The sequence below is a fragment of the Sturnira hondurensis genome, unplaced genomic scaffold (genome assembly GCF_014824575.4).
Source record: "Sturnira hondurensis isolate 20B ecotype Veracruz unplaced genomic scaffold, ASM1482457v3 Scaffold0025370, whole genome shotgun sequence".
NCBI classification, from domain to species: domain Eukaryota; kingdom Metazoa; phylum Chordata; class Mammalia; order Chiroptera; family Phyllostomidae; genus Sturnira; species Sturnira hondurensis.
This window is the reverse complement of record NW_028098001.1, coordinates 2,307,568-2,595,925: the sequence shown is the minus strand read 5'-3', so window position 1 is coordinate 2,595,925 and position 288,358 is coordinate 2,307,568. Positions and strand designations below refer to the sequence as shown.

General features: G+C 35.7%; 1 protein-coding gene and 1 pseudogene across 6 annotated transcripts; both read right to left on the bottom strand.

The window, feature by feature from the left end:
• Positions 1-112,803: 112,803 nt before the first annotated feature.
• EPHA7 (EPH receptor A7) lies at positions 112,804-279,111 on the bottom strand. 6 transcript variants are annotated; one of them, XM_037039310.1, is made up of 17 exons: positions 278,698-279,111; positions 274,049-274,113; positions 269,772-270,441; positions 216,580-216,735; positions 215,401-215,736; positions 143,098-143,222; positions 139,676-139,859; positions 135,221-135,329; positions 134,610-134,665; positions 130,215-130,328; positions 128,865-129,050; positions 128,228-128,289; positions 126,611-126,820; positions 125,720-125,869; positions 118,658-118,851; positions 117,483-117,638; positions 112,804-115,766 (listed from the first exon to the last, which is right to left on the bottom strand). In XM_037039310.1, exons 1-17 carry the CDS (start codon positions 278,792-278,794, stop codon positions 115,652-115,654), a joined length of 2,985 nt encoding a protein of 994 aa, XP_036895205.1. In that variant the 5' UTR covers positions 278,795-279,111; the 3' UTR covers positions 112,804-115,651. The 6 variants fall into 6 exon arrangements, with proteins under 6 accessions (XP_036895205.1, XP_036895206.1, XP_036895207.1 ...); XM_037039311.1 differs by having other exon boundaries at positions 130,215-130,340; positions 139,691-139,859; XM_037039312.1 differs by having other exon boundaries at positions 139,691-139,859.
• On the bottom strand, positions 226,909-227,095 carry LOC118982425 (uncharacterized; annotated as a pseudogene).
• Positions 279,112-288,358: the final 9,247 nt, after the last annotated feature.

Below are 288,358 nucleotides of genomic sequence, written 5' to 3'. Positions count from 1 at the left end.
GATACTGATGCAAATGGTGAAAGATCACTGGATTCTGGATTCTGGCTGTAGTTCACCCAAAGAGCTAAAAAAAGTATTTTGAAGCAGGGGGGTTGTCAAGTGATCTATGATTGAAATATTTTCCTCTGTAGTTCTCACCTTGCTGGGCATTCCACTGCACAAATATTGATGCCATCCATGATGTCATGAGAGTGGTACCGTCGACACTGCAACCCACAGACTGGGCAGACCCCAGGATCTCTTTAATGTTTCCAGAGAGTTCTCTACCTAAAGATCAAGGCCGCATTTGTCGGGCAATACTGACAATCTCATCAAAAGTGATATTTCCATGGTTTAATTTAATCCATTCATTCATTCATTTATTCATTCATTCATTCAGCTTCTTTCTGCCTTTTGATGGTCCTTTGAGGCCTCTGATGATCCGGGCAGAAGGCACTACCTCAGTCTGAGTCTGTCTGTTCCAAAGAGTCAATTTCATTGTAATTAGACCCAGCTGAGTTAGGGGTATCATTAGCAACCTTTTTTGGAGACAGATCCAGGGGGCTGATCTTGGAGGTGGGGCAGATGTAACTCCAATTTCCCCACTGGTGCACCTCAGGTATATGACTTGGATTATTTTTTTTTTTTTAGTTGAACTTCAGTGTCATGGAAGAGGCAGCAGTTGTAAGATGAACCTAGCTTTGGGACAACCAAAGAAAATCACACCTAAGTCGTCTCTGAGCCAAAAGCCAAGAAAGCCAAAACCCCCAAAATTGTCTGATTGATCATCTATGGTGAAAGAAAAGAACCAAGGATACCCATAGGTTTTTTTTTTACCTAAATCAATGATTTTCAATCAGCGTGCCATAAGAATTTTTAAAAGATGTAGTACCTAACTATTTAGTCCGGGAAACTGACCTCTTTTCCCTTAGATTGTCAAATAAAAAAATGGTAACAGACAACCCAACAATAACCATCAGTGTGAATAAATCAAAATAATACTTCTTTTTTATCAGAAGAGCAGAATTTTAGTAACTAGGGTATGTATGCCATGAGAGAGAATGTCGAAATAGCTGGGAAAATGTAGGGGGTATCCACTGAAACGGAGATGTGGGAACGGTGGACTTAGGAGATCTGGTTTGGACGTGTCAGGCTCAGAGGCTACATTTCTAAAGAACGAGTCTTATTCTGCATGTCCTATGGAAAAATAATTCAGGAGGGAAAGTAATTTATAGTAAATACCTTGTAATTTTTCACAACTAATTATTTAGATAAATAATGTTATTGGGGGACACTTACTTGAATTTGACTGCTCAGCACACTGTTTTCTCCACCTTCTTCTCCCCGTGCGAAACTGTCTTTCTGCACCAGAAACAAGGTCCCTGTGACCCAACCTCGATGAGTCATGAACACTATGTCCTTTGACAATATGATGTGGTCCAAACAAACTCATCCCTTCTACTGATACATTGGTACTGACACATGGAGTTAAGAGAAACACTCTTTCTCTAAGTACACATATCTGGGATTACGTAAATCTGTGCTTGCCGGTCACTACCTTCCCTGACTGCAGGTCATTCCATGGTAGAAGACCCTGCGGACAATACCTCACCAGAAAGACTACTGAGAGACAGAGGGCAGCTTTGAGGTCCTGTATCAGTCTCCAGGAAAACGAACTTCACCCTAGAACTTCACCAATACTTTGCCAATAAGTGTCATTTCTCCTCCCTCTTTGCCTCCACTTCCTTCTTTTCTTCTACTCCCTCCTCCTCCTTCTCCTATGATTAGAACTATTTTGGATTGGCTTCTCTCAGACATAACTAAGACAAAGAAATTTTTCAAAAACAACAGAAAAAAAAGTCTTCAGATATTCACTCATTTTCACCATGAAAGCAGAGGCATATCAAGTTAATGACATGTCTTTTGCTGCATTTTTTTGCAGAACTTCTTTGAAATACAACAATTAAAATTGTGCTTTATAAAAAAATAGGCTCTGTTTTTGAAAATAAAATTTAATAATAATTAATTCGGATTTTCCTTAAAGCCAATTTCCAGGCATCTATATAAGTAGAAGATGAAACCATTAGAAGATAAAATGATATCCCCTCAAAAATTCCTAATCTACATTTTAAAATCAACGACTTTCATTCACTATCCTAGATATGTTTTACAGAAATTTCAGGCCATGCGTGAGTTAGAGGTTCATAATTTTACAAAACTTCTAGAGTCACTCTTTGTTTGCAGAAGAGATCAAATCTAAAATTGAGTGACTGTAGAAACAAGATACACCCAGGATTCACTAAACTCATCAATTCTATAATTTGCCTTAAATGATTAAGAATTTTTTGTAGTAGCAACCAAGAGCCCAGAAAACATCTCAAGACAAACTGAGTCCAAATTAAATCAGTAATAGATTCTCTGCTGAACTCTGGATTGCTATTAATATTTTCAATCTTCAGTGTACTCCAGTTTATAACTATGTATTATTTATTGTATCAATGGGTAGATAGCTTACCTTCTAAACTCAACTATTAAACACATATTTGAAATTCTTTTATATCTCTATTGATTATTTTATAAATATAACAATGGCTTTGAGGTTGGCCCCAAAACTACAAATTTTGTTTCATGCTCTTCATAAACTACCAAACAATGCATTTATTTCTATTAGTAAATTCAGTATTCAAATTTTAAAAAATCAAATATGTAATAAGAGATTTCCTTAAAAATGACATTTATCTTTTGCCCAGGTGGCAAAACCTAAATTTTTAGCTGTAAAAATAAACTTGCCTCACCTCCAAAAAGAACTGTTGCCAGATGATAGTAAATTAAACATAAAAGCTTTTAGATAATATCTGGCAGAGAACATATAAGCTCCAAAGGAGGGTGAATGCTTCCCAAGGTTCCTCCCAGCAATCCGAATGAAGATCATTCACAGTGTTTATAGTAAAGATACGTAACACAAATATGATAAAACAAGATAGCTCTTTATCTTAGGATCTCATGACTCATACACAACAGCATTTTTTTCTAATTTAGTTTATTTAATTCTCAAGTTGATCTGTAAGTCTAAGGATTAAAATGCCAAAAAGAAAATGAGGGGGGTCCTCAGATAGTGTGAGTGTAATCTAAACGAGAAGCGGGGCCCTGTACCTTGTCTTCCTGTGATCAGAGACTCCTTGGATAATGCCTATAGATCGGATAGGAAAAAAGCCTTTGCACACAGTCACCCATTGTTCAGTCTTTGTTAGAACCCAAATAAGTAGAAACTCACTTTTCAGGGCCACTCTGTGGGGACTGAACAAAGGAATGCCATCGGGTCCCAACAGTGTTTGATGTCTTCATTTTTCAGGATTCCTCTGAAAGAGACCTGGTGGAATGGGTAGTCTCCAAGGAAAAAAGCAACTTCTGAACCAACTCGCTTTCCTGGTAATGAGCACTGGGGCACTTCTGTTATGATAATGTGCTTTTATTGTCAGAGTAGACCTAATAGAGCTGTGATGACATCATAGGTTCCGTAATAAAAACAAAACAAAACAAAAAAAAAAAAAGAAAAGAAAAATAGAAAAAGGAGAAGAGGAAAGAAAGTCCCCAAAGACCCATGGAAGTCCCCAGAGAGTCACAGCTAATATTGGTAAAAATGCTACAGACAGGTAGGTGACATATTGCATTAGTGCAAGCATGAAGAAATTGGAGAAATCACTAAAACTTTTATGTTACTATGTTCAACTTCAATCCAGCTGGCCCGTCCTCCAGAAGGGTAGAAAACAAGAAATAAACAGATGATGATAATTAAATATACAAATTTTTTGAGTTGGCTACTTACCAGGGTTTAGCAGTTTCCTTAGACATAGGATTTGGGCGTACTTTATCCTTTGTATGACTATTGGTGTATATGCAAATATTTTTAGATTTAGAAATATGATCATATTGTAATTTAAAATATATTCTAAGGATCCACTTCTAAAAGCCAGGAGGTTATGCCAAACAGCTCTTTAGATTTTACAGCTCTCTAGATTTCCACAGCTCAGCAAAAATTACTGGTCTTAGAAAAAGCCAAGTTCATTGTCTTGTAAAATACTGCAGGTATTTATCACAGCGTGGTAAATCTCAGAGAGAAAAGAAAGCGAGTATGAGATTTTTAGATCTATTACACCATTTAACTCCAAGAATGTTTATATGACCCACTGCACAAAGTTTAAATACATGAGGCAGTTTTGATTGTTAACTCCTTGAACTTGCTGGCTGAGCAAAGTGAGACAAGACATTTCTAAACAATGTGTGTGCTCTGGTATTGTTATCAGCAGCAAGGCACTCTCTGTCTTCTCAGCTGCTTCAGACATCTGCTCAGCTCCGCCAAACCTGAAAGTGGTTGGGACTTTCGATTTGGGTTTTATTTTTTTTTGAGTTGGGGAGTATTTGTTGATTACGAGTTAGGTCTGTTACTCAAAGTTACATAAGACAGGGGAATTTTAGTGATAAATTCACTTTGCCAGAAAAAAAAATATTTGCTTAACCCATTCAGTCTGTTTCCTAGGTATATTTTCATCTAAAAAAGTATATATTACATAATATGCTCATAGCACTTTGAATAATAAAGAAAATAAAGGATAATAAAGAAAAGAATGTTCCATCTTAATTTCCCACATAATGTAACTACTAGATTCAGAATATTTTCCAAGATTTTTATATAAAAATGTATACAGAGTTTAAAGAAATAGTACACAAAATATTGCACTCTGTTTTTCTTTAATATGTTATTTTATATATTATTTTATTCCTTTATAATTATCATTTAAAATTGATGCATCATATGAAGATAAGAAAATTCACCTGTTATTCTAGTATTGATTACTTAAATTGTGCAGTATTTCTGCAGGGCCCAGTTTTGAAGTTAATCCTATGCTTGCTTCCCACCCTACACGATCCAAGCAAGGTTCTCTTCATTCTATTGAAAGAAAAATAAAGTTTAACTTATATATATTAGTATTTGGACAGATTTTTGTGTTTTTCTTCACAAGCATAAAAAATATGTAAATGATAAAATAAACCCCAGATATTCCAATGCTGTGGTGGTGATACTGTTTTGTCCTGGGGCCCACAAATACACCCACTGAATATGTTCATTCTGTTAGCATAATTGCTGCCAGGCACAGAAGTTAACTGCCTGGGAGAAAGGGAACAGGATTATGATAACCAGGGTCTTCCTTCCAGGCTTACAAAGAGAAGGACTAATCCAGCTGCATTTCCAGGGCAAATTTGCAAATGTAAAGACTCTAAATTTAGATTGGATACACAGAATGTAAGGAGAAGCTAACATTTATCTTTTGGCCTCTTTCAAACCACCTCCTTCCAGTCTTCCTCCTGCATTCTCTTCACTGGCCACTTTTCATTTGTTGAATCCTTGGCCCATCTATAAGTATTCTAGGGGAATTGAAGTCTTGGCAGAGGTGAGTTCTGACTCAGTCATGATCCTATTGCTGCCAAGCCTTCCTCAAACTCCTGCTCCACTGAGACAGGTCTAAATTTAGCCTCCTGATGCTCTTGCTATTTGTTCAGAAGTGACTAGCCACTAGGGACTTTGGCAGTAGGGACTGGGTAGAGCTGGGTGCTATCCTGGAGACTGACAGCAAAGTTGCATTTTTATCTCTCAGAATCTAGTTGTGAAAACATAATAGAGCCCAGGCCTCATGCAAACAGGGCTGAGCTCATATTTTAAACAAAGACACAGACTACAGTCTTTGAGGAGTTGCAAGTTGCATTAACCAACTAAGATCATTCTGAATTTAAAAAAAAGATATTTAGTATTTAAAAGTACTTTACAAATGTAAAATGCTCTAACATAAAAGCATTAATTATGTATTAGTGCAAGACATTTTGTGCTCTCTACCAAGTTGGCAATACGTATGTACGACCCAAAGTTCTGCCTCTGATATTATAATAGTATGAATTTCATATGTCAGTTCTGGTTTGCTTCAGTAAGATAGCCCCTCAAAATTTGNGACCCCAGACCTCATGCAAACAGGGCTGAGCTCATATTTTAAACAAAGACACAGACTACAGTCTTTGAGGAGTTGCAAGTTGCATTAACCAACTAAGATCATTCTGAATTTTAAAAAAAGATATTTAGTATTTAAAAATACTTTACAAATGTAAAATGCTCTAACATAAAAGCATTAATTATGTATTAGTGCAAGACATTTTGTGCTCTCTACCAAGTTGGTAATACGTATGTACGACCCAAAGTTCTGCCTCTGATATTATAATAGTATGAATTTCATATGTCAGTTCTGGTTTGCTTCAGTAAGATAGCCCCTCAAAATTTGTCAATATAAAAAATGAGAATGTGCCCTGGCTGTTGTGGTTCAGTGGATTGAGTGCTAGCCTGTGAACCAAAGGGTCATCAGTTTGATTCCAGTCAGGGCATTTGCCTGGGTTGTGGGTGAGGTCCCCAGTGGGGGGTATGTGAGAGGCAACCAATCTATGTTTCTCCTGCACGTCGAGGTTTCTTTCCCTCCCTCCTCTCTAAAAATAAGTAAATACAATATGAAACAAAAGAGAATATGCTAAGATTCAAATCTTATGGTAAGCAATAATGTCATGATTTACTCTTCATCACTTGATCTACTTCCTCCTCCACTTACCAAGCAAAGTTATCCTTTGTTCCCTGTTTTAGAAAAACTCCCTAGAGTTGTCAATACTGACTTTCCTCATTTCCTCTCCTCTCATATTATCTTTTTTTAAAGATTTTATTTATTTATCTTTAGAGGTGACAGGAAGGAGAGAAAGAGAGAAATATCAATGTATGGTTGCCTCCCATGTGTCCCTTGCTGGGAACTGGCCTGCAACGCAGGCATGTGCCCTGACTGGGAATCAAACTGCAATCCTCTGGTTCAAAGGCCCACGTTCAATCCACTGAGCTACACCAGCCTGGGCTCATATTATCTTATATGCACATTAACCATTCCTTTAACCCCAATGTTCCATTCAAGTTTTTCTTGTTGAGGCCACCCACGATATCTAGATTAATAAATCTCATGTCATTTATCAATCTTTCTTAAAAGTCTAGTACCAGCATTTGGTCTAGTTTTCCTCTTTCCTTCATTTGCAACATTTCTTCACCTGCTTTCCAGGACACCATATATTTTTGTTATTTTTTCCTGTCTGACAACATTGTCCTTTCCTTTTCATCTCTCAAATGTCCCACTCTAATTTTAGAGCATACTGTGTTTCATTCCTTGATTTGCTAGTTTTTTTTAATCAATACTTATTCATGTGTTAGTCTAAAAGCTTTAAATACCGTACATCTATTGATGACTCCCAAATTCACAACTGCAGCCCAGTCCTCTTTTGTTTTCCAAGCATAACCACTCTACTTGGTAGAATATCACATAATTCAAAATTAGTTCACCCAAAGCCAAAATTCTGGTACTCCTCGCCAAACATCCTCCCGCTCCCATATTCTTCATTATTTTAGTAAATGGCAACTCTCTTTGCAGTGGTTCAGCCTAAGCTTTTGAAATCATCATGGATTCCTCTGTTTCTCCCAGTCACAAAAACCATATCTGTCAGTAAATCATTTGAATCTATCCTTAAAATTATTCAGAAATATACCATTTCTCATGAACACTATTGTTATTAACTGCTCCAAGACATCAACATTCCCATCTGGATTATTGCATGGTTTCCCACGTTAAAAAAATTCACATTAAGAGCCCTGACCGGTGTGGCTCATTGGTTGGGCATCATTCTGCAAAGCAAAAGGTCACCATGTGCACTCCTGGTTTGTGCACAGGCCTGGGTTGCAGTTCAGTCCCTGGTCAGAGTGTGTACTAGAGACAACTGACCGGTGTTTCTTTCTCACATTAATGTTTCTCTTCCTCTATTTTCCCTCCCTTCCCCTCTTTCTAAACATAAATAAATAAAATCTTTTTAAAAATTCACATAAGTAATATAATACGGGTAAGTGAGATACTATCACAACTCTACTCAAGCTCATCTTACCCAAAGTCTAAATTTATTACAGTGGCTTAAAACATTTTCTTGCTCAGCCTACTCCGTCCTACTCCTTGAGAGACTTCATGCTGTTCCTAGAACTCTCTTCTTACAGAATTTTACTCTTGTCATTTTCTTATCCTGCGCTACTCTTCTCCCAGAGAGACGCATGGTTTATTCCCTTTACTCCTTCAAGGCATTGTCCAGGTGTCACCTTCTCAGGAAGTTCTTATTGATCACCATCTAAGATGTATACTTCCCAACAACACGTCTCAGTTTCCTTCTGCTTTAGTTATCACCCTTACTCACCTGTCGTCTCCCTCCACTTAAAAATAGGCTCCATGAGTCAAAGGACTTTTCTTTCATTCACTATCATATCCTCACAGTCTAGAATAGTCCCAGGTACTTAGGAGGCACTTGATGAGAACTCATTGACTAAATATATAAATAAATGAAAGGTAGAGGTAGGGAGTTAAGAGACTATCCAAGGAGTTCAAGTGAGAAATTATGGTGGCTGGACCCAGGTGGTGGCAGTGGACATGTTGTATTGATAGATCGCAGAGGTTAAGCAATCAGGAGTATTGGGATTCCTGTTTCTGCCATTTTTGCCATACAAGTGATAAATCTACATTTTACTTGAATGAATTGATATTGGGGGCTCATTAATGTGAAGCTCCCCCCCAAGGACTTGATCTGCGCTCCATGTGCCCATTGCATTTTGGTCTAGGGTTGCCAATTAAAATACAGGATACTTAGATATCTCTGTGTTTCAGATAAACGAAATAAAATTTAAGTATACACCAAATATTGCATGGGAAAATTTATACTAAATGCATTTATACATATATGTATAAGTACATGTACTGTATAGAATACACATATACACATATATCTAAATATATGTATATATTAATATGTGTAAATTAAATTACATGCATTTGCTGAATAAATCTACATAAGTATGAGTAATATTATAAATATCTATAAAATATATAAATGAATGTATATTTAGTATAAATATATACCATGCAATGTTTGGATGTGTGTGTATTTATTGTTTATTTCAAGTCAAATCAAATGGGTATCCTTTTAAATTTTATTTTGTTTATTTATTTATTTGTTTATTGCTAAATATAGCAACCCTAACCTGGGTTACTATAAATTCTCTGAAATAAGAGAATTTACAGTACCTCACCACCTTTACTTTGAGGTAAACATGTTAACTTTCTATTGGTAAGACTAAGCCAAGTTGAACCATGGTTTGTGTCTTGTTTTTTTTCTCCTTATTTTTTTGTTTCATTTGCGATGATGGGGGCAATGAGAGATCGGAGCCAAATCTTTAACTTCACTTGCTATTCTTTTATAACTAAAGAATAATTTTCAGCCAATGACTATCAATATAAAAAATAAACTATCTCTGTAATGTAGTTAATAAACTATTTCTGTAATCCAATTAATTTATTAGTATGAAACTAGTAAAATTACATTTATTACATTCTTTTGCCATCTGATTAGATACTGGCAATGTGGAGTAATCAATAAAAATATTTATCTGACAGGCTCCCCTTAATTCAGCCTAGACTTTCTAGCAAATGGCAGCCAGGTCTAAGCTCTGCCAACACCCTACCCCTGCTCTCTTAAGCTGATGCTTACACACCTTCACGAGTGTGTGCTTACACTCAACACGAACAGTAGTGGAGCTAAAAGAATGCCCCCACTAGATAGATTCCTCTGGGGTTTTTGTTTGTTTGTTTATTTGTTTTCCTGGTGGATCTAGGGAAGAGTGTGTGAGGAAGCTGCCAGTATGCTTTTTTCTCCATATCACCTCAACTTCTTTTTTTCTATTTGATGCAGTAGTCATGGGACCAGAGCTGCATTACTGTGGCTGGAAATAGGGATGATTCCTAAGCAAATAATATCAACTATGTTTTTTTAAATTTATTTTTATTGGTGACTCTATCTCAGATGTCCCCCTTCTCCCCATTTCCCCCACCTACACCCAGTTCCTGTCCCCCTTTCCCTCTGTCCATCACCACATCATTGTCTCTGTCTATGGGTTATGAATACATCATCACCTTTGGCTAATCCCTTCACCTTCTTTCTCTCAGTCACCTCCTCCCACAACCTGCCTGACAGCTGTCAGTCTGCCTCTGTTTCTATTTTGTTCATCAGTTTATTTTGTTCATTAGAGTCAACATATATGTGATAGCATATGGTATTTGTCTTCTTCTGACTGGCTTATTTCAGTTAGCATAATAGTCTCTAGGTCCAGCCATGCTGTCACAAAAAGTCAGATTTCCTTCTCTTTTATGGCTGAATAGATTCCATTGTGTAAATGTACCGCAGCTTTTTCATCCACTCATCTGGGATGAGTGGCCATCCATGATGGCCAGTTTGGCTGTTTCCAGATCTTGGATATGGTGAAGAACACAGCTATGAACTTAGGGATACATATATGCGTTCGATTTGGTGTTTCAGGGTTTTTAGAATGTATTTCCAGAAGTGTTATTGCTGGGTCACAAGACAGTTTCATTTTTAATTTTTGAGGAAACTCCATAATGTTTTCCAATTGTGTTTTAACTTTTATATCAGAATTCTTAAAGACCTGATGAGGCAGGATGTGCCTTTACCCCTTCTGACAAAATTGGGGCTAACAGTTAATGCAGCTGTATTGCTTGGTGGTAGAGATAGCCCATTCATTTTGTACCTGTGTGACCTTACCCTGTGCTAATTAATGGGTTTGGACTGAGGGGGTAGGACTTCCTAGACTAGTATTGCTGAAAGCAATCTAGACCAGCACAAGGGCTGAACCTAATGTCTTCCTGAAAGCTAGAAGAGACTGAATATAAATGGAAAGAAGGAGGAATAGCAGGTAAGGGTAAAATGATGAATAAATGAGTTACATAATAAGGGAAATTCAATATTATATTAATACTTCAGAAGTCCCAGAGCAAGAGGTGATATCATCTCTTAGCTGAATTATATCAAGTGCCTGAAAGGATGAAGCCCTCTGCTTGCCTAGATCACTTCTGCTTTGGGAACCTGACAAGATCAAATGGAAGCCTACTCGCCCTGGGACACATTTTCATATGCTATGGCGATGGACTGGGATGATGGCTAATGACTGATTACGTGGGATTCTAGTCATGTGCCCACATCATTTTGTTATAAAGGTTCTGTGGCCAGAGACCAAGGGGTGGGCTTCAAGATAATAGAAAGTATATATTTGTCTCTGCCTACAGTTCCTGGCACAGAGCTCCTAAAACACTAGTTATTCCTTAAATGGTGAGAAACTAGGAAATCTCACTTTCTTACATTGCTCTCTGATCTCTGTTCCAGACACCAGGCTCCTGAAACCCTGTGTAGGACACCGAGCTGGTATCATAGACAATTGATTGGTGGGGGGGGAAACCCTCACAAGTTTGACAGCCAGAAGTGAAGTGTTTTGTGTGAGGACTAAAGGAGACTCAGAGGAAAGAAACACACAGTGTTCCTGGGGAAGAGCAGGGGAAAGCTGAGTTTTTCATTTTTAGATGCGTGTTCAAAATAGGAGTTAAATTAATATTTGTTGAATTGAACAGAATGTACTTAGGACCCGACAGATGACGCCTGTTTCATTACCACTCCTACTCAAACAGCAGACTGGCAGTTCAAAACACGAAACCTCCTGTCTACATTCTCAATCATTTTTTCTTCATAAGAACAAAATAATCTCTAATTTTAAAGTGAAGTTTATTTACATTCATGTAGAAATAATATGCAACCCTTCCCTCCCTCCCAAAAGACTAGTTCCGTATGATTGCAGTAGCATCTAATCAGTTACAATTTGTATGATTTCTTTTTTCCAGAAAGTTAACTACATTTATCTTATCAGCGTGATACATATAAAAATATCTGTTAATGTGAATTCAATCTGAATAATACCATGTGCTGTAAGTTTCATGCAGCAGGTTAGCCAGAGGGGGTGCTTGATGTTTTTTTCCCCTTGCAAAGTTTTTAGAAACATTTTGGGAACTTAGGAGCTAGTGATAAGCTTAATTAAAATGAGATAGGATTTTAAAAGTATTTCAAAGAGTTATTTTAAGATACCTAAATTTTAGTAAGTCATTATACCAAATAATTATGAGTGCTGTGAGAATTTTCAAACTCTCTAATGTTCACTTGTTATTTTTCATTCTTTTTTCCCTTTTGTCTATTCCAGAATTTAAATTTCTTTTGAAGCCTACAAGTAGATTGTTGGATTTACTTTGTCTCCCACTTTGAGTTTTTTAAATAAACACTTCTAATTAAGACTGTACCTCCTAGAATAATAGGGGACACAGACACTACTAATTGTCCCTGTATTCATTCTCCTTTTCTCCTTTTTTAGCAGTAAGACAAAATCTTCTGGATACATCTGTGCCATTTAAAAGTACATTTCTCAGTCATCTTTACACTGAGATGTGGCCATGTGACTAAGTTCTTGCCAATGAGATGTGGGGGAAGTGATGGGTGCAATGACTTATCTGGACTTCATCTTTTTCTCTCATTGTGTGACTGCAGTCCAGTTTTTGTCATGCCCCCAAAAGTAACATCTTAGGAAAAGTTGGATCAGTAAAACAAGAAACCTAGATCCTTGAATGATTATAGGGAACATGGTGCTTTCTGAGTAGACCCGATCATCCTCAGATTTATGTGTGAGGGAAGTTAACTTTAAATTATATTTGAGATGCTGCATTTTAAAATTTCTTTTTTTTTAAAGATTTTATTTATTTATCTTTAGAGGGGAAGGGAAGGAGAGAGGGAGAGAAACATCAATGTACCGTTGCCTTTCGTGAGTCCCCTGCTGGGAGTTGGCCTACAGGGAACAGGCCTGCAACCCAGGCATGTGCCCTGACTGAGAATCGAACCTCGATCATCTGAGTCGCAGGCTCGCGCTCAATCCACTGAGCTATAAAATTTCTTAGTTAAAGCAGCTTAGCCTCTGATCTGTCTCATGCTATTTATCAGAATTCATAGTATTAACTTTAAAAATGTAAATTGATGACTTTTGCTTTTCTGTATATTTTTTTAAGTTTTTATTTATTGATTTTAGAGAGAAAGAAAGAGAAAGAGAGAAACAGTGATTTGCTATTCCACATATTTATGCAGTCACTTGTTAATTCTTGTATGAGCCCTGGCTAGGGATTGAACCCACAACCTTAGCATATCCAGATGATGCTCTAACCAAATGAGCAAACCAGCCAGGGCTGCTTTCCCATGAGCTAATTGACTCTTCTGGCCCAGGTCTCTGTCCAAGGATCTGTTCTCACTGTGTAAGCCCCAATCATCTATCTATGGTACAGGCTTTATTAACTGGCATCAAAGGAATTCTTGAAACATTAGATTAGATAGACAGATAGATAGATGATAGATATGATTAGATCATTCATTAAAATGAATTTCATTTATTCTTTTCTGTTACTACTTAGATATCTATATTTACCTATCTATACCTGCTTTTCTTCTAAGTTTTAAATTCCTTATTTATTTATTTTTTATTTTAACAATATCCTAAGTTAATTAATAAAAATATCATGAGCAGCATGTTTCTGTATACTTAAAGCTTTAAGATAAAGGCTCTGAACTACTTCCCCATTTAAGGAGTTTTGAGTTTGTTTTGTCATATGAACACTAAATGTGATAAAATATTGTGGCAATATAATTGTTCAGAGCACTTACCTAGTTGCAGTAGATGCCCCGAGCTTAGTCTTCTGATTTGTTTAGTAGCCTTGACTATCAAATTGGATGACTAGCATACAGCATTTTCAAAAGGATATGTATTACAAAATACTCCCATCTTTAGATAATTCAATCCATCTTAAATTTGTTCCTCCAGACCAATTTAGAATCATCTTTTATCAGTCAGTGGTGTATAACATATTGTGTTTCCTCCTTCTCAGAGGGGAAAGGGATTCTGGTAACCAACATTTATTGTGTACATTTATTGGTATGAATGAGTTAACCCCAAGTTCCCTGTGTAAATATTTATTTCTATTCTCTAAATCCATGTTTTTAAGTTGCATTCTGTGGAGCCTTCATGGTTATTGGAGAAAAAAGAGTGGATATATGAGCAGGCTATAATATCACTTTACCAAAACATGTCATCTTTAATGCATCTTTATTTTGAGTTTGTTGTGAGTTATCTTAAGACTATGTGGTCCAAAGCTAAAACAAAATACAAAGAGAAAATTAAAAAAATACATACCTCTAATTGAACTTCTTTCTCTTTTGGTTGGTGGAGGGTCCTTTTAAAGATGCATTGCTTTAGACTTACATGCATTTTCTTAGTAAACCAGCTCCAGTCCCAACTGGACATAGTTCAGATGAAATAGAATATATGGAGACAGCTTATATCTCACTAGCAGGTCACTTTTCTACCTCTATTTAGTACAACTAAATGTTATTGTTAGAGTTATATATCACTGAAAAACATACAACTCTAAAACTCAGTAACTTAAACCAACATTGTTATCTCTTGCAGTTCTGTGGGTTGACTGGGTTCACCTAGGCAGTTCTCCCCTGTTCTACTTGGCACCATCTGGGGTTGCGTTCAGATGTCAGTTGAGGATGAAGTCATGTGGGCATTAGTCTGGGATGCTTCAATGTCTGGGCCTCATTATCTCAACACAGTCTCAGGGACTTTCTTCATGTTCTTTTTACACAGTGTCTCAAGCAGGGTAGCCAGACCCTCATATGGTGTCTCATGGCTCCTAAAAGTACAAAAATGAAAGCTGTTGGGCTTTGACTAGACATGACCTACAAAGCCATCTGAGGCATTATCTGGAACTGACAAAGTGTTACTTCTTCCTTATCTGCTGGCTAAAGCTAATAACAGATCCAACTTAAATTCGAGGGGTGGGCACAATACAAGGGCATAAATACCAGGAGGTATGGTTTATTGTGGTCTGTCTTCTCCATGCACAATACTCTGTCTTACATGCAGAAGTTCAAAACCAGAAAGAGATCATTTCTCTTCAGTTCTGCTATTTTCATAAAACAAACTAATTTTTAATGATTTCCTACTTATTTACATGTGTTCTGGTTTGCTATGTACTTCCATTCTGTGACTTTTTACATTTCATTTTAGAATCGTTTGGGTTGCCAGGACCAAAGGCCAAACAATGAATATTTACTAGGCAAGTTTCATTTTCTGTAAAATGTCTTTTAGTGTAGAGGATGCATTCCAAAAGTATGTCTTATTTCTGATTGTTTTTAGTATAAGTAGAAATTATATATGAGTCAAGAACATTGACAGCTGGGAATCTGTTTGTTTATTATTGCATCATCAACTTACTACACAGAAGGTGATAAAACATTCTTATATTGCAATGAATTCCACAGTTAAGTTTTTGTGTTCCACGTTTCACTTAATTCCAGTGAGAAACCTGGCCCAGATGAGATACAGCTTTCTCAGTAATTTCATCCCTCCTGAACAGTGCGATGAAAGCCCCTTTTTTAGGATATGATTGCCCCCTGGTCCCAGATAACTTGGAGTGGAAGCCCTGCAAAGAGATCTTCCCTTCAACCTGAAAGTCCATGAAAGAAAGTTCTCCACCCGCATACACCCTGCTCTTTGTCGTCAGCAAGCACTATCAGAATTACTTCAGTACTGACTGCACGAGAGCCTTCACCAGTGCATTCCATGCCTGAACAAACTGGTAAATTTCATTTCCTGATGAGTCATTAATGTACCCAAAACTACAAAATAATAATTCGTTTAGATTTTAGTTGACAACTTGTCCAAAGCCTATTCTTTTAATCAACTATAATATTAAGGAGATACTTCTTGAACAGTTCATTTTACATTTCATTTTCAATCTCAAAATCTTGTCCACAGATTAAAAAGTTAGGGATATGTTCTAGCTAGCTAGATTTTATCTGATGGCTAAATTTGTAGTATATTTTCTATTAAATCTTGATGTGTGCTTTGTGGCTCCTTCAAACAATGGGGTGCCTACAGGAACTGAGCTAGCAAATCCTCTGCTGAACTTGTCTCAGTAGGATTTTTCTCTCCTGAACATTTCACAGCAGCTCATCATTCATTGTGTGGGCATGTGTCTACTTCAGCAGTGAAGAACTGGTGGTATTTAATAATATAAAAAATAATTTCCAAGCAATGTTAACTTAGACTATAAGTTATATGCGAGTTTTTCACATAAGAACATTTTTTCCATGAGCATAAACAAGAATGAGCAGTATCTTTCAACAAGGAGAAAGAACACAGCTCCGTGGATCATCTCTCTCCCACGTCAGTGGTGGTGAGCCATTCCTACTCTGCCATCAGCCTATGTCAGCCTTCTCAATCCTTTGTTTAGCAAAGGCAAACATAAACAGGACAAGAGTTAAACATCACATTGGCGAGTGGGTATGTATGACAAGTTTCACCATTTAGAATACCATCATATATACATTTATAACTTTGAGGTTTCATTTACATAGCTGTGTAAATTAATCCAAGGTAATTATTTTAGATACTTTAGCTAGATACCAACTAATACAATCACTTAGCTAGAATCTCAGGTATAATACATGCCAGTATCTGAAAATTTGTTACTCAGAAGGAAAACTTCAAAACAAGTCTGAAGATGCTAGTCAACCCTAATTAGATTTGCCAATTTGTACATACATATGAGGGGAGATTCCCCCCAAACTGGTATTATCTTCTGGAGGGTGGGCCCCTTGTACTACCAACTTCTCCTTCTAGGTGGGTGTTCCAGGAACCCATCTGTACCAGTATACTAGCTAGCCTTGTGTGAGAGACTGCATTTGGTTTCAGAGAAAAAATTTTTGGAAGACTCTTTCAAGGCGTTTGCCCATGTCAGGATGGGTGATTTATGAGCGCACCTTCCCACACCGAGCTGAGTGCTCTGCAGTTTTTGACCAAAAATGGAATGACCCTCATGTCCCACCCTCCCTAATCACCTGCCCTCAGCCTGAGCTTCTTTTTTTTTCCCATAGATGAATAAAGTCCTCAAAAGAAAAAGTTTTGCTGATGTGGAAGAGGTGAAACAAGAAACAGCAGAAGCACTCAAAGGCATCAAAATTGACGAGTTCAAAAACTCTTTTGAGCAGTAGAAAAAACATCACGATAGGTGCATTGTATCAAATGGAGAGTACTTTGAAGATGATTGAAGTTCAAACACGTAAGAATATATACAATTCTTTATAAATAAATTCTGGTTTGTGTTTGGTACCCCTTATATACACACATATACACATACTTTGTCATTTTAACTTTTTTCATCTTGAACTTTATTCCTCTTAAGTTTGATGAGAGTTTTTTCTTCTTCCTTTCTAAACTAATTTGATCTTCAAAGCTTCTCTGAGAGCTTTATCCTGTGCTTTGACTCTGGCCAGGCTCCCTGATCATCTCCATTGATCATGAAAGAGGTAATTTTCCTTTTGTGTCCACAAGATCCTGCTTCTCTCCAACATTTCTCTATGTACCTTTTCCCTTGTTGGCCCAACTCTATTTCTTTGTATCAATAATTTTAAAAGTAAGAAGAGTAAAAAGAAAATCCATGATGAAGGAAGGAAAAATTTACTAATCTATATTAACTATTCTTTTAGAATGCTTCAGATACACCCATCAAACTAATTTCTTCTGTATTACTTTATATCAAGTCACATCCCTACAGACTAGTAATGGTTCAAAAAAAGAAGTTGCATAAGTAACTACAATTAAAAGAGAAAATAGGTTTGTTCCACACTCTTATAAAAATATAGGCAATTCTCACATAGTATTTTCTATAGGCTAGGCACAGGCTTATGTATGGGCTTTATTTTTATTAAGTAGTTTAATTTTCAAAACACCTTTCTAAAGCAGGTTCATTTGCTATCTGCCTTTACAAGTGAGAAAACTGAAGTACAGAAAGGTTAAGTAACTTGGCCAAGGTCATAGAGGAAGAGCTGAGAGCTGAATCTGTGTCTAGGGAGAGATTATTACTAGGGATGGTAGTTAAATGAGAACCAACATTTGTATAATGGCATCAGATACTTTGCTGGGTACTTGACGCATATTATCCCATTTACAACTCACAACAATTATATTCTAGAAGTATTGAATGATTCATTTTGAAAAGAAACAGATTCATAAACATCAAAAGAAAAGTTGACTAAATGCAACAACTATTAAAATGTAGAACCATGTTTAAAACTTGGTTCTCTCTCATTTAGAAACTTCTTTCTACTTAACCTTGTAATATTGATGGCTTTTTAGAAAAAGAATTTATTTATTTATATTTAAAGAGATGGGAAGGGAGAAAGAAAGAGAGGGAGAGAAACATCAATGTGTGGTTGCCTCTCACATGGCCCCCACTGGGAACCTGGCCCACACACCAAGCATGTGCCCTGACTGGGAATCTAACTAGCAATCCTTTGGTTCACAGGCAGCGCTCAGTCCACAGAGCTCCATAAACCAGGGCTATTGATGGCTTTTGAGCTGGCAATGAAATGAGCTCTGCTCAGTACACAAAATATGTATTGGTGAATGTATTGGGTGGAGGAACCTTAAAGACAGATATAGTATTATGCCCTGGTGCGGAGGTGCAGACCAGTGGATGATACACCATAAACATTCTTCTTGTGCTTTTTCTGTTGGGTGGTGTAGTCACCAGATGCTTTCAAGGAGCAGCCTGAAGAAACATGACATGTTTAAGAAGACAAGCGTACAACACTGATGAGAACAATGTGGTATTGAGGATGCTAAAGATGGCATATCTTCCAGAGATGAAGGCTAAGTAGATACAGATTGGAAAAGAAAATAAACTATCTAGTATGAGTCTCAGTTTTCTGAGTGGGTTACTGGGTAAGAAGTGAGGCTATTGACCAAGGTGAAATATCTAGGTAGGAAAGCAGGTGTGGGGCAACAGACGATGTGTTCAGCCTATATATGTATCATTGTGAGGCACACATGGAGCACGGAGGTGCACACAAATAGTTGGATGTATAGATCTCGAACTGAAGATTCATATTTTAGAATTACCAGAATAGAGAGGACGGTTGAAGTTATGGGACTAGTTAAGTATGCTCAGGAAAGACATACGAAATAGAATGATCCCCTGGATTAAATACAGCAAGTAGTCAGCAAAGTTAAAGAGATAGAAGGCAAATCTTAATAGAGTTCAAGATTGTCCAGACAATGAGAAAAATAGATATTTGGAGGAGATTAATTAGAGCAGGGGTAAAGGGTCAGGATAAGGGTCAGAATTTTGTTTTTATTATTTTTCTCAGTGGTAACGGTGATGGTGCTTGTTTGGCTTCACATCACCATTTGAGTAGGGAAAAAAAAGAAAATCCTAAAATTATTTATGATGTATCAAGTAGTAAATACAGAGTGAAATGCTGAAAACTAGAAAGATAGGGGAGAACTCATGACACAGAAAAAAAAAAACTATTAGGAGACCAAGTCAAATTGCAGGTTGAGGCATTAGCTTTTAAAAGAAAATTAAAGATTTCTTCATCTGAAACTGGAAGAGAATGAAGGAACAAAATGGATTTTAAAGAAATGATAATTATGGAAGTAAAAATTGATTTAGTTCAAATCACCCTTAATTTTCTGGGAAGAATTGGAGGTGAATTTATCTTCTAACAGGAGCTGGAGAATGAATTATTCTATAATAGAACATTAGCTATATTCAACATAAGCAGCCAGAATAAGGAAGCTGCAACCCTATGGCACGGGGACTCCATCAAAAGGCAGTGCGGCTTCCAGCAATGCGTGCCCTTTGATTAAAGGGTTAGAAGACCTCACGGACTAAGAGGGACTCTGAATTCCTTACACCCAGCACCTACTGTTATTCTGTAGTGTAGGGAATTTGAAATACTTTAAGTTAAGAGAGAAACTGAAAATGCAATAATTTTTGGTCAATGAATTAATTGTTGAGAAGCTCTCTATGTATGATTTGAACCACTCTCTTTTTATGGTGTACCTTCATATTAGAATGTCAGCTATATCTCTCATACCCAAATTACATTTATCTCAGATTTTTTACTCTTTTTGACAAACTTCAGTACCTGCTATGAAAATTCTAGCCCTTATACAGTTTATTATATATATTTTTTTCTGTGAAATGTATTCCAGGAGGACATTCACTTGAAAACTGACATAGATATTTGAATAGTTCTGAGTTATTAACAAATAATGAGCAACATCTATAATTCATTAAATGGAATTTTCCACCAGACACAATTGTGACATTTGTGTAAGTCTTTATTCGACTTTGTAACTGATAAAAACAGTCACATCACCGTTAGTGCTTAAAAACCCCTGGGTGACTCTCCATGTCTTCAGATGCTTAAAAGGAGGGTACGTGACGCAGTTATTCTGGTCAGGGCTGACCCAGCCAGTATGAGAGCAGGTTTGATCAATTATTTCTTACAGAACTACATTTTAAACACAAATTTCTAGGGCCTCTCTGACTTTCAACATAGCAGGAAATGTGTATGCTTGTATTAATTTGTGAGGGTTTTGATCTTTACATCATCAACATGTCACTGAATTTTATTTAGTAGTGTTTTTACTTAATTTGCTGGATAATTTGAGGCAAACATTAAATTTGACTGTAATTTTCACTAAATTTACATGCTTTTACTTATATGACTGGTTATATTGACATTGGGTATTAGCAAATGCTCCCTCTTGAGTCCAAGATAATTTATAACATTATACTTTTCATGTGTCAAGCCAAATCTTACTTAGCTAGCTATTTAACATCTAGTGACGGCAGTAGACATTATTAACTCATTAAAAATTCACTATTTTGACATTCACTATTCACTAATTCACTGTTGTGCCACACATAAAATTTCCTCATTCCTTAACTTTAAAATAACCGTAGCGATGGCATATAAACACATAAGCACATATATGTGCATGCTAGTATTAAAAATGCTTTTGCAATGATTTTTCTAAGTAACAAAGCACATAGAGGCCAAAAAGAGGTGTTTTCCTGGTATTATTTGGAGAGTGTACATAGAGATGACATTTCTTACAAGAATGGAGACAAATTGGTTTTATGCTCTTTCTGAGTATATTTTGGAATAAAAAAAATGACAGGGTCAGACTTGGTCACTGATGTTATATGATCTAAAGCCTGATTATTTTTATCCTCTAGCTTGTGATAGAAGCACTTTTTATTACAGTTTGGCATTAGAATACATATATATATATATGCGCACACATATATGTGATATATTTTATGTTCTTTGTTCCATCTGCTACAGATTTCATTACACCATTCTTACCAATAGTGTCCATTACTTTGGTCATAAAGTCTCAATCTCTTCGAAACACACGGTGAGAAAGACAGAGAATTTAACAATGGGCATCTCGTTTTCGTTGTTTAGGATCACTTTAAAGCAAATCATTTCCTTGTCAGCCTTTTTGCCTAGCACCTAAGTTATATCTACAAACAGCTTCCATGATAACCATTTGTTTACACGTCCACTTGAAGAAAAATGTAGAACATTTTCCAGTTGAATATAGGGAGAGCCCAAAGTAGAAAGCAGAAGTTTTTCTGTTATCAGACTGTCTGGCTCCTATCCTCCCCCTTAGACAAGACCTTTTAAGTCAGCCTATTTTTGTCTGTAATCAAACTCTCAAGAAGTGGCCCTCCAGTGATGCACATGTGCTTCCTTCCCTGGTTAACACTCTCTCCCGAAAGCCAACAGTTCTCTGCTGCTCTTAGCTCCCCCGCCTTCGGTAAACCGCAGCTCCCATTCTGCCGTTTCAGATTGATAGGAATCTCCCTGCGTATGTATTCGAGTACACAGTCACGTGCTGGTTGCCAGTGCTTCGAATGCCAGTGGGAACACAATCCACCACGACCAGGAAGCACTTAGGAGCCGCAAAGAGTAGATGGCTGCCATCGTGAATAAAGGCTTGTTATATCAAAGGTTTGGCAAACAGACAAGCTTCGAGGACTTAATCTAATGACTTTCATCGACACTACCAGATGTGATATCTAGAAATTTGCCAGGCAGATGCCCAAATATACATTGCCCCAAATATTGTAAGGATAAATGGGCTTTAATTTTCACATTAAAATTTTATTTTAGTAAGTAAGACTGGTGTAGAAAAAAAACATTTATGCTCACCATTGTACATTTTGGCCCAATCAATAATACTTTAACGAAACTTACAATTCATCTGTAAGATATTTTACACTGGAAGTTTTCACTATGCTTGCGGTACAGCAGTATTCAATATAAAAAGAAGAAAAACACATATGAAAGATCATACTCGTGAGGTATTTCCTTTCCTAACAAGCATTTTTTTATCCTAGAAGTTTGGGTGTAACTTTTTGATTGTCTTTTGAACTTCTCTTTTTAAGAAAGATCAGAAGATGCTTAAATTAATAGGTTTTTCCTCAACTCAAATGCTAAATTGGTTTCTTGGATGCAGTCTAGCGACATATCCAATAATTAGAAGAGGAAAGGGAAAGTAGACCGTCTTTTAGGTGTTAACAGCAGAGAAATTTCATCATCTAACCAAGAAAAGAAAAGAGTGCCTAGAAGAGACTTAAGCTGAATTACCTGTTGCCAACAGTTCAAAGAAATCAGAGTAGGATTGGTGTTAATGACAAAACAAACATGTTCCATTGTCTTAAGCATAAATGAGGTACAGAATATCTGTACCCACTGAAGATTAAAGGATAATTTCAATGAAAGTGCAGCATTCTCCCTCCCCCAAAATGAGAACCCTAAAAGGAAAGAGTCCAAATTTCATTTTCTCTCACTTGATTCTTTAATAAGGGCACAATAAAATACTTTTTGTGAAGGTGTCCTATTCACGTGTTGAAATGTGGAATCTTATTATTATAGACTTCGCAACAGCAATCTATTTTAGTGTGTTCTGACTTGTTAGTATTTGAATAGAGATATTGTAGGAAGAAATATTTAAACTTTCAGAGGAGAGTTACAGGAAAACAGCAAAGGCCTGCAGACACTGCTGTAGCTTCAATTCTTCCCCCACCTCCAAAGTGGGCAGCTGGAGATAAGGGTATTTCTCAACACACCCTCATTCTAAAAAGCCAAGACAGAAATATCCCTAAGACTATGCCTCTGATGTACACTAAGATGAGAAGGTTTAAATATCTAGTAGGTTGTTCAATCTCGAGATTTACATTAATATTTTGGAACACATTTTCATTTTATATTACCAGCTCTTGCCTGTCAGTGAAGCCACACTTTCCCACATGTGTCACAGTCTCTCAATTCAAGAGGCCATGTGTCACGTTTGTTCTGTTTGACAAGTACTTCTTCTCTACTTCTCTTTTTCTTTTTTCCACACTTATCTCATTATTTATTATTTCATTACTTTGACTATCTTGACTTTAAAATACCTTCCCCAGACTGGGTTAGATAATTTTCCATCTTATATCCTACATACTAAACAATAGTACCATGATATGCTCACTTAAATTCTCAAATTCTTTTGGTGTTGTAAGTAGAGTAAAATGTTGCTGAATGTCATAAGATAAAACTTCCAAGGACGTTTCCAATCCTGGTCAGTGAGTATATTCATTTCTACCTAACCACCCCAATTTGCTAATGTTTTTTGGGGGAATCACTGAGAACTAAAAACTGGGCGTATTCGTGTGTTGAATATATGGGTTCCTTTGAAGACCATTCTTGACATGCGAAGTCCACAAACTGTCGTCACTATATACTGTCTAACAAGGTAATAACAGATACAGTGAGAGACAACGTGTGGCTTTGTCTCAAATGGGTGGCTTTAATTTTATACGGTTCTGTAGCTCTGTGACTCCTTCCAATGTTTTAATGTGTATATTAATAGAGACAGAGGTAAAGACTGAAAGAGCAGTTGTGTTTTCTTGTGAGAAGAACTAATATTAAAGTCATCGCAGTTTTACTTCAAAAATTTCCTCTTCAGTATTCTTTTGTATCTAAGGATGCAAAAGGAAAGAAGGAGAATTTTACAAAACAAATTCAAAATGACTTTCCTAAATAAAGTACTGTATTCCTAAATATACAAGTAACCTGCAAATGCTTGGTACCATATTTTCCCTGGTTCTTCATTCAAAAGAGCACTGTGGCTTGTGGAGAGTGGGTGAGTTAGTGGAGATGGGCAGAGATAAAACAAGAGAGCTTAGACAATACCACATCAGGAGGGACCTCAGAGATCATGGCAAACTGTTAATTACACTCAAAATACAATGGGAAACTATCCACGGACTCTGAGTAGAGAAAGATAGAACCTTATTTGAACCTTAAAATGAATACTTTGAGTGCTACAGAGAACATGAATAGAAGCAGAGGGAGTAGTTAAGAGGATATTACAGTCCAGGAGAAACCTGTAGCTAAGATGGGTAAATGGCAGTAAAGGTGGGTGAGGTGGGTGAATTTAAGTTCTCTATTCAATTAATTAGAATAATTAATGTGGGGGATTGGGGAAGAAAAAGAACAAGGTTTCTAACTTGAACAACTAAATAAACACTGATGCCATTTTGGCATCAGTGGCAAGGGGGAGATTGAGTAGGAACAGATTTGGAAAAGAAAGGTACCAGTCACATTATTGACTGGACATGTTACATTTAAAATGTGTTTGAAAAATATAAATGAAGATATTAGGTAGGACTTCACATGCCTCACTTGCACTGGAGATATACAGGAGAAACATCCACTCTCTTTACATATCATCTGAGGCCGTGAAATAGGGGTAATATCACACACACACACACAAACAGAAGAAAAGAAGTCCTAGAAACAAATAGCAAGGTTCTTTAAAACATATGCCACAACCAAACACTTCTTCCCACTTAATCTTTGCTACCATAGTCATCTCTCAGCTGGCTTATTTCAAGCCACTACCATCTCCATCTATTTTCACTCTTGCCTCCTACAATCTATTTTATAACATAGGAGAAAGATGATCCTAAGGAAAGTTAGGTCAGATGAGCTAAAGAAAAAAGAAAGATAATTTACACTGACCTGAACTGGCCCACAGTTAGATCTTGGACTTTATCTCCTTCCACTCTCCCCTTCCACCAGCCAGCCATGCTGCTCACCTCACCATTGCTTGCACCTCCAGATGTCCTCCTGCTGCAGTGTCTTTGCGCTTACTGTCCCGTCTAGAAGAATATTGCTCTCCTGTACGTGTGCGTGCCTCAACTTTTTGCCTCCTTTAATTTCCACTCAAATATTACCTCAATGATTTCTGCAAACCCAAATGACCATCTTTATGGGGATGTGACCTGTGTAATTATGAAGAACCACAATTTTAAAAGAGCTTATCTCTCGTTTTAATGCATTGTGGCTGCTGTCTTAAAATTCTTAACACGATTTAAACAAGGAGCCCTAAATTTTTATTTTGCATAGGATGCAGAAATTATGTAGTCAGTTCTGGAATGACCAGCTCTAATTCTTTCTATGTTACCTACCGTGATTTCTTCCATCATCAGAGTATATATCAACTTCTAATCCACTGTATTTTATTATTTGATTATTGTCTCACTCCATCAAAACCTCATAAGAACAGGACATTGAAAATATTGCTCATTGTCATATCTCCAGTGCCTCTATGACTCACACACTGCAGATGCCTGACAGGATTTTTCAATAAAAGGATAAATTAATGATTGGATGAGCTCTGATGTCAGCAGTAAAGATAGAGAACACAGAACAAAGAAAGGAGACCATGATGGACTAGTCACAAGTGGGAGAAAAGTCAAGTGTTTCAGATGGAAATGTAAGGAATAGTGCTCCAAAGGGAAGTATAGTCAAATGTGGTGAAAACTATTAAAGGCCGAGTGGCCAATGAGGCCACTGTGACATTTGCTATTGATCCTACCTAGAAAGAGCGGTCTGTACAAGCACAGTGATGGAGGTCAAACACAAATGGGAACAACGGGAGACAGTAAATAGAAGAGAAGGAAGATTTGTTTTTAATGTTAGAAAAATCTCTAAGGTGTTGATTTACTTATCATGTACTTTCCATGTATCTGTGTATCCATGTTAGAGAACATAATCATAGTCATGTAAAACTGACCTCAACAAAATTTACTTTTACCCTATACCTATAAAACTCCAATTAATGCAGTACTCTTTCTAGACTTTACTTCAATTTCCATTATTTTTGAATACTTCGAGGGGAAGAGATGAAGAAAGTATAAACATTTTCTCTGCACTTAGGAGCTTTCAAAATAATTTAAAAAATAAGACAATCAACAAGTCAAAAACCTGTGCTTAAATAATATTTTGAGGCCACATAGAAGAAATAGCACAAATGCCATACATAATAAATGATATGTAACTAACCATTATTAGAGTTAAGGTTTTAGAGGAGAAAAAGATTATTTAGACTATGGCAATTAACCAATATTTTAGAATTAAGGCAGTTGTTAACTGTAATCTGGAGGAATGGATATCATGTTTATAGACATAAAATGTTAAAAAGTGTATTCCACATCTTTGGAGGAATCCAGATTAGGAAAAATTAGAAGATCAGAAAGTGTAAGACTGATTAAGGAGCCAGGTTTTGAAATGTTTGTTTGGACTGGAGAGTTTGGGAAGTTGGAGACTTCCATGTGACTGTCTGAACGTGGTACAATGACAATGGCATTTGCTTTGCAGTCACGGAGGCACGTATTCTTACCCTGCTGCCACTCCCCATTAACTGAGTAACTTCAGACTGCGTAGAAACTCAGTATCTTCAAACTGAAACACATTAACAATGGCATAGTGTTATTGCACTTATAAGTGTGACATAAGGGTTAAATTCACTCAAGTAAGCAGTTTAATGTACCTAATATAGAATCGCTTTCCAATTCATATTGGTTAATTCCCACATGCATTCCACATCATGTTACAGGAACTTTAAATGTTTAAGATTTGCTATTTATTATCTAGGTGGAGGGAAACAAAGATTTCTAAATAGGCGGGCATAAGTTCAAAAATGGGCATTTAAAAAATTAATCTGCTTTTATTGTGGAGAAAATTAGAAGAGAGACTGGCTAGGAGCCCTATAGGAAGGCAGACATAGATGAATAAAGATTACTTTCTCTGAACTTATTTCTTAGTTCTATCCTTTCTGTTAATGATACTCTAAAACTTACATTGGCCTAAAATATTAGGCCTATGAAAGGGCAAATGTTACACATACAACATGATAATTTTTTATGGAATATATAGTACACACTACCAAGATCTAGATAGAGAACACTTACCAGACATACATACAACCTCTTAGTGTTTTCCCTCAGCCTTAACCTTCATTTCTCCAAAAGGTAACCACTATTCAGTAATCATAGTCCTGAACATTTTGCTGGTTTTTAATTTTATGTCAATAAAATTGCATGCCATTTACTCTTTTGTGCAAGGTGTTTTTCACTTTATAGGTAAGAGAGTCACCGATACACACAGCAGTAGTTCAGTCCTTCTTCCAGCTTACTATCCCATTGTATGAATATATCACAGTCCATTTTATAACTGAGGAATAGGTGCTTCCAATTTTTTGCCACTATGAATAATGCTGCTGTAAACATTTTTGCACATCCTATTTGGTGTAAAGATCTCTATACCTCTATTGGCTATATATATTGAAACTGAATTGCCTGAATCATACATAGTATGTGTTAAAAACTATTTACTAGCTCAATCCAGGGAGTTTATAGACAGAGCTGCTAGAAGATTAAAAAGGAACACTTTTATAACCTTATGGGAAGCAAATATTTCCTTAAAACTTTTTAAATAAACCACTAACTATAAAGAAAAAGATTGGAAAATTGATCTTTGCTACAATTAAGACTTTCAATTTATCAAAAGTCACCTTTAAGAGAGTAAAAAACAGGACATAATGGGAAAACATGCTTTGAATTAATTTATCTAATAAAAGACTCATATCCAGGATATCTAAAGAACTCATTAACACATCAAAACCCAGAAAAATCAAGTTAAAAAATAGGACAAAAGAAAAAAAATCAAACAGGCTCTTCACAAAAGGAGCTATCCGAATGGCTGAGAGACATGGGAAAAGGTGCTTGCCTTTATTAGTCATCAGGAAAATTCAAATTAAATTCATAATAAAATATGGCTACTAACACACCAGACTATCTAGAATGAAAAAGGCTGACGATATCCTGTACCGGTAAAAATATAGAGTAACCGTGACTCACGTGCACTGCTGATAGGAGTGTAAGTTGATATAACCCTTTCATTCATTTTTTTAAATGTGTGGGTCATGCAAAACATATCTTCATGCTGAATCTAGCAAGGACTGCTGATTTTCAATCTCTGAGAACTCCTTCATGTAACAGATATGGACCCTGAGGCACAAAGAAGTTAATTGAAGTTTAATTCAAGGTCAAATAGCTAGAACGCATGTCTCCTGCTGCTCAGTGGGTGTTTTTTTCTGCCCCACAGTGTGGCTTTCTCTAAATGACCAGACAGGAAATCAAGAGTAAAGTATAATGCTTTGAAATTTAACATATTTCTCATTGTGCAAGTAAAATCCATTTCATGCAATCTTAAATGAACAAAAGGAATTTAAATCAAATGCATTTCAATTCTGCTAAGGAAGTTTTAGGCTTAAAATAATAATAATAGTAAGCCTAGAACCACCTATTAAAGATTAGAATTTAGAAGGTTCAAACACAAAAGGCTTTTATGAAAAGATATCTGGGTATTAGTCACCATTGTTTTCATACATTTGAAAGAACTTAATAACCCACTTAATTATTTTTTTTCTGGAGTACAAATGAACTGTTCCAAAAAGATCAATTAAATAATGAGAGTGAGAGGCATCTTTTTATTATAGGGTTTTTTGAGAATTTACTGCATTAAAGTTAATTCCCTTGCCATTATTGAGGAAATAGTATGGTTGTGTTGAGGTTTTAAATTTTCTACTGATGTAGGAAAATAATCTTTTGGCAGATTAAACAATAGACTCTTTGGAAACACTGAAGTAGTCTTAAAAAAATTATCTCCTTTAAAACTGGTCCATCTTTAACCAGAAAGAGAAGTTTTGTGTGTTTTTTTCACTGCAAGAAAGCTTTTAATTTCACATTTAGGGAGATGAATCATTATTTTCCTTATGTAGGAATTTTATCTATAAACACTTGAATTACATGGTTATATTTTTAAATACATAGATATAAAATTAAGTATCGTTAGAAACTACTGCTTCTTCAGACATTCTCTAGCTAAATCTCTTCAGTATATAGTGTTGAAGTTTCATCTGCTTTTAATTAAAATAAATGATCTGAAGCTCATAAATCAGAGAGATGATCTAAAAGGCTATAAAATGTCCAGTGAGCTTCTCTAAATTTCTCAGAGAATGTTTAAGTATTTCAAAGATACTGAAAAGTTTCAGTTCACTGATGAAATTCTACCAGTTTACGTAAACAATAAATGCAAATCGTGAACAATTTGCTGGAGCCATTATTTGGGGGGAAAAAATAAGTGACCATAGAGTGCAATTCTTCCTGTGGGACAATAAAAGAACATACGCTTTCCTACAAATATTAGTTCACATATAAAATGATTGACTGTGCTTTCCGCCAACTGGACAAAACTAAATGTGTTAGCTGTATAAAGGGCAAGGAGCCAAAACATCAGGGAGAGAGCTAAAAGAAGAAGGAAATGAATTTTCGTAGCACATTGTGCAAAACTTTGTAGAAAACTTTTATTCGCTGCTATTAATCCTTCACTTTGATGAGGAATGTGTTCAATCATTATTCCTTTTTAAGAAAATGTTCTCAGCTTTTTAATACAGTAATTGTAAGACTTTTTTTAGACTTTAAATATCTGCTTTAAAGTACTTAGAACAACTGGTTACATTCATTTGAATTCATCTATTGCCATAGAGCTGAAGGAAAGAAAAAGTGACCTGGCAGAGTTAGATTACATAATTTTTTTCTGCAGACTATTTAAGCAACAAGAAGAGATTTGTCCTTTAGCTTTTTGCTGGTGTTTTTAACATGTTAATGTTTCTATAATGTCATTTACGTGGTTTCAGATAGCTATAATTGATCAATGTACTAAAAGGAGCCTTACAATTTTACTGTGAACTAAGAATCTGATCCTTTTCTGTTCCTTCTTTCACCCTCAAGATCTACACAAATACTCAGCCAGAAACAGAGTCACATATTCAAGACAGGACTCATCCTATTACCATCTCATTCCCTCAGCGAACACATCCATGTCCTTCCACCAGCGTTTTTTATGAGTCATCCAGACTCATAAACTGGTTTTCAGACAAAGCTTCGTGGGCAAAACTAAGTAGAATGAAAAAGATCTTGTCATTCTCTTTCCTTGTTTTGTTTTTAAACTGTAAGGGCATTTTAAGTATTAACTCAAATCTATAACAATAGAAATATGAAGATTTAATTGGGAGTGACTTTTCAGAAGAGCCATACCAAAGAAAGAAGAAAAGAAAAAAATGAGTTTACTTGCACATAAAATCTTCCCTAATATTTGGAGTTCAGCCTTAGAGTTGGGGTTAAAGTCAAGCCAATTTATTGTGGATTTTACTTGAAATTTTCCCATCAAATTTATAGGCTATAAGCATCAAAGTATCCTTAAACATATAGTTTAGGTCTTAAAGTAGTAAACTGGGATCTTCTTAGCCTGTTTCAAAAGTGAAAAAAAAAAACACCTAAAAACACTGATACAATGCCCCCACTCAAGTCCTTGGGAGTTCTGAGATAAGTATGATTGAACTGTCAAAAGAAACCTGGATTATTACTGGTCTCCTGCAGACCTACTAGGTTTCTAAACACAGGAGCTTTTCCTTACAACCAACCCTTTCCCACTGAATCACTCTCTATTCTTGGCTCTCTTTTAACTCAGTTACTGATAAACCTGTCTGTTCCCATCAAGGTGACAAAGAGCAGCCTGTGTTGCATTCATCCTTCCGGTATTTGAGGAGAGAGAGCCACGCAGGACCCCATAGGTGTTTGGGACCATATAACTGGGTGTTGCAGTTTTCATTTAAGTTATACGCTATTCTTCATGCTTCTGCTAAAAGAATTTATCATACAAGCTAGTTATACCCTTGATATTTTTATTGAACAGCACATATAATAATGCTAGATGGTTGTTACATTAAAATATTTTAGTTACTCTCACCTTATACTAATAGTAAGGAATTGCCTGTTTTTAGAAACCTAGTAGGTCTTCAAGAGACCAGTAATAATCTAGGTTTCCTCTGAGAGTTCTATCAAGCTTATCTCAGATCTTCCAAGGGGCTGAGTGATAGCAGTAGTAAATCTGACCCTCCCAGCCTTTTCCCACCATGTTCTTCAAGTTGTGTGTGTGGTGGGAAACACGATATAGTAAAAATAGCTGGAGCTATTCTAGTTTCTATTTGCCATGTTCCAACTCTAGGCCCTTACACCCCTCATCTACTGATATCTCAAAAGGTGTTTGCTCAGAAAGGACAGATAATCTTTCACAGGACGGATATGAAACCCACAAGAGTATGTAGGTACTAATGAGTAGTAAGGAATAAAATGACACAAAATTGTAACATACTAATGTTGCAACTGGGTGGTTCTGGGGAAATCATTTGAGTTTCTTTACCCATTTCTTATGCACAAACATGAACTGGTTGATCTCTATGGCACTTCTTAATACCAGCTTTAAATTTGTACTTATTTATGCTTCATAAGTTGATTAAAATCAAATTGTAGGGCAGAGAATGAGGCATATGGTTGGTCACCACCACAGTGATATCACTCAGGTCCCATGAATGAAAGTGGAGGCTTAGGGAAACTGGAAAAATAAGAGAGATTCCTGAGAGCCAGCCCAGACACCAATCTGGGCTGACACTAAACGAAGATTAAGAGACATCTTACCTTTTGATTTTTCCATCTACTCCCACTACCCACTCACTTTGTCCCATGCTTTCAATATTGCATTTACATTTTCCCTGGTTTTTTGGCAAATGATTTTGTCTCTGACTTCTCAAGAATAATGTTTTCCATACCAGCTGCAAAACTATGGTTCTATACACAAAATCCAAATTGGTTTTCAAGATCTATACTTGAACCTCTCCAATACAACAGAGCCTCCCTTAGTTTCCCTCTCTAGAAATTCCCCCACATCTTCAGATAGTTCTTTTTCACGAGCATTCAAAATTTATCCCATGAATCCTTTCTTATATATCCCTAAACAACAAGACAATATGTTATTATAGAAGAACCAGCAACTCCACATTTGATGTTTGTTAGTCAAAAAGACAATGTGTCATCCATTGATAGATAAATGTTGGTAACAGAGGATTAAAAAAACACAGAGAAAAAAGGCTATTGACCTTCATTTTTTCAACACAGAGCAACACCGGATCAGATAACCGAAGTATGAATCAGCTGGTATAGGAAAGAAGACAAAATATAATAGGAAAAGAGAAGTAGAAAATTACTTTTAAAAATTAGTTTAATTAAAACAAATATGTGAGACCATAGTGTCTTATGCTACATATTATTGACCTACTAAGTAATCATTTGGGAGGTTGGGATGAATTTAAGTACCTTTGGACTAGAAAAGGAGGTATATGAAATGCTAGAACGTACAAAAGCAAATTAGAAACCTAAATGACCAGTTCTGTTGTACAAGTTATTACTCCTCCTCTCAATATGTATGTTTGTTGGATGAGAAATTCATATTCTTGCAATGACACAATTTGTAGTCCTGTTTTTCACAGTATTTTGCTGTTTTATGTAGCATCAAACCTATTTTGAGAGAGTGGGAGCTATTGATGGCCTATTTGTACAAGCATCTTGTAAGGTGTTGGCACAGCAAGTAATGTGCGAGACTCGCCAATGGTGACATCAAGGCAGGGAAGGAAATTCCTTCACAATTAGCCTCATATCCAAAAAGAAGCAGCACCCACATCAGAATCTTACACATTAAACTGTGCCAGAACATTGGTCCGAAAAGTACTATAGGAGGAAGAATAACTATTGCCACTGTCACCTTCATCTTTGCCTTGAAAACCTTGGTTTTCATCCTGGAACAGTCAGTACAGAACAGTCAAACGGATACTGCCTGCTGGGCCCCACACGTTTCTTGATAAGGAGATCAAGTGGACCCTCTTCGCAAGAGCTTTCTTGTGTAGCCCGTTGCCCGGGTCTGCACACTCTTCCATGCAGCCAGTCAGACGATCTCCTGGCACTTTTCCAATGACTCAACTACTAGGAAATATGTAAAGTGTACTGGAGAATTTACATCTTTCTGCTCCCATGGCTCTTATACACAGAGTGGTGTGGGGGTTTTAATTAAAATTGTCTAGCATTATGTCTGTTGACAGCTTCTTATTATTTGTTACAGGCACCTTAAATAAACAAAACCAGGCATCCATTTTTAATGAGAGATAATGTTTTTTTAAAGATTTTATTTATCTTTAGAGGGGAAGGGAAGGAGAGAAGGAGAGAAATGTCAATGTATGGTTGCCTCTCGTGAGTTCCCTGCTGGGAACTGGCCTGCAAACCGGGCATATGCCTTGACTAGGAATCGAACCTTGATCGTGTGGTTCACAGGCCTGCACTCAATCCACTGAGCTACACCAGCCAGGGTGAAAAGATAATGTTTTGAAAGGTGATAATGGGTCAAGAAAATGCATACATATTATATGCCTTTTTTAAAATCAAATTTTACATTTTTCTGCACTTGAAATATCTCCACCTTTCTCCAAAAGTTAGCATGCCAGTAGGGAGGATGAAAGTGTATAGAGGTCATGACAGAATGAAGTAGGTTTTCTAGGCAGTTGAACAAAGTCACTTGAAACAGGATTTATCTGAGGGGGCAATTCTCAACAACTTCACTCTTGCATTCCTGTTTACTTTATACATACACAAATTGTAATGGAATCATGCATATTCATTATCCATACACTTCATCAGAATGGTGTCACTAATATTAAAGTTAAATGTGTGTAATGGAATCTTTAAGCCATTTATATATATTTCTGTAAACTTACAGCAGAGCTTTCTTGTACATGAGACATTATTCTAGTAATCACGGGATTTGCTGCATTGTCACGTGGGATTTTTTCCGGATGGCGCCTCAATGTTTTAGTTCCTTGATGAATAAAATTACAGACCTACACTGAAAATTAATAGTTAATATAAAAAAGTATTTCTTCCTGACTGGTGTAGCTCAGTGGATTGAGTGTGGGCCTGCAAACCAAAGTATCGCGGTTCGATTCCCAGTCAGGGCACATGCCTGGGTTGCAGGCCAGTTCCCAGCAGGGGACTTATGAGAAGCAACCATACATCTCTCCTTCCCTTCCCATCTAAAGATAAATAAATAAAACATTTTTAAAAAAGTATTTCTTTTTGTAAAGACTCATTCTTTACATAATTTCCTCCATCAGAGTGACTGCATGCTATGTAACTTTCTCGTGTGCACAGTACAAACATAGTCCAACAGGCTATTGAATAAACACGGATAATCAGTAATTTTCTGTTCAGAACTGAAGTTTGGTTAAAGTATACAGCATAGTTTGGTTAAGGTATATAATATGTTTATTTGAAATATTTACATATTACATGTTTACTACCTAAACTAGTTGCTATTAATCATATGTTTTAATAGGCAAACAAAATTAACCCCATAAAAAAAGAACAAAGTCAGTAAAGAGTTTAAATATTTTGAAAATACTATAATTTAAAATAAAAATAAATGTAAAATATTTTAATTTAGGTTAGCAGGTAACAGTATCCATATTTACAAACAAAATTCAAGTGTTTAAATTCAAGTGTTTAACATTATGTTAAAAAGATCTGTGACCAGTGATTTTAACTGTTCAGTATAAACATTGAAAGTTGTATATTTCTTTGAGAGTGAAAGGCATTCAGATTCTTCGTCTTTTAATTCGTGTTGATGATTTTTTTTATGTTAGAAGTCTCTGTTTAAAAGTCTGTGTTCTCTAAAATCTAAGACTCACACACACAATAATAGATGCTATGCCAGATAGTGGAAATCAGTGCTGTGGTCTGCTTTATGAAATAAAATGATCACTGACTATCTTCATCCCCGTGCTAGCCAGCAGTGTGAGTCAAACATAAGATAACCAGACATATTTATTTCAACTTCTGTTTCTTTCATCCTAATTAAATACAGAATTTTACTCCCATTGAAATGACATTCCTTTTCAAAGTGAACAAATTTAGAGAGAAAAATAAAACTCTAAGGAAGAGCAATGACAGTAATATTAAAAAATTTATGAAGACATAGAAGTAATATGAGGAGAAATTCTCTCAAAAATTTATTTTTAACTTCTGCTGTATGTTAACATATTATTTGAGTTAAACCTAAACTCTCTTCGCTATTGGCAGAGATACACGGTTTTGGTAAAATTCAACAAATATGAAGTCTATCCCAATTATGAGGACTGTAATCTCCAAACCTTACTACCGAAAATTATTAAAGTTATTTAACTTAAAAGTTCTTTAAAATTGTTAAAGAACTTTCCATTATATTTTTTAAATATGACTACTACAAAGCCATATGTTTATAGTAGTCTAGGGAATACTACATAGTCATAAAAATATAAAATTATACCCACTTTTAACTATGTCTATATAAATGAGATTCTTTTAGTGTAAGAGCAAAAATGTTTAAATAATTAATATATTTCTCTATTTAAAAACACTTTGTTCCACCCTGGCTAGCGTAGCTCATTGGATTGAGCACGGGCCTGCAAAGCACATGATTACGGTTCGATTCCCAGTCAGGACACATGCCTGGGTTGCAGGCCAGTTCCCAGCAGGGGACTCATGAGAGGCAACCATACATTGACATTTCTCTCCTTCTCTCTCCTTCCCTTTCCCTCTAAAGATAAATAAATAAAATCTTTAATAAATAAATAAATAAATATTTAAAAAGTTTGTTCCTAAATGTGACATTAGACAAGTATCTTAGATCTTAACAAAAATAAAAATATTTTACACCTTTATTTTGTAACATTCAAGCATATCCCAAATTTTACATGAATCTCCTTACTGCCAAACCATACTTCGCAATTTTTTCAGTTAAAGGGGTGAGTAAAAACAACCACAAATGGCCATTCAACTCAATTGAGGTACTCAAACGGGTCTCTGGGAACAATATTGTCCAAAATATTTACATTGGTCATCTGTTTGTAAGGTTTTACCTTTCTTTTTCTTAATGTTTAATTTTATAATTTTACTACTTTCTGAGAGAAATTTAGACTACAACAAATTCAGAATAACCTTTTTATTTTCTCTTTGCAGCGTTCCTCTGGCACGTACTGTCTTTTCTGCAGGCGCTGACGGAGTCAATGCCGTTGCTCTGGCCTTTGGGGTCCTTGCTGCTTGCAGACAGATCGGCTCTCAGACTTTCTTAGGCCTCACTCCAATGACCAAGAGACCCGAAATGTATAGAACAGCTAGGAAATAGAACTTGTTTGGGAGTTGAAATCACTGAGATTTTTCAAAAGGATGTTATAAAGGATAATGAATTAGGCTTCCTTGAAAAGTCTTAAAATTTAAAATAGTATAAAATTTAATGGATCTGAATACTGAAGAAATGCTCTTACAGTTAAAGGGGGCAGAAGACATCTTCTACGGGAGAAAATGTAATGACTATGTTGTCAACCTTGTAAAGAGACAAATGGAAGTCTATCAGTAGCTAAAAAAGAGTAAAATGTAGTATATAATGTAGTAGTTAGCTAGCTCACTAACATCTTCCCAATCTATAACCTTATCCATCATTAGCCAGACTCAAAATATTCATTTCTACATCTCTACAAAAGAAACTCTACACGTACCTGTGAAAGCTTTTGGCTCTTATTTCCTTCTTTTTTAGGGGGAGAGTGAAGGAAAAAAATTGTTCAAATAATGTTAGCTAGCTCTAAAAACTAAGACACCTCCCAACAGTAATGTTAACATATATTCATAATATATATTGTCATTCTTACTTTTCTATTGTATTTATTAAGTATAGACAACAAAGCTTAAGTTTTATAATAAAGCTGATTACAGTGTCTGCTTTTTGTCTACTTTATAGACTTTAGACTTTCACACCTTATTTACTTAAAATAGTCAAAGTTTCTTGTCTACTTTATAGACTTTAGACTTTCACACCTTATTTACTTAAAATAGTCAAAGTTTTTAGAGTGTAAGATACATAGTTGTAACAGCTATTAAATTATGAGCTTTCCCATTAGATGGCCAATCTTTATCGATTAATACCAGATTGTAGCTATCTATCTGTAATAGACATCTTCTATTAGACATCTTCTACCAGACATCATCTGATCCCCAACTTTGTGCACAGCCCCTTTTCTATTAAGTAGCTGAAAACTGAATAGAGAATTCATACGTTGGGGACAAACAACTTACCTCTCAATTGGAACTTCTGAGATTCCGGGGGGATGATCCTACACAAATTGATCTCTCCAGCCTTGTCTCTTAGAATTATATTCCATTAAGCATGTCTATAAGTTGGCACTTTGTTAGCAGAAATTTTAAAAAACACACAAAAATTAAATGGTTAGAGGAGGAATTGGATCTGTGTTTAAAGCATGAAATAATTTTTCAACAGTCAAATTATCTTCCAATTATTGCCATTCACTTGTCCTAATACAATTTACTGTACTGTATGTAGCCAGGTGGTTAAATAGCCAAAATTCAAAGCTGCAAATAAGATACATTTTATAGATTATTTGTTTGTAATTAAAACATACAAGCAAATTTTAGCTATATTACAACTTGAAAAAGTACTGTCATTATTAAAAGTGTTTCTGAGACAGGCTTTTAAATATGGCCTGTAACCACATTGCTGAATTTATTTCTATTATAAATGCGCACTCAACATGTTTTCAATAAGTTAGCATTTGGGGTTTTCTGGACACATAGTATTGTACTTACCACACTACCTCTGCAGCCAACCTCATATTTGAAATATTAATCTCTCATAAGAGTGGCTTATTCCTGCTGTTGAGATCATTTTTTATTTATTCTTTTTTAATAACCTCATGAATAGTTCTACTTGGCCTTGCTTAATATCTTTCTAACCTGGCTTTGGACTTTCTTCTTTTACGTACTAATGGAATAACCATCTTGGTCCCCTCCCCCTCATTCTCTGTGTTCAAACAACAAAAACCACAGGAAAAGTTGAAAGTCAGAAGATAAAAGTTTTGAGAGGCCAAAGATGAATCATACATTTGAAAACATGCACATTACACATTTGAAAACATGCAATGTTTCAGACAGTACACATACATTTAAACTACTTATTCAGATGAGAATTTTACTTTAAGAATTCAAAAATTAATGGAAAAGAAAAAATTGATTACATAGATTTTCCTTCCTGGTGCTTTTAAGTACACACCTCTCTTGCCCTGAAATTGCTGAAGTCTTAAACACAAGATGCCAGGTCATGTTTTCATTGTCTTCTCTGATCTCTGTTGAAATCACATATGGATCTCATCCAAGATTAATAACTGTGCATCTGCTCATTTAACAGTGCAGCAAGTTTGTGATCAATGGACCTATATATATTGCTGAAATGATTAGTAAGTCTGAATGAACCTAACCGTGTAATTACAAAAAATGTCTTTTTTACAAGTCATCTATTTCTTTGCGTTTCAACAATGTTTACTACTACAGTATTGAGATTGGTTGAAAATAAATGCAATCGGAAAAATCAAACTGTCTCTTCACAATATCATTTTCAACCTCTAATTATCAAGATGGGAAGTGCAGTCTTGTTAATGAAACTGTCTTGTAAATAGAACATTCTACCAAGGGACTATATTTTTAGAAAACAGTCAAAATTTTCTTCAGATATTGCCTTCAGATATTCTTCATAGTGAGTTAAAGCCTACAAAATATCAAAAAGGAGAACATCAACAGGCTCTTCTGGAGAAATAGGGGCACAAGTTATGTGGGAGGGAGGGGGTGATTAGGACAGGGGAGAGTAATAGAGGAAAAGTGGGGACAACTGTAATTGAACAACAATAAAAAATAAACAAATATAAGCAAAATAGAAAAAAATAAAAAAGCTTTCAATCATTCTTTCCCAGCTTTGTTTAAACTCCCAGCAAAAAACACAGGACTTTTTGTTTGTTTGTTTGTTTGTACTTATTCTAATATGAACTTCAATAAGCTCATCTATAGAGGATTCTCTTATAGAGCGTACTCTCATTTAATAAACATGTTACTTCACTAACTTTGAAAATAAGATTTCTTTAACTTTATTTAGTTATAGGTTCTATTTTTACCACATTTTTGCAAACAGACAATGTAAAATAAATTTTAATTACATCACAAAAATGAATAAAACTGCATGTATATGTTTTGGAATATAGGTGTGTTTTGGTTAACATCAACATAGTTTAATGCCATGCTCCTTTATACATCACTGGTCTTTTCATACACTTTAATGATTTTTATTGCTATCTTTGAACTAATGTTAATCACAGTTTTTCCCTGTAATTTTCACCATGACTCTGGACTAAGAACTCATATATATCCAACTGCCTACTGGATTTCCCAACGTCCAACACTGCAGGCGTGATCTTCGTAAACCTGAACTAGTTCCTACCCCATCAGGTCTAGAATTCACAAGTTAGACACTTGTAATTTTACCCTGACTACTTGTTCTTTTCCTCTTTATAAAAGCCAATAAATTATTGCATTATGCCATAGTTTCTCTTAATTATGTTGTCTAATTTATTATTGCATTTATAATAATGGCTGTGATTGTTATCCTGTACAGTTCCCCTCACACGAGTCACTCCGTGTCTCTGTGCACTCGTTGAAGGTACTTCTCCTGACTAAACCGCAGCCCCCACCTTCCTTCAGCTGATTGTTAAGGACACATGCTTGAAGTCAAAGCTGGTCCCAGCTCTGTCGCTCTGTCTGTCGCGATTTTGTTCATTCTTTTTTTAGCTTAGTTGTCACATCTGTTACATAGGTATTTTTTAAAAAAGAAATAACTATATACTTCATGATGTTTTATAAGGATCAGATTAGATAGTATATGTAGGGCATAACAAAATAATCAACATATAGTAAGCAATCAGAAAGTTTACTTTATTATTACTGTTGGTACAATTTAAGTACCATCTCCTCCATGGATCTTTCCATGAATCCTCAGTACCTATTACTGCTTTTCTTATAGGTTCCCATACAAATTCAAGCCCATTTCTTAAATCACTTTCTACAATGTATTGAAGTTTTCTATTCACACGCTACTTTAAGTTCCTCTGGAGCAGCGATTCCTTTATTCCTTTATTCCTTTATTTATTTATTTATTCCGTTATTTATTTATTTATCTTTTTAGAGAGGAAGAGAAACATCACTGTGTAGTTGCCTTTTGCGTGCCCTGCACTGAGGACCAGGACCACAGCCCAGGCACGTGCCCTGACTGGGTATCAAACTGGCAACCCTTTAGTTCATAGCCTGCACTCAATCCACTGAGCCACACCAGACAAAGCCAGGGAGCCACACCAGCTACAGCCAGAGAGGCCTTTTTAATCATCTATGCACGCACAACATAACTCCTGGTAAAAAGTCAGCATTCAGTAAATAGTTGCTGAACATGATTGCATATAACCACGAAGTAATCAAGATATTCTGAGTGATCTAATTAATATATCAAAAATTAATAAATGAATAAATGAACATTTGTTAAATATTTCTGTGATAGGTACAACACTAGATCCGTACCAAAGGAAATACAGTAATCTTGGGACGTAATAATTATCATCCATCTCTAATTTGTAAGTGAGATCATTAATATTTGGAGTTTATATGCCCAGATCATATTGCTAGTAAGAGCTACAAATCAAATTGTAATTTTCAGCTCCAAATGGATATATCACTTATGAAAAATATAGGTATATATTAGAATCAAATTATTGGTAAAACTGTTAATTTTTGCTTTACTCCAGATCAGGATTTTTTAACCCAACATCTGAGGATAGCCTTTGAAGGGTCCATAAATCTCTTGTGAGACCACATGTGATTGTGTGTATGTGTAATTTTCTGGTAATAGCATCTGTGGCTTTTATCACATACTGAAAACAGTTCATGGCCTGAATGAGAAAGATTATGAAGTAATGTTCTTGATGATTCTTTTTCATTATTCAAAATATTTGATTAAACCGGTATACTTTATTTCTTATTACTACTTATTTGCTATCAGATTGCATGTAAAATCAGTGCCCAGTGCTAAGAGTATATGAGTAATACAGGTTAGTTTTTCATTTCATAAGTACAATAAAGCTAATTAAACTGATGTCAATTTTTGAAAGTGATATAAAATCATAAATTTTTCTGGGCTCACTAAATAATAGTAACTTTCAAAGAAAAAGTTTATTCCATGTAAGCCAAATAGTTTTCAAATATTAAATATCTACATCAAAATACGCTAATTACATAGCATATTATTTATGGAGGATGTCCCAAAGAAACTTATTGGACAATGAGTTAGTTAGTGGTTATTATATATATATACACATATATATACATTATCATTATCTACTTCAAAGAACATTTTAAATATTTTAATGGAGAAGGTTTAACTAGTTGGCCTCGAAGTTCCCTTCTGATATGGTAATATTATTTAACTTCTGATTCATGTGGGTAATTTAGACTTTTTATTTTAAAACCAATTATTACTCAAACAATCATAATTGTGCTACTAGAAATATATGAAAATCCATGAAATCTATGAAAAATGATAGTATATGCTTTTTATTTTTTAAATAGTATTTTTTAAAAAGATTTTGTTTATTTATTTTTAGAGAGAGGGGAAGGGAGGAAGAAAGAGGAGAGAAACTTCAATGTGTGGTTGCCTCTCGTGTGCCCCCCAACTGGGCACCTGGCCTGCAACCCAAGCATGGGCCCTGACTTGGAGTCAAACTGGCAAACCTTTGGTTATCAGGCCAGAACTCAATCCACTGAGTCACACGGTCAGGGCACCATATGCTTTTTAAAGAAAAAGAGCCCATTCAGGGCTGAGATGCCACATGTACATTTATTTGACCATCATCTCAGCTTTAGCACCTACATGTGTATCTCTTCCCCTTCCTGTGTCTGTAGCATCAGCAATGACACTGTTCATTAACACTTTTTTTATCTTTTGTCAATATTTCCTTGCCTTGGATAGGTAGTGCATGTCATGCTCCTACTCATTTCCAATCTCCTTTTAACTTGTCATATTCTAAATGCTGAAGAATGTAAAAACTAAACTTTTCTGACTCCCTTCTGATTAGGGCCTGGGAACTCATCCAATTCTCCCAGGAGAAACCCACACAGAAGACCTAGAAGCAGAAAGTTGTCTGGAAACTTGTGTAACTAAAAAATAGATTGCACCTTCTGGCAAGTAAGGTGACAGAATCATTTGGTTCTTCTGGAGGTTCTGTGGTGGATTGTTTTGGTCCCCACTTTGCAGAGCCTTAGGTGTCAGGTGGCAGGTGCTGAAGGCAGTAGCACACCCTCAAGATGGTGCCACCTAATGCACTCTCAACTCAGACAACAGGATCTTGCACCTGAATGCACATTAACACACAACTTCTCACTGAGAAAACCTCACTATGAAACCAGGTATCAACTCAACTGAACAGTGTGCCTAGCAACACAGTTCATTTGCAGTCTGGCACAAGGACTTTTGCTCACACTAACTAGTAACAGAATGTGGGTCTGCACATTGTCCACAGACCACACCTTGAACAGCACTGCCTTAGGTTGTTGGGCATTTTTCCTAGTTGTGTCTTTGTTTCTTGTGCTATACTAGTGTCTAAACCTGATTCTTTGAGTTTTCAAAAGATTTTGTTAAAATGTATAGCCCTTTTTTTCTTATATTAGCTACAAGGAAGTCTTTTTTTCTGTGACTAATACAACTCCTACATGGGAAATTGTCCCTGGTAACATTACACAGTGGTCAGGGAAACACCAGTCTTTAAGTCACACTATTATTATTTTTACTTTTTAAATTTAATTCTTGTTCAAGTACAGTTTTCTGTGTTATTTTAAATGCAGTCTTTGCTTGAAAATTGTTTGCACTCTTGGGCCTTCACTTGCTTCTCAACAAAAACTACACTTCCTCCCATGGTTACCACAGCTCAACATTTCTTTTGTTCGTGCAAACAATCCTTTAAAGGATATTGAATTCTCAAATTTCCCCCATGATTTTTTACCTTCAGTGTATCCTTTCTTACCTGACTTTTATGTACATTTTTTAAAGCTTGGGAATGGCAATTGTTTAATCATTATATTATACTTAAAATAACTATGGTTATGGAACACTTGTTAAAAATCATGTTCATATAACAGCATTCATGTCTAAAGTGTTCATAACATGTGTCTAAAAGAATAATAAATTGGATACCGGTAAAGTGAGCTAGGGGAACATCATGGCCCAAGATGATTAGGAATTGAGCCTAAATGGCATATAAGATACTGAACTAATCACAGCCTGTTGACAAATTAAGTTAAAGAGAATTTTCCTGCTCTCTCACGAGTGATTGCAGGAATTTATAAGTTTTAAAATATGTTTTAATTTCAAACAAAACATAGAATTGTTGAAAAATAATTTATACTTGAATAAATAACAAGTGACTATTTCTTGCCATTTCTTTTCCACTCTTCCAAATTATCTACTTTTAACAATTCGGCATGTCTCCTTTTAAACCTTTTTTTAAATTAAGGAAATAAAGGATACTTGGTATTCTATGCACTCTGCTGTGTTTCTCAGCCTCCTGGCAGTTTGGCAAGTCCATTGGACTAATTACGTCTGTAAAAGAGTAGAAACGACTTGTGTCCCTTTCCAACACATACAGTGCTTGAGGTCCTGCACTGTCCTCAGTTTCTCTTTTTCTCCTGCGGGATCAACCAATCAAACTTTTGTTTAGGCAGCAGAGCAGAGGGTGGATGGCCAGGGTCACTGAGTCACTGGGGAGGACAGCTACCCTGTAGGGTCAGCCCAGCTCACCACGAACTCACAACAGTAAGCCGTATTCTTGTTGCTTTAGATCATTGAAATTGAAAGATTGTGTCTTACCACAGAAAAGCATTTCCTAGACTGACAGTTATACCTATCTATGCATATAACATACATATATAGAGGTAGACAAACAAGTCTATATAAAATACTTTCATTTTTGTTCCTTCGGAATTAAGATGGTGGTATAAACACTAATTTAGAACTTGCATTCACAAACAGCAGTTTTGGTTAACAATGCCAAAAAGAATGTAATATCTTTAGTATTAACAAAGCATGTAATGGGCAGCTGATGCTCAGAGCAAATACTTTAATAATGGATAAATATTTATAACTATCCTATAAAATCCATTCAGTCAAGTGGTGATCTGTGAGAATATTGATAACCAAGACCAATTTTATAGTTTCTATAATTAATTATATTAAAATAAACAATACATTCAAGTTTATTTAAAAGACTCGTTTTCATCATTTAAGGTCACCATTAAAATGTTATCCTTCCTAGCATACTTGTTTTATACAGAGAAAGTAAAATTAAAAAAATTTTTTTCTTGTTTTTGGCAGGTACTAGTTAGGGTCAATTTTGTTCCCAAATCACACAGGGCTGTCCAACCCGCAGCCCACAGGCTGCATCCAGCCCAGGTTGGCTATGAATGAGGCCCAACACAAAATTGTAAATTTGTTTAAAACATTATGAGACTTTTTGTTTCATTAGTGTTTCTGTATTTAATGTGTGGCCCAACACAACTTTTTCTCCCAGTGTGGCTCAGAGATGCCAAAAGGTTGGACATCCCTGAATTATAGGCATCCAAAAGTAGCAACAGGGGGAGAGGGAGGATGGGGAGAGGTCAGGATTTAGAGGCCCAAACAAACACACACACACACAAAACCCCTACCTGTCTCCAAATGCAAAAATCAAATCTGTGTATTGAGATGAAGTTGTCATTGGCTCCTATTTCAGGAGATCATAAGGAGAGCATCGATGACCATTTCTATGGGGTTGTCAAATGGGGAAAACTAGAGAATATGTTCAGTTAAATGTGAATGGATTTTGTTTAACTCTGTGAGAATGTTTGGTAGGTTTATCTACAAGTAACTGTTAGCTTTATGGTTGATTGGGCTAGGCCAAAAAAAATGTTTTTCTTTCCACACAAGTGATCCTTTTATTGAAAGTGAGAGGCAGAATTCACAAAGTTACCCAACCAACTAGCCTGGTTAAATGATAGCCTTTATACCTGCCATTCAAGTGACTTCAACAAACATTATTGCAATTGCTAGTATGGACTTGACCTTGAGAAATAAGTAGCTTGAGGATTATCTGGTGTATTGTTCAATAAACTCTGTATCATCAAGCCACCCGGACTTTAAAAGCAGGAGGATGTCACACTCGTGTTTTCATATCCTGGTTTTAGTGTGATCAAATGTTTCGCAGACCCTGCTCAGAGAGTTCTTCTGCACATTACACCCCGAGTATGATTACTTCATCCCAGATGGCTGTATTTTATAGCTCTTGTCTGTTCCATAACTCTGGATGGGTTACAATTCTGCCAACACAAAACATTCACTTTCTGTACGCTCATACAAAAGAAATTTTGGTCAGCTCTGCCAAGTTCTACACTCTCTAAAATTTTCCTAAATAGAGAAATCTTTTTCAAACAGATAAATGAAGTAAGGTATGAAAAAACAAACTTTCTAGATTGTGGGAAGGAGAAGTAAGTGAGAACCTAAAGCATAAACCAGCTATTTTGTATTAAAACAGAGAGATTGTTTTATTGAGCTCATCTGAGGAAATGCACAGGTCACACAACTGGCAGCAGCTTCGGTCTGTTTCCCAGTCAGGACTCAGACCCTGTTTGTTGGAAGAAACAGCACACTTTCTTTGTGGCTTTATAATCCCTTCAAGTCTACACAGTTCTACCCAGCAAAGTTTCAAAAACAGCTATGAGCTATCACATGACATTGTACTTTATTTACTGTAATATCCCCAGCATAGAACTTATTTGCCATTTTGATCATGTGTTTAGTTGTCAGAGTTAGAGTGTACGACGGGGTGAGGGCCAGTTTCAAGCAGAAATGAGTAAACACCTTCAATATTCAAATTATGACTCAGATTCCAGCAACACTGTCATCACCTGAGAGATAGCTAGAAGTACAGAACTTCAGGTCTGGCCCCAGACCTACTAAATCAGAATCTGCATTATAACAAGATCCCCAGTTTTTTAGCAAATCACACCGAAGTCCAAAATACATGACTGGACTAATCACTTCTTACAGATTTCTCCATAATGGATCTTCCTTTGTGTTCGTGGTTCAGCAATTTGTGTTCTCATGGAAGGCTCCTCCTCAGTGCATGTAGTAACTCAGTCAAGCCAGGATCACTTACTACATGCCAGACATTCATCTAGGCTCTTCTCAAGGCAGACAAAACCCGTTGCTTTGGTATAGCCATTGAGCTCAAATCCTTGTGTCCTTAAGCAAATAAAACATATAATTTTCACAGAAAATGTTGGTGCATCATCCTTGTAAATTCTTTGGTGAGGCAGCATAATTTAAACAAATAGTAGAACATTTCATCCAATAATTATTTATTGGATGAAATAAATAAATAATGTAAACCACTATGATGGATTACATAGTGCATTAAATCATTGGTCTTTACCTATTCAGAATGGATAAAATGGGAGTATTACCTAAATAGCTCTGAGTAATTCAGTATTTTACTTAAAGTAGTCTTTTTCTCTTGATATCTATTTTTAAAGGGAATCCTTGGAGAAGCATAAAAACATTTAATCAGTCACAGAGCTCTAAATAAGAAAATAATTGCAAAATTGCACTTCATAGAGAAAATGATTAGTTCCAGGGCAAAACATGTAGTTATATAAATTGTGAGTTAACTTATCTGTCACCTTTAAACATTGGTCTTACATCTCTAAAAGTAAGTCCTATTTAGTGCACAGTTTAACTCATAAGAAAAACTAGAACAAATCAATGGTGCCATTTATTAACCTTAATTACGTGGTACACAGAATTATGATACCATTGTTAATATCTCAATTAATGTTTCAGTATTCTGTAATGAGCTAGTTCATTCATAGTTCTCAGTGTCAAACATCAAGAATAAAAATCACATAGCTATAAAAAGATAAACTGTTTGCCATCATTGTATATAGCTTTACGCACACACACTCACTCACACATGTGCACATGGGATCCTGAGTGAGACATTGTTGATTATGTTGGTAATGAATAGAAGAAGAAAAACATTAAAAATGATGTATCCCAGATACAAAATTATGATATATATGAATAAGAGCTTCTGGAGGAACCCTTCCCCCCACATTCGTTAGGCATGCACATGGCTGTTTCTGTTACTTCTGCTCTGAAATTTTCAGGAACCCTACTTTGTTTCAGAAAGTCTAACACTTTTGCAATTTCCACAAATGTCCATTGAGCATCCACTGGGAAGTTCATGAGAAACTCTCTGAGATAAATGGATAAAGATACATACAGTTAACTAAGTGCTCCCCTAAGCTCTGTTATCAACTAAATTTGCAAAAAAAAATGGGGACAGCGGCATGAAGAAGATCACAGTTGAATGTGATGGCAGTGAATTTATGACACACAAATATAGATTTGATGGTGAAAATAAAATAGTTTCCTCAAAATTAGGAAAAGACTGATTTTTTTCTGTAGCCATGGTAACAAGTGGCCACTAGCTAAGCATCCATGGATGATCAACCCACTTGCATTTGTGAATGTTTGTCAACACCTGTGCTCCACACTGCCCCAGAACCCTTACGAAATCAGTCCTCTGTTCTGCTCAGAGAGGGCCAGACCAACGTAGCTTTCTGGCAGTAAGTTCAGCTTCCTGCTTTTCGTTTTAGGTATTGTGTGAGACCTCATCACTCAGACGGTGGATAGCGTACCTGGTTAGAAGAGAAAGAATTCTCTGGCTGCTAGCTTTCTTTCAAGCAGAGGGTCCTGTAATGCCCTGTTACTGAACTATGAACTCTCCTCAAATTGTGTGATGTGCAGCATCAAGCCTAGCCTAGGAGCTTGTTAGAAATGCCAATTCTTTAGCATCGCCTGGTTTGGCTGGTCTAGGAGTCCCTCTTACAAGCTCTGCCAGTGGTGTTTGTACTTGCTGAAGTGTGATGCACACAACCAGGAGGCACATAGCCTACAAGTTACTGAGCCAACATTCAAATCCTGGGTATTTGACCTTGTAAATTTACCTAACAGTTAATGTAAGACTAAAGCACATAATGATTTTAAAGCGTTCAACCTGGCATGTCATATGTGCTGTATAATTGCCAGCTATTTTATTATATTTATTATTGTTATTAGTTATAAAAACTGTCTATGTGTAACTTCATAGATGTACCGGGAACTATGCTGAAGTACATGCGAGTCATTTTCAAACATAGATCACATTTTGTATAGCTCCTTAATCTGACTGATCATCAGAAGCAGTTTAGAGAATTGTTTAAACAAATGCTAATAACAAAACACATTACTGGACCATAACTTGGTATTAAAGTATAATGCATGATAATTAAATGAACAATAATATATACATTTCATATATTTCTTCTACTTTGGCTGAGTTGGTAAGGTTGCTATACATTTTCAAACTAATTTAGAGTTCCTGGACTCATCTACTCCCTAAGGAATCTCAGCCCCTCTCCTTTTACTCATGATCAGACCATGTGACTTTACTGTTAGTTGTTCCAAGGTGTAATGTTTCTTCCCACTGCAGTCCTTTAATTTTATTCACTTCTCTTCCCTAATCCTCCCAGGACAAGGCCCTTGGAATGCACTTATTTCCCTCCCTCTCCTCTCGTCCTTTCCCTTATCCCTCGTGAGACCATTACAACATCTTCAGCCTCTTCTCTCACTCACACCACTGTGGCCCCCAAAACCCAGGTGTCCTGGGATAATTTTGTACTTATTGGAATTGCTTTTTTGTTAAGTCTCTCAGGTTTCCAAAGTCCTCATACCCTAATTTGCAGAATTCACACATTTTAAGTTTCATTGCTCATCACTATTTCCTCTTTCTACATCCTGTAGTCTCTCTTATATCTTTTGCTTGTATTTGTTTATTCTTTTTTTTCTCAAGTGTTTTCCTTGGATAAAATATTTGCATGGCAAACCATCTGAGTTTTTACATTAACAAGGAAATGACTGAGTATAGGATTTTTCACATGCTATTTTTCATTCCCTGCAGATTAGTAAAGAATCTCTTATTGTCTGCTGGCTTCAAACGCCAAATAATAAGACTAACCTCAGTGTGATTATTCTTCTTTTGTCTGTACCTTGTCCTATTACATTGAAACAAACATTATTTTTCTTTACCCTTGTAGTTCACACATTTTGCAGGGATTTACTTGGTTGTGTATGTCTTCTTACTAAATCAGCCTGGAACTCAGTCAGACTTTTTAATTTCTAGACTGAAATCTTTTTTTAGTTCAGGCAAATTTTATCTCTAAGAGTTGATTAGTGTTTACCTCTCTCCCATCCACTTCTTTTGCCTCCTTCGAAATCACCTTTTACTGTTCTTTTTCTTAAAATTATTCTCCTAGTGTCTTTTTCCTTCGTGATTTCTCTTTATCTTTCTTATCTGTGGTATGAGATATTTCTTGTACTTAAATCATCTAGTCTCAATAGTAACTATTCTCCCTTTGAATATATTTAATTTGTCAGTTCCAAAATCTGGGACTTTGTTTCTGCATGTGTGTTTCTGTGTGTGTTTGTCCTTGTATATCATATAATTCCTTCTCCTTTCCTTATTCTTTTTTAATCCAGTTGTTCATCTACCTTTATGTCAGTGGGCATGCATTCTGAATTTCTAGCTGATCGTCTTTTCTCTGGCTGCTATGACCCCTTAAATAAGCAGTTATTTTCTCAAGCAATTCACTGGACTCACTCTGGTGGCTAGAACTTTATTTAGAGCAGGAATTCTCTAGAGGATAAAAGGCCAAAGGGTTATCTCCCTCTCTCTCTTTTTAGCCTTATCATGTCTTCCATGGCAGGCTATCAGCCTCTTCCTGAGACACCAGAGTGGCCTCTCCTTTTCTCTGGTTTCCCCGCTTTCTCACAGATGTAAGACTAGGGGAGACTCAGCTACACCTCTAATTCTGGCCTTTAGAGGGTCAAGTTGACCAGGGTCACTTAAACAGAGTGATCATATACCTTCTTGGATGACAGAGTCCACTCGTTCCCAAACACTGAAGTCTTCCCTGGATGCACCACTCACCTGCCCATTTCTCTGGGCTTTGATGCTGTTCTTTAGACAACTGAGTAGCCTACAGGAGAGGGACCTCCACAGAGCCAGGCGATCCAGCGACCCTTAGTCACCTACAAGTCTCAGGAGTTACTAGGCTCAGAAATGGCAAACAGCTTACAACTGAGACAAGGAGGAAAAGGGGATCTTTAAGTTGTTTCTTTGTTGTTGTTTAATTTGGGGGAATATGAGCTAGGAAAAAAAGTATCACGTAAAAAATGCCAATGATATATTAATTAAATACATAATAAACTAGGGTGTTAGTGTTTATAGGAGCATGGTAATCATAGAAGGCAGATAAGACAGAATAGTGGACAAATTGCTTATGTAAGAAGCACTGCTTCCCCTCTTCTTCTCTGTACCAAAGCCCCCATTATTTTTCTCAGGTGATCACCCTCTCATGTGCTTGGTGCAGACTAACTCTCCTCCTCTCACGGTGAGTCATGACCAATATGAGTTGCTCATGGTGGCGTCCATCCTTTGGCCAGTGTCTGGTCGAGGCTGGCAAGTGTGAGTCTAGTTCCAGGGCAGAAAACCTCTTTGGTGGCTCCCGGAAAAGGTTTCCTCAATAACAACTATAGATACGTACTAGGAAATATCTCTTTGTCTCTGGCAACTACTTCCTGAATTTACCAATTTGGTTGCATTTTTCTTTTGTGAATTATCTAACTTTTTATTATCTGAACAGCCTTATGGGTCTTTCTGACACCTGCTGCTAAAACCCCTCTGCATATTGTAAAAACATGTATGTATTGTAAAAAAGAACTTTGGGGTCAATTTAAATTTAAATTGAAAGTGCAACTTATTTAACCATATTAAGTCTGCTCTTTCATCAGTCGATCACCTACTTCACTGGTCTGTGATAAATATTACACTTGACAGTTTATGTAAACTCCCCATAGATAACTGTGTATAACAAGTAATACCTGTGGTTGTCCCACAGGGGGTGAAAAAATCAACTTTTCTCCAAAAATTTGGTTCAGTTATTGAAGTAGATGAACCATGCATGCACTGAGAAGGTATTAAAAGTGTATACTCACAAACTGAGGTTTTCTGGGACGGATAGGATGGCTCCCAAACAAGTATGAAAATGATGTGTGAGGGGCCGGAGGGGTTACTGACTTAGAGATTACTTGTGTTTAGTGGGTGTGCCCAGGCTCAGGGTCTCCAGGCAGCAGACAGGGAGTTTGGGAGATTAAACTTCCTACTAACACCAGACAGGAAGTGTGATCACCTTCTTAAGGATTTTCCAAGAAGTGGGGTAAGAAAGAAAAAGAGAGGGGTGGGTTTTGAAAGCTACCAGAGGCCAAACATGAAAAAATGAAATCAGGATCCATTAACATGCTCACTTAATGTCCCCTCCCCAATTTGTTATTTTCAGTAACATATCACAAAACATTGATTAGGTAGTCCTTTTACGAGGTAGAGAAAAATAGGGTCTTGATAGGAAAAATAACCTCTATCGCCATTAGTTTAAATGTCATTTTTGCAAGGAACATAAAACACATGAACTCATTTACACATCTCCTAATACCGACGTTACACTCTCATCAAATCCCACTTTAGAATAAAATCAATGTGTGAGTCATCAAATAGATAGTAGACCAGTGAATAAATGAGTAAATGCTTTCCTGTTGGTTTGAAGTAGCTTTGGTGTTTAATTTCTAGCAGTCTGAACATTTAGACTAGAAGGGAACTTCCTTTTTCTTGATGTGCTTTTGTCTGAGATCTGTTTAGTCTTCCTCCATATTGACAGTTAACCAAAATCTTTGCACACTTAAAACCAAAGTAAACAGCATGTTAAGAGCACCAGGGTTTCTTTCTCCTGCCTGTAGATGTATCCCATTACATTCCAGCCAGTTCTTGTGAGCACACAGCCAGCAACTCTGTGCTGTAGCTACCAGGCTCTTGCTGCCTGAGTTCTCACAGAGGCGAGGGGAGGAAGCTCTGTTTCGCACATTCTTCTCCATTTCCTGTAGAGATCAAAAAGAAGCATGCAGCAACACTGTACATTCAAAGGCACAAAGATGAGTGATTATGAGCTTTTGATTTTCTATTGCCTTTAAGATTGAGCACTCAAGATATTAGGTGTTTAAAATATTGATGACTTGGTCAACTATTCCTCACTTAGTTCAGAAAGAAATGAAGACCCATTATAACCATCTCTTCCAAAATTGACCAGGTGTGCTGTGCAAAGATTTTAATATCTGCTTCTTTCTAAGCTATCGCACATCCTTGTCAGTGTAATTTTTATACCTTGTCCTTTTCCTCTATCTCAAAAAATTTTCATCTTTCAGTTCACTGCCATGAGCTTTTGAAATCAAAAAAGCAAGTGGAACAATCTCATTTGACGTATTATGTTCTTGACCTCAGGCAGATCTTTCTAGCCAACACCACACTCCCCGCCTCACCATGCCTTTTCCACACTACTTCATAAATCCTTCTAATGCCCGCTTACTAGTCAAGAACAACACACAGGCCCACTGTATTGCTAGTTACAGAATGTGCCACAGTCTGTTTCCTTTTTTCATTAGGGAGAAGCAAACATTAGTTTACTTTCCAAGCTAACCTTTAGCCACTCAATCAGCTACCAATACTACATATTTAGTTTGGTAGCCTGTGGACCAAATTTTCTTTAGGTTATAGTAAACCATGGGACTGGACCATTGGGCTGGAGATTTGCTCTTAGCAGTGACAGAAAGAGGGAAAAGTCAGGTTTTGAGAGGGGACATTTTAAAAGCCTAAATATGCTCTACACCATGTGATTCCTCCCCTCCTTCACACACTAATGAGAAGTAGAAGCTAGGAAAAGGACGATCAGATCCATATTGGCCCCTAACTCAATTCTTGTGTGAGCGAGCTACTGAAAGACGCTGGATTGCAGTTTCTTTAGTCCCTTTCCTTTCTACCCTTCAATATGACTGCATCTTCTTGTCTCCATTACTCCCAGTGTGACTCTTAGCTTTAGTCTTTCTAGTCCTTTCTTTCATCCCGGTTCCTCTTTAAATGCGATAGCTATCACAGATACATGTGGCTGAGATGGAAAAGGGAACCAGAGCAGCCCTGCCTCCTTAGCAAGGGACCAAACACTAACGTGAGATATAAAAGAAAGTGTTAGCCTTTGAGATTTCCTTGTTGAAAAACAGGAGAAAAAAATAAACACAAGTACTTTCACCTTTGCTCTAGAGTATTATAATATTTTTCACAGATTTAAAGAGGCTGGTAGGATTTATAAAAGGTTTGGACTTCTCTCCTCTGAAAAAGAAATCTAATAAAATCCTAAAGTCAATATTTGTTTTTCTCAGCAAGCGTTCATAGACGGAGTCAGCACCTCAAATGAATACACATGAATAAACCAGGGAACAAACAGCAAGTTTACATAGATCTCTGGTGATTTCCATGTTTTCCTCACTCATTTGCTTAACTCACACCACAACATGTGGTCATTTGGTTTTATTTGACTTTATGATTATTGCAACTCTACATAACTAGGTACAAACAACTATGCCAAAAATCCCACTCTCTGTGGTCAACGCCAAAATTTTTGCTACCATTGTTCCTGGTCTAAATATAGTTTCATAGGCTTCTACTCTAATAGTTTCATATTTTTGCATAACACAAAACAGCATTATTTTGAATTGCAAAAATTACCTATGGAAAAATACTAAAGGATTGTCCAAGCAGAATTATTTATGCTATCTCAGGTACCTGGAGCAGTTGATTTAAATTGTTCAGACCATAAGGAAGTTATGTATCCTAAACAAGTCTACATGATCTTCCACATACCTGGCTGTGCAGTCACTTGACCTATCAGAAAAATTAAGGTTTATGCTTTTTATTGCCAAGTTTGTCAAACTCTTCTCACAAACATGCATCTTCTTGAGACTATGCCCTCAGAGTCTTGTGGAGACCACCTTTAAGCAGTTGTCAACTGATATTCAGCTATGATCTCCCTGTATCTGTCAATCCCCAAACATATAGTGATAGCTATGTCTATGGGCAAAGAACTATTCTCAGTGTTAGAAAGATGTAAAAGAATAAAAAGACGAGTTCCTATTCTCAAGGAGATCAGAATCTATTTGGAAAGACACAATTCAGATAGATGGAACAGCTAAGGACTGGTACCATGTAATTTATAGCTAAGCTCCAAATCATGTAGTTCAGATAATAAAATATGCCAAGAATTTGGAAAAGTGAGAGATCAATAAAGAGCTTTTAATAATCCTTTCACTAATCCTAAGGAATCCAATCTTGAGGTAGAGAAAAATTGCAATGCAGGTAGTTACGTGTATTATTTAATGGTCAATTCCTGTCTGACTTACCTAGGTCAGGTAAAATAGAATACATATTTAAATTTCATGCTTTCCTTTATAGACCAGTTTCTCCTCTCTTTCCTCTTATCTCCTTCTCTCTTTTCCTTCTTTCCTTCCTTCCTTCCTCTCTCTCTCATCTGACAGAAATTAATCTGGGGGCATTTCAATGACTTTTGCTAGGTGGGTCATAAGGATAGCAGTTATTTTCAGAAAAACAATTTTAAAAGTTCAAATGCTTAAATTTTCTCTATTGAGGTGAGCAATTTTCTTTCCTTTACTTAAAGCTTCACTGTCACATAGAGGATAAATTTTGTAGTAAAACCATTTGAAGCATCACTGCTGTGAGGTCTGTGTGTAAAAGGCTAACCAAGTAAGGTGGGGTGAAAATTAGGATATCAGGGATAGGAAGGCAAGGGAAAAGTATTAGAGAGAAAAAATGTTTTAGATAAGAAGAAAATGTGTTCCCTAAAGGAAGATCTCCAGGGACAGAACAAGAACCAGGGGTGTCCAACCCATGGCCCAGAATGTCTAGGAGTGCAGCCCAACACAAAATTGTAAATTTACTTAAAATCTCTCTTTTTTTATTTTTGCTCATCAGTTTTTTGTTAGTGTTTGTATATTTGATGTGTGGCCCAAGACAACCCTTCTTCTTCCAGTGTGGCCTAGAGAAGCCAATAGGTTGGACACCCCTTACACCAAAAGAGGGTGGGCTTCTCTTAAAGAAGAGAGAAGAGATGAAGAGAAAAGATGGTGATTGAGAGTAGAGGTGGTACAGAAAAACTATCTTTTAAAAACAAACAGGCTGGTGAAAATTAAAAACAGTCTCCTAAGTTATACAAATGGGACTTTATTGCTCTTGCAGGCTTAATTTATTTTACCATATTTGTTCTCCATTCTTGTGAAAAAGTGATTATTATCGCCAACAAGAAAGCAGAGTGTTCTGTTGTCATTTGTTTACTTGTGTTTTGTTTGTGTTTCATTTTCTTTTTATACTTAATGAAGGAAAGTCTATCCACCAAGAGTCTGACATATGAGCCTACGAAGTCTGTTTTATGACGTTTGAGAAGAGTTGAACAGATTGAGGTGGATATGCACACACACACACATTCTTTAATGCTACTTATTTTTAATTTTTGTGCCTAGGAGCCAAGTAAGGCAAGAGCTATTGTCATTTCTAAAATCAAGGTGATACCAACCTTCCATTCACAGCATGGTTTACTTGTGCCATAAAATGAAGAACACTCTTGCTCTTTTCCTTGAAACGTCATTCCAGGTATAGAGAAGCAAACAATTTGGTGGCTCTGCTTAATTATTTTTATGCACTTCCATAAAGAAAAATGAATTATATTACCACAGAGCTGGCTACCAGTAAAACAAATGTGAAAGTTCACAGTAGAGTCTGGTGATACCTAAGGAGTTCGAAATTAATATCCAGAAGCATGTTTGAATGTGAGTGAAATAAACCTGTACAGCTGATCCTTGCATATTGCAGGGTTGAGGGCACTGACCCCTACAAAGCTGAAAATCTGCGTATAACTTTTAACTCCCCCAAAACTTAACTTATAATAACCTACTATTGACCAAAACCCTACTGATAACAAACAGTAAATCAAAACCTATTTTGTATGTTATATGTATTATATCAATATCTTGTAATAAAATAAGCTACAGAAAAAAAAGTTATTAAGAGAATCTCCCTAGCTGGTGTAGCTCAGTGGATTGAGTGCAGACTGAGAACAAAAGGGTCACTGCTTTGATCCCCAGTCAGGGCAGGTCCCTGACCAGGTCCCCAGTAGGAGGTGCATGAAAGCCAACCACACATCGATGTTTCTCTCCCTCTCATTCTCTCTCCCTTCCCCTCTCTCTAATAATAAATAAATAAATCTTTTTTTCTTTTCTTTTTTTTAAAGATTTTATTTATTTATCTTTAGAGGGGAAGGGAAGGAGAGAAATATCAATGTATGGTTGCCTCTCATGAGTCCCCTGCTGGGAACTGGCCTGCAACCCAGGCATGTGCCCTGACTGGGAATCGAATCGCGATCCTGTGGTTCGCAGGCCCGCGCTCAATCCACTGAGCTATACCAGCCAGGGCAAATAAATAAATCTTTTAAAAAAGAAAATCATAAGGAAGAGAATATACATTCATAGTATTTATTTTAAAAAACCACAGGTAATTGAACTTGTTCAGCTCAAACCTGTGTTGTTTTAGGGTCACATTTAAAACTAAAACAATTATTTCCAAAGAATCTGCCCATAAAACCATGAAGTTGCTACTTGGCTAGTGACTTAACATTTATCTTCAAGGTACAGGCTAATAAGTTAAATCTCAACTTAAATTCAATTGTAAATAATCTCTAAAATAGCATAAACTAATCTAGATTAAAAAATTGTGATATATTAGGAAAATAAACTAAGACAGGTTTTGAAATTTATATTTAGAATAACTTGCAGAAACAAGTTCTTTAAGAGAGGCAGCTTTCATATATGAGGAAACGTGAATATTTTATTTTCAACTTAAAATACAGTCACCTTATATTTCCACAGAAGAATCAAGAGCCATTTGAAAATCCACCTGCACAGTGCTTTATCCTGAAATATACTTAGAGGAAAAAGAATTACAGAATTAAAAAAAATAGATATTTTTCTTTTTCATCATTTCTGCCATTGGCAATAGCTTAAGGGGAAAGCCTTTAACTAGGATTAAAAATATCAAATGTTCTACTAGGTGACATTAAGTGTAATGGAATTTCAAGGTTGAATTAATTTTGTAGCTTCCCTATCACTCCAAAGATTGCTATCTCAATAACTGGCATCAATAGTCCACACAAGAGAACTTGAATAATTGGTGATCCATCATGGTGACTTCATCCTTTCTAGGTCTTGAAACTTTAGCGATTTTGCTTAAGAAAAGTACATAGAAAAACATAACTATAGCTAGGTACAAGTTTAATTCGACTGCTTGAAAGTACATTCTAACCTTGCATTTCAAATTTTCATTATACCATGCTAATAAGCACATGAGAATTTTATGCACTTGGTAGTTACTCATTTAGGAATGTTTCATATCACTGAAAGTAATACATTTTACTACTAGTCAAACAACCTCATAAAATTCTCAGATATAAGATTTCATAAAAGTTGGACAGCAGTCGAGATAAAAAAAATTATCTTAATGAAATTCCAAGACAGGCATCATATTTCTATGTGAAATAGTTTCACAGAGAAGACATTTTACATCAAAGAATCTAAATTAGGATGAGTGCAACTTGGAGCAGAAGCCCACCACCACAAGAGGTTTTCACAAATTCTCTTCTCAAGACCAGCCTTCTATGAAAATAAAAATATTTACACATCTATTTAGTCAGTGACAAATAGAGAGGAAACCATCTGGCCATTTGAATCAGTGTAAATTGCCCAGCCACTCTTGTGAAAAGAGGAAGCTAGACAAATTAAATGCTTATTTTGTTTTGGAGCAAAACAATTGTCCTAAACCGTAATCATAAAATCCACATTTGCAGTATCAAATAAACAAAAGCAAATCAGTGAAGAAAACTTGTTTTTGTGTAGTAATTGGCAAGGGGATTAGCATTTCAGTGGATCCGATTTCCTAAACCTCCTCCTTCCTGATAACAGCCTCAGTGGTGAGGTGACACACCAAGAGGCATAAATTATCTAAAGCTGGAGATAAGCAGAGGCCATTTGGGAGTTCTGAGCACAACATAAATAGATGCAAAACAGTAGGAGAACCAGCCCATCCAAAACCTCAGAAGGATTAGCTGCGTGAGCTCTGACTCCTTTGCCATTGTTAGCTGTGATTTATCATCAGACAGTAACAGAGACTCGGCCTTATCTGTGATAATTCAATGGCTTAATGGCAGTACCTTTATCCGGAGGTCATAATTAAGCTTGTTTGATCAGGCTGAGAACAAGCACCTATGCTGTGCATTAGCCCTAACTATTGCTTTTGGTGTCGGGGGTATAACATAATAAGAATATCATTGGGAATAACATTAGTAATTTTGTTGAAGTGCTGTGGCAAGTTACTACTTAACTGTAGAACAGTTCCCTAAATGAAGAACAATGAATTCAAAATTTAGGAATTTCTGGGTAATTTTCTTTAAAGTTTAAAAAGTAGCTTTGGTCTGTGGTGCTTGAACCTAAAACCAATTTAAATATAAAACTTAAAATGAGGAAATACTGTAACATTATCTTTGACTAATAAAAGGAAATGTTTATTAAAAGAAAAAAAATGAACATTTATTACATCCTACAATTGAAACATCTTAACGAAATCCAGTATCTCTCCAAATGTAATAGAAATTATAGGCATTAATTCAAAAAGACATAATAAAACCTTATTAAACCTGAATTTACTGGATGGTGTTTCATTCGATTTTAAGAAATATCTGAACTATTAAATATTTTAAAATAAATTATACTTTATTACTTTAAAGTACTTAGCTAATTTGAACTAGCTGTTATACATTTTTAGAAAGAGATTATGTCAGCTCTAAATTTAATAAGATGTGTTGAATTTAGCAGTGCCATTTTGTAGCAAATCATGAGTATATTAAAACACACAGAAAAAGTTTTTTCTTTAACTTTGTAAAAATGTATTTATGGTTACTTTATGCATAATTGTTTTTTCCTTAAAATTGTGCACAAGTAAATTTTATAGAGATTAAGTATAACTATTTACAAATTCTGAATTAAGGTATGATATATCTAAGATGTCTTTCGGCAGTAGGTGTATGTCACTTGAGTATTTTATGAAATTAAATAAAAACTCCTCCATAAAATATTTTCTCATAAAGTTTAATTGATTTAACGGATACTTAGTTCTGCCTCTTTTTATATGTGATATGAAAATTTTTTTAAAAAGTTCTCTCCTACTGATGTTGAGCAAGTTTTGACAAATATATCCACAGCAAAGTCAGATGCCTTGGGTTCAATTCACATTTCTGTCACAGGCTATGTAACCTTGGGCAAATTATTTAATCTCTCTAAGCTTCAATTTCCTACTCTGTTAAAGGGAGAGAATAGTAACACCCTATGGTGGTGTTCAGAGACTTCCAGAAGAAAATACACGTGAAGTATTTTGCACAGTGCCCCACCGAAATTCATACTGGATGTTAACCCTTCCGTAGTCCTGCTTCTCTAATTCACCTTCTCATCTGCACCTAGCCAAGAACTTGAAGTTGATTTCTTTAAAGAGGAGCATGCTAAGAAATTTAAGAAAACTAGATGTTAAGAATGATTAAATAGATGAGGTCAATATGATAGTCAAAAGTAACTAATCAAGTCAACTTCACAGTCTCTTCTACTGATTAATAACCTGTTTCAAAAGCTTGAGTCTTTTGGGGGGCTCAGATATCCTAATTTCCTTCTCCCCCCATAAGTATATTTATAACCTCCTGGAGAAAATTATCAGAAGAAAACATATGTACAGTGTATTAATGTTATACATATATTAATGTATATGCATATATGTTAATTGAATATAAATTGTTTCTTTTTACTAAATGTCAAAAGGAATTTTTCATGTTCATAATAAGAAAATAATTCGTATATAATAATTAAATATATATATGGTTATATATTTATATATTTATTTGTATATTTATATACTATATATTAATATGCACTTATACATTATAATAATTGAAATATACATGTATTGAAAATGGGTTGTTTGAATGATGTTGTATGATTATTTGCCTTGAAAATTGTTCTTGTCAGACCCTAAGTAAAGTTTCAGCACATAGAAGCAGAGCATTTAGTCACCTTTGTTTTTAGTAAATAATTGAAGCATCACGAATGTGGGCTTTCTTAGATGCAGATTGGTGAACCTCAGGTCTTGTGTGAGAGTGTGCATGTGTGCCCAATGCTCCAAAGACTCTGATCAGTGGAGGGATGACCATAAATCCAATCTCAGAGCAGGAGCCCTGTGTAATCCAGAGAGGTGGCAGAAAACCCCCACTCTCCTCCCACATGGAGAATATTTTGTTAATTATACCTAGAAGGGTATTTCTATTTTGCGTCTTACTCCTTAATTAGAAAGACTAATAAAACCATGTAGGAATACAAGTTGAGAACACAGTCACTGCCTGGGTTATACTCCCCCCAGCCTCCGGAGAGAAAGGCTGAAGTCAGGAATTCTTAAAGGCAAAATAAAGGAAAAAAGGGTAAAAGGAAGATTAAGGTTGAACTGTTGCCAGCTTTTCAAGTATCACATTTATATGGGTCATTTTAAGGTCATCTATTCTATTTACAAGTCTAATAACCTGAGCTTTTTCTCTAAGAACTGTACTAAGTCGTAAGTACCATGTACTCGAACAATTCCAGCTTTCTATCTTGTAAAACAGGTCCTTCTCTCTTCAGACACTATTGTTAAAACTCTTTTCCGAAGTTTTCTGCAACTTCCCTTTGTAAGTACTATTTGTTCATCCTTTTAGATCCATATTAAGCAATTCAATCTTCTATCTAACATCCCTTTGAACATTTGAAATTATACAGCATGTCTCACATGATGTGTTCCTACAGGAGGCTAAATCAGATGCTTGTTTTTTATTTATTTTTTTATTATTTATTTTTAAAATTTATTTAATTATTTTTCAAGTACAGTATTCTATTACTCCCTCCCCATCCCACCCCTCGTGCTCCCTCCTCCCTCCCATTTCCACCCATCTCAGTTGTTGTCCATGTATCCTTTATATATGTTCCTCTAAATCCCTCCCCTATAGATGCTTGGTTTTGAGAGAATTGTGGGGTGAGAGCCAGGGGTTGGAATTTTTCAAAGACCCCCAGGTGATTCCAGCGTGCAGCAGCGTGTGAGAATTGGTACCCGGCAGCCTCACCAGCACGTTAATAATACCAGGCTTCATCATTTTAAATATGATTGGTAAAAACGCTATTCCACTGCTGATTTTAAAATTAATCTCTCTAATTAGCATTGAGGTTGACCACAATTTTATATGCTTATTGGCATTTTGAGGTTGCGTTCTGATATTTCATCTTCCTACTACTTGACCATATTTCTCATGGGTTGCTTTTCTCTTATTTATTTATTAGAAGCCTTATACTTTATTGATACTGAGTCACCTTATTTATATTATAATTATTTTCTGTCACTTTATCTTTAGATTTTTACTTCAAGTGGGACATTTTGTTTGGTGATGTAAAATAAGTGCAGATTTTTCTTTGGTTTGCTCAACAAACCTTTCTCTACTTCCAAAGAAAATTCAATTCTTCTTGATGTCAGGTTGGCCATTTTATGAACATAATGTAATTCTCCATTTATTCAGGCTTTATATTGTGTCTTGTAATAGCATTTTGTTAGATTAACTTCCATATATTTATTGCACATTTTCTACGATCTTATTTTTGGTTATTGCTGGTAAAGGATACTGTGGACTTGGGCTACCTTTTTGAATCCAACCATCTTGCTGAGGTTTTGTTCATTTTAATAGCTTTTCTGTTTATTCACTATGGTTTCTAGGAAAAATGCCAAATTATCTGGAAATAATGACAGCATTACCATTTCTATTTCATACACTTTATTATAATATGCTACCTTTGCCAAGACCTTTCATATTACCTTGTACAACAGGGGCAATATCAAGAACCCATGTGCATTCATCTACTGTTGGGCGCTTGAGCTGTTTCCAGATCTTGGCTATTGAGTCGGTAAAAAAAGATATGGTACATTTACACAATGGAATACTACATAGCTGTAAAAAAAAATGAACTCTTACCCTTTGTGATAGCATAGATGGATCTGAAGATTATTATGCTAAGTGAAATAAACTAGTCAGAGAAAGACAAATACCATATGATCTCACTCATATGTGAAATCTACTAAACAAAACAAACTGACTAAAACAATAAAACTAGAGGCATGGATACATGAAAGAGACTGACAAATCTCAGAGGGGAGGGTATGGGAAGGAGTGGAAGAGATCAGCCAAAAAGATATATAAATATATATACATAGTCCACGGACAAAGATATGGGGGTTGGGGGTGGGGTGGAGGAAAACAAAGGGGAGGAGAATGAAGGGCATCATAATACATGAAAAATAAAAACAAATGAAACCACATCTTCCAAATCATAAAGATAATATTTCTGAAATGCCTTATCTAATTGCTTTGGGTTAGGGGTAAACAAATTTATCAAGTTAAGAAATTTATTTTTATTACTGTTTTTCTATCTGTTTATCATAAATAAGTGCTGAAAAATTTTCAAATGACCTTTCTGCAGGCATGAAAAGTATAAATTTTTTATTAATATGCTATAAAATATTGAGAAATAACCTGCTATCTAACTACCCTTACATTTTCCAGATAAAGTCTACTCAACTGTAAGGTGTATCCTGCTTTTTTTAATCAACTGAAGATAATTTAGAATTTTTGAATCTATATTCATTTGAAATTTGCCTATAATTTTGTTTTAATGGATAGTTTATTATCAAAGTTAGAGTTATATAATTAAATTAGTTAGATACTTTGCCCAACTTAATATATGAATTTAATTGCTAAAGTATGTTGAGGAGAAATAGAATCTGTTCACCGCCCTTTTGATAGTATTTACCTGTAATACTTTCTAAAACTAGAAGTCTTTGAAGTGAATGACTTTTTATTACATTCAAATTTCTGTATTTGTTATCTATCTATTCATATTTGTCATATTTCTTATGCCAATTTGGGCATTTTACTATTTTTCCCAAATATACCCATATTTTCAAGTTTATTGACATGTAATTATACATAATATTCTTTGTGATTTTATGTACCTATTTTACCTAAGGTTATTTCTCTTTTTTATTCAATATTTGGTCTATTAAATCTGGTTTATGAGGTGCTTAGCATATTAACTCTGCTTCATGGTGCAGTCCATGAAATTTTTAATGTCTTTTTCATGATATTGACCTTCTTTAGTGAGGCTGATGATTCTTGATTATGGGCTAATGTTCTGCAACAGTGTGATCATATCTTGGCGTCCAGCCAACACACACAGGGCATAAAGCATACCCTTGTAAAATGAGTTTGGAAGATTTCCCTCCTCTTGAATTTTTTGAAGTAGTTTGAGAAGGATAGGTGTTAGTTCTTCTCAGAACATTTGGTAATATTTTCCTGTGAAGCCATTAGATCCAGGGTTTTTGCTTCTTGGGAGTTTTTTGATTACTGCTTCAATTTCACTAAGTGTAATCTGTCTGTTCAGATTCTCTGATTCTTCTTGATTTAGTTCTGGAAGATTGTATGTTTCTTCCTAGAAATGTTATCCTAGGATGTTATCCATTTCATCCAGGTTGTCCAGTTTGTTGGCACACAGTTGTTCATAATATTTTTGTACAATCCTTCATAGTTCTTTTGTATCAGTTGTTATTTCTCCTCTGTAATTTCTGTTTTTATTTATTTGAGCCTTCCCTCTTTTTTTCTTGATGAGTCTGGTTAACAATTTTTCAAATTCGTTTATGTTCAAAGAAGAAGCTCTTGGATTTATTTACCTTTTATATCATTTATTTAGATTCTGTTTCATTTCTGACTCTATTTCTGCTCTGGTCTTTATTATTTCCTTCCTTCTACTCACTTTGGGCTTTGTTTGTTGTTCTTTTTCAAGTTACTATAAGTATAAAATTAAATCCTTTATTTGAGCTTTTTCTTATTTTTTTGAGATAGGCCCATAATGCTGTGAATTTTTATCTTAAGATTGATTTCCTGCAGATTTTGGATTGTTGTGTTCTCATTTCCATTTATTTCAAAGTATCTTTTGATATCTTCTTTGATCTTGTTGTTGACCCATTAATTGTTTAATAACATGTATTTAACTTCCATGTCTTGTGTGTTTTTCAGTGTTTTTCTTGTGATTAATTTTTAGTTTCATAGCATTCTTGTCAGGGAAGATGCTTGATGTGATTTCAATCTTCTTAAATTTATCAAAACTTGTTTTGTATCCTAACATGTGATCTATCCTAGAAAACACTTCATGTACACTTGAAAAGTATGTATATTTTGTTGCTCTGGGGAGAAATGCTCTGGAGATATCAATTAAATCCATTTGATCTAGTGTGTCATTTAAGGCCATTATCTCTTTGTTGATTTTCTCTTTGAACAATCTATCCATTGAAGTCAATGGGATGTTAAAATCCTTAACTATTACTGTATTTCTGTCCATCTCTCCCTTTATGTCTATTAAGATTTATTTTATGCGTTTAGGTGCCAGCACCATCTTAATTCCAAATAAAGACACTATCAAAAAAAGGAAAATATAAGCCAATATTCCTGATGAACATAGACACTAAAATCCTCAGCAAAACATTAGCAAACCAAATACAGCAATGCATCAAAAAGCTCATACACCATGATCAAGTGGGGTCTATTCTGGGAATGCAAGGTTGGTACAACATTCATAAATCAATAAATGTAATTCACCACAAAAACAAAATGAAGGAGAAAAAACACATGATGATACCAATAGATGCAGAAAAAGCATTTGATTAAAATCCATCCCTCGTTCATGATAAAAAAAAACTCTCAGGAAAGTGGAATTAGAGGAAACATACCTAAACATAATAAAGGCCATAAATGACAAATCCACTGCCAGCCTCATACTCAATGTGCAAAAACTACAAGCACTGCCCTTAAGATCAGGAAAAAGACAGGGTGTCTGCTTTCACCTCTCTTATTCAACATAGTACTGAAGTCCTAGCCACAACAATAAGACAAGAAGAAGTAATAAAAGACATCCAAATTGGAAAAAAATGAGAGTAAACTGTTTTTACTTGCGGATGACATGATACTGTAGATAGAGAACCCCAAGGATTCCAAGAAAACACTAGAACTGATAAATGAATCTGTAAAGTAGTAGGACTGAAATCAATATCCACAAATCAGTTGCATTTTTATATGCCAATAATGAACTAACAGAAAAAAAATAAGTCTATTTACAATTCCTCCAAAAAATTCTAGGAATAAACCTAACCAAGCATGTAAAAATATATTTTTAAAGATTTTATTTACTTATCTTTTAGAGGGAAAGGGAAGGAGAGAAGGAGAGAAATATCAATGTATGGTTGCTTCTCGTGAGTCCCCTGCTAGGAACTGGCCTGCAACCCAGGCATGTGCCCTGACTGGGAATCAACCGTGATCGTGTGGTTCACAGGCCTGCACTCAATCCACTGAGCTACACCAGCCAGGAAAAATTTTTATACTCAGAAAATTATAAGACAATGAAGAAAGAAACCGAAGAAGATACAAGTAAGTGGAAGCACATACTGTATTTGTGGATAGAAAGAATTAATGTCATTAAAATATCCACACTACCCAAAGCAATCTATAGATTCAACACAATTCCTATCACGATTCCAATAATGTATTTCACAAACTAGAACAAATATTCCATAAGTTTATATGGAACCACTAAATGCCCCACATAGCAACAGCAATCCTGAGAAAGAAGAACAAAGTTGGAGGAATTACACTACCTAATATCAAACTATACTATAAGACAATAGTAATCAAAACAGCATGATACTGTCATAAAAAGAGACCCACAGACCAATGGAACAAAATATAGAGCCCATAAATAAACCCACACCTTATAATCAATTTTATTTGGGAAAGGAAACAAGCAATAAAATGGGTTAAAGATGGTTTATTCAATAAATGATGTTGGGAAAATTGGACAGCTACATGCAGTAGATGAAATGAAACTAGACCACTTTCTTACACGACACACAAGAATAAACTCAAAATGGATTAAAGACTTAAATATTACACCTAAAACCATAAAAATCTAAGAAGAGAACATAGGCAACAAAATCTTGGACACTGCTCATAGCAATATTTTATGGAATATATCTTCCCAGGCAAGGGAAAAACTAAACAAATATGACTATATCAAACTAAAAAGTTTTTGTACAGAAAAGGAAAACCTCAACAAAATAAAAAGATAACCCGCAGAATGGGACAACATATTAACTGACATATCTGATAAGGGCTTAATATCCAAAATTTGTAAGTAACTTACAAAATTCAAAACCAGAATAATAAATAATTCAATTAAAAATGGTCAAAGGACTTAAATAGACACTTCTCTAAAGAGGACATACGGATGGCCAATAGACATATGAAAGATGCTCAATGTTACTAATCATCAGAGAAATGCAAATTAAAACCACAATGATATACCATCTCACACCTGTCAGAATGGGTATCATCAATAAGTCAACAAACAGCAAGTGATGGCAAGGATGTGGAGAAAAGAGAACCCTTTCGCACTGTTGGTGGGAATGCAGACTGATGTAACCACTGTGGAAAACAGTATGGAGATACCTCAAAAAATTAAAAATGGATCTTACTCTTGACCCAGCAATCCCACTTGTGGGGATATATACAAAGGAACCCAAACACTAATTCAAAAGAACGTAAGCACCCCTATGTTCATTACAGCCTTATTTATAATGACCAAGCTATGGAAGCAGCCCCAGTGCCCATCAGTAGATGAATGGATAAAACAACTGTGGGATATTTACACAATAGAATACTACTCAGCCATAAAAAAAGAAGAAAGCTTTACCGTTTGCAATAGCATGGATGGGCCTGGATAACATTATGCTAAGTGAAATAAGCCACTCAGAGAAAGACAAACACCATATGATCTCACTCATATGTGGAATCTAATGAACATACTGAACTACCAAGCAAAACAGAGACAGACTCACAGACAGAGAACAGGATGACAGCTAAGGAAGGGTGGGGTTAGGGCTGGAGAGATTGAACAAAAAGGAAAAAGGACTCACAGACACGGTGAGCAGTGGGGTGATTGCGGGAGGTGTTTAAGGGGACTAAATAATAATGGAAAAAATACAATTAAAAGTTTTTTAAAAGACGCATACCCATTTTCTAGGATACTGGATATCCTTTACTTTGGAAGTTAGTTTTCAGGAACTCTACTGAAAGTGCTTTTATCTGGTTTTTCAAAGGCCTCTGGAAAACCAATCAAGGACTTGACCTGCTTTGAGAGATGCCCACAGTCTCTGTCTGACATGGACCGAGGACTGAGGACCAAGGGGATGCTTGTCAAACTTTCTTTGCTTGGAGCCACTAAGTTGTAGAAATCAGCAATTTCATCTTTTTTTTTCCTTCCTTTAATTGCTTCAGCAATTAGGAGCAGTTGAGGATGAAAGTCTTTGTTTCAGTCAGGGAAAACTTGAGAACAGAATGGAATTTTACCTAGACCCTAACAAAACTGTTGGAAGTCAATAGATTTGTCATCTGATATAAGTCTGTGACCTCTGGACCAAAATTTCTAACCTCAGTAAGAATATAGGCACCTAATTCCTTTTATTCCTTAATCAGCTTCCATGTAAGTTTTTTAGACATTTTTCTAGAAAGTTTTTTTGGTATGCTCAGATGTATCTTTTAAATTTATAAACTATTCATCCACAGTTACAAAAATTATTATCTATTTTATGAACTCACTCACTTAGACTGTGCTGCTCAGATTACATCTTATTAGGTGGAACAAATTTACATAGTTGCACTTGAGGAAGTACCCCTACCATTCTTGCTAACTTTCAAATTTCTCTGCGACAGGAGTTTCCTTCTCAGAATAGACCTGTATAGTCTCTTTCCAAACTTTACATATTTCACAAAGGCTATGATTTCTGTTATAATATTAGCCTAACCATCTACTCAGCTCTGATGAAAGCTTCAGGGTATGCATCCAGGCAATAGGGCTGTTCATATTCCACAGAACTCTAGTTAAATTATTTTTTGAAGAAATTTTGAATCTGAGCTATGGGCATTATCATTGCTTTGGGAATACTAGGAAATTTAATATCATAGAAAAATTCTAACAAGTCTCTCTTCAGCCATATACTTACCATACTGTATAAGCCCAAGTATTTTAAAGCATTTTGTTCACTTTCATATTCATATCTGTTCTCAGTATAATCATTATATTTCCAAAATTCATAACTAGTTCTGGCAATCGCAGTTATCTTTGCACCACGATTCCTAGAAGAAAAATCCCAGTCAGTGTCCAGAGATGATAACTGGGCATCAACAATGATGTGCAGTCAAGGAGGATTGTTAGCAAACACCAAGCAGCACTTCCTACACGAGAGCCGGCTTCTCAGTCCACAGCCACAGTCTGCAACAGAATGCGTGCTCTGTGAGGTCAAAGATTTCTGCCTGTTTTTCCTTCAGCTCTTTCCCCACTCTCTAAAACTGTGCCTAGAACAAAGGAGACTCAATAGATCTTTGTCGAGTGACTAAAACATCACTTTATTTTTTAACACTATCTAAATTCTAATTTTGGATAAGATAGTTGAAATTTAACCTCAGTCANTCAGTCCACAGCCACAGTCTGCAACAGAATGCGTGCTCTGTGAGGTCAAAGATTTCTGCCTGTTTTTCCTTCAGCTCTTTCCCCACTCTCTAAAACTGTGCCTAGAACAAAGGAGACTCAATAGATCTTTGTTGAGTGACTAAAACATCACTTTATTTTTTAACACTATCTAAATTCTAATTTTGGATAAGATAGTTGAAATTTAACCTCAGTCATGCTTCACATTTTTGTCACTAGATTTGTGTCCAGGAGTTGAAATCTACTCAGATTCCAGGTGTAAAGATTTATGCTGAGCCAAGGAATGTTTGTTTATTTTGTTTGTTTTGCTGAACTAACATAAGAACAATTTCTAGGCATGCACATATTCACAATTCAACTAAAGACAAATGCTTGTCGAGTTCAAATCTGGCATGGGAAGGGTGTTACAAGCAGATTAAGACTATTGGTGGAGCCAATGGGGAAATGTGGTTCCCATCCCTGATGAGTGGGGCAGAGTGGCCCTCTCCATGCAGAGGTGGGCTGGATGGCTACCCAATAACTGTACTTAAAAATGGGCTCATCCCACAGACAGGCACATATCATTTTCTAGAATATTTGCTTATTTCTTTGTAATAGTCAAGGACAAAGAATCTGTGTGGTAGTTAACTGTTTCTTGAAGTTGAAGGGTATAGTCCTGATCCAGTGAAAGTCAAAGAAGGTGATTTATGACAGCTTTTTTTCCTCCATTGCAAAATTTAGAAAGAAACAAGAACAAAGTGCTTTGACACCTCTGAGCGAGTAAAACACTCACAATTTACAAAATAAGCGCTTCAAAGTGACCTATGACCAAACTGACAGCCTCTTTAAAGGCAGATATAAATTGCCAAGATAGAGAGAAAAGTTATGACTTGTTCAGAAGGATACAGGTCTCTGTAGCAGAAGGGGGTGACATTTTTGACAGCAGCAACATCAAAGGTCTTGCCCTAAGTAAAGACCAGTTAGTTTTCTGAAACATGTCTAAACTCAAGCGGAGTGATTGATTGGCATCAGAACTTTTTTTTTCTTAACTCATAGCAGTCTCTGAAATGTTATGGATCAAAAATGGAAAAAGTAAAGGTGAGAATATGTGATGAAGGTTGCTGGGGACACTTGAGCTTGAGGTCTCTCCAAAGCTTTCTTTGAGGAGGATGTTTACACTTTTTCTTTTTTTATTGATACTGGTTTAGTTAATGCAGGCAACAGGCAAATCCATTCCATGTATTTTGATTTGGTCACTAAATGAACAAGGAAATGCTATTTGAAGAGGAAGGAGGAAAAAGGGAAGAAGTAGGAGAAAGCAGAGAGGAAGGAAGAGGTGGAGCAAAAAGGATAATAAAACGAGGAACAAGAGGTGAAGAAGGAAAACACCATGCTCTCAGTCAGTGTTATCGCCTGAGTTCCTTTGGTGAATATCGAAAGTAGAAGATGACCTTCTACTCTACTTGGGGGCAAGGGGTCAAACTAGGCAGATTAACTAAAATCATAATAACTAATTAATGTGTCCTTTTATATTGTTGGATTAGATCTTTCACATGAATGATTGCAAAAAAAATAATAGTAATTATATTTGCACTTACTGTTTAAAGAAGACTAATTGCCAATAGTAAAATTGCTTCTTTGTATAAGCAAATTAGACTTTCAAAGAAAAATTTATTGTTATAATATTCATTCTTTCTAAACAAGTAAATCACAGATTGGATTTGAGGTCTTGATTTTTCTTCTGATTACCGTTGTGCACTTGGAGACTTGGCTTAAAGAAGAATCCTTCTATTGATGATAATTCTGAGTGTTCATCAATATTTTACTTTAAATCCCCATAATTAATATTGGTGTTATTTTTACTATTACTATTATACTATTTCAGTATAATTATCTGTATACTAGAAATATTTGCATGCATTTTTGTTTAAAAGACTTCAGTAAGAACAAAATATAAGTGTCCTATTAACCTTTTTTATTGTGATTCCTTCTTTCCTCATTACAAGTAACTACTAACAAAAGATTAAGTACATTCCTATAGCCCTTATTTCTATACATTCACACACACACACACACCTGTCCTGTGTCCTTTTGCTCGTTACATTATTGTAAATATACTGCATTATTCTAAGACTTTATTTTTTTAGTTGTCTTGAGATCTCTTCATGTCAGTATTTGCATGTACACCTTCTNTAGAAATATTTGCATGCATTTTTGTTTAAAAGACTTCAGTAAGAACAAAATATAAGTGTCCTATTAACCTTTTTTATTGTGATTCCTTCTTTCCTCATTACAAGTAACTACTAACAAAAGATTAAGTACATTCCTATAGCCCTTATTTCTATACATTCACACACACACACACACACCTGTCCTGTGTCCTTTTGCTCGTTACATTATTGTAAATACACTGCGTTATTCTAAGACTTTATTTTTTTAGTTGTCTTGAGATCTCTTCATGTCAGTATTTGCAGGTACACCTTCTCATTGTCCACTGTTGCATATAATTTCATTGTATAAATGTGCTATCACTTATGTAACTGATCCCTGAAAAAGCAAATTTTATTTTTTCTATTCCAAACAATACTATATAGATCATTCTTGTACATTTATCTTTATGAGGATATCACTCAGCTGTCAACATTCATAATAGTGGAAACCAAAGACATAGATTATGATGAGAACGTGGTTAAGCATGCTTTTAATTTTCATTTTATAAAACAATATAGGTAGATAAAAATGAAGTGTTTCTATATTTTAACACTCATTGAAAAGAATAAATATTAATTATTAAATGTTACTAAGTTATCTGTCTTTTAAAATAAGCTTAGTATCTAACACTTAATATAAATAATTTTATGTAACATATTGCATGGAGTGTGGTTTTAGACTATTTTTAAGCTAATAGAATGTTAGGAACTGCTCTGCCTGGTTTCAGGAGTTGTAACTGCCCCCTCTAGATAAGGCTGAGTGATCGACCTCTGGAATGTGAGCCACTAAGGAGACAAAGCTTATCTCCCTGTCAGGAGCCCTGCTTCTGCTTCATCCCCTGCCCCCAAAGCTTGGTCGGTTAGTCAATGATGCGTAAGACCCCTCAGAAGAGGGGGAACCTAAGCCAGACACGATAACTTGGGAGCCTTTCAAGGAAGGACTTGGGGGGCTGCAGCAAAGAGGAAGTGATGGACCCTCACCCCTGGCTATTCTGGCATAGCCTGAGTCCCCATTTCCATCTGGGAGAAGCGCTTTCTGGCTCTAATTCACTTAAGCCTAAAAATCTATGACAGGGAGGGCGGTACAGTCCTCTGCCGGCTAGAGTGGGTTCCTGGGTGATCGGGCATAAGAAAGAATTTGTAAAGTCCTGTGAAGCCTGCTTTGCCAAGAGTGCTTTCATTCATATGATAAGGGTTCGAGCAGGAAATGAGTATGTCTCATTTGCAAGTTTTTGCAACCCCCTTACCTGACAGACACTGACTCAGGTTAAGCTATCAGATTTCTTTGAAATGTTATCTATTGTTTGATCCTTGCCACCTGACATTGATTGATGAGCTTTACCTATATTCCTATGTTTTACGAACCTAATAAAAGCTGTGGAGGAAGGGCCTCTTGGTCTTTCTCCTTTGAGGGATTGACCACCTCTCCTACCCAAGCAGATCACGTCTTGGTAGTATTATTTTCATTCATGGTGGATGGGGGGATTTGTTGCCCCCACAATAGAACACCAGGTATTTTCAAAGTTTGAATCCTACTGTGTGTATATTTTGTTTTAGTGATATTCAAGTGTATCTTCAGGGGTAGGCTGAAAAGTAAACTTTATGTTTTGAGCCAAAGAGTGAGGATCAAACTGATATTTATGGACTTCCCATTATTTGGCAAACACACAAAATCTTAATTCTAATCCTATCAATTTTATGATGTTTTTTATTTTGCACAATTAAATATTCTTTTTTAAGGTCAAAACTTTCTTTTATATTAGAAGACATTTTTTATTATTTTTATTGCACTTTTTCTATGACATTTATCCCCCTTATGACCCTCCCCCCAATAATCACCAAACTGTTATCTGTGCCAGGAGTCCTTTTTCCTCCTTGATTGATCTCCCTGCTCCTTAACCTCCATCTCCATAGCTTTCATCCTGCTGTAAATCTGTCTCCATTTTGCTTGTTTGGTTCAGTTTGTTCATTAGATTCTACCCATGAGTGAAGTCATGGTATTTGTCTTTCTCTGACTGGCTTATTTCACTTAACATAATGTTATCCAGGTCCATTCATACTGTTGCAAAGGGTAAAATCTGACAAGAGGTTCATATTCAAAATCTATAAAGAACTTACAAAACTCAACACCAAAATAACAAACAATCCAATTAAAAAATGAATAGTCACTTCTCCAAAAAGGACATACAGATGGTGAGTAGACATATGAAAAGATACTCAACAGCACTAATAATCATAGAAATGCAAATTAAAATCACTATGAACCCTGGCTGGTGTGGCTCAGTGGATTGAGTGTTGGCCTGTGAACCAAATGGTTGCTGGTTCAATTCCCAGATCAGGGCAAATGCCTAGGTTGTGGGCCAGATCCACAGTAGGGGGTGCTCAAGTGGCAACCATACATTGATGTTTCTCTCCCTCTCTCTTTCTCTCCCTTCCCCTCTCTAAAAATAGATAAAAATTTAAAAAGAAAAAAAACACAATGAGATATCACCTCACACTGGTCAGCAGTAGTATTATTAATAAATCTACAAAAAACAGGTGCTGGCAAAGATGTGGGGGAAAGGGAACCCCAGTGCACTATTAATAGGAACGCAGATTGTTACAGCCACGGTGGAAAACAGTATGGAGACACCTCAAAAAATTAAAAACAGGTCTTCCTTTGGACCCAGTGATTCTACTCCCGGGACTATATCCACAGGAACCCAAAACACTAATTAAAAAGAACATAAGAATCCCTATGTTTACAATCACCAAGATACGGAAGCAGACCGAGTGTCCATCAGTAGATAAGTATATAAAACAGCTATGGGACATTTATGCAATGGAGTACTACTAGGCCATACGAATAGTAGAAAATATTTTTATATCAGCTAAAATTTTAAATGTCTTTCCATTTATTAGATAAATGTCTAATATCCAATCTGGATATTAGAGAGCATTTTTTAAGGCAGTCTATACTCTTATAAGCAGTCTTCAAAGTGATTAGGAACTGCTATAAAATGTCTTGCTAAAATCAAGATATACTTTGCACATAGAATTCTCCAGTTTACTTGTCTAAAACTTAGTGACAAAAGGAAGCAAAGCGAGCCCGTTCATATCACTCAATATAACTGGGCATGTGATAGTTCCTTTTTCTTGTTTTAAAGACTCAAGTCCATTTTCTAGTTTCACCCTGGGCTGTCACTGGCATAGAGTGTATGAATTCTGCTTCTGCCACTGGCTTTAATATTGAGAAGGAATTGGGCATCTCCTGTCATCAGACAGTTTCCCGTTTCCTGTGACATTTCAGAGTGGAGACAAGCTTTCTCAATCAATTCACAAATGAAAGCACTACAAGGGCAGGATCTTCTTCTGCCCCCCCCACCCCCCCACCTCCACGGCGGTATGAACATATGCTTGAAACAGTGCTGGGTCGGCACTCAATAAACATTTACTGAATCAGTGACTGAACTGTTACACTAAACAGGGATTTAACTTAGGGCTAAAGATGTGAATTTAAAATATTCGCGTGCCATCTTACCACCATGGGTAATTTTCTTTTCTTTTCTGTTCTGAATTTAAATTTACTCTTGACACTGTTCTACTACTTCTACTTTGAAGCTTTCCCTTTTGTAGAAAAGACTTGATACCGGTATTAGGACAGAACGAAATCATGTGAGAGAGCTTTGAGGATTACAAACCTGTTTGCTGTGTCAGGTACTCCTCTTATGAGGGGTTTCTCAGTTCCAGAGCTACACGGGACCGCTTTTTTGAAGTAGGCTTTTATCCCTGCTGAGTTCAGTGGCAGAGACCAGGCCAGAGTCATTTATTTTGTAGACTGTCAGAAAAGTGCAAAGTTAAACTTCCGCTGCTGACTCCTGCCTTACCTTTAAACTAAAGGGCCATGGCGGCTGTGAGCACAGGCTGACCTCTCTCAGGTAAGGTGATCCTAGAGAAAACGTGCAGGGGTCCTTCAGGATCTCTGCCTCCCTGTGGTGTCCCTGGGAGATACTGTCACTCCAGGTTTCTGGTCCCTAAAACACCTTCAGAACCACACAGAAGGACTGGAAGTCATTCAATCCAAAAGACTTCATAAAATTTTAAAGCTGTAAAAGATTTTAACAATCAGGAAACTAGGGCTAGACAGATATGATACCTATTTAATTATAAGAGTGATTAATTCAGCCTATTACTCTTCTAGGCTTAAGATATGTCATAAGTATAAAAGAAAAGTTTAAGTAGGTATGTTCATAACTTCTTTCTCAAGCACATGAAAATACACAATCACGTAACGATTTACTATGTTTTTGTTTGTACATTTTCTGAAGGAAAGCCTTTTTAATCTACATCTGTGAGGTGAGTATAGAAGAATTTGAAAGATGCCTGGCCAGTCTGTGCCTATTTACATTAGAAAGGCAGATACATCGAACAGTAAAGGTGGGGAGAGAGAGAGAAACTCCTGTTCAGGCGGGATCTGGAGAAGTTCCAGGGCATAGTTAGTGTTGGGGTCCAGCTAAAAAGGGACTTTGGGGAGATAAGTCAGTTATGAATGGAATTTCGGTCTGGTACATTCCATGTCTCTCTGTAGAAATGTTCAAAATGGTTTTACACTCTCTTTTAAACACTGGCTAATATTAAGGTTTATATTGTTTTCTTAATATAAAACAGATAAATGACGCTTTGCCTAGACTGGATAAAGGTGGGGGCAATATTCTAACTTATTTAAAAAAACCTAAGACTTATACTTCTAGCCAAATAAAACAACACGGTAAAAATTTATGTTTCACTACAGTATCCAAAAATAAAGAAAAAATATACAAAACAATGGGTTTCAACATATTGGACTGAAAAAAAAAACGATCTCTAATAGCCTGGAAACCAGTAAGGGAAGCCTGAAATCACCTCGGCTTTCTACTTCAGAGAGCTTTCAGGTTGTGTTGAGGAAGGGACATCAGGCAGAGCCTGGCAGACTTCCTGAGTTGGAGAGAGTGAGCTGAGAGTCTGCGGAGGTCAAAGTGCCACAGTTTGTAGATAAGAAAGTGCAGCACAGTGGGACAACTTTGAGGATCTAAAGAAGGTTCCTCAATTCTGAATAGCTGATAAACACATCTGAGTGAGGAAGGTACCCAATGCCAGGGAAAGAAACCCTCCAAAAGATTGGAGACATCAGTACCGGGTGTTCATAAAGACTGGGAACAGTTCTATTTACAAGATGTTTTATATGAACCTTATGATAACCACAAAGAAAAACTTGATAGTAAACATACAAAAAATAAAGATTTTAAGACTTATTATAAAGCTACAGTAATTAAGATGTCATATTGGACAAATAGATGAGTGGGCAGATTCATTGGACAAACTGACTAAAGAGCTTAGATATAGACTCATACTGCTGGATGATTGATTTGACGATGGTTCAAAAACTAAGTGGAGAAAAGAAAACCTTTTACATAAGCATATTAAAATAATTGAATATCCATATGCAACAATTCAAGACATAATTAGTACCACATAAACATTAATTCAAAATGTATAACAATCCTAAAATAAATCCTTAACTATGAAACTTCTAGAAAAAAAAGAGAGAACATTTTGTGACATTGGGTTAAACAATAATTTTTTAGGTGCAACACCAAGACATAGCATATAAAAAAGAAGTTGATAAACTGGACTTCAAAATTTAAAAGTTCTCTTCAATAAACACTGTTAAAAGAGAATGATAAGAAAGCTACAGACTAGGAGAAAATATTTGCAAACTCAATATCTGATAAAAAAACTTTTATTCAGAATATGGAGAACTCCTTCATAACTCAACAATAAGAATAATCCTTAATAAATGAAATGGGTCAACAATTTAAACACGTACTTCACCAAAAAGGCCTATGGGTGGTGAATAAGCCTAAAAGACACTCAGCATCATTAGTCACAGGAGGAAACCCAATGACCTACCAAGACTACTACACATGTACTAGAAGGTCTACATGAAAGTGTCTGGGCACATTAAGCTCTGGTGTGGATGAGAAACACCTAGGACCCTGATATATTGCTGTTGGGAATGTGGTATGGTGCAACCATTTCGGAGAACAGTTTGTCGCTTTCTTAAGAAGTTAAACATATTCAGACCATATGATCCAGCCATTCCAATCCTGCATATATACCCAGGAGAAATAAATAAATATATTCATACAAATTTGGTATAGCATTATTCAGAGCAACTTCATTTGTAATAATGTGAAAACAGCTCAAATATCTTTGAACAAGTGAGTGAATAAATAACTTATGGTATACCTATACCAGAATGAAAGGAATAAACTATTGATATACACGATGATACACATAAAACTGCAAATGATCATTCTAAGTGATAGAATCTAGACAAAAAGATTGCATCATATAGGTTTCCATTTTTATGAAATTCTAGAAAATGCAAATTAACCTATAGTGACAGATGGCAGATCAGTGGTTGACTGGGCATGGGAAGATAGGTGCGGTTTTGGAGGGATCACAAAATTACACCAGGAAACTCTTTTGGGTGACACAATGTTCATTAATTTTGATTGTGGCGATGTTTTCACAGATGCACATGCCTGCCAAGTTCTTCAAATTTTTCACTTTAAGTATGTGCATGTATGGTATGTGAATTACATGCTAATATAGCTATTTTTAAAGACAATTTAGAAAATTTTGAAAACCTTTCATTAAAGGCAAAAGAAGAAGGAGGAGAAAGAAGAGAAAGAAGAAGAGGAACACTATAAGGATGAGAAGACCTAGAAAAAATGCCACTAAGGCAATAAGATGAATGACAGAATGTCTGGGGTCGTGTTTTCCGAATCCCGGCTGCTCCCCACTTACCCTCTACATGGAAGTGTCTCCCCCCTTACTCCTGTTCTGGTAGCTGGTCCTGCCAGCTGCTGAATTGCAGTAGCCTGGTCCCTTACTGGACCAGCGTAAAATTACATTTGCTTCTAGAATTTGTGCACATCAGTCTATCATTGTTATATACAAAATATTTTTCAGTGTTCTTGCTAATGAAGCCCACTATGGAGTAGCAAATTCCAATCACTACGCCTCACACATCATGCTTTTCTTTGAATACAATTTTCTTCAAAAATACAATTTTCAGAAGCAAGTGGCCCAGAATAATATTGTTACAAGAGTAGCTATTATGAAATAAGGAAAACAGTATATAAAATTTAGACATTCAAGCAAGAATGAATGAATCATCATCAATAGGCAAAATGCAAAATTTGTACAAAATTTAATTCATTCTTGGGTTGCTATAAACTGTTAGCAACACATTATAGTTAACAGTGGAAAGTGTTAGCCTATCTGTGTCTACTTCACAGTAACATCCACCTTCAGGCTCAAATTGTGTTTTGTTTCTATGGCAAGCTTATATCATTGTCTAAATAAATTATTCTTAAAAGCACAAGTTGAGAAAATCTAAAACTGTGATGTGAACTTACAATAATATATGCAGATACATGCTGAGTCCTGTGCATTTCACAGATTACTTGGCAATCATCTGATTGTTAAAGTTCCTTCAGAAATAAATGCAGATGGCTAAATTTCATCAATCTATCTTTTCATACTGCAGTTTGTAAATATTTTTTACTTCTCACAATAGTACTACATAAACCTAAAGTTAAGAAAAGACCTAAACTCTTCTCATTTAAACTGATAATCATTATGTTTCCTAATGTTCATTTTACTTTTGGGAGGAGTTACAGATGATCAAGTATTTGATGGAGCATGGAATCTACTCTTAACACATCAATTTTATTGTTTTTAATAAATTTTAACATTTTAAAAAAGATTTTATTTATTTATTTTTAGAGAGAGAGGAAGAAAAGGAAAAAAAAGAGAGAAACATCAATGTGCAAGAAAAGCATCAATAGGTCAACTCTCACACAACCCTAGTCAGAGACCCGGCCTATAATCCAGGCATGTGCCCTGACTAGGAATGGAACTAGCAACCCTTCTGTTTGTAGGCTGGCACTCAATCCACTGAGCCACACCAGTCAGGGATAAATTTATTCATAAAACTAAAATTCTAAGTTACAATAAAACGTTGATTTAGTAGTGAATACTAATTTTCTTGTTAAATGGAATAAGATAGCATGAGTTTATCAGTGTGGTTTCAGAGTGGAGTAGACAGGTGTGAGGGTGTGCCCAGGAGGTACTTTGGAGAGAGTTTTGGAACACCGAAGAGAGAGGGATGGACTGTAGGTGCACAGGTGCTCACAACTCGATTTCCCCATCCACATGTTCTTCTGCAATGGCACCTTGGTCTTTTCAATCAAAAAGTGGAGTTTATTTCTCCCCTTCATAAAAATGGCTGCAGAAAAAGTACTGTGCTTCCAGGCATTGACCTTATCCAGCCTGGGAGCTTTGGCTTCCTTCCTCTTGGAAGGAAGGCAAATGTGTAATTACATAGCATTACACATGCTATGTAATCAGTGGAGCTACCAAAGACCACCCAAGCAGTAAAACGCCCATGTCACAAGGCGAGTCCCTAAAGAATGAGAAACCATATGGATAGAGAGAAAGGGGACAAGGAGCACTGAGACACCAGACAGGTGAACGAAGAAGCAATCTCAGAAATGCTCATTGTAGGCCAGCTGCCCTGGATGACATCACGTGGACTGGAAACAAACCCTGCAACCAAGTGTTTTCCCAGTTCCTGACACGCCAAATTGTGAGTAAAATGAAATGGTTGTTATAAGTCACTAAGCTTTAAAGCAGTGTTTTTTTTCCAGCAAGAAGTAACAAAAACAGAAATTATATCTTGAAACAAGGTCTTGCTGTAACAAAAAACTGGAACAAATAGCATTTGTTTTGCAACTAGAAGTCAGGCAGACACTAAAGGAGCCTTTAGCAGACTCTTAGTGAAGAATGGGGACATTGTTACCAGATCTGGAGAAAAGACACCCTCTGCTCCATTGTGGAGGAAAGTCTGGCAACACTGTCACCGTGGATAACACAGAAAATAAAATATATCTACCTGGCTTGTTTTGCTAAGGACATTTCCAGGCAGAACGGTGAAAGTTATAACATTTTTTAGTGACATGGTAAAGAGAGAGAGAGAAATGAAGTTAAACTGGAATCATAGAGGTTCTGACACAGCCTTTCCAGTCAGGGAAAAGTTTTTCAAAGTAAAAAATGACTTCAAGGCAAAGGTAAAGTCAAAGGTACAAGGCTAAGATCCTTTTGCCGAGAACTCAGAAAGGTTTAAGGGTATGTTCAAAGACTCTAACACATAAACAATGAAGCTTCTAAGAATCTGGAGGATATATGCGTTTTAGACGCTGGGCTAGACAAAGGATTTTTATGGATCCTAAAGGTGTTCTCCCACAGCACCTGGACTCTCAGGGTGGAAGAACCTGTGTCTAAGAGATTGACAGATCTGGCTTTTGTCTAATAGAGCAAACCCCCGTGTGATTTATAAGAAGCTCATGAAGTTTGTAAGAGAATTTTTCTTGTTAGCTTGGATTGAAAAAGATGGAGACAGGTCAAAATGGGGGGAAAAAGGGCCTCTGGGATCCCACTTGCCTGGGGCTGGAAACCTACACAATTGCAAATACAGACCAAAGACAGAAGTCTGGAGAGCACAGCCTGAACAACAGAGATCACTCCCAGGAAGCAGCTTCAAACCTGTTTCCAGGGAAAGGCAACATGAGCCTGGCAAGATTTAATGCTTTCTACCAGCGATTGCTACATCTGTCCCATTTCATACTCCCTCACTTTTTGGCATTGGAGCACTTATTACATTTATTTTATTCTTGCTTCCACATTGGGTGTGCGGGAAGCTGATAACTTGACTTCTTAGTCACAGGTCTCAGACTGGGAGCAAGGACACTTAAGAAACCTCTGCCATACCAAAACCTGATTTAGATGGCGAGTTCCTGGACTTTGAGCTAATGCCACACTGGAATGAGAAGCAGGTCTGGGGATGGGAATGAGTGTGGTTTGCATGTGGGGGAGACGTGAATTGCAATGGCCAGAAGCAGACTGGTGGCGACACTTGCTCCCTGCACAGTTGCTGTTTCTTGGAGCAAGAGGTAGAGTCTAATGTCCTTCTCTGTGAGTGTGATGGACTAGTCCCAGGGACTTAGTGAACTGACAGACTGTAGTGGAAATGGCATTCTGGGACTCCTGAAGCTAAATCATAAGAAGCCTTTTGGTTCTACTTGAGCTTCTTAGAATCTTCCCCAGTGGCATCACATCCATCTGAGACAAACCTCCCACCCAAGTTCCCCCCAACTTCCCAACATACAAAGTCGTGAGCAAAATAAAATGGATGTTATAATATATTAACTAATACATATGTTATCATAACTAACACATACATTATATGTTATAATGTAAAATTGTTGTTACAATCTCTCTCGAACCTAGGAGCCATGCAGTTGAAAGTCCAATAGCCCCATCCAAAATCCAGATGTATGTGTTTCAGTCAACAGCCCTGGAAGATTTCTCAGCCGGCAGCCAGCCTGGGCTGCCAGGTGTGTGAGGAGCCGACTTGGATATCCCACCCAGCTGCCTCTCAGGTGACCGTTAGCTTTAGTCACTATCTGCCTGCAAGACAAAAGACTGCCAGCAAGAGAAAATAAATTGTTATTTTAAGTCCTTGAGGTTTGGGATAGTTCGTTACACAATAGCAGATAGCCTCTACAAAAAGATTTTGTTTTGTCAGAAGAGAGGAATTGTTACTTCAGAAATGCGGCAGTTTCACATCTCAAGTTACAACAGACCCTGGGTATCACCCTACATTCTTCCACTCCCTTTGCTAAACATCATTGATTAAGGAGCCAAATGCTTTGCAGTGTGGAAGATAACACTTTCTCCAGTTTCGAAAATGAAAAGAAAAAAAGAAATAAAAAAATGTGAATTAGCCCCATGACTAGTGGTCTGTGTTGTGCAAATGTTGGCATATTCAATACTCCTAAAGATAACAATAATGTATTTTATGGACACCTGCCTTGATTTTTATTTTAAGATAAGATGTGTATGGAAAACATGTGGGGAAATCTTTTCGGTATAAGTTGTTGAAAGGATAAATATTGAAATGCATACATTTGAAAGAAACACTTCCCATTATCTCTTTTTGAAATATGATGGATGAAATGTTTAGAATGTGTCCCTGTGGATATTTCCAGCACACAAAAACTCACTCGAGATGGTTGCAGTTCTTTAAGAATGAAACCAAACCGGCCTTGGGTAAAGCATTTATTTGTGGTCTTTAGACTTCTTAGCAATCCTCTTCTTCCTAAAACTCCTGCTATGTTGGTAGCCCAACCACACTGCTCTTCCTACAAGCCACTGAATGGTGAGGAACCTGCTTCCTTGTATTCCTTCCAGAATATGGTCTAATAATATGCTCAAAACAGCTGCTCAGGTGGTTGTTGAATGAAAGCTTATCTTCAAAGTACAGAGAATGGGCAGCCACCCGGCACTTCATTTCCTCCTTGGGCAAGGGATCTTTAGTTGCATTATACCTGTTCATCTCTGTTCCCAGAGAAGCATTTCACCTTAGCAAGCATCAGTACTTTCAAAAAAATCTATAGCGTTAATGACATAATTCCACCCAAAGAACACAAATGAAAGTTGGGGAAGAAGAAGTCACAGGAAGGTGGTTTTTCAAGGGAAAGATTGTTTTCGTCACTGACACCTGGGAGACTCTGTAAGGTGAAGATTGTAAGAGCAGAGGTCAGGTGTTCTAAGAAACAGGCAGGAGTCAGAGATTGGAGAAAGCAGGAAACCAGAGGCTGAAGACTCAGCCGGGGCCAGAGGAGGATAAAAAGTGACATGGAACCAGTTATAGGTGGACTAGAAAGGATCAGCAGGAACTAGCCAGGGAGCTCGTGAAAGCCACACCAGCAGAGAAGGACAGCAGGTGTCTCTGCAGGAGCTTCTGGGCGCCAATGCCCAGCCACTGTAAATGGAAAGCTTTTCATTGAGCTCATCTACTCATAAAAAGTATGAATCTATTCATATTTATAAATTGCTAACATTACTTCAATGCCAAAGTGCTGGGAATATGACATATCTAGACAGACCCAGTTTTTTTTCATAGACATTACATTCTAGGGCAGATGTACTGAGCTGAGCAGCCACACAAGAGTTACCCAGACCCTCGAAAGTGGGCAAAAAGAGTTCTTCTGGGGCACTGATGTATTCCCCCACCCCCGCCCCCGCCGTTCAGGGGGCCATTTCACTGGCCTTTGTCTTATCTAGAGTTGACCACCCAGTAGTTTCCAAATGGATGAGACTGGAATTCTCACCCATTGTGATGGGAGGAAAGAGAGGCATGGAAGCCAGCCAAGGACTGCTTCTCCGTGACAGCTCGTGCTGCACAGCGCTGGGAGTCACACACATCTCGGTGCAACAGGGTGTTCGGCACCTGGAGGCGAGGTGCCGCTGCTCTGGATTCTGCCCACCCAAGAACGCTGAGTGGATGACAGGTGGATGCTCTTTTTAGAATCTTGAAGCAGAACTTTCTCTAGACATTTCTGCATGTGGAACAGGAACACGACAATTACAAGTCATTTGCCAAGAAAAGGAGAGCAGAGCTGGTTGCCTTCTGTGCAAGGTCAGTTGTATCCTTCCCTGGTTCAGAGGCTCATTCTGTGGACCTGGCACTCTCTCTAGCTGCCTATAGGCTCTACGCTCTTGTTTCAACCCACCCAGACACTACCGATGCTCTCAGCACATTACCATGCAGGCAGAGGCTGCTTCTAAACGAGTCCCTTGTTTAAAAAACAGCAACAACAACAATGAAAGAAAAACGTACAAGCAACCAGCATTGACAGACATTTCTCATAAGCTCGGTGTATAATGACAACCTCGCCTCCTCCATGTGCATTGTTTGGTAGCTTCCTCTCACTGTAACCTGAATACTGATGAGAAACCTGTTCTCAATATCACTGCAATAGAATTTTTGAAATATAAATAGGGAGTAGAAAGAGTAGCTGCCCATAGCAAGCAAGATCTAAAGTAATGAAGCAGAAAGAAATTATGAAACAAAGAAAAAAATACACATATCCTCATATCCTATGTGTGGACCAAACGTGATACCCTTTTTCTACTTTTTTATATACTATTTCCATATGCCTTGTAAGTACTCATTTAGAGAAAAAAAAATCAGTGGACAGAATTTTAAATTTAGAGTCAAACCTTGATTTGACTCTCAGTTCTGCCACATGCTTGCTGTGTGGTTTTGAGTAAGATCTTTAATCACTATTTATGTCTCAACTTTACCATCTACAAAATGAATGAAATAACCTTACTACTCTTCGGGTAAGAAATTACAGAAATAGCACAGCAGCCTCTGACATACATGAAGCCTTTAAAAATGGCAGTGAAGTTGCAAAGCGAGGACCCCGCTGTGCTGTGCTAAAGGCAGCTCCCCAGCCTGGGTGCCTTTCCCCTGATACCAGCACCTGGCAGTGTATCGAGCAAATCCTGCTAAGAATCCTGCCCCCTGCAGACCTGCAGACCTGTTCATGCTCTCAGGCCTCTCCTCCTTACATATCATAGATCACCCCCACTCTCTGCATGGGCACCAGGAGGAAACAGAATTTCAAGGAGTGTGTGCATCCTAATAAATAAGACAAAGATAAAGAAATAGGATCTGCTAATACTAATAGGCACTCTGAACTGGCACCTCCCCCACTCCCATGGGATAGCCATATGTGATGGAGGTTCTAGGAGGCATTTGAGAAATGAGCAGATTTCCCATGAGACGTTTTCTCTGATCAGTTTGCTTTTAGCAATTTGTATTGTCTGCAGTTTACCTGTGGACAAGTGTGGGAAGTTTTGACTTTACCAAAATCAACACCCACATAATATGGAGCTTAAAAAGATTTTTGCCAAATCAGTCTGACTGTTGATCAAACTTCTCATGTCAACACAAGAGAACGAAAAGAATGACAAGGCTAAGACCTCTAATGTGAATCCCCTACAGGCCACCCAAATTGTGGCGGCGACTTCTGTGAGAGGGGCAGGCATGGCGTGCCCCTTCACTGATGTTCCTTTGAGACAGGGCTTGCTGTGTGCCTGCAAGGACCGCCTCTGGGCTTTTGTGCCTCGAAGTGTGTCTCCCCTCTCCCCCTGCGGCTCCCAGTGATGGCCCAGCCCTGCAGGAACAGAAGCCTCACCACTTCTGCTCAAGGCAAGGCTCTTCTGAGGGTGTTCTTGGCTCTGGAGCTTCCCTTTGAGGTGCTGGAGACATTTTCAGAACAGCAAGTCAGTCGCAAGTGCTCCCAGCCCAATCCTCGGTCTCCCCACCTCGCTGGCACCTCTGCTTTCCCTTTAAGGGTGTCAGCTCTGCATTGCACTGTGGTCTGAAGTCTTCTATGCTGTCTTGCTTTATTCTTCTGACTTTTCACAAGTGTTTCATGAACTCCAAGCTCCACCTCAGCCTGTGTTTCTCAGAGAACCTGCATGACTGAGAACTGAAACTTGAGACCTGGAAACAGAGTTTCCACAGAATCTGAATTAAAACAGTATTTTCTCTTTTCTTTTGCTTATTTAGTTGCCTACTTTTTCCCTTGTACTTTTAACAATCGATATCTCACTTAAAGTTTTATGCATAATTCTTTATTGCACTTGTTTTTGCATTGTTGGTTGTTCACATAAAATCTTGGCAGACTTATTATTAAAACACATGTATGTACATGCATTTTAAATTTATAAAACACTGCATTTTTCTGTCATTCTTACTACCGAGCTAATTTTTTAAAAGATAAATATTTTTTAAACTATTTAGTCAAATATTTATTACATTTTTATGCTATACCAAGCACTGCTAAAATACTGAGGTGTTTCTAGTATTTGTGATACTTAGCATTCTCTGGAGGAAGGAGATGGCAACAAGCAAACCAGCTGCCCATTTGGAACGCTGCTCCAACCTTCCCAAGGTGATGTTCCTCACTTTATTCTGGTTTCTGTTCTAATATCACTTTCCATAAGGCATTTATGGAAATTTCAACTCAAATAGGTCTTCTCCCTTTGTCTTGCTGTTTCTTCCTTACCCTTATTGCTTTAGGTACTACATTTATTGCTTTATGCTTGGCCTGCTGGAAGGTACGCATCGTTTATCCAAGGAATTGGCCCAATCCCCACCTACTAGAATACGGGGTACTGTTCACCCAGATAGGACGTCTTCTCTAGTCAGTCATGAGGCCAAAATGATGAAAATTTGACTAGAAGTGTGTCCTCCTGGCCCTGGCTGGTGTAGCTCAGTGGATTGAGTGTGGGCTTGTGAACCACACAACGATTCCCAGTCAGGGCACATGCCTGGGTTGCAGGCCAGTTCCCAGCAGTGGACACACGGGAAGCAATCATACATTGATATTTCTCTCCTCTCCTTCTCTCCTTCCTTTCCCTTCTAAAGATAAATAAATAAAATCTTAAAAAAAGAAGTGTTTCCTCCTAAAATTAAATAGACAAGAATTACTCAAAATGTAAAATTGTATTCATTATGGTTGTGATAAACTTTTTCCTAGAGAATTTTGGTCCATGAGAAATTAGATGTAGTAGTAGGAACCTATGACAAAAAAAGCATTTAATGTATTTAATCTTCAGGTAATTCCTTAAACTGTCCACATGTGTTTATGATTTAGATGTCTCAATTTATTAAAAAAATAAATAAACATTGTGGGAATGTATTAAAAGTTTTGTTTTCTGCTAGGGTATACATTTAAACACTGGTCACTGCTCTAGACATGAGTTTTAAATTGTCGAATATGATAGAAAATGTTACAGGCTGAATTGTGCTCCCCACTCCAAATTCTTACATTGAATTCTTAGCCCCAATACCTTTGAATGTGACAGTATTTGGAGAGGACTCAAGGTCTTTAAAGATGTGATTAAGTTAAAATAAGGTCATTAGTATGGGCCCAATTCAATATGACTGACGAACTTTTAAGAAGAAGAAATTTGGACACGGGGAGACACACAGAGGAAGACCACAGGGAGACCCAGTGGGGAAGACAGCCATCTGCAAAGCAAGGAGGGAATTCGCAGAGGAAACCAGCCTGTCGACACCTTGATCTTGGACTTCTAGCCTACATGACAGTGAAGAATAAATTCTCTGCTTAAGCCACCTAATCAATGATACTTTGTTATGACAGCCTTAGCAAACTAAGACAGATGACACCGATTTCTATACAATTCTACATAAATTTGTTCTTAGTCTTCCCATATTTGGGGGTTTTTTATATATAAGTATACTTGTTATAGATATTTAAATTCTAATATTTTAAAATTATTGAACGACACAAATGATACATTTACTTAAGTTACTTATTCCTACATCTAGAAATATCTAGAAATAAATGAGTTATCGTAAGTCTGAGACCATTATGTATGCGCAGGTAAATATAGATCTATCTATCTACCTATATAGATCTATATCTATAGATGTATAGATATATAGACATGCAGATATTTAAATATTTGTGTTAAATTCTTATAAGTTTTAGAATTATAAAGTTGTATATCCTTAGTCATTTTTTTAAATGGAAAAATGTAATGCTGAAATGAAACAATTTGGGGAAAAAAGTGACTATTCCTCTCCAGATTACAGTGTTTGCTTTGTGTATGCTCTTGATATCCATCTGCTTCTACTGGAATTGAAACTAAATAGATTGCTAGGGACAGATTACTCAGAAAAGCCAACCTTTCCCAGGCTGCCTGGTGATACCCTGGGCTGAGGATTATGAATGAGTTATCGAAACTGACTCAGCCTCAGCTATGACCTGACATCAAGCATCTTGTAGATGCTGTTAAAAATAGTAGCATTGCCAAATGAAACGGATACCCCAAAACAAAGAAGAATATTAGTTTTTTTCTACCTTCTATAACAAACCAGCTACAAAATCTGCAACACAATAGAGCTCTAGAACTGATGGATTCTAGCCGTATATATATATATATCTAGTATTCTCCAACTAAATTATTTGCAAATTCCTGGGTAAAAAGCAATTTACTACAGACGTTACGATGAGCCAAGTCAGCGCTAATACTAAAGAAAAATAAGCCAGCTGAGGAATGTTCTTTTATATCCACCAATATCCTTAGGACCCCGTCCAAGGTATTGGTTGACTTTTTGGCTCACAGATTAGAAGGTTATTTAATGGTGTGAATCAAAGAGTGGATTTTTATTCAGAAGGATAACATTATTAATAATTTTATTGCATGCCATACATCTCAATCACCACAGTGGACAAAAAGGCACAGATGTTTCATTAGATGTTAAGAAGGAATTTATTAAGTTAATTGCCATGTAAGTATTACATTTAGTAAAATGTCTAATAGTAAGTAAATCTTTCCAAAAGATTAAGATATAAACTTCACGAGGCAAGCTTAACATCAATATTCACTGTCTTCAATTTCTCTTCTCTCGCTGCCCCCTTGAACCTACTTCAATAAATAGTTCGCTGCATCACTCTGCAAACACGGCCATTATCAAAATCACCCTCGGTCGATTCCCAGTCTTCATTTCATTTACCTTACCCATGACATTTTGACAGAATTGATTACTCTTTCTTGCCAAAAACCCCTTTACGTCCTGCGTCCCAGCACAAGACTTTCTTCTGGTTTTCTTCCTACCTTTCTGTTCTTCTTCAGTGGCTCCTCCTCCTTTTTCCGGACTCCTGAATGCCCCAGGCTCATTCTTGGCCGGTTCTCTAGCTACTCAGTCTTGATAATCTCATTCAGTGTCATAACTTTTCTTGCCATGTATGTGCTGATACTTCAGGACTTAGATCCCAGCCTCTGTGTCTGCCCGAAACCCCAGACCCACCTACCACCTATCAAACTATGTTTTGCCAGCATCCATGATTATCTGTGGATATTTAATGGCCTCCTGCGGTTAATATCTCCAAAACACATTGACTTCTACCTAATCCTAAATAGACTTCTCCTCCAGTATTCCTCATTTGTTAATAGGGCCTTCCTCTTTTTCATTTGTTCAGTCCTAGGGGTCACACTTTATCATTCTGCTTCTTTAGCTCATACCCTACCTCAGTCAGTGTAAATTAAGTGGCCCGTGCCTTCAAACTATGCCCATAATCTAACTATTCTCACTGACTCCGCCATTGCCACTTGCTCCAAACTGCCATCATCTCTCTCTTGAAACCTATTTCGTTAGCAATCAGGCTGTGCCACAGGATCAATATGTCATGAATGCAGCCAATGTCAAAGGCAGGTAAGAAATGCCCAGAGAGGAAGGAGACCAGTGTATTACTCGAGGTTACTGAGGACAAACAACATGCCTACCAGGCTCAAGTGGTACAGTAAGAGGAGAATGAGTTCAAAAGATCCAGCCCCTTGCAATGTGTCAGTCCCCCATGACCAGATTATTTCTAGGTGAAATGGGTATGCACCCTCAACCCTAGTGCAAAGACTTCAACCCTGGCCCTGAAATACAAAAATCTGGGGTCATTTCTGAGGGCCACTGATGCAGGCATACCCAAACAGCTCCAAGGAAAGTCTATGTGGGCCTGCTTTGAGCAAACAGGGGTGTCTTGACTGTGTTCTGAACTCTTTGCATGCAATTCAATTTATGAGCTTTCTCAGGGAATTGTGTGCAGAGCACAGGGTTCTTAGAAACACAGGGGGCGTGTATGGAGCTGTGCTAAAGATCCTTCCCTCAAAATATAAGTGGCCTGCTCCTGCCTGGATACTAGTCTTCGCTGAGTAACCAGAGCAATCTTAAAACAGTACCTCAGAGCACAACCACTCTGTGCCTCACCACTTCGCTCAAAATGAACACCAGAGCTGTTCCAATGGCCAAGAACGTTCTACATAATCTGTGCCCCGGTTCCATTTTATATATTCTATTAGCCTCTGTTTACCTTTTCTTTTCTGTTCCTCAAATTTATCCACCTGGTTCCCAAAGAAAAGCTTTACATTTGCTCTTTCTGGAACATTTATGACTGGAATGTCCTTGTTCATTCGCCTCCATTAAAAGTTTGCTTAAATTCGGCCTTCTCACCAATGTCTTTCCTGACCTCCCTGATCACAACAGACACACATTCCCAGACCCATCCACAAAGTCTATAATCCTTTCCTCTTTCCTAGTATGTGTTTTCTCCACAGCATTACCAACATCTAACAAACTATGTTTTTTATTTAATCATTTTGTTTGCTTGCCTATTGCCTCTTTAAGGACTAGACTGTAAAGTTTATAAATTTATGTGGACTTTGATTCACTGTTCTCATCCAACCTAGAATACTGTCTTGGCACATAGTAGGCTTTCAAAAAATTAGTTGTTGAATAAATGTAAACAGAAATGTGTTAAGAATATGTGACTCTATTATTATACTCAGTTCTGTAAGATGGAAACATAGATTATGCCAGAAACCCTTTATAATAGTGGTTTGAAAGAAATATTAATACTTATTTAATATCATTGAATGTTTTAAGGATGTTGAACTTTATTTATGAATTCACTCATTTCATTCTTACAAAAGTCCATGGAGACAGCATTATCATCCCATTTTACAGTAGACAAAACCAAGGCATAGAAAAACTGAGTGTGCAAAGTTTCAGTATTAATAGGTGACATATATGGAATATTTATCCAAATTGTCTAGTTTTAGCATTTATGTTCTTAAACACTGAGATTCATTTCCTTGCCATGGTAGGATATTAAACCTTATCTTAAATATTGAGAACAGTTTTATTTTCCAGTGACAACAATGGAAGCCAAATTAGTATGCAAACCAAAGGAACTTTATTGTCATATTTAATAGGGATAAAACTGGTCTCAATCTCTCAAGGGACTCAGATTTCATCTTCAGTACTTTCTTTCCCCTTATCTAATCTTTGCTTTCCTGAGAAAGTTTCCTGTACTATTTTTTTCCTGTGTATATATATATATACACAGGAAATATATATATATATATGAAAATATGAAAATATATATATGAAAATATATATATATGAAAATATGAAAATATATATATGATATATATATATATATATATCATATATATATATATATATTTCACAAGGCAGCAGGTGAGGGGAGGTTAACAATAGCACAACAGTCATAAAACCCAGTTTGGGAACTCCCAAGGAAGGAAAGGGCCAGGCACTGTGTTTCAGTATCAGTGTAGAGCATTCTGATTGTCCCTCTGGTGAGATGCTCATCCTTGGTCCATTACAGCAGCCAGGTGGTGGTTTGCCAGGACTAGTCAGGCCGAGAGCACAGACCCGGGGCTGGCTGAGTGGGGCCTTTTGTTTGGCAGACCAGAATCACACAAAGTTCCCCCCAAAAAGGCTGTGAGCAGTGACAAAATAAAAGATATTTGTCTACTCTCACCTACTTTAATAGGCAAGATCAATATAAGAAATAATGACCAATGTTTTAAGTTTCATAGTTAGACCTTGAGGATATTCAATCCATGTTTCTTATTATAGTATTAAACTACCTAACTAGGTAAATTAGTATATTTTAAAAGTGGGCCATGGTTAGACCAATGGAACAAGCATATCAAAGCACAGGATTATTTATTTAAACCCGTGTACCTAAAGTACCAGTATCAAATTAAATTAAAAAGCTGAAGTAAATAGGTAAAAAAATTACAAACTAAAATTTTTTTAAATAAAAAATTACTCTTAGAGTGCCATGAGGTTGAGACCGTGACAAATACCTGGTGGGAAATCACCAAGGGTTCTTCACTAAGGAAATTGAGGCATTTATGGAGAGAACTTGAAGTGTGCTAATTAATGTTGGACCTTTGTTTTTCCAGCAAACATGTACTCTGTCACTTGCTTCCACCCCGTGCCATCTCTCTAGGAGAGTTGCTCAGCAGAGGGTTCAATAATGAGCCACATATACAAGTTCTGTCCAGAAGGTATCCAGCCATGTAATATGAAAAATAGAGACATTTATTGGAGAAGATAAAAGATACAAGAAACATTGTACATAGGACAGTGACACCTCAGTCCTCTTCAGAGTAGGCACCTTGGGACCTCCACACAGTTCTCTGTCTCCATCAGCTGCCCCATCATATTTTCCTTAATCTCATAGGTGCTCTGAAATTCATTCCCTTTCAAAAAAACCCAGAAGTCACAGGCACCAAATATGAGCTGTAGTGGGGCTGAGTGGCCTGGGCGATTTGATGTTTCACCAAAATACTCTGCATGTGACATGATGCCATGAGGCATGAGTGGGTGCTATGTGATAAAGCTGCCAGTCACCAGTTGCCCATAGCTGTGGCATTCTGAATCATCTGAATAGTTTCTAGGGAAGAATGTTCAAGCTTAATGCAAAATTTGATGCAGATTCGTCATTCTACTTGCTCATTTTGAATATAATGGGCACACAGTACACATACTCACTCAATAGTGTCTACCACCCCCACTGACTAGTACAGTGAAGTCATCATTGTTCACGCATGTGCATTCCAGTCCACTCTCTTTGGATGCCAGTTTATACTGATGTTGTTCAAACTGTTCTCCTTATATTAATAATGGCTGGACTTTTTCCACACAGACCTTATACATTTGTCTTGTTAATTCCATGTTTTGCCTTCTCCAGAGTGCTTGGAGTCATTAACCTTATTTAAAATTGTAGACTGAATATCTACACCCTCCTAAATTAACTGTAAGAATATTCACAGAAGTATAGGAGAAGTAATATTTCATTTATGAATTTTTTCTTAGCACCGTAAAAATCATTAAAAATATGCAGGTACACATCCAGGTGCGTATATGATTAGGCTTATCTTTTAATCCATATGATTACAAAATGTTTGGTAATTCTTTAACTAGTTCCATCCAGACATCAAGAGGAATCTCTAAAAAGCCTTAAGTCAGAAGATTCACTCTCCCAATTTTCTACTTATTATAGACATTTTCTATGACCATCTTTATAATCAACCCAGTTTATTTTTTAAAATAATTAAAAGCATCTATTTATGTAGTCTGTATGGGTGCTTTATAAACTTTAATCTTTTTTTTTATTTCTCTCACCAACTTTGTGAGGCAAATATTATTACCCCATTTTTTAAATGAGAAAACTTTGACTCAGGGATGCTCCACGAATTTCCCAAGGTCTCACAGTTCATTGGTGGTGTGGTTGGGATTTAAACTTTTTCTCTCCAAACACCATTTCAGTGGTGTTGTAAGTGAAGACCAATATATCCTGGGCTGTTCACAGGAGAAAGAGGGATGTTTAGTTAAGAAGGGAACTTTTTTAAGCATTCAGGAAAATTCATTTTATTTTCTGTTTTGGAAAACATTTCATTGTATTTTTTTCAATTGCCATTTAGCCCCTTTGTACACCTCCCTGCAATCTCCACACTGTTGTCCACGAGTGCTTTTCCCTTTTCGCTTGATCCTTCTACCCCCAAACTATCCCCCTCAGTAGCTGACATCCTGCCCCTGTGAGTCTGTCTCTATTCTGCTTCTGCTTACTAGTTTGATTTGTTCATTAGATTGCACAGATGAGTGGGTTCATGTGGTATTTGTCTTTCTGTGACTGGCTTATATCACTTAGCACAATGGTCTCCAGGTCCATCTGTGCTTTTGCACTCGGTGGGATTGCAGACTGGTGCGACTGCCACGGAAAGCAGTATGGAGATACCTCAAAAAATTAAAACTGGCGCTGCCTTTTGACTCAGCAACCCCACTTCTAGAAATTTATCCAAAGAATCTCAAAACACTAATTTGAAAAAAACATGAGCACCCCTATGTTCATTGCAGCATTATTTACAATCATCAAGATACGGAAACAGCCCAAGTGTCCACCAGTACGTGAGTGGATACACCAACTATGGGACATTTACACAGTGAAATACTACTTGGCCATAAAAAGAAAAAAATTTACCTTTAGGACACACTTTCACAGAACCAGTGTGTGCAGGCCACATGTAATTAATACCGAGAGGGAACGGGCACATCTAGTCCAAGGGCCTTTTGTGAGGAATATATTTGGCTGAAGCATGGGCTGTGCATTAAGGTGATATTTAGTTTCATTATAGAGGATTTTCATCACAAATACACGTGTGTGCCTAATTTGATAACCATGGTTATTGACCCCCCGTATTAAACATTTGCTCCAAGCCAGGCAATCACTGTGTTTTTACTCACATGACGATAATCTAATGGGGGTATTTTCTGACACTGAGCAACATGAGTGGAGGTCGGAACCTCCTTGTACCTGAGGGACATTTCAAGGCCTATGCGGTCCCCTTCACAAATCTGTCTCAGTGTCTGAATTCTCCAGCAACCACACAAGATGTACTTTTATTTATTATTATTTTTATAATATTACTTTTAATAAAGAATTTTACTAAACTGCCAGGAGCAGAGTTTATGGCAAAGGCCAGATGAGAAACCATGGATACCAAACTGTAAGAGTAATGTTCAAACCAGTGCTCAGGAGCCAAAGTAGAGTACAGAAATGGCAGGTCAGGTACAAGGGCAGCATGAAGACTGGTGGAGTGAATGGGCTTTCTTACTCTCTGACTCCGGGGGAGGCTGGCACACCTCACCCCCCAGCCCTGCTGCCTGGGCTGGCCCAGGATGGGAGACCAGACTAGCGGAAGTGCAGAAGTCTCACCACTGGCTCAGGAAATTAGAAGACAAAAAGGAATCTTGCTCTGATGAGGTGTCCTAAATGACACCTGTGTTTCCATGCAGAGAAGACCTGGTCTAAATCCAGACACCAGTCATTTCCAGGGATTGATTCTAAAAGGGGCAAAAAGGAATGCAATCTTTTCATGTTAACCCACAAAAGTGAAAAAACGGATTTGGATCCACTGTGAGGAAACTGACCAAAACATCCTGAGCCCCGTAGCTGTTGTGACAGAATAACCCTCTTGGTATGTAAGTCTGCCCTTGGATTCCTCCTCTGGCTCCTGGCTGACGATGATTTGCTAAGCACTGCAGTAAGAGCTGGGTGACAGGAGAGCACCGAGTTATCAGGCAACTATATAACCTTGTGCCAGCCTCATGCCTGCTAAAGAGCTCTCGTTGAACTTGTCTCTTTGAAAGGAAAAAAAGGCATTATGAAACTGATATGTATACCCAGAACTCATATCAAAACTGACATATCAGATACACATTCAAACTACTATGCTGGGCTGTGGTAATAATTATTCTGACTGTCGGTATCATCGTGTTCACACTATTACCCAGAAAAATTGCACCTTGAGATTGTTGTGTTGATTCAGATTTGAATCTATTCATGTCTAGAGCATATAGAGATACTAAAATAATTTTAAAATCTTTCCTTAGTAGAAAATATAATATCAGACACATCTCTAAAGCAAAATTGAACTAAAATGTACTTTAATGACTCAGGAGAAAAGAACTGAGTTAAATCTGTGTTTTCTCACTAGTAAGGTTTTGAGAAATTTATTTGACTTATTTGCCTTCATATTTGTTACTGTTAATAACAACAACAATAGACAAAAGACAAAAGGTATAGTACAGGTTTCATTTCCTAAAAAACGTCTTAGAAAATACTGAAGCACATCCATGAGTGTTTAGCATAAAGATATGTTTATTCTATTATTTGTGTAATAAAAACAGGAAAAGGCCACCATTACAATATTGTTGGACAAAAAATTGGGGAAATAGTTTGAAATCTCACGTGGGAAAATTAAAATGTTAGACACAATAGGGACTGTAGACCATCTACTTAAGTGGTTCTCAAAGTGTGGTCCCTGACCAGCTGCAGTGGTACCATTTAGGAATTTACACATGGGAACCCCTCCTGCCTTACCTCAAACCCGGAGAAACTCGTGTGTAGTCCAGCAGCCAGTATTTAACAAGCACTTCTGGTGACTGTGATGTCCCTTTGAGAGACATTGATCTAATTCAAGTTCTTCACTTGACAGATGAGGAAACTATGGCTCAGAGAGAGTGTTACTTATTTGTTTTTTTTTCAAATTTTATGTATTTATTTATTTATAGAGAGAGGGGAAGGTAGGGAAATAAACGTTGATGTCTGAGAGAAACTTCCATGAGTTGCCTCTCACATGCTCACATGCTCCCAACTGCGGACCTGGCCTGAAACCCAGGCATGTGCTCTGAGTGGGAACTGAACTGGTGACCTTTCACAGGCCAGTTCACAGGACAGTGCTCAATCCACTGAGCCACAGCAGCCAGGGATAGTTATTCCTTTTATATCCATGCATTGAGTTTATGTCACAAAATAAGTAATACTTTTGTTTGACAAATTTCAGTGAGAAATTAGAGGGTCAACAGGTCTGCAGGGTGGAAGTAAAGGGTGGAACCACAATTTCGGGATCACGTGCTTCTCAAACACCGTGGTCTTGGATCGTTCTCAGACAGTCTGGTGGCCCTATGTGCTGTTACAACTTTTGGACACTAATGAAATTAATCTAAGGCATCTGTAACTCATGACTGTAGAATTATTAGAGTCTTCTGTACTCTCTAGAGTTGATTATATTTTTCTCATATTTTATGCCACTTATGCTCTTATTTTCCAAATAACATAAAATATCCTCCCTCCCAACCCCTGAAAGACTTGATCAGGAAGATTTTACAATGTTTACCGAAAAGATAGTAATTCTATTGATGATCACTTTTCAAAGTGTTTTCATGTTGCTCATTGAATTTTATTACAGTTACTTTTGAACACGTTAAAGCTATACTTCTAATTTGGGAACGAACGTCAAGATACAAATCCATCCATATTTTTCCAAATGTAAGGCATTTATGAAATAAGTCAATCACTAAACAAGCGTAAGATAAATATCGTTTAAAATAAAAGTATTTCTTAAATATACTTAAATATAAGATATAAGATCCTCACATTCTATGGTTCTAGAAAGCTCTTATGAAAATGTTCTATGGATACACACCTGCCTTTTTTCCCATTCAAAGAGAAGACCACTTAGAATCAGGAAAGCAGAAAAAATCTCATATAATTTTAGTTAATGTATGCAGAGAATAGTATGACATTTCAGAGTGAAATATAGCCATTAAGACTATAGTGCCTATCTAGAACTTGGTTTTCTCATTTGTGGACTGAGAATGGTACTAACAGCTGCCTCATGGAATTATCATGATAAATAAAAAGACACCACATATTGAGTCTAGTAATCCATTTCCCTACAAATGGCTCTGTTGTAATGTTGAGCAGTAAATATCTATTGAAGTTTAGCTACTAGATTTATATGCTCTTTTCTCTCATCAGAAATTATATAATCTTACGTGTGTGTTCCTCACATGTTTGAATTTGTGTGTGTGTGTATTTTCAGCAGCATCTTCTCTGAATTGGAGGAAGTTTTTATCCTGCAATTCTGCTTATACTTATTAATACTCTTGATATTCTCTTGGAATTTATAGATTATTAGCTTATTAGGGATTCATACCACAGAATTCTACTCAGATGTAAAAAAGAAGAAAATTTTACCCTTTGCAACAATATGAATGGACCTGGAGAAGATTATGCTAAGTGAAATAAGCCAGTCAGAGAAAGACAAATACCACATGATTTCACTCAGATGTGGAATCTAATGAACGAACTGAACTAACAAGCAAAACAGAGACAGACTCATAGATAGAGAGCAGATGGCAGTGGGTGGGTGTGTGGGGGGAGGTTAGGGGGTGGAGGGATTGAGCAAAAAAGAAAAGGACCCATGGACATGGACAACAGGGTATTGAAGGCTAGGGGGAGGGGTATAAAGGACTAAATGGTAATGGGAAATTGCAATAAAGATTATATATTTAAAGATAATAAAATGTGTGTCAACCTCTATCTGCAATTATAGAATGACAGTAATTTATGAGAGGATGTGATGAGTTTAGGCATTGCCTTAGCACATCAGAACGCATATCACCTTGTGAAGGGAGCTGCCAGAAAACCTTAACAGCTGTTTGAGTTATTTATTAAAAGTCCTTGAAAAGAAAGTGTTATGCGGTAAGCTATTTGAGTTTGATGCTCTGACGAGCCTGGCATCCCATACCATGTGGCTGTCAGATAATAGGATGGAAGAATCTAGGGTGTGTAGTCCAAATGGGCAATACATATTCTCCTGGTCAACTGATAAGTTCATATTTCTTTAAGAAAAGAAAGCCTCCCTAATTTAAATGCAGATGGTAATAATTCAGATGGAGTCTTTAGTATTCAACATGTACTTATTCTGAGAAAAAAATTGGATTCTGTTCATGGTCAAACCATTTATGTGAAAATAAAAACTGCATGTAAGTGAAAATAGGTATTTGGTTAAAATTAACACACGTCCATGTTTCTAAATATCTGAATAAGACATTACATTGACTGGTGACTGTGACTGGATTTTAAACTTTTCTTCAGAATGTTTGGAGGTTATGTACATTGCTCAGGTCTGGTCTTATTTTCATTACAATACATTGAGCCTGGGTTCTGGAGCTCACCTACCCAGTTTTGAGTCCCGGCTCGCACAGTTGTTCTCTACATAACCTCCGGAAATCATTCAAATTCTCTAACCCTATTTCCACATCTAGGAAATGGGAATAAGAAACCCTAACTTTTACTGAGTTTTAGAAGATGTAGTTGAAATAATTCATGTGCCATGTTTAGTAGATTCTTGGCAAAATGTTAACTATTACCAGTAACAGAACATTAACCATTATTATTTTTATTATTGAATAATTAAATATATTTGAAAAATGTTTAGTTAATACTAGTTAAGAAAAGAGGAACAAATAAGCTCCAGCGTGCCTCACATTGTTAATAAATTAAATTTGTTATACATATATACGAATTTATATATGACTTCTAATATTTAGAATATCAGATATCGCAAAATGATTCCAGAACTATAAAGTCTCTGGAAATATCCACCTCATATAATATAAAGTGGCCCTAAACATTTATTTACCTCATAAGTGTGCAATAAAATTTCACCAAATTTTATAAGCATTTTATGAAACTTTCTATTTTACATTTTTTAAAAATATTTTATTTATTTATTTTTATACAGAGGAGAAGGGAGAGAGAAAAAAGGAGAGAAGCATCAACGTATGGTTGCCCCTCACACACTCCCTACTGGGGACCTGGCCTGCAACCCAGGCATATGCCCTGACTGGGAATCGAACCTGTGACTCTTTACTTCACAGGCTGGCACTCAGTCTGCTGAGCCACACCACCAGGGCCATTTTCTAAATTTTTTTTTGTAAAGAAATTACCTTGTAAAAAAATTACAAATCACTATTACATGTTTGAAACTGCCAAAAATATTTTCCATTAAGAGGCACAATCACAATGACTATTATAAAGTTAAATTGGTGCACACTTATACAGAAGTACTTAGAATTCTGAAATAATAACATCTGTGGGGGGAAAAGTCATAGCTCTTCCTATATTACAGGTATAGAGTGACCCATAGGGAAATACATAGTGCTATTTCATGAATTTTTTACAAATCCAAAGATTATATTCAAATCACCCCCCAAACAACTTTGTAACAATAATAAACATATTCTCTGTTGATCCAGAAGGATAATCTCAAATTCCCATTTCTTGGCTAAGGAGAATTAACATAATTAAGATGAATATCCTTCTCCATCCCTGTACATTTCTCCATTGTAGACATGTCTAAAGTTTTATGAAAAATCATGAGACAGGCAACTGTTTCATTTTCCTTGAGGTTATGAAGGGTGGAGTGGAAAGGAGACTTGTAAGCAATCATCATTTATATTACTTCTTCTAAATAAGGAAGGAGCCGGAAGTGGGTTTCCTGGGCCTGTCCCAAAGTCTGTGCATCCTGGTCCAAGTCGAAGGTCCCCGAAGTTTGCTGCATAGTGAAATCACCTGGATTTAGGAGATGAAAAATCCCAACGTGCAGGGTGTACCCAGAGGAGCTCTTTCAAAATGCTGCAAATGAGATCAAGGCACCAGTTGGTACTTTTAAAAGGACCCCAGTGGATTTTTCTGTGTGTCCAGTTTAGGAGTCAGTTTGATTAAATGTGAGCTTGAAGACCTCAAGCCTTGATACTACTCTCTTATCTCATATATCACATCAGTTTGAGCACTTAAAACTTTTATATTAAAACAAACATATAGGCAAAATCACTTGGAGTTGGCTCATCTCTACATAGTTGGGTCTTCTATGAAACAATACTCAAGTCTGGTGGGAAATATACGAGAAAAGATACTAGTATCTGGCACGATTTCAAATTTTGTGAGCAACATGGTAAGGGCCGCTGGAGAAAGTGCGGGTGGGGTACCTGCAGTGGTGAAACTGACAAAATAATTAGAATATGCAGGTTTAGGTAGTCATATAAAGCATTCATTTATAGCTTATTAAGCAGTGGGAACTCTATTTCCCAATATAAACAAGAAAACTATTTTCCTAAATATATTGTTTATTTTTATTATTTATTTATTTATTTATTATTTAATTCTTGTTCAAGTTCAGTTTTCTTTCTTGTATTCCCAGCCCTGCCCCACCCAGTGCTCCCCACCTCCCTCCCATCTCCACCCCCCACCTTAATTATTGTCCATGTGTCCTTTATACTTGTTCATGTGAGTCCTTCCCCTTTTCCCCTGTGATTCTCTCCCTTCCCTCTGGACCCTGTCAGCACCTTCTGTATAAAACAACAAAACAAACAAGCAAGCAAAATGTAACTAAATATATTGTTTAAAATAAAATTATTTGTCGAATGATTCCCATCCGATAACGGTGTGAGAAAGTGTTAGTTATCAGAGGAGTCTGCACAATTGTGCTTCTCTTATTTCTAAGGACTAATTAGCAATTCACAAATGTCTCTCGATAGTGCCATAAACACTATTTGGGATAAAATAGAAATTTTGTTTTTCTGAAGATGATCTTAGATTGTCTAATACTACGCAGTTTGTTTGCTTTATGTGATTTTTTAAACTTAAAAAACAAGGCCCACTTTTATTTTTCATCTCTAAAATCTGTAAACTAAGTCAGTGTGGATTTCCCCCGAAAAATAGTTAAGACGCAAAAAGTTGTAAAAAATAAATTATTTCGAGCAAGTTTTAACTACTCCCCTCCCAGTGGAAGAAAGAAATCAGAAAACACGCAGTGTTAATAGCTTGGTAAATAGGGGGAAGTGTCTTCAAACACTTAGGAACTCACTGCTGGAATTCTAAAACGTGGAAGTCATGACAACACGTTTCAACCGTTTCAGAGTCCTTCGTAAAAGCAGGGAAAGTCCAACTCCTGAAGTTGAAAGACAACTTTCATGCTTTTCCCAATATTGTACATGTCGATTTTGCCCAGCATAGCATTCGTCTGCCTAGGACAGTCAAGTCAGTGACTGCCTGCTATCCAACTAGAGGTTTTCAGACTTCCACTGCAAAACATTCATAAAAAGAAGGGAGGGGCATAGATACTTTTTGTATTTGCATTTTATTGTTTATCTGAAGCTCTTTGCATACTTATTCAAACAGAGTCCTGTTTATATGCGGAACTCTGCATGAAGGCAAGATACTGGTTTTTCTACCGGTGAGGCAGCATGGAGTGCACACTGAGATGAAGTGGAGGAAGGTGGTGTTTTCTACAACTTTTATGATTCTGCTTACAGCCATTGAAAACAGAAAAGAAACGGGTTTTCTAAACCTATGCGGTTTTAGAAAGGCAGGCTATTGGGTTACTTTCATGAAAATTAACTCTCAATAGGTTGTGGGAGTGAAAGGAAAAGGAATTGGGGCAAAGTTGGAAATTCAGTTATAAAAACAATAATTAGATATTTCTCCTTCTTGGGCTTATGCTTCTTCACCAGTAAATATCATCAGTTTTGAAAGGTAATTAAACGATTGTCATACCCACACTACCTGTGGTATTGGATTGGATTATGCTTGTCAGCACTAGGCTATCATTTGTACTCAGAGGCACTTCATTCAACGAGCTTATTTCAGGCCTGCGTGCATATTTCATCAGTATACACACATCTGCTTCAACACCTAATTGGTTTTTATCTATTTAGCCTTGACTTTTATTTTTATTTTTCTATTTAGATTTTGTACGTTGGTGAGATCATCTGAGTTTTAGAAAATACTGTTAACTCTGAGCAATTCAAATAGTTTCTATACATCTTTAAAGCCCTGGTATCCTGATTATACCATGGGTTTAGAGATTGTTGGTAGAGTATGGATGTTTCATTTCTGCTTCCCTAGAGAAAGACTTCTGCTCAACATAACAAAAATTAGATGTGTACTAATGAAGGACTTTGGCTGTGTCACACCCTGGCTGCTCTGCACTAGGGAAGCAATTTTGCATGGAGATAGACCGAAAAAATTTGCTCCCTCAGCTTTCTTGGGAACAGTAACCAGCCAGGGTGTTCATGTACACTGTGGAGATTACAGCCAACACCATACCTGTCCAAGAGGCCATCATTTCCATCTCTGGGATGGACACTGGTAAAAGGAGGAAAAGGCATATTTGCTACTTCAGCATGTACTATTTCTTTGTGCAGTCAAGGGGATAAAAGAAACATTGTGTAATTTTAGCGGACAGTATGCTACATTCTCCCTCTCATCTTTTTTTTTTTTTCCCTCAAAAGCAGCACTTTGAAGTAGGCATTTTAGCCTTGCTTGGCTGGTGATGAAAGAGGCTGAAAAAGTTTGAGGGGTTTTCTGAGCATCACAATTAGCAAGAGGCCATGTCTGCTCTATAAGCAAAATGTGTCTTACTCCGAGAGATCTGTGCAATTGTCTCTTCTGCAACTGATTAGGAAGGGATTTACAAAATCCACAGTTCACATTTGTAGCCTAAGGCAGTGTCTGAGCAGGTTTTCTTTCATTCTTTCTGGAGTCAACACTTTGCTCCGGAAATCCACATGTTTAGTTATAGACCTTTCTTTTAAAAGTTTTCTGAAGCTATATTCTGGGTTCTCCATACAGTTTATCAGTAACTCTTCTGTAATCTCGGGGCTCTGAGGTCTAGCAGCATCTGATATGTAAGTTACTCTGCAGCAGAATCTTTCTGGTTGTTTAAAAGGACGTGTATCATCCTTTAATGAGTTTCTGCCTCTTAACTTACAAATATTGAGGGGTCTTTAGACAGAGCTTGATAATTAAAATAATAGCAGCCGGGAACATTTCTAAGCTATTTAGACATATTTATTTAATTCCAAGAGCAATTTATACAACAGGTACTATTTATCATTCCCATTTACCAAAGAAGAAAATGGGGCAAAAAAATGCAGTTATGTAACTAGCCCAAGTCCACATCACTAGTAATTGATAGAACTGGGACTTGAAAGCAAAACCAAAGAATTTCCTATCTTGCTGAGATACAAACACTGCTAACCTCTTCCTCCAGCGACGCTCAAGTATTTGTGGATGTCTACCTTGCCAAAACTTGTTATAATGTGAGAACACAAGAGAATTTTCGTATCTTGGAATCTTACAAAGATAACAATTTTATACATCTACTTCTGAAATGAAAACAAGGACTAGTCTCCACCTTTTGCCATCAGATTTTAAAAAGTTAAATTGAGGATTCTGCAAACATGATAACCAAAGATGTGAGTTTTGGGAAACAGAATTGCAGGAGATTTAGAAAACAGCAAAATGCAAATCAAAACATGTGATATATTATCAAAAATTATATCAATACACATGACAATATTTATAATGTTATAGTCCAAGGTGGAGAAAGTACCAAGCAAGTCCAAGTTTATTTCAATGGCTCTTTGAATTGTGTTTCTTTAGTCTGAATAGCTTTTATGTATTTTTATGTATTAATTTATTCAGTCATTATTTTGAAGTGGTTAGCTTTAAAGCATTGCTATTTATACATATGCACAGATTTCTACCTGTCTGAAATATATTAAAATAAAAAAGTAATGCAGTCTATTTTATTTTCAATAGAGTGAGCTACTTGAAAATCCAAAAAGTCACAAACAAAAAAAAATCTCAAATATGCCTGTCATCTTCTTACCTGATTTTCAAATCATCTAAAGCCTGGTGAGAAGGGTCAGGAAAGGCCCACTATGGTGAGTCGGACATGAATATTTACCTCTATGTTATAAACCTCTAAAATTATACAGAGCCTAAAAGCAATGCCAACCCAACCTTAGTCACGTTGTTTCAATTCTACTTGTTCTGCTCTGTTCCTGTGGCTGATATATCAAGATGAGCAAACCCTTGATAATATCATCACCCAGCACCCTCACACAGTGCTAAACCAGCAAGCATGATTACATGCATACAAAGAGGATTAAAATAAAGAAATTAAAATTTATTTACTGTACCATGGAACACTACCAAACAAACAATTTACTCATGCAGAGGTTACAATTGTTCAATTCAGGCGGCTTACACCTGTGCTGGATACCACCCACCTCCTGTAACCTAGGGGCCGACAGGCAGACTTCATGATGGCCAAGAAACTCCAGGCGGGCTGTAAGAGCAGATAAATGGTATGTAGTTTGGAGAGTAGGGGATGCGATTTAGAGTTTATGGGATTAATAGACCTTGCAGGTTACATGCTGCAGGACCCCAGGAAGATTTAAAAGCTAAGAAGAAAAACCTTGAATTTGAACCTGTGCTTGACTGGAAGCCACTGAACTGAAAGCAAAGCAAGTGAATTCTTATACTAGGCAATGTACAACTCACAAAGCTTGAAAAGTCACAGTGGAGTTAAAAAATACCAACCAGATCAAAGGAAAATATACCACAGTCATTAATAAATTTTAAAATATTAATATACTTTTCTAAAATATATATTTGGATTTATCAAGCTAAATCAAAGTTGCCAGGAAACATTTGGTGAGAAGATAGAAAATTCAATGAAAAGAAATGAAATCATCATAATGTTATTTTAAATTTATTCCATATTATTTAAAGCTCAGTTGTCTGTTAATTTTATCTGTTCTTCATTAAATTACTATTAAAAAATGTACGGTTGATATGCCCAATCCAATGGATAAAAACCTGAGTTTCAAAGAGTTAAATTATTCTGCCAATGTTAAGGAATCACTAAATGATGGAACCAGGACTAATACCTCCACATCTTAAAGCTTCTAACTTTTCCTTCCACCCTGTCTATTTTTATCCTCTCTTAATTGTGGAGATTCTGCTTTGATGTTAAATTTATATAGCAACATACAATGGCAGTTAAAACTTACCAGTAAAAATTGAAATATCACCAAGTAAGTGAAAGTCTGTATTTCAGTTGCATTTGAAATGTATTTATTTAACCTCAATAGTAGCTATATAGTTCCTCTTTCAGTGAAAATTATTGATTATGTACCTACTATGTGAAAGGCATTTTTTCTCTAGCCTCTCCGCAATGTCTGTTGAATATACGGAAAGAAAGATCCATTGCAATAACTTCATGGCTGTAGTTTATGCACAGAGAAACTTAGCACTGGAAAATTAAATCTTTATAAAAGGAAAGTAAGAAACATGACATATTCTCACTTTTAAAAAATGGCAAAGATGCAATTAAATGCATGTCTCTAGCAGCAGATTTTGGTTCTTATAATTACCTTGAATGTATGAAAGCAGCACAGGCAAAACCTCTTCCACCCTATCCCCAAACACACTGCCCAGACAGGCCACAGGGTCTGCGGCTGCTCTGGGAGCAGAGAGCAGAGGTACAGGAAGAGTTATGAAAGCATGTGTTTGGCCTATTTAAGTCAGCTTATGTACATAAATAAACGACAAAGCGTGAAGGTATACATTAAAAAATACGAATGTCAAGGAATGTGCTAATTCCAGAGTGTGATATTGCCTGGTGTTAAGACCATGCAGATCTCTTGCTAAAGCAAAGAAGTAGCTATAAAGTGAGGGAAATGCATAAAGTGGTTAGCTTGATTATTTGGAAAGATACGTGAGAAGAAATACACAGATATAGGGAAGCAGCTGTATTTGAAATAGTCAGAATAGTATTTGGAACAATGAAGTTATGATTACGTATTTGTTTTCCAATCAAAAAGGTGTGTGAGCAGTTAATCTAATATAAGCATGCTGTTTTTATACTCTCAGAAATTAAGATGTGCCCCTCACATCTTATTTGCTCATACAGGGTGTGTGGATCACTGTAGTCTTGAGACTTCAAATGGGCTTGTGCATACCTCTCAGGCCAGTGAAAATGGGGCCAGGTGAGGGATGGCGCAATACGACATCTGGGAAACCTCTGTGACATTGAAAAGAGACATACGTCATTCAGTGGAACGAGAGCCCTTAATCGAGGACTCGGCTCTGGAGAATGGTCTTCATGCAGTAGGTTAAGACTTCCCACCAGAGTATCTAAGTGCCTGGCTCCAGAATCACGTGATTTCAATCACTCAACACACTCCTGTTCAGAATCTGCAAGCTGGTAGGAGCTGTCCCAGGCTTTGAAATAGAAATGTGAGTAGAACAAAACCTTCTACTTCCTATTGGACACATAATTGACAGATAAACAATGTAAAATATTATATAATGTAACGGGGTAATAAAAAATTAGAGGTTTTTTTGACATTTTGAAAAGATGATAGAATAAAACCATGCAGAAATCTCCCCACAGCTTCAACAATAGTAATGAAAGGTAAAATTGAGAACATATATTTAGATGAGATAAACATGTCGATATAATTTTCCATAATTAAGGATGCATTGTTTATTAACAAAATAATTTGCTCTGTCTTTTATTTTCCAGAGGCATATTCAAGTCATTGAAGGAGATGCATACAAAGTAAAAAATGACATTGTAGTATTAATTATAAATTGAATGAGGATTGTGTGCTTTCCTCAAATTTATCTTTCTTTTGTCCAGCATTTGTTTTAAAGGTAATCACATATTTTGGCTTTGAGGTGTATAGGAATAGAAGCCATTCCCAGCCTTTAGACCTGTGTTGGGCTCAGTAAATTCTAGGAGACATTAAATAAATTCAGTTGTTCCCCTCACAGAACTTATAATGACATGGGCGTGTGAGAGAACTTTGTGTGTCAAATATACAAGGAGCTGAGTCCAGCACAAGGGGTAATGGCCCAGATCACGCAGGCAGGGCCCCAGTGGTCAATGTTATGTTACATAATTGAATGAGACTCTCCATCAGTGAAGGGGCCATTACTTAGTCTTTCAAACTGCGGAAAAACATGATCAGATACGTGTTAGAGAATTGACTCTGAAAGTCATGGTTCAAAAGGATTATGGGAAGAGAAACATATTAGATAGAGAGTATGGCATCAGTTTGGGTGAGAGGGGACAATGGAAGACATTAGGGCGGCGATTGGGAGAGGGTTCGCAGATTATAGAGATCCTGAAGAACCAAGGTCATCAGCTGGTTGTGGAGAGCGACTGTTTATGGCCAGAATAAAGTTTGATGGTTTAGGGTACTGGTTTGAGAGATATGATTAATAATGATTTAAAAAACCGAGGAAAGGATAAGAATGAGATTTGGGGCAAAAACATATAACCTGTATAGAAAAACTCAGCTGTAAGAATTCGTAACAGTGTGTTCATGTGTTTGATAAATAGAACAATATGTAGAGAAAAACATTTCCCTAAGAAACTGTGAGAGCTAACATGTACTGAGCATTTTGTGTTGTTAAAAGTACTTTCCAAGTATCAACTGATAAATTAAACAGCTCTTGAAGTTGGCTACTGTTTATGCCCATCTTACAGGTAAGAAAGAGGAAAGCCAAAGAGAAATGAAATCATTTTCTGGCTTCAAACTCTGCAGTCAACCAAGACACTATGCTGCACCTTCATGATGTGAACATGGAGCAGATTTATAGGCAGGCCTGCAAAAATAGGCTTTATTATATATATATATATATATTTAAAGACTTTATTTATTTATTTATTTATACACAGAGGGAAAGGGAGGGAGAAAGAAAGAGAGAGAAATATCAATGTGTGTTTGTCTCCAGCACATCCCCCACTGGGGACCTGGCCTGCAACCCAGGCATGCGCCCTACACAGGGACTCCAACTTGAGACCCTTTGGTTCCAGAGCCAGGTTCAATCTACTGAGCCACACCAGCCAGGGGCTTTATTCTATTTCTAATTAGCTACAAAATCACTGATGCTCTCTTGAGGCTGAGAGTTGGAATGAGAGACATTTCCTTATAGGAAAGGAAACATATTATTTTCCATTGTCTAGGACTAATTTAAAAATAAATTGTCAGAATCACAACTCATGTATTTCTGCAGAGTACTGCTCCTCTAAAAAAATTCTCACCATGTATTTTCTTCATCAAAGAAGATATTGGTAAATAGCCCTTCATTGTTTCTCTCATCAAGCCCAATTCCTTCGACTTGATCTTAAATTCTTCTTTCATCTTGTTCTGTTATTAGTAACCAGTGATACCTCTTCCGTTTAACCTCTGGAAAATACTGCTATTTGAAGTGTCTGGGTTTTGTTTACTAATCAGCTCCTCCCCTTCCCTTTCTCACACAGGTCTACATCTCTGAGCTCCTTCGCTCAGTCCCCTGGGGCCCTCCTACCGCCCCAGGCCTATCACAGAAGCATCCATCCGTGCTTTGAAATTACTTTGCTTCCTCAAAACCTGTTTTGCTACCACCTTCACAGCACCCCATTCATCGTTCAGAGCACCTGATTCTCTCTACTTTTCAAGACAAAAAGCAATTTGAATTAATTTGCACTTCAAGGATTCTAAAATATTTATAGAGGTTCTACTGAGTGCCTAAAACTGTTAAGTCCCAAAGGACACAATGCAAAGATTTCCACTTGGCTTCTGCCCTCCAAGAGCACTTGATCTACTGGGACACGCACACACAGATCATCAGACCCAGCACAGGAAGATAATCACAGCACCAGTAGCATAAACAAAGCACAGGAAGGAAGGCTTTGTGGCACTTGGATGTCAGTGAAGACTTGGAAGAAAGAACTTTTGAGTTGTGTCTTTAAAATGTATTTATTTATTTTTAGGGAGAAGGGGAAGGAGAAAGAGAGGGAGAGAAAAACATCGATCAGCTGTCTCTGGCTCACCGGAGCTGGGGACCGGCCTGCAACCCAGGCATGTGGCCTGACCAGGAATTGAACCAGTGATCCTTCAGCTTGTAGGACAACGCCCAACCCATAGAACTACACCAGTTAGGGTTTGAGTCGTGTTGTGAGGAGAGAAACTTCTTCCATTTAGGAAAGTGAGAGAGGATGTGAGGATGGAGAGGAAGGTATGAAAGCATAAAAGTGCGTGTTCGATTGCTCTGATCCAGAAATGCAGTAATCATTTCATACTTCAGGTACAGTTGCCAGACCTTGGTTCCTTACACTTCATTTCCATCCGTCACTTTTCTGGTTGGAATTGCTAATAGCTTGTCTTTGCCTCTGCCTTTAAACTCAGCTTCTCCTACCTGACTCTACAGATTTCCTGTAATTCATCTATACTTTTTATATACACTTCTATATAAAATGTTATTTGTTCTTTTCCAAAAAATGAGAGTTAATATCATTCATTGTTTGCTGGCTTTGTTTCGTAAGTAGATCAGAAGAGGTTAGATTCCTTGCTGTCCTGCTAGCCCCACCCGCACTTAACCTATCAGGTAGCCCTTTACGATGAGTGCAACCATTGAGATAACAGCAGCAGCCCATGCTTCAACTCCTGTCTGTTTCTCAGGTAAAGCTGAGCAGGACTGTTTGGTGCATCAGGTTCCTGTTGTGTGTGTGAAGTTGGGTTCTGGAGCTTGGGGTGCAACCTCATGAAAACATGGAATAACAACGAGGCATGGCCAATAGATCTCCTGCCCAGTCGGTCCCCCAAAACACTTGCGCTGGTGTCAGAGCTGGAGAAAAGCCTTGGTCTCTTTTGCCTGGAAAGAATTCGTGTTAGCCTCACATTTGGTCCAGTTTTCAGTGTTAATAGCGCATGTCTCTGACAGATTGATAGAGGCATGTCATATTAAACTTAGGACTTTCTTCTATAATTTAGATTGTATCTGTCCCATCAGTGTAGTACAAAACCCTCTTGGTTTGCCTCATTTCTACTAATTGCAAAATATTTTTAAAAGCAAGTGGTTGATATGAACACTAACTAGTTCTGCACATGTAGTTTAATTTTTTTCTATTTGTTTTTCTGGAGTTTGTTTTGCAGTCATTTGCTTTATTTTGTTTTGGCTACACAGTGGAATGAGGAGACTTGAATAGTATATATGTTTGTCCTTTACTGCACTAGAACCAACACTACTTAAACCAAATGAGCCTGCTTCTTCCTATGGGTCTTTCTTTAATTAAGATCTGATTAACAACACATTTAAAAATATATTGTGCATTCTTACAGTTATATATGCCAAATCTACAAACATGCTTAATTAAAGGCGGTGAATTTCAAAAGCGAAACATCATTAATTTTCAGCAGTAGTAACCTGGGATATTTAAAATAATGACATTCATGTGGTTTTATCTGATTGAGCTTAATTTGCTATTCATGGAGGTTTAGAACAGGCCACACCTCACTGGTTAGTGTCCCCAGATCATCAAATGCTGGCAATTTAGGAATTCCTACCACTGTTAATACACTTAAAGTGCCCCCACAAGCCTACAGAACACCAGAGCTACTTATTGCTCTGTACCAAACTCCGTGCAATAGTCCTAATAAAATCAATTATTTACATTTATTTTAACCTCAAGGTCAATCAGAAGAGGTTTTTTATTGATTAACGGTAGATTTAATTATGTTCAATCACTGGACTTGAAAACACACCCCCTTACAGGACTTAAATCTAATGAGGCTCACAGAAGCACTCCTGTTGAATTATTTTATTCTCCTGTTCGCTTCTTCAGGCTATGTGGAAACGCATTAGGCAGAACTGAGACAGCAGCCTGGGCAGGGCCACTGAAGGGAGCTAGGCAGAGCCGAGAGGTTGTGCTTTCTCTCTGAGCAGCTTGAAAGTTTGCCAGTCACCATGCACTGTCTTTCATCGTCTGTAAGAAATTTGATCACTTCTTTCTTTATGTGTCTTGCTTTCAGAAACTTTCCTCAAATTTTATATTGAGTATTCATTGCAGCTAACCATATAAAGCAAAGGGTAAAGCAGGAGATAGGAGTCCTTCAACAAAAGACTTTTACTGATGATCACTGTAAGTATTCAATCTAATTTTTACTTAGTGATAGAACTTATACCCCTAATATATAAAGGCAATAGTATAAAGCCATTATACCCCTAATAATGGCTTTATAATTTTGGAAGAAAAAGAATAGTGGTAGAATAGTGTTTTTTGTGTCACTTGTAAATCCAGTACAAAGGAGATCATTTGAGTGCCCTTTGGTGTTTCAACTTCATGAACTTCACAAAGGCATTACTTGTTGAATGTTCAGGAATAGCCAAGACTTCAAGATTACCTTTGAATTTCAGTTCGGCTTAGCCGAAACCTCGGATCACCAATGTGACAACTGGTGGGAGTACCTCATCTGGAGTGTTGCCTGGTCTCTTTTTAAAAAAATATTTATTTATTTATCTTTAGAGAGGAAGAGAAAGAGAGAGGGAGAGAAATATCAATGTATGGTTGCCTCTCGTGCTTCCCTTGCTGGGAACTGGCCTGCAACCCAGGCATGTGCCCTGACTGGGAATCGAACCGCGATTGTGTGGTTCACAGGCCCGTGCTCAATCCACTGAGCTACACCAGCCAGGGCGCCTGGTCTCATTTTTTGAAGTATGTTTGGATATTCATTAAGAGCTTGTAGAGCTTAAGATGATGGTGCTGTAGAAAAAGGAGTGTATGGTTTTCTTCATTCAGGTGCAATTTGAAATGACCTTTCAGTCAATGTCAGTGAAACACCCTATCAGACCATCAACTAGCTCACTTTGCCATTTGCTTCGTTCCCTATATTTGCATCCTGCAGACTCTTAAATGTGAACTTTCAAAGTTATATATATGTATATACACACACATGCACACACACATGCATATCCACTTTATCAAATGGATAAAATGTTTGTCAGGGTCCAATGATGAAATATTACCTTCCCCATGGAAATATTCTTGTTAGTTCAAATGTAGCTATAGTTTCAAAGGGAACAAAAAGGTTTTAATGAAAGTGTCAGACAGTATGGCCCTTTAAAGGCCTTTTCTTAACCTGTTATTCTTTAATAATTAGAGTGGAATAAAATCAGAGGGCAAGAGGATGAGGGGAAGCAAAGGGTATTAATTCTCTTCATAGTCAGATGGGACCATGGAAATATTTCAATAAACTTTTACTCTGAATATCTCCCTTCATGATATTGTGTCAGAAAATAAAGAATAAGTCAGGGGCATAAATGAATCCGCCAATGACTGGAGACAGGGTTTTCTTTACATTGTCTAATAGACTCGTTTATTATTTTAAGCTGGTAAAAAGAGACTTATGATTTGTGTTGAAGAAAGAGTTATTTGTGCTTGATACATTGAAGACACTCTTCAAAAGCAGTTGGTCCTTATAAAAGGATGACCCCTGTAATAATTCTTAGGCAAGGAGGGATAAATTCAACCAACAAAAAGCACATCTCGCCCCAATTTCCCCATGATTTCTCCACATATAAGCAAAAAAAATACACATCAGTAATTTATTTGAACATGCACATCTGTGAGTAGCACAGTTCTAAGCTACTCAGGAAACAAAAGGGAGAATATCAGCATTACCTAAATAAAAAAAGAGAGGTGAATTACACCATTTTAATTGTCTTAAAATCACGGATAAGAGGAGCAATTAAAATATAGTCCTAAATAGCACTAGCTAATGTAGATTACATAAGTGTACAATATGGTTCAACTAATAGCGCTCTGACAAGCATAAACCACCAGTCCTAGTAAACGAGGCCCAGGTCAATTGCTGAGAAAACATTCGATCCAGATGTCATAAACATCACCTTTATTTCAGTACTGAATGCAAAAGACAAGTCAAGTGTGAAGACAGTGTTCTAAAAAAGGTGGCTCTATTAAAGCTAAGAGGCCATTTTTTTGCATTTTTATAATTTTTGAATTCTACTCTTGACACTTGCTTTCTCTACTTTTCCTCCCCTGAGCACTAATTTATCAAAAGAAAAAGATTTCAAGGTGCAAGTTATACATTCTTATTGTTATAACCATTTCATCTCTTTCTGGAAGAGAGTATTACAATCAGCGTTACAATGTTACTCCTTTTTTTCTCTGAATATCTGTTTCACACATGTTTCAAATTATAATGTCGATTGGGAAATGAAACTTACAAATGAGAGAGTGATGTCATCATACACTTCCTATTGTGCTGTGTGTCTTTCCCATCCCTTCTCCCCTTTCCCTGTAAAGAGCTGTAAAAAATTTAAGGCAGATGAGGTATATTGCTGAAGAAAAGTTATTTTTGAAAAAAAAATCAAAAAACCTTTTTATTCTGCCCTTCTACTCAAGAAAGACTACTCAGCTATAAATCTAGTGCTAGAAAAAAGCAGGAAAGACACCGTTTGCATGTACCACACCATGTCTTCTATTTCTAGAATGGCTTTTTGTTAATTTAATTTTAATAGAAAAAATAAGCACCTTAAGCTATGAACAAGAAAAGAACCTCATTAGTCGTGAGTCTAGAACCCAAACGGAATTGAGAACGCTCACCCGGACTCTTCCACTCATTCTCACAAAGGCCAACACTACTGATTAGAATTGTAAAGTGCTGTACTTAGTATAAACACTTGTATACACTGCGGACACTGAAAAATAACCCTCAAGCACATTGTGTTATAGTTCCAAAAATATATTTACAGTCTATTACAAAGATTACAAATGGAAGTATCTAGGTGACTGTATTACGCTAATTAAAATTATTTTACAGATTATTTTTCCTTAGGGACAAAAAACATTTTAGTGAAATTAGAATGATCTTTCTAGTCAATCGAAAATAAATAAAAATATCAAATAACACTGTACAGTGATTTAAAAGAAAAAAGGGGAGGGGAGGGGTTCGGGAAGCAATCCATTTGAGTTTTTCTATAGCCATCTTTGGTCCTAAATGTGGGAAAACACATTATGTAGCACTGAAAATACCTGTTCTTTTGTGATGCTCTGCAAGTAAAATAGAAAAATATAGTGCATTTTCAAAGTATTCAGAGCCCACTACAGAGGAATGTGTGTACAAAACAAGACAGTATAAATAAAATTTACAAGTTTTACAAAGAAACATTTACAGATTTTGTTTCTGTTATCTGTTTGTTTGTGGATGCCCACATTATCAAACAAGACCAATTATGACCGATCCCTGGGATCTTTCTCTATTAAAATCATTATAAACAGCCCAATTCTCTTTGGAAATACAACAGTTCAATTCTGGGGTAGTTCATGATTTTCATAACTTTTGAAAGCGGTACTCACAATATGTATACATTCCTGAAATAGCTATAAAGACATTTAATTATTGCTCGTGAAATTCTAACATGTAACCAAATAATATGGAATAATAAATAAAGCTGGAAGAAAGTCAGATTCTTCACCTCTTTCGGCCATGGTAAAAAGGGTTCTTTCACTTAAGTTTCTCAGTGTTCACAAATAAAATAATTTTTTTCCTGTAGCTGCATTGGTGCTATCCTGTGCAGCAAATTTGTTTTGAAAGGTGAAAATTGTGAACTGCCCCTTATATCATGCTTCCGAGTTCTAATATAAAACTTAATTCTTTCCACTTCTGTCTGGACTGCATTAAACAGAACACGATATAAAATATATGCCAACTATTCACCCTAAATTTCCTAATGTCAAAATATTGAAAAAAAAATCTCGATGTGCTCACACTAAATTTTAGATAACACTGGATGGTTCTTGCTTCCAGAGATTCGCCTCCACCAACGTTCTTTAGATGAAGTGCCTCATAGTTTTTGTGGTCACAAACCTACAATTTGAGTTTTTTTTTTTTAGTAAATTCTGTCTAGTAAAATCACTTTATAAACAATCACTTAAAAGTGCCTTATAGTATTTATGGATCATTATTGCTTTTTTCATTAAAAAGATAGTGTTGTCTGCTCTTTACAAAAAAAATTCTTTTTAAAAAATATCAGAGCTCCTGGCAACTTGCATTTTCTTGACTACCTGACAATTAGCAAACAATATCGAAACAGCACTGATTAAACAAAATAAAGTGGCACAAGAAAGGATACCAATGTTCTGACAGAGATATCTTCAACCATGCTATTTTTTCTTTTTTTTAAATTTGAGATTCTTTCAAAAGTACCCAGTGTAGTAATGTGTCATAGAGCAACACTAAAAAGGTCCAAAGTTATAAACGCCTTTCTAAAACAAAGTCCTTATGAAGAATAAACACAAATGATTTTAAAAAGGAATAGTCTGAAATCACATATTTGAGGAAAATATTTCATTGATTTTAACAATAAGATCATGATTTTATTTGACAAATATATTCTTTCTTAAATTCTTTATGTACATTTTAAAAAGTCTATAAGATAAAAAGGAGGTTAGAGAGCTCAAGGTGTTTGGATGTTTTTCAGGTAGTACTTTGTTTATTGTCACTGCTGTTTTCCTGGCCACCAGTGGTGGATCCTAAATTCCCTTTTTATGTGTTCCGGTGGCACTTAGGAGTTCAAGTCTGTAGGTGCTTCATCCATCTTCTCTTCACTCTCAAAAGGACCCAGGACTCAGCTGTCTTGTAGCAGCATCCTATGCACACATCAAAGGCCAGCAACTGTTCTCTCTGGTCCACAGCCTCTCTTGAGAGGGAGAAGCGCCCATCACACCTGGATGCCGGTCCCATGTAAGTGAAGCATTTGTGCTCTCATAGTCTGAATGCTGCTCATGATTTTCTTCTGATGGCCAACCAGTGTGATCCCTAAACTCATCACATCACTGAAAAAGACAGATGCATTTTTTATTAGTTAGCTTACCAAGAATTTATTCGGTAGCAGACCGTCGTCAACTCCTTAGTTGAATAATCTGTGTATCTTATGGGAACAGATCCCATGTTGGTGTTCGTGGGTATGTATGTGGTCACTTGGCTGCGGTAGGTCAGGTCAGTGACCTGCATCGCCTTCTCCTTTGTGAAAACCTCACTGCTCAGGCTCTCAGTTTGCCAATAAGATATTTTAAAAGTGATTTGAAATTTTACGTAGGAAATTATCAAAGTGTTAAAATTAGTATTAACTGAAGATAACATTAGGAAATGTTAGTTGAAACATTGTGATCTTGAACCTAAGTGAAATTTAAAACATTTTGTTATTCAAATATGTGTATGGTATGGACAGAAACAGTTCTGGCTTCTAGTAGAACGAGAATTTTCACTGATTGTACAAATTTTGATAGAGTTTAATTATATGGTAGTTCTGAGCATATTACTGGTCACATAACTACTTTCAGTTCAGTTCGATCATTTTTTAAAAAAGTACAATACCCATTACCCACGTTTAATAGCTTAAATCTGACATAAGCTAGGTGGATCTCTGCTTGTACTTTTTCCCGAGAACCAGAAAGACTGAGCCTAGGCATTCAAGCAGCTAAGATACAGCAACAGGACAGTGCAGCAGTACTTTGCAGCAGTATCTAATAAGACTCTGAGAGGCAAGGTCTTTACGGGGAGTTACCCTCCTTTGGAAAGATAAGGATCATTGTACCAGCTCTGCCCACGTGGTGCCTAACAGAAAGCTAGACAAGATAGCACGCACATTGTTAAATTCATGTACATGACATTTCCTGACACCAGGAAGGATTGCTGGCCTTCATTTCATCTGAAAATTGAAATCCTTCTCACAGTAGCAGGTAAAAAGGACCCCACTAATGGAAACTTGATAATTGTTTCTCATTTTCAAACACATTGACTGAGGGAATCGGCATCACCCATAAGAGTTATGGAGTAGCCAAAAAAGGCAAGGTTGGGATATATTAAATTGCTTTCCTAAGGCCACATAATCGGTGATGGAGCCAAAGCAGAAAATTAGTTTTTACTTCCAGATCACAGCAATTTCTAACTTGTTTTATCAGGTGACTCTTAAGGTTAAAAATTTTTTGACTCAATCAACACTTTCCAATAGGTAAGTTAAACTAAACTGTTACAATAGTTACAGTGAATTAAATGGTTCCCCTTGACCTCTTCAGAAAATAATCATATTGAATGTCCTAATGCATTCTGGTGTTGGGTTTGAAACTTTGAGATTGTAACGTCTGATAAAAACCCGGTGAAAGAAATCCTCCTTTGCAGTGAAGAAAGAGTAGGAACATAACGCTACCGTGGTTAATGAAAAAAGAAAGTCTCACTGAATGGTGTTTACCACACTGGCTGCAGAGACAAATTAGCTACCACTTAACTGAGTCAGTTTGGGGAAAATACTTAAGTTCTCTGAGCCTTAGCCTTGTGGGCGAAACTACTGAGTTAACAAAACTGTTGCTGTGAGGCTTAAAAAAGATATTAAACGTTAAAAGGTCATTTAGCATAATTCCTGGCACGTAGAAGGCATTTATTAAAGAGATACTTTTCTCCATGGTTCATACCTCTTTCATATATCTTGAATGTACAAAGCTTGGGTTGTACCTAATACATTCTTAAATATAATTTTTAAAGTTTAAGCTTACTCAATAGTCATTCTGGCAACTGATTCAAGGGTGTTGTAGCCAGCTGCTGTGAAGTTGTCTTTATATCTTTCCATCTTAATAGCTTGTAGCCATTCTCCGACTGAACAAAATGTAGTGAAGTCAGGGGTGTTTTGATCCAGAAGAGGGCTTATTGGCCTAGATAAAAATAAAACCAAAAAAAATTTTCATGAACTACTAAGTGAAAAGATCTTGTACCATACAAAAATAAGGGTATAAGGAATAAAATTACATACTTTAATTAATGTTATTATAATACTTATAAACATAAAATATAAAAATGAATAGATATGCTAATAAAATCTCATACATAAAGCTTATCCAATAATTATGGACTCCAAAATTTATATTTTATCTATATATGATGACCACCAGATTGCATTTTTACGCATTTTTAAAATATAGCCAACAGTATTTGTAATGAGTCCATGTTTGTTCGTTTGCTTTTCCAAACGTAGCTGGGAGTAAAAAAAGCACATTTGGCTGTGGACTGACTCATTCAGAAAAGGAGGCTGCTGTTAAGATGTTCTGCGTCCACTGCACCGATGGTAGCCTTTCGAGCACCTCGTGGCTCACACACTTTCACAAGGCCTAACGGACAACCAGTGCAGACCAGAGAACAGGCTCACCTGGCCCTGAGGCTGAATAGTTACTACTATGCATTATAATGGAGGAGGCCAAGTGTTTCAGACTTGTTTAAAGCTGGTATACTTCTTTAACCATGTACTGAATTACCTTTATAAATGTTAATTTGAGAGAATCATTTTACTAACTACAAGCAAATAATAAAATTGATACTACGTAGCAAACCAGGGCGACAGTGATAAAAAGTCACATAATAATAATCGCAAAATAGTAATTTGAAAATGTGAAATGCCACCTAATTACAAAATTCCAATTTAAAGAGTTTTCTAAATGACAGCCAATGATATCTATTGTAACTTTTAAGGGAAAAAAAGCAATAATAGTGAATAGATCTCTTTAAACACTAATTCAGTTAGGGATCTGAAAAAGTAAAATCTGCCAACACAGTGTATTTAATATGGATTTATAATTTAACACAGATGCCAACTTGCCAAGGTGGTGGGACTGAGGAGAAAAATGATTCCCATGAACATCTTACTTTCTCCAGCTTCCCACCTTTAGCTTTTTCTTACCTACTGCAGGTTCCCAAGGGTGTTTTCAGACTATTCGGGTTTCGAATCATTTTGTCTAGAATCCCGACTATCTGTTCAAACTTCGGCCGTTCGGAGCGCTCCTTCTGCCAGCAGTCCAGCATCAGCTGGTGGAGACCGGCGGGGCAGTCCATGGGTGCAGGCAAGCGGTAGCCTTCTTCTATCGCTTTTATAACCTAATAGCCGACAGGACATTAAAGATATTACCGAATGAGATGCAGGTATAAGAAGTAAATTGCCTAGTAGGCAAAGCGATTTATCCTGATAAAAGTGAAGCACACTGCTTTGCAAAAGACTTAATTTTTTTTCCAACATAGCCATGAATATTAAGCATGTTATTAATGAATGGGTGCATAAAGTGCAGGATATGATGACATTTTGCAGTTAATTCAGCAATAGAGAGCAGCAATTAAGTTCACTCAGAGGGCAAGAGATGGAAAATTTTTTAATGTCATCCCAGAGGTTTTCAAAAGGAAAGATGTTATGGAAACATTTTACATGTACAATAATAGTTGCACGTGTACACATTTCTCCATAGATTTATACATTTTCAAAGTTGTAAGAGGAAGTTCTGTTACCCAAAATGGAAACCTCCTCAAAGTTTCACTTTTTGCAAAGTTCAAATAACACTTTTACACAAGATATCAAAATATGGGAATGTACCATGACAAAATATTACCAAGCGCAACACTATATTAAATAATATGAAGCTTATATGTTAGAAAGTCTATAGTGTTGTCAGATACAGTGGCGTGGGGACCAATCGGTACTAGCTCCCAAGGTGACTGAGTCACCCTGGGGCTCCAAGTTTAGTGGCCTCACAGTGGCAGATTTAAACCAGCCTTCGGGGAGGGTGGGGGGTGGGGGCAAGGGATTCCAGTAAGAAATTGAAAAAGGTTACAGATCAGGGCTTTCCTACTTAGAGTTCTGGTTGTTAAACTTTTATCAGCATATAACTGCATATTTATATGCAGTAACAGCCTAAAATGCTATTTACATGAAGTTTTGAATGTTAATGAAAAATAGGCTTCCATAAGCATTTGTATGTGGCAATCAGAAAGTCTAAAATTGCTTATTCAGGCTTTTTTTTTTTTACTTATATGGAAAGAAAAAAAACAGATTGTGAAAAGCAGACATTGCCACAAATCTGAGCAGCACAAGGGAAGTAACAGGAAGGCAAACAATACAAAAGAGAAGGACTCACGAAATATTGTAACATTCATGGGAGGTTAAAAATCCTTTGATACTGACATAATATAGCAGAAATATAAGAAAAGATGATTGAAAAAAAAGGTGACTTTGAGTTTGTGAAGAAAATAAAGTCAAAGGTGGGCAGACAATAAGCTGGCTTTAAGAAATGTTGATTAACTTATTATTTGTAGGAAATCAGATCCTTAAGATGCTTGTTGACATTTATAAGCAGCACATACAAATGTAAAAAGATGTAGGATGGAGTGAATAAAGTAGCTGTTACCAACAATTTTTAGAGAAAATCCTTTGTTTAAAAAAAGAGCCCATTTGAATTTTTAAAACACCTATATATGCAAAATGATAAAGTTTAAAAGGTAAACAGATTAACTTAATTACAGAGGAGTGTTGTTAAGTATAAAGTCCTCGGTGCAAATTCTCCCCTCATCACTATGTTTTTTATACATCAGTTTACTAGACATCTTCACCTGCATTTTCCATAGGCACGTTATATGTCTTTGTATATCTTTATATGTCTTTCCATAGGCACTTTATATAGCTTTGTGTATCTTTGTATCAAAGATACACAAAAGGTAACTGTCAAGGTCACACATAAGTAACTATAGGAGGAATTAAATTAAAAAATACATTAAATGCAAACAACTTCATGTGGCTTTGTGCAGCACTTCAGGGGAGCAAGACTTCTCCAGGGGAGAAGTACGAGGAATGCACTTTGGAAAGCTGGGTTAAGTTATTTAAACAAATTGTGCATAAGTAAATAAAAACTTCTAAAAACTATTGTTCAGAACGACCAAATAATAAACAAGTGGGGGCACTTTGTCACTGGGAAAGGAATGGCTTTCCTTGTATCTGAGTTTGCTCGTGTGTGAACACACGCAGTATCTTCTGATTAGACAGGGCTCCATTCCCACGCCGTAACATGACTGTGGTCCTCATTTGTTCCCCTCTCATAGTTTGTCTTCCTTCTGATGTCCAGAAAGAAGGAATGCAGGTAGAAGGAGCTTTCCTTTTTTCTTTCTCTCTAAACAATCTTTTAAAAGGTAAACCTAAATCTTATCATGATCCTCCTGACCTAATACTCTTCAACAACTCTCTCATAAGTCTCTCTAGGTTTGAACACAAGAAGTTCTTGTCTTTCCATCAATGAACACAGTGTAGTACAGTTTAATGACTCTTACAGAAATAAAAGAGTTAATTAACCCCACAGCTTCTTATCGCATTATAGGAACTTCATGGTTCTAAGGACAGCAGAGAAACAACATTTACTGCAATACAAAATAAAACTTCTAGCTCTCAAAGCTACAGTGGTTTACACATTTCTCATGGAGCAGAAGCAATATATAACTTTTAAAGTAAGACGTTATGGATTGGGAATCAATTTTGGGACCATAATGGTTCCGTTAAGTATCATGCCCTCACCTTCAGGAGCACTAGCGATATTTGCTGGGAACCTCGGCCTGTACAGAGCACGGCTGGCATTAACTGTGCATCCCCTTTGAGCATTAACCAGCCAACAGGAGATAAATCAGGCACAAACCAAACCTAGAGGGACTGTGGTTTTTAATTTGGTTAGCTTCATTATGTTTCCAATGAGGAAAACAGGAATCACTATCTGCAGATTGTTAGAAGTATTTGGAAACAATAAAGCTCACAGACAGGTAAGGTAAGAACTTTGACTTCTTAGAGCATTACATAATTATTCATGCAATTCATTAAAACATCTTTTTATGAAAGTACCAAAAAATACCTTGGTTTTGCCTGTACAGAATCTAGCCTTAGTATTGTAATAAAAGTCAGAGAAAAAATTTATGAGCCATTCTAATTTTAGATAGGTCCCTGAGGAGTAAGAAGTGACTAGGTAAATGCCATCTATAAAAAACCCCACTGGGATACAATAGGGAGTGCTGGTATATACTGTAAAAAGTTACTTAGAAATAAAAACAGAAGTTGCTTTTTGGTAGTGTTTCAGTATGATTAATGTGACCACTGTAATTAAGAGAAAAAGAAGCACGGAATGAACCATGCTAATGGGCCTGTATTAACTCAAAATGGGATGTAACGTGATTGGCCTCTGTTCTCTGCTCATGCCCCTTTCACTTCGTTAACCTCACATAACATAACCCACATTTCATATAATTAAATATTTTGGGCCCAATTTACAGGATTATGGTAAAGTTTTACAATGAATCACAATTTTGTGTCTCTCTTAATATAAAAATCTAAAGACCTAAATCAGTGGTGGCTTTTTAAAAAATTGAGGGCTCACAAAAAATTTAGTTAGACCTTGATATATTTTCAAATCTCACAAATGTCTTAGAATGGATCATTTTATTTTTATTTTATTTTATTTTTTTTAGATTTTATTTATTTATCCTTAGAGGGGAAGGGAAGAAGAGGAGAGAAATATCAATGCATGGTTGCTTCTTGTGAGTCCCCTGCTGGGAAATGGCCTGCAACCCAGGCGTATGCCCTGACTAGGAATCGAACCGTGATCCTGTGGTTCGCAGGCCCGCGCTCAATCCACTGAGCTACACCAGTCAGGGCAGGATGGACCACTTTAAGAACTTATCTTTATGTCCCATGTACTTACAGAAGCTTACTTTTCATCATCCTATGTCTGTCTACTAACAAAATAAAAACTGTATTGGCCTAACCTGAAGTGAGAAAAAATAACTTTGTTGAGTAATATACACAGAAAAAAAAAGCCTAATCTGTACAATGAAGAATTTCAAAATTTGGGAGTAATAATGTTATTTGAATTAATTAGGGCATAAATGCAATTAAAAGACAGCTGACGTGTATGCTAATTATGAGTACTTTCAATTTCTGTAATATATATTACATTAGACATCGTTTTATAAACAGAAAGATTTTCCTTTGAGAGGGCTATACATCCGCAGATTTTTAAGAAGAACGAAAACTAGAAACTTATTTAGAAAACTTTGCCTTGATTTTGATTGTAAATAATTAGATTCTAACTGCTTCTATTTAGTAAAAATTCAAGAAAGTTAGAAGTGCATGAAAATACAATGGACTTTCAAACAGTGTTAATCAAGTCACAAAGCACTGGGGTGTGGGTATCATTATACTTACGCATATCATCTTTTCCCAAGCTTTTCTTGCTCACAGTTTGACTAAACCCTCCTGGCAACTATCTACACCTCACCGCCTTCTACAACACCCTTTTTCTGCTTCTTCCGTGTGATCAAAGAAACCTCCCTTTATGCAGCATTCGGCCAGGGATTTTGTGAACTTGCTTACACACAGAACCATCAATTTACTGATTATTTTCATGGCATTTCATTAAAAGTGTTTTAAAATCTAAGGCATTTGATAGTTAGGGGGTTTCCAAATTCCTGACAAATCCCTAGCAACTTCATTTAAACACTATAAAGTGGACTGATTCATTTAGTAAGTTACTCTAAGTTAATTAAAAAATTAATATATCTGAAGTTCCGACGAAAGCAAACTTGAGGGGAAAACACAGTGTATTCACTTATATACAGGATTTCCGTATGCACGAGGAGGCTCAGAGATGTCAAGTCTCTCCATGAACTGCTACCAGAGACCCCAAGTAAAAAACACCTTTAATCTAGAGAATCGTTTACCAGACTGAAATCATTTTAAAATTACCCTGGTTTTTCATCATTGAAAATGATGCATATATAATTGTTCAAATAGGAGTTCAACAATACAAGTATGAAACAATAAATATTACCCTATAAGAGGAATATTGACATCTATTTCATTACAAAACTGAACTGCATAGGTAATCTCTTACTATTGCACAATCTGGTCTAAGAATTTAATAATTCAGACCTTCAAAATGAAAAAAAAAAGAGAAAGGTGCTAATTGTTCTATGTCAGAACTCAATTTCATTCTGTACATATCTGAATTTGATGAATAAAAACATTTTTAATTCTTGATATAGTAATTATGCATCTATTATATTTCACTTTCAAGAAAAACGAAGGAACAATATTTCAGGAATTCCAAAAAATGAAAACTGAATGCACTTATTTTTTTCTTCATCATTCCTACTATTTGTTTCTAGAAGTAAACTCTGAATTTCACTTATCTCATATTCCTGTCATTCCCTTTATGTTTGAATCTAGTACAGAAGGAAGGTGTCAAAAGAAATGAAACTCCACTGGGTGTCTGGGGAGTGTAAATATTTCTCTGTCTCGGCCCCAAGGATGTTTGTCCTTGTCTTGACAGTCCATGAAATCTTTGACACCGAGACCTGTCAAATATTAACAACTTTGCCTCTGCCAACAGACTCATCATTTAGACTTTTATCTTTGAAAACTGAAAACAGAAACTAAAACTAAAAAAAAAGTTTCATGTTGTCTCCTAAATTAAAATACCAAAACATTTAAGCGATTTAAAAGCTTCAGCTTGTTAGGGTGTGAACTTCTCAGGTGGTGAACCAGTTCGTAGGAAAATATACTGAAAATAACTTGACCAACAGTCTGACTTGACGTTAGTTGCCTAAAAATAACTCTAAGTTTTAAAGACCATAGACACTTGATATGAAAGTTCTAAAACTGAAAACAAAGCTATTGATTTAATAGAACAATATTCATAATCTCTTTTTGAAAAATACTATGTTTAATTTTAGTCAGCTTCTATCACTGCCCACGTTTACAGAACTGACTAACCCAAACAGTTTGTCAGTCACAACCCTCTTCTGTATGGTAATACAAACTTTCCTCAAGCACTAACAATTTTTCACTCTACTCCTCAAGAAGATGCATTTGTGACATTTTTAAATTCATTCAAAAATGTCTGTCATAAATGTATTCCAACCTAATCCTCATTTGGAATCACTACCAATGTGCACATCTTTGGTATAGAATAGTAAATCTGTTTGCTAGGTCCCAACACACCTCACTAAGCCTTTGCTTCTCAACTTTCCAATGTGTTCCCTTTGAGAATCTTCTCATTAGCTGTAAACCGAGGTCTTCTTCAGATTTCTAGTTCCTGGATTTACATTTTCTCTACTTTTATCTAAATTTCACTGACATTGTCAATAAGTTGAACTCTATAAATCTGCCCGTATTTGAAATTCTGACCTATAAAAATGTCAATTTCATAAAGTTCAACCCAAGAGAAGCTAAAATTCACATTTACTTAGCTTGTATTGCTTTATAAATGGTTTCTAAGTGTGAGCTAAGAAATGCTCTCAGCTTCTGTCAAAAAATAACAGCATGTTTTACATCTTTGTACGTAACAGGACACTCATTAACGAGAACTATTTTTTTAGGTATTTCCAAAGACACTTCCATTGTGATTATGTCCTAAATATGACTATGAGGCACTTACCAATCTTGGTCATAAATAGGTTTGTCTCATGAAATTAAAATTTAATTAAATCAATCAATAATAATTCAAACATATTTTCTCAGAACATTAAAGAAAAAAGAAAAATATCCTTGAAAGACAAAAAACCCAAACCAGCCCACAAGCACAGCCTTCCTTCCCCTCCTCTCTCTAAATGGTTCCTTTACTCCTGTGACCCTCCCGCTACAGCTGTGCAAGCAAAGCATCGTTATCTTTATTTAAGGAGGAAATATCCCGTGAAGGCCTATTATAGCCAGAGAATTTAAGTTTTTTTTTTAAAGCAATTCTTCAAAATGAAAAGTAAAATGAAATTAATTGACCTACTAATTTATGATTAATTATTGTGGTAATTTGTGCTATTGTGTATTCCCAGCAATTGTGTCTTTTATAATCTATAGCAGTTTCTTCTTATAAACCATTACCTACATGTTCCAATAACAATGAATATTAAGGTATTACATCCTTTTTGGTTTAAATAGTGTAACACCTACATCTTGATTTGACATGTCCCAGTAAGGTCTTTCTCCGTAAGACATGACTTCCCACATGACTATTCCGTAGCTCCATACATCGCTGGCTGATGTGAATTTCCGGTACTGGATGGCTTCAGGTGCTGTCCATCTTACTGGAATTTTCCCACCCTGTTATATGAAGAAATCAACATTTTAAATATGGACGATAACTTATTTAAATACATCACTTGTATCTGAACCATCAAGCTGCCATTAAGTATCTATATATTTGTTTGGCAATTCAGCAGTATCACCCATATCTGTCTTCAATCTCCCTTAAGTGTATTTAAATTTACTAATCTGGTTTTTAAAACCATTACAAGACTTCATTTTTTAAAAGGCAACTCTATTTAATGGGTTCTCTGTGGTCTCAGGGCAAGAGTCTAGTCTAGAGACAATGACAAATTAGGTAAAATAATTACTAAAATGAAATGAAATATGGGGTATTTAAATAAACACTTGCATATTTCCTTTCTATCTAGTCTCAGAAGAGTTACCAGAATTACTGTAGTTAATATTATTTTTAAATCATTTTTCAAAAATTGAATTATATTTTGCTGTTACAAGTATGAGAGCTGGTACATACATGATCACATATTATTTATGTGAACCATACATACCATATCTATACACCATATCTTATGGTATAAGATATGCATGTTGCCATTCTTATCATTATTGCTTGTCTTATTATATATGTAGGTTGTAAAAGCAACAATGATTCTTCCAAAGGCAAACAGTAACACAAAAAAGCTGAGCTCAGTTTGCGTCTTTTGCCCCTGTTAGTTTTGTATTATTACTAAAGCTTTGCTCTGTTGGCGGGAAAGTCTCAGGCATTGGGAAGAGACACAGGGCTAGACTTTTTCTCACAGTTGTTGTGTAGACGGCTTCTGGATCATCCTCTATGACCCGGGAAAGGCCGAAATCTGACACTTTACAGACAAGATTGCTGTTGACGAGAATGTTGCGCGCTGCAAGGTCCCGGTGAACATATCCCATATCAGCCAGATATCTCATTCCAGCAGCGATTCCTCGCAGCATTCCCACCAACTGAATGACTGTGAACTGCCCGTCGTGTTTCTGCCGGAAGACAGAAACAGAAGTCCAGTTAGCCATAGTTTGAAAGGGAAAAATCCCCACGAAAACCACATGCACACTATTCATTTACTGTTGTGTAATAGGAACTATTTCTATATAATGCAGGCATTCGTGAAAAACATAACAAATGCTGATTTAACTGAGAGTCAAATATGAAATAGAGTTTTGGTAATCATTTATATTGGTATGTTACTTATATTAGTTAATAATAGTTTCAGATTATACAAATTCAAAGGTATGTGCTAATTTTTAGGTGAAAGTTAGGGAATGGAATTCTAAGCGTATCCCTGACAACTAAGTGTTTTCATCACTGGCTATAAAATTATATAAATAATCTACAATTATAAAGATATGAAGACACATATATTAAAATATTTTCTCCCAATGGTGAAAAGGGGTGGTGGATTTTTGAGTAAAAAAAAAAGGAAACTAAAAAAATGGTTCTATTGTCTTTGTTCTCATTTTACACTTTTCCTTGTTTTGTTACTAGGAGAAACATTACTTGCAACAGAGTCTCCAAAAGTAGACGTAGGAGCATGTGGGATTGAAGACTATTTGCAACTTGACTGTCTATTACCTATTTTTATCCTGTTTTTAACACATAGGTTTCTCCAACTGAACTACAAATAGGGTACATGAGGCTGCTGCCCTGAGCTGATTAACTTGCTAGGGGACACTTCCCTCCAGGGAGCCTCTAGGTGCAGCAGAGGCCATGAAGATGCCGCAATGCACACTTCTCTAGATCTTCTGAATACACATGCATCTGGGTCGAATGGATCATTCCAGATAATGCATGATAACTCTGCAGGTGCTCTTATTGCTTAGATTATTTTCTCTTTGCCATTAAAAATGTTAACATGTGTTCTTAGGTAAAAAGTCTCTGAGAATAAAAATATATATGTGTATACATTTAGATTACATCATTTACAAAAATAACCACGGACTATTAATTAAAAAAATGTTAACAACTCCGTGCTCAATATTTACCCCCAAATCTAAATAGTCCCAAAGAGCAGAACTCAGATCATTAAGTGGTTATTTCAGACTCCACTTTTCTTTGTATCTATCACTCCTGTAAGTATAGTGGTGCTACAAAAGAAAAATGCTACTCTACAACCTGCATTCAAATTATAGGGCTTCAAATAGCCTCTGTTACTTGAGATAACATATGAATAGAACCTATTTCTGTTAAGTACATTGTATCACTTAAAAGATCAAAAAGATTGTAGTTCAATCTAAAACTCTCATTTTAATCTGCTTTTCAAAGACAACTTTCTAACTTGTTAAAATTTCCAATGTTCACATTTTGCACTGCAAAAAGAAAAGTTCAGGAAATTATTTTGGTAGCACGCATATAATATATTTAGAATGGAAGAATTTGCTACTCACCCTGAGAAATGCATCTAGGGCTCCATTTTCCATGAATTCTATTACAATCATGACTGGTTTTCCTAAAAGCAAAAATACACATACATAAGAAAATAAAAGTGTTGCTTCAGAAACCACAGCCTCAACTTCAGGGTTATTCCTCTTTTATCCCAGATAAAACGCATGGTGCCATTTCCAAAGACTCAATGTGTGAGCTGTGAGTGTTTCAAATATTCCTAGTGCTGCTGCTGAGGTCGAAGGGTCATTAAATGTCTGGAGCATGGTCACGATTCATAAAATTTAACAATAAAAATCAGTGTGTTCTCCTGACTCCTGCTCTGTGAACAGAACTCAGAGAAAACGACACTTTATGTATAAAATATGAAGACCAAACGGCATTACTTTTATGACTTTTTGAGCTAAATGAGAATATTTATCAGTTGCTCTATTGGATGTATTCTTTAATTCTAATCCTGCACTCATTTGATTTTTTTTTCCCTGAGGAGGTGACACAAAAGAACTGTTTAGTCGGTTCATATCAAGATCAACATTCATTTAGAGTTTGCAACATGTTTATAATTTGACTCCTTATTATATATAAAATGACAATAATTTCTGACAGTCCACTTGACAAATGAAAGATGCAATCAGTATCTACCTCTTGTAACAACCCCTTCCAAATGGACGACATTTGGGTGGTCAAACTGCCCCATGATGCTTGCTTCACATAAAAAGTCTCTCCGTTGTTTTTCTGTGTAACCAACTTTCAGGGTCTTTATGGCTACGGCAACATCTCTTTTCCCTGGAAGTTTCAAACGACCACTACAGACTTCTCCAAATTCTCCTGAAGTAACAGAACAGGCAGAATCATTTTAATTTCAGAAATATTTCGTCTCTCAGAGAAAATGTAAATAAGTCTTTAAAAGCACGTTTAAGTTTTTCTAAACTATTTGTTACACAAGCTACTATATTACTCGATTTTTTCCATCACCATTTATCCGCGCTTTCCTCTCCTCCACACCCACTGACCCCCATCTCCCCCGCAATCACCATATTGTTGTCTGTGTCCATGATCTTTCTCTCTTTTTCTCCTTTCTTGCTCAACCCTCCCACACCCCAGCACATTCCCCAGAGATGTCGGCCTGCTCTCTATCCATGAGTCTGTCTCTGTTTCACTTGATAGTTCAGTTTGTTCATTAAATTCCACATACGAATGAAATCATATGGTACTTTCCTTGCTCTGACTGGCTTAGCTACTATTTTTAACTGAATTAAAAAAAAAAAACTCTTTCAGAAAAAAAATTAGATTTGAAATACATTGTATAACATACGTACACTGCTTACTGAAGATAAGAGCACATCAGCAAATTCTAAACATTGCTACTGCTTTTATGGTTTAAGGAGCAAGTAGTTTGTAAAGGTTTAAGGGTCTAGAATTCATATGCACTAATGCTACATTGAAGGAAGTTGGACTGAAAAATGTGAAATTATTATGTAAGTACATTGTATACATAGAAACTAATATTCATTTAAAATAAGTCATACATATTAGTTTTCTACATAAAATTAAATAGTACAAGGGCTACCTAATAGCTACAAATACAAGAAAAAAGTATAATGATAAAGGTTACTAAAGTGGTAAATCAAGAAAGATAAAATGTATTCCAATATAATTATGACATTTTAATTTTTAAAATGCTAGCTACATCATTTCTTGAACAATAGGCCAAATCTTAATAAAACAGCTTACAAAAGAAAAAAAAAACAACCCAGTATTTTAAACATCCAGCAGAAGACAAAACATACACAGATTATTTGTGCCACATACTTTTTTTTTTTACTTTTTTTCTTAAGATTTCATAAACAAGTACAGCCTCTTGCTTCCAACAGTTCAGGTAAATGCAAAAGTTCTATACTTGAGGTGTAATTATTTGCTTGTCATTATGATGTATGACTTGCGATCTTGGCTAAATGGAAGAGCTGAATAAGGAAGCTGCAACAGCCTTACCTGCACCAATCACACGCTCAATTTTAATACAGGAGGCATCTAGCTCCTTGGCGAATTGATGGACAGCTCTATTTGGGTCTTCATAGGTTTCAGGGTCAATGTAGGTTTTGGTGCCTGGAAATTTAACTGTAATGATGTAAGAAAGCATGACTGTGATGAAGCAAAGCCCTTATCGTGCAGTCAGCCCAGGAATTTCATTATGCAGAGTGGTCCTTGGAACAGTGAACTTGCTTCCACATCACCTGATTCACAGCACTGTTAACAGACTGCTTCAGTCTGTTGGTGTATAGGTATTATCTGCAAGCTTCTATAGGTAACATGGGATCCAGCTCATAGGTTACTAACTGAATTGCTTCTCCAGTAAATCAACAAAAGACATCATCAAAATTCTCTGACGTGACTTATCTGACTGGAGGTTTAATTAAATTCACTGCTATCACAGCACAGTTCAGGCCATACTGAAGTTTGTAATGGACTTGGAAACACATTTGTAAATCTGTAAGTCGGTCAATCAATCAAATACATACACTGAGAAAAGATAACATTTCATATACAGGTAGCCTACTACACTGATAGCAATATTAAAAACATTTAGACATCTTACTTATTCTTTTGATTTATTTTTTAAAGACCAACCACCGTTGACATATACATAAAATTAATACAAGATAGGAGAGTTGCTATCACAAACTCAGAGAGAAATCTACTAAAAACACAGTTTCATCTTTATCTTACAAGGCAATAGAAGCCAGATGTACAAAGTCCAGAATAAAGTTAGAAAATTTACAATATTCCTGGGATCTGCTAACCATGTATGACACAATTTGAAAGAGGAATGGTTTATATAAACTTTCAATTATAAGGCTCTGGAGGGAGGCAGCAAATATGCCTCAGAAAAGGTAGTCAAGATTCAAACAACATAGAATCATAAAAGTTGCAAAAGTTAAAAATCTTCTTAAAATGCACCCAAGAAGCATGCAGGTAACAGAAAATACTATGTTAACTTTAAATCAAATGCAATTACAATAATGTATTCCAATCAATCATTTGGTTAAAGACAAAGATAAGATAAATAAGCATATACCTGGTTATATTAATGCAATGAAAAGAATTACACTATATCCTCAAAAACACTTTATTGTTTTTTAACAAAGCCACTGAACAATCTTTTCATTAAATCTTACTATTTGGAGAACAATATATTTCTTTATGTATTACACTGCAGCCTAACTGTGCTTATGTCATCACATTAACTTAAAATTATATTTTAGAAATAAACATATGACAAACAAAAAGAAGCCGAATGTATAAAGGAAAATGGGATTTAAAAATCTTGATTTATTCTGCTGTAGTTGGTTGTTTATCCAAAATTGATTGTCTTAAACAATTATTGTTGCAGTTTATAAAACTGACAGATGCTCATTTGTTACTAAAGCTGAACATGAAAAAAAAACACAAGAAGAAAAGAGAGAGGGGATAGAAAGAGAAAAGAGAGAAGAAGGAGTGCAGGGAAGGGGGAGGGAGAGAACAAGAGAGAAGGGAAGAAAACAATAGGTTAACCTCCTAGATTGGCAGGCAGATGGAGAATGAGCCATCTTCTCTCTTTTTAGTCTCTTTCTTTCATAGTTTTTTTTCTGTTTGTTTGTTTTGTTTTGTGCTGTGGTAAGGGAGCTAGAGTGGAGGTAACCTTCTGCATCTCAAATGGGGTCTCTGATGGTTCTTTATTCAAGCTGTCATAAAACATTTTGACAGGCCAGAGCAATTTTGGCATAAAAAAATGAAATACTGCCCAGCTTGGATTCAAAGACATTGTTAGAAGAAGCGGTAGGAGGAAACAAAATGTAAATTGGAATTGCTTCACTAAACTCCTCCACTGTGTTTATATCTTTAAACGTAGCACTTGGGCCATAGAGAGTTGAGGGTACCGGATACAAATGGCTGGACATTCTATTAAATTCAGTGCTCTCAAAAGGGGGCGAAATGGTTGCTTTTGTGTTTCCGTAAAAATCCAATCTGGTGTTTTAGCACCTAAGAAAATTGTTTGTATACTAAAGGAATAAAAGGACACCGACTTGTAAATAGCCAGTGACCACAGGGTTGCCGTTTACGTTTTTTAGATACAGTCATAAAATCAAACAAAACACCTGGTCTCATCAAATGATAAGAAAGGATATCCCGTAAAAAGGGTGATTCAAAACTCACCCTTCACCAGGGATTTACCAGGATAGGACATGTCAAGTGCACTTTGTTTCGTTATTCATTTTAAATGGATTTTTACAATAAAAATATTGACATCATTTCTAAATATTCTAGTCTGTTGCTTATCTCAATCTAAGACCATGAGCTTTTTTGTGTTTTAGTAGCTCATTTACATTTCTTATGAGTGCTAAGTATCTTAAAATCACCATTGAAAATTTTGCTCTATAGATGAAAGCTGTGTATTTATCAAGCTCATCTTGTCTACGTTAGCAAGTAAAACACGCAACTCTTTTTTTTCTAATTACAAGCTCAATGTCAGATGTAAAGAAAGCAAATGGCATTAAAATATTAAGACTGGGTGATGACAAGCATAAGGCTATACAAGTTTTACAGAAGCCGTATTTCAATTTAACCTTTGCAATAACCTGCAAACTAAAACCAAATAAAGTAAAATGTGTTTGATAATTCAGGAATATCTCAGATATACTCAGTAAAAAAACAAAAGTGACATACTGATTAAGGCAATATTAAATGACTGTGCCATCAAATTATTCACACGTGGGCAGAATCAGGGGTTCCAGGAACCATAGTCTAGTTACTCTTCTATATACACATTAAAGTAGAGATAAAAATGTAGGCATTGGAGTTTGGATTCTCTTTTTCCCCATCTGTGGAAGTGTTAAAAATGATTCTCTCTAGTCATGACAGAGGCGGGGAAAAAAAAAGTAACTTGCATCTTTTTCTGTATGTCCTCTAACTAAAACCTGTCTGTGGCACACTGTCATCACTGAGGTGCACTGGTCACAGGCAAATCAGTCACTGCTGTGTTCGTGAGGGGAGGCACAAACTTTGGGAGCATATCAAATACCCCTAGAGGGGCGCGGTGATGGGATCATATCTATTCAGTCAGAATCACAGGGAGATCTTGGTTTTATGAGGGTTGGACCTTCTACAACTGGGACCCCCTCTTAAAGTAAAGAAAGATCACACCACAAAATTGCTAGCACTTTACAAGGTCTTCCAGTGAGAGGCCCTGAGGTGTAGACTCTGCCACAGCGCCACCTCTGGTCAAACCCTTTACTTTGATTTGTAGTAACCCCAATACTTTCCCTGCCTTCAGTGGCTGGAATTCTAAAGAGTTTTATAATCAATTTAGGTATTGGTTATCTAAAGCCACTTTTATTTTGAAAACTAAAGACATGGTAGCTGCTGGTTCAACAAATAAAAACTCAGGAATAGTAGTAATAGCATTTACAATTTTTGTTTTCGACAAAAGCATCAATCAACACATTTTCTTGACTGATGCTTAGGTAAACTTTTAATTTTACAATGGATACATGACAATATCTTCTTAGATACTTTCACCACGATTTAGTAAATAACACAAAAATAGATATAATCCTTGTGCCATTTAAGAAATTTATTTATGAAAAGTTCTAGTGAAGATTATTGCTACTAAGAAAAATAAAAAATAAAATTGGTCTTAGTAGTTTCAAGGATTGTAACAACTAATATCATTTGATTTTTAGTTTTTTACTTTGGCTGTCTTTTTTTTTTTTGCTTTCCATCCACATTAAACAAGAATTAAGAGTAATACAGATGGACATTTATTTTCTTTCGTTCTCTAAGCTCTCTTCCAAATATGATTTCTAAAATGAACATTTAAGAATCAGGCAACCCAGATCCAAGGGAGAACATTGGAGGATCACATCTTACGTTTATACCTTTGATGTCTGGAAAAAGCACCTATCAGAGATAGAGAATGTTTAGCAGCTGAAGAGAAAGAGGTCCCTTCGCCTTGCAAGGTGGCATCATTCATTGTGTGGGAAATCCTTCCAATCTGATATGAATTCCTTAGCTAAATAAACATGGGCCATGCAAAATTTAGGTCATTACTAGAAGAGTACAAAACTGTTGGTCAAAGTTTGCAAAAGGAAAAATTGTGACAATAAAGCAGCTTAATATCCTGCAGTTATATTAAAATTTCTTGTGAGGTTACATTTCAGAATATATTCCATTTTTTAAAATATTCACATTCTGTGACTTTCATTCTTGTGAAATGCTTTGAAGCAATACTCTGAGTTCATTATATAATTTCAAGCATGATGCATTAGGAATTTTTGTCATGCCAATATTAACAACCAAGTTTCTGTATTAACTGGGATATATAAAAGTAAAGAAAAACCAAACACTTACAATGAAAGTAAAGCTCTTCATCTCCTTCTTGGTCAGCTTTGCTATAACCACAGTGCCTGAAAAAAAAATCAAATCTGTGACAAGCACAATCAACAATCTCATTTTATATATTTAAAATTATATAAAATATACCTTAAGTATTTTACAACATATTAGTTAGATCTATAAACAAAAGATAAAAGTTTCCTGTACATAGGTATAAACTTAATAATATATCCATTCATATGATTTAAAAAGGGACAGAATATAAAATATTCCTGTAAGACAATGTAGAAGGAACATATTTTGTAGCTTTAGATTTATTTATGAGTAAATATTAGCTTATACCTTTTTTCTGGAAAACAACAGGTTTTAAATGGTTTCCACAAACATTAACTGAAAGAATTAATTTACCCAATCAAAACTGCAATACTCATGCTCTTAAACTAAAGGCAATGATTAAGCTGAAAGCGTATTTTGACCTTGGGAGAACAAAAACTTGCTGACTTTGAATGTTTCTTATCAGGCAAAGAATATTTGCATATACCATTCTAATGCACTAAATAATACATAATGGGTAACATAATTCTGAAAAATGTTATCTCATCGATTACAAGAAGTTTGCATCCTACCTTCTTCCAATGATGAAGCCGAAGACCATGAACACCAGAATGATGGTCCCTGCCACTGCCACCACTGCGATGATGATGACGGGGTTCTGCTCGCTGGAGACGGCTGTGGCTGCAAAGAGGGCAGAGCCTCAGAAACACGCCTGGCTGCGCAGACCTTGGGAGGCTGCACAAAGTCTTATCGACAAGAACCATTTCTGCCATTGAATTCAGTTCTAATTTTAAATATATACATTATATTGTAACTATACATTTAAATATTTATTTCTGCATGTTAAAGATGCGGTAAGGACAATGTTTTTGTGTATTTTGTATCCCTCAGCTGTGAGAAAAGTGAGCTTATAAAATGCCTTTTGAATGCCTATGTCCTGCTGATTTATTGGAAACTTACTTATGAATCAGAAATAGAGATCTTTGATCTATAATTGCTATTAAATCCTTTCTTAGCAAGGTATGTGATGCCTCTATGGCTGTTTTTCTGTTGTATAATAAAGCAACCAAAATACATACTCTCTGCATTTTTCAAAGCACCTTAAGAGCTTTATATTTCATATCATCAATATAAAATAAAAATCATCATTTGATCATATTAAATCATCATGAATTTAAATGTAGCATAATTAAGGAAGGAGAGCAGACTTACTTTTTTAATTTGACAAAGTATGCAATATACACATGAGAGTTTATAGAGGAGATTTACACAAGAGAAAACTTTCTCCAAGTTCTTTAAAAACATTTCAGCATTATCTAATTGTGGACACTTCCTGTCTTCTATGCTCATTGATGAAGGCAACCCTGCTGGCCTTTCTGACAGTCTCTTTGGGAAGAGCATACATCTACATGTCCTTTACAGCAGCCTCTGATTCCAGCTCTTCATCACCTCACATGGCCTTCCTTCCCACTTCCGTTTTTCCAAATTAGTGAAGTTGCACTTATAATGTAATTTTCAATTGTCATATTTCCTGACTATAGTCCCCATGCCAGTATGGACTTCATAAAATAATCAAAGCAATATAAAACAATACCAATGTATGGTGCAGTAAATGAATCAGTTGCAAGTACCGTATATAATGTCAAACTAATAGTTCACTTATTTCTGAAACAGTCAATGGCTATAATCTTTAATTTGTGGCAGGATGGAAAATACTAGTCCTTCTTTCTGGTGACAAGGGACTGGGTCTCCGGAGCAGTACATTACAGGTGGGCCGAGTTATGTGTTGCCACCATGGGCAGCATAAAGTGTTTTTTCCTTTAGTTTGTCTAAGTCTTCCTCCATTTGATAAGTCATCTCTTAGCTTTGTATACCTATGCTAACTCTGGATAGCTTTTACACTGAAAAACAGTATAAATGGCTCTGGTGTAATAGTTTCTGAACAAAGGTACCTAATTCAGCACCTGCTGATTACTCCCCAAGGGAACTAAATGAGGTGGGGGGGGAGAAAACTTTTAAGCTCTATTTGTGATTTACAGCTTATTATCATTCAACAAGAAAAGATAACTTCAGCTACATTTCTTTTGCTTGGGTTGTTTATTGTTTTTATGTATATTTAGAGAGGAAAAAGAATGGAGTAGTTTGTTCATGAGCAAGGAAAAATTACACACGTATGTGTCGAACTTATTTCCATTCAATGGATATTTCTCATGGGCCCAATCCTCTGCGTGTCTTAGGTTCAGGTTTCCCTTAGCTTCAGAAACTGAGCTCCAATGAGAAAACTAACTCGGGTAAGTGATGAAATGGAATTTGTGAATATTTATTTCTACTTTTATGTATATATAATATATATGTATTATATATTATATATACATATATAGTCACACTTTAATCTCTCCATAGTCAACATTTATGGTTAATATTTTCATCTATGTCATGGGTAATATAATTTAAAACTAACTTATTAGTGTCATAATGAACACCCCATGGTTTAAAAATTGTAAAAACAGTAGTTGACTTGGGATAGAAAGGGCTTTTAGGATGATGTGGAATGAAACAATCTGTTTAACTTCTCTTGTCAAATAGTGCTGGACAGGCTTCTCTTTGGTGGCTTCTTCCCTTTTGTCCTTCTCCCAGCACAGTGAGTCGCTATTCCTGACACTCTGATAGCACTGGGCCATGCACTCCGCCAGCCCATAACTGCATACAAGTCTGTCTTTCACTAGATATTAAATCAACTGTGTCATGTATCTGTGCTAAATCAGTGTTTTTTACAGGGTGGTCTGGGAACCCTTACAGATCCCTCAACAGCTCTCCAGGGGATCTGCAAAGTCAAAACTATTTTCACATGACATGATGTTATTTAAGTTTTTCATTCGCATATGCTCACAAGTGCACAGAGCTGTCCAGATGTTATATGACATGGGATGATGTCATCACTCTGATAGCCAATGAAATGTGTGCTTGTGTGTTTTCAAAAATTCTAACTTTTAATTTCTAGTGGGGTGAATAGTAATAGATACATTCCAAGTAATCAAAGCCTCTTTGGGGATTCTCAATATTTTTAATAGCCTATAAGGGTTTCTGAGACCAAAAAGTTTGAAATGGTTGTGCTAAATAATAAAAGCTGACAGTTGAGACTGTGTGCTGGGCACTGTATTGGGACTTTGTGTACATGAATTCAGGGGTCCTCAACCCCTGGGCATTGGCCGTTACTGGTCTGTGACCTGTTAGGGACTGCATTAACTGAGTCCTCAGACTGCCCTGTGAGTTAGGTACAGAGAGCAGTTCATCAAATCCCACAACTGGACATGGCAGAGGTGAGATGTGAAACCAGGAATATGTCTGCTCTCACTGACTGATACTGGTCATCTGTTCTAAATTGATGACTGTGAGGTACTCATTCTTTGCCTATTTACTGAGTGCCTTCTATGTGTCCAGCACTGCAGCAGGTACTGGCAAGCCAATGGTAAGAAAAGGAGATATGATCATTCTTTCATCAGTTTACATTCCAGGGGAAGAGAATATTCTTATGTTAAACATCCCCACATTCTTTCTAATGCAAAAATCCATTTTTAACATTTATTTTGTGTGTTCATTCAGGTTTCACTACTTCATTTTAATCTCTCTGTGTCTTATTTACTTCATTTTAAATAATGAATATAATATGTATGAATCTCAGCACACAATAAACAATAGTTTAGAAAGTTTTCAAATCTATTTGGAACATATTCTGAGACCAATTTTAAAACCTATTTTGAAAATATATTTAAACATATTATGAAAACATTTTACAAGTTTCCACACCCAAAGTTGTAACTGATAAAAAATGTGTAAGAAAATGTGAGGGAAGTACTTGATGTTTTTAATTTAAGTTTAAATTATTTATTAGAATGTGGAAAACATTATTTGAAGTGTTTTTGTTGCATTACAAATCACAAACATCATGAGATCAGCTTAAGTTGAAGACCACAAAAACACATGCAACACAAGGCCACTCAGATGTTTAAATGCTGAAGTCTTATGTAAACAATAAAAGTAAAAATAAATTATTTAATGTTCTGTTGGTCATTGAACTTATTCTCATTTTAAGACTTTTTTAAAACTCCATTTAAAAATAATAAAGAATAATGGCATTAATTTTATAACACCAAATTATGTGACTTTTTAAATTTAATGCACTTGTGCCTATAATTCTACCCTCAGCTAGCTGAAGAACAACCAGCATTGGTGCCCAAGCTGTTTGGAACTTGTACTCTGACGATAAACTAGGACATGAACCCAAGACAGCCCTGCGTATTTGCAGTACACTGTGGACACCTGTGTTGTTGTGCTCCTATGCAGCATTATAAAGCATAAGCAGATGTAAAGGGGATTCAATATACTAGGGCCATTTTATTTTTAAGCTGAGTGGTAGATACAGAGATATTCATTTAGATATACTTAAATTTCAGATGTACTTTCCATATATTCTTAGCATGCTTGAAATTGTTCACAAAAAGTGAAAAAGCAATGATTACAATAAAGATAAATGCGAGTTCTAAGATTTCCTTGAACTCAATTTTTTGAACTCACTGCTAAAAGGCGAGTCACTTAAGTTAACACGAATTCTTACATTTTATCTTCCTCTGGCCCGCCCAGGTGTACATCCTGGATTTACTTGGTTTCTATAAAGGAGCAGTTTTGACCGACAGAAGCAAAACACATTTATTTGGGGGTCTATGAAACCAGCCTGTGTCAACACACAATTGAACACGTCCTGCTTCTGTTCCTAACTTTGTTTTTTCTAAATAAACCCAGTATGCATTCCAGAGACCAATGTAAATCATGAGCTTCTAATATTGGAAAATAAAACAGCACATTTTATATTATTATTCTAAATAGCCTCCACAAAGTACATATATAGGCATATATACATTCACCTTTAAAGGTAAAAATTATCTTGAACAAAATCTCTCTATCCCCGATAGTTAAGAAAATGCTAGAGTTACAGAGAGTAAAAAATCCAAATCAAAGATGGTAATTACCTTCAAACATTTTACCTGTAGCTTCCTCTAGTGTAGCAACATCAAGCCTGGGACTGTAATTTCCATAGCCAGCAGCAGTAAAAGCCCGAATCTGGAAAACATACACTGTCCCCGGTTTCAGGTTGTTAATGGAGGCTGAAGTGGACTTGGTTTTTACTGTCGAGTAGGTACGTTCCCTTTGATCCTGCAAACAATAAATACAGAGTAGATTTAATTGTGATTGCAACCAGGCAGTTTGACAGCCAGTTTGTGCAATTTATTTCAATTTTCTGCATTTTTATTATAAAGGCTACATTGCACACTCTGTGGAATATTGTAGCATCGAGTCGTTTCTTGGAAAATATAAAATGCAAATGTGAACACATGCTTCCATTCTATAAATTTCCAAGAGACATAATTTTATTAACACATTTATGATGTTTTGAGCTTTTGCGTTGTTGGTGGAGGGTGTTGTGGTAGGAACTATTGCATAAGGAAAATCCAGTGTCCTAATGACCAAGACAGGTTACACCTGGAAAGTCTATGGGCTAGTGAAGGTCTTCACTTCATAATATAGTTCCCTTAACATTTTTAATGAATGTTATTCATCAAGTAAGAAAAAACATGCTAAAATGAGGAAAGCTATTAAATAAAGAAATTTAGCTAACACCACTACCATAGTACAGTCGTTTCAGCCAGTGTGCTGCAAAAAATTTTAAAACATATACAACACCTGACTCTTCAGTCAGTGGCATTGATCTGTTTTCCCTTAGACTGTCCAATAAGAAATGACAAAAGCCAACACAGTAGCCATCAGGTGTGAATGCCCTGTCTTGAACCATAAATATATAGTCATATAATAGAGTTGCATCTTATTGGTTATGTACCATGATAATAAGGTTGCGTCTATTGATCAATTCTTGGTAACAGAAATCCTTATATACAAGTTAAGGCACCTGATTTTTTAAAAGAATCACATTGGAACAAAAAAGGGTAGATAATTAATAATACTATTTTTTTGTAAGGTGGCAATCAAAATTATACCTATTGTTATCAGATCAGCAAAAAACATACTTTTAGTGTGCCGTGGAGTCTTAATAATTAGCCTTTGTGTGCCATGAGGGGAAAAAGGCTGCAAATCACTGTCATGGTGACATGATTATCAACTGTTTTCACTGGAAGCTGCATTTTTAACAGAATAAAACCATCCTTACAATATACATCTTTAAAAATATTTTAACGTTGGCCGGGCAGCTCAGTTGGTTAGAGCGCGGTCCCCATAGGCCAAGGTTGAGGGTTCAATCCCTGGTCAGGACACATACAAGAATCAAGCAATGAAGGTCTAAATATGTGCAATAACAAACTGATCTTCCTCTTCCTCTTTCTCTGAAATCAATCAATCAATACTTTTTTAAATAAATATTTTATGTCAAAAGTGTCAATATAATATCAAAGTATATTATTTATGGGGTGACAATATTTTAAACAATATTGCTTAGTGCAATTTCCTTATTTTTCAGATATGCAAACTGAGGCTCGCAGAGTTTAAAAATGTTTATCATATTATATGTCTTAGAATAAAAACATTTAAAAGTTCAAGAATTTAAAACATCAAAACAATAGTCAAATAAAAAAATTTAAAGGTTAATTGATATGCCTCTAATATTCTATTTATGAAAAAAGTAATAAAAAGTACTCATCCAAGTATATAATTTTAGATACTTTTTAATTTCTTCTATAAGAAATTCCTGTGCTCAACTGTGACTGTCAATAAAACTACTCACTGAAATCTGAAAATACCAGTCTTGTTTGATTTGTCTTTAGTTTGGCATTCACGAAAGTGTAAATAAATTTATATTTAAACTGGGTTTAGTGAAAAAGATTTGTGATTGTGTTCATTATAATCATGTATAAGGTGATTGTATTATAGTATATGTTTATCTAAAAGAAAACTAGGCACAGCTGATGTTAGATGATAATAATATGTACATAGATCACACACTTACATACATTGCAGTGCAACACAGTTATTCTCTTTTAATGACTGCCTAATTTGTAAGTTCAGGAAGTGTGAATACATATGGCTTCTATCATGCAAAATAGAAAAGTATTTGAATGAATTTATTCCAGACTAAGGAATTGCAAAATATTTTGTTCCACTGTGAGACGTCACTCTCATTGACCATGTAACTTACCTTTTAAAAAGGTATTTTATTGCTTTTGAAATCTAATGAAATTTCAGAAGGGACTACAACTTTTAGAGCTCATTGGAAAACAGACATAAAACCAACATTAAAAACAAGCATTCCCTCAGAAATGCATTTGATGGTATAAAAATATGTTCCCTGGTACAAAATGAGGTATTTAAAATGTAACTTTGCCAATGGAAGTCACAAATTTATAAAGAAAAAAATTAGCCAAAACATTGTAACATTCAAACTTAATTTGAACATTGAAACTAATCTTAAACTCTTGTTTTTTCCTTAAAGGGAAAAAATATCTATTGTCAATGCACTATGTGCACGTTATTTACTCAATCAAGTTGTTCAGTCCCAAGATTTCCAAATGCTTGACAGTCCTATTTTGAAATGCTGTTTAAATGGTTAGAACAGGTATATGCATATTACAGCACTTCAGCTAACTCATTTAAGTCCACAACAGTAACAATTATTATTACTTTACCACTAATAATCATAATAGTTTCCGTGCTTGAACCAGGTCCTTCTGTGAGGTAGAGCTCACATAAATATTTGTGACCAGGATGCACCAGACTTCCACTCTCTCTAGATGGGTCAGGAAAAAAAAGCACTCACGTGCTGAGGTGCATCACTAATCACTAAAGTTTAGCCATTGTGGAGATCAAAGGGGCAGCACGTGGGTTTCAGCAGTGCCAGTAAAGAGGTGGAGCTGCACACGACTAACTTCACATACACGCACTCTCTTTCAGACAGGATTTAAAGGAGGGGAACAGCATCGTCCACTTCTGAGGTTTAGAGACTACTGCAACGTTATGGCAGAAAACACAACTATATTTTCAAATTACAAAGTAATTTGAGGCCACCATCCCTATCACTAAAACCACATAAATAAAGTATATCATTAAAAGCCCAGACAGAGCCTAAAAGAAACACGTTCTGCAAACGCATCGGGCTGTGTGGTTTCTGAGCTACTAAAACATCCTCCATCACATTATTAAGATTCCCAAAACTGAATAAATCAATACTAGTGGAATATTTTCATTTGTGTAATTTAATATACAGAAATTAACATTATAATAATGAACCAGAGATTCAGGGAGACAGTTATCAAAATTGGCTAAAATTAACTATGAATTTTGAAGTACCATCAAATAGCTGGCATAATGACCAACTTTAGTCTCCCCAGCAGTCGGATGACATGAGACATACTGCACATCCTGTGCATTTCCTGTTTCTAGCACTTACTTTCTCGTAATACTTGATTTCGTATTCGGTGATGACTCCATTGGGATGCTCTGGTTCCTGCCAGGAAAGCTCGACACTCCGCTGTAGCACTCTCTCCTTCATTACTCCGCTCACTTGCGAGGGAGCTGTTTGGACAAGATGTGTCAATAAACAATGAGAAAATTCACTGGATGCCTCAAATCAAATGTCACAACTGATCAGTCCCATGCTGTGCCAGTTTCATTAAGGTAAAAGAAAGCACCTTTTCATAGCTCACAATTCAGAAGCTAATGAATATTCAAACAGGACCTTATTACTGTTCATAAACCTTAATAGGAATTTAAATTAAAGTGCAAACAGCAGAAGATAGCATTGTTCAAGTTAGTGAAAAATGGAAATGATGGGGCTGAGAATGACAATTAAGCAAATGAATGCTAATTAAGGCCACAAAATATGATTTCAGATTAATCTCCATTGATAAACTAAGTCCAAATATTTATTTCACATACAACAGCGATGCACTTTAAAAATAATGTAATTTCGTGCAAGAAAAAGTATATGAAATGGCTACTTTAATCTTCAATTAAAGCACACTTCTCAAAACATGTTTTCATGTTTCATATTTGTGTATTCCCAGGAATTCCAGCTAACCTTGGAAAAAATTTATTCTCCATTATGTCAAGGGCAAGAAAATGCTAAACTTGCTATTTAAATATGTGCGCAAAAAACACATACATACCCCTGCATATGTCATTTATCTTATGTAACCGAGGCTTCAAGCTTTGAGAGAAGCAGCTCCAACTATACTTTTGCTTTCTCTTTCTCTGTAGATAATAGTATGCTTAGCGTTCTTTCATTCTAATTAGTGGCATACACTCCTTTTGGTAGCTAAGGCTGTGGAATGCAGCAAACTAATTTGCTCTGTCTAATTTTCTCAGTGATGATTAACTAGTTGTCTTCTCTGGCTAAATGAGTAGCTGCACTGGCTTGGCTGAATTTCAGTGGGGTCATTATGTTCCATGTATCATGCTCTATCTCATTTTGTAAAATATTTTCAGGCTGTTAATTTAATTTTCAGATGTCCAAATTTGTTAATAATCCCTCTGACAGAAAAGCAATTATATGGGGCCAAAGCTGTTGAAGCAAGATTCTGATGTTTATCCCTTTGGCTTTATTTTGTTTCTTCTACTTTTTAATATTTTCTTGTATCACTGTCTAGAAAAGAAAACATTTTTCACTTTCTGGCTTGGTGGTTGCAAAAGAAGGACATGGAAGATGCATGACTCCCATTTCCTCTCAGATTACTAACAAAAGTATAACTAGGGAAGATTAAGTGAAACAACTTTCGCTCTTGGGGGATGCAGCTGAAGTACTCAACACACTGTGTTTACAGAATAAATGTGTTTCTGATGTGTTTCCAATGAGGCAAGTTTCTAATAAGAAATATTATTTTTGCCACCATTTTTAAACCTGAATATATGCAGTGAAGAACTTGTTTTTAAAGTGATGTCCTCTCCACCCAGGACATGCTTAGCAGGTCTCAGCCCACTGTGAGACCTTCACTAGGCTGCTTCTTTAAGCCATAATCTTGGCAAACAAACCCCCCAAATCATGAGGTGAGATTCCACTTAGAAAATAGTCTGTAATAGCCTAATTTACTTAAAATCATTGAGAAAAATCTGTATTTTAACTTCCGTTAGTAAAAAAGAGAATGCAGCACAGGTAAGATTACAGTAATAGTCGAAACGCGTGATTACCCAGTAAAGCAGAGGGTTGCCGATGTGGTGTGCACTGTTTGGAAATAGGTTAACTGAAAGTAGATTAGAGAGCTCGTAGGTACCAATCTCTAGGTCTCCCTCAAATAACACACATAGCTTAATGTGATTCTCAGTTAAGTCAAATTGTAAGACGTTTTGATTAGTTTCTGTCCTTAAATATTAAGGTGACGGAGGCAGGAGAATTGAATCCTCCAAGGTGTGGAGGAGACTTGGTATATAAATCTACCTCATTCACTTTCTGATGTGTTACCACGAGATCTAAGTATAGACGGGACTTGATTTCTACACTTACGCACTAAAATTATATCCATTGTTTCATCCTGAAAAACTTTGACCAATAAAAGTAGAGCAACTGGGGGGTTGGGGGGAAAAGATACCTAAAGTATTTTTCTAATAGCTAGCATTTTGAAACTCATATCTCATCACTAACAGCGCAGTATGCTGTTTTTCATCCCCCTTTCCCACAAGGAGCCGTACCCATAAGTGACTGTACTTCTGCTTTTCTGTATATTTCCTGTTTCTAAAACGTATCCCTTGCTAATACTGAGGCAAGTCACACATTTAAGAGGATCAGAGACAGAAGTACTAGCACTTGGCCCTTGAGAATAGATAAACTGCACGATAGGAAAAATCTTCCCCTGTCTTATGACCTTCAAACACAATATTTTGGTACAGGAAAACTGATAATATTTTCCCTTGAGTTTTAGTATCTCAGACATAAAAGATATACAACTCAAAGGATATATCAGCTAGTCATATTCTAATTTTATTTGCAGATAAAATTATATGTACAAGTGAAATTGAAGTTGCATAAAATACTGTAATCTTAAAACTCAATTATTTCTATGGTTACTCTATACGACCTACTACATTAATTACACTGTTACAATTTCACTAAGAATATACTCATGCTTAGACCAAAATATTCAATTTACTGTAGGTGAAGTTCATTTTGAGAATAATATGTGCACCATTAAATTATATACACAGTTAACAACCAATTAGGTGTTATGACATTTAAATTGTAATGTCTACAATTATCAAAGTGAACTAAAATATATCATAACTGGAACTGATGTGAAGCTAATAAGTGGTAACCAACAATAATAAATTCCCTAATTTGAAAAAGTAGGAAAACCAGTACTTCATGTAGAGAGGCTTTAAATACGAATTTTTGTTTGGGTTTCTAATAAATGATTAACAGATTCATTTCTCACCTAAGTTTATAGAAATATTCAGATCCAAAAATTATTTTCAACTGTAGAAAGAAATGGAAGGTTTTTTTCCCTTCAAGATCTTAATGACTTTTTTAGGGACGTATCTAAAGTCTGTACAAATGACAATAAATGATGACCTCAGGAAATTCAGAAAATGGGTTCTGTGGCTCAAAAGGGTAAATTTCAACTGAATAAAAACAAAGTTGATAACACGGATTGGACAGGAAAGCAGAAGTCTGATAAGAGGAGGAAGGTAAATTTGTGGGCTAGGTTTGTTAGTGTGAACCTCTGAATTAAAAAATAAACATGTATGCAAATATTTAAAAATAGAAAGCCCAATGGGTGAACAAATGTAGAATAGCCAAACAATGGGCTGCTACTTAGCAATAAAAAGAGCAGACTACTGGTACATGCTACAAAATAGATAAACCTCAAAAGTGTCGGTAAGTGAAAGGAGCCAGACAGTGAAACTGCACACTGCATGATTCATGTATGTGAACTGCCCAGAAGAGACAGAAAGGAAATGTCACTTGTGGTTGGGAGAAGAGCAATGGAATTCTATATTGCTAGAAGGCCCAAGAGAACTTTGTAATAACTGAAATGTCCTAAAATGGCATTTTAGATTGTGGTGATGGTAGCACAACATAATACATTTACAGAAAATGCATTGATTTGTACAGTTATAATGTATACACTTATGATGTCTATATTATACCTTATTAAAGTCATTAAAATAGTAATAAAAAGAGCTACCCTCACCCCCCAAAACAATCACTAAGATTATTAATAATCACCCACACATGGTGGGCTTATGTTTAGACCTGAACCAATCAACATTGTACAGATTTTGACCTTTAGGTAGTCATGGGTGGCTTTGATCTTAATCAATTTCTAATTAAAATCCAAATTCAAAAGACAGATTTAAATTTTAAGATGAAATATATTTATAAAGGCTCAATTTTCTCCTGAAAATGTTGTTTACCTTTATGTATGGAAAGAAGTCCTACTACAAAGTTGGGGCAAAACACAATTTTAAAACATAGTGTAGTAGGTGAATGGCCCTCCAAAGATGTCCATACTCTGTCTCTGGAATTGGTGAATGTGCCGCCGTGTAGAGCAAAATGGACACTGCAGATGCAATTACGGTTAAAGATCCTGCACTAAAGCTATCCTCGATTTTCCCCAGGGGGTCCACTCGAATCAGTTCAGCCAGCGCAGCAGAGGTGCTGCAGAAGAAGCCAGAGAAGTGAAGCGGGAGAGGGTATCAACCTGTCAGAAGGCACCACATGGGAAACATGAGACGATACGGAGACAGCCGTTAGGATCACAGACTTGTACTGGGTGACAGAGGCAGGAAAATGGAGACCTCGATTCTACAAGTGAAAAACCCCGAATTCTGACAACAATACGAATGAGCTTGGAAGCAGGCATCCCCCAGAGTCTGCAGATAAGAGCCCAGCCCAGCTGACAACCTGACTTTACCCAGTAAGGCTGTGGATAGGGCAACCAGCTGAGAGCCCTGCTGTGCCTAGATTTTTGACCCGCAGAATTGGGAGATAATAAAGAGGTGCTGTTTTTAAGTTTCTGTAGTAATTTTTATGGTAGCAATAAAAAACAATACATGTAAATAATAAAGCAAAAACAAAAAGTTAGATCTACTGGTCTATTTATGAAGTCTACGAAAAAATGTTAGCAATAGGACAGTTTGATAATGTAATATGTGAAAATTCATGTTGAGATAACATGAAGTCAAATTTTTTTTATCTTAATTAACACTCAAAACATAATGTCTCATATGAAGGAAATTTTCATTATACAGTTAAAAAACATTTTTTGTGTGCTGGAACTTCAGTGTAGCTCATGATATTGATTTTGGATTTAAAAAGTAATTTATACCAGTCATCATTGTTACTACACTACAACTGTCATTGAATTTCAACAAAGGTGAGTGGAGACATAATATTTGCATTCTAAACAATACAATGAAGTACGATGGGTCAACAGGCATAAACTAACCTTTTGCCACGCACTTAGAATTGTTAAATCTATTGACATTTGTTAGGTTTCCATTAAATATTGAATGAATACAAAATGGGAACATGAACAAATCTGTAAAACAATCAAATGCAAATCTGATGATAGAAGAACAGTAGTCTTTAGTGAACACTTTGCTTTCTATACAGCATGGAATTCATTTTTTCATTTTTTCATTCATTCATCCTTTGAAATCATAAATATGTGTACTATTAGAGTCATAGTATTTTGTAACACACAACTTTTAGTTTCTTTAGTCTTCCCCACAGGTGTTTCACTTTTGGACTACAGAAAAAAGCATACAAAAAGATATATGAATTTATTTCAGTAACAAAACACTAGGCCATAAGCACACATCTGAGTATCACGTAACATATCAATTCCATTTTTGTGGTATTTAGAAATATGTAGAGAATCTAATATGTGATTTCACCACTAAACTTTAATTTCCTGATTGTAAAGAAAGAGGTTAGAATAATATTATAAGCCATAAGTAGAAAATGTTATCTGAGAAAAGAAGCACTGGAACTAAGGGCAATTGAGCCCATAACAATTATAAGTAATCAATTTGAAATAGATGTCTGTCAAATTATTTTTGGTGGGACAGAAGCATGATTTGTAGCTAAAACAAACAAAATCTCATTCTATGATAAGTAGTTGGAAAAAATCAGTGGGAAGTTGATTTATCTTTTTCAAAATAATATTATGTTATTTGCATTGTTGTCTATTTAATATACCAATTAGCATGATTTTTCTTTGCAATGAAAATACACTATATAATAAGTAAGATATATCACAGAATGAATTTCTAAATGTATTTAAGCACAATAACTGAAAAGACAACTTAAATAAAAGTAAAACTAAGAGCTGGAACTTCAGTGAAAAAATGAATATGATGTTGAAGATACAAAGAAAAAAATCCAATCAAGTATAATTTTAATTTATTTTTAAAAATATTTTTATTTATTTTTATAGACATGGAGGGAGGAAGAGAGGGAACGAAACATCAATGTGTGGCTGTCTCTTGTGCACCCTTTACTGGGGACCTGGCCCACAACCCTGGCCTGCGCCCTGGCTGGGAAGTGAACCAGCAACCTTTTGGTTTGCAGGCCCACGCTCAATCTACTGAGCTACACCAGCCAGGGCTCAAGTATAATTTTAAATTAAGTCCATAAGTTTTCAGCAGGGTAATAAAACATAATGGAAACAACAAAAGTCACTGTTCTAATGTTTGATTAAGAAAAGCTTTGTTCTTTAGAGCAATAGTTTCAACATGACCCGACAATACTTTTTTCTGAGAATAAGGTTTTCTTCTCAGTTGTTATCAGACGATTGGTAACCAATTGGGTATTTAACGAATTGCTACAAGAGTTACCAATTCCTAGCAACATCTCTTGATAAAATGCTTTAAGGTCAAAGAGGTGAGGGTTGTGGAGAAAGCTATTAAGGCCACTGGTCATCTTAACATAAACGGCCTGCCGCTAACCTCACTTTAAGTGTGTATTTAAAATTTATTTACTGATTTTGAAAATGGGAAGAAGGAGTAAAGAGAAAGAAACATCGACCTCATTCCTTATTCCTGCACTCATTGGTTGATTCTTGTATGTGCCCCAGCAGAGGATGGAACCAGCAAGCGTGTTGCATCAGGACAGCCCTTTTGACTAAAATACTAACTGACGAGGAGTTAATTTGTAACTCCTGGTACATTTGTATTTTCATAGAATTACAATGCAATTGTAACTGTCAATGTAAATAAAATAGAATAAAATTATATTTTGTAAACAATAGTTATAAGTTACTGGCCAATGAGGGGATAGAAACGGGTTAAATGAACACCTACATCAGTAAGCACTTTATTGTTATTGCTCAACTGACTTTTTTTTTCTTCTTAGAAAACTTTTCTGGATGGAAAAAAGTGCATTTTTTTCTTTGCAGAATCTTTGATATTATTTCTAGTGTAAGCTACTTAACATATACTAGCATTTTCAGTGGCAATGTCTTTTAACAATAGTCTAGCATTAATCTAACTGCCTTTCCCAGTTACATCGAAAGGTTTAGAAGGTAATGTTATGATAATACCATTTTATTGGTTTCTGATGAAAGCTTCATTTGCTTATAAGTTTAACATATAATTTTTCATGAGGATAGTAGCAGTATAAACAAAGCATTGTAAGAGCTCTGCAAATATGACAAGGCCACAGTTACCACTTTCAAGGAGATTTTAATGTAGAAAATAAGTTAGAAGGTAAATGTACTCGATTTGAATGCACAATTAAAGTTTATAGCATAGATGAAATATGAACCAAGTGTAGCAAAATCTTGGGAGGCTGTAAAGAGCCAACCACACAAAAAACATTCCTTGTAACTCAGTGTTTGACTGGTATAACTGTACATTTAAACTAACTACCAGGAATGTTGGTGTCATGTCTATAACATGTAAGAGATTGCTTAGTATTGATCAATAGCAACAGAGCCAGACTAACCCCATGATTTTCTCTCTAGTGGCCTCTACCAATAAGTTACAACTCACTGAGTCATTTTTCCTCTGCTTCAGCTAGTACAGAATTATTTTTTCAATCAGTATATGTTCAATATTATTCTGTATTAGTTTCAGATGTACAGCACAGTGGCCAGAAAATCATGCACTTTACAGAGTGGCTCACCCAATATTTCAAGCACCCACATGACCCAACACATAGTTATTATGATACCACTGACCATATTCCCCAGGCTGTAATCTTCATCTCTGAGACTATACCCTAACTACCAATCGGTACTTCTTAAGTACTGGTATGTCACCCTTTTCACCCACTCTCCCAACCCCTCCCCTCTGTTAACTGTCAACCGCATACTTCAATAATAGATTTGTTCTAGAAATCTTAAAACTGGTCCTGGCATCTGCTAGGACTCAAAAAATATATATCATGTATTATCATCCTATACTTTGTGTACATTAGATTTACTAATGCCGAAGACCTATTCCAGAATACTCTAATGAGGTCAAATTCAGGCCTCAGTATTTTTTCAAATGCTCCTCAGATAAAGCTGACTTATACCTGAGTTTGAGAATAATTCCTTTGGAAATTTAACAGGAACATAAATTGTTATTTCAAGGTGAAATAACATATTTTAGATTTTAAAATATTACACTGACAATTTTTCCAATTCCAATAATGTAGAAATGACCAATTTCTAGAATCTATACTTTGTACTAATTTTACATGCACTAGAAAGATATTCATGTTAAGTCATTTAGAAGAAACTTATTGTAAAAAATAAAAAAATAAAAATTATCAAAATGGGAAGAGGGCTGACAACACACATTCTTTTTTTATTTTAAGATTCTATTTATTTGTTTTTAGAGAGAAGGGAAAGAAGGGAGAAAGAACAACATCAATGTGTGGTTGCCTCTCGAGCACCCCCTATTGGGCACCTGGCCCACAACCCAGGCAAGTGCTCTGACTGGGAACTGAACCAGCCACCTTTTGGTTGGCAGACACTCAATCCACTGAGCCATGCCAGCCAGGGCAACACACATTCTTTTTAGTATACTTTAATATATAAAGTTAAGAGAAAAATACAGATTAAGCAATCTCTTCTATTTTGGGTGATGATAAAACTAGTATTTTAGTAATTTTTAAAATGAAAAAACACTTAAATCTGCTCTCTCAGGTCTTCTGGCTCAATCTCTATTTTCCATAACTCCATAGCTAACAACTAACTTATTTATAAAGCCAATTATGTGATTATAGCCCATAAGTAGACCTTTTTACTAATGAAAATGAACTCAAATAAGATGAGATATATACACACATATTTGTTAAGGACCAGAACATGGTCCTTATATGTCATTATAATAACACTTTTAGTTGTGTGTATTTCCTTTGATCTTGGAACATTGTTGGGTTTAAAAAAAATAAATACATAAAAAATTGTGTTGTATTTTAATCATAAAAATAGTTTAATATCAGTTGAATATTTTCAAAATGTTAAGTTAATCCAAATGTTTATATTGTGAATATCTTTAATTGTAATTTTCAAAACTAAATTTTTATAATGAATATTCTTCCATTAATTTATATTTAACAGTCTAAATTATCTTGTATTTGATATACTTAATTATATTATCCTGCCCTGGCTGGTGTAGCTCAGTGGATTGAGTGCGGGCCTGCGAACCAGAGTATCGCGGTTCGATTCCCAGCCAGGGCACATGCCTGGGTTGCAGGCCAGTTCCCAGCGGGGGACGCATGAGGGGCAACCATACATTGATATTTCTCTCCTTCTCTCCTTCCCTTCCTCTCTAAAGACAAATAAGTAAAATCTTTAAAAAAATTATATTATCCTGACAATATGTGCATGTGTATACCACTCAATTAGATCAATAAGTTTAATATATATAACATTATATAATAGATACCACGAAACATTATTCTTCTATTATATAATAATATACACCAATATTCACATAAATAACTATGTGGTTAAGAAATCTCATTAGTTTTTCTTCCAAAATATCTAACAATGTTTAAAATATTGTACTGTATGTTGTAACAATATGCAGAAACTTCACTGATGTGGTTTACTTTACCAGAGTAATAAAGAATGCATTTAAACAACATGTAGGTTGTTTATTAAGAGAAACACTATCAATAGGAAGAATATTAAAGAAAGAGAAGTGAGATTTGCCTGAAAGCCTTGTGTTAATCATATGGAGTCAGAATAAATCTTATTTCCCATTAGAATAAAACCCGCATTACTAAATGTCAAGTCAGTACTACGTGGTGGCACCACATTTATAACTGCTAAATCCTTTTCCAGTGTACCACTGTGCTTCACTGTTTTAAAGCTAATTTAATGTATTGCAACCAAAATTTTAAACAAAGGGAATGGAATGGAATAAAGTTAAGTTTTTCACATTAAAGGGGGGACTGAGAATAAGCCAGAATGTATTTACAAAATATTGTGTATTTATTCTACACGTTTAAGATTCAGTCACCTCCAGTCTCCTTTCGATGCAATGCACCTATCGAGATGTTTTTTCCACTGTTCAAAACAGTGTTTGAACTCATCAGTTTTGATGTGTTTTAGTGTTTGGGCTGTTTTTTGTTTCACCTCTTTCACATCAGCTAAACATTTCCTCCTGAGGACTTTTTTTCACCAGGGAAACAAACAAAAAGTTGCTTAGGGTGAGATTGGGTGAATATGGACAGTGGGGTACAGGGGTCAGGGGATTTTTGTCAAAAACCATTGAACACTCAGCACCATGTGAGCTGAGCTCATAAATCACCCACCATGGGATGGACAAAGGCACTGAAAGAATCTTCAAAACATTTACTGAAGCCAATGCAGCCTCTCACAACACCACCAGCTGGTGCACGGATGCAGATGGGCTCCTAGAACACTCACCTGGCGGGGAAGCCTCTGTTAGAGGGGGGACACCCTCCCGAAGATAATTCCTTTTTTTTGAATTCCCTCATATATGTCATAAACTGTTCCATATATATGTGTACGTTTGAATATACCAAAGTACAGATATATAGTATGAATTTGTGAATTACTACTATTATGTTAAAATTGTTTGAAAGCCACTTTATCACATGATATATAATTGAAGTTATGTCCTTTTATAGAGTTATGAGCATACAAACCATAATACAGCAAAAAATGTTTGACAGTTCCATATTACAGCATTCTTTTACTCTATCCCAAACTGCTTGATGATGGTTGAAGAAAATGACTGAGCCCATTATATTCTGACTGCTATCAGCCTCATACCTCTCCACATTAGGGTTCTTTTCATTCTTTTTCTCCTTTTTGTGTCCTCTACTCTGTTATGAATCATTTTTAATGCATTCCTCCTTGGCCTAAAAATCCTGTGTATCCAAACCAATCTAGTTTCTTAAATATTACTTAACAATATTGAATCTTGCAGGGTTTTTCATTACTGGTTTTATTCATTTTATTTTTTTAACCTTATCCCCAAATCAACACTGTGGTGCTCCTCACAATTAATTTGTTTCAATTTTCCATTCCATTATAAGTTGAATAATACAAGGAGGATAAGAGAAAATAACTAATAAAGAAAGGAGAAAAATGAAATACGGAGGTGGTGGAGGATGAGGAAAAAGAGGAGAAAAAAGAAGGAAAGGTAAATCTCAAAACTCATTAAAATTGCCTCATTTAAAATGCACAATTAAGAAACATCATCACCTCAATTGCTTTACATACTCTGCATATATTCTTTTCAATAAGATTTATTATTTCAAGAAACCTACCTAAGTAAGCACTTAGTTTAATGGAGTCTGCTAAGTACATTTCAGTTAGCACTGCAGCTTGTATTTTAAAGTTGTTGCCTTACAACATGAAAGCTACTGCCTGGGAATTTAGGCAAAAATGAAAACTACTTTAAATTTTCTAAACCTGTATGATGCCAATGGTATAATATAGCATTAATTTACTAAATAATATTTCAGCACCAAGAAAGAATGAATGCAGTGTGGCCAGTACTTAAGGAGTCACCTTTTTTTCTGCCCACAGAAGGCTGAGTATTGAGTTTAGCTATCTCTAAAAATATTTAAAAATCAACACATAAAACTAAGAAGTCACTTTTATGTACTGGGGAAATTTGGCTCAGAATGAGTAGATATATGGAAGAAGAGTTACCAGTTTATGAAAAAGTTTGGGTCTAAAGGTATAGTTGTAGTTCAGTCATGTGTAACTGGACTTCAACTCTCACAGAAACAGTATCACAAATAGCATTTAGATTTCCAGGTTAGCCCACAAACATGGATTTGACCTAGACTGCTGTTACAACATTACGGATTTGTATCTAAAAGGAAACAAAAACAGTTCTGTTTAATAATAGTAATTAGGCAAAATAAAAAACCAATACAATTATTAAAATGGGTTTGTTATTATCTTGAACACAGGTACTTCAAAATAGTAATTAAGATCTTCCCAGATCCACCTAAAATTCTCATACATCTTAGCCCAAAACAGAAACTGATCAGCTCTGGCTTGCTTTCTGCTCCTTCCCTCCTCTTGCTATACAAAAAGTTTTGACTTTGTTCCTAAGTCGTCTCCAGCCACCAGGATACTCAACTAGAAGATAAATAACAGTTTCACCTTTTATCAGAGCAACGGTCCTATGACCATAGGCCAAAACTGGATAGTCATTTGTTTTTGTAAACACAGTTTTATTAGAACACAGCTGCACCCTTGTGTTTACATATCGTCTATGGCTGACATCATGATAAAATATCAGAGGTGAGAAACTGCAATGGAGAAAAATAAAGTCCACAAAGCATAAAACTTTATCATCTGGTCTTTTTTCAGGAAAAAATAGGCCTACCCCTGAGTTAGTTTGTTTGGCTGCAAGTAAGGAATCCAAATAAACAGTGGTTTAAGGTTCATTTGTTAGTTTTCTTGTGAAAAAAAATGCATTCCACAAATAGGCAATTGGTATTTTTTGTTCTGTAGCTCAAGGATGGTAAGAAGCATCTTATCGCCTTTCTCTTGAGGTTGCAATAAGCTGCTGTTGCTGCTATATAAAGAGATCACACCATCACACCCAAGCTGCCAGCATGCAGTGAAATGGCAATTTGGAGATGCTCAAGGTCTAAATTAGGATAGTCAACTTTGTTAGCAAACTCTAGCAATCTCCTGTTTATGTTTCATTCATCTCATTCCCTAGGCTGGACATGGATATTTAACATTAAACCGGATAAACTGGCAGCCCTAAAAAATGATAGTAACTAAGAAAAAAGAACTTGATATTGCAGAGAAAACTAGCAGTGCCTTCCACCCTCATCTCCCCAAAAGCATGGGAGGAGAGCATTCACAGACGTCCTGTTCCCACAACCTCCTCAACTACCTTTTCTTCTGAGTATAGAACAGAAAGGACCAAGGGAAGTTATTCCAATTCCTAAATGAAGGCACCAGACTATGGATGAAAAGAAAGTTCATGTAAACTAGGACTTGGAGAGTTATAATACCAATAAATCTTCATCAGTCAAATTTAAGAGAGGTGACAAAGTCTCCCTCCTTTTTTTTTGTTTGCTTGCATCAAATAGTTATCTTGGGTAAGGCTTTCCCTCGTATCCTACAAATCAGATAGTTGAAGAACACCTGAACAAGGTAACAACCACTATCCTGAAAAAGTAATCTCCTGATTTAAACATATTTTCAGCAAGAGAAGACATTTCCTAAGCATCATGAATAACATGTTAACTAAACATAAATACACAATTTTTTACAAGAACACCTTTCAGTAACATCATTTATTTAGTCATTATACATTTGAGAAGTTCCTATGTGGAAAAAAAAAGAATTTTAAATTGGTTCACAGTACTAGCAAAGAACTTTCCACCTTGCATATTTAGGCACTTAGCATATGCTAAATAAATGGATAAATATATTGCACTGCAAATTACTTTCTCTTTTATATAACTGATATCTTCCAATTTGGATTCTTCCTAATAGATTTTACACAAACTTAACTTTCTCCCATGAAAATAAAATTACTTCTCAAGCTTACACCCCTTTCCCACTGCTGAGGAATTTCTCTTCTTTCCTTAACAGCCAACTATGCCAACAAAGTTATTTAGATTCTTTTTCTCTATTTCTTCAACTCCCATTCATACTCCAATCTTCTTCTGTCTGGTTTCAGCCCATCTCATTCCATCCAGTGAGTTGCTCATAAGGCCACCGATTCCCTCATCTAACCACACTGAAGTACTTTCCTCAGTCCTCACCTTCCTCAGGTTCTTGGAAACATTAATATTGTTAACCTTGCTTTCCTTGGCTTCAATGACACACTCTTCTAGCTTTTGTCCATCTGCCTAATTCTTTTGTTTCCTCAGCAAGCCTCTTCTCCTCAACCAACAGACACATTTCCTCAAGGTTGCATTAAAAATGCCCATTTTAATTAGTCATTAAGGAAATATTAAAATCAAAACAATATTAAAATACCAGTTAATATTGACTAGGATGCCTACAGTCTAAAAGACAAAAAATAACTGGTGTTGACAAGGATGCGGAAAACTACAGCATCTATCCAGTCTTGGTGAGAATTTCAAAGGGGGCAGCCACTTAGGAAAAGCAGTTTGACAATTCTTTAGAGTTAAATATAAAATTACCATTTGACCCATTAGAATATAAAAAACATAGGTCCACAGGAAGTCTTAGTCATGATGTTCAAGCAACATTATTCATATACGCAATAAGAGAAAGCTGCATTAAGGTTCAGCAACCAGGGAACAAATCAAATGGAATAGATACAAGGAAACAATATTAATCCACAAAAATGACTGCTATATGATACAACATGGATACCCCTTAAAAAACTTATGCTAAGTGAAAAATGCTGGATGTGTAAGACTCACATTGTATGATTTTACGTATACGAAATGTTTGGAAAGACAATCCTATAGAGGAGAGACAAAGTAGATTAGGCGTGGGAATAGGGAGTGACTGTAAATGAGCGTGAGGGAATCTTATTGTGTTAACAAGATGTTTAAATACTGGATTGTGGTAATGGTTACACAGCTCTGTAAATTTATTCAAATCACTAAATTATACACTTAAATGAATTTTATGGTATGCATGTTACATTTGATAAAAAATTGTTAAAATTTGGTGTCATATGACTTTTAGAATAGTGACCAAAATCTTTAGCATTCATTCATCAAGTTAAATGGAAACTACTATATAACAGACAAGGAGTAATTTTCTGGTGCCTCATTACCAGAGTATGTGTTCAAGAATTAAAAAAAAAACACGTTTATTAGTTAATACTCAGTGATCCATTTGGAAATTATTCTTTAGATGAAAGGTGCAAAGCACACTTGGCCACTTGGAACACACACACACACGCGCACAGGCATGCATGCTGGAAATGTAATTCTCTTACATTCCAGAGTTAAAGAAAAAGTATTTTTAAATCAGTCTAAGTGAAATTTGATACTTAATTTTCACCACTTAATATTCACCACTTCACCATCACCATAATATAAACATTAGGTATTGTTTATATAAATTTATATGTATATAATTATAATAAATGGAAAGAAAATGTGTTGCTAAAGATGGTCCTCTCCCAAGTTTACAAGCTGTGTAGTCACACAAAGAACAATTCAACCCCAGCTCTGCTCATCAGAAATGAATGATTAGTCATGTCATGTTGCTCAAGTTGCTAAAATGCTCTGAGTTAGGTATTTTTATGTGCAAAATGGGAATAATATGAACGTTACAAGAATTCAAAAGTGTAACTAATGTGAATCACTTAACACAATGCTTAGCAATTACCAGTAGCAATATTTCAATAATGATAGTATTAAGAAATAAATTTGAAAAGAAATAAACTTGTCAAATTGACTTTATAAAACAGCACATCATGAAATATTTTTATTCAGCTCACATTATTTTCTTCTAATGAAAACTGACATTTTAAAATTTAACACGAATATTTTAAATACAATATATTTGAAACCTCGAGTATTTTAATTTGGGTCTACAGAGATATACTATAATTAGGCATCTGTGGAGGGGCACACTTGCACTATCACATTCAATCACCATGTCCTACTTAATTTCTTTTTAAAAGTATATTTGATTGATTAAGCTATTACAGTTGCCCCAATTCTCCCCCCTTTACCTTCCCTCCAGCACTACCCCCTCTTAGTTCTTGCCCATAGGTCATACATATAAGTTCTTTGGCTTCTCTATTTCCTATAGCATTCTTAAGCTCCTCCTGTCTATTTTATGTCTACCATTTATGCTTCTTATTCTTTGTACCTTTCCTCCCCATTCTCATCTCCCCCCTCCCTGCAGATAACCCTCCATGTGATGTCTATTTCTGTGATTCTGTTCCTGTTCTAGTTGTTTGCTTAGTTTTTGTTTTTGTTTTTTTAGGTTCAGTTGTTGATAGTTGTGAGTTTGTTGTCATTGTACTGTTCATAGATGTTTACCTTCTTCAATTTCTTAGATAAATCCCTTTAACATTTCACATAGGGCTTGGGAATGAATACTCCTTTAACTTGACCTTGTCTGGGAAGCAGTTTATCTGTCCTTCCATTCTGAGTGAAAGCTTTGCTGGAGAGAGTAATCTTGGATATAGGTCTTTGCCTTTCATGACCTGGAATACTTCTTTCCAGCCCCTTCTTGCCTGTAAGGTTTCTTTTGAGAAGTCAGCTGATAGTTTTATGGGAACTCCTTTGTAGGCAACTCCTTCTTTGCCACAATGCAGCAAAGAGGGTTGCCCTGCCATGGCAAATAGGTGCAGTGAGACAAAGAAGTATGACTCAAATGAAAGAACAGATGAAAACTCCAGAAAAAGAAGTACATGACAAGGAGATAGACAACTTATCAGATGCAGAGTTCAAAAGACTGGTAATCATGATGGTCACAGAAATGATTGAGTACAGTCATAAAATGAAGGAAGAAATGAAGGCTATACAAAGTGATATAAAGGAAAATATACAGGGGTCCTACTTAATTTCTTTTTGTGTGTTAATAAGGAATACGACATAAATATTCTGCAAAACTTGAAACCATCCATTCACACAAACTAAAATGTAAGGATCATATATACTATATAAAGTATTATATGTTGAGCTCTGGATATTATATAAAACTGCAGTTTTTCTGATTGAAGGAAATTTTCTTTGCTAATAAATTGATTTGTTATTATTTAACTGATGTGTTATTATTTTAAGTGATTTGAAGGTATGACCTTAAGACTCTTTACAGCCTCAAATATGTTTTAACCCTTTAACACATATTTTGATTGTATTATTCTGATGCTTTAAAGTACCCTTAAATAACTTCCAACTGACAATTATTTTGTTGGTTACCTTGAGCTGTGTGAATATGGACACATTATTTCATTTTATAGTATGCCTCAGTTTTCTCATCTCTTTTTTAAAAAATATTTTATTTATTTATGTTTTTAGAGAGAGAGGGGAAGGGAAGGAGAAAGAGTGGGAGAGAAACATTAATCTGTGGTTGCCTCTCACGCGTCCCCTACTGGGGACTTGGCCTGAGACCCAAGCATGTGCCCTGACTGGAAATCGAACCAGCAACTCTTTGTTTTACAGGCCCATGCTCAATCCACTGAGCTGCACCAGCCAGGGCAGTTTTCTCATCCCTTAAATGGAGATACTATTATCAAGTTTTATGGGGCTGTTAAAAGTATTTTATGAGAAAAATATAGGAAGGGCTTAGCATGCTGAGTATAAAATAAATGGTAGCAGTCATAATATTAGTAAGGAATACAATGTCATGGCTGCCTCTGTTTAGTTTTCTAGCATTATCATGTATTAATTCTTTCTTATATCTATAAGTGAGTATTGCAAAAACACCTTGAAGTTTTTTTTAACAGGGAAAGTATCTTTTTTTCACATTTTTATTGTTGTTTAAGTCCAGTTGTCGCCATTTCCTCCCACCCCAGCCATCCTCACTTCCCACCCGATAATGGGGGCGGGGAGGGGAAAGGGTTTTCAGGAATATGTACAAAGGATACATGGACAAAGCCAAGGGAGGGTAGGATCAAGGGAAAACTATCTCCTTTAACTGTGCATTCCATTTCATAACACCGTAGTTATTATGGCTGCCTGTCTTCTACTTGGACATCCTTATACCGTAGTCAATAAATTTCTGCTCACAACTTCAAAAAAACCAAAGGGTCAGCTGCTCTGTACTTGCCATACGCTTTAACTAAGGTGATTATCTCTTTGTATTCCTTTGTTCCTTATCAAAATAGGAGCTCCACTGAAGTAGAAACTGTATTTGTTCAAGGTTGCATCTCCTGCCACTGCATAGTACCAAACACAAAGCAGGCACTTCACACGTTTGTTGAACAAAATTAAAGTTTTTGGATTTTTTTTTATATTTGGGCAAGCAATACATCTCCTTAAAGAAGATTTATAACATTTTGTACACGTAAATATAACAACAATATTCACATCTGTATTTTCAGTGTTGCCCATATTGTCAATACTTCTTTAGTATTTTAAATATCAGTGTCTAGACTGAAGACACTCATTAGGTTGACAGCAGGAGACAGACTAGTTATTTGAAAGCTGCTATTTTTTTAAAGACAGGTAAAATTGCAGGACTCACATTGAAAGGTTTCTCTTTGTTATTTTACTTAAGTTACTAAATTACAAAGCTGACCCTGATAAAGAATTATGAGATGCCAGCATATTACATATAAATACCTGTTGCTTTAGATCAAATCCACAAAATTCCCCATTGTGTTTAAAAGCCCAGGATACTAAACCAGCATAAATAAATCATTTATTTTACACTAATAATAACCTGCAGAGAAGCAACTTAACTTCCTCACACAAACTTTCATTTTGTATTATAAAAATAACAGATTGCAAGTTTTGTATAAAAATAACAGATTGCGTCTAAATTCTGTAAACTCTAGGTGGACAGGTCAGCGGCCCACTGACCCACAGGTGACAGCAGCAGTGGCCGGAGGTATTCAAGCCAAATCTGTGTCACTGTCAATGCTCCGTGACTGGCCTGTGGTCTGACTTTAGAGGAGATATAAAGTCTTATATTTTGTTCTTATCTGTGGAAGCAAAGAGTCATGAGGATGTTATCCTATTAGAACATATTTGTAAATAATATAGATGAGATTCATAATTCTGGATATTGCAAAATTTATACAAAATAACTTATTTTTCTAATATAAGTTGCTTTTCTAAAGTGTTGATAAAGTCATATATACTTAGAAATTAAATCATTTTAATGACTTTTAAAGATTTCATTTCATTTACTTATTTATATATTTATTTTAAAATTTATTTGTAGAGTGGGGGAAGGAGAAATAGAGGGAGAAACATTGATGTGAGTTAGAGACATAGATTGGTACCCTCCCTGACCTGGGACCAACACAGGGCACGTGCCCTGACCAAGAATTGAACTGACACTGCCCTTACCACCACAGGGCAACACCCAGACAACCAAGCCACATCAGTCAGGGCAAGAACTAAATGATTAAAAACTCAGAAATATGTGGGAAAGGCTATGCAAAGGCATACATGATGCACATACATATTTCTGTACTCACAATTTAGTTTGTAAAATCTCTGATCCGTTATTTAAATTTATTTGCACTTGCATTGTAATTTTTACTTAAAACAATAAAAAAATTTTAACAATTCATAAATTATTTAAGAAATGTTAGATGACTCAGATATTTTAGTATCAAGAGAAAATTAATAAATTCTGATTTTCATTTTAAAATATGAATGTTTCACAATATAGATAAGCTTCAGAAAGAAATGTAAAATTAAATGAACCATTTAGGAAAATTAGATAGTTAGTGCTTGCTCTTAAGATCATCTTTATGAAATCCCCTTTTCTTTCTTTGACACCTAAAAGAAAACATTGTCATTCTTACGTGTTTTTTAGATCACTCTGTTGACACTGGTATCAAACAACTTTGAACTGATGTTGAGTTGTGTAGCGAGTGACAATATCAACTCCCAAGACAGCCAGAATGCTTGCCTCATGAATACATTTTGACAGGTCAGACACAGACCTAATACTTACAAATGTGCAGCAGCAGTAAGCCAGTATCACAAATAGTAAACAAAGTCTCTCTTACCTTGGGAGTCATGTTTATATTTTCTGGAAAACATGTTATATATTAATTATTATTCTCCATCTTATCTTTGTTGGAATTCAGCTAAGGCATTGTATTTTTTTTTAGTAGCAAAATATTTTTCTCCTGCTTGTGAATAAAAACTCTGGCCCATAGGTACTGCTGTTTGTAAATGACTCCCAAAGGCAACAAGACATCATTTTCCCAGGTGGGCTACTCATTTACTTTCTGTTTTCTTTTTCCCACTATTCATCTATGGTGACAAGTGTCAATTATGGACAGGAGATTTATGGGTCGGGAAAGATAAAGCCCAATTTACAAATCATTTCCTGAGCAAGCAGACAGGTGCAATGACAGAGCCGGCTTGCTATAATTGAATTTCTTGCTGCTATCTACTCAGTCACAAGAAGATGTCAACCTCAAGGATATTAGCTATGGAAAAAGTCTTAATACACTATGATTTTGAACGTGAAGATGACAATATAGCCTGGGTTTTAACTCTGGACTCTGAATGGAATATACTAAAGTAATTTTTTCATGTAAAAATAAGGAGTTTCCTGACCCCTTAAATGGACAGTTCATCAGGAACAATGTGTCAAGGTAGGCTAACTTTAAATCCATTGGCAATAATGGTAAAAAAATGAATTACATCTAGATGTATCTAAAAGTTGATTTATATATAACTACTAATGTACTAACGTTGAAGAATAGTTTTTTGAGAAATGCACATATTTTCATAGGTAACTAGTTTGAACCTATTTATTAATGGAAATGTTTTCCATCAATGCCTATGGTGCTATGAACTAGTAGTTAAACTTTGCCTTGTTTTAAAGAATATGCAAATATATACCATCATAGGAAACTATGACTATATTAATTGCAGTTTACCAGCTCCAAACACTTATATACCTTGTTTAATTATAATTTTTACATGTTTACTTTAAATCCAAATTTTTCAATGCCTTTGTTAAACCATAAGCCTTCACATAGGGCACTGATAGTAAGTCGAGGTGCTGGAGGTCTGCAGAGAGTTTGACTCAGTTACTGCTGTTGCTTTGCTAGCACACATTTTATTAAAATGAGGCTGGCTGGTTTAGTAGCCATCTACTCAAAGTTTACGATGTAAATGTCTCAAATTAACTTTTCTTTCTGAAAAAAATATTAAGTCCTACAATTTGTGGTAACTTTTGGAAATGGGGAGCACTTTGAACAAAACTTGATTAGGAAATTTTTCTAAAATCCTGCAAGTTCTAAAACCAGAAAGACATGTTAGCCTACAGTCATTGTTTCCTAATAGATGCTTAAGTTAATTTCCATTTTATTTTTAATTAACTGATTGCAGATAATGATACAGTGAATCATTTTGAACATGTGAATGTACCTAGAATTTCATTAGTAACAGAATTTTCAGTTTGATATTGCTACATTACTCAAAGCAGTTTTAAAAATTTCTAGTTCAACCTGAAATTTACAAAGTTTTTCATTTTTCTGTATTCTAGACAATACTTGATATTATTATAAGTTTAATTAACATTTTATTCTTATGTGTTACATTGTCTTTTGTTGCTGTTCATTTTTATACCTCCCTAATTTTGTTAATTTAGTGGTCATTCCTATTTCAGCAATTTCACATATTTGATGTTTTCTTCTTAGTATTTGTGTAAGTTTTCCTTTTAAAATAATAAACACTGGGCACTACTCCTTTGTTAAACATATAAATATATATGTATGTATATATATATATATACACAACATTTATATATATATATATATATATATATATACAACATTTCCCCCTACCATGAGACTTCTATAATATTTTCACTTTTATAGTCAATTTTATTAATCTTTCCTTTATGGCCTAGGTTTCCTGGAAATTCCTACTCTAATTAAAGGTCATAAAGAGAGTCCTCTAAACTATCTTCAAAATTATTTGTTATATTTTTTTCTTCGCAATTATCTTTTCTATGAGATTATTTATTGTGTGTAGTACAATAAATGGTATTATAATGCTTTTTATTTATTTAATTATATCACTCTGTCATTTCGTATTGTTATATATCTTTGAGATCTTGTTCTGTTTTCTTAGACTAGTTACCTATGTTTTTGTTGAGAGCATATTTTTAAATCTATAGCTTTATAATATATCTCCATACCTTTTTTTGGTTTTAGCTAGTCTTGTCCATTTTCACCTTTTCATTCAATTCATGAGTTTATTAACTGATCAAGATTTACACATATTCTATTGGAAATTTGATTATAATCACACTGAGTATAAAAATTCATTTGAGAAGCCTTGATATATTTTTAAAATGAAGACTTCCATGCACTATTGTCAACCTTTCTATATTTTTAGGTTTTTATGTCATTTGAAATGTTTTGTAGTTTTTCAATATAAAATTTTGCATAACACATGGTCCTCTGTAAATTTTTGTGTTTCTACTACTGTCTATTGATTTTTTAAGTTATGTCTTCATATGGGCCACTCTTCATTTTCCAAATGCTGAATGCTGCACCCTGAGGAAGGTACCTATAGAACCATCTGCTGTAGTAGTCCAAACAGTTCTTGGGGAAGGCATTTTGACCATATTATAGAAAGAAAACAGGTTAAAATAATTAAACTTTCCTAAGGTCACTAAACCTATAATGCTAAGAACATAACTAGGTCTAACTTATTTTTCTTCCTGAGAAAAGTGAACTTACTTATTTGCAGAATATTGCATATGAATCTTAAGAAAAAACAGGCTTTTTTAAAGCTAAAGTTCATTTTGTTTGATATGGCTATAAAGACCCCAAAACACATTTTATAAGTTTTGGTGCTCTCTCTCTACTGAAAAACCTCTTCTTTTTTGGTGTCCCATGTAATCCTGTGTTAATACTGGTTTAGGTCCACTATTCCAGAGGTGGCCGATATTCTGTATAGCCATTCCAGACCAAAGGAAAATTTTAAGAAAATGCAAAGTTCTTCATATGCAAGTGCAAGTTGCCACTGGTTATTAATATAAAAGCTTTCTCACATACAACCTTGTCAGCGATAGTGCTTAGTGACCAGTGGGGCAGCTACTGACCAAGAACAGGAGCTCAGTGTTTGAGGCCCCCATACCCTACACCGTATCTCCAGGCCTGTACCAAAACACATGACAAAGGCCTCAGCTAAATGCTTTTTAAGCTGCCACAGTTTGTAAGCTACTACATGCTTTTTAAGCTACTTCAGCGCATGTCTCTATCAAATGTACCCCAGCTGGCCCTTATTTCCATTATGACATTTTATATGTAATTCCCAATAGACTAGGGTTGCAATTGCCTTCGTTTGGGTGGGAACAAAATTAGCCCTCAACTTAATAAACTGTAGCTTTAGATATGTATCACTTCAGAGATTCCCTTTCCTGAAGGTATGTGTAATTAGGAGGGTCCCGCTAACAAAAAAAAACTGCTGTGACATCTGTGTCCTTTGCGTTTGACCTCCTGTGATCTTTACATTGACCTCAGTCTAATATAATTCACAACTCAAGAAAAGTTCTGACTTCAGGGTATGTTAAACAGGAATATAAATTAGTATTTATTGAGCACAGAGTTTTTTAAGGCTTTGTAAAATGTTCTTGATTATAACTTAAGGCTTAGTTCATCCCAGACTTAGTCACAATTTATAATACAGACATAGAGTATCAGAATCAAAACAGTTTTTGGTGCCCTATAATTTAATTTGCAGAAGGACAGGGACTTTGACTCATTCACTGCCACACATCTAGCAAATATCACACGGCTAGGGTCAGTGGGAGCAGAGTCAATAAATTAAAGCATATTTTCCAATTCAATACCTTGAATGCTATAGCTGAGAACACTGAGATTCCAAAAAGTGAGGTAACTTGTCAACGGTAAAGAATAATTTACTAGAAGATCAGATTAGATCACTTTTTTCTTGAATTATAGTCAGTGGTTTTCCAGGATGCCAAAATGCTGCGAACCGAGCAGCCACAGACAATGTTTTCTCGGCCCACCTATAAGAACTACAAAGACCAGAAACAAAGAACATTCCCACCAACAGGTGCCTTTTTGTTACAGAGTTGGATCACTGGGCATGGTGTGAAAAAGAAATTCTCAGTTAGGTAAACTTGGCTGAGAAAGACTGCATAATCAGTTGTTCATAATGCATTATCTGGTGATACTAAAATACAGCACATATTTATAAATTTTTTGAAATAAAATCAGCTTCCTCACTGCAGACTTAGTCTCACAGGTGTAAAATTCATACAGCTATTTTATTTTCCTTAAAACATAAAATTGATTTAAGAAAATTCACTTAGGAATAAACCTAAAAATTTAATAGTACTTATATAAAGAAAATAATAATCCCTTACTCAACTACACAGAGATATATGTAATTAAATAAAGGAATAGAATATGTTCTGAGAAGTCTCCATGTTGGAAAGATAGCTATTTTATTCGTATTAATCCATAAATTCCATAAAATGGCCATTGAATGTAAACTCCAAAAGAATTAAAACAACAGCAATAAAAAAATAAAATTTAGCTGGAAAAGTAAACACATCAGAAGAATCAATAAAATCAAGAAAGATAATTATAATTAGGTACATTAAATTATAAAACATAAAATTCTAAATCTGTAATAAGTAAAACAAAGTCATATTAGCCAAAAAAACAATGAAGAGTTATGTCAAACTAGAACACCCACCAATAGGCTCTGGCACAAAATTTTAGCATTTTAAATACTGTGAGAAGAATAAATTTTACAATAAAAGTACCAAATCAACTAAAAAGATTAGTGGGAGTAGAATTAAAACCACCCTCATATTGTATACAAAATATATTCTTGATAACTTAAAATTTTAACATGAAATCTAAGTCATTTACTAAAGGAACAGATGAATAAGTATTTTTATACCTTTGTTATGAATCAAGTTTTTGAAGCATGATAATACATCCATAAACCACTAAGCAAAAGATAGACTCATAAAAATATGTCAAAGGATAACATATAAAGTTAAAAGACAATAAAGTAGAAACTATTTATATATGTGTATGTATATATAATTTCAAGTATACCTTACTTATTTCATGTAATCAGCACTTAAATTAATTTAATCACTAAACACTTAATGTAATAGATTGAATTTATTTATCTGCTTCCTCCAAGAAGCTTACATCTTAATGGAGGTAAAAAGATATACAGGAAATAACATGAGTAAGTAAAATACATGCTGTGCTAATAGTGAGAAGTGTTAACCAGAAAAAAAATAAGGCGGGGCAGAGGTATGGGAAATACTGTTGATGGCTGGAATTTCAGGTCTAGTGTACAGATTATCGTAAGAAGTAAAACAGTGCTATTTATTGCTTTTAAGAAACAAAAGAAGACAGAAAAAAGGAGACAGAAGCATATGGATCAGCACAGTATTTACTTTGCATTTTTATATAAGCTTTTAATTTCATCATTTTATCTGTAGGAAAGTGATTTATGATTTTGTTAAAATGGGAGGTTAAGTTACACTTTTGAAGTATGAAAAAGCAAGGCAAAAGAATACCCCTTTCATTCTATGAATGCCTAGAGGAACTCCACCTATCTTCTACAAGTCTCCTTATTTCCATGAATTGTTCCCCCTGATTTTCTTTGGTTGAATTGTTAAGTAAGCATTGTCCATGGAAACCTAACTGCCACTTAATATGCTTCTCACATGCTGCAGAACATAAACGTCTGAGAAATGAACAGGAGAAAGATGGTTTTGTATCTGATGTTAAGGACATACTTCACTGCCCTCGACTGGAGAGAACACAGGGACATATTTTATTAAATCACAGGCTCCACTAAAGAAAAGTGTAAATGGCTAACAGGCACTGTAGGATGGAGGGGCTGTAATGCATAAGTCCCAAATTTTGGACACTTGTTCAAACTATATATTGTGAAAGACAATGTAAAGGCATGTGAAGCTTTGTGGTTTATTCTTGGTTCTAGGCTGAAGACAGAAAAGCGGTCTCTGTTGGACTGCCTGTTTATACAAAGGACAGTAATGATTCCATGTAAAAAAGCTTTTGGGAGCTGCCAATACTTATTTTATGCATTCTGCTCCAACCTCCCCCACCAAATCAATGATTATTTACTGAATGCACTACACCACCTGCTTTATTCCAGGTGCTCGGCAGGATAGAAAAATGATTGATTGTACTTTGTGCCCTTGACTTAAAAGAGGATAGAATTAAGTTAAGTAAGATGTAAGTGCAGAAAATAAGATATACAGGTTAGATATCCTGTATGCCTTAAAGAATGGCACGGATACTTTAGGAAGGAGGGTCCAGAAAAACCCCAGCTGAAACTCTCCAATGGTTTCCCAACTACCTCAGTAAAAAAGCCAAGTGCTTAGAGTAGCTACTCTCTCCATTGCCTACAACTTACACCCTGCTTTTTGTTTTAGGCACAGTCTTCTTGCTGCATCCAGACTCACCAGGTATGCTCCCGCCTCATGCGTATGGTGTTCCATCGGTCTGGGACATTCTTTCCTTGGATGTGTGTGTGGTTTGCTACCTCTCCTCTTCTTGTTACTGATGTGCCCCTCTTACTATTACTGAAAAATGACCATCAGCCCCTGCCTCACCACCACCCTTTGCCTACTTCCTATTCCTGTTTCTTAGCTTCTAATAACCACATAGTTTACTCACTTACTTTGTTGGTTATCTCTGCTCATAACTCTAGTATTTATTTGAAAAACATATGTTTAAGTTCATTTTGCAAATAAACTGCAGTAGCAGGAGAGATGACCATTTTTTTCTTTTTTCCCCACAAATAGTTCTATAGCTCCCCCACTATTTATTCTAGTTATAAAATACATATGTGTTGAATCAATGAACAACTTAAAAGGTTCATGGAAGAAAACCATGAGCTGGCTTTAACGATGCTAGGAGATTTGATTAAGCAGGGAACACAACATATGGCAAAAAGGAAAGTGAAAGGTGCTAATAGTGGAAAGAGAAATTATGCAAGTCAAAGTCCAAGCAATAATACAAGAGGCTAAAGCAGTTCTGCTATATAGAATTTTGTGGATTAAAATCTCCTAATAATTTCATGGTGCCCTGTGGTGGTTACTTACAAATCACTTTCTGTAAGGAATCTTTCCTCCTATAATTTCTCTATAACCATTAAAAGCCAAATGGGCCATTCCAACCTAAAGCACCCATTTAAATACAGACAGAAATACTTCTCTGGTAGCAAAAAAGCACAATATATATAATTAAGAAATTTAGTCACAACTAGTTATTGTGAAGGGCAATTACTTTCTAATTCTTCATGAATTTTAATGCTAATTTAGACTTATTAGACATATTTAGGTTACTGTGAAAAAAATAATACAGATTATAACTGCCAAGCAAATGAAAACCACAAATCATTAATTTATTCTATTACCAAAGAGAATAGATACAGGTAACCAAGCCAAAAACTTTTTTTTCTGTTGTTAATATCTTCATTAGTGACATCTTTGCAAACTTATATACATACTTTAACATTTTTCCTTCCATATATCTTACATGTTTACATAGACATAATAGTATTTAATGCAGTCATGTTACTCTCATTAACAAATATTCAGTTAACACCTAATCTTTTGCTTTAAAATACATCAATCTATATAGTGGGTGTCACAATAATATATCAGAATAAAATCAATCTTGGTCCCCAAAAGTGGGAACTCTCATTCAATAACTTTTCAAAAGTATGTGACTGGGGCAGAGTGGAAGAAGCCCTCCTTCTCGACCCTCATAAACCCTCCCACGGATCCCGGTTGAACGGCTCTTTATTTTGCTGATGTGCCAGAAATTATATTGGAAATTTTACATTTTACCTCATTAAAGGAGATAAAGATTCTGTGGGACTAAAAATGTGAAGAATGCCTTAGGAGAGCTTGCCAAATACCAGCTTCCTACAAAGTAGAAAAAGCTTCAGGAATATATTCTCAACTACACAAATGGACAAAGTAAATAGTTATCTCTGTTGACGGAGCCAACCCTCTAAACCCATGCATGGCACAGTATTATAGACTTAAAAATGATAAAACCAGAAAAATTAGAGTAAAACAAAAACCAAAAGCTGGGTAGTATGTCATGTAACCTATGTTATACTGAACGGAACAGAGTCTTTTTTTAATGTGAAATTAATTCTGATGTTTAACAAATCTTAGTGTAATTAAATTGATTTTACCCCGCTAATTTCTTAGCTAAATTCTATGTGGAGTTGAAATCAATTTATGTATTTATAATATATATAAATTATATAGATATTCTATAAATAACATAACTATTTTTAAAGCTTAAGACCATTAACCCTTAGTTTCTTTCCAGCTACACTAAAAGTTGAATTAAATTTTATGAACTACTGTGAGAACATTAGGTTTTATTTCATCAGGTGAGAGAAATTAACTCCCTTTTAGAGACGGGAAAATTCCATATGTGAAGATAAATCAAATAATTTAATTATTTTGCAATTACTAGTTATTTTAACAGAAAATATAAGCACACATAGAATTATTTGTATCTCAATTTAATCTTAATAGAATATTGTTATTTAAAGGAAGCATAATTATAAATAGCATTATATTTGAACACAGAATTTAAATGTGACTGATAAAAATGAAATCAGGCTGTAAATTATGAAGTTTAAGTAAACTGAATCTCTTTACAAAGAAAATACTTAATGTTAACATCGTTTTATTAACCAAATGTTAGGTTCAATGTATTTTCTGTATTAAAAAACCAACCAGTTTGACAATATGTGGTACAAAAAAAATTCACCTTGATGAAAACTTCAAAATTTTAGTTGAGATACTGTCTACACTATATAGAAGAAATAAATAAAAGGCACTAAGCCTTGAAATCTATTAGGATAATGAACTCAGTTGTTCACTCAAATGTTGAGTAGTATTTTTTGCTACATTTTTATCTTTCTCCGAACTAAGCTACACCCATAATACCTTGCCAACAGATACTTTGAAAGAATATTATTCATCTTCATTCTTTCTTTCTCCCTAACATAGACAGTTTTTTAAGATGAATCTATTCATGGAAAGTAAAATAATTATTTTTGAATTTTACACCACATTCAAATTTTTGAGTCAAGTTTATTTGTGCTCCTCTTAGGTTATTACACATTTATTCCATGACATTCAGACTGGGCAGTTAGCAGACAGTGGAAAAATAAGAACAATTGTGGTAAAATATATATATGTCTTATGCTACACATTAATACAGACCAATCATCAGGACTGTGTTCTTTATTCCCTGTGGGCTGTGTGAGCATGTCCTGTCCTTTTCATTCTGGTTTGAAAGCCTGCCACCATTCTTTGAATCCAAATGAAACCAGGAAGACTTACTAATAACAAAAGTACCTTTTATGGTTCCTTGAAAAGAGTAAAGGTAATAAACAGTTTCTACTTAGTTCTCAAATATCAATATTTCTTTACAACAAACAAGGATGTGAGCATTTTTGTTCAGGTATCAGCACTATTAAAATAAAGAGAGACATTATCCTGAATTCTCCTATTTGCAGTGTCTTGGCGAAGGGTGCAGGGTGAGAGAGACGTGTGAGCAGAGTAAGCTTACAGTATCAGACGAAGAGTATTGTCATCACAGAAACCTGACACTATCCAAACAGAAAGCATATTCTTGTGTCTCATGAAAAGCGGACCATTTTAATCTTCTGAGGTTTAATCACTATTGAGTGATATGCTACATGATAACTCAAACCCTTCTTGGGCTCTAATGGTCACCTCTCCCTCCTGCTTGGGATACTGGGACCTGTTTCCTACGGCTCTCCATGGAGCAGAGCATACTGGTCCTTCAACACCTGCTCAAGCTACCATGTGAGAGATTTCAATGCACAAAAGGACAAAAAATGTTATTGCTGTTTTAATTAGTAGAACAAATGCACTATTAATCCTGATAATAAAGGTTCATGGAAAGTTAATACTTACATGTAGACTTTTTTATTTGAAATAATTTTAAAGTAATTTTCTATTTTTTAATTAGAGCTGACATACACTATATTAGTTGCAGGTGTATAACATGGTAATTAGACATTTATATAACTTAGGAAACAATTCACCCCAATAAATCTATTACCCATCGGATACCATACAGTTATTATATTATTGACTATTTTCCCTATGCTATCCTTTACATCCCGGTGACTACTCTGTAACGTTCAATGGGCACGTAATCCCGCTCCCTTTTATATCCATCCCCTCAACCCCTCCTCCAATTTGACAACCATCAAAATGTTCTCTGTATCTATGGTTGTATTTGTTTTATTTGTTCATTTATTTCTTTTTTTAATTCTACTTGTAAGTCATATGATATAAAAAAAATTAGTTTGACAAATTTCAAAGATGTCTTTTTCTTGAAAGAGCAATATAGAATAACTTTAATTTCTGAAATTCTCCATAATTTGATGGCTACTTTAAAAATGTTCTATATTATACAACTTACCATTAGAAAAGTTAATCTTGATAAAAATAAAGGCTTATACAAGTTATCATTTTTATTTAAACAATGCAAAAAAATTGCCAGTGCCTGATAAAGCTAAACAAAGATATCTTTATTATATACGCCATTGAAATTTCAAAAATTATGGTTGTATATAAATTTATACTATTAAACATCTAGTATATGAGAAATGAATACATATCTACCCAAATGTTATATACTATTATAAAATATTTTACCATAAGAAATCCTATTATTGAGATAAATACAAAGAACAAAATACATGTTCAAGTAGAGACTAGCAATTAAAGCACTAACAATGTTTGATATTATTGGATGTGAGTAGTTGCACAATTAAATGAACAATGGAGATAAACGTTCTGTTAAATTCACTAACATTCGAAAATAACATTAGAATATTTTTCAGGTTTTATCTTTTTTTTAAAGTCCAGCAAAGACAGTGAGATGAGGAACATGGAGAATGAGTTTTAAAAGGTGGATTTTAACCACTTCAGTCACTTTACGTTTGGTTCACAGTCTCTAATCCCTGGACAGCTTTATTGCTTTATTAGACATCTAACCAGTGCATCTGAAAAGACTTAAAAGAGTTATGTTTTGAAAAGTCTGCAATAAAAATGAATTATTATAATTAATTTACATTTTCATGGTGTTGAGTTTGGGAGCAAATGACTTGGCCTATGACATGAATCAAATTCATATCAATTTTGGTTATGGGCTCAATCAAGAAAGCTGTATCCCTCACCTCCCAAGTGATTTTTCAGTTTTGTTATGAAACACACTGAAAACTAAGTGAAAATTGGCAATGGGAAAAGTCTCCCGAATGCATGGCATTGATTTTTTACATAGTGTTTCACTTTAATCTCATAGAAGTTAAAAAGAAAACAAAGCAAAACCAAACTCACAGCAGGATCTGTCCTCCTCTGTACAGTGTGCCCATTTGTAAATAACCCGCTTGTAAAACAATCAGATAGTAAGCACCAAGTCTTTGACTGAGTAATTCTCCTTGTGTAAATAGATGATATTGTAAAAGGTGTATCTTTAGAGAAATATGAAAAAATGATCAACAGTAGTGGACAGTTGAAAACAATATAAATATCCTACCTATATAATAAAACCAATGAAAATAATGTTTTCAAGAAATATTTTATGAGAAAATGATACTATATAATACTGAGGGGAAAAAAGTAGTGTATAGGATTAAATATATACCATTAATGAAAACTGGGGAAAATCTGAACAGTTGGTGATTGTGTTTTTTCTTGTTTGTATACTGTACACATCTGGATTTCCTATTTCAAATAGCAGATTGCTTTATAGTCTAAAACAATAAATGCTATTATAAGAGAACCCATATAATTATGCATTCTTACTTGGTATGCTCAGGGATACCAATACAATTTAATATAAATATCTAAGCAGAATAAAATAAATTCATTTTTAAACAATTACCAAATATAACTTGTTTAAGATTACTAAATTAAACCCAAAGTATTTGCCATATGATTTCTAATTTTAAAGAACACATTTTAAACATACAGGCATTAATCGTCAGAGTTAAGTGTTCATTTGAGATGGCACAGGTAACATAAAAACTCATGCAGAGGTCTGCATAGCCTGTCACGAAGTGATGGTCAAGGAGGAGGACCAGGCTAAGGTAGATGGTCTTGGTGAGGGAAAGACGGAAATCTGGGACAACAGTACCACCGGGAGCCAAACACACATGCAGCAAATACATTTGGCATACAAAGAGTTTAGGGATGGCCTTTCTCTTCCTTCCTCTTTTCTATTTCTGTGTCTTATTTCATAGTCTCATTCTTTTCATCTCTCTTCTCTCTTTTCAATTCTTCTGCTCATCTATTATACTCTATACTTCTTCCTGCACTATTTTAGTCATATTGAAACAATCTTGTGTTCACATTTCTCCCAAAGTTAACCGAGAATATTACATAGAAAATATTTCTCATTCAGGAAAATATCTACAGTAGTGTTTTAATACATAAAAATAAATTACATTAGAAAATAAATGTTGAGAGGTTTCAGTTTGGTTAAATTGCTCTTTTTTTGGTGAAGTATAACATGGAACAAATCCTATATAATACTACCTCCATTATCACTATTCCTATTATATGATGGCACAGTAATCAGCCTAATAATTACTATTGTGATTACAGTTTCAGAGACGAAGACTTTTAGGCTGGATTAGTATTTAACAGGGGAGGATAAGGACACATCTGACTATGGAGGGGCAGAGGCCTTTTCCCAGACCTGCCCAGTCCCCACACGTCTCCTAACCTGCCTCAAAATCACTAATTAAAGCAGTCACCAACTGAACATTTACAAAAACCTTAGTTCAACCAATGAGTAGCAAGTCCGCCTTATATACATGACTTTCAACCATGACCAAACATCAGAACCATAATGGGAAAACCATGTTTAATAGGCATTATTCTAAGAATACAAGCAATTTTGTGGAGGGAAAGAAAAATGTTCATTCAAGAAAACAATTGATAAAAACTCCCAAATTTGTAGTTAGATATATTTTAGCTGGTAATCTCATACTAAAGTATGATTTTTGTAAAATATTATAGTTATTTAATAAATATGGTAATGTTAGTAAATACTTCTTAAAAATATTAAACATTATGTGTACAAATACTTACAAGTTAATATCAAGCTGACAAAAAATTTTTCTTAAATAATAGCATTAAATGATGAGTCCGAAAGTGAATATACAAAATCTCAAAATCTGGAACACCAGAATATTGAATTCTTTCATTGGTCTAAGTCCATGATTAAAACACACATCGCTTAGGCACTGGCACTGAATAAAAACTAGGATAATGTCTTCTCAGCTGTAGGTCAAATATCTTATGAGATATACTCCTAATTAAGAGTAAAGAACATAACCATAGGAATGTTCAGCAGCTGTGTGGTCCACCTCTGTCTACAGGGGCCTAAGTCATACAAATTTAAGCAATTTCAACATCAAATAGTTAATGTTTGCAATAAAAAAGTGACCCAAAATGCACTCCATCTGCCTTTAAATAAAGGCTCCCTTTGATTTCAGCTAAATTCTCTGCTGGTGTAAAGCAATGATCAACTTTTTTTTATGTTTGAAAAAAATCTCTGTCACTTCAGTTTTTCTCTTGTGGATACTTGATTCAACTTTTTGCTGCATATTTTGCACTGTGCCCATTTTTGGCCTAAAATGAACCCCATGACAACCTACTGAAATTTCCTTGTTCAATTTTTTACCTACGGAGAACCACACATTTGCCTTATCAACTTCATGGCCTATGAAGCTATTTAAGCTTCTCATAATGTGTTATTTTCCTTATGATAAACATGCCAATAACTCACTCTCAGTGTTTTTTTTAAATTTTCTCTTTAAAAGAAAGGGTTTCTGTTTTATTATAAGAACTCTACTGTAGAAGCAGGCCTCCTAGACTGGATACCTTAAAATACAGCTCTAATGGTTTATGGAAAACATCAATTTCATTGGTCTTGCATTAAAAATTAAAGTTCCTCTGAGTCAAAGAAGAAATGGCAAAGCTAAGCTCCTACCTTTTTTTTGAAAGTGGTGAGAGAGTATAATGAAAACAATTTAAAAGGAAGTGTATGACTTATTTATTCTATCACAGGAAGGTCCTGCATTGCCACAGTTTTGATAATAGAGTAAAGCCAACAGATAATTATTTTTCTGTGTATAATGCGCACCCATATTTTGGGCCCAAACTTTTAGGAAAAAAAATCTTTTAACTCTTTAATTCAATTTTTTACTGATTTATATTTAGATACTTGTTTTTTGTATTATAAAGGAATTTTAGTATTTATTCTTAGCATATTATGATGTAAGAAATTTTATGTAACAAATAATTATAAAACAAGAACAGATACAAGGTACTAGAAATAAAAAATAAAAACATTTATATAAATATGGAATTAGTACTACCCACGTATAATGTGCATCCTTATTTTTCCCCAAAAATTTTTTGCAAGAGAAGTGCACATTATACATAGCAAAATAAGGTAGGTGAGCCTACTTTACTCTCTCAAAACATGACTAAAAAGGCAGGCAGGAGTTGATTTCTAAAAGCCTTTTCTCTTTAATAACTAATATGTCGCACATTAACTGTGTTTAAGAATAAGAGTAAAGAATACTCTATGTTTAAGAACAGAGTAAAGCTTCTTAATATATAAATGACATAGCTATAAAAACAAATTTTGAAAATATTGAAAAGTCAGATGGAAAAATAGTAATTAACCTTGACAAGGAAAAAGTAAACCCCACCTTTAAGGTGGAATGCAGTAATTTCGTATTGTACATTTAGTAAAACTATGTTTATTAGGGTCATTGCTCCTTAACTGCTCTTTGCCAGATAATGTGCTGGACACTTTAACTCCTCTCTTCTCTTTCATTCTGATGGGATTAGAGCAAAGTTCAGAACAGGTCCTCTCGGGGGGCTTCATTCTCTACGTATAAGTTGTATGTTTGTCTGGATAGGTACAAACCACTCTTGTAGCAACCCATCACCTTCTTGCTTTGGAATGTAGATATGTATTTTTAAAGAGATACCATTTTAATTATGTTTTAAATAAACTAATGTGAAAATGAATTCCCATTTCTCCATGAATGACAGGTGGAAGTCAGTCCTAGCTGTAATCCACGATGGAAGGTAGCCTAAAATCAAGGTTGCTCCCCAGGGAAAGTTTCGAATTTGGGGGGCGAAGTTCTATAAGAGTCCCTGATGTGCTGCTCTTCATACTTTTTAGCTATGAATTATGATCCATGGTGGGTTCTCATACACATTTTTTCAGAGTATTCCATTTTAACATTAGCAAAGTGATTAATCCAACTACAATCTATCAGTAAGACCCCATCATATGGAGATTGAGTCTCAAGCAAGGCTTATACTTGATCTCAGAATTATACCCAATGACGGGTTTAACTATTAACTGTTTGGGCAGAATCAATTTTGTCAGAATTAAAGCATAAATAAGTTGTACCCTCCTTCCACGTCAACACTCCCCACCCCTATACCTCCAGCTGTTTGTTATTAAAGCAAAAATATTTGACCCTGCCTAGCACCTGCAATATGTGAAACTGTCCCCTGCTGCCACCACAGCCAGCGTAAGAATCCCTTGGAGAGTCATTAGCTACCGGAAGAGATGAAACAGCTAATCTAGTGAAGTTACAATACGAGTCGGACCTCTTCATCTTCCCTTAAGAAAGCTTTCTAATAATCACAGCTTTCAATCTTACCTTCGTACCTTCCTCATAATCATGTTCTGTATCTGGAATGCTCTGTCATTTCCTTTTGATCAAAATATTACACTGCAGGAAGCTTGAAGAGCTAATCCAATTAGGGTATTATCCTTCTCAGAAGAAATCGTTGTACTCTGAGACATACAGCACTCCTATGCGCTAATGCTCCTCTGTGGCTAATTCATGGATTTGTTAAATGAAACAATATATATGAAGACACTAACACAGTGCTTGGTACATAACATGGCTCTCAAAAGTGTTAGTTTTTTCTTTTGCTGTCATTTGGCTTACAAATTCTAGCCCGATTTTCAGTTCATGGCAGAATAAATTGGCCTGTGTGTTTCCATAGCTTGCCACTACGGTGCCATCTGCTTGGTGAGAAAGTGAAAGATATGTGCAGGAAGAAACTACTTAGAATTAGGCATTTTGGAGCCCAATGACTTCACTAATTCATTGTATTTACATGTAGTTTTTTGGACTAGTGATATTCCTTGCAGTAGTTTTCACTAGAAATTTGAAAAAGACAAGTAATCCTGTAATTTAGTATATTTTTAACAAAGGTAATGCATTTAATTTAAAAGATGTCCTTAATCACGCAATTTTATTTTTTTATTTTTTTAATATAATTTTTATTTAATTCTACAATTTTATTTTTTGCTCATATAATTTTTAAACACATTTAAGAAATAGTGGATTATCAGAGTGCTCACTTTATAAATTATATAAATGTCTGACCATGGTGCTGTACACATGATACTAATATAATATTACATTTCAACAGTAATTTTAAAAATTAAATTAATAAAAAATAATAGAGATAAGATAATACTGTCATTTAAAAACATTTTTCTCCCTTTCCTATCTATATCATTACTCTTATGGTGATTGTATAGTGGTATTAGCCCCTAAAGTTTCATGCAGTTTTCCTCATTTGTCAACTTTCCTTTTTTTTAAATTTTAAAGTTACCTAAAATTCTAGAATTAGAAAACTGTGACTGTGGCTGAAAAAAGAAATGTGGTGGTCTTTTCTCATAAATACAAGTAATTCTTCTGTTGTCTAAATTTCTCAATCTCTGCTATTATTTAAATTTAGATTTAAATTCTTAAGTATAAATAATATGTGTTTAATAGTTACTCTTCCTGCTAATGTCACAATGCAATTCAAATTAGCCAATGTTTATTAAGGGCTTCCTATATTCACCCCACTCTTATGTTAGGGAAACAAAATCAAGGAAAGGGTAGATCTATAGTCTTATGAAGCTTACATCACCCATAAGAAAGACAGACCATAAGCCTAAGAACTAAGGAATTGTACAGCGCAGAGCATGAAGCCTGGTCTAGAAAAAATAAACAGTAGAGCAGGGTCCCAGTGTCAGAATATTGAAAGGCTACAAATTGTCGTATTTAATAGGTAGTCCAAATAGACCTCATTGAGCACGCAACATCTGAACAATAACTTGAAAGAGATGAATCGGTTAGCCGAACAGATACCCTGTTGAAGAAGATTCTAAGGCAGCAAGAGTCGCCAGCACCACGGCCCAAAGATGGGAGCATTTCTGGTGCAGTTAAGGACCAGCAGAGACTGACGTGGCTGCAGTGAGTGAGTGAGGGGCAAGGCAGGAGATGAGACCAGAGAGAGCAAGTAGGTATGTTAGGTTAGGGAACTGATCACATAAGGTCTGGTGGACTTTCCCTCTGGCTCTGAATGACACGGGGGATTACAACAGCTTTCTGAGAAGAGGAACGTCATGGTCTATTCTTTTGAAAGGACCTAGCTTCCACGTCAGGAATGGACCATCAGGAGCCATGTGTATAAGAACAGAGATCCTGCTAGGAGATTTTACAGTCACCCAAGGAGAAAGTGCTGGTGGCCTGGAACAGCCCATCAGTCACTAAAGGGAAGAAAGTGGTCAGATTCTTCTTATGTATTTTATAAATACATAAATGTGTTGAAGGTAGAGTCAACAGGGTTTCCTCAGCCTGCTTATATTAACAACCAAATATTAAAAATATTATAATAATCGTATTTAGTAATTAAAACTATAAACTCACTTGAAAATAATATCTATAAGCAAAATAGTATATTTTATAATTTTCTGAGTTTTTGTGGTAAAATGAAAAATAAATTCTCTATGCTGAAGATCTCTCTTATTAAAACACATTTATTAGCTCTTTAGATAATGAATTGTGTATTACATTGGATAGAACACTGCAGTAAGAAAGAATGACAGACAATTAAAGATGTGACTCAGTGGTGAAATGTGTAGTATGTACTGTATCCTAGTACTAATCCATTTCATTGATTAATTAACCTCCTTGTACAACTTTAAATATTTTATCTATCATATTTTCATGACTGGTTTTATCTAGAAGTACTTTAATAAATTTTATATTTTAATACTAAGAAGCTTCGGCATGTTGGAATATTCTGCAGATACAACAAAAGCTTAGCGAAGCACTTTGAGATATAAGTGCGATTCAAATAAAGATTCAGCATATGAGTTTTTTCATTCCAAAAGAGAATTCTTTAAATTAACATTATATTACAGTGATAGGAAAAGTGATTAGAGACTAAATATGCTTGGCTATTTTAAAAGAATACAGTCATTAGCACAAAATGATTTGTAGTGCGATTTTATTTCACTGGGGAGAAAAACAATTCCCTTTCATATTTAGTAAATATATTTAAGAATGTAGCTGGAAAAACCAGGTTCAGTAGACATACAATGCTTATTTTTCTCTTGCATGGTTTAAAAAAGACGGTATTAGACACAGGTCGGGTGTGCAATTAAAATCCAAGGGAAATATATTTTATAATAAAATGTATGGCATTTTTGATAATATATGAAATTTAATAAGCATGAGTCAGAAAATATAATTTGGGAAATTATATTTAAAGCTTACAGTTTTAGTAGTATTTAATGCTTTAGAGACAAGATGGCCCAACACAATTAGCCAAGTCCTGAGGCAGCATTAAAATGCTGAAATACGAGATTACGATAGCTTATCAAGTCAGAAGTTTCCCAAAATAATTCTGATTAGATAACATGTTATTTCACTTATAAAATGTTCCAAGGCATACAAAAGAATTTGTGTATTTTCTAGTATTTTGTTCTCATGTAATAATTGCTAAATACAATAAGTTTTTTCACTTTTAAGTGTTAGGAAAAAGGCTGTTAAAATGAGCTATGTAGTTCAGAAACCAGATCCTGAAGAAGATATACATAAATATGTATTTATATATGTCTCTTTAAATGAGTATATCTCAAACTGCTACATTAACATCTGGCATATGTAAAAAAACATTTGTAAGAATCGCCTGCATACATATGAACAATGCATATAAGTGAGCTCTACCCCAGTTAGCTAAGGATCAGGATTTCCTCACTGTGGGTCCTAGGAGCCTCTTCTGTAGCAAGCACCTAACATGAAGTTTGGGGATAAAACATTTGAGACTTAAAGAATCAAAGAATGGGACACCTACAACAGAAATGCAATATTTGTGAATGGTGTACACATCAACCATGGTGGCTGACAGTGTGCTCTATACAGACTCTTTAAAAAAAGGGAGACTTAAGCAGATATGTAAAGATGGAGAGAACATGGACACGCAGAGGTGGGAGCAAGGCACTTCTGGTGAAGGGACTGGATTAACAGGGAAGAGTTAGAAAACAGTTCCTGGATGACGTGGGTGGTGAGGTGGCTCGGGCTGGCCTGGAAGCAGACTGTACTGTACACTGTGGTGCACCCCACAGGGCCCCATCTCTTCCGTGGTGTTAAGTGTGCCGGTGACTGACAGCTTACTGCTGTCTTTCTGAACATTGTTCTAGGCTGATAAGAGCCACCTGGGCCAAAGTCATACCCCCTGAGTAGGGGCATATGCAATGACCAAGAAATGCCAGAAGGAGGGATGACAGAGTTCTGGCACCTTGCCTCAAATGAGACAACTCTACAGTGCTCTCCCAGCTCTAATGCAGGGCCAGGCCAAAGCCATTGTCGTGGTAGAATCTTAGTTCATGTGTTCCTCTGCCCAGTCCTGGAACCTTTGTGCCCTGTGGTGTCGCTCTCAACCCTGCCATCCCCAATTTCCTGCATACATATCCCTGTCTCAGACTTTATTTACCTTTGGAACTCAAACCACAATGACTGTGTAGCTGTGTTCAAAAATTAAGGCACTTCTTGTTTCCTTCCTAAATATCTGTGGGTTTGACACAATGAAGGCATTAAATAATTTAAATAGTTTCTAAATTGAATTATTATACAACATTATAAAATCTGAAGACTTCAATGAAAAGCTTAGACCTCTGGCTTGCCTTCTGGAAGTCACATCGCTGGCCCTGCTGAGCACATACGTTTCTTCGGTCTTCTCTATCCCCCCCGAGCAGTCTTTTCTCTGCAGGTCCCCACAGTCCACACAACTCCATACATTATGCATGCTGATAATGGCCTCAATGTTAATAGGTCAGTTCTTTAGAAATTTGTTTAAACTAATTGGCCACTCAGGTAAATATCTAAACTATACCCTTTAAGAATTAATTGTGGGCTGCTTTCAAATCTTGGCAATTGTAAATAGGATGAGTGGATAACATAACTATGGCACACTTGCACAATGAAGTACTACTCGGCCATAAGAACAGTTTTGCCCTTGGTGACAGTGTGGATGAACCTGGAGAGCATTATGCTAAGTCAAATAAGCCAGTTAGAGAACAAGAAATACCATATGATTTCATTCATGTGTGGTATCTAATGAACAAACTGAACAAGGAAAATAGAGATAAAGTTATACATGGAGAGCAGGCTGACGGCTCTGGAGGATGGTTGGGTGGGGGAGGGATTGAACAAAAAACACAAAGGGTTCACAGACAAGGAAAGCAGTGTGGTGTTTGCTGGGCGAAAGGGGTTGAGTGGAGGAGTAAGAGTGTATAAGGGGGATAAAGAGTAATGAAAAAATACAATAAAAAAACAAATAAACAAAAGTGAAAAAAGGACTTGATTTTGGCTTTTAAGAGTACTAGAAAATTAGAAAGGCCATAATGCATGGTGATTAAAAACATGACTAAGGGTTTGACTTCTGTTTCTGTACCACCTTGGGTTACTCAATGTTCTGCACCTTTATTTCCTCTACATCTTTATTTACCTATAAAATGGGGAAATTAATCTTACTTACATTGCAGTAAGTACTGGGAGGATTCACTGAACTAATGAACGCAAAGAGCCTAATATAGAACTTTGGTGGGGCAAACACAGGTTTTACAGTTGTGAGCATGTGAAATAGAGTTTATTCTTGAATTATGGTTTATTAATTATTGTATTATTTTCATATGAACAACAGTAAACCTACTTTTGCTCCATTTATACTGTATTTAATTTATATATTATGTATCTACAATGTACTACATATAATTTATACTGTAGAAAAGTGAAATAAACAAGTTTAAGATGGGTCTTTAATGGGAGGACACATAGTTTTAGTTAGTATTACTTTTAAAATTTAGGAAGAACTATTCCAATAAAGAATTACATGGAAATCAAAAGCAAGTATTTTTTATACTCTATTCATAGCAATTCTTTTTTTATCTTGTATTACAATATAAAGTTCCTGGAGAGGCCAAATGGTTCACTATTTTAGAGGGGTGATTTTCTGATAAATATATTAGAGTTTCACAGATACACACTCTTCCTTAAACAATCTCTAAATATGAACTAACTACATCATGCTCACTATAGAACATGTTTTTCCCAGTCCAATTTTTTTGGTAAGGGGACATTTTAAAGTAATGCAGTTAGCTCTGGTTATATCAAAGGCATAATCAGGAAAGCATTTTAGTGACTGACTATCCTGATTGATTCCTTTAAAACTTGAGTTTCTAAATCATGAGCTTAGTCACTGAGTCAGATCAAGATCAAAATTCTGTTTAGATTCAGTGATTCACATATATTCCTATGGCAAACCTCGTGAAAGTCACTTGTAGACACACACACTTGTGTGTGTGTGTTGGGGTAAGAAGGATGGAGTCATTCTTCCAGTTAGAAAAGTATGGAAAGCAGTTTCAAATATTTAGATCATGGTGTCAAACTCATGTTCACTTGGGGCCACATCAGCCTCTTGGTTGCCTTCAAAGGGCCAAATGTAATTTTAAGACTGTGTAAACGTAACTACCCCTTAACTAGGGGCAAGGTGCTCTACATTTGGCCCTTTGAAGGCAACCGAGAGGCTGATGGCTGGCCCCTGGTGGAGAAAATGATTTGACACCCCTGATTTAGAGAATGTATGTGTGTGTGTGCATGTGAAAACATGGGTGTGTATGAACAAATGTGTGTGAGTTTTAACTGTTTTGTTAAATATATTTATTAATGCTATTTAGGACATATATAAACCAGTAGTCAATCACATCGGTCATTTTCAGTGAATTTAATTTAAAAGCTTCAATTCATTTTAATCTTGGCTAATGTAATTTTAATGTGCCTTGGTGTGTTCCTTCTCTGTTCCAACTTCTTTGGGACTCTCTGAGCTTCCTAGAAGCAGCAAGAGATAAGAGGACAGTCACCTACAAAGGAGTTCCCATCAGACTGTCAGCTGCTTTCTCAAAAGAGACCTTACAGGCAAGAAGGGGCTGGAAAGAAGTATTCCATGTCATGAAATCCAAAGACCTCCATCCAAGATTGCTCTGTCCAGCAAAGATTTCATTTAGAATAGAAGGACAGATAAAGTGCTTCTCAGATAAGATCAAATTCAACATCATCACCAAGCCCTTATTATATGAAATGTTAAAGGGACTTAACTAAGAAAAAGAAGATAAAAAATATGAACAGTGAAAGGATAGCAGACTCACAGTTATTAACAACCACACCTAAAGTAAAAGCAAACTAAAAGGACAGCTAGATCAGGAGTGGAACCATAGAAATGAAGATCACATGAAGGTTTCGCAACAGGGGAGTGGGAGGAGGAGAAGGGGGGAGAAGGTACAGAGAATAAGTAGCATAGATGGTAGGTAGAAAATAGGGGGGAGGGCAAGAATAGTGTGGGAAATATAGAATCTAAAGAACTTGAGACACATGGATATAAACTAAAGGGAGGAATGGTGGGAGAGAGGGTGTGCAGGGTGGGGGGAAATAGGACAACTATCAAAATCAAAATATATTTCAAAAAGCTTCATAATCAAAATATAATCAAAAATATATTTTAAAAAGCTTCAATTCAGATTTTACTAATAGTGTATCCAAGGTGGGAAGCACACAAAAGACATGATATGAAAAAACTTTAGAATATAATTATGGCTTTTGCCCATGGATCCCAAATCAAATAAACAATTTCAAGAATATACTATTCTGAGTATGTGTACTTAAGAATTTTGGTAAAACAGGTTATTTCTAAATACTCATCACTTTAAGAAATAAATGAATAGGTGGACTGCATTAACTAACCAAACTTAGATGCTTGAAAATTTAGGACCATACATGTTCTTATTCCATACTCAGCAGGCCTTTTATCTACCTCAGTGTGGGCTTAAATACTGGCACCCAATAGGGTAAAATGTTTTCAAATATATTTGGGACTCCTGCCATTCTTCCCCAAATGCTTTCCTTCTTTTTCTCAGTATTCTACTCATTATCCTCCATCACTTCTTACAGTTTAGTTCCTGAAACCAAAATAATGATTTTAAGTATATAGAATATAAAGTTCTGGGAACTGTGCATGATTCTGCATGCTTACAGACATATACTATTCATTAGGTACTAAATTTCAACACCCAAAGTAGCACGTGTTTCCTGGCTGACTGTAATCAAGATTTTGGAAAGGCAGCTGTTTGGCAATATTATTTACACATTTTCAGATTTTATTTTTGAAGTGAAAAATTTCATCTGAATTAAAATATATTCTTCCAAGGTTAAGAAATCAGACATGAGGGAACACTACCCCTAACTGATCCTACTGGCGTTCAGACAGAGCTGCTCTCTAGCATCTTTCAGTTTGATATCGTTTTTGGATGTAACTAAATGCCAGATACCCTGACAAACATACACTCTACCAGCTGGATCTCCATCTGCTCAACTAAACATTTTCACACCAAATCTGTATAAAAAGCTATATTTTCAAAGACAGTTATCTACAACTGAAATATTAAAATCGTAACTCCAGGAGTCCTTCCACTTACATATTTCACGTGCATTTAATCACAAATACAAAGCCACCTCCAGTGTTATCAGTGGGCTGCTTGCTCTATTCTGACAAAAGTTATCTTCAGTCATCCATAAAGGGCAGATGAAGTTTCTGAGCAAAAGAAATACTTTCGTGATTTTCACAGAAGCATTGTTAATATCTTTTGATGTGTCTGCTTAGGAAAAAACTGTAAAATTAATGTTAATGGATAGAATGATTTTTTAAAAATCTGCATTAATTTTGTCCTGGGATAACTTTATTTGCCTACATATAACTTTGTTAGCAAGAAATATGCTTATAAATAATTCAGAATCTTTTTAATTGGGCCTCACTTATGCAGAGTAGCCAAGGAAATCTCAAGTAATTAAAAAAGTTTCTACCTGAAAAATCAAATTAATCTAAGAAGGTTTTAAAGAATACTACATAAACCTCAGTGGCTAACACACTGTAGGTTGGGGAAGAGTCATCTATTTAGGAAACCCAAGAGCAGATGAAGGGCATAAAGTACAAAAATACAGCAGTATTGTCAATGAGGTAAAAACAGAATCCAGAACTCATACAACATACATTCTCTTACTAGTGTGAGAATAGGAAAATCTTGGAAACAGAAAACTGCATACTCTCAGCACTGTGTACATTACTTCCAGATAATATCAATGACCACCCTTTAAAAAATACATGTGTGTGTATGTTGGGGCAAGTAAGAGGGGCCTATTGTTTCTGATTAGTAAAAGCATAGTCAAGAGAAGAAAAGCAAAAATAACTTCAAGATTTATTCAAAGAAATACAAATCTGTGTTTCTCTGGACCTAGGCAAGCAAACTTAAAGCATGCAGAACTTTGAGACTGCTTACAAATGAAGTCCTTGGCCAGGAAGCAGCAGGAAATGCTGGTCTACTCATAGCCAAGAGTAGAAGAGAAGTTTATTTTGTAAGAGGGAGAAGGGGTACCTGCAAACCCTGTATCCACAGATTTCCCCTCCCCATTCTATTCTCTACTTATTAAAAACAGTCCTTAAAAAAAACATGCTTCCAGTAAATGTGGTTCTTCTAAGACAGGTTAGGTAGGATTAAAAAATGGTTGCGGATGTGGGAAGAGAGAGAGAGGGAAATATAGAGATTTTCTTCAGGTGAGCATTTTACAGGAAAAACACACTTTAGCCTTTATCTGTGAACTTCCCCTAGGGACGAAAACCAAAAGATTTAAATCACCATGAATACAAACTTCTATGTTGTAAACCAAAAATTTTTAAGAGTCTACCAGCAGGAAAAGAAATAGAATTGCCAAGTATAATATATGTACATAGGGTGTATGTATAATATATGTACAGACTTGTAAAAATAGAGCTCAATTCTAATTCTAAATTCTAAATGAAAGGCCAGTAGAATTTAGAAAAAAACTAGTTCTAAATGGCTTTTATTTCATAGAAATATCAACATTATGTCACTTATGTATTGTTTGAATAATCAAAATCTTCTGGGTAAAAAGTTCTTTACCTATCCTTCTAAAACATATGATATGCCCCAGTTATCAAAAGAAATGCCAGGCTCCTTCAGCTGCATGAAAACATAGGCCAAAACACTAAAGGGTACTTGGCTCAAAATAAATATCAATTGTCTGCAATTTCTTATTAGCGCAAGCTTTGTCTAGAATGGGAAAAGTTGGGATACAACATCCCACTAAACTACCCTGCTTCTCAATCTCCACACCTAGTCCTGAGTTTGCTAAAATATACCTACCTAGCATACCCAGGTAAAAATAAAAGATAGTCAATTTTTAAAAATATTTCAAAAAATGAACTACCTCTTTTCTTAATATCAAAAACAGGTGTATATTTAAAAATTGCAGCCCTGGCTGGTGTAACTCAGTGGTTGAGCGCGGGCCTGTGAACCAAAGGATTGCAGTTCGATTCCCAGTCAGGGCACATGCCTGGGTTGCAGGCCAGTTATCAGCAGGGGACACACGAGAGGCAACCATACATTGATGTTTCTCTCTCTCTCTCCTTCCCTTCCCCTCTGAAGATAAATAACAAAATCTTTTTTTTTTTAATTTTTTTAATTTGTTTATCTTTAGAGGGGAAGGGAAGGAGAGAAGGAGAGAAGTATCAATGTATGGTTGCCTCTCGTGAGTCCCCTACTGGGAACTGGCCTGCAACCCAGGCATATGCCCTGACTGGGAATCGAACTGCGATCGTGTGGTTCGCAGGCCCGTGCTCAATCCACTGAGCCACACCAGCCAGGGCTACATAAACAAAATCTTTAAAAAACTGCAGTAAAAAAGAAACTGTTTTGAACACACTGCTATACTTAATGTTTTATATATTTACTCAGACATACTCTGCAGGATATGAATATATTTAATTGGCTGAAAAAGGGCTCTGAATCATAAGAATATCAATGAAGAAAACTTGCTCAATTGAAGCACTTGCCAAGAAAAATGGTTATCATCAAACACAGGAGATTAAATAATTATCTGTTTTCTTTGCTGGCTCAAGACAGATGCAGTGCTGATGCCTACGCTTAGTGAAAAAATGACATAACATCCCGTCTTTGCCATCAGTGAGATCCACCAAAGATTTGAGGACAATCATTTTATCTTTGTAAACTGCCTGATGCCTTTTCCAAACATTATCCAGAGAGCAGATAATTCTATTCACAGGCTAAGGACATGTAACGAGAATCTCCTAAGAACACTGAAGAAAAACTTCACAGTGACAATGGAAGGAAAAAGGAAAGGCCGATACCCATCTCCCCCAGTAACCTAGGTTCCACAACACACGATGACCATTTCATTACTGAATCCCCAACCCTCAGCAAATTACCTGACATATAGCATTCAATAAATGTTTGTTTAACAAATGAGTTAAAACACAACCCAAATCTCAATATAAATTGCCACAATATTCAGGGTTATTTAACCATATGTAAAGAGTTATCCTAAATGAATTTAACATGTAGTAAATATCTAATGAATATTGTAACTAGAACTTAGAAGAAAGGCTGACAGGCAGGTGATCTAAAATTCTCCATTTGTGATGATTTCCAGTCATTCACTGAAAATTATAAGCAGGAGCAAGCACAGAGAGATATTTTTAAAACTGAGAAATCATTTGTTTCTTGAATTTCAAAAGGAAGATTATGTTCACTCTCCCCTCTTTGTCACTTTCAGTGAGTGAATTTCCTGTTATTACAGGAATACACAGACACCTGGGATCACATCATTGCATGTCACGGTTTGGGAATAAAATTCTTCAATGTACTTCACGAACACAGAAATCTTGTCTTCCTTGCATACCACTTGAACTCCAGGGGCTAGCAGAGTGTTTAACACCTCATGAGCACATAATACTTACTGAATAAACAAGTGAGTGGACAGAAACAACAGACAAATTGAAACTAAAAGTTCCTAAGATAGAAACTTCATAGTTTTTTGAAGGTTAATGTAATACATTCCTCAGTTTTCTCCGAGTTAGCTAAACCCAATCTTTCAACATGATGGTGAGTCACTTCACAACTTAGAGTGACAAGAGCAAAGAAGAGCTCAATGTTAGTCACCCTTGATCTATAGATAAGTGTGATCTAAGACATGAGATGTTCTGATGGCTACTAGACTCACACTGAGCTCATTATATCCAAAGTTCACTTCTCACTCCTCGCCTTGCAGGGCTATTAACATTTGACACAGGCCATGACTCCTCCTTGAAACGCTTCCTTTGTTTTCCGGGCATTAAACTGAATTTTCCTCCTATCTCAACGGCTGTTCATTCTCTGTCACTTTTTTTTTTATTGTTCTTCATTACCCACTGTCCTGGCACTCAGATCTAACCCCTCTTTTAAAAAATTCATCTATACTAACTCAATTATTCATTTACTTCCATTAATTTAAATTCCATATCTGGCCATGGCGGGTGTGGCTCAGTGGATTGAAAGCTGACCTGTGAACTAACTAAAGGGCTGCCGGTTTAATTCCCAGTCAGGGCACATGCCTAGGTTGCAGGTCAGGTCCCCAGTAGGGGGAGTGCGAAAGGCAACCCCACATTGATGTTTATATCCCTCTCTCCCACCTTTCCTCTCTTTCTAAAAATAAATAAAATCTTCTAAAAATGTCGTATCTTTGCTAATAATGCCAAATTTACATCACTAACCCAGACATCACAGGTAAACTCTAGATTTGTACAACCAATTAGAAGCCACAGGCATCTTAAAATGAGCTCCAAAACTGAGGTCCTAAACTTCTCCTTCAAACCTATTCCACTGCAAATCTGCTGTTCCTGGAAGTAGCCCTTCTCAGTTGTATTCTCATGATACAGGTCATTGAAATGAAGCAAGAAATAAAATGTAAAAAATCCAAACATGAGGAGGGGAAAAAAACCTGTCCCCTGCATAGGCATCATTAGCAATTCCACCTTGTCAGCTGCTCAGACTAAAATTCTCAGAGTCACTCTTGGCCTCTCCCTCTTGCATCTCACAGTCCACAGCCAGTTAATTTTGTTGACTTTCTATTCAAAATGCGCCCAGACTCTGACCACCACTCCTTACTATCCCCTTGCTAATAGCCTGCACAAGTCGACTTCATCTCTTTTCTAGAGCACTGCAATAGCCTCCCAAACTACTCTGCTTCCATCTCAACCCCTCTTACCTATTTTTAACATAGAGGTCAAGTGATATTGTTAAAATGGAAGTAAATTGATGTCACTCCTCTGCTCAATCTCCATTGGATTTCCATTTCCATCTAAAACCAGTGGTGATAATGACCCGCACGGACTAACACAACATCCTCCAACCTCACAAACACGCTGATCTCTACTTCTACTCTCCTCCCTCTCTCCACCACCTGTGTGTGAACACGCTGAGTGTGTTCTTCCCTTGGAAGCTCTGCTCGAGCCTTTCATACACTATTTATTGGACAGCATCATCTAATGTTTAAATATTTTACAGATTTTATATACTTTTGTCTGCTGAGCCTTGTGTACTTAATTCCCACTAAAAGCTAAGGAAAGAATATTTTTGTCTGCTGCTTTTTCCCCAGCACCTAAGCCATGCATGACATTTATGAATGATGAATAAAGATTTTTGAATGATAAAAGAATGAATGAAAGTTTTAAGATAAAACATTTCACTACTGAATTTTCACTGGTTGAGAAATAACTTTGGTGTGATGGTGTCCACTCCTTCCTGGAAGTGCACCCACTGTCACACTCCATTGATTTTTCCTACTCAAAATAGAGGTAGCTGGTCTCACCCAGCTTTATTGTCTTCGGATAACAAGATTTCTCTTAGGACACCGGTTCCTTAGTTACAGCAATTCTAAAGCGTAAGAGGGTCACTCTCCACTCTGAGTCGTAAAACATTCTCATTAGAGAATCCCCATGGAAGCTCTGGGATAATCAATGCATCTCTGCTGAGTACACAACTTAACCATAGGAGAAAGATTCTCTGGGGAACAGAGGGGTGAAAGATGGCACTGTCTCCTGAAGCAAACTACGGACACGCCAGGGTCAAAAAAATGCTTGTTGGCTAAACAACAAAATAGGCAAATTCTAGTTCCTAATCAAAAGATGAAATTAAGAAAGCATGAGAAGGAACAGGCACATTTTTAGGCACATTAATCAAAACTGCATTATAAAAATCCATGTTCATCTTTCATTACTAAAACCAACTTGTAGGAAGGACACCATAATTGTGAAAGTCTCATCATTTTAGCACACATTTTAACCTCATGGAACTGAGGTTAATAATGTAATATGAGTTTTTTGTTATCGATAACTTTCAATTTTTGTCTAAAAATTTTTATACTTTAGTATCAGTTACACTGAATAAATATCTTCTTTCTTCAGACCTCTAATGATATCAGTAATTCATACCTTATATGTGTAACTACAAAGTATGTTTCTCAAATTCTGAATGAGGTACTAGCCATTGAATATTTATCACATAATTTTATCAAAATAGCTAAAATTTTAAATTGCTAATCATTAGTAGTTTTTATTTCAGAAACAAAAGTTTGAAAACTTTTGTCAATGAACATCCAAGCCACACTGTAAGCAATATTAATGCAAACATGAAAATATATTTATCATTTTAGACACACTAACACAAGGATAGCACATGGTTCAAGAGCTCCTCCAAGAATTTTAGTCCATGCCTAATAAAAGATTGTCAGCACTATAACTCGAATTCTCAATTCTGATATATTTGTTTTTTTCATGTGCTCTCCCAACACAGCTGTTCCTTGTAGAATTTTGAAAATAAGGGGACCCTTCCCAAAGTGTACATTGCATCCATTAAAAAGTATGGCTGAGGTTAAATAAATTTAGTGAGTTCCTGGATTTACTCAAATATTCTTGGCATTTTCTCAAATATTTTTGTAACTACGTGTATAAAATATCTTTTCATATGCACAGTCCACTTCATACCCAGAGAATGGGCTACAACCAGCAAGGAAAACCAGGTCCACTTCCTGGAGGGCCCACTGCCTTTCCAGTCACTCAACGGTAAAAAAAAACAGACTCATGCTTGGAGCAGAAAATACTAAGCAATAATATTGCCTTAAATTTCAAGTACATCTCAGAGATATTGCAGGTTTGGTTCTAAACCACTGGAAAGAAATGAATATTGAAATAAAGTGAGTTGAAATAATTTTAACCATGGACAGCTTTGCCTTCACTTTGTAAAAAACACAAAATCTGCGAAGTGCAAACGAGGGAGGTCGGTCTGTATGACACTGTAAACTCTCACCTAAAGTAAAACGAGACCTGTCATTTTACATTGGTACAAAGAAACACTACACTTTGGGAAAAATGAAAAACAATACCATAGTCAGTGGGATGAGGGGATGAGACTACTAAAGGGAATTGGAATAATCCTTGTTATACAAGCCAAACATAGACATTAAACTATTTTAGAAACAGTGCATATAGTGATAATCATGGTAAGAAGGTGACTCTTTATCTAAGGCTATCAACAACATTTTTCTCTAGGGGCAAAAACTTTTTATTTCTTTTCTTCTTTGTTAGCTTTGCTTCAGCCAAGAAGGTATTTCAAAGGCAGCTAAGGATTTTTTGACTGTTTACTTTAGAACTAATCTTAGGACTTCACATTATGAAGAACATACACAACTAATCAATGTTGAGGGTTTCTTAATTGGATTTAATTAACAGATCTGTCTGATGAAGTTCACATTGGAAAGTGGGCTTATAGAGCAAATATTTCAATACAGCAATGGCTATTTGAAGAAAAGTATTATAGATGGTTAAGTGTAAATTGACAATATGAGAATGAAGTAAACCTATAAAGGTTTAGGAATAACTTTTGGTGAAGAATGTAAAAATCAGAACATTACAAATAAGGGTATTACAGTACTTTAGAAAAAGTGCTCAAGATGGCCTAGTAGTTTTTCACTAGTTTTATTTTCTACGTATATATTCACACTTCTATATTAAAATCATGTTTCCTAAGGATTGATATCCTTCTAGCTAACTCCAAATGTCTCTTCTCAGTTTTCGTCACCCATAAACCCTTTCCCAATCCTGCAACTCTTGAACACATGTCTTCTTGAAATATGTAAATTTCATCTTTAGCAGAAAACAAATATAAAAAACATGTTCTGGAGTTCACTCCAATCAAGAATACACATACTTTATAAATTCTTTTAGAACTTATTTAGAAAAAGAGATTCCTTCTGGAATGCATAGTGGGTTTATTTATGTAACAGAAATATTTTTCACAAAAAAGATCATAAGTCAAAGAAAAGATCTGAGTAACTGAGGACCAAGAATTATTTCACGTGCAATATCCAAACAACTGAGGCAAGGGTGCTTTCTCACCGAGCAAGTTCCTCAATAAGATGCAGGTGTGGCAAACAGCCACTCAGCCACATCAGACATTTAGTTTATCAGTATATCATTTCTTCAAAGCATGTATTTCTCACTTTTCAGCTTCTAGCGTGAACCACTGTCCCTTTCCCTGTTCCACAGACTCCACAAGCCAGTAGTGAATGAATAGGCTTTAATTACATTAACTCTGATTCAAAGGGAACATAGATAAATCTAAGTCACATTTAGTTATATAGTTCAATTCCATACAAATCATGTATTAATATGCTTCCTCAAGAAATATGTACTAGGCACCTACAATTGTTAGGCCTTTGACTTCAGAGAACATGTTTAATAAGAGCCCTTGTTTAAAAATATATGCAGAGAATCAGACTCGGGGCACGTTTACAGTGGAGCTCAGTGGGCCCGGGGGAGCTGAGAACTGAAAATGAATCAAGCACACAACAAAAAAAATTTTAAAAATGAACAAGTCTTACTTGATAAAATTAATAAATTAATTAAAACGTCATAAAATAAAAAAAATGCAATAATGGAAATTATAGCTTTTCTTACTTCTCCAGTAGGTTATATTTCTGCTAAGTCTGACAATGATTACACAAGGACAACCCTATAAAATGATCAGTTATTTATAGAATGTGAACCGTGCATATGTGTAATCAGTAATCTGATATAAATTTTTATAATAATGGCAAATTCCATTTCTCTCTTTGCTAAGTGGCTTATATTTATATTATATGCAGTTTCTACATAGAATCTCAATTACAAATTTAATTATTTTTTGTGCTACATACATAGGAATATATATGTGCAATACAAAAGTAAGAAAGTATTAGTACTAATTTTGTGCACATTTTAATAATACACCTTATATTCTGCAGGCAAAAGTAAGAGATGATTTTTTAATGCCTTAAAATTTTAATACAAGTAAGTAAAATATTATTTAGGATATTTTTGAATTTTCAAAAAAACTTATGAACAATATAACTTGAAGAGACTTAAAGCAAATAAATTGTTGAAAGTGCTGATTGTGGGAAATGTTTATTTAAAATTAAAAATGGTTCAAAATTATCAAACAACATAAGTTAATTTTGTATTTCTACTTATATTAATTTTATATTGCTGTAGATAATTCTCTAACTTGCATATACTACACCTGCAATTTTAAATACTTTCTGTATTTTATTTTTTAAAAAAGACTTTATGTATTTTTATAGAGGACGGGAAGGGAAGGAGAAAGAGAGGGAGAGAAACATCAGTGTGTGGTTGCCTCTCACGTGCCTGCTACAGGGACCTGAACTGCAGTCCAGGCATGTGTCCTGACTAGGAATTGAACCAGCAACCCTTTGGTTCGCAGACGTGGGCTAAATCCACTAAGCTACACCAATCAGGGCTGAAATACTTTCTAATTACTACAGAGCAAATTTAACATTTAGGAAACATGTAGATGTTATCATTGCTGCTACACTTGGTTGCAGTCATCCATGCATTACAATCAGGGCATTCTGAATCAAACCCACAAAAATGAAAGTAAAAAGTGTGACACAAATACATGTCTTTCCTTGATAACCACAAATATATTTGCACATTTCACCTTTACACTTGATCCAAAAATAATTGAAATCATGATGTGCAGACTCTATTTCGAAATTTTCCAGTATGAGTATTTATCACGTGTTTTTTAAACTGACTTTTCTCTTTCCAGAACTAGAACAGCAAAACTACAAAAATCAAGACAAGGAGAAGGAATATAATACAGAAAATAAGAAGAGACCACAGGGCCTGTGTGTCCCCCCCCCCCCCCCCCCCCCCCCCCCCCCCCCCCCCCCCNCCCCCCCCCCCCCCCCGCCGCCACCCCCCACACCGTCATCTCACCCAGCCACTTTACAGCCTTAACACCTTGGGCAATTGGCTTAACTTCTGCCTGCATTCTGAATAATACAGCACACGCCTCACAGTATTCCTTTGAGTTTGGTACCTAGGGAGTCAATATATCGTTAATAGCCAGAACGGAACCCCTAAATACCTTTTATTTAACTTCAATCTTACTTTTTCTACTCCTTCAATGTAATGAGGGTACTCAAGAAATATTATAAAAATGCTTTTTACTTGTTTTAGTATTAGAATGGCATGAGACTTTCTAACCAAAGTAAAGTATAATCATCCACATATGTGATGTACAGTATTATCTGTCTAGGGTTGTAATATTAGCTTTTCATCCTGGGATATGAATTCTATTTAAAATTGTACAATTTCATTGGTATTTACATTATAGTTAAAAAGGATTATTTAAAATTCTGGATGCCATTAAGGACATAAGGAATTATTTGTTAAAAAAGCATTGAAGTAATTATGTTTTGAAACACCTGTGCTTTGGGAGGGAGCCCCCCAGAAAAGGTATGGCGCAGTAAGAAAAAGAAAGGGGTGAAAAGGATAAACCAGTTGGACCCACAAATTAGCCCATAATTCAGTGGCACTGCAATGATCTCCCAGTTTTGTGTTTTAACTTGAAATCCCATGCTATTTATAGGAATTAAAATAGATAACCTGGAAACAAGTTATACTTTCTAAATTCTTATGCTAATAATATTCTATTAACATAAATAACTAGAAAATGCATCCATTTTCTATTGTATTTAGTGAAAACTTAGAGAGATAGAAACTATTTATTTAATAATGAAAAGATGATTAGGATACAAATCACTCATGTGTTAATTCCCTTTTCATCTTTTGGTATTCTGCACTGGTCTGAATGTGAATCCAAGACAGACATAAGCTGCATCTTTCTCTCTAAAAACTAGAAAAGAGACACAGATATTTTCCTTGTTATCCAGTACTAAATGGATAATGCTTAATTATTACTTAGGTGTTTTAAAAGCATACTTAAAGTATATCATAAAAGGGAATAAAGTTAAATAATTCATTTAGTGTTTTGAGTGGCAAAACATTTAAGCCTTTCAACTTCTGTAGAGCCTTTTAATATAAATAAAAAATAACAACCATTGTACAATTTTATTTACAATATTGTGCTTGATGTTTTTTAGGGTTGCTGGGAGGAATGTGTCTTATACATACCTCCATGACTTCATCACCAGTAAACCAGGCAAGATCAATTCACACACAGAAACGAAAGTTTCAGATTCTGTTCATTTGTCATGTTACAAATTGCTTTGACCCAGGGCATCCATCCATTTGAAAACTTAGTATGTAGTTGAATGTACAGCTGGCTAAGGCCTTTCTACACTGTGTAAGAACAGAACAGTTTCCCCCTAAACCAGCTCCTTTAGCAGCTACTGCTTAAGCAGCCAAGAGGAATCTCTTGCTTTGAATGGCATTCTTCTTCAGGTTTATCAATTTTACCATAAATCTGAAGGGTGTTTAGAGTGATGTAAATTGGATATCTTTTATAATATACTACAGGAAAGAAAGACAAAACAAAGAAACATATCAGCAAACCTGTTCATTTGTTTGCCTTCTGTAGAGATAGGGGCTGGGAATGGGTAGGAAAAAGGCGCCTGTGAAGTATAAATGAGTAATTAAAAGTGGTAACAGTGTCCTTTTGCTGTATTTGGCAAACTCCCTAAAGTGAGAACCTTCACAGCAGATATCTTAAACGACAGAAGAGTGTATTGCTGCTTTGTTTTCAAATCCAGGATTCAAAACCTCACTTTTCTTCCCTGGGAGACTGACTGAGAACACTAGAGAAAGATCCTCAAAGAGTAAGATTGCTCACTGATGTCAAAGATTGCTAATGATCAAAAGCAAGGTTCCAGTGGCCGCACTCCACTTCCAAAAGGTCAAAATCACAAGATCATGTAGTAAATGAATGTGTGTACACAGTGGTTGAATAAGGCTGTGACAAAAGACTCCACTTTTATTCTTTGGAATACAGATTAGAAACAAGACCCACTTTTCTGTGGTTAGTTCTTTGACCAAATCTACCCTTAGAAAGAGCTACTTTTACAAATGTAAAGTGAGTTTGGACGTAGTGCTGCTTTTTGTTTACAAGAACTTTTAAGTGTCTGAAAGAAAGTCTGTTTTGAAAGGGAGGGCCCCAAACAACTACTTTTTAAAAAACACTCATTCATATTTGTATAGATGTATTCAGTACAAAATTTGGAGAGTTCTGTCATAGAAAGCTGCTAGGAGTGCATATCACAGACAAGTCTTGTTGCTCTCACCACTGATCCCAGACCTGCAGCTCTCAAGTGAGATGTACCTCGGAAAGAGCAGTAAATATCACAGGACAAAACAAGCAGCAGCATGCTGGAGGCCAAGAAATGAATTCTCAGGGAACAGCTCATTCTTTGTGCACCATGTACATGACCCTTGTGGTACTGGACTAGTGATTTCATACTGGAGCAGGCCTTTTCCTGTGCCGAGCTGCTGGCCACCAAAACAAATGGGAAGGCAGGGAGGGCCAGAGGAGAGAGAAAGAAAAGAGGGTGGAGGAACGAATAGAAGAGAACTAACACGTCAAACAGCATAAAAGTCTAGAACAGGAGCCTCAAGAATATTGTCATGTTGCCAAAAGTCCCCATCAACAACACCCCTGGGGGCAGAAATGTTAAAGCCACCCCCAATAAAAAAATGAGTTATAGGTCAGTCTGGAACTGTCCAACAATAGAGTGCATGTTCTTCTCTTTCCTTTTTTTTTTTTTATGTTGTGCACCTCTTGGTTTCCTAGTTCTTGCATCCTCCTCACCCCTCCAAGAGTTTAAGGTAATCTAAGCAAGTTGTGTGGACATGAAGGTATATTCAAGGGCTCATTTTCTAGCCAACAAAGAAAAGACCAAATGGAAAAGTGGAAACCAATCAAATATATTAAATGAGAACAATTTCCTGGTACTGTAATAAGCTCATACAGAACTACATAAGGGGATATTCTCAGGATTCTATACCATTAAAATTAAACTTTCTCTTTAAATTAGTATTTCAATAAATCATATTTCTTCTTATTCCAGTTTGTAATAAGCAGACTTAGATTTCAACCATAGATATTCCCAAATATTTAGAACTTCCTCAAAATTATCAATAATATCTGAATATCGGATAGCAATCAAAAACAAAAATGAGTCATTTTTATTCTTATTATTTAATGAATTTACATACTAGAATATCTCTTTAAAAACTCAAATAACTAAAGCTTAAGGGTCTTTAAAATCTTTTCAATTTATTTCTATCAAATCATCCTCTTCCAACTTTATATTATCTTATTCACAAAATAAAACATAAATTGAGTCCAGGAGTGGAAAAGGTCCTGTATTTTTATAGGGCAGTAAAGAAAACTGCATGCAGTTATAATATTTATCTATATATTTAGAGAATTAAATGTTATAAAAAATAAATGTTAAATTATATTAATCCATATATATACACAATAGTACCATAAGGTGTCAACATATCTTCATGCTACTTAATTTTTCAAAAAATTGTGGATAATAGGTAACATTGATATTTACAATTTTCTAACACTATAATATAAAAACTAATTTAGTGCAAAATACCTCTTAATTCAAAGTTCATTTTAAGAAATCAATTATATCTAATATATCTCATTAATTCCTGGAATTTCCTGAATTATGATGATTTTGCCTAGAAATGGGTTTATGAAAATGTCTCTATTTTTGTACCTTTGGGTATTGAGAAGGTTACGTTTTATGAGAATTAAGCCAACATTAATTGGTAGTATAATCAGCATTAGTTTGCTAATTTTATCAAGATTGTGTTTCGTCAGTTAAATTTATACCACAGCTGGTCAATATTATATTCTAGTATATCAATACAACCAACTGAAAACTGCAAACTGTTTTTATTTTATTAAACAATTTTTAATGTGTTGCTTCATGTAACACTGAGATTAACCAGCAAAACACAGAGACTGCATCATTTGTCCAAAGTCATAAACTGGACTGAAACATTCTTAGCCTAAATCCAGAGTTTTAAGTATAGCCTGTCTGATATGTCTTTTAAGTTTAATTTTTCTATATGAACCGTTATATATAAACAGACTTTACTTTGATGTAGGTAAGTAGTCTGCTACTTACCTAAATACATATGACTGTGCAAACAGCCTACGCAATACATATTTTTAGCAAGTCAGTACACCAAGAGAGATCTACACTTAGAGAAACAACATAACTCAGATGAAATGTTTTTGTTTAACAAACCATTCCTAAATTTCTGAACCCTACTGATACACTACAAGATTTTATTCAAATAATCTCTCTTGTTTAAGCCCCAATTCCTTTATCTATAAACATTAAATTATTTATATTTTCACGCTCACAATTCAAAATGGTGTTACAGGGAACGATACCTTTACTGAAAAATATAAACTCTCATGATTCAGAAGTGCTAAAAAGAAACTCAATGGTAGGGACAGATGTTAAAAGGCCATAAATTGTTTGTTTGGATATTAATATTTATCTAAGGAGGAAATCTATCTGACAAGTTAAGATACTCTATATGTCCAATTATTAGGGGTAGTATATGTTAATAGCATAATCATAGAGAAAATAATTTCTTCAACATTCATAGTATGAATTCATTCACATTCACACATGATATACACAAATGTGGGTGTTCAGGTGCTTATGTGCATATATATGTGTGCACTCACACACTTTACTGAGGGATTGACAACAGCGAACCATTCAGTAAGGACCGATTTAAATACTGAGTTCAAATGTCCTGCAGCTTACAAGCAATTAGTGTGAACATTTCTAATCCAAATAATATTAAATTAAATTATTGCATCTCCATTCCAGAAATAACATGGATGCTAAAACATCTGTATATTCTTGAAATTAAATTACTGTGAAAAAATACCCCAAAGGTTAATTTTTAAATAACTAGGGAAATACCTGGATAAAGAAATACTAGGTGATTTTTATAAAGTAATGTTAAATGTTTTCTGAGTCCATATTTAATACATAGCACATTAAAATGTGTTCAATTATTTTAATAAAAAACAAAGAGTCAAATTGATGTTACACCTTAAGAAGTATTTTTTTAAATAAAATAAAGTTTTAGCTATGTAGACTTTTGGTTTGATGGTGGAATACTTATGATTTAAATCACAACCTATAGCCTTGTGGAGGTACAGGGCAGGGCTTTGTTTGTGAGAGAGGTAATGGCTAGAAGCAGAGATTTATGGAGTTAATTAATTATATAGGGGCGATTGAAGCTGGAAATGTACTCATCTTTTTCTCAGTATCAGCGGTCCAAATTTTCCAAACTCTCTTACTGAGTAAACATATCCTACTTCATCTACTACAGTTGGCCTGCCTTCTCTTCTGCAACCAGGAAATTAATGGCATAAAATGTTGTCAGATATTTAGATCCCTTTCAAACTGACAATTGATCTACTGATACTATATATTAACTTGGTTTTTAAGGAGATACAATATTTTTTAAAATGTCTTTAGAGTAATGAAATAAAACATTATATATATTATAAACAAAACTTCTAAGTTAAGAAATTATAAAACACTTATTTCATGTTTTCACTAAAATATAAAACAAGACTGTAACAGGAAGGCAAATTATATATTTTAGAATTATTTTATGTATGTGTGTGCAAACTGAGTTGGTAAAATCATTGAACTTTGGTATTAATCAATGTTACTAATTAAGGGATGAATCCCATCAAAACAAAAAGATAGACAAAACATAAAAGTTGAGATATCTGTTAATTCAGAAGAAAAAAATCATGGAAAATAGAGTGTAATGTAGAAAGTATGTTAATTTTGATCTAACTATCTTTTAACCAAAGGACTAAGGACTATGCTTATGGCTTACGCTTATGTTTAGGTGGTGTCTGTGGCAAATTTATATCAGCCAATTGCTACAGAAGTTAGTGACAGTCAACAATTCACCATGTGTCCATAACATACGACATGCAGATTGGCTACACCTAGAAGAGAAGGCTTTCAATGATTACAATAATCTATAGACCTCATTGAATGTGGAAGTGTATTTGTGATGTCAAATATAATTTAATCACAATATCTAAGAAAAAACCTTCTAAGACATGGTTCCAGCATTTGGAAGACCCCATATCTCTTTCAGGGTCTGCCTGGTTAAAGACCCAAGACCCATTCAAGCACTCATAATTCAGGAGCCTGCCTGACAGCAATAAAGGCTGCAACTGGATACTTGGTGAGATTAATTACCTAGATAGGGCTTGATAATGCAAGTCAAATGGGAATGTAATTAAAGTGCACCTTCCATGAAAATTATTCATTGCTGATGGATCAGGTGACGGATAAATCAAAAGGCATTTTACAGAAGCCTACAGGTTAACTTCAAGCAGGTCTTTCCTTTTCATAAAACTCTGTAGTTGAGGGTATGGAATTCACTCTTGCTGTCCTATCCTCATCATGATACCATAAGACAGACAGGTAGATTGTAATATAACCTATTGGAAACAGAAGCCAATAGAAAAACCATTAGGATCATAGTTACAAACAAAAGCTCACACCCTGGCTGGTGTGCCTCAGTGAATTGAGTGCTGGCCTTTGAACTGAAAGTTTGTAGTTTCGGGCCAGTTCTCCATTTGGGGGCACGTGAAAGAGACAACTGATTCATGTTATCTCTTGCACTTTGCTGTTTCTCTCCCTTTCTTTCTCCTCTCTAACCCTCTTTTTAAAAGTAAATAAATAAAATCTTTAAAAAAAAAGGTCAGATAGACTGGAACCAGTTGGCTGGCAGCTTTTAGGAGAAGATATCTCTCTATGTCCATACTATAATGGGGACCGCAATCACAGAGAATGAGTGATGAATTAATAAGTTGACTGGTCCCCAGGGTGTAATCCTTGCAGATGAAAGACCTGCTGGGGTCATCAAAATAGAGTTATAAATTAGATAAACCAGATGGTATAAAATATTTTACATCACCATTCTTTAAAAAAAAAAAGTCTTCCTGGATGTGCCATTAATTCTTTACTGTCGATAATTTACAGTCTAAGAATAATTTTTTAAAAACACTGTTTTATAACAACAGCAGGGTAATTTCAGTTACCCAGAGGGATACTAAATCTAATTCCCATGCTGGGTTCTCTTAGCCATGTTTATTATGCACCCAAGAGCAGAAAGATGAAACAAAATGTCCAATTAAATGATAGTTATTGAAAAATATGGTTTTACATGCTACTAATTTGCTTGCTGTCACTAATGAACACATTTTGCTTTTAGTGACCTGTGCAAAGAAAATGCCTTAGAGTTTTTTTGCCTGCAAGAACGAACTTGATGCTGAACAGGAAAACCATGCCATCAGGTAGATGGAATATGGAATAAACAAAAAGGGATCATTACTGTGAAAATAATAACCTTAGCATAAAAGTTGAAATACTTTAGTTCAACAGAAATCTTTAAATAATAACACAAATATTAATGTACTATCACAAATCCTACAATTATGTAACTTTTAAAAATTTACATTATGTTTTATTTACACAAAAAAATATGAAGTCAAATTCCCCTCAGTAAATCACCCATTCCAGTATCAAATAAAAATCCTTCAAATGAAAAGACAATCAACATAATAAAACTTACGTCGCACTATTACCTATAGGCAATTACTAAGGGCTCATCATAAATATTCTTACCTAATTCTCATGAATATTTCTAACATTGTTGTAAGTTAAAAAAAAATCCAGAGAAGCTCTTTCCAAATGGTGAAAACTCTTAAGAAAACATACAATTAGATTTTAGGTATGTAAATTTGATACATTGGGTCCTGGTTGTGTTTGAAGTGCTAAAGGTAATCGTATAGATACACATCTGTCAGAAAATCATTTGTTTATATTTCTCCATTCCTAAAGGTTACTGATTAAAATTGAAAGCAGGTGTGGTGAATACCCAATGCATTTTATCAGCACACATTGCTCTTTTTGTTCCCTGCAGGTTCCAGTTAGTAACTTAATCCCAACCAAACTATAAAGCAAACTGTTCATGATTTGTCAGATTAGCTGATGCTTATCCAGAAAAATGGGCTAAAAAACAGTCACTAGGACAGTGTAATTAAGAGCCATTCATCCATTTCATCCCTTGACTGAAGAAAATAATAAAACACCAAAGTAGCCAGACAGCATTTTAAAGGAGACCAGTTAGCATCTTTTCAAAAGTAACACTGGTGTTCAATACGGCAGGTGAACCAGAAGTGACTTACAAATCGTACCAACAACCAAGGTTTGCTGAAGTGGCATCACGACTTTCTCTTCATTGTTTACTTAATTTTTAAAGTAAAGGAGATGTGACTAAAAAGAAAAGATAAAGCCTTTGTTGCATTAACATACTATAAGTAACAAAAATAAAGCTTCCAAACTTTGAGGTGGATGTCCTACTCTTTTATAAGGGAGCACACCATGTGGGCCCCAATTTTAAATGCTCGGTAGAAAGAAATATGAAAACCAAAAGCACAACAAAAATACAAGCGTTTGGGTGTATTGATTCATCTATCCATCTATATATACATATACACTATGTATACACTAAATATACTAACAGACCTAATCTTAATGAGAAGTGTATGACAAGCCATTCGAATTGATAGCCATATTTAATATTAAGAATGATAAATGTATTAAAGGAGACATTGGATAAATGCAAAGTTTATCTCCATACAATTAACAGTTTTCCTTTTGTGACCTCTACTTCTGAGATTATCAAGTTCTCAACAAAGAAATTTATGTGAGGCTAAATTTGGGTTGGTAGTGATGTCAGGGACATGCAAAAGAAAACAGGATGGGATGTCAAAACAAGGAGAAAATAAGGTTACGATAATGTATTGGAAAAGGAAAAAGGCGTACTTTTTTTTCAGACTCATTCTCTGTCTTAGAGCCTTTGCCAGGCTGATAAATGTTGTATGAAATCAGCATAAAGAGCCATCTATTACAGTCCAATTCAGCCAACACCGAGCACTTACACCACAGATGCCATGGTGTTAGGCTTTGTTTACAGCCATGAAAAATGATTATAACATTTTGCACCCCAAGTTGTCAAACAAAATTGTCTCTCAGAGTTCAGAATGTTGAATTTAATGGACTTGCTTTTGTCTTCCTTCTACTGACCTCCTGTAACGTTTGATTCTACAGTCAACTGACTCAGGAACCGCCCCATCCTTCCGTCCCTGTCACAGATCTCCTGTCCAGCTGGCCTCGCCACTGCAGCTTGGTCTTCCTCCTGTGCTCCTCACATTCTGTCCACTCCCCACTCTTGGCGTCTCACAGCTTCTCTCTTAAACTTTTTAATTATACCTCTATCTCTATTTCCAGGAAAGGCCATTCTTTAACTCACTGCACAGAGAAGGTTATGATGCTCAGACGTATAACATTTAGGTTCCCTGCCACCCTAATGTCCATTCTCTTAGGAATATATGTGTACTCATAAAATGTATGAATTTAAAGAGCACATACAGCTAATAAATGTCTACATACATGTCTATACACATAAATATATCAGATTACATGATAGCCTGATGTAAGGGAAGGCAAAGGTGTGATGTTTAAGAAAATTAGCACCACTTGCTCCTATTCAATAGTGAAAGGGCTTAACCATATCTTTGCATTTATTATCATATGTGATTGCCATTATGAATGCTATGCCCAGAAAATGAAATGCATTCCTCTACATGCTTTAGTTCATGATCAAACATTATTAAAAACTGGGAGACACTAATGATCTGATGTCAACATGCTACGGACAATTAAGAACTACGCATTAAAGCTAAGCTGTTTCTCAGATCTCCTTCCCTGTGTCTTCCGTAAGCAGGAGCACGCGCCATCCACTCTGCTTTCTCCCCGATTAATTTTGTTGGGTTGCGGCAATTATTCCTTCCTTTGTGACTGACCTCTTTGTAAATAGAGTGCAGGAAATATGTTTTTTTCCTGGGTTTTTACCACATAACTGATCCTTTTTCTTACAGTAGTACAAAGGGAGCCTAAGTCATAAAACAGTTGCAGTAGAAACAGGTATCAATCAGGCCTGGGCAGCAGTAACAGACAGATGTGAAAAGCAAGATCTTGATAGTGTTCTCTCCTTCACCTTATTACTTAGGTCAGTTGGTTAAAACTGTTAATGATCCTCTTGGATCAATGTCTTTTCCTTGAAGCTCTAATTTACCGCATTGGTTGATTAGTACAGATGTTTTCGTGGGTAGCTCTGCATTATTCCACCAGATTGCTTGTCTGAATCAAATTTGCTTCAATTCATTACCAATGAAGCAAGAAATAAAATAATCAACATTTACACTCTCAACAGTGGTCCTAAAGACAAAACAAAGAAATGCGTGTCGATGTAAATGCTACCTCCCACCTTTCTCAGAGCTCTGTTCCTCAGTTTATCCAGCGTTTCTTGTGGCGGGGTTGGGTGTAGCCGTGTGTAAGAAATACGAGTGGGTGGGGACCGAAATATGTGCTTCAAAGTTACGGGCCCAAGTTTTTATCATCATCATGATGATCATCAACTCGCGTTCAGTTTACTTGTGTATATACACATACTGTATGGAATCACTGTCCACTGGCTTTTCATTCTCTGAAATGTAGCACATTGATTTCTGACTCTTAAAGGAAATTTCTTTTGAAACTGTGTCTGTTTCAGAAAAACAATCAATGTTATTCCTTTAATAACACTTTAGGGAAATGGTTACAATAGTTTGCTCTATAGGAACTAAGCAAACAACTCACAGATAAAAACCTGTTCCTGCTGTGAAAGAACACTGAGTAGATTAGGTCACTAGTTTTGTTAAGCTAAGGAAAAATCATCTCTTCACTCAATTCATATTAAAAATACTTCACAAATGGGTTAGTTTGCATTCTTAATATAGTAATATGACACCATAGTATAGGTTTTTCTTTTTATTATTTAATTGTTTACTATCTCTAGAAAGAGATTGAATTCAATATATGAGAACTGTCTAGAAAAAGTCCAGCCATTATTAATATAATGGCAATGCTTTGCCCTACATTGATGTAATTTGGCAGCCAAGGAGAGTGGACTGGAATGTGCATGCTTGAGCCATGACAACTCCACTGTATAGTCAGTGGGGGTGGTGGACGCCATTGAGTGAGCATGTGTGCTGTGTGTCTATCTCATTCTTAATGACTGAGTGAGTAAAGCAATGAGTCGGCATTAATTTTGCATTAAGCTTGAACATTCCTCTACAAAAACTGTTTGGATGATTCAGAAGGTCACAGCTCTGGGCAACTGGTGATTGGCAGCTTCATCACAACAACACGCCTACTTATGCATCATGTCTCATTGCAGAGTTTTTTGGCAAAACATGAAATCACCCAGGTGACTCAGCTCCACTACAGCCCAGATTTGGCACCCTGAAACTTCTGGCTTTTCCCAAAACTAAAATCACCTCCGAAAGGGAAGATATTTCAGACCATTGATGAGATTCAGGAAAACATACTAGGGTAGCTAATGGCGATTGGGAGAACTGTGTAGGTCCCAAGGCGCCAACTTTGAAGGGGACTGAGGTGTCATTGTCCTATATACAAGGTTTCTTGTATCTTGTATCTTCTTCAACAAATGCCTCTATTCCCCACAGTATGTGGCTGGATACCTTCTGGACAGACCTTATATATTGACCCAGGGGATACAATAAAAGAATGCATATTGTACGTAAGCACATGCTATTTTTTGTTTTGTATCTTTTTCTTCTAAAAATAAAGAGCAGGTGGTCTGGTTAGTCATATTTCAGCTAAAGCAAATTTTCTAGGTTGTAGCTGAACAAACATCTTGTCTTTAAAAGTAAAGTGGCTATTTCTTTACCAATAATGTTCTAACGGATACATTTTTAAATTGCTTTAATCTCTACTCGATAAACTGTCAGCAAAATGAAGGATATCCTATTAAGAACAACACATATAACAAGAATTACTTTACATAATTCCATCATTATGGACTATTCCGGGATAATGATCCTAATGGGTAGTCATATATTTTTGAACAGCCTTTTTAGAGGGAGCTTAAATTTAACAAGTTACAAATTTAAATCTCCAAAATATCAAATCATAAAAACCTTTTCATTAGAAAATCCTGAAACAGTATTCACTTCTTAAACGTGGAGATATTTCTAGTTTAACATTGTCAAAAATATGGTAAACTTGCTCAAGCTTGAAAAATCAGGGACAGAACTCGTAACTTATTTTGTACCAAATGAGATTGTGAACTCTCACATGTCTCTTCTCTCTCTCTTTCTTAAAGATTTCATTTGTTTATTTTTACAGAGAGGGAAAGGGAAGGAGAAAGAGTGGGAGAGGAACATCAATGTGTGGATGCCTCACACATGCTCCCTCCTAGGGAACTGGCCCAGAACCCAGGCATGTGCCCTGACTGGAAATCAAACCAGGGACCCTTTGGTTTGCAGGCCAGTGCTCAATCTGAGCCTCACCAGCCAGGGCTCTGGTGTCTTTCACATGGACATTAAGCCTGTAGGTTCAGGTCCTCCAACTTATAACCTTAATCTCCTTATAGCTTCTATGTTCAAATACAGTCGGGAGTCAAGGCTTTAACATAAGATTTGTGGTAGGGGGACACAATTCAGTTCATAGCAGTATTCAAACTAAGCTAATGAACAGATTTAAGATCTTCCCAGATCTTAAATATCATTACCCACACAATAGCAATCTGAGATCAAAATTGAAGACAGGATTAAGATGTATTAAATTGAAAATACGAAAGGCTATTTTAAACACCTATTACTAGGTTTCTTTCAAAGGTCCGCAGAGTCCTTCCATTGAGCAGTATAAACATCAATTTCTTCCCCTAACCCCTAAAAAAGCAGATACAGTTCACTAAAGAGTGAATTTGACAGCTCACGAAGATACTAGAGTTGGATAATATGGAGGTGAAATGACTGTGAAAGTGTGGGGATGAGAACACAGGTTGTTTACACGTATTTTAATTGAGAAAAATCACAGAACAGCTATTTACTATAGTCTGAAGCACACAGAAATGCTACTAAACAGAAAAATATTAAAACAATATATGAAAAGATCATGTTACGTGCTTAAAATAGTAATCCTGAGCACAAATGAAAATAATCCCAAATTTTGGTTTCCACTCATGCTTCTACTATATTCAATGTCATATAAAAAGATAGAAATTAATTCTATTTTCAGATTTTCAAAATATGAAGAATTCTAAGTTTTCAAAATTAAAGGTTATTCACATCTTAATATTTTATAATAGGATTACTTTAAGCTTTTGTCCTAAACCTCTACTTAAATACCAGGCTATGATTGAAAACTCATTTTAAGATTTTAAATATATCTATAGTTTCAAGTCCAAATCACAAATTTTTATACTTGAAATCCTTATCCTATGTATTCATTGAATTTAGATAATATTATATTGAATTTGAATTAAACTAATCTTTTATATATTAATCTTGATTATTTTAAAAAGCCTCTTTTCATATTACAATACTATATAAATAATTTTTTAATTCGTTCAACAGATTTACTGAGCATATACCCTGAACCCAATATGTTACAGGGGCTAGAAAATAACAATGTCACTGTTTTCTTATAATGTGAACAATGTGAAGACACTGTAAGAAAACAGTGTCTAACAGGAAAGACAAACAGTTCCCAAATAAAATGTGGAGAATGTTACAAGAAAATGTATGAGACACCTACTGTGAGACTGTAGCACACAAAGACATTCTATTCTATTCTATATAACATACTATTCTCCTAAATTTTCACAGCAAGTTGGAATATAAATACACTGTGTGGGTATATGAAATGGCTAGCCCACAATAAGTACTCAATAAGTGTAGTTATCAGTATTAATGCCAACATGTCTTACTTTCCCATATAAAATACGATTAAGATTATTTTAAAAATCCTCATTATATATGAAGGGGTACATGCCCCAAAATGGAATTATCTTCTGAGGGTCAGGCTTAGGAACCAATACAGATCAGTGTGCAGCTGGTGCTGTTGGGGGAGGTTACGTTCTGTTTCAGTGACTTTTTTGAAGATTCTTTCAATGCTTTGCCCATGATTTTATGATGGGTGATTTACGAGCGCACCTGCCCACACCATGCTGAGTGTTCAGCAGTTTTGGGCCAAAAACGGCATGACCTCCATGCACCATTTTCCCTCTTCACCCGATCTGGTCCCAAGCGACTGTTTTTTGCTTTCCCCAGATGAAAAAAAGTCTTCAAAGGAAAACGTTTTGCCATATGAAAGAGGTAAAACAAAAAATGGCAGGAGGACTAACAGGCAACAAAATTGAGCTCAAAACTGCTTTGAGTAGTGGGAAAAACATTTTGATAGATGTACTGCATCAAATGGAGAGTATTTGAAAGGTGACTGAAGTTTAATCCTGTAAGAATAAAAACACAATTTTTTATAAATAAATTCTGGCTTTTCTGCAGGGTCCCCTCTCATGTTTTAATAACTGATGACCATTAGAGAAAAACTGTTAATACATCTACATGTGTAATTTTAAATTAATGGCACCACAAAATACTTAAATGTTAAAAATTAAAACTCACTAAAATAATCTAAAACACCTACTTGCTAAGTGAAGCATGCAATTTTCTAAAATATCATGCCCTATGGCATGAAATTAGCATGACTGAATTTGTTCTGCCTTTCAGGTACATCAGGTTTATAAAATAGCTAGAAATGAAAAGAAATGTGTGTTTTGAATGGTTTACTGTTAAAGGAATCTCATTCAGTTGATCTCTTGGTTGCAGACTGCAGAAGTGTGAGTATGTACACAAGTTGTAACGACAATAAACTATTTCTATAAAATATTTTTGTTGGTGGTGGTGGTAGTGTTGACTTCTCTTGCATTTACACCTTTTTTCACTTTATGAGGCTGTTGAATTAATATTATTCAAAATAATCAGTAAATGCTCTCAAGCAATATAATTTTCATAACATCAAACTCACTTAAAATTATAAGTCAAGTTTATACATTCTGAAGAAATATCAAAACATATAAACTTAAATGGAATCAATTTACTTTTTATAACTTGGACTACAATGTTAATTTGTTGAAAACAATGATCTGAACTAATTTATGAGAAAAACAGTCACTTGAGTAACGTTAATAAATATGAGTAATAATATTCTGACAAATACAGAACATGACTTCTGGCACTGTCTCTTTTAAAAGTAATGTTTACTATGTATGTTATATAACTATACTCATATTTCATTCAACACTCTATAAACATTACAGAAATCTAGGCAAAGTTAATACTTAAGCAAATCTCAATTTTGACAGTGAAATAAGATCTGGGTACTTGAAAAAATGAATGGAATTAGTTAAATTAAGAATGCAGAGTTATTTTAACAGCCTCTTAAAGGACAATGAAATTACAGCTAAAAAGCTATGAGGAGTCAAGTAGTTTGATACTGTTTCAGAAGAAAATTTAAGTTCAAAGGGATAACATAACTTGTCCAAAATTAAGTAATCATGTCATTGAATATCAAACCCTATGCCTTTTCCACCCATATCTCAATGCTTTCCCTCTTGGAAAACTGTTTAATTTTTCTTGTGCATGACTAACATCCCCAATGGAATTAACAGCACATTTGTTGTACAGCTAGTGTACAGAATGAACTATGCTACTGTATTTTTTATATCAGTAGTGAAATGTCAGAAAGAGAAAGTAAGAAAACGATCCTGTTTATAATTGCATAAAAATATACCTAGGACTCAATTTAACAAGGATGTAATACACTTGTACTTGGAAAATTATCAGACATTTGATGAAAGAAATGAATAAAGACAAAAATAAGTGGAAGTATATCCCACAATCATGGATAGGAAATATTAACATCATTAAAATGCCCATACTACCGAAAGCAACCAGGGCCTCCATTATTTGCCTCCATATTGCACTAGATGAAAATTTTAGAACATTTTGCTTTGACATTACACAAAGAATTACATAAATAAAGGATTATATAATACACAGATGATGTGTTGCAGAATTGTGGGCCTGGAACCGGCACTGTTTAATCTTGTTTACCAGTGTCACCCCAATAAACTCAATAAGAAGAGGGCTTATCATCATTCCTATTGCTACTCACTGAAATAACATTTTTGTAGTAGTAAAGAGTTTTAAGTTTTCTCTAGTATAGTCTTATTTCACAGGACAATACAGGAAGCTAGACAGTATTTTATCCCCATTTTACTCATGAAGAACTTTAGCGACTCATCCATGAGCACATACCTCGTAAGTGTCAGGACTGGGGCTGGAGCACAGATCCTTTAACCCCCCCCAAACTCTACTACTATCCCGAAGGAGGGACAGAAGGTCTTCAATGTGTTTCCACTTCCACAAACCTTGCTATGGAGGGTCCTGAGCTCCAGACTCCAAACTTAATAGAAAAGGAATTACAGAGTGCACATACTGCCTTCAAACACTGGCTGACTACACTGCATTGTTACTCTGTGTCCATGACCCTTCGCAGGCAGATTCTGTTTTTATACTAGGAATCAGTGGATTGCTGAGGAGGAGGATAACGAACCAGAGTTTGAGTTTTAAACTGATTATTGAAGTGACTGCAGCATAAAGTAGGTGGGCGGCGATGCTGTTTGGTTAATGGAGAATGGGAGTGTCAAGGGTCACTATAGGTTTCCATGACCGGCATGAGCACAGAGTTTTAAATCACTCCCCCTTTTAAAAGAGCACAAATATTGGTGATGCAGTTTACGGGTCAGGGGGATCTGGTTATAGAAATTGAATAATACAATAGTCACTAACGTATTCTAAATCTTCTATTAAAAATTAAAACTTTTGAAATTGCCACAACTTGTTGCCATTTTAAACATATTTTTTTGTAAGTAGAAAATGCTAAGAGAAAAAGCTAACAGTGTAACAGTGAAACTTCATGGGTTTCTGGTGTTTGAGATGTGGTCGAGACTAAGCAATTGTACATTAATATTTCAATATAAAAGTGCAAACCTAGTTTGCTTTTGAACTTTATGATATTTATTCCTCAGAAAGAGTTTAATAGCTTTATTGGGGTATAGTTTACATACCATAAATTCACTCATTTTAAGCATACAGTTCGATATTTTTAATATATTTACAGAGTGTGCAACCATCACAATTTAATTTTTGCACATTTAAATTATTTCCTTCCCTCAAAAACAAGTCTAGTTTGCTCTCAACCAAAAGAGAATCAATGTCGAAAGCCACTTTATCTAACCACTGTGAGATATTTGATTCAAAAATTTATGGAAAATCTATGACCCATTTAGCTAGTGTAACATAAACTTGAAAAATTAAACGCCGACATTTAAGGAGCAAGAAAACCTACTCCAAATGCAACCTATTGGCAAAGTCTATTTGTGGTATCAGTTCAGCATCTTTATGTTGCATTAAAAAATTAAAATATCCCTTTTTATACTTGTATATTAGCAGGAATAAAGCAGTTACTCTAGCTCAGCGGACCTCAGAGTCCAGTTAATGGTGCCAAAGATAGCATAATGTCGCAATTATGAACCTCAGGTGTCTCAAACACACTCACTATGGAGTTACGATGGCAAATTTAAATCTATAGCAACTCAAAATACGTAATGACAACAGCATTTTAAAAGACTGGTAAATACAGTAAGGGTAAATAAAATATATCAATCCAAATATCAGTTAAGTAGGTTATTTATTTTGTCCAATGTTTAAGATTTAAAATCTGCTGTGTTGTTTTACTCCCAGACATCTGTTTTTACACGGGAGACATGATGCCCACTAGGATTTTATATATCAAAATGAAACGTTAAGAATAAGAACCAACTAATCTGTTCAAAATGGTAAGCAGGAGACCAGATGCATCGTTTTCGTAATGCAGATATAATTTAAATGAGTAATGTTTTGTTAAAATTGGCATAGAAATGAAGACTAGATTAGTCTATGTCCAGGAATTTGGGATAATGCTGCTTTTTGATAGTCAGCCAAAGATCAAGAAGACCTTGTTATAAGCTTGTTATGTTGCTCACACAACTCAGGACCCCAGTGAGGTTCCCATTGTATTGATGATGATGATACAGCACCTGGCAACATCTACTACCTAGCACCTTCCTTCAGCAGCAAGAATTTTCAAAAGGTTGGGCAAGTCCTCGACTTCCGAAACTTCCTTCTGTAATAAGATTTCTCTGAAGAAATATGAAGTCTTCAATTTACGAAGCTTCCCTCCCAATTTGTACTTTCTAAAACATACTTGACAGAGTGAAGAATGACTGACTATGCCATCTCAAATGGCAGTTAAGAAAATGAGTGAACATTACTTTTAGGCTAAACTACAAAGGTCATAATCATGGTTATTATATTTCCTGATTCATTTCTTATGAAATCGTCATGAGATCTCTTAAGCTCTTATTTCAATATTATAAACATTAACATCATCACAAATCTACTGATGAACTTAAAATCCTCTCATGGAAAATTTAATGTGGACTTGCCTTATATGTTAATATCACATTCTGTCTGGTAAAAAAAAAATTGATTAACACTATGTGAGACAGTACGGCCAATTCTTTCATTATTCCCAATTATCATGTATATCCAAATATGGATCATGAGCACAGGGCACACAAAAACATAAAAACGCAAGGAACATCCTTCACTTCACTTTATCGAATACATACACTCTCCTCCTCTGAATCTCTGAACAGACTTTCTTGTTGTAGAGCAGTCTTAACTGGTTTACAATTTATCCCTTTTATTTCTCCTGCCAGATCTCTGGAGGATGTTAATGAGTCTAGTAACAGTTTAACAGGCAGCAGGAGAAATGACAAAGAAAAGTTAAAGGTGTGAATAATCAACAAGCTGGAATAATTGAGTTCTGTGTAGCCAAGTTAACTAAATATTCGAGCGAGACACCTCAGTTAGGTAGAGACATCATTCACTCAGGAAAGGCAAACAAAAAACCTACCTGCTTGACCAGTGGTGATACTGACGGCTGCAAAGAGCCTCTGGGATCGGCTTAAGTCAGAAACTCCATTTACAGCTTCAACTTCAAAAGTATAATTAGCGTGGGCTAGTAGGTCCATGACAGTGACAAAGTTATCCTCTAATCCAGTCTGCTGGGGCATGTATCCAATGTTACTCCCGCAGGGAACACATTCGCCCTGCTCCCAACTGCACCGTTTACACAGTATTCTGTAGGTCACATCGTTTCTTCCCCCATTGTCCGCAGGAGGACTCCACTCCAGACTTACTGTGGTCTGGTTGATGTTGAAAATGAGGTTCTGTGGTGCAGATGGAGGCCCTTGGGAAACCAAAACAAACAAACAAATAAACACGATAGGAAAAACGCAAACAAAATGAACGAAAGAACATGTGGGACACTGAGTGGCTCAATTACCATACAGAAAACTAGTTGAAATGCTTTCTTTCACATAAACATTTCATTACCTTTCCTACAGAAGCTATATAAAAGCCTCCTTGAATTCACTTGGCAAGAGGCTTTATTTATTTTCCATTTAATATGTCAAAATGAAAACAGGATAACAACTGTCTTTGTACTTTTGCCACGGCCTTTAGCTACTTTACTTCCAAGCAATTAAAAAAGAACAGTTAATTCTCCTTAAAAAAAAAACAGTTATGCAGTTGTTAAAAAAAATGGTTTTCCTTTCAACCATATAACAGAGAATACATCTATTCATTTTTAATGTGTTCAAGAATGATTTATAAGACTGTCTGGAATTTGGTTTAGATTTGGGTCTCTCAAACATTCATTAATTGAAGCACCAAGATGTGTGATTTGCTCTATTTAGTAATGGAATTTTAATTTAGAAGCCATTACTTTCTAATCAAATTTTATACACATGTAAGACTCAAATAATTTTTCTGTTTTATGATTTATGTAAAATATATCTGAAAAATACTAAAACACATCTTGATTTCACAGACATAAAAATTACATTGAGGTTGATGTAAGATGTGTCTTACATTATTGTTTAGCTGTAGAGATTCATAAAAAATTCAAAATATTTAATAATAATTAAAACTGTATTCACAAATTGTATGCCTGTCTCAATGATGTTACAACAGTACAAATGAGAAGCAGGGACCTGAAAGTCCTTTTTTAACTTTACTATCATGGACTTACTTGTGCATGCAACATAGGGTGGGTCAGATGGAGCCCTATAATATCCATCCTCACACTCGCATCTTGAAGAGCCTTCCTTATCAGAAAAACTGTGTGTTGGGCACCTCGAGCACTGAAGATCTTGAGAGGAAGATTTGTAGAACCCCCGGCCACAGGCTGGGTAGGCAAGAGAAAGTGAAAATAGAAACATGAGAGCAAGCAGAGCTTTCCAAAACTATAGTAATATTTAACAAAGGATAAAATATGAAATATAATTTTTGAAAAACAAGCTCTTAATGATTAAAATTTTGTTGTAGTATGTATCAAAAACCTAAGTTATACTACTGCATTTTAAGACAAAAATAATAGAAACCAAAATATACAGCAAACTTATTTCTATAGTTGGCATCAGTTCAAAGTCCAGAACCCAAAACTGAACACAAGCATAATTTATTTAGACAAAATCTTAGGATATTTAATTAAGGGTAATTTTGATTTCGATACAATTAACTTGTGTGTTGAACTGTATCAACAGTTAGAAGTTATGTTTTTTATTAAGGATAAAATAAGCTATAGCTATAAATTAATCATAAGTGTAAATATGATTTAAAGTGTAAAATATAAAAATAATTTTAATCATCTACTAGAAACAATGATATTAAAGATTTCATCTGAACAATGATAGAAATGTATTCCTTTCAAATTTTCAGGAAATTTCAAAATATAATTTCAACCAATTTAATATAAAGGGCAGGTTGTTTTACACTAAGTGATCCTCCTTGTTCTTAAAAATAACAAAATCCCATAAATAGGAGAAACCTAGCATCAAGGAGAAAGCCATCAACTGGAAACAGACCGGAACTGTTTCTCCTGTGCGGAGAGGCTCAGGGTCTGGTGGCACTAACACAGCAACTGCTCTCAGCAAGGGACAGAAGCTCTCTACAGAGAGCTTGTCTATAACCACCTCCTGAAGTAGTTTTCACTCAGTCACATCTTTGTTATTAAATCAAGTAACCTTGAACTGGATATTTGATATATTTTCAATTAAAATTAAGCAAACTACATTTTTATTATTTTAACATTTTTAATTTATTGATGATATTATACATTGAATATATTGAATAAATTCCAATAGTCCTTCATATTTTAAATGAATATTAAGTTTTAGTGACCTTCAAATTTAATAGAAATTAATAAATCATATCTATAAGGATCAGTGAATAGTTAACAAATTAAATTACAACTTTTAATTTATTAGATTCAAGTTTCTTTAATGTTCTTAACTTGGGAATTATTCAGTAACTTAATCACATTTCACTCTTTAGTGAGGAAAAAACCTTATCAAAAAGGTATATTCTCCTTTTACAGAATAAAAGTTGAAACATTCTCTACTTTTGTTCACATGCTGAACTAAATATTTAATGCATAATTCTGATATACTGAGAACTCAAAGTCATATTCAGGGTTTTAAGAAAATAAACCTAGTTTACAGGAACAAGTTAGATATTTTAGATAACTTAGAAATTTAATTGAAAGATATGATATAATGTGATAGATAAATGTTAGATATGGGAAGAGAACTACAATCACTTCTTTGCAAATACATTATTCACTGCTGCCCCCCGAAGCCAGTCTCCTTCTACTTGGCTTCCTCAGTTCATACTGAGGAAGACACTCATATAGCATATTAAGCAAAAAAATGTAATGCATCTTCACATGTTCTCAGTAGCAATTACTACCAACCTAAGGCAAAAGAGAACAATGAGATTGATTACCAAATAATATAATATAAAAATATCACACAAAAATGTTTCTACAGATATGATCCTGCCACATAAAAATTAGTGAATTGATTTTGTATTTGAAAAAATATTTTTTATTTATAGTGGTAGCTTGGAAACTTTTAAAATTTTGTCTCATTTAAGTAAGTTAGCTTTCTGGCCCTTAATCAAATTCCATCAGGATAAATAATTTCTGTAAAATAAGAGATAATAACAGTTCCTAAAGTTTATCTGGCATATATATGGATAGGCTTTTATTCAAACCATCTTAGTTGCATGGTTATAACTTCCAAGTGGAATCTCCAAGTAGTTTTTAATACGTTCCTAATATGAATGTAGCTGGGTATCAAACAAAAGATAAAGTTGTTCAAGAAAAGAAGCATTGACAAGTTGAAGTAAAAAAATAAAATTACTTTTCAGGTGAAAAAAAATAAGAATGATGAACTGCTAGAATAAAGAATTTAGCATGGCTTTCTCAGAATGGAAACTCCTTTTTTTAAGTATTCATTGTTTCTTGCTCTAAGTAATATGTGTAATTCAATTTTCGGATATGACATCCATAAAATAGAGAAGGCAATGCTTTACTCACAACCCTGCGGCTTGACAATGTTAAGACCCAAAGAATTAAAAAAGAAAAAAAAAGAGACAGTAACAGAGAGAGAGAGAGAGAGAGAGAGAGAGAGAGAGAGAGAGAGAAAGGCTTACGTTGAGAGTCTTTGCTGACTTTGTATGTGCACTTATTTTTCACAGGGAGAAGACGACAGGAAGCAGGGAGATGGGGAACACAATGGCAACAGGATTTAACATCTACTTAGGTAAGTCTTCTGGAATTACTGGGCAGCAAACTAGCTAGTGGATTCCTTTAGAACACTCATTCTCCCATCGCAAACAAAAACCTCTAACTAAAGGCTTATTCCTGTTTTTCTCAAAAAACAAGGTACCCAAACAAGGTACATTTTTTGCTCAACATACATGACTGTGGACTCTATACAGTACCTATGTGAGAAATTTAAAATCCTTATCATTCAACTTCCAAATCACATTAAATTCTGCTACCACTTTAACAGATGGGAAAACAGATTTGAAGCAAAAGTAACCTGAGTTCTTCAAATCATTCCGTTTGTCTACGTTAAAACTGGATTTAGAACACAGGACTACGGATACTCAACCATATGCTATTCTATCAGTGCTGACTGCTGAATAAGCCAAAGTTTGGCACTTATTCAATGGTTCTCAAGCGCTTTAGCAACCCCCCAAATTAATTTTCAATGTGTCCCTATCATCTCTGACTACACCCCTTTACTAATTTAAAGCTACTGTTTGAATTTAGAGAACTATGAAATGATTCCTGGCACACCTTGCAGAAGAGATATTAAATAGGTTTTCTCAATCTTACTATGAATGTTGGCACTGATAATGCCTGCAAAACGATGGAATGCATGCATGGCTATTATGAAAGAGATAATGATGGAAGCAATACTGGAAAAATGTGGTCATCAAAATCTTGACATTTTTTTCCTTTGAACTAATGTTTTGTTTCAGTTCAGTTAATACTGAAAATAATGACTTGTAACGAGACAGTTTTAACTTAACCTTTAAGGAAACTATTACTTTAGAGTATTATAAAGAAGTGCCAGAGTCCCCCCTTTTCTGTGTGTTTTCTTTCCGCAGTTTCTGTTACCACCGTCAGTTGGCATGGCTCCATGATCCAGGGCCACCCAGGGTAGTGACCCGTCATCTGACGTACCGTCAGAAGGTCAAGAGTAGCCTAACTATGTCACATTGCCTACTTCATTTACCTCACTTCATCTCAGAATTGTAGCATCCCACGTCACCAAGAGAGGGGTGAGTATAGCACAACAGGAGTTTGAGAGAGAGAACACACATTCATACAGCTTTTATTGCAGTATAATTATAATTGTTCTATTTTATTACTAGTTATCATTGTTAATCTACTGTGCCTAATTCATAAATTCAACTTTATTATAGATGCATATGGATAGGAAACAAACTTAGTATGTATAGAGTCTGGTACTCTCTTTGGTTTGGCGCATCCACTGGAGGCCCTGGAACACATACCCCACGGATAAGTGGACTGCTGCACAAAATCTTTAGAGCTATGATGCCAAGTCAAGAACACGGAACAACATAAGCTTATGGTAACTCTTAAGCTTATGGTGACTCATGGTAGCAGTGAGCGACTTCGTGGTTAAAAAGTTTGGGAAGAAAGTAACACATGTTCTTAAAACTAAAATTTTACGTTAAACATCTACATGAAATATCTTGAATAACACAATCATAGATAGAAACTGGGGTGACAGTGACATCTGACAGTCGACCACATAAAACATTTTGCCATGTATACTGAGCACTTTTGCCCAGATTTTTTAGGGAAAAATAAGGACATGCATTATACATGGGTAGTACCTGAAATAACTTGTATCTGTTCTTGTGTTTTATAATTATTTGTTACATAAAATTCCTTGTACCATATACGTTCAAAAATAAATGCTAAAATTCCTTTATAATACAAAATAAATTATCTTAATAGAAATGAAAATTGAATTAAAAAATTAAAATGACAGATTTTTTTCCTGAAAGTTTGGGCCAACAGCATGGGGCGCATTACACAGGACAAAACATGGAAGAATTTAGTTGGGTTCTCCAACTGCTCTAAAAAAGGCTACGTGGAAACCAAAGCAATCCCCACCCTCAAATTCAGCTGGTTTTTTGTAAGCACTAGAAAAAAGTTTTTAGGGTAAATGACTTCTAAAACCTCAATCAAAGACAAATTTCCTTTCATACATAACCCTGAAGTATACAGGAATGACTTTCTAGGAGTCGTGCAATAGGAGCTTTAAATTTTTTTTACTTTGCTTTATTCCTCAATTTTTTCAACAGCATTTGAACTCAAAGTGAATGTTAATATAATGTGTCTATGGCAGTAAGGTACAGTAAGAAACATATAATTTTAATTTCCTGCCTTTTGATGTTTTTAACTGAACACTTTTTTGTGTTTATATATTTTTTCTTTTTTATAGAATTTATTGGAGTGACATTAGTTAATAAAATTATATAGATTTCAGGTGTACAATTCTATAATACATCATCTGTATATTGTATTGTTCACCACCCCTTAAGGTAGTTTCATTGGATTAATAAAAATTGGAAATATATATAAAATTTGTTTTCAACATTTTATTACTTTTGTAAAAAATATTTCGCCTATTATTTTAATAACATTATTTTTTTCAGTGCTACCACAAAAGCCTGGGATTGATTCTTTTTGTTTCAGCCCAGGGCCTTAATGAATAAAATAACATAAATTTATTATCCTAGAGCCAAGAACCATAATTTTGTCAGATTTCATATACTAAGCAAGTTTTCATTTAGTCTGTTCTTTTTAAAAAGATTTTACTTATTTATCTTTAGAGAGGAAGAGAAGGAGAGAAGGAGAGAAATATCAATGTAGGGTTGCCTCTCATGAGTCCCCTGCTGGGAACTGGCCTGCAACCCAGGCATGTGACCTGACTGGGAATTGAACCACGATTCTCTGGTTCGCAGGCCCGTGCTCAATCCACTGAGCTGCACCAGCCAGGGCTCATTTAGTCTGTTCTTTAAATGGAAAAAAAAAAGGGGAATCAAGGAAGCATATGAAACTTCCGTTTACTAGACAGTAACATAATTATTCACTTCAATATATCCACAAAATTATAATATACTATATTACAAAATCTGTTAGAGTATCTACTACAATAAAATAAATGTAATTTAATTTCCACTACTTTAAAGAAGAATATTTAAATGTCCCATGTAAATCAACTGGTTCAAATAATATGTGGGATTTAAATTCCTTTAAAAAGAAAACAAAGCAATAGGCTTCCCCATTTATAAATCAATTACTTAAGAATTATAACACTGCAACAAAATTCTGAACACAGAGAAATTTAAATGTACAGGAGAATTGATGCTGTATCCTTATACTCTGACTGTCAAAGTCTCCTAACAACTGGATGCCCCATGGTTGTCTTCACCAGATCTCAAGTGTTCAAGCAGCAGGGTGGCAGGTCTTTGAGTACAGACTTGCAGGAGGCGGTCTGTGGAATAATCAGGTAGTGGTTTAAAAACTGTATTCTGCCCTTTGTGACAGCATGGATGGAACTGGAAAGCATTATGCTTAGCGAAATAAGCCAGGTGGTAAAAGACAAATACCATATGATCTCACCTTTAACAGGAATCTAAATAACAAAACAAACAAACGAGCAAAATATAACCAAAGACATTGAAATAGAGAACAGGCTGACAGTGACCAGAAGGGAGAGGGGAGGGAATTTCAGGGGAAAAGGGGAAGGGTTTACAGGAACAAGTATAAAAGACACATGGACAAAAACCACGGGGGGTGGAAATGGGAGGGAGAGGAAAAGGCTGGGTGGGTGGGCTGGGATGGGAGTAAAAGAAAGAAAAATATACTCGAACAACAATAAAAAAAAAAAAACCAAACTGTGTTCTCAATGAACAATCCTAAAGGCCATGCTAAAAGCCATAGGCAAATTTCTAGCCTTCAGTCTACGCACTTAGGTGAAATGGAACAGTATCTCTTCTTTTCGAAGGAGAGTGCAGATGCTCGGACTTGCCTTGGTAGTTTAGGTTATTACCTATAAAGGTAAGTGTAGGGGATGGCTTATCTAGTTTTATTTCTAAAGACTCTATCTCAGAAAATCCACAGGCTTCTAGAGTTCTACACCCAAGAAGATTCCCTGATCCTTAATGGGCTATTTTCTTAGGAATCTTAAACTCCGAGTTTAACCTCAGGCTTTTTGACACCACCCTGGATGTCAAGGCACTAATAATCCATCTCGGTCAGCTACACACCATGGCTACATATTAGGGATGCTTTCAAAAGACACTAATGATTTGGCTTTCTCACAGTAATTGAATCAGGACATTTCTGGAGCCAGGACATTTTTATACTTTAAAAGGCTTCCAGGTTTTTAGAATTATCATTCTATAGGTTCTAGGTCTTTTCTCATACTATCAAATTCTCTAAAGAATTCATAATAACAAAATACCTCCACTAAAAAATTGAGTGGGGAAGTAAAATAAGAAATTATTAAGAAATCTAAACATATATTTTAAGAAAAATAAAAATTAAAAAAAAACATTAACAAGCCAATAAAAAAACAGGCAAATAATTGGAATAGATATTCCTCAATGGAAGATATACAAATGGCCAATAAACACTCAAAAACACGCTCAATATCATTAGCCATCAGGGAAATGCAAATCAATATGACAATGAAATAACACTTACTACCCTGTAGAATGGCTACAATCAAAACAACAGATAAAACAAGTGTTGGTAAGAATATGGAGAAATCAGAACTCTTATACACTTCTGTTAGAAATGTAAAATGTTGCAGCCTCTTTGAAAAAAAAAACTGGCAGTTCCTCTAAAGTAGGGGTGGCAAACTCATCTTCACCGGAGGCCACATCAGCCTCGCTGTTGTCTTCAAAGGGCCAAATGTAATTCTTGGGACTGTGTAAACGTAACTACTCCCTAACAGTTAAGGGAGAGCCCGGGCTCAGTGCTGCCACCGGGTAGAAACATTGTGTGGGCTGGATAAAACAAGGTGGAGGGCCGGAGTCAGGCCTGTGTGTGCCACCTGTGCTCTATGGGTAAAACAAGTTACCAAATATCCCAGCAATTCTGTTCCTAAGTATATGCTCAAGAAAAGTGAAAACATGTATCAACACAAAATCTTGTACATAAATGTTCAGAGCATACTCATTCATAATAACCAAAAAGTGGAACCAACCCAAATGCCCATCAAATAATAAATGAATAAACACAATGGAGCATTATTCAGCAACTGAAAGGAGTTAAATATTGACATGATATAACATGGATGAACTGGAAAACACTATGCTAGCTGAAGAAGTCCAGTCACAAAAGATTGTGTATTATGTAATTATCTTTATGAGAAATTCAGAATAAGCAAATCTATAGAGACAGAAAGTTAATCAGTGGTTGCTAGGAACAGTGGGGAGAAATGGTAAGTGACTATGAATGGGCCCAGGGTTCCTTGTGGGGGGTGATGGAAATGTTCTAAAATTGATTTGCAGTGAAGGTTTTACAATTCTATGACTATACCCAAAACTACTAAATTGTTTATTTTAATGGGTGAAATGTATGGCATGTGAATTATATGCTCAGAAAGCTGAGTTGCATTAATACTGCAACTTCAAAATTAACATTTAAGTAAGCAAACAAATAGTAGTAAGTTTTATCTTCTGATTATATATTACTTTACTTTTCTAACACACATTCTATATTCATCTGTTTTCATAAAGCTGTATTTAGGTAAAATAAATTAACTATGAATTACTTTAAAATTTTGAACATCTATGATCGATATATTCTTCTTACCTATTTGTTAACTTTAGAGTCACATAAATAAGGATATATATTTTATCTGACAAGTAGCAATTTTATCTATGTAATTTTACAACTTAAAAGAAATAGATACTTATCAACACCAAGCTTGTATTTAGGGGAGCTTTTTGATCCATTATAGATAATGTGAGTTTTTAGTAAATATATGAATAGATCTGAAATATTCTTATTTTTCATTCACAGCATTTTGCCAGGCAAAGGCTGGTTTCTTTCCTTCCTACCCCTCCATTCTCCTTCCATGGGCCAACTGAATACAACTAGATTCAGCTTCCTTAGGTCTTACTGTTTCCAGACCTGTGATTTTAAGTAACAACTGAACTTTTTCTAAAGGAATTACGTGTATGTGTCTGGGTGTAAAATATGAGGCTTTGCAGATGTTTCCGGCCACAGTTATGCAGCTGCAAAAAGTTTATTAATTATGAAGTACAAGTGGATTCTTCTGTAATTGAAAGTGCCCGGGCTTTAATATTATTGGAGAATCTATACATACATAGTTAGGGATTCTAATACATGCTGTTATTTTTATTTATTGCAGATGGACATTTTACTTGATTCAGAGAAAGTGAGTTGTTTCCATAGGAGCTTTCAAATACTGGTGTCGTATTAATGCCTGTGCTTCTATAACGCGAAGGGGGACGCACAGCTTGTCAACATCGTACTCCCACTGCTCCACGTGCTGACCTCATCTGGGACAGACAGATCCAGATTCCGCATTTTTAATCCTATGGACTGTGCCTCAGTGGGAATAATTACAAAAGGCTGTCTGAAAGCCAGCCCTCTTGTCACTGATATGCTGGGACTTCTCATATTGAGAATGAACAGTGGGAAGGGAGGATGAAATCAACATGATGTAATGAGTTTACTACAGTTTGTGAGGCACCGTCCGAAGTACTGTCCAACTAACCTGTAAGAGTTTACAAAAGAAACGATGAACAATATAAAGTTTGTAATGACCAGTGCTCAAGTACTGAACATCATTAGGGGGTTTTTCAAGCTAAAAGGAAAGATTAATCTCCGGGCATTATACATAGGTGTTATTCATTTGTGTTATTTAATTTAGTACTTCTATTGACAGTATGCAGTGGAAAAGAAACAAATGTAAAATAAGAAGCTTTTACAAGTGTTATTTTTAAGACTTAGACTGTGAAAGAAAATAAAGCACTATGTAAACAGTGTTTCCTCCTTTATTAAATTACCAATTTGGAATATGTTAAGCATTCTGCTGAGGTCTGACAGTAAAATACTCTTTATTTTATCAGGATATCACCCTTGTTCTAGTGACATTACAAAACTGACTTACAAGGAATAAAGATGTCAAGTTAGAACATTCAAATATTTACAACATATTTATATTGTAAATATTAGACTATATTAAAGAGGTGCTGTGTTGCAGCAAGAGAGAACTGGGTTTTTACTGAAATGATCTGGGCTCAGATGTACTCCACCACTTCCTGGCATGCCACTTGGACAAACCCACCTCACATTCCTGGGCTTCCACGTCTTGGTTTCCTTGTTATTAGTGATCGAGTGCTACAGATATATTAGCCATTTTTATATTTCTATTTGTAATCAATCTTCTAGCTGTTCAAGCTCCCATATAATTGTCTTTAATGTAATACTATAAAAACATGTTTCTACCATCTTTACCATACCCCCCAAACCCCACACAAAACCATCACCCCCTAGTCTTTCAGTGGTGCTCCTGCAAGAGTGAGAAAGGTTCTCAAAGGCTGTCCTGCCTCCCATGTCATCCCTGCCAGAGACGTGTCCCTGTGCCAAGGACCCCTCTGCCTCACAATGCACCTCTAACCCTCCCTGTACCATTGCTGTCAAACCCAGCCTGTGTTCCCAGAGATGTGCACATCCACTCTGATTCTCGCAAATAAGGATCCAGAAATGAAGTTTGAAAGTTAAGAAAATTACTTTAAAATCAACACCCATAAAAGGAACGATTTTAAAATGAAACTAGACCCTTCTGGATCCCACAGAATATTGTTCTCATATGTCCATTCTGAGATATCCAACTACAGACTAAAAAAAAAAGAACTATCTGTGAAATCTCAGAATTTAGTAATCCTGATGGAGAACAACTAAAAATAATAATGTTTTAGTTGCCAGGTGAGAGCGCAAACTGCTCCCCCACTACCACAAATTATGCCGTTAGAGTTTCCCACATTTGGGGAAATTGCAGGGGTCAGCCCACCCAGAGTGCAATGGATAAGACTCACCCTGGACAAACGACTTTCACGATCATGATGATTGTGATAACTGATCATGGTAACTCCTCTGGCCAGGTAAGTATTAAAAAAATACACACACACACAGACACAAACATAGACACATATATATAGTAATCTTAAATCTAATTCAAGTTTATAGCAAAGTAAATAGTTATGGGGTTGTCATGGATAAAAACACTTAAATTAGGAGAAGTGACCAAACTCAAAACATTTTATTACTTATTTGTAGTAACTAGCAAAAATGTGACTTAGTTTATTTTTCTAAAAGATTTCCTTCAGGTCATGTCATCAGGAACAAGAAGCTGCAACAGCCAAGTTCTTAAACAGCAATACAACTTGTCCTTATAAAAATGATCAGTTTGGCTTCCCCTCCAGCATGTAGTAGCTACATAACTTTTGTAAATTTGCTTATGTTCTCTGAGCCCCATGTTCCCATATTTAAAACAGAGAAACCTTATAATAAGATGACCTCATGAGACTGCTGGGAACTGAAGCACAGATTCATGTGTACTGAATATGCACTCAATAAATAACTACTATGATTCTTTCACAAAGTGATTTTCCATGCAAAGTTTTCACTATAGTATCTGTTCTGATAAACACTGAGTCACATTGCCATTTCCAGATGTCTATGTATACAAGAAACACGAATTCTTAAGCAAATATAGTCAAATTACTCTTCCCTAATTAAATAATTATTGTTTGCCTATTTTTTGCACTGGCAGATAGTGGACCAAAGATATATCTGCTAAAAGACAGATATAATGATATCTAAACACCATACTCTTGGACCTAGCATCAAGTGGTATGTATAAGCATTTGATTATGTCCTTCAGCTAATTAAGATTCTGATATTTCATAACAATTGCTTATATAAATTATAAATATTTTGGCCTAATTTGTGTCTTCTAGAATGTGTTTAATTATCTCCTAGTGCAGCGGTGAATAGAGATTCTAAAGTCACCTTTCCTGCCAAGCTGTAGCATTTCATCAATGTGAAGTGAGAAAACTATTCAGTGCAAGTAGATGTGCAGGAAATGTGTGTAGGGTCATATGACTGACTAATTATATTTAAACTGGAGACCTATTTGTGGCAGCTCTTGGCATGTTTCTCAATGAGACTAATAGTGCATCTGGCACTATCAGAATATTCCACAAGGTCAGGTTACTTCAAATTGAAAGAACTTCAGCTAGCCCTGGCTGCTGTGGCTCAGTGGACCGAGTGCTGCCCTGCAAACCAAAGGCTCACCAGTTCAATTCCCAGTCAGGACACATGCCTGGGTTGCAGGCCAGGTCCACAGTTGGGGGCACATGAGAGGCTGCCACACATTAATGTTTTTCTACCTTTCTTTCTCCCTCCTTCCCCTTTCTCTAAAAATAAATAAATAAAATCTTTAAAAAAGAATTTCAGCTAGACAAGAAATATAAATACAAATGTTTGAGATTTCATTGTGTTTAATAAAGTGAATATATTTAGCTCAATTCAAAGAATTAAGATTAGAGTATTTTTTGAGTGATTCATCAATAATAGGTTTTTCTTTTATGATATACTTAAATCTGCATATTTAGAAAAGTCTTTAAAATCCATAGCCAACATAAAGAATTAATTCCATCTTGTTTCTTTTTTTTCTTTTTTTTTGTTGTATTTTCCACCTTAATTTCTTAAAGAGCAGTCCTTCCATTTTAAGCAGTCTCAGACAGGCCTTTACAGCATCAGTTTTCTGCGATAATTTCAAAATGATTAAAACAAAATCACCAGTTAAAGCAATATTTCTAGCTATTTTGTAAGGACTATTTTTCCTTATTTAGTCAGTTATAAAATCTGGATCAATACTAAGCCTTGTGAAGCAAATAACCCTAAAGCAGTTTAAAGCCATTTGAACATTTAGGGAGATAAATAATCATTTCTGTTATGCCAGTAGAAAATTTTCTGAAGATCATAAACAAATCACTTTACCCTGAAGCATGACATTTACAAAAGATGCATCGAACAATGGTAAGATTGACCCAATCCTTAACTTTTAGAAATAAAAGAAAATAACAGGAAGAATAAATCCGTAACAACAAATGATGCTGCTGAGCTCAATCTATTATTCAAAAAAAGAAGCTAGCCACACATGCACATAAAATGCAAACAAATATAGAAATACACGCCCATGTGTATATATATATTATATATGAGATAAACAGTCATTAGAGATATAAAATAGTAAAGTGCTGTAAGTGCATTCCCATACTTCCTACTCCTTAAAATAGAATATCAGTTTACTGCTAATTTTTATTTCCACACCAAGATGAGAGTCTGTCACAGCTATAGCTATAACTTATACACTTTGCATCCATAGCATTTTGCAAACAGATAATGCAAGTACTACTAGAATCTTTTAATAGAGTTTTTAGTAAAGTCTAGAAAAAGTAGCTATGTTAGATGTGAAAAAATATGTCTAGTTTAGTTCTTTAAGAATAACTAACTCATTCTCCAAGCAGAAAAACAACAATATTCTAGTTTTAGATAATCTAGAGTTGCTATATTCTAGAATGTATACAAGTTCTTGTATTTCTGGTAGTAATTTGGAACTAGACAGGCCACTATTAAAATAAATACTTGTAATTATCATTTATATTGGAAAACACAGAAATATCACTGATGCCTTACATTATGAAAAATGATTTCAATTTATTTCTTACTGGCTCTCTTTCAAATTTTAAAAACAATTATTGTGGAGCAAACAAAAACTCATTTTAATACAATGGGTTATTGTATCTTTTATTTTTTATTATGAACACAACTATATATATATTTTTTCCACACATCTAGCATGTACATTTTTGTTTTCCCATTCAATTTCATATGTTGTTATAATAAATTAATTCATTTAGCTTATAACCTATGGAGTAGGAAGCATGCAAAAACTAAGTGTTAAAGCCCATTTATATACATATGTATTATTTCACTTTTTTCAAGTTGAAACTTAAACCTAACAGGAAAACTGGATGAAAACATAAAGCACCTTTCATTAAACGTGAGCTCAGAAAAGCAATGCAAAGTATCAAACTCAATATATACTCCTGCATATCTCAATCTGAAACAACTAAGAAATTTAGAAGTTAAATACTGCATTCTCAAGGTAATGGATAATAATGTAATGTGAACATTTCCAAAAACAATTTGATGAAAGTTCTCTAGGATATAATGATTGATTCTATTTCTACACTAATGGTGCTGTAATATAATATTTTCTGCAGAAAGCTGAAAATATATAAAGTCATCCTAATTAATTATAATCAAATCACCTCAAAACCTACCAAAAGTTTTGAAAATACGAATTTATACTAATAAAACAGATAATAAGGAAAAAAAGTTCAAAGATTGCCCCAAATGAAATGGTGAAGAGTATTCAGAAGAAAAGTAGATAGACAACTGTGAAGACACACTGTCCAGATCACATACTGTTCCAGTGGAATGGGTCAGATGATATTTTCATAATAGATTTATTTTTTAACATGTAAGTTAAATTACCCTTCGGTGTACATGTTCAGCAGAAGATTGATAAGAATACTAGTTGCATATATGTCTAAAAAATAGTATGTCTAAAAATCAAGGTGTGATTGGCTTAGTCCAATGTAATAGGGATAATCTAGCATTATATAAGAACTTGTGGGAAACACACTTTTGTGAGAGGATGTATACAAATAGGAAAATGAGGTATCTGAGGCTTGAAAATACTCATGTGCTTTCATTTCACTTTACCATAATGAATACAATACCTACAGCATGAAAAGAGCAAGGGTCATCCTTACCAAATGTCAATTATAAAAGGGAATACGTCTAGCCTTAGAATAATGTGAATACCCCTTTTGCCATTTTTACAGAATTATTTTGTAGTTCAAATTAATGTTCCTTTAAGTAAGAGGCTTAAAAAGCAGATCTTTTCAAGCTATAGTTATTAGAGAAACAGATCTAGTCACAATGTCAATATGAAGTTTCAAGTTCTTAGATTTCCCCAAAACAAAACCCTTCTCTTATCATATAAATTAGACAGTTTTGATTATAACCCCAAATAACATGTAGTCTGTGGAATATTAAATTATCCACCAAAAGAAAGCACAAAAATAACATCGAGTCTCACAGAAGTATTTGAGCAGATCATTTTTTTAGAGTCAGGCTCAAATTTAGAAGAATTTGTGTCAAGGAGTAAGCTATGTGGGGCTGACCTTCCTGAAAAAGATTCAGGACAAATGCATTTGCTAAAATTTCCACCACACATCCTTAGTGAAGCCGTGTCTGATCTCTGGTTTAGGCAACCGGATCCCTCCCCTCTCTCTCCACTCCTGTAAGTAAGTACTATAGATAAAGTTGATGTCTACATCAATATCTATATCTCTGTCTGCATCTGTATTTATATATGTCTCTATGTCTGTATACCTACACCTATATCTTTATATCTCTATAGATGCAACACTGGGGATATTACACTCCCATTACAATCTTTTAAGATAGTTACCATATTTTTCCAATTAAATGAATGCTTTAATTACATTTCCTTTATCTTTCAAGAGAGTTTGGTCCTTTAAAGTCTTCCATCTGAGTGTCATACCTCACTAAGCAAGTCTTTAATACTGCCCAGAATGTTGGTGTCTTATGTATATTTATGTAGATTGCACAATTTTAATTGCTAACGTAGAAGAAACTTACATGTGTGAATATGTACAGATGATTAAGTAAAAGTTTATAGAATAGCAGAGAATAGTCTTTAAGAATTCAAGCTGTAGAGCCAAACACCTTGAGTTCAAATCCTAGATCAAATGCTGGACCTACCACTAGACCACTATAGAGATCTGTGTGGAAAGTCTCTAACCAGGCACTGCAAAAAATAGAGACATTTACTGAAGAAGATAGAAGAAACATTGAATAGAAGAAACACTGTATAAGTTTCTTCAAAGTAGGCACCTTGGGACCTGACATAGTTCTCCCACTCACCATTGCTGCCTTGTCATATTTTACTGAATCTTGTCAACAGCCTGAAATCTCTACCTATTGAAAGGTGATGTTAATATTGGGAAAAGCCAGAAGTCACAGGACACCAAATCTGGGCTGAAGGGGGACTAAGTCACCTGTGTGATTTTAAGTTTCACCAAAAAACTTTGCAAGACGGGTGATGCAATGGGCACATTGTCATGAAGAAGCTGCCAATCACCAGCCAATAGCTGTAGCCTTCTGAATCATCCTAATAGTTTTCTCAGAGGAATGTTCAAGCCTAATGTAAAATGTGATGCAGATTCACTGCTCTACTTGCTCAGCCATTTTCAATGTGACAGCCACACAGTACACATGGTCACTCAACAGCATCTACTGCCCTTACTGACTAGTAGTGAAGTCACCATTGTTCACGCATGAGCTTTCCAGTCCACTCTCCTTGGCAGCCATGTTACATTAATGTCATGCAAACTGTTCTTGTTATATTAACAATGGCTGGACATTTTCCAAACAGACCTCACAGATAAGAAACTGACTAAAAGTAATGATAGTTTTTATCCCTAGTAGATTGTTATATGGACTAAATTAATGGACTTATAACAGTGTCTAGCACATACTAAGTATTTTACACATGCAGTTAGTATATCATTATTATGCTAACATAAAACATTATTTTAAAACATTAAGATAATTTTCTTTCTACTAAAACATACAAAAACTTCTGAATATTCTCCAACGTTTTTCAAAGAATTTGTTTAACTGCATGAATATGTAAATTATGTAGCTAAATGTCGGAAAGTTTCAGCTTATGAATTCCTTAATAGTTTCTACAACTAAAAATACCATGTATATTGAATTATTTAAAATAACATAATTTAAAAAATCTTCATTTGAAAATTACCTATTTTCCTTTCTGTTGTTTTTGTTCTGGATAAACTTACTCCATTTAGCTTGTTATTTAGGTAGAGCTACTACTCTGCCTTATACTCTAACAGGAACTATGCCAAATACATTTCAATCTGTTCAATCTGCCACTTAATGACAAAATAAAGCAACATGAGAAAGACTGATAAAATCTCAGAGGTTTGAAAGGAGGGGAGCAATATAAAAAAGAACAGATTTCTATGGTAATACAACTTTTGTTCTAGTCAGTTCATGCTTTTTTCTTTGTTACCCTTAACAGTGATGTAATAATCCATATACATTTTAATATCAATCTGCTTTCTATCCACATTTGCAAAGTCTGATGTTTTTTTCTAAAGACTCCGAAGAAAAATGAAAGCTACCATTCTCTTCCTTTATGACTGCAAAATGGAAAAAAACACAGTACTATTAGGGATTATTCTGCCATTATTTCCTTTAGCCGGTCTACCCACAGAACCTTCATTGTAAGAGATTTATGACATGTGGATTTGAAACAAGTTACAGAGAAGGTAGGGCCTTCTCATAATTACTAACAAGTCTGAAGATAAGAAGCAAGAGAGAGAGAGAGAGGACATACTTTAGAAGCATGTTATACCATCACTAGCAATAACTAAGTGAAAAACTGTGGTTTCATTTTCATATATTAATACAACACTGGCAGTCTGCAGCAAACAACTGACATGAATCTTTTGAGAAAGCAAATAATAATAATATATGAGAAGGCCAAAAACTGTTTCTCCCGCCTATAGAAATATGTGGTTATTTTATTTTTGAAAATCATGTCCTTCCATTATAAAATAAACATTCACTGTCTTCCATATCCATGCATCTGAACAAAAATAAAGAAGACTACATATGTTAGAAGACTACAAAAATAAAGACGACTTCCATATCCATGCATCTGAACAATAAAGAAGACACGCCCTATAAGTAAAGGCTTGCCTTTGGGGAAATGTAAGTGCTCTTCAACCCTTTAATCCTCAGCCCCAAGTAAAAGGTGCAGACAGAGTCCTGCACTCTCTGAGGCAGATCCTCAAAATGCAAATTAATTGTTCATCCTTTTCTTACGTCCCATAATCGATTCTACTCCTCAGAAGTCTTTGCTTTCTCAGACAGTAGCCAGGAGCCCTCACTGCTTCATTCCCAGCAATTCTTGAGCGGACTCACATTGGCCCTTTACATTTATTAGCAGTGACCAAATTAAGATCTAGGAATAACTTACATGGGAGTTACAAGGCTCTGGTATACAACATGGTTTTTCCATCAATGACAAAGGATATAATTTTTAATTCTATAGTGCACTGTTTTTCAAGTGAGGGTATTTTGGTCCCAAGAAATACTTCACTGATAGCAGACATTTTGCATATTCTAACTATAAGGGGGCGGGGGTGATGTGACTGGCACCTAGTAGGCAGACATCAGAGACACTGCTGAGCAACTTACAGGGCTCTCCACAAAGACAAATTAACTGCCACAAAACATCATTAGTGCTACTGCTGAGGAACCCTGCTTCACTTACTACAAACAAATATCTGTCAGTTTTATTTCTGAGTCCTAGTTATCTCCTTGTTAATAAGTGCTTCCTAACTAAACAAAATGAAAATGATTATGGTTAGATGGTTTCCTAAACTTAAGTAAAAATAGAACATAACTATGTTACAAAAGTTACTTTTATCTTTCGTAAGCTTAGTTCTTCTTCATATTTCTCCAGCTAAATCACTAGGTGATTTGCTGAGAAACTAATCTCATTTGAAATTTCTATGGAAAAAAGTTTTAAAAAGCCAAAAATAGTGCTATAATGATCCAAGGTGACTGAACTATTGTTATCACCGCCATCAGTTCTCCCATATCAGTGTTTCCTATTTCAAATGTCCAGTTATCTGTAAGATGTTTCCACTTATAAAGCTCATCATAACCTCAAATTCAAAAGTGGGTAGAAAACCCCAGAACCTACCATTCCTTCAGAAGGATGAACCTTGAAGTGTGTACTTTCCTCCAACTTTCATAGTGAGTTATTTCTTGTTCATTACTCTTTTGACACTATCATTACAGTAACCTGGGTCAAGTGTTTATCTCAGATCTTCCCATTTGCTGTACTGTCTTCCTGTAGTCCCCAGGTGGCAAACACAAGGCCTGTGGGCCAAATCCAGCCCTCCACCTTGTTTCTACCAGGCAGCAGCACCAGCTCTTGCTTAACTATTAAGGATAGTTACATTTACAGTCCTAAATTACATTCGGCCCTTTGAAGGCAACTGTGAGGCTGATGTGGCTGCCATCAGCCTTACAGTGAAAATGAGTTAGACACTCCTGCTGTAGTCATTCACTTATTCATTCATTCAACAAATGTATTGAATACTTCTTATGAACTCATATGAGAAGAATGATAGGCATTCTGGGGAGAAAGACAGACAATGCCCTTACAAAGCTCTCAGTCTAGTAGAAGGTCAATTATTAAACAAGCAAGTGTAATGGACCAAAACATGATAGGAAAGGGGGCTCACTGTAGGAACACCCATAGGTGGTATCTGTTTTCATATAAGTGAAACCTGCACAATAATTAAAGAACATTTTTTAAACAATGGGTGGAAAATTATTCACATGCAAAGAAAGAGCAAAGAGAAAAAATGTTTTGGCATTTTTGAGGCAATGACAGAATGTCAGTGTGCTGGAATGTAGAAGAGAAACACGTAATGAAGCTGGAAGAGAAGGCGGGGGGGCGGTTAAGAAGTTTTTTACTCTATGAGAAATAGGAAACCATTGAAGGATTTTAAGAACAGAGTGTGGTGAAAAGACTCACATTTAGAAAGACCACTCTAGCTACAACAGAATAGCCGCAGACAGAAAAAGAGAATGGCGAAAAGGCTACAGCCGTGACACTAGCGAAAGATGACGGTGGAAGTGTGTTTACGGAGAACAGGGCATTCAGTAGATCTGGGAGGAAGAATCTCTTAGAAGAATCAAGAGATTTCCACTAGAGAGTCTCCAGTCCCTTACACTTTCCAATTGTGCAGCACATACCAGCAGATTCAATTTTGAAATACTCTAGAATAAAATACAGTTTGATTTACAATAGCAATGAGGGTCCTTGTAACATCAAATGAGATAGGTGAGGCAAGCAAAATCCTCTCATTTGACAGATGCTGAAAGTGGAGGCTCAAAAAAGACTAAGTAATTCAGGCCAACTCATAATGCTACCAGGCAGTAAAAATAGGCTTTGGACCCAACTCAGTTTCTGAATCCACTTCTGTTCCTAGTAGTGTGTTTCTCCCAGATCCAGACCTCTGCTGAAGTCTTGTGCTATTTGCCTATACTGCACATTCTGGCACCCGATTACTGTCTAGTATAATTTTCTAATCATTTCATACATGTATATGTATATTCAGTAACCATTCCACAGAGAAAGAGAAATAAAAGCATAAACTCTTATTACACTGAATATAACTAAATGAATAAAATTATAAGTAGACACTTATGTTAATATAAGTAATACAGGAAGAAGAGAGCTAATAGCATTGTCCGGGCTAAAATTATGTTTCATGTGGATTAGTTGGCACTATGATTAGAGCATAAATATTTAATGAAATATGAAAATCAAATTTGCCTTCATGCAAGTTCACTCTCAATGCACATTAACTCCAGTGAAGTAAAAAAGTTGAATTGCCTCTTCCTCCAAAACATAATTTTTCTTTCCATTTAGCTGTTTGACAAGTAATCCTATAAGGTGCTTTACATCTTCTGCTCTAACTTTGACTGCAAAAACTTTATAATTAATCAGTTTGCTATCATGAAATATAAAGTGCTGAGTCATTGTTTAATAAGTTAATTTTAGGGCAAGGTAATTACTTTTGTTAGTGGACATAACTACCAATTACTCATATATAAATTTATTTTTGGATAAGATAGGTAACAATAAGTGCATATTTTAAAAAAGCTATAATATACAAAATATATTTTAAAAAGTGGTTACTTTAGAATGTATAAAATGTGTGAAAAGAGGAAGCCAAACACTTTATATGGAAGACGACTATATAATTTATTATCCAAACCAGGGCCTTTCAAGAGTGATGGGGGAACTATTAATGGTAATAACAAAATGAGTGTCACCGTAATCACTAGAGTAGGTAACAGCAAAGGGAAATGGGAGATGTCCTGAAATCACAATGATAAGCCACGCACAAGTTACAATAACTAAATAACCCAGATATACACCAAAGTGTTACAATTTGTATATTTCAGAAATTTTACCAGCCAGCTCCTCTCCCAATATTTATAGAGGTGAGTTAGAATCAAAATATTTAACAGTAACAACTTGCTTAAAACTGAGTTTAAAGGTGAAAGAAATTTTGTGTTGTTTGTTTTTAATATTTCTCCACACTCACTAAAGTACCCTTGTTTAGTGCAAAGAATTTGGGTTCCTTGCCACAGTTACAAAACAGATTTCAATCTCTGATACATTTACAAAAATCTTTTATTATTTCCATTTAACACTTTTCAATCTATAACAACACCAAATTAACTTTGGAAAGCAAAGCATAAGGCAGGAAACAAATCAAACCCTATTATACCTCTCCTAATTTTTGCATTTCAGTTCTACCTTCACGGGACAAAGTAAATATTTTTGTAGGGGCAAAGAAAAATACTTTAACTCAAAGTATTAAGGTGTGAGTTGTGAACAATAACCACTTACAGTATATAATAGAAAAGCAATATGCTCCCTCAAAAGCATTCCTCCGTGGATACCAGACATTTTAATCCGTTTTTGTAAAGACCAGGAGGTATGAAAGAGTTGAAACAGAAACAGAGTTCTTTAAGATGCCTGGAGAAAGAAATATCCATTAGTAAGCAGGATTCTCACTGGGATTGCATTTCTTGGATATTCTCCGTCAAGGAGATGAGAATGTCGCTTTTTACACTTTAGTCCAGGAAAGTGATAGTCTGAAACCAGAGCTGCTAAAAACAGGCAGGTACTGTGAAATTCAAGGAAATGCTGCATCAAGACGCTAAAGGAAAGAAAAAAGGATAAAATTCTCTTTAGCCTTACAAAATTGGCACATTATTCCAAGTGAGGTAACAGGCAGAACCTCGCAGCAGATTAAAAGGAATTTGAGGACAAATGTTTCATTCAGTAGGCCTTTCTATATAGCAGATAACTTTCCACCCAGTAAAGAAAAGCCTTGTCTTTTATTAACTACATTTGAGGGTTTGCCTTAGTATATAAAACCCCTCTTTTTTCACTTATTCATGACTATATTGGCAAGTGCCTCTACATCATTCATACTTATAAAATTCAGCATGGCAGGTGGCCCAATTTTTTTCCTGTAACTATTAAAAGCTCTGCAGAAGGTAACTGCCTTGTTTTCATTTGCTTTTTGTTTGCTTCAGTTACCATTAAGCAATTCCTCCTGAAAATTTTCAGAAAGCATTCTTTTTAAAAATTATGAAGTCCTCTTTAGAAAGGAATATGTAGTAGATTTTTCTGAAGAAAATTTTACTGTTCCAAGCACAGGTATATCCATTTTAAAGGATCACATTTGCTGCTCACAAATTCATTTACTTTCAGTGTTATTTATACGAGGTGTCCTTGACAACACAATTATAAATTGAGGAAATTCTAAGGTGATAACTTTTAAGTTAAAAGGAAAATAAGCAATACAAGCAAGCCATTATTCTAAGTTATTACTTAGATAACTGATACATATCTCATTTTCATAATTGGGAACTGGAGGGAAATGGTGGGAAACACAAGTAAGATGTAATGCAAAATGCCTTATAAAAGATATTATTGTGTTTTACTACCCTCTCTGAAAGAAACTAAAAGATTTCTATTATGCAAAATCCTTTTCATTTCAAAATATGCCCTTAAAAACAAGAACCTTTCAATTTAATTTGTTTTGTAAGCCAGATAAGCTGCTTCTTTTGATATTGTGATTATTAACACATGTATTTAGTAATTCTAACAACTGAAGAATTAATAAACATTAGTAAATTAATCACAAATTAAATCACAAAATAAAAAGCCTAGAAACTTTGTATCAAAGGTTGTTGAAACCAATGAACTAATAAGTTAGGAGAAAAGATAATTACATTCTGGAATTCTGTAACAGATTACTTTTTTTTTCTCTTCTTTTTCTTATAGGCTGCGATCCTCTCATCCCAAATCTTCTGGCCCATCTTTGGAGAGACAGATTGATAGCATCGTCCTCTTGTCACAGGCACAGCCATACGTAACCCATCATCACCAATCAGAACTTTTTTTTGTTTTCCAGTCACAAGCTCTGCACTTTTTCACTTTGACCTCAGCCTTGAATCTTGTTCCTTTCCCACTTTAATCCTGCTTTTTTGCTCATCTCCTTCAAGAGCCCTAGACGATCACTTCCCCAACTATGTTTGCAAACATTGCTCCAAATATTACTATGAATCACATAAAAAACATTTACTGTAAGGTCAACTGCCCAGATTACATCAATCAGTTTAGAAAACTTCGGATGCAAGAAGCCTTTAATACCAACTTCTCAAGCCTTTGTCACACATTATAATCCCCTCCAAAGGGAATAAACCCATTTTGATGTGGACCATGCAAGTAAATTAGAGAAATTTTTATCCACTCTTCTAACAAGTTTACTTTCACTGATCCCTTTCCTTCATGACAACTGCCTATTTTCTTTCCAGCCATTTCCTCACTTTACCATTGACTCCTTGGCTCACTTCAACTTGGTTTCTGCCCTCACCACTGTTAGATGATGGGATCTGCTTACCCATACAGTTCCCCTTAAAGAACTCTCTCAACAGAATTTACCTGTATTTTTCGGACTATAAGATGCACATGCCCAGCAAATTTGGCAGAAAAAGGGGTGTGTGTCTTATAGTCTGAATGTAGCTTACGTGGCTTGCTGGGGGGGGAAAGGGTGGCAGCCTATGTTATTAAATATTTTACCATAGTTTTTGCTTCAAAAAAATGTCCCCTATTTTCCTCCTCTAAAACCTAGGTGCATCTTATGGTGTGTCTTACGGTCCAAAAAATTCAGTGATCTAATTGTCTTCCCAGCTTTTCCTACAACCCCTATTTTCATAAACACCTCTGACAAGGACCCAAGTCACTTTCGAGAGGTATCGGTAACAGCGAGCACAGCCACGCCTCCAGCCACACTCATTTCAGGGGGGATCCCAGACTACCCGCGTTTCTGACCTGATCAAGGAGGAGACATCAGCAAAAGTGGGTACGTGAAACCATTTTTTCTTTTTTGTCTGCTGCTCCCAAAGTCTTTACCCTATGTTAAGAGCCATCATTAAGAATCCTCAGTTTGACTGGCCCATTATTTGATGGGAGAGTTTCATTCCGTATTTATGTATATAGTTTAGGTAATTCACATCGTCTTGCACAGCACCTAATATAATTACCAAGCACGTGTTGGTTTCAGGAATGTCATTCAGTAATACATATGCATCATATAATTTAATATTGGGTAGCACTCAGAATCCATAGATTTTACCATGGGTCCCCAGTTTAAGAGAAGAAAACTGAGATTATGTGCAATTCAGGAATTTCCTCAAGGTCACTAGTAAGAAGAAGAATACAAATTTGGCTCCAAAGCTGTTGCTCTCCACCACTAAAATACAGTATCTTAGGCAATAAATTATTCTTCATAAGAAATATACAAATAAAATATTCTGGACTTCTAAGAGAGGAGAGATTAGTGTGACTGTGAAAATCAGAGAGGGCTACCTGGAGGAGTTAACGTGAGTTTTTGAGGGACACACAATACATGAATATTTTATGAGGATATGGAGAAAAAGGAGTGCCAGGTACATAAAACAAATACAATAAATACAATAAATACAAATTCAATACAATAAAAAGTATTGAATTCAAAAAGTAAGGGTTATATTTAGAAACTGTTGACAAATTACATTAGTTTCACTGAAGTAAAGTGGGCTTACAAAGGATAGTACTAAAAGATAAACTCAGAAATTCTCAAGTCACCTTTCATCCTTAATGTCTTGTCTTTCTAGTCCTTAGTTTTTAGCTCTCTAATGTGTGACCCATCCCTTCCTTCCCATTCTCAGTAACAGGGCCTCAGTCAGTCTTTACCCCGAGTCACTCCAAACATGCAGTTGCTTTCAGTTTCTCTCACCTCTAATCCAGTCTTCAATCTCCCTTACAGTTACTACCACAGCACAACTTTGACTTTATGTCCCCTTAACAGTTCTGGATGATTTCTCCATAACTACAGATGGTGGTATAAATTCCTTAAGGCTATAACAGAGAAAGTCCTCTGCCCAAGAGTCAGTCCAGTTTACCTCATATTTTTCTAGCTATATCACTATTTAAAACTTTTTGCATGCACCCCCAGTTATCTGATCACCAAATAGGGCTGTGATTCCATACATGTCCCACCTTTACCCACAGCACTCAGTGGGTCTGGAAGTGTCTTTGTGTGATTTCCTATCTCTCTACTAAAAGTCAATGTACATACCATCTCCTGCAAGCCTTTCTTGGTTTCCATTTGAAATCTGTCTTCTCACTTAATTAGAATACAAGTATATACACAATTTATCACTTCTGCCTTATATTTTAACTAGTCATTTAAACATTCATACTTCAATGAAAATACAGAGTCTACCTGGTGTGCACAGAATAGATGCTCAGTGCAATTTTGTTTTGTTTTTCTGTTGTATCAGCTAATAGATGGGGATACCAATTTGGGAAGAAACTGTCAATAGAAGTTTTCCTGATACAACTCTTACAACGGGCAACACTGTTGATATGGGAAAACACAAATGCTGGGCAGCCTTTTCCACAGACTACCAGTCACGAATTCCCTGGTACTGCAGAAGCATGTAAGACCGAGATCCTCAAACGTTTTCTAGTGCTGAGCATCTGAGTAGAGAGAGCTGATCTACCAAAATCAGAGAGGACTAAGTAGGGCTACAGGCTACATACACATTTATATGTCTTTTTAAAAACCCATAAATTATACTCTATCATATGCTTCACATTTATCTGCTAAAATATTTTCTGTAGTCTGTTATGGAAATAGTTTTTCTTAATGTTAATTCCTTAAACACACTGAATGGCATGAAAGTTAAAAAACTGTATTTCTACTGGAACTAAGAAACAAAAGATTTTGAATATGTCATATTGGACAATCAAAATCAGTTTCATGACAAATACAAATGTTCATGTAATATCCATAATATGGCAAGATTCAACATGCCACTGAAGATTATTGTTACAATATATTCATTTACTTTTAGTAGTTAATCTTATAGTTAATTTGGTTTTCTTTCCAGAATTAATATACAATTATATGCCAATTTTTCCTACCCCCCCCCACACACACAAAGAGATTTACCTTTGGGGAATTCATATACGAAACTTATTTTGATTTTAAGCTACTCATTTACAGCTAATTCCATGAGTGACATTCACTGCCACAAAACAATGCAACCGACTGCAAACACATTATAGCTTATTAGTAACAGCTACAACTCAAAGACTATAAAATCTACAAGAACGGGTGTGTGTACACATACATGAGTTTTATGTATTTTATATGTTAACGTGTGTTTAAATAATATACTTCTCTGTGTTATCCAGCAGGCAGAAGGAAATAAAGTGTTAAATTCTTCCTAGGTTTTTAAAACCCACAAAGTCCCTGTTTTCCTTCTACATTTATGGTCGTGCATTGACTAAATTTGAATAGATTGTGTTTCTTAATATTAAAATATTCCCCCCAAATAAGAAACGCTGTATTTAACTAGAGTGGTATCCCATATTTTTAAAAAGCAACCAAAGATAGTACTTGCTCCCCACACGTTAATGAGAGTAAAAAACAAGGCAAGGAATCATTAATTTTGTCATGTTATTTCTATGCTCCTTTTCTTGCTTTGTAAAATTATATATAGGTTAGATAGAAAGATGTATTGGTAAACACACATATGTATGTATAATAATGCACAGTCAATGCAGAAAACACAAAGTAGAATAATCAAAAGAAGACTACATATAACCTATAGCCTACTGGACACAGGGGATCCACATTATCAATTGTATGTATATTTCCCAGTCTTCTTCTAACAGTTGTATCACACTTCCTTGTACACTGCTTTGTACTTAGCTTAATATTAACAATTTCCCATATAAACAATTATAATTTACTGACATGATTTGACAGTCCATAAGAGATCTCATTTGATAAGTATCCTGTAATAGTTTTAGTCTCTTATTCTCCAACACGTAAGTTGCCTTTTTCAGAGCCAAGGATCTTTTTCTAGCCTTGGAAGAGAATCCCTATTTTCATTATTATCGTCATCAAAATTGCTTGTTGGTACTTAATGATTAACTGGCAATTAGCCGAACACTGAATAAGAAATGTAATTTGGGGGTACTGCTGTATAGAAGTTAACTAAATAGCTACATTTATATACTTAATACTTTCTGTTCTACTTACTGAGTAGGTAGGGTAAGCCAGGTAGGTTGCGAATTTTGGGGGATATAAAGAAATGCCATTATTTTGCAGTAACCTATAGCTAATGAGGCGCATTACGGTAAAGCTTACGCACTTTGGAAACCTGTCTGATCCCATATCTGGGAACCTGTGGGAAGAAGAAGGGAAGGGGAGGACAGAATGGTACGATTATAAGACTTCGAAAGAAAGATGATAGTCAAGGCAGAAAATTATAGTGCCTCAAGATCACAAGGGGAAATAAAGCATTTAGGTTTCCTCCATTTTTAGTATAGTTAAGCACTAGGTATAAAAATAAACAGAGGCATGTAAGAAAGGATTCTGAATAAGATGGTAAAAAACTATCTTGGCAATTACTTGAGTAAATATGTTTACAGAAAGTCATGACATAACTGAATTTGCATTTTAAAAAATTACTCTGGAGGGGTAGGTAGAAAAAATATTAGAAGGGAGTGAGACAAAACTTATATAGAAAATAAAAACCTAGGAGGCTACTAATATTCTCTAAGTTGATAAAACAAAGACATGAAATTGGATAAGGGCAATAGGACAGAAAAAAGTGATCGGACAGATTGAAGAGGTTCTGTGAAAGCAGAACGAATAAGGCTTCTGCATAATTTCCAGCCTCTTTTAGCAAACTAGAAATACAGAGAACAATTTTTAGGATAATAACAACTGTAGCTAAGATATATCGATTGTTTACCATGTGTAAGACAATATACTAAATGCTTGGCAAGCATCATCTCATTTTTATGCATATTTATCTTCTACTTTCCATGTGCAAGTACTCTATGTTAGATCATTTAGTCTACACAACATCTCTTGAAAAGATACTGTTACTATTTCCCATTTTGAATGTAGGAGACCAAGGACTTGAGAGATTCAGTAGATCACCCATTCACACAGCTACTTCGTGACAGATTCTGCGTATGCACCTCAGTGTATCTCTAGTCAAGAAGAAATATTTTCAAGCATTATTAATTACTTTAATTAGGCTATGTTCCCAGTATGAAAGATTTCTCAAAAGTCTCCTGAAAATGAAGTACGTTTTCACTCATTATGAAGTATGCATAACAGTAAAGATGCATTAAATTTCTCTTTAAAGGAAAAAATGAACAAAGGCTGAAAGATGCAGGCTAGAATTTCAATCTTAAAAATTCTGCACTGACGTCAATGTGTATAATTCACACTCAATTTGATTCTTTTTAAGTAGAAATCATTCTTCTTTATCTAGAAACTCACTTTGAAAATAATTATTTTATTAAAATTTGTGAGTCCATGGCACTATTGAAAAATTAACTGGGACTAGGAAGAACAATAACTCTTACTTACAGAATAAAGCAAACTACTAAATATAGAAAGAATAAGAAAATTAGAAAATCAACATTTTGAAATACCAATGTAATAAATGATTTCACATGCTATTAACAATGGATAATAAAACATTGAGTGAAAGACTGTCAAGGAATAGGAAAAGTATAGTATCCCTAAGTATCACTGCATAGATTACTGATTTAATTACAAAGGGAAAACAGTAAAGTTACAATAATATAACCTTAACCAAACCATCAAACTTAGTATTGCAAATAAGGGGACAAGTTGACAGGATGTGAAAGAAGCAGAAATAACACATACCAACGATGCTATCTCTGCCTTTGGAATTCCTGTCAAAAATTTAACTTGAATATAATAATAAGATAGCCAAGCAAATTTACAATGTTTTCTTAGTCTAAGAAATAAATGATCTAGATTCTTAAAAAATTATTACTAAAGAGAAAAAACATTGAAGGAAAGTTCTAGATTAAAATGAAAGAAGAGAAATATGATAACCAATCATGAGATCTTTAATTGTATCATGGATTGAAAAAATATCAGCTATAATAGATAGTTTGAGACAAATAGTAAATTAGCATATGAACTTTTTTTAAAGGATTTTATTTATTTATCTTTAGAGGGGAAGAGGAGTGGGAGAGAAACATCAATGTGTGGTTGCCTCTCATGTGTCCTCTGCTGGGAACTGGCCTGCAACCCAGGCATGTGCCTTGATTGGGAATCAAACAGTAGTCCTCTAGTTCACAGGCCTGTGCTCAATCCACTGAGCTACACCAGCCAGGGCAGCATATGAACATTTTATTAGATAAACTTTTACCTAAATATTCAAGTTCTTGTGTTTCAGACTTTCAATCAAGATGGTGGCACAAGTAAATGCAGCTCACCTCATTGCACAAACACATCATGACTAAACTACAGAACAAGCATTTTTCAGAACAATCAGAAATTGAGCTGAATGGAAATTCTACAGCAATAGATTTAAAGAACAAACTACACTGAGACTGGTAGGAGGGGCGGAGATGGGGAACCAGCTTATTGCATACCCATGTGTGGCAGATAAAAATTGGGAGGGTATCTTGGGAGTGAGGGATCCCAGCCCCATACCAGGTCCTCTAGTCCACAATTTCAGTGCCAAGAAGAGAAATCCCCATAACTCCTAGCTATAAAGACCAGGGAAAATTGAGACTGTAGAAAACAAACTGCTAGAGTCCCAGGCAATTCCTCTTAGGGGTCCATTCACAGACTTAATCCTACTCATCTCTCTTGGCTCCAGCAGGGGGACAGAAGATTGAAAGACATCACAAATATACAGGGAGGAACCTGAATTGTCTGGCACCAGTGTGAAAGCTACGGGGCAGCTTATACCCAGAGAGAAGTGCAGGTCGCGGCCATTGCTTCTTTTTTGAGCCCTCCCCACCCAGAGTCAGCAGGCATGAGCTGTACCTGAGACTCCATCAACCTCGCTTACACTGTCTGCCCCACCATGGTGATTCCATGAGGCCCTGCCCCACCTAACATTCAAACCACCCAAGCTGCTTTCCAGTGGCTTTTTCGTATGAATGGCTTGCCTTGGCCCATGCTTCAGATTTTCCTAAATTCTCTCAAACAAAGAGATTCTGGCTTCAGTGAGCCCTGTATCTCTCATTACGTTCCCCCAGGCCCAGCGCTACCAGATGCTAGACTTGGTTCACAATTTGGCCTCTTCTGTGCAACTCCAAGCCCAACAAGTAGCAGCCATCTGCAGATCACTTTGTGGCTAATGCTCTGTGACCCCAGGCAGTGCACGGGCAATGGCTGACCTTGGGCATGCCAATAGCAATCAAGGCTCAACTACAAGAAGGGGGTGTACTCAGCCCACACAGAAGGCACACTTCGAGTAGCCAGCGTGGGTAATAAGGAAGGTTGTGCCACTAGACCCTACAGGACACAAACTACATTAAACCACTGCATCAAGCATGACAGATGTCATTTCTCCACCTCATACAAAAAACAAACATGTGGAAGCTGCCAAAATGAGGAGACAAAGACACATGGCCCAAATAAAAGAACAGAACAAAAAAGAAAAAGAACTGAACAAAATGGAGAAAAGCAATCTATCAGACACAGAGTTCAAAACACTGGTTATAAGGATGTTCAAGAAACTTAGTGAGGACCTCAACAGCATGAAAAAGATCCATTCAGAAACAAAGGACACATTAATTGAAATAAAGGACAATTTACAAGGAATCAACATTAGAATGCATGAAGCCAATAATCAAATCAGTGATTTAGAACACAAAGAAGCAAAAAATAACCAATCAGAACAGTGAGAAGACAAAAGAATTTAAAAAAGTAGGGACAGTGAAGAGCCTCTGGGACAACTTCAAGCACACCAACATTCTCTTCATATGGGTACTAGAAGGAGAAGGGAGAGAACAAGAAATTGGAAACCTATTTGGAAAATAATAAAAGAAAACTTCCCTAAATAGGGGGAGAAAATAGGCATTCAATTCTAGGAAGCATAAAGAGTCCCAACAATATGGACCCAAAAAGGGACCACTGTAAGACACATCACAATTAAAATGTCAAAGGTAAATATAAAGAGAGAATATCAAAAGTAGCAAGGGAAAAGCAGTTAGTTACTTACAAAGGAAACCCCTTAAGACAGTCAGCTGATTTATTAAAAGAAACTTTGCAGGCTGGAAGGGATTGGCAAGAAGTATCCAAAGTGATAAATAGTAAGGACTTACAACCAAGATTACTGTACCTAGCAAAGCTATCATTTAAAATAGAAGGAAAGATAAAGAGCTTCTCAAACATGAAAAAGCTAAATAAGTTCATCATCACTAAAGCAGTGTTTTATGAAATGTTAAAGGGTCTTCCTAAAGAAAAAGGTCAGGCCCTGGCCGGTGTGGCTTAGTGAATTGACTACTGGCCTGGAACTGAAAGGGTCGCCCTCTTTGATTCCCAGTCAGGGCACATGCCTGGGTTGCAGGACAGGTCGCTAGTACGGGGCCCTCGAGAGGCAACCACACACTGATGTTTCCCCTCTTTCTCCTGACCCTCTCTCCTCTGTCTAAAAATAAATTAAAAAAGGAAAAATATGAACAATAAAATGGCAATAAATACATACCTATCACCAATTGAATTAAAAAATAAACAAGTAGAACAGAAATAGAAATCATAGAACATTTTGGTGATAAAGCTGAAGGGATTAATAAGAACAAATCGGTAGTTACAGAATACTCATGGGGATGTAAAGTACAGCATAGGGAAGACTAGTCAAATAACTTACATGCAGAACCCATGCACATGGATAACAGTGTGGGGATGGCCTGAAGGTGTCAGGGGCAGGGGTGCTTGGTGGAGGTAGACAAAAGGGGAAAATTTGGGACAACTGTAATAGCATAAACAATAAAATATAATTAAAAATAAAGTTCTTGCATTTGAAATATAGTATTATGCTTATATAAAAGAATGTCTTTGTTTTGGGAAAATGCTAGAGTATTTAAGAGTTACTTATTTTTAAATGGTTCAGCCAGGAAAAAATAAATCTAAATATATGATGTATAAAAATATATGATATATGCACAAGGGTGAAGAAATAGGAACAAATAAAAATGTGGCAATATTTTAAAGATTGGAGAGTCTGAAGACCATTAGTGTTCTTAGGCTATTCTTTGTACTTTTCTGTTGGTTAGACATTTTAAGTTTTCATGTATTTATTTTAGAAAGAGGAAGGGAGAGAGGGAGAAAGAGACAACAATTTGTTGTGCCCCTTATTTATGCATTCATTGGTTGGTTCTTGTATCAGCGCACAGGAATTGTGCCCCAACAGGGGTTCAGTCCTGCAACCTTGGTGTATTGGTAGAATGCTCTAGCCAATGGAGCTATTTGGCCAGGGTTGGTTAGACATTTTAACAGGAAAAAAATTATGAGGTGGAAATTTATTTATCAAATGTAGTTCAACATTTACTGCTTGATTGTTAACATTATTAATTCAGAGTGCTTTGGTAATCTATAAACTCATGTAAATTTATCTTGCAGTAACATATTTATCATAGTAATCTAGAAACAAAAAGTGCTCAAAAAGTGTTTGCTGAACTAAATTAAATTGTTTTTATATTCCAAGCACCTTTCCCCAACAGTGTTTTGAGTACTGAATTCTTGTTAACACCAACACTACTTTGTTTGACCATCTACTCTCCTTGCAGCATTGGTGAATTCCTTATCTGCTGATATGTTATATCCCTGTACAGTTTCATCTTTTTTCAGTAAAATGCATTAAATTTTGGCAATCACTTAAATTGTCAACCAATATTTAAATCTAGCCTACTAGTACTTGTAGCCTTGACATGAGTGCACTGCAATGAGAACAATCCCTCTGGAATTTTATACCAGGTACTAACTCTCCAGAGGTTCCTAGAGATTCTAAAACAAGCATCTCTTCCTGAGGGCAAGAAAGGTCACTACATGTATAAAAGCATGAATGGAAACTTCACTGCCATCTTCACCTGAAAAACTATTCCTATGACACCACTGTTTAAGGAATAAATGAAAAGAGACATTTGACAATATGGGAAATTAGAAAATACTTCCTGATATTCCAATGGTGAGACATAATTATATAGTGCTACCAAGAAGAAAATAGAGCATCTCAACCTTCACATGTCAACTTTCATGGCTTGGTAGAGTAAGACAGAGAAGGGCCTAAGGGAAATGGCGTGAACAGAGCAGAACTCAGGGAACAAATTCCTCGGTCATAAACAAAACAATACAGATAAGAAAGGATTTACTGCAAAGCCTGTGGACCTGAGAAAACTGTCTATATACTTATGAATATACCTATATACTAATGAACAATTCATATTTGTGAATATAAATATATAACAGAAGGAAAGGCGGAAGGACGAGAGGGAGAAATGGAGAAAAGAGAAAACTGGTTATTTATTTAACTAGCTAGAAAGAGCAACAGAACACAATAATCCACTATTCTAACCTGTTTCTTCCGCATTTAACTTCCAGCTAATTAAAAATATAATAAAAGTTAAACTCATGGTTTAAGAGACAGAAAACTTGAAAACTAAAAACCCAAGGTTTGAATTCTGATTGCATTAAAACCCAATACAATTATTATACTTTGGATCATAAATCAGCATTAGAGAATTTTCTTCAATATAAAATGGCACAATCAAATTTTTCAAAATTATACGTTATGATCTAAATTTTTACAAATTATATCATAGTCTTCCACTCTACAGAAAAAGTAATTTTTACACCCAAATCTTTCCATCTCAGGATTCTTTTACAACTGTCTTTTAACAGCCACAGCCATGCTGACAAAGCAGTACCGAGTAAACTCCAATCTACGCATAGCTTCAGAGATCTGCAGGTACACAAAGTGAAAATCACCCCCTTCTCCTGACCTCAAGCATAGGTCAGACTTCACCAGAAATCCTTGATCCCTGTACCACAGTAAGAATCAGAAATAAAATCAACCATGCCCTCAAAGGAATGGCTACTTTTTCAATTGTCCTGTGAAATGTCAGCCCAAGTATTGGAAATGCTGGTTTATTTTTTCCTCCAGACCGACAGAAAGGAAAAAAACAACTTCCATGAATTTCAGTGAGAGATGCACTATTCACCTGATGGTTCATTCTCCAATTGAATATAGTACAAGTAACCTCTCCCATTTTTTTCTGTGCCTTTTTAAACAGGAAAAACAAACGGAAAGCACTGCAAACTGAATACTACCCACTCACTGGATTTTTCTATAAATTGTTTCTTTAAGACACAAAAGTAACACTTATATTTTAACACAGTATATAAAATCACTATCAAGGAAAAGACTATGGGGAAGGGAGGGTAAATGCAAAGTAATTTCTTTCATATTAAAAAATATAGGCATGTCAGGCCCTCCTTCACACAATAAGTCATAATTTATTATTTTAGAAAGGTGTCCATTTTGATATCATATAATCCCTATGTAAGGTCTGTGGTGATTACTGGGGACAGGGTATATAAGGGGACTAAATGGTAATACACTAAATGGAAAAAATTACAGTAAAGATTAAATAAAAATAAATAACTAAAAATGGTAAAATTATAAATTTTTATCTAAAATTTCCATTTTTCTTTGAAAATGAATAGAAACAGATTTTTATTGGGAATCATGGTTTAACAGTTATATAAACTCCATTACTTTATAAATCACCTAATACTAATTAGGACAAAATATCTCATTTCTTTTAATAATATGTGGCAATAATAACAATCAACTCTGGGAAAGGATGCTTTCATTCTACAGTCTGATTGAATTTAAAGATCTTCAAAATTCATATTAAAACCTGTTCTAGAATATTATAATTTATACTGAGGTGACATGATTTGTTTAGTCAACTTTAATAATCCTCCACTGGCCTTTTTTTATTTTATTTTACCCCAAACTATTGCCCTCGGCAATTGTGGCTTTCTGGCAGGAATCTAGGAATCCCAATGATTTCAAACATTGTTTGGTTCCTAAGATCTGAAATATAATTAGTATTTATGTAAATACAGTACCTAGTAAAGGTTGAGCAATGGTAATTAATGACTGTTATATTAGTACACGAGTGATATTTAGCACTTTCCTAGTCTCGAAGAAGTTTCTAATCCAAATAATGCCTCTAAGAATAATCTGAGAAATCCTGTGAGATGATACCACTGGTTCAAATGATTTAACAAAGAATAATTTAAGAAAGTTACCAGAAGCCCGTATGACACCAGAATACACTGACTCGCATATTTAAATAACCCTACACTGGGCTCACCGGACTTCGCCGAACTGAACTCTGTAAATTCTTAGGGTAAAGGGGCTGAGACTTAGCAACAGCATGAAATGACACTTGTTTCACTGTTACTAATCTCATCTGACTCCGGCAGATCATAACGTACAAATGGCCTTTTCAGTTTAGATGCAAACACCTGAATCCATTAACTAGTAATTCCACGAAGCAAAATCTACTGGCTTTTCACCAACTCTTCCGTATTTTCTTCAACCATGGAAACTCTCTGAATGCTATTTCTGAAGAAATCAAGAAAATTATGACAACATAATGTAAAACTCATATGCAAAATTGTATCTGTCCTCCTGGCAGCTTTTCAGAAATGTTTATAAAGGAGTGACTACACTGAGTAGTAGATCATTTAGAAAAAACACTAGCAGGAGGCTGCTATCATTTCTGGAGTATGTTTGTGTATATTTGTGTCCATTTGATTTATCTGGACGATTCTTTGTACAAAAGTAATGCAATTCAAGATAATTGAAAATCAGCTTACCTCCTACCACCATCACTGCCAACATGACTAACAAAACTTAGGAAGTTACTCTTTGTCAGAGTACTGTTTTGAAAATAATTGATGCATTGACTGAATTTAATATCTGTATGTGCAGATAGTGAATACAACTCATAAACAAAGCTACAACTCTAATACTTGCAATTTTGACCTACATCATTTTTAAATCCTGCAGAAGATAACTGATGGGGGGGGGTCAGAACTCAGCGAAGTCACTATCAACAAGGATAATTTCTCTCCGATCCTTGAGCATCATTTTACTTAGAAGGGTGCTTAGATTCAAACAAATAAGAGGGGGGAAACAGGAATTTGACTAAACACATGTTTAGTGTCTTTGTATGATTAGATTCTGGAACATTGCCTGCCGGTGCCAGGAGAAAACTCCGTGTATGATCTCATCTGATTTTAGTTACTTGTAAAAAATAAATAAGAATACTATATCTTATTAATCAAATGCTGTCTTTTCAAGTTTGATAGAACAAAAAACATGTCTCCTACTTTAATAAGTATAAATAAACAAGACTGATGAGGTGAAAAAAAAATCAATACCCAGATTCCAAAAACGTTACAACTGTTTATTTTCAGTTCAAACATGACTGATGTCAATTAGATGCAGTCTATCCTGGTGATTCTCATAAAATCCACCATGTCAGACAGTCACCTTCCATGCAACTCTGAAAATTCAGCACGACGTTTTAACGCTTCTCTTTCCTAAATCCTTAAATTCCATACATTCCTTTAAATCACTGTTTTATATTTATCACAGGTATTCTATTTTTGTCGGTGGTAATGTTCTAATTACCCTATAGAGAACTACTTAAAATTGTTGATATAATGGACATTTATGGAGACTGGTACATTTTAATCCTAATTTTTTCAGTGCTATGGATTTTTTTAAGTACTGAGATTTTTAAAAGTACTATGGAAAATCTTTCAGCGTGAGAATATACGCAACATACAATTTAAAATATAGTAAGAAAATACAGGAAAATCTTGCTTTATAGACTATAGTCTGTTAGGTTGTAACAGACATTATTAACTAAAAAGAAAAGGCTTTTTGGCTATGCTTTAAAATGATAAAGCCATTCTGACTTGCTCTCTAATAAGAGCAATCCACGTTGTATAATCATAGAGAAATACAGTCTGCTTCATTGTGTTTTGCATGTGAACTAGTAATTCAGAATTTCTTTGAAATTTCTATCTTTTATTAGTGAAGAACGAATCTGTTCTTCTGTGACAAGACACTGTTACAGAAACTAAAGGAGGTCAAGTGAGAGCGTGTTCTGCAGTAGAGTCGAGCTCTGCATGTGCAAACATCTTGATGTGTAGTGAACATAATACAAACTTAAACTGTTATCAAAATGCCGAGTCTGTGGCCACTGTGAAAATCAACTAAAAATATCAAGTGGCTAAAGGATACATATTTGCTTTCTTGACCAAGAAAAACAAACACACATACACACACAAACACACTCAGTCCATCATTCACTTTTTGAAGTGTCAGATAACATTATTTCTCAAATGACACACGGGGCTTCATTTGCTATGCGTAAGGTCAGTGAATATTAGCTTCATTTACACTTGGCTGAGAATCTGGTGGTGTCAACAGTAGAGGCTTAGTTCCTCCACTGAACAGGGTTAGAATCTGACAGAAGGCTGCCACTGAAGAAGATGGATGATCTTCACTGACCCTGCTCCCCTAAAGTGTCACGGTTTGGGTCTCTGTCCATTGCTTCAACAAAAGGCCCTCTCTGAGCTCCCCAGTAGCCTTCAGCTTCATTGGTGCTAACAGGTCCAGACATTTTCATTGATTTGGTTCTCTACCTTCCAAGCACAAAGGCCTGCCCTTTTTGGCTAGCTAAACCTTGGCACAGATGTCTTTCTTCATAACTGCATCTCTGCTGTCTGTTGGAAAGGATGCAATCAGGCAGGCAAACATCATGTCAGCACAGAAAGTGCTGAACTGTTTATCTCAGTTTCCCAATGTCATTGTCTGTGGAAATTAACTCTTAATCTCCATGTATACTTCTAAAGGGAAAACCGAAATCACATGTTTATGTGATGATCACTAGCTTGTAAAATGTGTTATGCAGAGCCATTCAGTACATAGGGGGGAAAAAAGTGCTTCTGAGTCATTTTTATGTAAGCAGTTATTAACGACCACATTTTAAAATGAATGTATCTGAAAACATTCTACATAATTTTCATAGCTCTATTTTGCTATTATTAGTGGCTAACACTGTGAAATACAGCCTTCCGTAAGACATACATAAAAATATTTACCATCTAAAAGAGATGCTATAACAATGTAATAAGTTACATGTTGCTTTGAAAGGCTATGAGCTCTACTAATGTTACATTAATATTGATTTTGAATTATGTGAAAGAAATGACCAAATCTCAGATTCAAATGTTCAAATATGCACATGCATAAAAGTTCTTACTAATAGATTTTTAAAAATAAGTAATTTGAGTATATGTAGATTTAAAACTAAGAAGCTCTAAAATATAATTATTACTGCCAACATTATTCCATGCAAAATATAATTTAATAGATTTACATATCTAAAATTACAGAGTCAGCTAATAAATATGTGTACACATAAAATATACCAATCTCAGTACTAAAAGAGAACTGAAAATAAAAGTAAATTTCACAAAAATTAAGTATGTACATAAGCTATAATTCAAGTTAACCCTTTTTTAAATTGCAGACAAAATATGATTTGATCATTTTCCACTACTTTAAAATAAAAACTATTAACCCTATATTAAGAGATTTTGAAATTCTGCACATTATTTTCAAGTGCTAATGCTTTCATTCAAATTGAGAAAATTAACAAATTTTAATTGAAAATAACTTCATTAAATAAAATATCTGCAAACATTTTCAGATATTACTAACAACTATCAATAAAATGAGTACACACTATAGTTGAGGAATCCATTAAAAATATACAATGCTGGTAGTCATTCAGGCGAAATTCAAAATCACAGTTCACTTTTATGTTTAATATCATATATACTATAAATCATATATACTATACATCAATGACTCAACTTTTATTCTCTTCAGTAAATAGCATTTCTCTAAGAAAAATTCCAATAATTTCAGGTATGTATATGCAAAGCAACTATAAATTTTTATGCATTTATTTTATTTACTTAGGTTTGTGTAAGACAGAATGAACAAAATCAAAATTCTTTCTCTAAATGTTAGTCAAAGCACCAGGGGCCTGATTTTAAAAAAGTGGAATCAGTGATTATTCTCACTCGATAATTATGAGGCTAAAAATCTAAAATTAATCTTAAACACAAATGAACTGATACTAAGCAATATTTTCTTAAAAGTAAAGAAAAACAGCAACATGATTCTTCATGGCCAATCAGGTCCAGGATGATTTGATGTGTTCAACTGGCTTAAGCAGTCTGCCTGTGCAGATTTCTCAGGAGCAGGTCCATCCATCAGTGTCAGCGTTCCATCAGACTCCACTCTGATTCAGGTGACAGTCAGTTAGCTACTGATACTAATGAATAATAGATAACCATGCCCTCTTGGCGTATAGGAATACAACGTGAATTATTCTCCATGTAGATGAGCCTTTATGCAGAAGCAGATTTTGGGGGGTTGTTTTTGTTTGTGTGTTTTCATCTCATACATTAGGAATTGGTTAAAAAAAAAGTGGCTGCAGTCAAGGATGTGCTTAACCTGAACTCTGGTGCACGTTAGTGTTTTGTTTGTCACCAAGTTGACCTTGTCTCAGCTTTCATCATCTAAGCTTAAATGAGTCTCCTGAATGTTTATGCTGTCTTTTACGGATCTGACACATAGTCTGTTGTCTCTGCGACAGAGTACAAAATGACAGAAAATCTCTTAAAAACTAAAGATCAGAAGAAGTTGTGTCAAGCACCTTAACCCTGCCCTGCTTTTGGAGTCACCCTTAATCTGCCTTCCTGGAGGAAAAACGATTTAAATTATAAGTACACTCTCCTTAGCTGTTAAGTCTCCATCTATCTCCGGTTTAAACACATAATAACAGAAATCGTTACATACAGTTTTTTGAAAAAATAAGTATTAAGAACTTTAACTGATTAGGCATTCCTATGCACATCTTGCTGACTTCCTTTACGGTATTGACTGACAGAGGTAATTCTAGACTTACATAGTTACAGTCAAATGTTGCAAACAAGACTATGTTCAAAGTGTGAAACATTTTCTTAGCTCAACAAAAAACACCTAGAATTCAAAGTATGCAAGTTTCATCATATATTATGATCACTTTTAAATTTACCATTTTACTTTTCCACTACAAAACTCTCTTCTCAATTTCTTATTAAGTGTTTAACTTTATTAACTTTTTGAAATAATGAACATAGTCAATGACTTCAAGTGATAAAAACTAGATTTCTTATTAAACCTAATTAAGAATTTTAACAGAAATGTAAAAGAATGAATTATAGTTTAAAACAGAAGGATATGCCAAGATTACATCAATACTTCACAATGATAATGAATAATAGTTATTATTAAAGAAAAACATTTTTATTAGTTGGCTACTAATTCATACAACTTTGAATTATAATATGTAAAATCACTGCCACACAGAAGAGGCAAAAGGGCAAAAGGTTTCAGGCTACATATTTATTCTTCGGTCAAGACACAGTGCAGGGAAAATGTATTTCCACTATTCTAATCCGCTTAATTGATGGGAAGGTATACTCTAAAAAGTTTTATTTTTTTAAAAAATTTTATTTATTTATGTATTTTTAGAGGGGAAGGAGAGAGGGAGAGAGACATCAATGTATGGTTGCCTTTCGTGCCTCCCCTGCTGGGAGTTGGCCTGCAGGGAACTGGCCTGCAACCCAGGCATGTGCCCTGACTGGGAATTGAACCGTGATCCTCTGGTTTGCAGGCCTGTGCTCAATCCACTGAGCTACGCCCGCCAGGGCCTTAGAAAGTTTTAAATCAGGGGATAATGTCGAATTTTCTGAAAGGTAAATGAAAAGCTATCATCAACGTTTACAAAACTTGGAAACAATGCAGAAAAAAAAAGGAAATCAGAGGAAGTGGGGATGGCAAAGAATATCATCCAGTTCACCACATTGAAGGATAAAATATATTAGAAAGAAAGATGAGTACACACATAGCAATGGCCTGGTGAGTAATTTTGAAAATCAATGAGAGCTGTTTGAATTTGAAGTGAGAAGCAATGTTGGCTTATTGGGAAAATTTACAAAGAGTAAAATGATCAAAGCATGATATGTTCAGCCTTAAAAACACACAGCGCTCTCATTCATAATGTTTGTGCAGAATAAACATTAGGCATAGAAAGAGCATGGCTGAGGCAGCAAACTTAAAAAATTCCTCCGAAATTTCCTTTGCAAACTAAAATACTGTCTCAACATAATAAACCTGGAGCCACATGTTTTCCCAGCTCCAGCTTGTAGCCTGAATGTCTGAGCTTACCATGTGTTCATTTTATAGCTCAGTTTTGAAGAAAAGATTTTGCAGAAGCAAGGGCTGACGGTCCAGAGTGCAGTTTTCTCAGAGCAGATCTAGTCATAACTACAAGGCTGAATGGCAAGAGTCTTTGTCCCTCCGAAACTCCAGGTTTCTAATAATGTAAGGAGAAGTGGCCACTCGTCTCAGGCTGAACACTGACAAGCCATTGTCACAATATCCAAACCGTGTTAATTGCTACAATTCACCTTCTCATGATATGGTAAAATACTACAAGAATCGAATAAAAAATTTACTTTATCTTGCAGTAGGGAAATCCTAAATAATCTACTTGAAAATCAAGAAGCAAAAGTTTGTTTATAAAATTGTTTGGCTTTGTGGCAGAAAATTTAAAGGCATTGCTAAATCACGTTTATTCTGTTTTTTTCTCTTTTAATAATATGCAATAATCCAAGAATATACTATAGGCCTTTCCAGCCTCTTCGTTACGGTCGATTGAGTTTTCCACAGAGAAAAAAAAATTTAACTATTCAGCCCTTACAAATTAAAAGATTAGTGCACAGCAATTTAGAAATCTAAAAAAATGGGTCAAGGACAAAAATATACTTAATTTTTTGATACATTATGTTAACTTGTGATTTTTTTCCTAGTAGAGGTAGAGTTGGCAGTGTATGTGTACCTATGTCAGCATGTGAACATGTATGTATATGCATGTACATGTATGCACAGTATGTGTATTATGTTGAAGTGGGAAAAAAGGAATAAATTCTGATTTTACCTTGAAATCTGTCAAGAATAATCCATTAGAATATAGATGAGGTCTTTCATTATTCCATTCTTGAAAAAAAAGGAGATCGGCCCTCTCTCACTTTTGAAATCTCTAACTTACACTCAAAATCCAAGAATTTATTATTCTAATTTTCTAAACAATTATAACCTCATGGAGTACAATAATACCCACAGAACAGTTTTGTTATAATAAATTTATGTATTTGAGAGGGAAAATCAATTATTTATTTAATCCATCTAGTAAATTAAAGTCATTAATTAATGTGATTAAGTAAATTAATGCCCTTACTTTGTAATTGTCTACATGGGAACTAGTTTAGATAAAAATAGTAAACAAACTACTATTAAAACAAACATAAAACCATAAAACCATATAAACCCATTGAAAATATAAAGAAGTATAGTAAACTTACTGATACTCAATTTACTTTTCTTAGAATAAACTTTCATTACATCTAATGATGCTTTAGACGTATTTTATCCCTCGACACCTATGTCCCTTTGTTACTCTCTTTCAGAAAGAGTCCTCTTGTTAAAAAGTAGAGATTGCTGACTGACTTTAAAAGTAATAACTTTGCCCTGGCCAGGCGGCTCAGTTGGTTGGAGCGTTACCCAGTCCACCCGAAAGTTTGAGGTTCAACGTCAGGGCGCACACCTACGTTGCTGTTTGATCCCCAGTCAGAATAGGTAAGGGCAGCAACCAACAGATGTTTCTCTGCCACACAGATGTTTCTTTCTCTCTCTCTTTCTACCTTCCTCACTTTTTAAAAGCAATGAATATATCCTCGGGTAAGTATTTGAAATAATAACATAATTAAAAATGCAAGTTATGTAGATGATAATTGCAGCTGATATTATGTTCCCCTCCCCAGATCTGTGTTTCCTATAATTTTGGCTATAACTTAGGTGTCAGTATTAATGGCTTAGGTGCAGGTCTGATAAAACCATAGGTGAGGGGCTAAACTAGGTATTAACTGGGTGAAATATGAAATAAAATATATAAACACAGTATGTGTCCTTTTGAAGCTTTGTGATTTTTTTAAAGCATTGAAAGCAAGAGATAGTATAATCATCAACAGTAAATAATAAAACTGAATAAGCCAAATAAAAAAAATTAAAACCCACAGTACTATAATTCCCTTTTATCCAGGGGTGAATAGCTTCCAAAATCTCTAGCAGATGCCTGAAACTGTGGTCAGTACCACATCCTGTATATGTATACTATGTTTTTTCCTACATATTCAGGTCTATGAAAAAATTTATTTATAAATTGGACACAGCAAGACATTACTGACAATAACTAATAATAAAATAATTATAATAACATACTGTAATAAAAGTTAAGTGAGTGTGGTCTCTCTCTTTCTCTCTCAAAATATCTTATTTTGCTGTACTCACCTAAAGGAAGCACTTTACAGCTTCATTTTTGCCAGCATTGCTCTTTTGCACTTCAGGGCCATTAGGAAACAAAATAAGGGTTACCATAACACAAGCACAGTGGATCTGATAACTGAGAGAGCTATAAGTGACCAGCAAGCAGGTAGCACATACCGTATAGATATTCTGGAGAGGGGAATGATGCGTGTCCCAAATGGGATGAAGAGAGAAAGTATGAGGAAAACATAAACTGTTTATTCCTGGAATTTTCCATGAAATATTTTTGGGCTGTGGTTGATTATGGGTAACTGAAATTGCGAAAAGCTAAATTGTAAAATAAAGGAAGACTACTGCACATAACATGAAACTACTAAAATTTTTTTTCAAATTGCTATACTCAAGAATGTACTTTCCCTGGTTTTCTATGTCAGTCATTGATCTCTGACTAAACAAAATAAGGTAAATAATAAAACTCCCATACTTATTCATAAAACCACAGAATTTTTAGAAATAATACACATTTAACTCAACTGAAGTGTGTATTATTCTCAGTTCTTACAAAATTGTGCTATTTGGGATTAATACTATGACCTATACATACAGATTCTCAGATTCTGAAACTTTTAACAAAGTTGATATCACAGGTAGAAAACGGAAAACAATGTCTATACCTCACTAAGCTCAAAGTTAATGACTTTTGTTACCAGATTATTTATTTATTTATTTTTAAATGCATTTTATTGATTATACCATTACAGTTGTTCTATTACCAGATTTTTAAATGCACATATGTATGCTTGTAACCCACTACATTCCAAGTAGTAACACTATGTGAAAATCCTAATAAAGACATGCCTCCATAAAACTAAATTTGTGAGCTATATTGCAGAAGATGGGATAACTTAAATGTGAAGAAATGATATAAAAAGGATTTTCTGAAATTTCCTTCTGTAACTCAGTCATTGTATATTTATGCACATAGAGAAAACTACAGGATTCAGAAGAAATTAACACCTGCTTGAGTGTGGTTGGTAGGGTAATAATATGAGTATAATAATTTATAGTTTTAATTTGAACATTTCACCTAAAATGTCACATGGTGGGCTTGAGTGCGATATTGTTATCTTATAGAATTATATGCTTAGGATTTTTTGTAATAAAAGATTTTGTAAAAGGTGGGGCATTATTTATGCTAGACCCTATATATATACTAATTCAGGGTGGGGCAAAAGTAGGTTTACACTTGTGAGGGTGTGAAACACAAAGTTTATTCTTGTATTATTATTTATTATTTTATTATTTTTCATACAAATAATTAAACCTATTTTTGCCCCACTATGGGTATAGTAGGGTTAAATTCCGTATTTGAAGATATTATTATTTATACAAAATAACCACATTTTACACAGTATCATAATAAGTTACCTAAATACTTTATAGATTAGAATTACAGTGACAATTATCTTAGAGGAAAAGGCTATAAGTTGAATACAAAAATCAAATTAAATGCATAATTTTAAGGTATCATTGATTTGCATCATGACATTGCCTGGTGGACATAAATGCCAATTTAAACTTCCACGAGAAATATAACAAAATGACCATATACATGCCAAAGTTAGGATAATTAGAAAAGTTCTAAAGTTATAAACTGAGGTTATAAATCATAAAAAGTTAAATCAGACACATTAATTTCCCATGTTCTTCTTTAATTATTTTTTCTCACTTTCATCAGATCCTCCTTCCTGTCCTTTATTTATGGAATAGTTAAGTGCACTGTAGGCACACACAAGGATAAGTAAAAAGCAGTGTAATTTTAAAATCAAGTCTACAGTGTTCTAGCAGAAAATTGTGATACCCGAACTTAAGAATCACAATTACCCTTCTCCGTTTTTCTTTTTCGAGGAATTATTAGCCAAGGTCTCTGTAAAGGACAGAAGAAACGGGGACCAGCAGTGGCTGCTGGGGAACAGGGCTGTGCACTGGAACCCAGGGAAGGCGCCTGCTCTGCATCTGGGCACGTCACCCATTCAAGCCTGTCCCCAAGCAAGGGCTATAGGCGTCGGAAAGTGAACAATGTAAAGAACAGTATAACATTGTAATGTGATGCAGCTATCACTTTCATAGAAGAAACATATCTGGAAATTGTACTTCATTTATGTAATTTCCAATTTGTAGAGTGTAATATTAAGTTAGGAACTGATTTCTCAAGTTTTGTTTCTTTCTGTTATTTTTTGCTTGTTTTGCAATTCAGGAAATATTTATAATTTGGAAGCAAAACAATAAAATCTTATAACAAAAGTCACTTTCTCATATCAGAGAAATGGCAAATATACTTCAAGGACTTATCTTAGGTATTTGGAACTCTGTCTTTTTCAAGACACAGCTAATAGAAAAGAAGGTAAGTGGTTTTCATTTCATGAGAAGAGGGAGATGAAGTTGTAAAGGAAGACACAAAGATAGTGATGAGCAGAATGGATATATGATAATGAATAAATATTAGATATATCATTTTATAGAAATAAATTTCTCATATCTAGAGCAGACTCCTGTTCCTATTTACTAGTTATTAGCATTATCACCTCACTATATGCTATGAAAATATGCAATATAATAAAGGATTCTCATACCACAAAGTTTAAGACTAATCATAGAGACTAGCCACACACAATTAGAAATTAAACAGTCATATAAATCTAAAGTAGAAAAATATTTAACTTGGCAATGGGTAATACATAATTAAGTCTTTAAGAAAATTGATAAACATTTATTGGCAGACTTATGTGGTACAAGGAACTGTAGGTTTCCATTGTTAAGAAGCTTAGAAGCTATAAAAGGAAATCACAAATAACAATTAAAATCAGATAGCATGTGATGATTCCATAGGGAAAGGGCAAGGTATTTACAAAAGGGCAAAGTATTTATAACCACTCACAAGGAGAGATTATCTGACAGGGGATCAGTGGCATTTAATTTGAAATTGCAAATAAAAGCAAAATTTCCCCTGGCCAAGACAAACTAGGTGGCATTGCAGGTAGAAACAAGCAAGTCACAGTGAGAACAGGAGACCAGCACTGCCCGCAACACCGTCAGCATTTGGAAGACTGAGGTCACTGAGCAAGATGGGGAAGTGTAGGGTTAAGGTACAACAGGTAATTGTGAGAGGTCATGACGGTTTGTGTTTTCTGTTTATCTGGGGCAAAATGTTAAGGAATAGGACATCACAAAAATATCCACGGTGTGCTAAAGGTGGAGTGAGGCCAGAACCAGGCAGGAGGAGCAGGGGTATGCTAAATATGTACTGGGGGAAAGACAAAGGAGACGAGGGTCATGTTGCTGGGATTTAAACGCCAGCCTAAAATGCAGGAAATTTTTATTGATAATTAGGAGCCTGATGCTTTCTGAAAAATAAAGTGATACTATGTTGTGTTGTACAAAGCACATTTTGATTGCCGTGTGAAAAAGATGAGTAGGAAAGGGAATGGTAAAGATGAAATATTAGGATTTTGGGAAGACTGAGTCCTAAGTCTTTTGAAATTACTATAAATGAAATAATATGTTCAGATTTGTATCATTCTTCAAGAAACCTTAAGAGAAAGTTTATTTTTATAAAACACTGCAAAAGATAACAGGATCACCTATGAAGACACTGCCCACTGCACTGGTTACAAACGAACATGCTGGAGCAAGAAATCCTTGATCGAACAGCACTCTGCCACTCCCTATGAGACTGTAGGGACTTAACCCACCCTTCACTGTGTTCTGGCTTCCTCACATAAAAACTGGGTGCACACAACTTACATATAAATGGAACTTAATAGATAAATAATCTAATACTTCCGTAAGAGTCCTTTTTCTCCTTTAAATTGTGTTGTAACGTCTACCTACCTGATTAAATGGGTTAGTAAAATCTTGCTTCACAATTAAATGAATTAATATATATGAAGCTCTTAAAATAACTCTTCTCATCTATTAAGAATTAAAAAATAAAATAAAATCTATGACCTATTTCTCTGTTGAACGCCTTGAATCTCTCGCTTTTAAATGATTGAAACTATACCTGACAGTTACTACGGCTCTGGCTCCTGGGCCCTATATTTAATACAGACATTAACTTGGATATGCAACTTAATTTGTCTTTGTATGAACTATCAGCTTACATATAGCATAAATTATATTGTTTAAAAAAACCTCATAGACACAGAAAATCATATGGAAATTAACAGAGGGAAAGTGGGGCAGAGGAAACAGAAGAGAAGAAAGGAAGAATAAATGAGGATAGAATGAGACTTGACCTAGGGTGGTGAACACACAATACAGTATACAAACAATATATTATAAAATTGTACATCTAAAACCTATATAATTTTATTAACCAATGTCACCCCAATAAATTCAATTAGAAAGAAACAAAAACATTAGTGTTCAAGATTTTTTAAAATGGGGAGAACAGCCTCGGTTGGGTGGCAGGAGCATCGTCCCATGCACCAAAAGGCTGTGAATTCAATCCTCAGTCAGAGCGCATATCTAAGTTTCGGGTTTAACCTGTAAGTCGGGTCCATGTGGTAGGCAACCAACGGATGTTTTTCTCTCAAGCTGATGATACTCTCTCTCTCTCTCCTTATCCCTCCTTCTCTTCCCCTTTTCTCTCTCTCTAAATCAATAAACATATTCTTAGGTGAAATTTTAAAAAATAAATTAAAATACAGAGAACAAAAGATCACCAATAATCCCGCCAGTCTGACATTTAATGTGATATTTATGCTCCCACCTATTATTTTCTCTATGTGAATTTTGCATTGTTCTAAATATCAGTATATACAAAATTTTATTCTTCATTCTTCATTCAAACTTTTAATGGCACAATTTAAAATTCCTGTTAACACACTGTTGACATTTTAAGTTCAATCAAGTTGATGCACTTGAATCTGGACATTCAAGTTATTTCCAATATTTCAAATTACATAAAATGTTGGGGTAGCATTATGTAAATGGTTGTTTTCTTTTACAGAACTATCTTTTTTAGGTAAATTAAGGATGAGAATACTGGCTTAAAGGATACTGAAATATCTGTGGCCCATACGATCTGTTTATTCACTCATTTTCATAAAAATTCTTTACTTGACACACTCCTTATATTATTAATAAAAAGATAATAGCAAGTATTCATTGCTTATTTGCTATGTCCCAGATACTATTCTTAGGATTTTAACATACATTATTTCATTCAATTCTGACAAGAATCCTACCAGGGACATACTATTTTTATTAGCCCCAGTTTATACTTAAGGAAATTAAGGCTTTGCGAGATTGTCCTAGTTTATACACCTGGTATATTGTGGAACCATAATTTTAAAACTTTGTGACACCATCATCAGAACTATTAATTCTGTATGTATTTGATTATAAATACTATATATTATAAAGACTCACTCGTTATAATGAAAAGGAATGGTATAGATCACATACTACTTTTTTGTGAAAAAAAACATGCTGTTTTCAAAAACTCCAATCAAGCAGAAATTTAAATATTAATGCTATCAAATTGAATAAATGTTTTAATATATTGAATTGTGTATGTTACATGTCCATAATTATATATTAAATAACATCTATTAATTTAATAAAAATATTAAGAAACTATGAGAAGAATTTCTTACAAAATGAGAAACGTGTAATTATTTGAATGCCTCATTACATGAAATCATAAAAATATCTAAATCTTTGTTTTAATTCAGAAAATTAAAATTAAGCAACATAAACAATAGAAGCAGATCACTTCTCCATGTTTTAATATATGCACATGTAAAATGCATTACAGCTTTAGATGTTTTAAAATTAGAATGACTATACATTTTATAATTTATCATCCAAATCAGAATACTTCTGAAAGCAAGCAGAAGCAATGTTGATAAGTAAAAAAATTATCCCAGGCAAATTAGGCATATGGTCACACTACTTCAAATAAAGTTCCATCAATTGTTCCGTAACTAAAATCCTATAGTTGAAGTACAGGACACATTTTAGGAAGCAGTGGGGTGTGATAGGGAAATAATAAACAGGATCTTAGGTTCGCAATAAATTTTGTTCTTTATTAATATCCCTGAGTTTCAGTTTCTTCAGATGTCAAAAGAGAAAAAAGACAATACTTTTCACTTGTCAGGATGTGTTACAGATTAAATGAGAAAAGGAACATAACTGTTCAGTGTAAAATGCAAATTACTGTATAAATCCAAGTTATACTACAAACCTCCACACTTTGACAAATATTCTAATTTTTAAAGAAAATCAAATTATACAAAATTTCCAAAAATTTCAAAATATAACTTTATTAGTCTTCTGAAAATATTTATATATGTAAAATACAGGGGTAGGTTACAGTTGTGCATATGCAAAAACAGTTTATTGTTGCATTATTATTTATTAATTAATGTTTTATTTTCCATACAAATAACTGTAAACCTACTTTTGCACACCTCTGTATAATCTGCTCTCAATTATTTGAATGACTGAGCTTTTTATCTAAGAAAATGTATTGGCTAGTTTCATAAAAGTGACAACTTCCATGGTAATTTTTAAAAATGACTTTTGACTACACTTGAACAATAATAAAAATGTGGAAAAATAAAAATAAAATTAGTCTAAAAATAAAATAAAAGCATGTTTATTTTACTACCTGGAATTATATATTTTTAAATGACTATCAAAACATTTCTTCATAAAAGTACTATATTAAGGAATCAGACAGAAATTCACCATATATTAGCCTTGACAAATATTTAGTTTTCAAATTTGAGGGTTTTTTTCAAAATAACAAAGAAAAAAATTACATCAATTGATCAAAATTCTGATCAGTTTTCATAATTGTTAATATTTCAAATTCTATTCTAAGAACATCGCAATGGGTTGCCACTCTAGAAAGTGTCCAGATAAATTTGCCTTGAAGGGGCTAACCACCCTCATTTGGCTAGGGACTCACTAGCATTGTCTCCCAAACACTTGAGTTTTCCTCAATACGAGGCTAGAATTTGTTTTCAAACTATTAACAGGATTACTTAAGGGAAACAGGAGAAATACTATAAAGGCAGGCCTGGATTGCTTCCAGGGGCAAGTACTCTCAAAGAGACGCCAAGAAATTATGCCAAGGAGAGAAGTGATTTTGCAAATGAATATAGTGTCCTAGTTAAGTATAAGGCATTTAATTCTTTTGTCAATATCACCAAGGTTAAAAAGTAAGAAAGTTATCTGATAAACAATTTACTTGACTTATAAAATGCAGACATACTCTTTCAGTTAAATGATAAGGAGGCATCTTTACTCCTTTAATCACATTTTCTTTAATGAAGTCTTACTATTAATATCTAATTCCGCCTATTCTAACACATAATTAATGTAGATGACAGTGAAGTAATTTTATTTTACTTTTAAGTACCTTAGTGTATTTTGCAGGTGACAATAATTTTGGTATTCAAATGAGGTACCAATTCTTCAAATTGAAATATATGAATGTGAACATTGATAATAGTAACACATTTAATGTGATGATTTTGATCATTTGGAAGACTTTTCGTCACCGTAAATGTATCTCTTAACTGCAGTTAAAGATTGCTTTTCTTACTAAATTCTATACGTATAAGCACAGGACTCAAAAAGTTCCTGTTTATTTTTCTTAAGTAAATGTAGAAACCTATGACTTAAATTACATAAAATGAAGCGAAAAATAGTATCATTTTCTTTAAAACCTTTAAACATTAAAAGTGCAGGACCTTTAATATTATTTCTTAACCTTTCATAGACAAAATCTATTGTGCACTTTTATATGTACCCTGCTTTATTTGTTTCCCATTTTAATTGCACTAAAGTTTCACATTCCATTTTCACATCAGTTGAAATCTTCATATTAGTAATACCGATGGCAGACTGCCTTTATAGCTAAGATGTCAGAGTATGTTCTTATGAGAGTTACTGTCGAATCCACTATCATTTTCAAACAACTGTTGTTAGCCTCTAGGCAATGAGAACCTTGCCTTTCCTTTAACTGATGAGTTAACTAAGACCATTTCTATACTTACCCAGTACAGTAACATTCTGCCTACGAATAGTGATAAAGCTTCAGATTTTGATTTCCACATACATGGAACCTGCAGGACATTTTACTCTGTGAGAAATATGCCAGGGACAGAAAGGGGAAGAGGACAGCAGGTAGACAGGTTTGACTCCCTCGGGGAGCGTAAAAGCAGGCTGCTAAACTTTCCTATGGGATCTGGACCCGTAACATCTCCATTTATTTTGCACACAGCTCCACAGTGTCAGCTGTGGAGAGAATGCTAATTGAATGCTGAGTCATAAGTATTTTATATGCTAGTGACCATCCATATGAAGAAGCATTGAACTCTTCAACCAGGACAGAAAAATATGTTTGCTAAGTTACTCCACCTAAATAGTCCATCTAAGCACTAGAAATATAATGTGAGCCACATATGAAAATGTAAAACTTCTAGGAGCCACATTGAAAGGATAAAAAGAGATGGTTGAAATTAATTTTAATATTATATTTTATTCAACCAATTTATCTTTAAAAATTATTAACGATGTATTTTAAAAGCATTCCTTTTTGGTTTTTGTACTAAGTCTTTGAGATCCAGAGTGTAATTTATTCTTACAGCACATCTCGATTTTGACTAGCCAGTTTTCAAAACCTAAAGATGAGCTGGCTACCATACTGGACAACACAGATCTAAATATCTGTGATTATCATTTCTTTAAGTATACTACTAGAAAAAGAATTCTGGGGGAAAGAAATATGATTTGTATACCAAATTAGTATTAGCAAGACATTTAAGTTCAGCACTGAAACAGAGTAGTATTTGCTAGGGTTCTCCTTGCTTTGTGATAGAATATAGAACAATATTGTTAAATCAGAATGCTCCGAGTTTGAATCAAAGCTAAAACAAGCATTACTTACTAAAGCAGGCCATACACCCTTGACAGCCCCAATTTTTCATTCTGTAACATAGACATGATGATGACATCCCCCCTCCCTAAATGAACCAGCAATGTGAAGCACAGGGAGGAGTATCTGCACACACTGTTATCCCCTAAATTTAATTACAGTAACTATTGTTAGTTACAGTCCCCTGTGAATTAAGAATTAACTAATATTTGCAAATGTTAAAATTATGCTGCTGGCTAGGAGTAAAACAATACCTAAAAGTTATTTTTTGAAATGTATCATGTTTTATAAGTTACAGGTTAAGAGAGATGTGATATAATCCTAAGAAAATTTTTGATAGGTATATGTCACATAGTTTTAAATAAAAAAATTGATAAATAATTATGACCACATAAGGTTAAGTAATAGAAAATCCAGTTTTACAAAACATAAGGGTTACTAACTCATAGGCTATTACTGTTTCAAAACAAATAGAAAATGTCCAGCTGAGGTATTACGATAACTAAAACTTTACTCTGGCCCACTTCCACAAAAATGTGGTCTGCTATCATATAAACTTATCAGTAAAGCACTCATTTTATTATTTATTCCAGAAAAGAAATATGGCTTTGGCAGAAGTAACCTCAGAGATTTATTAAGTGAAATGTGATGATTTTGTATCAAAATTTTGGTATTTACAAAAAATGTTTCCAAACGTTTGCAAACGTATTTACACTTGCCCTGTCAGCAGAACTCTTGTTAGCAAGCCCCTTAACCTATTTTCTGTGCTACTCACAAGTCCAGATGATTTGGGTTTCAAAACAGAAGGAGTCACATTTCATCAAATCCTGATTAATATCACTTCACTTTCCTCTCTTAAATCTTATAGCTCAAGGTGCGACTGTTGACTGCTATGTCAAGCATAAGGCAAATGAACTTTTAGTAACAAATACCATTATTGCCCATACTTATTACATAGCCTTACTGCAGATATCACAGTGGGGAATCATTGATAAGTTTAATAGAGAGTTTGCTTATGATCTACTGAATCAGGCTGCTGGTACAGAGAAGACTCACCCGTTCCAATAATTATCACTACTTAAAGACCTGGATACTGAAATAGAAAAAAGTGCAAAGTAGAATTTTAACGGCACATATTACTTACGTTCACAAGTGTCCCCTTTTTGCTGGTAGCCTGCTTTGCAGATACACTTTCCAATGGGCACTAACCATTCTCCTTCTGCACTGCAGTGCATCCTGGGGGAGTTTTCCGCCTCTTCCTCTGCACTGCTGACACATGTCCCTCGAACCTCGACTAGAGAGGAGAATTCTGAACCAGTCACTGTATCTGGAAAGATAGCTAAGTTCTCAATAATGGACCAGCACTTCTTGTAGTACACTTTGACAGAAACCAAAGCTATGCAAGCCCCTACATCCTGAAAGGCAAGATAGAATCCCTTTTTGGACAAAGGTCCAATCTCTCTCACCTCAGTGTTAAGCTTCATCTTTCTTTCACCAAGGTCACCTTGAGTAAAACTTTCATCTGCAGCAATGGTGTCTATTTTTACATAGAGGTTTTCTCTTATATTCCTGCCAGTGTCGTAGTCTGTTTCATAATAGTACAAATTAAAGGTTTCCTTGCAAGTTCCCAGTACTCCAGGAAGACTGTTACAATCCCTCAGGGTGAATTTCAATTCTACAAAAATCCTTTGTGCGTTGCCTTTCGAAATCCAGTTAGTCCGCAGCCAGTTGTTTTGGTTGGGCTCCATGACCTGGCATACCTGGTAGGTTCGTATCGGGGTGTAGTTCTCATCCAAACCACTAATTTCTTCCCACTGTAAAATTAAATAAAGGTCATCAGTCATTCGGCAAAAAATAATGTTTTGATTTCGACAGTGCATGAGGAATCTTTTATAGTACAAGTGTGTACCTTTGAAAGAGCTGGGTCCCTACCCTGACTCACACTGTAACCTGAGAATATCGCATTCTCATTTCAGCTTAGAACTTGCGGTAGAACACCATTTAGGGTGCTTGCATCGTTTCTGCATACAATAAACACTTAACTTTGTTTAATATATCTTTGCTGGTGCATTATATTAGTGTTTCTCTTTATATGTTTGCTTACATCTGTAGTCTCCACTGAGATTATAATATTTATGGACTAAAGTGCACAACGCAATTACTGATAGTTAAATGCATACACATATGGATACGTGGCAGAATTTCTTATAACTCAGTTGACATTTCAAGTGTAAATGTTGTATTTAAACTTAGAAAGTACCTAAAAACATAGGGAAGAAAATGCCAAGAGTACTCTGTAACGTAAAAGCATTTTGCTGTATGTTGATATTCATAGTGCAAACCCTTTTACAATCTTTTCAAAATGATACATAAAATAGTAACATTTTACAGAGCTATTTATTTATTGCAATGTTATCAATAGTATTGTACATAAATCCACATAACTATAAACATATTTGTATGAAAGTATGATTCATCTTTTTAAATAAATTGCTTTCAATAGAAAATCAAATATATATGGCAAATCAGCATCCTGAATCATATTTCAGCAATAAGCTTCTGACAGGAAAAATATCAGATGTTTCAAAATGCCCATTCTTATGCTGATACAATGCATGCAACAGCAAACTCATATTGCATATATGCACAAAAAAAGGAAAATAAGTTTAGCAGTTCTGGCAACAATTGAAAGATTATTATATCATCTATAATATTACCTACATTGCTATCAGTAATTAAAGTCATTTCACCTAAAATAGCCCAAAAAGCCTAAGATAAGTTGTTTATGTCTTTCTTTACCATTGTTACAGAATTACCCACTTTATATTTATGTTGCTTTCTTGGTGAAATTGTCATCTACTTTCACTCATTTCTCCAACATGAAATGCCAATATAAAAATATACTATTAAAGTCCAAGATCACTTAGCATGCAATATTTAAACTATTACTTCAAAAAAAGCAGATGGGAAAATAAATAATCATGTGCTAATGATTTGTATCTATAAAACTTGACCATGAATCCACTTATTTAAATGCTCTATAAAGTATAGTATCTGTTTTAAAACTGTTTCTTAGCAAACTAACAAAACTGATGAATTACTAATATACTATATTTAAGAAAATTCTTCTATGATGTTACATAATTGCTACAATTTTACTATACATACCTTCAATGGTCCTCAACTACAGCAAGGAAACCACTACTATGCGCGGTTTTCACTCAACACAACCTGAGTTTGTGACTAGTTAACCTTATGCACACATTCCCTTTGTTTCCATCAGCTGCTTAGAATCTGTTAGAATGGCACTTAACCAAATAAACTCTAATTCCTCCATTTAAAGAGGTAGATTTTAGTCTGCTAAAAAGACTGAAATTAGTAAAAGAAGTAAAACTGGTAATGGCACCTCCAAAAAAAATCAAAAGTTCCAAAGAAAAATGTGCTATTTTTAATAAATTTCCAGTTTGAGGATACCAAAGCTAATTATTACAAAGGATTATATCTCAAGAATTCCTTTTGTCTAAACTTTAAAAACAATTACATTACTTTGGCCCATCTATAAAAAAAATCAACTTTACTAAGATATGAATCCCAGTTAATTTTAATTTTTATTAAAAAATTTACTCCTGAGGGGAAAATATTGAAGCAACTATGTACAGATAACAAATAGTGAAACTACATAAATGTATTTAACACAATTCTTGTTTTATTAGTTCCCCTAATAAAAGGGGAACTGAGGGGCTTCAGTGATTGCTACAAATGACATCACTGGGGGAAAAGTGTTAATTCAGATACTGTGCTTTTATAGTTCACTTATAAAAACAGCTTCGGTAAATTTGTATCTTTATAACAATTTACTTCCAGTTAGATATTTAATCACGTTAGCCAATCCATTTCATAAATGGGAAACAACATTAATCATCATTTTCTAGTATTATCTGTTGATTCCTTCAGAAATGTAGGGTTAACTGTATTCAGATACTTTGGACTGAAAAACCGCCCGTTTGAGTCCAAGATAACACAGACGGTCATAATTTATCATTTTGTGGATTACATGGATGAAATACTATAATCATATATCAGTTTACTTCTCCTAAGAGATAAAACCACCCCCTATCTTTATTTGTTTTAATTGATGGATGGTAGAAAATAGGCTATATCTGTCATTGGCAAGAAAGGTGTTTCATTTCTTATTGTAAATGTCTTCCTGTAACTACATTATTTCACTCATGGAAAACTTCCATTTGTAAGAGAAGTATTGATGCCTACCTCAGACTTTGTGTACTTTTTATACTTACCCTATAAAACATCTGTTACTTTTCATAACTTATTCTGACCAACACAGGAAACTACAATGTGATTTTAAGCAATCTCTCAGATACTCACCGAATAAAAAATCTGAATATTTTAAGCAGGTTTTCATAACTTGCATTTTGCATTCTTAAAGTAACTTCTACTTCATGACATTAACTTTATGATATTCTTATACTTAACAATTCCTTTTAGACTTTCATTCTTTTCTGCAAAATTTGTTATACTTCTTATATCCTCATTTATACTTCATGCACTTTGATTCAGATTTCTTACTGGACTAAAGATTAACTCAAGTAACAATGGAGTATGTCTGCCTTAAGAGGGAATGAAGTATGTGCCTTCTTTCACAATTAAAAAACCAGAACATAAAGACATTGAACTAAATTTAAGTAATATATCTTCCCTGATATATGAAACATATGGTAAAACACTGATGTGGGAAGATTACTTATATTTTTACAGACTTTTATTTGAATGATTTCACTCATACTTACTGTAACATATTTATTTTTACTGTAATATGTGTATATTCTGTCATCACTTCTGATTATAACAGCAGATAGCACATGATATAAATTTGGAGACTCTAAATAATATTTGATAGCAAACTGTATGCTAAAATAGTGAACCAATTACTCTTTTGCTACCTTTTAAAGTATTTTTAAATGATGCCAAAATTGTTCTTAGAAGAGGAAAAACAGATTACATTCTGTTTTAAAGAATGCACACAACCTACCTGGTTATTATACTAAAGAAGTATAAAGCAACTAAAGAGGTTTAAGGGAGTCTGTGGAAGGACTGTTCCCTGTAATTAGTTAGAATTTACAGCCTGGATCCTGAGGTATGATTCCACTCACAATAAGAACTCATAATATTATGGTTACAGAGTTTTTTAAATCCATGTCCCCAAGCACTAACTACACCTCCTTCTCTACTTAATAAATTCAATGTCTCATGACAAACACAACAATGTACTGAGCAAAATATTTGGAATTATGATAAAACTCTCCAAATATAAATAAGATGAATAACTCCACTGCAGAGAGAGGGAAAATTCTGTGTTTTACTTTAAAATACGAAGTACGATATTTTATAAGAAGCACTGACCCCATTAGGTGGATAGGAAATCCATTCCAGCTCTGTTTGTTGTGCTTTAGAATCCAGCAGTAGTACTGAAAAAAAAAAGTTTTATTACCAAATGTTACATGAACATTTTAAACACATTTTAAGTTATTAAAGTGAATTTAATTTTATACATTATCACTTTATGACTTAAGATATATACAATTATTTATACAAATGAATGATGAAACAATACCTACCTGAAACAAGTATATTACTCCACTTTGGGAAAAATATATTAAAATACCGCCTTATATTTGGTATTTTAAAATAAAACATTAAATTAAAAAAAAACCAAAGTAACATGAAAGTGAGGGTAAAAATTGCTATGTGGTACAATGTTTCTATAATAATTGTATATTATAAAGGCTTTGTAAACCCTGGGCCCTGCAAATTTGGTCAAAGAAGACAATGAAAACATAATAAAGTACAATTCTACAGTACTCTTAAGATAGTCATTAACTTATAATATTCTGCCTTAAGTATTTCCCAGCATCTTTTGAGAATCAGAGTTTATTTTTTTGAAACTTTTCACACACAGTGTCTTCTGTGAATCCAAAATGAATGTGATTAAAAACTTTATTAAGCAGTGCTATCCTGAGAAAAATAAACTATTATTTGCAAGGAATACTGAGTTAGACATCTGTTTTCAATATTTCTGCTTTCTTCATTTCCAAAGGCTTCAAAGCATTAACTAATTCTGAAAATGGTGTAAATCAACTCTGACTTAACTATGTTTCTGCCTTGCTTTTTTAAACCAGTTGCGTTCGGCTTCTATGTCTCAAAAATCACAATACAATGGATGTAAATGTATATAAATGTAATGAATGTTCCTGATAGTATTAATAGAACATATTCAAATGTCATTAAACACATTTCCAATTTGCTCTATTTTATTGCTTTTTAAGACAGTTACCCCCCTAAAGAATTCACTGTTTTCTCAAACTGGTTTATTACCTGAGTCTTTTTCTTTAAAATATTTTTGACTCTACAGCATGTAGAAATGTATCGTTTTTTCCAGAAATAACAGTGAATGTATTTTTGAGTATATAAATATGATTAATGTCAACCTCAGCAAAATGGTAAAACTCAAACTTTAGTAAAAATACATGCTTACGGGAACTTTTAAATAATCACTAGAGGGAAAAAACGTGTATTTTAAATGAAATGAAAATGTTATGCTTAGAAAACAAAAGAGCACACTGATGTGTTCAACTTTCTCGCGCCAGTCAAGGTTTATTCTCTGCAACTTAACAAGGTAGATACAGATAGATAGACGCTTTTTTGAAAAGGCGGTTTGCACTTAAGACTGTAGGGGGGACCATGACAACACAAACCTTGGTGACACTTGACTCTCCTCCAAATGAAGAGGAAAAAAAAAAACCTCACGTAAGTACAAGTTGTATTTCACACTTGGAACATCAGTAAGTCATCCGGCTAGTGAATTTATATTAAGTAATTTGTTTTAATTTATTGATTTGAGAGAGACCAAGGGAGAGGGGAAGGGGGAAGAGGGGGGTGAGGGAGAAGAGATATCAATTTTTTCCACTTCTTGATGTATTTATTGTTTGCCTCTTGTATGTGTCCTCACAGGGATGGAACTTGGCGCTTATGATCACGACGCTCTAACCAACTGAGCTACCCAGCCTGGGCCTTAAGTATTTTTCAAAGTTTATTTTGTTTTTGTCCTCAACAATAGAAAGGAAGCACAGGGAAACAATGTGGATGCCAGATACTCTTCTTCTGAGATGATTTACTCTATTTTTTTTTTTTTTTGTCTTTTGTATTGGCATGACAAGAGACAAGTAGGTGTTAAACACAGGTGACCTTCTGGGGTCGTTTCTGAGGATGAAACAAGCACTGCAGACAGTTTATTGCCATTCCGTTACCCCTCAGCACAGCCCGGGGTGGGAACTGGGACCACGACGGGGCGATGATGGGGATGATGGTAAACAAGTTGAGAAATAAACAAATAAAAACAAAACAGAAACCTCCCCCAGAACCTTTTATCAGAAGCAGCTCTAAAGTGATCCGTTTGCCTCGCTCCCTGCCGTCTGCTCCGTGGATACACCCCCGGGTGAGCGCCTTTGCCTTCCCGCTCAGAGCACGCGGCGCCACCTTCCCTCCGCGCCCACCGATGCGGAGCCGAGCGTCGGATCCGGACCCGCGGTGTCAGGACCCGAGCTCGGCGACTCAGCTCCTTCTTCGGGGCCGGGCTGGATAAGGGCTAAGGGCGCGAGGTGGGCGCGCTCCGCGGAGTCAGCGCAGGGCCCCGCGGAAAGCAGCGGGCAGCAGCGGGCAGCTGCGGGCAGCCTGGGCCGGGGCGGGGCCGCCGGCGGGGCGGGGCGGGGGCTGCCAGACGGGCGTGCCCGCAGCCCAGAGCATCCATTACGTCTCCGCCAGACCTGGGCACTCCAGGGAACCAGTGGCGCCCTCACTCCAGAAACAGACGGGAGGAGGAGAGAGGCTTTCGGGAAGCGTCTCATCCGAGGGAACGGCGACGGCAGCTTTTACGAAAAGGAGAGAAACAGCAGCTGCACTTTCGCCTGCGAGCGAAAGACTCTGATTTAGACACTGGCTCGCGAGAGCGGGAACTGACCACCCGGAGTTAAAGTGTACGGGAAAAGTAGAAGAAGGTGGGGAGGCCCCTCACCTTCCTTCAACCGTCCCATCCAACCCGGAGGCCGGGCACTGCTCCAGCATCCCCAGCGCCCGCTAGTAATTGCCCCGGTCGGGCCGCGCGGAGCTTGCAGATTTGCAGCTCCAGATCTCCTCTGCGCGTTGGGAGAGTTGCCACGGAGGAGCGGGGCGCATTCGCCACTCCGCCCACATTTTAAATATCTCACTTCAGCGTGTACAGAATTCAGCCTCCCAGAATCAGAATCCTCCCCGCGAAGGCTGCACACAGAAGAAAAAGGCGAGCGCGCGAGGCAGCCTGGCTGCGGGAACCTCTCCCCCTAGTGATGCAGTTATTTATAGCTCAAACTCCCGCCGGGGTCAGCTAGAGCGCGAGCGCCAGGCTTCGCCGCCGCCGCGGTGAAAACTTTCCGCAACTCCCGCTATTCCAGAGGAATCGGGATGAGGTTCCAGGATTGAATGTTCCTAATCGCACGCGAGGAGAAATGTGGGGTTCGGCGTGTATGGGTGTGTGTTTCCAGCAGACATCGGTTAGGCTGCAAACGCGTAACCAACAGTTCGGAGTCATGATTTTCCCTGTATGGGTTCTGCGTCTACAGAGGTTGCAGATGTGGAACTGAGGTCAGAAGGTCAGGCTGGATAGCGAAGTAGGACTAGACACTGGGTTGGGGCGGTATGTGTGAACGAAGAGAGGCGCACGAAGAGAACTTTGGGGGGAAACCCGGCACTAAATCACTAAGTTTTAAGGGATAAATGAAGCGAAGGCCGATTTGTAGCCCCCACCCCCATTACCACCGCGACCTAAATCTGATATCAGCTTCCTCCGACCTCCACAGTTCAGGAACAAATAATGATCAGTGTTCTGCTTTTAAATATCGGAAAATCAACCTTAGACTTACAAGCCTAGAAGACACAAGGCGGGGTGGGGAATAAATTGCCACTGCTCGGAGCAAGACGTTTCCATTGACAGGATTTCCTTTTCCCCAGCTCCAACTACAGGCACGGAAAGGTATTTTACCTTCTGTCAGTGGTTCAAAAGAGAAGGGGGAAAAAAAAACCATATACATAGCAGCGTATCTGGCTACCCAAGTGGAACCTGCTCTTTTCATCCACAGCTAGCCCGCAGGGTCCAGGTCTTTAGCAGGGTTTGACCCCTCGGACTGAACCGCCGGACTTGCGACAGATGTTTAGGGACTTCCAAAAGCCTAGGCGGCAGCGCGTTATCAGGGTCACAGCCCCAGCCGACCCCTGCCTTCCCGGCCGGGCAGAGCCCTCTAGGGTCCCCCTGCCCGGGGCTGTCTGGACCTGCGCGCCGCGCACGCAAAAGAGAGGCGTCCCCGACCGCCGGGCGCGCGTCCCTAGTCCGCTTCACCTCAGCGGCGTTATTGTTCCGCGCCGGCGGCCGAGCGCCAACCGCAGGCCCGCTCCTCCTCCTCGGATGCAGTGAGCACTTCATTAGTAACCCGAGCTTTCGGAGCTCCCACGAGTCACGGCCCCTGGTGGAAGGCTCCGCACTTCAGCCGCTCGCTGTCGGGCTGGCTGGGACACTAGAGGCTGCACTCCCCAGTCTCCGACTAACTCCGGCCGCAGCTTACCCCTCGGAAAGCAGACTCAGAGGAGGAAGGGGAGAGGTCTAGAAAGAGGAAGACATCTGACTCGCCCCGGGTCCTGGAGGATGATCACGCCGGTCGGACCCCGCCACCCCACCCTACCCCACCGCCCTCCATAGCTGCTCGCGCCTTCCAGACTGCCCGCGCCAAAAATTCTGCTCCAGTCGGGCCGACAGCCCAGGGTGCTGGGCTGCAGGCGGCTGTGGACGCAGCCCCACTTGCCGCCCGCCCGCCTGGGGCAGCCCGAGCGGCGAGGGGGCGGGGAGCCAGCGGGGAGGGTCGCCCTTCGCCGGAGGCGCGGCCGGCAGCCCCGCGGAGGAGACCGCTCCTGCAGGTAGACAGCTAAATAAATAAGTCAGAACAAACTTTGCTTTTCTATCACCTTACCTTCCTTTGCAGCCTGCGCCTCCCCGGTGTGTGCAAAACGGAAAAGCCAGATGTAGCATAAAACAATCCATGAAGGGTGCCGAGTTTGAAAAACCATGGTGCATGAGCAGGTTTTATTTTAGGTCTCAGTTGAGTCGTAGCTTTTTAAATGCTGTTTGATCCAAAATGGGTTCTTTTTTATTGCTCTCCTTGCATCGATTCCCCTTCTCGATCTCCGGGCGGCGGCTGCACGTTTAGCTTTTTAAAATTTCATCCCCCTCCCCTCCAGTTCCTTCGCACTGTGTTCACTGCCTGCAAGTCTCCGACTGCAGACCCGCCGCTTGCTCCACACTCGAATAATATCAATTAGGGGGGGTGAGGGCGGGACTCCGAGTGGAGAGCCTCCGCCACTCGGACTGAGTGGCAGGCGCAGCCGGCCTGCCAGGCAGCGATTCCCAGGGCCGAGGGGCGGGTCCCCATGAAAAGGCCGCCCCGGCCGCGGGGGCGGGATTCGGGGAGCGGGCCAATGGGCGGTGAGTGGAGTCAAGTTGCCGGTCCAGGATTCCCTCCAGGTTCTCGGTTCTCATATCGCGCGGGATGCTTAGGAAGGGAGGACGCGGATGGCAGCTGAGGTTCCTGTCGCCTTGGGCACTCTGGTTTGTAGCAATGGCAAGCTTTTGTGGAGCAGAATTAAGCCGAGAATAACTCTCCCAATTTACAGTTATCTGTGTAGCTTTACTCCTCTACGTCTTGTAGAAACTAGAGGCAATGCAAGCGGCTTTTCAGCTACCGAGCACGGAGCCGGGACAGTGAAATGAGCTGTGCCTTTAAGTCAAGTGTCTTTTACTTTTTTTGTTGCTACAACCTCCGCGGGTCGGATAACTGTTCTTTTCCTTTCTTGAGTAGTTTCTACTTTTCTTTTTGTTAATCCTACGGCAGTCAACTCTAGGCTCCACCCAGCATAGTCCCTAGAAGAATAAAAGTAACGACATGTGTTATGTTCAGTGTTTCCAAGAGTTTGCAACAAGCTCTAGTAAAAGAAACAGAGGAAAAGGGAATAGAGAAAGGAAGTCTTTTGTTTTATGGGTCCCCCCCCTTACCCCGCCCAGTCTTTTCACAATAGTTTGTTGGTTGCAGTAAAACATTCAGACAACCTTCAGATGATTCCGTATCACTTTTTAAAACATGTTTATCGTTTTCAGAGGTTTTTCCTTGGATTTCTCCACTTTGGTCGTTACCCATTTCCCTGCATAAGTTACATTTAATTTTAAAGAATGCTACTATGAGTTAAGCTCATAAAGTAAACGTCTTTCGCAAATACCAACTACTTTCCCATAAGTATTAAATAATCTCTGAAAGGGAAACTGAGAATAAAAGGTATAACCAACATCTCCGGTTGAATTCAGCCAACTGAAATGACGGGGACGACTGTGTAGAGGGAAATACGTTTACGGTTAGGCAGTTTTGGACTCTGCAATTCAGGAGGTGAGGAATATAATAAGAACTTTAAAACAGTAATTGCCAAATCATCAATTTCAAAGGTCACACAGAGTAACATCATTGCCTTTTTAAGATGAGCTTTATTTTCTTCTTGTCCTCTATTGTTCCTTTTAAAAGAATATCTGTCATTCAAAATTTATCTGTATTAATGATAGGCACAAAGTTTGATCTCACCTACGATTCCAAATTTGCCTTGTCTATCTGGAAGTATAAAGTAAATAGGGTTATTTCTGGTATTTTTAGTAAAAACTTCAGAAATGACAACCCCAGATTTTTAAATTTTATTTTATGGTAAATTGGCTCCTAGAGTTTTTATTTGCTTAATACAATTACAAAAGAAAAAGGAAAAAAGAGAGAGAGAAATGCTATCTCCTTTGCCTTTAACCTCTCTTTGGTTCCGTAGAGCTGTAGAGTTTCCTCGCCCCCCTTAAATATTACTTGTTCCTAGCCATTACACAAATTAAATACTTTAGAAAGTATATATAAAAACACCCTAAGTGACTTTAGGTGCAAAGAAATGATGCAAAGAAAATGTGAACTGCTTAATAAATTAACCTTGAAAAGAAACCAAAAAACAAAAACTAGAGTACACTTGTTACAGAGATCAAGCAGTATTTATACTAACATGCTTTAGGATTAAAAATTGTAAGGTAAAACATTAGAATTAAAAACATAAATCCCCACATGGAGTCTATAAAACTATTAATCTCAGAACCATAAAATCACCAATATTAAACCACTTCTAATAGTTAAAAATAGTTCGCCAGGATTTCAGCACTTTCCCCCCGGGTCTCATCCCCACTTCTTAGAATGACACCAAGCTAGCCTTTAAAGTTGAAAATATTCCTTTCATCTATTGAATGACTAATACTGAGTGATGTGAATACAAATACCTTTCCATTAAACCAGGAAACCAAAGAAGTAACATCCTTCACTCTGATGAGCATAGGTGGTGTAGGGAGGTCCCTTATTGTGTGCTCTCCCTGTCAAACACAGGGGCATGTGCAGCCTCGCTTTTATTTTTAGAGACAAGATGCTTCACATTACATGCACATGTGCCAGGCTGCTGACAGTTTTCAGAGTTGCACAGTGATGCTCATTTTAAGTTTACCAATCTTCCTTCTCCTCCACCTTCTCCTCCTTTTTCTTTTCTCTCTCTCTCTTTTTTTTTTTTTTGTTATCTAGGTACTGCATATTGATAAAGATGTCATGGCATTTAAATCAAAGTGAGTGATTTAGTCAAGAAGAGAATGTTAATTGCTCAGTATTATATAGCATATATTTTAGTATATAAATTGGTATTAGACTGCATTTCAATAGCAGCAAAGCATATTCATCTATTTGAACATGAAGCATTGAAATAAAAAAAATAATCAGTTTGTGAAACTTTCATATGTTAAGGTAACATTTGAAAGTTAATTACTTTGTATACATTTTAATAGTCTATTTTAGCTTCATATGTATGATATTTGCATATTATCTCTTTTTAAAGCAAATTGTCACAAGTGTCACAAATGTATGTGTGTATATAAAATGAGTTAGACAAGAAGTCATTTTCCTCAGCAAAATCAAATGGGTATATAGTCAACACATGTCAAAGCAGAGCTTGTGAAAACTATTTTTTAATTTTACATATTCATTATACAATGCAATTGATAGATAGATTTAGCTAATTTTAAATAAATGGAAAAAAGATAGAAACTTTAGTATTTCCATTCATATCCCCTCTTTTGAAACATCTATCATAAATGTATAGTAAACAGATGGAAAATGCCTACTTACAGATACAAAGATAATATACCAAGTTTTTGTGTACCATGTTATTTTTATCTAGTTATTCACTAATAATCACATATAACTGTACATATATGAAAATAAATGTACAAATTTAAGGCATATCAAATGAGGGTACAGAAGTTATTTTCTTTTAATTTGTTCCAATACTAACCTTTACCTCATTATTTGTCTCTGGAAGACATTCTTTTATTTTAAGAGAGACATGGATTCATAGTAGTACTAAATGATAAAGACTCAGGAATAAGTTCCATGGATATTTAAATAAAAGCCTCTGTGTGCGTGTGCACGTGTGTGTCCAGTAAAGGAGACGTTAGAAGGTAGAGGAACAGCCTGAGACTTTAGTATGTTACAAATCTAAGGTGCCAAACTAAGTACTGATCAGCCGCAACAAAGAAATCAAAGGGCTGTTTTTGAACCTACTACTTCAGCATTCACATCTAAATGCATTCACAGCTGGTAAATGTGACAATGGAACTTTATCACTGAAACAGTGGGTACTGGTAAGTTAAACTGAATTAGAAAAGGTACTGTGCAGAAGAAACTGATTATAAACAGAAAATCAATGGTATGTCTCAGTTAACAGATATTACAGAAAATGTGTTCTCTATTCGTGATTTCAGTCAAAATGTAAACAATCTATTGTGCAGGAAATCACATATTTACATTGTCATGATTTATGGTATATATAAAAATTGATTTGTAACCCAATGTAAAAAATGTACATAAGCTAAGCTCATTTTTAAAAGTAATAATTTAATTTATTCTTCTAAGCTTAGGTTTAGCTGGCCATATATGTGGAAGGCAGTGGTCTGAAATGAAATCATAAGTCAAGACTATATTCTGTTCCTTTATAAAAGTTCACTCACTTTTATGAGGTCAGATAAATATTATAATGTTCAGAAGAATACAATTTTAATTCTTTAATTGCAATTACTGAGTTAATTTAACACATCTTAACAATAATAATATTTATATCAAAATTATGAGTCCAGTTGAATATTGCTAAATTGTCAAACTGAAATTTTTTAATCACTTAAAGTATCCAAAATGATAAGTAAAATAAAATTATTATTTGACTAATATGAAAAGAACTACTAATATAGCAGAAAAAAATGTTGCACATTATTCTTAAAACCACTTAGCACGTGTTCAGTCTTCTTCAGAAATGTTTTTAAATTTGACTTTTTCCCTCAGAAGATTCCTCTTTTGCATTACTTACCCTTCATTTTGTGGTAAATCACCATCAATGATAAGAAGAACTATCTCAAATTATGCAAATTACATCTACATGCTTTCATGTTTTCTCATCTTGCAATTTTTTAGCTCTTCAAGCACAGTGAATTGTTGTCAAGAAGATCTGTGCTAATTCAGTGACCACCAGGGGGCATCACAATCTCTGGCTGTCCTGACCAATCAAGTCCATACTGAGTAAGAACGAGGTAATTATGAAATTATAAATATATAATTATATATATATATATTTATGAATATTTTGTGTCTACAACTTCATATATATAATTAGTATTATAGATACTTTTATCCTCTCTGTCAGCCCGCTGAAGACCTTCATAAAAATTTGTGAAGTGTTCTATGACCTATTTCAGTCTACAGAGGCCAAGTTCACTAAAGGAGCTCCAAAGCCACCTTTGAATGCGAATTATAATGCAGGAAAGTGCTCCCCAGTTTTTAAAAACTTAAGATCTGAGGATCTCAGACTTCAGATACTCTCTTCCTAACTTCCCACCCACCTGATCCCCAAAGTCTTTTACCCTAGAAACAGTGTAAGCACTGGGTCTTCTCTAGGACCTGACAGTTCTCAGATTTTAAGGGTCTTGTGAACTTCCTACAACTCTCTAGCTAGGGGAGCATTTTAGAGACCACTTTGCACCCTAGTTTTCTGCCATGGTTGATACTGAAAACATTGTATCAAAATTTGCCTGACTGCTCTCCAGGAGGTCTAAGACAAGGTCTAAGGGGTATTCAGCCTGCAGCCCCCTAGGCCACACGCAGCCCAGGAAGCTGTGAATGTAGCCCAACACAAAATCGTAAACTTACTTAAAACATTATAAGATTTTTTTTGGTGTGACTACGTGTTGCAATGTATTTAATGTATGGCCCAAGACAACGCTTCTTCCAGTGGGGTGCAGTGATAGCAAAAGGTCAGACACTCCTGATGGAATTTCTGTGTAATGGGGGAAACAATTCATAAGTTGTGTCTGCTAGCTATACAATTATAAACCTGTGTGTACTCTCGCCACAAAATAGAGGTGGAATTCTATGTGCTGCCAAAGGTGCCTAATACTACCCCTTGACTGGACATGTAGAGTTGTTCTCTCTCCATGGAAGAATTGGGAAAGTTTGCATGAGACAAAGACTGTCCTGGTAGGAGAGAGATCACCAGTTCACAACTCAATCCCATTTGAGATTCAACGATACCGAAACCTCTGAAATAGTAGGATGGTTCTGACTGAAAAGAAAATGAACCCAGGCACCCAAAAAAGTGCCGTTTATGAGGGGAAGAGAATTCTGTGCTTAAAATTTCCTGGGTGGAGACATATGCCTGAGGCCCAAAGGCCCTCTGAACCCAGCAACCCAGGTGTGGTATACCTACTAATTAAGTAGAGCTATATAGAATGAGGCAACACTGTATCAATTCTGTATAAAGTCTGTTTTCAAAATTATACAGTGTGATACTGATGAAAATAAAGTTAGTGGTGTGCTGAACTTACTAATCATTAGAAAAAATAACCGACCCCTTTGGGCTGAGTGTACTCCTCGAGTTCTCAGACACTGTGGAGAAGAGAAAGCCTCAAAAAGGAGATATAGGATTCTCTTAAGTTGGACAAGCCAACGTAAAAGAGATAAATGAATATATTTATTCTGGATGATGGGGGTCAGATTGATTACAGATTCACAGTCTAAATAGCACAGTATTCCTGAAAGAAAATAATAGCAGAAACTTCAATTAAAGTAGGATTTTCAAGTATTTATTCAATATTTACAAAGGCAGTAGGGGCACATGCAGACAGAGCACAGCCCAACACTCAGGAGACCTAACACCCATCAGGGTTCCTTTGTGACTCGCGTTTCCTTTTAGAGAAGTGGAGAAGATCATATGTTTAGAGAAATAGGTAAATAGCCAGTTCTACCCAGTGTTGATTTCAACCACATCAAAATGATGATGTCTTCATAATCACTCTATTGACCGTAAACTACAGAATGATTCAATGCACAATAAGGCTTTTATCATGTGGCTTGTCCAAGATTGTTTTCCTTTCTCTGCACTCAGATCAGATAAAAGAATTCATGAAAATTTATACTCCATCTCAGATTCTATGAGCTTATTATTACCATTGTTTGGCTTTATACGCGCATTGCTTTAGCTAAAGCTACATAGTTCACCTGGCACACTCTCTGGTTGGTTTTAGATTGATGAAATGGCTAAGGTCAATCTCAGTTTAATTATTTTGATATCTGACAGTCACCCTCTCTGCAGTCTTTTAACAGGCAAGCTCTAGGGGCAAAGTCTGTAAAACTAAAGCTGTGAGAAACATGGAACGAAGTTGGCTTATTGAAGAATAGATGATGATGATAAAAGGTAAAACCTATTTTATCTACCTAACAGGTACAGGGAAAGAAGAAATTGTCCTGCCTTCCAGTAAAGAAGGGCAGGCGCTTCGTGAGTTCTTTCACATCTCAGATCGAAATTAATGTTTCTATATTATCACATTGCTATGTTTATTTTAACAGTTTATCATATAGTGACATATGTCTTTGAGTTAAATTTTTGAGAGATTGATTACTTTATGTTTGAATAACGATATACTATGACTATATGCATGTCCTCAGGTACTTTCGGGGAACTGTGCAATAGATCATCACATTTTAGATACATGGCAGTTACGCCCATTTCAGAGAATAATGGCGATGATTCATGCAGTCATACTTGTTCCCAGGGACATAGGATGTACAGCAGGATGGTGCGGGATGATGAATGAAGAGGAAAAAGAAAAGTAGTTACACGCTTAGGGTCAATGTTAGAGTTCTGTCTTTTCAAACATTTTAAAATATAATAAATATTTTTAATTGTTTTATATCCACCCAATTACATGTTTTTAATAAAGCTTAAGCCTTAAAGAAGTAGATCCATTTTGACCAGAATGTAGAGTGTACATTTTATATAAATTTTAGTATTACATACATATATATAATTTTTAATTGTCTCTAAAATGTGGGTATGATGGTATATATTTTTAAACAATTGTGCAAAGTGTACACCATTTATTTATTTTAAATTTTTACTTATTTATTTTTAGAGAGGGGGAAGGGAGGGAGAAAGAGAAGGAGAGAAACATCAGTGTGTGTTTGCCTCTCATGTGGTCCCCACTGGGGACCTGGCCTGCAACCCAGGCATGTGCCCTGATTGGGAATCAAACTAGCGACCCTTTGGTTTGCAGCCCATGTTCAATCCACTGAGCCACACCAGCCAGGGCTAATTTTCACATATTTAATAGAGATTTAGCATGAAATAGATTCTCTAGTAATAATTATTCAATATTTATTCTTTTCAGAGATGATCATTATAAGCCAGTGATCCCAAAATTAAAAGTAAATGCTTATGTCATATTTATTTATGAATGATTAGAATAATGAACATAGATCTAGAAATACTTAGTTATTCAGGTATACATGTAATACATTCTTTCCAGGAGTTCCTTGGCTCACAGACTTTGCACATTTCTCTCTGTACCTAGTAGAAGCCAGTAAGCTTCCTCCTTAGTCTCTCTGCAAACTAAGCCTAGCAATGGGAAGGCAGAACTCAAGGACCCCATGTTACATACTCCGAGGACCAGTGCTTCCCTTTTGAATCTGGTATTCAAATCCTTATCTTGACCCATAAAGGCAAGCCCCTTAAGTAAACTCCCACTACTCCATCCCTCCAACAAGATCCTTGTCCTAGGACCTGGCCCTATACCTTAGGCCACTTAGGCCTTGCTGCCCACTGGTGCACCATCTTGATGTGGACCACCTGCCATCTGTGTGAATATTAACTGCTTTTCAGTGCTTTCTTTGCTTGCTACCTGCTAGGTTTTCCTGAATTTGTCCAATGCCAACAATTTACATGTCATGCCATTGTGCTTATCAAAATATTTATTAGACAGTATACTACCTCCATTTCTAGACTTGTCACTTATAGATTGGGGTATTTCCTTTAGCAAACCTAGGTGTATCTTATTCTAGACCTGACCCTTCCACTCCATTACATTCTTCTACACTTAGCTTGCAATGTTTCTGCCCCATCATGAAATGACACAGAATGTACCCTCTTTTAGATTACAAAACTTTGTGTGTGTTTTTTAAATATCTTTTTTTTAAGATTTTATTTATTTATCTTTAGAGGGGAAGGGAAGGAGAGAGGGAGAGAAACATCAATGTATGGTTGCCTTTCGTGCGACCCCTGCTGGGAGTTGGCCTGCAGGGAACTGGCCTGCAACCCAGGCCTGTGCCCTGACTGAGAATCGAACCGCGATCGTCTGAGTCGCAGGCCCGCGCTCAATCCACTGAGCTACACCAGCCAGGGCAAAACTTTGTGTTTTTTTTAATGTATGTATAATTCACATTTATTTCGGTTCTTTTTTAAAAGATTTTATTTATTTATCTTTAGAGGGGAAGGGAAGAAGAGAAGGAGAGAAACATCAATGTATGGTTGCCTTTCGTGCGTCCCCTGCTGGGAGTTGGCCTGCAGGGAACTGGCCTGCAACCCAGGCATGTGCCCTGACTGGGAATCAAACCGCAATCGTCTGGTTCTGGTTCGCAGGCCCACGCTCAATCCACTGAGCTACACCAGCCAGGGCTAAAACTTTGTGTTTTAACTACCTTAAGTTGAGGCCTGCTTTTAGAGTTAGTCGTCTCTTCTGTTATTTTGTCTCCTTCCCTTGTTTCTTCCCTCTTTTATTTCTTCCTTCTCCTCGTTTATGACAGTTTACAAAGCACACAGTGCACTATTTAGCCTTTAGCAAAGGTACATACAATTAACAGACGTTACTGTTTTAGTGAGATAGGTGGTCTGATAGATTATTCAGAGCAGTAAATCAGACTGGGGAGAGCATCCTACAAGAGACTGGTGTTTTAGACTGCACTTGGGTTGCGAAGAATAGCTGGACAGGTAAAGTTGATTGGAGAAGGGAATTCAGAGAGCATAGTGGGAAATATATGGGAATATATGATATGTTTTATTAAGAAACAGAAACTACCCTAAGCATTGTGAGCTGATAAAATGTAATTTGAATGATCTTGAATATGGGTCTTAGGAGGCCTGAAAACAGCCCCATTGTGTGAGTTAGTTAAGTGAATCCCCCCTGGGTTGAGCCTTGAGATGACCACA

Coding starts and splice junctions, on each gene's coding strand:
- EPHA7 (XM_037039309.1), bottom strand. CDS start 278,794: ATGGTTTTTCAAACTCGGCACCCTTCATGGATTGTTTTATGCTACATC. Junction 134,666..135,220: donor GGCTTCATCATTGGAAGAAG/GTAGGATGCAAA, acceptor TTTTTTTTTCAG/GCACTGTGGTTATAGCAAAG. Junction 115,767..117,482: donor GTTGCCAGAATGACTATTGA/GTAAGCTTAAAC, acceptor TGTCTTTTTCAG/TGATGTGATGAGTTTAGGGA.